The sequence below is a fragment of the Myripristis murdjan genome, chromosome 7, assembly GCF_902150065.1.
Source record: "Myripristis murdjan chromosome 7, fMyrMur1.1, whole genome shotgun sequence".
Classification (NCBI taxonomy): domain Eukaryota; kingdom Metazoa; phylum Chordata; class Actinopteri; order Holocentriformes; family Holocentridae; genus Myripristis; species Myripristis murdjan.
The window spans coordinates 27,549,775-27,829,143 of NC_043986.1; the positions used below are offsets into that span (position 1 = coordinate 27,549,775).

Consider the following 279,369-nt stretch of genomic DNA (forward strand, 5'->3'; position numbering starts at 1 on the left):
ATCATACGCAGTGCCACAATCAACTTTTTTTTTTGCTTGAAATCAACAGTGTACATTAATGAGCGCCAGTGTTTACAATTTGGCTGTTTATTTCTCTTGATTTGAATTTGGATTTTAAGGACTTTCTAGAGCAGAGCACCACAGAAAGCTGCTGTGGGATGAGAGGATGTTTCTCAGTTACTTTGTTCAGCAAGCACATAATTTGTAGTGTTACTGAACAGGAGGTCATTTCAGGCTGCCATACTTTTTTTTTTTTTTTTTTTTTTTTTTTACACATTGGCTTTGATATATTCTGAGTGTTACAAATCACACGCCATCAAAACCAGATGACAGAACAAGAAATACTGCCAGCATCTGTGCACTCTACCCATCACTTCACTAAAGCTTTATCATTATTATTATTATTAGCTTATCATTATTAAAATATTTTTTTTTAACTTGACCTAGATGATGGAAGTGCTCAAAATCTGGGTTTACCTCTTTTACACCCTTATTCCTGCAGCTTCAAGAAACAGGAGCTATCCACTCCAAAGTGTGATTGGCTTGCCGTGGCCCCAGAACCCTAAAAGTTCAGGATACTAAATCTGGAGGCCTGTGAGAGCCAGGGGGCGGGTCCTGGCCGCCCCGTTTAAAGTGTGTCTCAACTCTCACTTGACGTCTAGTCTCTCTGTTGGGGTGCACACGGATTGACCACTCCTTTGGGCTTTTTTTCCGTGGATATCTGGGGGGAAAAGCTAATCCACAAGCATGGTAAGATCAATCATTTGCGCAAACACCCGGTTGCTCTATTCCAAGTTGATCAGCCAACCATCAATAAAGTTAACCTTATAGGCCTATAGTGATAGCCATTGTGTACGGTTGTTTTATAAAGTCATGTGATTATTGAATATTTAATTGACAAACCAGCATGTTGTCTCTTGATGTAATTTTGGAAAAGATTTTATTATTCTGGACAGTTGGTTTTCTTTTAAGATGAGTGTGAAACATCATTTCTCTCACTAAGGTTTTATAAAAAAAAAAAAAAAATCATTTTTTAAAAAAGGGAACCAATGTAGCATTTGATAGAATTTGACGCATATTTTGGTGGAATTCAGAGCAACACAAATGGCAGATTGTTTTAATCCTTGGAGAAAGCTAACACTCAGTGCGGTTGAGGAGCGGGGAGGGTGGCAGGCATCAAGGTGCGGATTCTGCTTGGGCGACAAATTCCTCAGGATTGGATGTCTGCACTGCCATATACAGCGAGCCTAATGTGTTGAGCCTGAAATAGCCCGGCTAATTTTCACCAACCTCCAGAAGTAGCCCAGTGGAATTCCTGCTGAGACGTACTCACTCTATACTTCCATATGATCTAACTGATGTTAAAGCATGGGATTATCACATACAGTCCCACCTTAACAAAAATCTCCTACCACTATTAATTGTGCTACTTAGTAGTTAATGTACAGACCTAATGAGCCTAGTGTACTTCATTGCATTTTAATTTAGGTTAATATTAATATCTTAGGTTATCCCAATCATAGCATAAGGCCTCGATGTGATAACTATTCTTACCGCGGCCTATATGTGTTTATGCACTCACTCGTTTATTGTGACTTATGTTTTGTAGCCAATATTATATGGGCTGACATTTTTTGCCGGATCATTTTGGGTCTATAGTCTAATAGTTCCATATATTTTAAACGTTTGCTGGTATATCTTTATAGTTAAGAACTTAAAAAGTTGTTATAGGTTCACCAGGTCTTTTTTCATAAGGGTAGGCTGCACTAATTTCGTCGACCTCATACTATATACGCAGATGGTTTTTCTAGCAGGGAATATAGAATAGATGAAATATATAAAAGCCATATGTTTTAGTGGTGCTGAAATGTAGGCTGTATGTGAAGTGACAGTGTGGCCCCTGTTTTCTTTCAGACTGACGCGCAACAAGAGGCCCGCTCCTACCTGAGCGAGGAGATGCTTGCTGGTGAGTGAAGGCCTCGGCCTTGCAAGTAACGCGTTACTCTGGCGTTCCAGTAATGGAGTGATAGCGAATTGGGCTAGTATGAAACTAGGCAAAATGTTAGGGGATATAACTAGCCTCCTGTAATGAAATACTGCTCCAGGGGAATCAGGTCTAAAAGCAAAGCAGTGGCATCACTTTTGAGATAAATGAGAAACAACGAGGCAAATTGCAACCATATATGATTAAAGCAAAATTATGTAATTTTCATCGAACTAAACTGATCATTTGTTGTGGCCCTGATATTGATATGGCCTCCTCTCTGTCCAGAGTTCAAGGCTGCCTTCGACATGTTCGACACTGACGGTGGCGGTGATATCAGCACCAAGGAGTTGGGTACCGTGATGAGGATGCTGGGGCAAAACCCGACAAGAGAGGAGTTGGATGAGATCATTGAGGAGGTCGATGAGGACGGTGAGCTACGGATAATATAAAATTACGTATCAGATAACATATCTTATAATGTATATTACTGTATGCGATAATTAAGTTTGCCCTTTACGCACACGGAATGAACTTGCACACTTTGAAGGCCTTCAGCCTAACTTCAGTTAAGTAATTTGCAACCTAAATGTTATGCACACCCGCTTAGAGGCCAAATAAATCCAATTTCTTGGCGCAAGTTGGGCAAAGTAATCTAATCTGTCTCCCACAGACGCCCACATCTGAGTGGAAGCACTCATCTGTTTCATTCACGTTTAGCATCATGTTGATAGTTGTGCGTAAATGTGCGACCTTTTCCTTTACGCACAAGGAACGAGGCGCTTTGACAAGCTGTGTTGCGGGCCTTTATCGGCCTGATCCAGGTTAACAAGTCATGTGACTTTACTCTAACCCTCAGGTAGCGGTACCATCGACTTCGAGGAGTTCTTGGTCATGATGGTGAGGCTGCTAAAGGAGGACCAGGCTGGCAAGAGCGAGGAAGAGTTGGCAGAGTGCTTCCGTGTGTTCGACAAGTACGTTCAAGTCCACGGTGTTACGGTGCACCTATGGGTGTTTTAGTATCTTGTTTTCATAACTTAAAGCATTTGTAACCCAATCGTCCTTCCTGTTTGCTAGGAACGCCGACGGCTACATCGACAGAGAAGAGTTCGCCCTCATCATCCGCAGCACCGGCGAGTCCATCACAGAGGATGAGATTGATGAGCTGCTGAAGGATGGAGACAAGAACGCCGATGGCATGCTGGACTTTGACGGTACGTGGAGATGATGATGATGATGATGATGATGATGATGATGATGATGATGATGATGGTGGTGGTAGTGGTAAACATGATTAAGCACTAATTACTGTTCCAGTTTGGAACAGTCACTAAATAAAAATCACTATAACAGGCCTATTCACTATAAGGGAGTAATGTTCTCTTAATGAGTTTATAGTTACTTTACTGTACCTGTGGTGTTTTATTGTTTATCTATCTTTCTATCCATCTCAAGGTAGCACTGTTATATCTCTAAAATATTCCACGAGTCATAGTGAGTTTGATCTGTTGATCTGACCCTGCACTTTCCATTTCAGTAATGCTTTTCCATCTTGTCTTACTTTTCCAGAATTCCTCAAGATGATGGAGAACGTGCAGTAAAACCAGAAAAGACTCATGGACATTCCTCCTCCCCCTTTGTCCCCCTGCTGAACATATCTGATCCTCCATCGACCTACCCAAACCATCCTCCCCCCCTTCCCCCCCTCCTGTCCACCCGGTTCACTGCCTCTCTTCTCCATCCTACTAGACAGCCTCAACAGACAGCTAGGGCACCCAGTGGGGGTCGAAAGCTGGGCCACACCTTTCCCCAGCTCGCTTGTGAATGTAGACAGCCCATTGATGCTGTGCTCAAACCACTCTACCACAGGACGGCAAGGCTGGAGTGTGAAGTTCACCACACACTCACACCTTTGTGGTATAACCGGCATAGCAGGCGCTTGATTTCAGTGACCCCCTCCTATATACTCTGCTGGGAAAAGTTTTATCTAGATGTAGTCTAGATAGATCTGCAGCCTGTTACCTGCTGCGTAGACCAAGTAATTCAACCACATCACTGTACAAAAAGTTAATTTGCTTGAACAGAAGATAATAAATGATTTAACACATGCTCTCTTGTAGTTGGTGTGACATTTACGACCTGTAAGATTTTGTTTTGAGGAATATTAATAAAATCTGTTTGTTTCTATTTTTTCTATTTTGTTTGATCCACAGCCACTTTTTATCTATTCTAGCAACTAACTGGGTGTTCTTCAAACAGGCTTGTTAATGTGAGGGCTTTTTCTGAGCCATGCAGTATGTTTCAGGACATGCCGAGCAACGATGATAACTCCTTCTAAAACAAACAGATCATTTCAAATGTCAATGACTAAACACTGTAAGATGAAATATGCTGTGCTTCATGGTTGAGGCAGGATTTGTGCTCCTTCAGGGTATGTTTAGCACTGTAAAACCCCAAAAGTGATAAAGGGTGTTGGCTGTTGATAGGCGGTAATATTGCAGAGCTAATATGTCAGGCAAAGTGTGACCTGGGAATTTTTGGAACATCTCAAATTCATGACTGAGCATATTATTCAAATATGTTCTTTATTCAAACTCTCCTAGACAGCACATCAGGGTGTCTGTGCCATGTTGTGCCACTGCATGGAATACATAACACAATGTCAACAAGTCACTCTACGCTGTTAATTAAAATGTAAGAAAACGACATGAAGGTGATAGTCAATGAAACAATTGTAGGTTAATCCTTTAAAACAGGCGAACTTAGCGGATCCCAATCAAAACATATACAGATGCGCAACAAACAAGAAATGAACAGATGAGGCAGCTTGTAAAAATAGTCACAAAAGGTGAATTTAGGAGCCATAGTTTGCTTCATCGAAAGCTTTACGGGCTCTCTTCAGCTCCTCGTTCATTGTCAAGAGGTCTTTGACTCTGGCGAACTTCCTCGGGTCTTTCCGGATGAGGAAAACTATGTCCTCCACCTGGACGCGGCCCTGCCGACCGATGGACATGGCTTTGTGGGTCATTTCCGTGATGAACTCGATCACCAGGTCCTCCAGAATATCCACGGACTCCGTGTACGGATTTTGGTCGTCTCCAAATCCGTACATCATACACCGGAGCTCCTTGGAGAACAGCCTCTTTCTCTTGCCGTGTCCTACATCCACGCCGCTGGAGCCGTCCTCCAGCTCCTCGTCAAAGCCAACCTCGTCCTCCTCATCCGCCATTCTGGGGAGAAAAAACGGATAGAATTGACTATAGCGACATCCTAACCACCGCAAAAGTACACGAATACATGCAAACCTACAAGTTAATTGTGTTACCTTTATTATTATGTGGCCAAATGAAGTCGTAAGTCTCAAATAACACCTTCAACTGTCGGTCCCGGATCAAAACGACAGAATGTGTAACGCTCCTTCTTTGTTGACTTCCGCTTCTCTCTTCTTCGGCTTCCTTGACGGTCGTAGTGGCCCGTTATGAAAAAGCAATGGGAAATACCGCCCCTGCGTGGTGTTTTCCCTCTACACCTTTATGTCATCGCCTAACTACACACAACTCTGATGTCCGATTGTTGCTGTGCTTGTAGTTTAATTTTCAGTAACAGTGTTACATCTGTTGCTTTGCTAGACTTTTGCCAGACACCGCAGCGAATGTGTTGACTGCTTCGTCCGTTGCAGGGAGGAACAGTGCGTGGTCACATTTTGTGATTGGTAAACCTGTACACCAAACTCCATTGAAAAATATGGTAATTAAAAGTATTGTAAGAATATTAGCCCCATAAATTAAGACTTAATTTCTTTTCTCTATTAGTAGGAGCCCCTCTTCCATTCGGCGTACATTTTATTCTCCAAGCGGCCCGTGTTGTTTAAAAAACAACCCCAAGTTTCTCCAGTCAGTGACAAATTTCTAACTATCTTCTTCTTGCACCTCACGGGGGCGGTAGCGAGCACGGAACCACTTCTTTAAAATGACGCTTTTGTAGAATGTAATAACCGCTAGGTGGAATAAAGCGACGCCGAACCGAGGAGCGCCCTCGCCGTTTAGCAATGCCACGTTGAATTGTCAGCTTTTTGAGTGGAGTTTGGTGTAACGCTCTCGCCAGTCGCCATACGGTTGAGCACGTATCGACGCGAACCAGGGCGACGAAGTTTCTCTGTCACTGCTGCGGGTGGGAGAAAGGTGCTGATGATGTCGCAGGCTGGACGTGGTGCGTTGTCTCAGATACAGCTGTTTGTTAATGTCCACATAAAGATAACCGATATCAGCCATACAGTACCGTTTTATTACTATCTTACGTTAGGTAGAGCAAGCTAACGCCAGCTAATAGAGCCGAGAAAACAACTGGACCTGTCAAACTTAGACGTGCAACCATCTGCTGAGTTCACCAGCTAACATTACTGCTGTCTAACTAGCAAGGTAAGCAGAAGGCTAACTCAAACCCTGTTAGAAAAAATAAACTCTTTCCGACTTCGATTGTATCACAGAAGATAATGCCGTCTAACTGTGGGTTGTATTGTGTAGCTGAATATTTGGTGACAAAGTGACTTAGCTGACAAGTGGTTGTCACCCTTTCCTGTGCTAACGGTAACATCAAGCTAACTGGTTCATTGCTGCAGGATGAGCAGCTGTTAACTACGTGGTCAGCTGTCACGTTACTGTAAATAAACAAATTACAAAACAAGCCCAGGCTCTAAGTATGTTAACCCACTCCCTCTCCTCTTTCCTCCCGTGTCTGTGTCTTACAGCCAGCATCTGCGGGAGTCATGGAGGTGTGTAGATCCACTTTGGAGATGGCCCTGCTTCACTAGCTGTCTTTACTGGACAGCTGATCCCAGAAGCCCTGGATGGCTTGCCCGGTCCAGTTCCTTTGCCGGGCACTGCGCACCATTGGCTTAGTTCTCTTCTACTACACCTTCTCCATAGGCATCACTTTCTATAACAAATGGCTGATGAAGGTAAGTGATGAGGCTCCTATGTTGTCATTCTGCTGCGAGGAGGAGCTCAAATAATGACCACAACATCCTGAGTGACTCTCTCTCTCTCTCTCTTTCTTTCTTTGTTCCAGGGCTTCCACTTCCCCCTCTTCATGACACTGGTCCACCTCACCATCATCTTTTGCCTGTCAGCTCTGACGCGGCAGGCCTTGCAATGCTGGACAGGGAAACCCCGCATCGTTCTCAGCTGGACCATCTATCTCAAAAAGGTGGCTCCTACAGGTGAGGTTTTGGTGCACTCTCTTTTTTTATATATAAGTGTGGGCATGCATGGTTGCATGATTGACTGCGTGTGTTCTTAGTGTACATGCCAATCCTGCAGAGCGCAGCCTATTAAGTAAAGAGCAGCTGTCTGTCCATACTGTGTACACAATATGCTTTAGTCAGTGTCACATAGTTTACCTAACTATTCAGAAGGGAACAGAGAGTATTTGCAGATAGCAGGAGTGCAAATTTAAAGAACAGTGGGGAGAAGGAGTGGAAGCAATGATAGTGAGCTTTTATCATGTTCACTGATGGACTGAAAACTCCTCTGGCTAAAGTCCACACTGATAGTGACATTACACCACATTTTCCTGGGAATGATGATGAGAGTCTAATAAATCCACACAGTAAGACACCCTTACAAATGAGCACATTTTCTTTGTCTGCTATGGCTGATAAATCATGTTGGCCATTGTGTGGCCACTTTGGACGGGATTTGTCATTTACCTATTGTATCTTTAATCAGACATAAACAGAAGCCTGTAGAACATAGTCTCTGTCTTCATATCAAACTGTCCCATTTTTGTTCTCCAGCTGACAGCCTATTGTAATCCTGCTATTTGTTGTTATTCAGTTATATGAGACTTATGGCAAAACCTCATCTAAGTTACAAGATAGGCAACTTCTTTATAAACACAGTGATGTGAGGACATGTATCTCAGGATATCAGTCATGTGTCATAATATTGTGATACTCTGTTCCTCTCGCACAGCCATAGCAACAGCACTGGATATTGGACTTTCCAACTGGAGCTTCCTCTTCATCACTATCAGCCTGTAAGTTTGTGTGTGTACAATTAGAGCGAGGCATGCACTGCAAAGGTTAAGGTTTAGTGAGAGGGCACTGCCAATAAAATGTCCTCAAAAGTAGTAATAAGAATATGGGACTGCTGCATGATATTATCACAATTACACTGCTGAATTCTGAGCTTTTTTATGATGTTATGATTTCTCATTTGGAGTCTGAATGAAATATCTCTAGATTGATTGGACATACCAAATGAGATGCTTCAGCTCAAGGCGATGATGTTCTCTGTTTGATTGTTTGATCTGCTTCAACACACATATTGATTTGTTGGGCAGGGACTCTGCACCACACCAGTGCACTATAGTTTATATTTGTAACATGGAACACATGAAATCAGTGTTGTTAGTATTGGCAGATTTTTTTTCCTCCACAAATCATTGTTCCATCCTGATGTGTGGGTGTGCAAGGCTGTGTGCAAGTCTAAGTCTTTTGCACATAAATGAAAGTGGAGTGGACTCATGGACTTGCAATTCTCATAACTGTGTTTAAGTTTTTTTCCCCACTCTAATATACTAATGTTTTTGTTTGTCATTCAAGGTACACCATGACCAAGTCTTCAGCAGTGCTCTTCATCCTCTTCTTCTCACTGGTCTTCAAACTAGAGGAGCCGGTGAGTGGCAGTTTGTTTCAGCTTGAAAAAATACAACCAGTTCCTACAGTTCTTATTCCGTCTAGCGATGCGCACAACATAAATATTTCAGTGAAATGCTGACAGAACAGAATAACAACTATTTTGTAATGTCCCATCTTAAGTTACATACTGTAGACGATTACTTTTAATATTTAACTCATGCTGTTCACATTTGAATGCTGTTTTATTTCAATGAAAACACCGTGCAGTAAAAGAACATGAAGTCTTTTATATGTAGCCACTAGCCAACTGATTGCTTAATGCTTAAAAAATATGTAACATTTAATAAAAGATAAGAATACAGGTTTTCCGTAGAAAAAGATAGAATACAGCCTGCCATAAACTTACAAATCATATGAACAGATGTGAAGAAATTGAATGTGCAAATACAAATACAGCATCCCCTCAGCTACACAAGGTGTGTATGATACAGTCACCGATATAGAAATGTAGTTATTTCTAACCTCTATATTGCTAAATATAGAGGCGAAAACTGCTTAAGCAAATCCTGTGGCTATGTATAACACGATGATAAGAGGGTAATATTTTAAACTGAGCTCCTGTTATAAATAAGAGAGATCTTTTTTTTTTTTTTTTTTTTTTTTTTAAACTATGCCATATGCCAGCTGCTTCACCCTCTATCAAATATGGTTTACTGTGTGCTTGTGTTACTTTCCCCAATGAAGAGGGAAACTAGCCATCAGCAGCGTATTACACACGATACAGCTGACCTCTCTGCTGTAGAAATGTCTCTAAATTTGATTTGGTGGCTCCGTGTTGCTGGTGAAAAGTGTGTCTGTGATTGAGTCTGTGGCCCAGTCTGTTTTCAGTAATTCAGCCTGTTTTCCACTCAATTTGTCTTCCTCAGTGCTCATTTCCCCCCTCCATCATTCTCTCATTTTTTAACCCGACCGGTTTTCCATCTCCGTCTCTCCTCTCCTGTTTTCTCCTCTATCTCCATCTACGTGTTTGTCTGTTTTCTCACATTCTCTCTCCGTCTTGTCTCCTCTGTCCCTGTGGACCAGAACCCATTCCTGATCCTGGTGGTCGTGCTGATCTCCGTCGGTCTGTTCATGGTTACCTTCAAGTCGACCCAGTTCAACCTGGAGGGCTTCATCATGGTGCTGCTGGCCTCCTTCATTGGGGGGATCCGCTGGACCCTCACTCAGGTCCTCATGCAGAAAGCAGAGCTGGGTTAGTAGTGAATCACTGACATCTTCTAATGCTTGTACAGTGTTGAATTAATGTTAAACATAAATGTTAAACACATCACAATTATTCCCTTGTTTTGTTTTAAACAAGCAGAAATGTTTAATTTTTGTTAGCAGGAGTTGACATCCAAAGTGAAGGTATTTGAAAGCTGGACAGGGTGAACCCAGCTGTCACTTAGTCTCATGTCGTGGCTCTAAATAATAATGTTCTGCTTGTTATAGGGTCAAGTGTTTAATAGGTCCTGCAAATTAATCTATTTGGCAGTCATGTTTTTAAATGAACTTGTTTGCAACACTTAAAACCTCATAGCAGCCTCGCTGTCTCCATCTGTGTAGATGACAGTGCTCATTTTGACAGCCAATTTTCAGTTTGTTTTCATCCTAATCTTTCATCTAAAATACATTTTAGTTTTAGTCCTATTTAGTTAGTTGTAGTTTTTGCGTCCAGCTTTTGTTATTATAATGTCCTTGGTATGAAAAGCAAAGTTTGCCCATATGTCTGTTCTTTTTTTCCCTCCTAAAAGCAGGCTGTTGCAAAGAAATAGATGCACAGATACATTTAGGTTATGTTCAGCCAGCATTAACTTCACATACCTCCCGTTTGATCTGTATTATCCACTGGTTTGCACCTTTGCCCCTTGCAAACTGTTGGATCCAAACTGAGGTCAGGAGCTGTGGTTTCATTCGTCCTTCTGGCATTTTCGTCTCGTTTTCTTTTGTTGACAAAAATGTCCTACATTTTGTCGTAGCTTCTGTCAGCAAAGTTTAATTTCTGTGTAGTTTTCATCATGGAAAAAGTGTTCTTGGTGAATACTTTTCATCATATATAGTTTTAGTCAACAAAATCAACACTGGTAGGTGAAATGTATTGACGCTTCTAAAATGGCTGCATTGGTAAACACTTAGCAGGTAGATGGCATTCATTGGCAAGACGCTGATATGTGATTCGTCCATTCACGTTGCATTCTGTTGTTTTCTAGTGTGTGAAATAAATATCAGTATAGAGCTCAATGTAATTTTGTTAGGCTGCAGAATATGTATTTTGGCATGAAGTTTACAAAGGGATTGGTTTGATTTGTTTACATGCCATTGCCATATCAGTGTTATCCCTGTCATTTATCCCACTCATTCCTCCTGTTTAATCCTCCTTTTCTCCTCTCGTGTCTCCTTGCAGGCCTCCAGAACCCAATAGACACCATGTACCACCTGCAGCCCCTCATGTTCCTGGGCCTCTTTCCCCTCTTCCTCTTTAACGAAGGTGAGACTTTGGCTTTGGTTGCGGTTCGTCAGCCTCAGGTTTTTTCTACTGCTGTGCTTATCACTGCAGTCAGCAAAACCTTGTACACACAATTATAGCATTTTTGGTGAAGTGACTTGAACTGAAAGATGTCACTGTCCTTTATGTGCAGAGAAAGATTCACTGTCATTCTCATCTTCAGACCTACACAGTTGACATTTGAATGAGGCATAGTTCATCTAGCATTAGTGTTATATGTCAGAGTCCCGTTTTTCAGTCTACCTTCAGTCTGGCTTGCTGTTCATATCGAAATGCCAGTGTGAGTTATTGACAAGCAGCTTTGGATGCACTATTTCTTCATTGTCCCACATCTCATTCACCATTCTCTCCCCTCTGTGTTTCCCTTCAGGCCTGAGCCTCAGCACATCAGAGAAGTTATTCCGTGTGTCGGAGCTCTCTACTCTGTTGTACTCTCTCTTCACGCTGAGTATCGGCGGGATTCTGGCCTTCGGTCTGGGCTTCTCAGAGTTCCTCTTAGTCTCCAGAACCTCCAGCCTCACTTTATCCATATCAGGGATTTTTAAGGTCAGGATGATAGACGTTGTTTGTCCATGTTCATTTCTTTAATTCCGTTCTTCATTCCCCTTTTCTTCCGACACCTACAGTATAGAACAGCAACTGTTTCCAGCTCTAATCTCCTGTTCTTGTTGTCTTGTAGGAGGTGTGCACTCTGCTGCTGGCAACACATGTAATGGGAGACAAGCTGAGTCCTCTCAACTGGTTTGGGTTTACTGTGTGTCTGGCTGGCATCTCCTTGCATGTGGGGCTCAAGACCTACTACTCCAAAAGTAAGTGCTTATTATGTTGGTTTTGTTTGCTTTTTAATTTTTATATATGCATGTGAAGACAACCATCAAGAGTCAGTCAAATATCAGGATTGTGTAACTGTTCTGAAATAATCAACACCAATATGCAGTACATACAGTATTTTGTTCTAGTAGGCTTCATTACAAACTATGGACATAGACAATGATTAAATTAATATGTTTTAACATAAAGCTTTCATGTACAATGTAGTATGCTGATTCATTTGAGGAATGTAAATTTTGTGATGTTTTTTCCCATCAGATAGGGGCCCCTCTTTAAGGCAGCTAAGCAGTAAGAGTCCAGAGCTGGAGTTGCCGTTGCTGCAACAGACCGCGTATGAGGGCGGTGATTCTGCTGCTGATGAATGCGATGATGAAGATGAGGAACAAGAAATTACTCTGCATTGACCTCAGGAGACAGGGGCCAAGACAGGGGTTTTCATAAGACATAAAGGATCCTTCTTTTGCAACTTCTTTGCAAATTCGATCAAAGAAAAGCTGCAGAGGGGGAAAAAAATCCCAAAACTGTCTTTTTTGTTCGGGATGCCACAAAAAGAGGGGAACAGTTTCTCGGCTTTTGTCTTTTACCGATCATGTCTTTAACTCCTGGACGTCAGTTTGGATGTTGAGTGAGCCCAGGGCTTCTTTACCAGCCCTACGGTAAACTGCGGACTGAACGTGACAAGTTATGAACTGTTGCCTTAGGGGAGCTTCACAAATGTAGCTAATACATGCAAGTGTCAAAAAAGTATGATGTATTGGGAGAGGAAGAGTATTATGGCATTGAAAGGATCCCTTGACACATTGAATTGTAGTGGGACATTTTTCTCTCCCAGACAGTGCTGAATAATTGGCATTCTTTAAAACCAAGGGCCACAGCTAGCTGTAAGTTTAAAAGAAAAATGGAGAAACTTTTTCACACAGTGCAGCCTCATGTCTGGTCAAATAAAAATGTCTAACTTTAAAAATGTCAAGGTGCCCCTTTGATGCATAGCAGGAGCAGTGTCCTCACGTAATCTGAAGTTAGTTTTTCCTTCCGCAAAGTAAAGACTGCATTCCCAAGGAAATGATGTGCTTAAATGATTGTACATGCAAAACCAGATATTCATTTGTTCCGTAACACCCGGCCTCTTACGCTCCAATATTTGCAGGAACTTTTGCAGTGGTGCTTCTGTGTGCATAGAGTAATGAAAGCTATTAGACTGTCTGATATGAATAGATTTGTGAACCAGATCTGCCCCCTTCAACAAACCTGCATATAACTACATAATCATTCCACATGGGCCAGCTTCCCACATTTGCATTCAGTCCTCCTTAGTATGCAGCTCAGCTCGATGTGTATTGCACAGAGATAAGAGCTTGGAGGACAGAATGATGTTAGGTGTGAAGAGTGAAATGCTCTATGCACATAGGCCACTGCAGAAGACTCTAGGTGGTTTTATGGTATATGTTGTGACACAAAACAGGGAAGGAGTCAGTTTACTGATGTTAAATCAAACGCTGGCTGATTTTCCAACCACAGCACAGATAATCAAGCATTTGTGCTGTTTTTTCTATCATCGTTATTATATCTTGTGGTAAACTTTGCAAAATAGTACTAATTTGAACCTTTTTGTAGCACAAATGTGTGCTAAATTGACTGAACTGAAAGTGAATAGTCTCCAACCCTGTGAGTCATGATCTGAAATGATGTGAAGCAACTAAACCTCAATGTGCCTTGTTTACTTGACAGCTGAGCTTAGGACCACTAACGCTCATTATTTCAAAGAGCTGTTTTCAAAAGCAATTAACTGTACTGAATCAATGACTATGTAGCTACTTAAGTTAAAAGCCATTCAAGAAGACATTTGTTTTTGAATGTTTGTCGGGATATTTTAGTGATCTTAATATGTCAAAAATACATTTTGCAGTATGATAATAAATTAAATGAAAAAGAAGTTGTTGTTTTTTTGTCACTGGTGCCTGTTTTGCTGAAGGTCTATACGGTCCTGAAGTCTACATTATGCATACTGCACTTCCACATAGCGTGCTCTTCTCCTCATGCTTATAAATGCAATCAAATTCCACTGCAGTGCTTTCCATTAGATTTACCCATTAAGACTGAGAGAGACATGCCACTGGCTGGATCCCTCATCATAATTGAGTTTATTTAGTAAGTAAACTCTTGATTAACTGCAGGGAACACAGGTCACTTTAGTTTTACTCCTCGATTCGTGGTTGAAACGGACACTTTCAAAAGTAATGGAAACTGGATAGTCTCACTCGAGGATTACTTTGCATGCAAAATACTTAGAATGTTGGCACAGTGTTATTATAACGTGTCACCATAGCACTAACCATTATTTGAAGAGTTATATTAGTGTGTCTATAAGATACAATCTAAATGTCTTCTACCTCCAAACATGCTTTCAAGTAATCTATCAAGTAAACCCATATTACTCTGTAAAATCTCAGTAATAAGAGTGCTACAAATGTGTAGTCCCTTTACAGGCCTCACATCTAACTCTTTAGTTCCCGACCCTGCACGTGTTAGACCTGTCAGTCTGGACTCCTGTAGTTTAGCCGCAGATTGTGGTTATGTTCCAACACAGCTGTATGGATATTATGTCAACATAGACTAATGCAGTCTTCGCTAAAAAAATATGAGCATAAGATAAACTAACATTCTCTCCAGGCAACTGCTTTCATCCCCTGATGATGAGCGTTGAATGTAAACACAGTTTCCTTAAGCCATTGCCACATGTCCCGCCCTGCAGCTTTCAGCAAAGAACTAGACCTGTTTCTATACGTTTGAGAAGGATGCTATACAAATATCCTACCCAGGAATATTATGGGAAGTATAATTATCATCATCATCATTATTATTATTGTTGTTGAAGTTGTAACTACATGGCTACATCTTCTGAGGTGTGTGGACTCACTGTACCTAAAAAGTCACTGAGACGTAACACAGAATGAACAACTGAATGAATGACTGCTGCTTTATCATTGTGTCATACATACAGGCTGTATGCAGCAGGAGCCTACCAGACACTATGAATATAAACACCCAAGCCAGGACCAGAGTACAGCATGCGCATTATCAAACAGCAGAAATAGGAACAAAGAGACAACTAAAGCATCTTTCATCTTCAGATACATCAGGCCTTTATTAAGTCAGGCAAAAGGCCTAAATCACAGATAGAAGCTTACCATGTATTAATAACAGATCAAAGTAAACATTAATTAAACAAACTATCTTGCTCTCTTTTCCTGGCTTCTGAAATAAAATTAGCAGACTAAAGCACATTAAAATTAAACAACCATGGAAGTAATACACTCTAGTAGTAGGCTAGTGGCACTAAACCTGCAAGAAAAAAAAAATGATGTGCAACATATTTCATCATAAAATCACTGAGCAGGCCAATTACAACTACCAAATGGGGGTTTTATGTTATGATTTCATATTGGGAAAGTGTCTGCCACACCAGCTTTCAAGACAATGACATGGATACTTACAAAACATAATGTATGCGATTATTATTAATGAAAAAAAATGTTTCCATGAAATAGGAGACGGCCAAAGCAGATTAAGCTAAAGATTCGGGTTTTCTGTAATAAACAGATTATATGATTGATAGGACAGCTACAAGTCCCTATGGGAATATTACATAACTTCTGTGACACTGATACCGAAGGTGTTGTAATGTGTAATAATGTCGATATAAAGTTAGTATTGAGTCCCACCGACACACAATTGAGTTTTTCTTTTTTTTTTTTTTTCAATGAGCGTGGGCGCTCTTAGACCAGCAGCGGGCCCTGCTCTCAGTCGGTTGAGCCTGGTTTTATAGGTCTCCCCGGTGCACCCCGCCCCTGCCGGGCAGCAGGAGGGCCTTGTCTCGGAGAAGAGCTCAGGTTTCACCCCGAGGAGCCCAACTAGGGAGAGGACCTGATGTGAGGTGGGCTCAGTGTTTAGCGGAACTGGTGCCTGTTGACATCCCACCTCTGGAATGCTCTGTGGCGGCTTTCTGAAGGAATAACCCGGACCCTCCAAACAGCCAGGTAAGTCCACACCTGTCCGGGGTTTAAACCGTGTTTCTGCCGGTGTGTATGAGGCTCTCTCGGCTCAGGAAAGTGTCAGGGAGCCTGTGCAAGCCTTATGATTGTTGCGGTGCTCGGTCCTAATTGGTTGAGTCACGTTGTCGGAAATCTCAGAAAAATACAAGATAAACACACCTGTGACCTCAGAGGGCTAAGGCTAATGTGATATTAATGCGCTAACCGAAAATCACCTCATACCTACCCACCTAGAGTGAACTATATTTTATGGCGGAAGATAAACATTTAGGCATTACGCTACTCAAAATAATAAATAAATAAATAAATAAATACATTTGCATACAGTTTTTTTTTTTTGTTTTGTTTTGTTTTGTTTTGTTTTGTTTTTTTAATTTCAAGGACGTTAATGCCGCTAGTGACTATATAGCTAGCTTCAGTCATCATTCAAATTAATTAGCCTACTTTGCTGTGTTTGAGGAACAGTAGGTCCTTTTAATTTTGAAAGAAATTCAAATGTTAACTGAAAAAGTTGTTGAATAATTGATTTTTATTTCATAAAGTAGGCAACATAAGGCTTCATCTAACAAGGCAAGGCTAACTAGGTGTTGTAAAGCCTTTTAAGCTCAGCCTCAGGTGCCTTATTTCCTTATTATAAAAGCACAACTTAAAATGCATTATATCGGGAATGTGCTGGCATGTGTCGTCAAGAGCTAATAAAAAGAGATGAAATCTGCATGTTTCTTCAAACTCCATGACTAAGCAGTGATGGAGTGGTAGAATAAAAACTGCAATGACCCTTTTCTCAACATACATCAGTTTGATACACTTAATAGGATGTAGTTTACAGGGCAAATGTGTGCTATGAATATTTGTGGATGATAAACTCATGGCTGAACCAGATATTCGTGGACTGGCACTCCACTACTTTCCTGGCTATCAGAAACGTGCCAGTCTTATCAATCAGAAGTTATATGACAGGACAGAGCAAGAGATAAAGAAAAAAAAAAAAAAAACATGTCTCCAAGGGCTAATGCTACACATTTTTCTTCTATCCCATCATCAACACCTGGATGACCTGCTGAGTTTATTGGAGTTCAAGCAGTTATGTGGTGGTGTCATGTTTTCCTGCAGAGGATCTCTGTATGAGCTACATAAACAAATCTTAGTACTGATGTGAGAGACCACATCGATCCTGTTGAACTTTACTCAAATTTGGAAAACTGCAGATGCGTAGTACTCAGTATTGGCCTTGGTGGAATGGAGCATTTCCCTCAAGTTCTATAATCCAGTATTAAGATCTACAAGTGTCAGAAACAAATCTTAAATGTAAAATTCTGGGATGCATAGAAAGAATCAAGGTCCTTTTTAAAGGACAGGAATGGACTATGTCTCAAACATGTTTGCAGTGACCTTATTGTTCGGTGAATTTGAATTATGGGCACGATCAGTATCAGTCAACAGTTTTATTCTCACAATCAGACACCAAAGTATTTGGCAGTGGAAAAGCTGGCCGATACATTGCTAGTAGTATTGATTAAGCTTGCCTTTCTCCTTCAATGGTGCTTGCTTTATTTATTCCAGTGACTCGCCCTGTACAAATAAATGAGATGAATGTGAACATGTCTGAGTTTTTTCGGTTGTAGTTTACTGTGGTGGTAATTTGATAACATGCACCCAGACATTCAAATGTGGGGGGGTTCACACAAGCAGGAAACTCCACCGCCCCTCTGGCACACTGACAAATAGATCCTCTGGCATTGCATAACAGCGCCCCTCTTTCCCTGTGTGTGCAACACACAGGGAGACAGGTATGTACGGCATATGACTGCAGTGTAAACTCAGACTTTACAACAATCAGGCAAGCAGCTACATGTGAAGCACGAGAAAAAGAAAGGATGAGAGCAACAGTCACGCCATGTGCACGACGGCTGTATGTCAGGTGGTCTTATGACTCCTGAGGCTGCAATTCTCTCTCGAATCTTTCTTCAGCGGTAGCGTGCAGCTATGAGGAATCACCATGTAACACACAGAAAGCTGAAACAGGTTGTTTGTTGTTCTTAAAATGAGTTGAAAATGATGTAAAGACATGATGGGGAGCGCCAGATTTAAAATGAGCCTTCCTGTGGTTTCCTAATATGGGAAATTGATACAGTTTGTCAAAATGAATTGTGTTTCCTCCTCGTTACAAAATCAGAGCAGCATAACAGTATCTGTGGACTTTTATACTTGGTATGAAGCACCACGTGCACTTAATTTGCCAGGTCTCAGTCAGCCGCCTCGCCTCTCATTGTGAGTCACAGAGCAGATCTGTGTGTCTTCCAGCACATCTGTAGGGTGCTTCAGTCTCCTCTAAACACTTGTCACAATATCCTCCTGACCCCACTGACCTCCACTCTACCGCACTGCCCCAGGTAATTTCTGTTGCCATTCCCCTCTCTCTGTCACAGCTCTGAGCTCTGTGATATTATTACTCTGCATGCAGATAGTTCACTGCAGCTCTGTCCAGCTTGCCTTCTTTGTTGAACAATGTTTTTATTCACAAGGGCCAAATGTCAGAGAATTTTGTCCCTGCTGTATGAAGAGCATCTGCCTACACAATTTGGACTCAATTTGCTGCATTTCCATGAAAAGTATCTCAGAAATAATATGCCAGAATAAAAGCAAAGAGATCCCAAAGAGATTACAATGTCTACATACAAATGTGTACATACAGAATAGTAGCAACATTTATTTTACTTTTTTGAGACTATTGCACTTGAGAAACACAATGGTTGGCAAAAAGCCATTCTGTCATAGGACAAAAAAAAAATGGAGATGTGTGTATTAGACCTATGTAGTTTACTTTTCCTCATATTTTCTCAGGCTGAAAATCTCAGCAATATGATTACATAAAGGATTCACTTTTATAGGATTTGTGTTAACTCCAAAAGCTGTAAGTTGATTTGTGAATCTTAACCTTTATTCATCCAGGTTGTAAGTCATTGTGCAGCAACTCGTTCTTGTGCAAGTGAGATGCTGCAAAGAGGCTGAGGGTTACGCACACGGTCACCTCTGGCAGCTGCCCAGCACATCAAGAGGTTCATGCTGTTCCCCCCGTGTTCGCTCCACCGGGGCAGGCTGGAGTTAGGGCAGTCTGCTCACCTTTGGTATTGTTATTCTTTAGTGGGACAGTGGCAAAGTAGTGAGAAAGCTTTTGGGGGGATTAGATGCAAGGCCAACAGGGAACTTGTATTTGTCTTGTACTCATATTTATACAGCAGATCTCATTACACAGAAATTAGCTGTATTTGAGCCCATGAGCATGGCACAGTGTATCAGTGTTTTTCTGATAAATGATGTTCAGCTGTGTATGATTTGTTAGTTAACATTTTAGGCATTTGACTGACTACAGTAATTGTAACCTCATACATTTCTAGAAATTGTTTGTTTGCTGATATTATAAGCAAGAAATAACAGGCAGTACAAAGGTAAAAGCACAGCCTAGATGCAGCTGACAGCATTTAGTATGCTTTGTTAAGTGCAGGTATTATGTCCTCTCAGAGAGAGGTGTGCTAGTGTTATGGCCTCTTGAAGTGCTGTGTGGGTGTTAATATTACAGCCCTGTGTGTGTGTCATTAGCTGTGTGAAGTCTCCGGGCCTGTAATGGAGCAGAGCACTGGAGCACCTGTACACTGACTCAGCCATAAACCAGTTCCCATGGGAAAAGGTGACAGGGCATTTTTGGTGCTGTCAGGTGAAAACCTCATAACTCCAGCAGCTTTAAATTCTGAAAAAAAAAAAAAAAAAAATCACCACTGACTAAGCTAAAATAAACCATAGCCATCAAAGTGCCTTTTATAAATATAGTGTAGTACACTATTTAGATATTACTGCATCACTGAGGCTACAGCAGTGATCAGTGTGTATCATTGTACTGGCTTACACAGTTCATGCAATAAGAAAAAATAAAAAAACAAAAACTTTGAACTTAATAACATATTGCGATTGTGAACTGATAGTCATTTAAGTATCTTTTTCATGAAAAATACTTTTAATGATGAATTTGAGTTAGTAAAATTATACTTTTTATATTCTCACAAAAGTTTTTATGATAACAAACTATGCAGCAAGTTTATAATGCTTTATGTGCACATAAAGCAAAAACAAGATGCAGAGTAATTCAGTAAGTAACCAAGTACCAAAAAGACTCAAACCCTCCTAGTTTCCAGAGCGAAGATAATAAAATAAAAAGTGCAGTACAGTGTGTGCAGATGTAACAGTCACAGTGTAACTCTTTTTCAGGCCTCCAGGCTCCACCCATCTCCATGTCTGCTCACCTCCTATCTTCATCATCATCATCATCATCATCATCATCATCATCATCATTCTCACTAATGCTGCCTCGCCTGGTAACTCTCCTCCTGCTGCTGGCCTCAGGGGTTCATGCCCAAGGTACTACACGCTTCATCACCAACACACTTTTAATTAGTCATCATGGCTAAATCATATCTTGTTTGTCTGTTTCACAATGATGTATTACTATAAGTGATTATAATAGCCTGATACATTAACCCGTTGAGAACCTAATTATGTTCTAAACAGAATGAAGAAATATCGTTATGATGTATTTCCACTCTAAATACATTAATAAAGCCTTTACTTTATTTTTTCTGTCTAGTCCAAAGGACAAATAATCTAAATGTGGAAAATCAGTCTTAATCTTCATCACCCCATTTTCAGAGGCTCAAAAGTATAATTGGCCACTTGACTAAAAAGCAGTTTCATGGCCAGGAGGGGCCTCTTCCCTCATTATTCCATGACAAATTAAGAAAACAAAAAGTCTGGAGTTCATTTAAAGTGTTTGCACTTGCATTTGTTAAGTGTTTATCAGAAGCCTCAACATGGGATCCAAAGAGGTGTGTATGCAGGTGAAGGAGGCCATCATCAGGCTTCAAAAGCAAATAAAATCTATCAGACAGAGAGCAACAGCTTCAGGGGAAGCCAAATCAAGGGCACAATGATGAATATTGTGTCACTGTCCAAATACTTATGGACCTAACTATATATATATGCCATACATGTGTATAAGTGATATACGTAACTCTCAAGTTTACTTTAGGTGTATAGTAGCCTTGTACTACTGTACTATACCACTGTAATACTCCTATAAATTTAATTTTGCATTTGCTACAGCTCTTTTTCATTAGGGAAACTGTTAGCAATGCACACAAATTATCTGTATGAAAGAAGACCCATGTCTGTCTCCTACAGTGTTACCATAACCAGTACCATCCACATTGTCATTAACACCATCTCATCATATGTTTAAAATTTCCCTATGTACAGTAGTCCCATTTCCTCCACAGTAAGTGATAGGAAAGTTTATTATTTCGAGGGTCACAGTTGATGCTCTGTTTGCTGATGTCTGATTGACTGAGTCACATTCAGAGGCAAATGCAAGCCTGTGATGGTAGAACAGTTTGTGTAAACACTTATGTGCAAATCGAAAGTCACCATATGTACTTGAATGAGTAACATTTAATTGTTATGATTATTTCATCAAAATGAAATTAAATGAAATTAAATACTGAGTGCTCTCGCCACTAGCATTTTATAGGATAAACAATAGGTGTTTTACAATATTTTCCTTGTTTCTTTTTTTGTTTGGTTTATTAAAATGGTATTCATGTCAGTATTGTTTTGTGAAAGCAATAAGTCGGTCAGTGTTGTACGGAGTGCCCATCTGCTCCTCCAAGCTTTTCTAAAATCATTATAAAGCACAGCTGTGAGAGGCTCGTTGCTTAAATACTGAACTAAAACATAACGGCCTCTGCCAGCTGCTCGTAGCTCACAGAGCAGAAAGAGGATGTACAGGCACACAGAAATGTATGTGTGTGTGTGCCTGCCGTCTGGCACAGCGCCTGTTGTTGTTATTAGTGGGTGTATGAGACCTTGACCTCAGTCCCCCCCAAACCCCACCAGACCTTATCTGATCCTGTGCCAGGCACCCAAGACGATTGGGATGCTCCAGAGACCCCTGACCGAACATTTCACACACACACACACACACACACATACACACACACACAAGCCAGTTAGTGACAGTGCTGTTGAGTGCTGAGGGTCATACGTCAACAGAGAGCAACCAAGACAAAGTTCTGTGATTCATGTCATTCATGTCTGCACTGCTCTGTCTTCTCTGCTTCCGTCTGTTTTGCCGTTTCCCCCTCCCTCCTCTGCTTCTCCATCTCTTGCCCGTCCATGTTGTACATACACAACCATCGCATGTAAGGCTCCTCTGAAGTGACCTCCGACCCTCCAGCTCCATACCAGCTTCCTGTTCCCGTTTTCTATAGCGGACGAGAGGACAGGGCCCGCTTTGATGGCAGAGGGGACAGCTGGAGAGAGGGATGGATGGAGGGCTGGAGGATAGACACATGAAAGACAGCACTTGTTGGGAAACCCTGGTGGAAAATATGTAGATGAGCGCAAAACAAGAGACGGATTTGATTTGAGGAGAAGGAAGTGCGAGGGGGTTATGCCGTCGGACTGAAGGAAGTTTCACAACTGCAACAAAAAAGCCTGCTCATCCAGATATTTTGATGGATTTCTTTGATCTTCGCAAAGCCTCCAACTGTCAGCACCCCCTCCACCCCCTCCTCCCACCCCGGCCTTCTCTTGTTCCCTCAATCACAAATTCCCTGAACACATGTAACAAACACACATGTTTTCCACGGTTTCTTTCTCTCTCTGTGTGTGTGTGTGTGTAGGTCGTCTGAAGCTGACTGTCTTGTCCGAGGACAGACTGCAGATGAAATGGAAGGAAGCAGAGGGACCCGTTCAGGGCTACAAGGTCCGAGTGAAACCCATTTCAGGTGAGCCACCCACGACTACGCTGAAGAGCTGAACGTAATCTGTGTGCCAATCAGCCTATTCCCAATCCATGACAAGGAAACTGAAAATATGCCATAGCAACAGCTTTCCAAAATTGCACTGGTGCCACAAATATTGAAGTCAATGGGGCGGGCATGGAAAACACAACTGCACCTCTAAAGCTATGCCTAGGGTTAGGTTTGGTTATAAATCCATTAAATCAATGAATTCAAGTTTATATTTTAAATGGATGCAAAAAAAAAAAAGCTGAATCATAAAATCCAAATCAAAACTGCCTCGAAACACAGTGTGAAAGTGGCCGACTGCCTTTCATCACTTGGTAGATCGGGCCATCAGTTTTTGCCTGCCCCTCTTACTTGTCTCCTGACTTTGTTTTCTCACCCTCTTATCTGCCGTTGCACATTGTGCCGCTAAGCCCGGGCAGGTCTAAAAGAGACAGAGGGGGCGTAGAGGAGGGATGGAGTTGCGAGTATGAGGATGAAGAGGCAGTGTAGGTGGCATAAAAGGGCCGGAGAACAAGATTCTGGAGAAGCCAATCACAGGAGAGGATGGGAGGTTGGGGTGCTCCATCTGAGAAATACAGGATAGAAGTAGATGTGCCGTGTCACTGCGGAAAAAGGAGATGGGTAGGTGGAATGGAAATGTCGACAGGATGGAGATGAAAGAGGGATTAGACCTAGCGAGAGCACCTCGGCTCAGGTGTTACCTCAGAAGTGAAAAATAGTGGCTTTATCTGATGTTTTGGCTGCCACTGCACGGAGCCTCTCTGTCTGATAACCAGGCTTTATCTGGACTAAACTTATTTGTTTGCTTATTTACTGCTTGCACTACCTTGAAAACCCACAGACCCAGGGAAGAGGATCTGAGCCAGACATGGGCACAGATCGGAGATTGTAGCTTTTATGGAGGAGAGATCTGAACTGCCACTGAACTCAAAACCTCTCTTTGTGTCTCTTCCTTGTCAGAATAAATGATCAAATGTGCCTCGATTATTCTGATTGAAAGGTTTTAAAGTTGGATATGTGGAGAGAAGAGCACCTGGTTTCACACCGTGGTCCTGTTTGGCAGACTTTACATTAAACCTTTGTTCACTTTATTCACTTTATTGTTCACTTATTGTCCACTTTATTGTGTAATTCTGTTAAATTGTTCTATATTCCTTGTTTATAGTGTTTATATCGCTTGTTGCTATTTATTTATTATGCTTCATATTTTGCTATCCACTTTGCTCCTGTAATACTAGAAATTTCCCCTTATCTTATCTTATCTTATCTTATCTTATCTTATCTTATCTTATCTTATCTTATCTTACCTTAAAAGATGTACTGGGAGAGTGACCTAAATGATCTTTTTGTCTCTCATCTCATCCACTGTCATTTTTAATTTGCATCAAAAAGTGAAGTGTGAAACTAAGAATTACAAGTCTACAGCTCAGGCTCTCACATTATCATTATCCTTGGTTCTTCTGGGCACTTTATGCCAAAAAAAATACCAACTCAATGGTTGACTTTTTTTTGTGTTTTCTAGAGGTGCCACAGCCAGAGCTGATGTTGACCACCACACGGGGCCGGGCCACGGTGGCAGGACTGGACTCGAGTCAGGAGTACGCCCTCCAAGTCCTGGTGCTCAACGGGACCACAGAGAAACTCCTTGCCAAGAGACGATTCACTAGTAAGACATAATGGAAAGATGGATGGGGATCGGGTGGAGGGCGTGGGAAGGCAATGTGGAGAAGAGAGAACAAAATAGCTCGCAGAATTTATTGAAATCAAAACTGAAACTATTTTAAAATGTCAAAAGTTAACAGTAAATTGGGTTTTGGTGGCAGTAGCATCAATAGACCAGAATGCAATGCAGCTGCAAGACACGTTGCATTTGGAAGAAGGCATTAGGGTTTTGGTTCTTGGTTTTGGTCCTTGGTTTTTTTTAGGGAAATTAAAAACAAACTTTCTTTCTAGGCTGTTAGTGCTGGTGTCTCTTGCTTCAGCTGCTTGTATACTAAACGCTGCCACTCCCATCCTTTCTGTATACAGTCAGTCACTTTGGCATTCCCTCAGCTTGGCACTGTGGTCCGTAGTTTCCGTTTAGTTTGCTGCCATGGCACCACTCACTGGCTTACGTGCGTTTTCATGCCAGAACTACACGCCAGAAACATCATCACGAGCAAGAAACACAATGTAAGGGGGGCTGTGCAAATATCATGTGTGTGTGAAATGTGTGTCTGTTTCCTTGGAGCATTGCTGTGTCCCGCTGTGCAGTGCATCATCCAGATGTGACAGCCAGTTAAAGCTTTCATATCGCTCCGAGTGATGTTTGGGCAACTAAGTACGCCAAAGTGCACAGTCAGCACTTCATAGAGGATGACTATTTGCCATCGAGCAGTGGAAAAAACAGCTCAAACTGGAGGCTGTTCGCTCTTTGTTTGAGTTGAATAATCTCACCATGCAGCCAGGTGGCCCAGAGGTACGAGAGCTGCAGGAGAGGCTGGATCGCCAGAGGCATCACCACTCACAAAGCCCCTCCCCCACCCACTTACCTGTACAGTGGCTACTTTGGTGCTGTTGAACATGGAGGGCAGAACCGCTTGATATTCCTGGCCCATGATCATTATTTGTGTTAAAATCAAAACCAGGTTAGCAAACGTTTCAATATTTCTTGCTCGTCATGATGATGGATTTGCCGTGAAGTTTGCTGAAACAGCAGGTAAACTAATCACTGTTGCCATGGCAGCAAACGGAGCAGAAACAGCACCAAGTTGAGGGAATGCAGAAGAGGTTATTACATCGACCATGCGCACAGGCAATTTCCTGCGGGTTCTCGAAAGGCATTCTGGGAAATGTAGGAAACGGCTAACAGCAGTTGTACTAGATAAGGCAAGTTAAGGAGGAGTGGCAACAAAAACTGTCCCTGTCTTTCTCATTCTTCTTCTTCATCATCATCATTATAGGCAGACATTGATGATATCTGGCCAGGGCCTACAGGAGAAAACATTTTTTTTCCTGAGTAACTCATTGAGAAAAGTGTATTAATGTGTTTTATCTCTATTAAAATAAACTAAGAAATTAAAAAGGTAAGAAGTACAGCTGTCTTTTGTGAATACTAGAGCTTCATAGAGCAAAAGAGGGTGATCTGTGTGAGTGGAAAATAAGAAGAAGAAGTAGGGCGTGGGCTGATTAAGAGGTATGTTTATTTATTTATGTGTGTGTGTATGTGTGTGTGACAGAGAGACAGAGAGAGGGAGAGAAAGAGCGTAAGAGCATGCTCATGTCTTTATTTGGACCATGACATTTGATGCCACATTCGATATACAGCAGGATTTCTTATCAAGGATTAAAAAAAAACTCAGCTCTGATTAGCTGGAATTTGCAAAACACTGAGGAATCTCTCATGTTGACTTGCTGTTCAAGAAGACGCATTCAGAAAAAAACATAACACAAAATGTGATATGCACCTATCAAACTACAAACTATGGGCTCTGTAGGTTGAGGTGCAGATACAGTGAGATAAGATTGTCCCTTCATTTTGACCCAGCAGAGTCAAACGATAGGAAACGGTGCATTTTTGACATTTTTACCCTTTCTTTGAGTGCAAAGCAACTCGTCCAAGTTCCCACCCCTTCCCTTTTAGGCCAGGCCAAGTCCATGCACAAACACATACACACACATACACACACACACACAGTGGGCTCAGTTTAAAGACTGTTCTAGCCGGATTACAGGCTGAAAGTGGGCTGTGTTTGAACTCACTGTGTATACTTACTCGGCTAAGTGTGTTGGTGGGTTGTAAATCTGCCCACCAACACTTGCTCCCCTGTGACTCACAACGTCAGCCTCACCAACCAAATTATACAGTCGATAATGCCTTCGTTCCTACCTACACACATGGATCGGTGTGCTGTCTTTTCCAACTGAGGCATTGCGCAGGCCTGCTTGATTTAAGGAGGCTTGCAGAAAACATATGCGTGACTGGTCTTACGTTTGTCTCAAAGATGAGCATGCAGACGTTTTTCGATGTCTTTAAAATGAGGTTAGAAGATGGAGATTTTGCTGCACTTTGTATTTATAAACCCTTGACAGTGATTAAAGGATTAGGCTTTGCACGGGTGGAGTCTAAAAAGCCTGCAGCCTTCCTGCCAATCACGTAATCCCAAATAGCTCCCTTTTCATGCTTCAGCGTTATGTTCTCACCTAGGACAATGATGATGATCAGGCCACAGGAGATATCCATTGTTTTCACCTGATTTGTGATCCGCCCTCCATTTTTGACTTGTTGCCATTACCCGCCACAAACTGTGAGCGATTCCGTCCCGGGCTTCTCCACAGACCGGGTTATTAATTCAGTAATATGCGAAGTGTCTCTTGTTGTTGCTTGCACGCCGTCCTGGTGATAGTAGGTTACTGTGTCGAGGCGAGCGTGCCCAGGCAGGTCAGAGAAACATGTCGACTTGGAAATTCGTAAGGCTGGCTGTCATGCTGGAATGATGGCAGTCTGGGAATTCCTTCCTGGTGTGTCGTGTCCGTCGTACCTTAATTTAACCCCCTCCAGGGCCGATTCTCATTTCCACATAAATTTTACCCTCAATTTAATGTTAGAACCCTTCCTTTTCGGCTTAAGGCAATGATTTCCCTTCAGGAAACCAGTAAAGAGCTTAAGCAGAGGAGTGACTTTATATTATAGGTAATTATGCAGGATATTATGTTCTCTTTGGTGTACGGTCTTCAGTGTGATTCCTCTGACTTTCCTTACTTGGTATTGAAATGCAAAATGCCTCTGGATGTGATCTGGATAATGAGGTTCAAGTTCAAGTTTATTTAGAGTCCGTAATCACTGTTACAGTCTCAAAGGGCTTTACAGACACACAGTTAATGGAAAACAAAAATATGACCCGTGACCTGAACCCTCATAGCGGGCAAGAAAAACTCCCAAAACAAAAATGGGAAAAAATACAAGAAATCTTGGGAAAGATCACAGAGAAACCCAGGCTGGCGGGGAGTGCAATGATCCCATCATGCTCTTGCATTAACTGATGGTAATGTCTGTTCTTGTTTGCATTCTGTCACCATTGCACTCAGATAATGCTTTTTGCCCGTGTAGGTGGAGGTGACAAGTAATTTTGTCAGCCAAAATAAACAAGTACAGGGTCTCCTGAGGTGATGTTAATGTGCAGGCTGGACTTACATTTCCTTTGCTACAGAAAGGCTCATCTTACACAAGGACACACCAGAAGCAATATCAACAGTTGTCCATTTTCGATGCATGCTCATGGCTGGCTGACTCCGGAGGCTGACATGACTCCATCTCTCCGCGGTGATGACGTTTCTGCCCCGTGGGCAGATTCTTTTTCTGCAGACACACTGTTTGGATTTCATTTCCACCTGGCTGACTGTGATTGAGAAGCGATCCCCTCCAGAGGTTGTCTGGCAGATCTGAACATCTCAATCACACTGAGCTCTTTGTGCATTTACACCTTGCATTAACATTAACATACAATTTCTTCATCTAGATACAATATCAGAATCCACATTGCACACGATTCCCCAGTTAAAGTTGAATTTGCATTTTACATCAAAGTTAAATGTAATTTTAACATTTATATACATTTATAAGTTTATATAACTTTATGGATTGAAGTGTCATATATTCAATAGTGCTTGATGGAAAGTTGATTGTCAAAAGGCCCTAAGCTGGATGATGCCCCAACACTAAGACTGTCAAGAGCCAATTCTCTTTTATAGCTAGATTTAAAATAAATAAATAAATAAATAAATAAAAAAGCAAATCACTGTATGTCCTCACTTGGCTTATAAAATGCCTGTTACATGTTTCCTACGGCTGCATTTATTATCTGTTAGTTTTTCCCACCCTCTCTCTCTGCATATTTTACATATTGTGGCTGGATCATATCCAGACTAAACTGAAGTCCAACAACAGGATGAGTCTGAATGATGACAGTGCCAGCAAAAGTCAGTTTTGGTGCAGCTGTGTGTGTCACATGATGTGTCTCAGTGTGAACGGATGATAAAAGTTGCATTGAAAAAACGTTGCCCTTCCCTTTCCCTTATTTTTCTATCATCCTCTCCTAAACCTTTTTACGAATTAGCATCTAGAAAGTGTCATAAAACATCATAATTCTATGGTGGTAAAGGGGAAAATAAACTTCTTAAACTGTTTCTGAAGAGTTGACTGTCTGGTATCAGATTTCTGTAAAACAGTAATTTATGCCTCTCTCATTTCCCTGCACCTTTCCCCGTCTCCCTGTCCCAGTCGAGAGTCTACGGGAAGAGGAGATGATCCGCAGCGGCAGCAGAGAGCAGCGCAAAAAGACGTTGCTGGGCGGGTCGGGGTCAGGAGACTTGGAGGATGTGACGGAGGGTCTGTTGGGCCTGCCAACAATTCTCTACCCGGCAACCACTGCAGTCGCTACTACTGTTGCTCCAGGTAGGGGATGCTATTAGATGGTAATACCACTTTGATACACCCATAACTCAGGAACACCCAGTTACAAGCTGTCACCTGATACAGTCGTTTATATTCTGTGTGCAACATCATGAACATGATGTTCCAGACAAATGAATGGAAGAACGGGTTAAATGCTGAACTTTCACACCAAGCAGAGAACAGTCTGATCAGGCCTCTGAACCTCGATCTTGACTAGAGTCGGCACAAACAGATTAACCCTCATTACATATTTCTCAGGTCACTGGTGCAATGTGAAAGGTTAATCCACACTCACCAAGAAGTGCCAAACACAGCTATAATTTGTCTTTGACAGAGTGTTAGGGTTTTGCTTGGATCTTACCAGTGGTTGCTAGGGTGTTACAGGCAGTTGCCAGGTGATTACTAGCGGTTGTTAATGTGCCAGGAATCCAGAAATACCACGAATATGTCAATGTTTTCTTGTGGTTTTCTTTCTAAAATAAATTTGATTCTGATGATCAAAGGGGACTGAGCTATTGAAAATTTCTCAAATAGCTTTGGGCTTTTTAACTCCACTTGTCTTAATTACTCCTGGCAGCAATAGAAATATTTCAATCTTAATGTCATACCTCACACACTGACATATACCCGTAAAGATAAACAAATCTGACATTTCCAGGCTGTGGACGAGAAGCGGAACAGTTTCTTTTTCTTTTTTTTTTTGTTTTCTTTGTTTTTGTTCATTTTATTTCTCTACAGAAAGTAGACTGTTGTTGTCCATCAACACCCTGATTCACACTCATACACACCAACATGGGAGCTGGCATGTGCAACCACAGTCTGGTACTGTTGTCCACTCAGCAGATCTGCGGCAGTTGCTGGTCAAGTGCCTTGCTCGAGGGCATCATGGCAACAGTTTCACAGGGAGAGGGAACATGTCTCATTTCCTCTGCAGCCTAGCAAGACTGTTGGCACCTTTCAATCTTATACATTGTATGTGTGTGTGTGTGTGTGTGTGTGTGTGTGTGTAGCACAAAATCCAACCACAGAACAAACTCCAACACATTTTTGTGTTGCGGTGTTCTGATCTGCCATGAGCTCTGTCATTATCGCCCTTTTTGACAGACACAGGAGCAAGGTACTGGACTGCCGCCAACACACACATATACGAGCATGCAGGTACACACCTGTATATGCGCTATATATATATACACACACACACACACACATATCAAAAAGCTTTGACACAAACACACACCCACACACACAACATAATGACAGTCCAGGAACAGTGGAAGGGGTCGCCATCTCAGGGAAGGGCGACAAAACAGGAACACAGGAACACAAAGTCAGAGGGGAAAAGATGGCGGGAGGGCAAGGTAGCACCGGGACATTGTGAGCGATGGGTGATAGAGGAGGGGATGAGCGGGTGAGGCAGTGAGGGTGCAGGTCAGGGATGTCACAAGAATCTACGCTTCGGTACCATGTCAATACCCAGTTTTTGGAAACAACACCAATACCTGTGTTTTTAATCTATGTGAATGCAGCTTGATCCTTCACTCTGTAATGCAGTGTTGCTCTTCTAATGAAGCCTGAGCACACCATTGGATCCTTCATTTTTATTTCAGGTTAGCCAGTGTGTTTAAATACTTAAAGAGATTCCATTGACTTGTTAAGGTTTAAAAGAAGGAAGTGTGCCCTGAATTTGATTTCTGTTTGACGTTGTGTCAATTCAGGTACTGAGGATAATGGAATTTCACTGGTATTGGTATCAGCTACCAAAAATCTAGCACTGTGACATCCTTTGTTACCATGGAGAGCTTTAGGCATAGGAGGTGGGTGTGACATTGAGATTACAGGGAGAGAAATGTTCCCTTCCCTTCCCTCTCTCTCTGTGAGTCTTTCCAGTCTATCTCTAATGTGTTCACCAAATAAAAGCAAAAGATGCCAAAAAACATTAGAAGATATATTAAAATAATCATAAATGAGAGATAAAGTAGAATCTGTATATGAGGTGGGAGATAAAGGATTGCTCCCCCTCACTTTTCCCTTAAATATTTAGGTTGTGAGGTAGATCTAATGTCAGCAATGGATTTCCTGTCTCATACAGCCTCAGTTAGTCCCATAAACAATCTTTATTTATCTTCTTTTAACCCCACCCATTGACCTCTTTCCTCCAGAGCCCCCACCTGCGGAAACCACCGCTCAGCTCCTCGACGAGACCGCAGAGAAAACCCCCAGGGAGAAGAGGAAGAAGAAGAAGGAAAAAGAGAGGGATCGCTCCAAGGCGCACAAGGAGCAGGCGACGACGGACGGCAAACCAGCGGAGGACCAGAGCTCCGGGAGGGATAAACTCCGGAAAACACCCTTCCCCACCCAGCCGGTCACAGGTAACCTCTGCACCCCGGAGGTTATGAACACACATGACGTGGGTTGGTGAACCGAGCTGATGTGGAACTGGTCTGAAACCAGTTTCGGGGACGGGGACTTAAATCGCCAGAAAAACATGCTTCTGCAACTCTATGAACGAAAACCCGTGTCCTCCCAGTGAAGTTAATCCTTCCTTTAAGCAGGATATTCCTCTATCTTAAAGAAAGGCCCGGTCCCCGTCATCCTCAGCTCTTTGAGAAAAGGAACAAGTGGCTCTGGAGCTGTAAGTGTTAGTTTGAAATGTGATGACAGAGTTTGCAGAGGGGAGGAACAGGTAAAGGAAAGGATAATGACAGGGCATCCTGTTGGGCTGCAGGGCACATGTGTCCTCTCCCCCTCTCTCGTAATCTTAGGGTGCACACACACTCACACACCAGCAGGCCATCTTATGTACCTATATATACCATGTCGACACATGTACACATTTTACACACCTACATTCTCACACACCACCCCTCTGTCTGCCTAAACGTATGTGCCCATCTGTTTCCCGTTTTAAAACGATATATTTATCGCTGAACTCACTGGTGTATATACTTTACTTTCTAACGGGCTCGCATACAGGTGAACACACATTCACACACCCGTGCAACCAGCCATTTCTTTTTTCACCCTTTCAGGATTGTCAGTGTGTGTGTGTGTAAATGTGTGTGCTTCCTCTTTGTTCATGCTTGTATGCAGGGGGCTCCACGAGGAAGCCGTTTGAGTGCGACAGTGACGCTGCGGCTGACATCATGCTGCTGGTGGACGGCTCCTGGAGCATCGGGCGCACCAACTTCAGACGCGTCAGAGACTTCCTGGAGGGTCTGGTGACTCCTTTCCACATCGGACCAAACCACATCCAGATCGGTGAGGCGAAAGTCATGAGAACGAGCATCTTGAAGCTCTGGTTTTCCTTTAACTTTCCTTAAAGGAGAATGAAGGTTACACCAAACAGAATATATCTAGATGTCTTGTGCATCATTTTATAGACATTTCCCTGTAATCCAGCAGGACATAGTTGGTATCTTTGGGCACCTTGGGATCTGTAGTAGAATTTAGAATAAAGTTTTGAGGGTTTGAACAAAGCTCATCCACACAGCATGCATTTATATTGATGAACCCACTAACTGGACCAGCTGGGTTGAAGAGTGTTGTTGCTTTTGCACTTTTCTTTTGGGTTTCTTTATCACTTAGAAAGTTATCCAGCTGTCATCTGTATTTTATCCAGGTGCCATCCCAGCTCTCTGCACTATCTCTATACAGTGAATAAAGCAAAAATGTTTTTAATTATATGAATTGTCATAGGTCTAACCCAGTACAGCGGAGACCCCCGTACAGAGTGGCAGCTCAACAACTTCACCACCAAAGACCAGTTACTGGAGGCAGTGAGGAACTTCAGATACAAGGGAGGAAACACCTTTACAGGTGAAAGCGCACATTCTGTTCTTTGATCACACACTGCACCCCAGTACTGTGTGTGGATGTGTATGCATGACCCAACGTCCGTGTGCGTGTCTCCCAGGCCAGGCGTTGCTCCACGTCATGGAGGAGAACATGAGGGCCGAGTCAGGCGCCAGGTCAGACACACCTTTCTTCCTGGTCCTGTTGACTGATGGCAAATCTCAGGATGATGCCATTGCTGCAGCCAATAGGCTGAAGAATGCTGGTGTGGAAATCATCGCTGTAGGTGAGATGTAATTCACATCACAGGTTTCTAATTTACCCAGGTAGACAAGAAAGAGGCGGGGAGGAAGTGGGCTCAGTTTAGAGGAAGAGGCGGTGGCGTCGTGGCACTTTGTTTACTAATGTTAAGGATGAGGCTCAGGAAGGATAAAAGCCCTCAGGTTCATGCCAAGAGAAATAACCCATAGAAATAATGTGGCACAATTAAATCCCTGTCTTGAGTCTAATATTTTGATGTCAAATGTACACAAAAACATAAAACAGTGGAGGGAAATGCTCTTATATTGTGGGTTAAATATTATGGGGTAAATCAGTTGACCTGAAGTTCGGTTCGTTTGAGAATTGAGTGTCATTTATCGTTCACCACATCATAACAAGCTGGTGGTCACTCCCTTTTGAAACTGCATAGCCTGCCTTAAAACTAGTGTGTTTTACCACTTCAGCTGCAAGATCACAATTACAAAATCCCAACATACTCTTTGCATATTCATATTGAACTATATTCTGCTTATGTCATTAACACACAGAAACAAAGACTAGGAGTTCAAGAGGTCAAGATAAAGATGTTGTGTCTGTTTTCAGAAGACAGGAACAGAAAATGTGAATTTTTACTTAGCACATTGGATGTTAGTGGGGAATCTTTGTCTTTTGCAGTGTATCTGAACCCAATGTGTACTTGTTTTGTTTCTTTAGCTTATGCTGACTTTTGTTAATGGAGAAGCTTTCAGCCAATCTTTAATCCATGTCCTTGCTATTGTCTCAGCTAGCTGCACTGCAGCCTCCCTCTAAACTCCGAATGCTGTTTGTGTGTGCATTGGGAAAGCTTCTCCCTGAGGCTTTTCTTTACTATTTTGTGTTTGTTTTTCCAGGTGTGAAGAATGCAGACGAAGCCGAGTTGAGGCAAGTGGCATCCGAGCCGCTGGAGCTGAATGTGTACAACGTGAACGACTTCCCCCTGCTCAGCAAGCTGGTGTCCCGCCTGGTCCACATCCTCTGTGGGAGGATAGAGGACCGCGGCATCACCAAACGTGAGATAGATTCAGAATTTTTATTCACAACTTTAGGACAGTCTGTGTCCTGGTGATCGATGGACTGACCGTGAAGCAGACTTGGCAGCTGCAAGTGACTCTTAGTGTTTTAACCTGCATGTAGTACCAGAGGGGTGGGTGAGCTAATATTACCATGTCAGGACAGCTCAGGGTGAGTCAGGAAGGTTGTCAGGTGTAGAAAATTATATTGAGTTGACATTCCAATACTTACTGAGGAAACCTGTTTAGTAAAATGATCTAATAGTGAAATGGAACAAAAAGCAACTCTTGAAAAGTATTTACAAATCTTAAACTGGCTCATGTCTGCTCTCTAGAGGAATTACCTGCATCTATCAGACAACATAAACACCTAAAACTATTTTGTAAGCAAAAGTATTATGATAACTTTTTAGTTTTCCTTTAAAGCAAGCTGTCATTTTGTCAGAGCAAGCCTCAAGGATTTTCAGCTGATGACCATCTCATTTTAAAAAAGGCAGTCTTCACTTCATGTACTGACTCAGTCTTGCTGTGTCTCCAGGAATGGAGCCGGGGCCCACAGCAGACCCAGCCCTGTCCTACCCCAGTCCGACCGACCTCCGCTTCTCTGAGCTGGGCTCCAGGGAGGTGAGGCTCTACTGGACCGGCCCCGCCAGCCCGTCCCGTCCCGTCCAGCAGTACAGAGTGGTTTTCCACAGCGCCGAGGGTCAGAGTCCACAGGAGGTAAGGCACAGACATGAATTTGCAGACATCCAATTTAAGCTATGAATTAGATAATGGTGCTATAAGTAGCACTTTTTGAATCATTATCACATTCATTTAGTATAAATGCAGTAAACATGTATTACCATCGCTGAGAGGATTGCCAGCCTGTACCAGCCCATACACTGCATTTTACATTATATGCCACCAAATTTCAGTTTCATAGAAAATCTGTTGGATTGCTTCATTAAAGAAAGATATTCCTTTATGACATAAAACAGGAAAAGGGCTGACTGTGTGTGTGTGTGTGTGTGTGTCTGTAGGTTGTAGTGAGCGGCTCAGAGTCCAGTGTGCTGCTGGAAGGCCTCTCGTCTCAGACGCTGTACCACGTGTCAATCTTCCCGGTGTATGAAGACAACGTCGGCCTGGCGCTCAGAGGAACCGTCACTACATGTAAGACAGACAGTTACATTTTTTCCCACAGATTATGTTCTGTGGACGCCCCGGCAGCTCACCTAGTAGACCATTTGCTGCATGTCATCCCCTCCCGGTCTCCCCTGCCTTTCCTGTTTCTCTCCACTGTCAGTATCAAATAAAGTGAAACGTCAAATATAAAATCCTAAAATAAAAAGTCTGTTTTGTAGGACACAACATGTCCTACATCCTAACAAGCCCTATTTATATGGTATTGTATTCTCTGGGCTCAGGTCAAAACAAGGTGAAGTTTTTATTTTACTATTTCTGGAATTATAGTTGGTTCTTTTAACAGCCTTGTTATTTTTGAAACAGCTGACATAATGTGATGTGTTTGGGTTTTTTTTTTTTTTTTTAATATGAGGTTATAAGGTAACAGTCACAGGAGGCAAGATGGTTAAGTAGATAGAGACACTGCCAGGGAATCACAGATAACAGGCTCAGTACATCATTCAGGTCAGGAGTGTCAGCTAAATACATAAACTGAATGCTGTAATGATGTCCTCCATAGGTATAGGTAGCCTCTATATAGAGTAAAGAGGCTAACTAGAGGCTCTGCATACAACTCTATATCTGCATTATAGTAATGAACACAGTTTTTTGTGGAGGACTATGAGTTCATCTCCATCCATCTGTTTTTTTTTTTTTTTTGGTTTTTTTTGTCCATGATATTTCAGACACCACTAGCCACTTTTTGACAAAATTTGGAGAAATGATGCATCTCACCACTGTGTTCTGCCATTTTCAAAACTACTCTAAATAGCCCAAGGGAGGGTGCTACAAATACAGCTTGGAACAAGGTGACATGTTTTTCACTGATTTGCCCAGAGTTAGACTGCATCATTTGCTGGGGACAACTGTTGCCTCTGTAATATCCTGTTGGTTACTAAACTTGTACACAGTGTTTCCAAAAGTCTGCAGTCACCAGTAAATCACAGCATGTGTTCAGTATAGCCACCAGCTACCAAATATTTACAAATGGAAGAGGATCTGTGCAGGCATCAGCAGTAACTAACTGCTGATGATACTGTAAAAATGAACAAAATTTATTGGCACTAAAAGGTGTTAATCATGGCTACTGTTCTAGTTTTTTTGACACCCCGTATCGTCACCAGTTTTTGTAAGGCGTAAGGTTACACTCGGCTATTTTTGCCTCCCGAATCCTTCATCCGTCCCTCATCTCTCACACCATTTCCCCACCCTCTCCACCCTCCTCCCTCCCTCAGTGCCCTTGGCCATGCCCGCCAACCTGGAGGTGACTCCCTCCTCTCCCAGCAGCCTGCGGGTGAGTTGGGGTGCAGCACCCGGTGCAACACAGTACATGATCCTGTACTCCGCACTGAGCCACGGAGAGCCTGATGATGCCAAGGAGGTGAGGAGTGTGGGAGTGCATGTGCCTGAGGAAGAGAACCTAATTATAAACTAATTATAGTAAACATATGTCTAAGATCAGAACCAAAATAGACATCCTTGTTAGTGCACAATGAAACATGCAGTCAAATTAAGGTTTTCATTGCCTTCTTCTGTATTTCTGTGTAACACATGTAAGAGTTCATATATTTTCATTTTGATGTAATGTCTTATTTAACACCTGCTGTTTATTAACTTTGGACTTTAAAGTGCAGATCCTAAGGTTCCCAAAGATACCCAGTGTTTCCTGCTGAATTACAGAGAAATGTTTTGAAAATTATGCACAAGACATTGAGACATTCTCTATTTGATGTGATGCTGCAGCCATAAAACAATGGCATTTCGGCTTTGAATATGCATGTGACAGAATATGCATGTGAAATGGTTGGACAATATGGGAAAAATGTTTTTTGTTTGTTTGTTTGTTTGTAACTTTTAAGCTGCATAAGGAGAAATTAAAGGCAAAAAAACAGTGTCAGTGTGAATGTGTCACAGTAACATGGTCAGAGAGGCTTCATTTCTCATTCATTATCTCAGGATGACAATTTTAACAATCCTTGATCTGACCAGCCCGTCCTGACACCAAGTATGATCTGTCGCTTCAGGAGAAGTTCAGTGCAGATCAGACCGTGGTGGAGCTGGCAGGCCTGATACCAGCAACAGATTACTCTGTCACTCTGTACGCCCTGTACGACGAGGAGCCCAGCGACCCCGTCACCGCCGTCGCCACCACGTGTAAGGAACTCTTTACACAGTCATGCTGATGATTAACCATTCTGTCAACACTAACACAGGGATAAAGCTGAGATAAAGCTGAGAAAGCACCTGCAGGAACCGTTCACCATTTGTTCTTCATTACTTTAACATTTTTCTAACACTCCCTCCCTCCACTCCCACACTTTACTTGACTTTGACATTTCTCCAACACTCCCTCCTTCAACTCCCTCACTTGTTCCATTCTCCAAACAAATTTAGTTGTTTTTTTTTTTCACTTTTCCTGCCTTCCTTACCTCCTTTTTTCTCTCTTTTCTCTCACTCTAACTTCCATTTCATCCGTCCCAGTTTTTTTAGTTTATGTAATGAAACAAGTAGCTGCTTTGTGCTGTCCAATAACTTGTCCTCTCTCTTCCCTCCCCCCACCAGTCCCTCTCCCACCCCCAGTGAGCGTCCAGTTCCCGATGGTCACCCACAGCATGCTGCGGGTGAGCTGGGTGCCCGGAGCCGTGGACGTTCCTGGCCACAGAATCACCTGCAGCACCAACCACGGCAGTGACGTTAAGCAGGTGACTTCCCAGACATGTGACCGAACCACAAACCTTATGGCTGCTAAAATGAGAAGATAACCTTCATTTCAAGAAATGTGTTTTTCTTTTTCAGTGGGTGAGAGCGTGAGCATTGTATGATTATGATATGAACCAGTTACAGCACTGGGACCCACAAGCCCCATGCAAGCTGAAATAAACAGATTATTTAATAATGATTTATTTGTGGGTTGAAATTGAAAGTAAAATTGAAAAAAATAGCATTAAACAGAATGAAAGAATTTTTGAACACACTGAAAAATATTTAAAAGGCAAAGTAAAAGCATCTCATTGGATTCTTTTGCTTGGGATTCTTTCAGCCTTTATATTTTCGCTCCTTTTTTGTCACTCCACTCACGTTCTTCTTTTTCATTTGATGTCTGTGCAGGTGGAGGTGACAGGGGTGAACTCGGTGCTGGTCCAGAACCTGTCATCTCTGTCCAGATACCTGGTGTCGGTCCAGTCTCATTACCCACAAGGCCTTTCTGCAGCCGTCACCAGCAACGTCACCACACGTAAGTCATGAGATGACAGGGACGTGAGGGGCATAACAAAGCAGGATATTACTTGAACTTTTTTTTTTTTTAGTTTTGTGAGTTTACATGGAGGGAAAGGGAACAATTTTTAACTAAGTTTTTAAGACCATGGGTATTTTTGCATGTCATGTCTTTATGTAATGCTGTTTCTCTGTGCACTGTTGTTCCACTATTAGTTCATATGTCATGTCCTTACCTCCCTCTCCAATAAATAAGGGGAGGATTATGGCTGTCAGATCATTCTCAGTGCTTAGCATTAAGTCTTTTATCTCAAGTAACACCCATGTTCCCACGTTTTCACTGTCTCTGAAAGCTTTAAAGGTGCTTCCATCAGGCGCAATTTTGTTTTTGTTTGCTTACCCATCTTCCCTCTCTCCCAGTGAGGGTGCCTTCCCCTTCGGACCTCAGGGTGACCAACTTCTCCGGCAGTGAGATCACGGTGCGCTGGGACGCTGCAGCTGATGATGTCGTCTCCTACCTCATCAAGTGGATCTCCCTCAGTGGAGGAGACCTGAGACAGGTGGAGAGAAATAGATGGATCAATAGATAGAGTGGGGTCTTTCAACCTATGGGCCGAGTGCCCTTCTACTGGGCAATGTAGTGTAATGGATAGGAGCCAGAGTCCTGCACGAGTCCAGTTTTACAAACCCGTATCTGACGGGAGCCAGTGAAGCTCAATACCGCACCTGACCTGATAACATGATTTTCCCTAAATCAACTTGGACCCAACCCATTAATGCAACATCAGCAACCCAACCTTTATCAACTTTTTAACTTCAGTTTGGCTAAACAGCGAAGCCACAGACAACATCATTCTCACCGCCTGTAATCACACTGAATTTCCTCCACACGTCTGACTGGGTGTGTTTTCAGCAATCAGACGTTCATGACTTCATCTATGCTGATGATGTGTGGCTTTAATCACTGTCAGTCCCTGTCAGTCAGGCCAGGACTTCCTCTCAGTTTTTTTTTTTTTTTTTTTTTTACCTGGCTGGATGCTGTTTAAGGAGGCATCGTAGCCTATCACAATTTTTTAAAAATCACAGGCAATAACTTGGAATGTCATCGGGATAACCTGTTTTTTTGTTTATCTAGACCTGTTTTTTAAATTATCTTTTATCCCAAGGACTTTTATTGTTGCACATTTACAAAAAATTATTTTGTAGTGATTATAATTATAGGAATTTATATTTATTTATTTATTTATTTGTTCATTATACTTTTATTGACACTTCAATTTTATGACCTACTAACATTTCAATTCATAAGAAAACCTGTTATGAGTGTCAGAACTTGTTTAATAAACTGTTGTTGCTGTAGAAGTCTGGTGCTGGGTTATAAAATTGATTTCAATCCTAGCACAAACTTGACTTACTGTGTAATCTGAATAAAATCTCTCTCTCTGTCTGTGTTTGTTTGTGTTCTAGTTGAGGGTGAGTGGTGACAGTGAAGGGGCGATCCTGGAGGGGGTGGAAGATGACAAGGAATACCAAATCTCTCTGTCTGCCCTGTATGCTGATGGAGCTCAGAGTGAAGCCGTGGCAATACGCTACAGCACCTGTGAGTGACACACACACGCGTTCAGAATACACACACACATCAGCGGCTTTAGGTACTGTGAAACTATCACTTCAGTGATGAAATGTGTTTTAATGATGGATGTTTAATGACTGAATAACATTGTAAATGACCGAATGTGTGTCTGCACAGTATCTGGTGGCGGCCCGTCCAGTGTGTCTGTGTCCGAGGAGACGGCGGTCAGCCTGGTGGTCAGCTGGGTGCCCCCTAACGCTCATGTCCTGCAATATCGCATCGCTTACGTCGCACTGACTGGATCTGAAACTCAGGAGACCACTGTACGTGATCTGTAATCATTGCTTTTTTAAATCACGTTGTCCTAACCCATTCATCTTTTGGACGGGATGCAGTAAACCAAGTTCGCATTTGTTTGACCTTGATTTGTTGTTGTTTGTTGATCTGATAAATGGGACACGATCCCTCTTTTTGCCAGATAGTGGAGCGGGTTGGGGTTAAGGATACTGGCCACACAGAGGATCATTTTGAGCTGGTTTTGTTCTCTGCAGGTGTTGGTCCCAGGTAGTGAGAGGCACATGATGCTGCAGTCTCTGCTGCCAGACACTCGCTACAGCATTCTGGTCACTGCCGAGTACCGCAACAGAGAGGGAGGCAGCAGTTCGGCTCAGGGCAAAACCAGTGAGTCACACACACTTCAAAAAATACGCAGACTTTCAATGAGACCGCCTCTATCATCCGCTTCCCATTTAGTGATGAAAATACAGACGCAAAAAAAAATCTGTGCACACTTTAGCATACATTTCTGGAGTTGCGAGACTTGTGAATACAGTGAGTGATGAGACACTGCGACAGCTAGAAAAATCGCTGCACGGCTGATGAATACGTGGCTGCTCGGCTGAAATTGTTCCAAAAATAAACTTTACACATCATTTACGTGGAGTTACTGAAATTTCATTTTTGAAATTTTGAAATGTACAGGCCATAGAATTTCAGCAACACCTCCTTTTTGCTAAGCTGTCAGTCTTTTCACTGGATAACTCCAGTGTCACTCAGTCTTTTGTATGTGTAAGTGTTCACCTGGAGCACCAGAACACCTTGAATATACAGATTATTTTTTAATCTACATTTTTTGGTTCCACTGTGTTTATTTGATCAAAGGTCCCGGTTTACATTTGACATCTTTGTCATTGCCTCCATCCGCTTACCTCTCTCTCTCTGCCTGTCTGTCTGTCTGTCCGCCTGCCTGTCTGTCTCTCCAGCCAGTCTGCGGGTGAGCAGTGTGAGCGTGGTCAGGTCGGACCACTCCAGCATCTGTGTATCCTGGAGACCCGTGTCGGCTGTCAACGGCTACCGCATCATCATCCAGTCTGCGAAAGGTAACTGATAGCGGCTGACAACTGTGGTTTTACAGCCCATAATTAGCACTTGGAGCTGTCTCTCAAACTGCAGACTATTATTTTCCTGTGGAATCTTTTATTTCGCTAATTATATGTGTGGCGCTTGCATCTCTTTGTACGCCCATCTGTTTTTGTCTGTGTATGTGTGTGTGTGTGTGTGTATGTGTGTATATATGTTTGTGGGTGTGTCTTGTGTTTGTGTGTATCTAGACAAGCAAACAAAAGAGGAAATTGTAGACGAGTCCAGCAGCAGTCACTGTTTTACTGATCTGGAGCCAGAGACTGTGTACCGCATCAGCGTGCACTCCCGCCTCGGCTCAGTGGAGGGCGCTGCTGTCTCCATTCTGCATCCAACAGGTCTGATGTGATCACTGTAATACTGCGATATGAACATCTACAACACTGTATTATCAGTATAAATTCGTATGAGCTAGTTGGCCTCCTGTATTGAAATATGTACCTAAACACATTCCCTTGTTAAATAAAGATTTTAGAGGAAAAGTGAGGTAAAAAGGATTCATCCATGTCAAATCTCACCCAATCACTTCCTCAGCTACTGCAGTAAAGTTGTCTACAGATAGTCTGGTAGATAAATATATACAGTTCATTACTTTGAAACAGAAATCAGCCATAATTTGACTATTTATGTTGTTATTTGTGCAGCATGTTTATGAACTGTTTCCCTTCATTCACTTTACAGCCGCGGCTCCAGCCAGAATCCCCATCCACCCCAGACTGTACCCCATCCACAATGAAGGTGACCCATGATCACACTCCAGTCATGTACCCAGTATAGATATCAGTAAGGGGAAAGCTTTTTGGGCAATCGATTTCAGTCCAACTTGGCCAAGCTGTGTTCCAGATCCACAAGTATTTGGGGGCTGCTTTTTTTTTTTTTTTTTTTTTTTTTGGACTGTCAGCTCCCCTCTCCTCATTAGTATCTCCTCAAATATAAAATTGATTGAAATTATAAGTTGGAGTGTAGGTCTAAGTCATTCTCATCCTGGGGTTCAGCGGCCCCCAGGGGCCCTTGGGGAAGTTCCTGGGGGTCTCCTAGTAAAATGGGGAATTTTTTAGTTTCATTTTAATTTGTTGACTAGAAGTTAATCCAAATGGAGAATGTGTAAGAATGAGTATCCTGTTCAGAGGTTTCACACTCTTCACCATTAATCTGCTAATCTACAGTATACACAGTTAGATCCTATCAGAAGGGGAAACATGAGACTACATCTTATCATACATTTGTATCAATTTGGTTGTCCTTGACACCCAAAAAGATTGAGAACACCTTCCTTAGAACGTGGGTCAAGATCCCAAAATGGGTTTCACCATACTATATTTCTAAACTAATATTTCGGGATTGAGGATGTTGAAGAATCCCTTTGGTAGACCGTTTGCCTGCTTTGCTCTTAATAATCCAACACTGCCCTCTTGTGTTCCAGTGTGTCCTGAGGTCACCATCAGAAACAGCATCGTCAAAGGTGAGCTAATCTGGAACAGAAACATCAAAAGCAAACAAAAAAAAGTATTAATTGATATTATAGCCAGTTGACCTAGGTGTTAATCGGTAGCCAATTCCTTTTATTTACTTCCTAGTAATTTTCATTGAACTGTGGTGACTCTAATGAAGATACACTTGGTGTAGAAAACAGCTGTCTGCTCTTTAAGCGATTTTCACTGTGATCGGTGTGCTCCAATATTTCAGTTCAGACTCTGATGGGGGGTTTACTTTACTCATAAAAAATGAAGAAATGTTTGCCTCGTTGTCGAATAAAACATTGTCGCTGCTTTATCTGTGTCGTGTGTGTGTGTTATTGTCCCAGGTTTTGACATGATGGAGGCGTTTGGTCTGACTCAGAGAGCTCACTCGTCGGTGGAGGGCGTGGCGGCGGAGCCCTTCGTCTTCAACACCGTGCCCACCTACACTGTGTACAGAGACGTGCAGCTGACACAGAGCACCAAGTGAGACACACTCTGTCTCTCCTCCTGTCCACCTCACATCTTCATCACACTCCGTCATTGCCTCCTCTCCTTCCGCCACCCGTTCTCAAACTCCTGCTGTTCTCCCTCGTTTCTCCCCCACTCTCCTGTCATGACGCTCTTCCCCTCCCTCCCCGGGGAGGGCTGTGCTCAAAATAAACATGAGGTGAATGCAAGCAGGTAAACTGTTGTTTTCCCTCATACCTGCCTTGTATTGATAAATCTTATTTATTGTTTCTGTGCTGTTGTTTGTCTTGAGTTGAAGGCTTGTACAAATCAGTAATTTGCATCTCCATTCATCTTTTATGTATTTTTCTGCTCTTTTTTCCACCGCAAATAAACTAGACTAAATAAGCTGCTCCAGGCAAGTTGTTTTCATATAAAAATACATCTGTCTTTTTAGCATAAATCACAAATGGGGACTGCAGCAAAGTTCCATCTCCACTAATTGACACACCGCAGACGATGCCTCTGAAATGCAATTCTCCACCAGCAGCAACTGAAGAAACAAAACTTAAACAGTGAAATACAAACTGCTGTGCCCAAACAAAAGCTGCACATTGGACACACAAACATTAAGATCTTTTGCATCTCTGTTATTTCTGGTATCCTTTGGTAAAAAAAATATGTAAATTTTAACATCATCGCATCATTTAACATCGTTTTTCATCATCTCACCAAGCAAGCTGCACAAAGTCTGCGGACGTCGTATCACTCTGTAGTTTCAACCAAGCATGGTGTCGTTTCTCTTCATCTTTTCAAGTCTTCCCATCATCCCTCTCTTCTGCAGGTTCATCCACCCGGCAGGTTTCTCTCCAGAGCACACCATCAGCATGGCCTTCCGCGTGTTGCAGGAGACGCCCAGGGAGCCCTTCGCCCTCTGGCAGCTCACCGACGACGACTTCCAGCCCAAGATGGGAGTGGTGCTGGACCGTGAGTAACCTGTCTGCTTTCACACGCATTTTAAGAAGCTATTTCATCTCAGATCCACTCTTAAATCATATAATGTTTTAAAATAGGGCTTCAAGGCTCTAGAGCAACCTGCCCAGAGAGAGATTAGTTTTTACTTGTTTCTTACTTTTTACTTTATTGTCCCTGTCATCATAATCTATGCCAAAAATGATCTGAAAAAGTAAATACAGAGAGGACGTAGATCAGGTAGGATGTGAAGATGGTGATTTGATAAAGTTTCTTTTTTGATAGTGCGGTCTTTGCAGTTGCAGATCATCTTTATAAAGCATGGTTTTAATATGAGAATAGCAGAAGAAGAACAAAATAATTACTTTCTAAAACAAATACATGTTATGTTTAAAGACTGTGTTTTTTATTTTAGTATTCATGTGTGTGGACACTTGCTTATGCACAGTCAGTGTGTTGTGAATGTATGTGTCGTGTTTTTAGTATACCAGCAAATACACGTCAACCACGAGGCAAAATGTAGTATAAATGTTTCTGGATAGACATGAGAAAGAAATTTTCATTAATTCATTCCACTTATATTGTTTTTAAGTATCATCTTTTTATGTTGAAAAGTTCAAATATCAGTCTCTGTCCAAGCTGTGAGGTAATTCCATTCCTTTCAATGCAATCTCACTTGTTTTAGGATTTTCCAGAGACAAGTGTCAGCACCTTGAAACAGAAAAGAATAACAAGTTCAAGAAAATGTCTGAAACGTGCTGAATTGTATTGAAAACATCTGGAGTTACCACACCCCATTATAAGATTTTTCTTTTTTTTTCTCAAAACAAGGGACTCAATCCAGTAAAGGATTTGTGGAGATCTGTTTTTTGCAGCATAGTTTGCTGAAACTGTGACCTTTGCTCTAATGCCACCAGCATACCAAGTTGTTAATATAGCACATTAATATGAGCAATATTAATATGCCATTATGTGAATATATGCCATTTTGTGAGGAATCGTTGCACGCTCAAAGTATAAACACTTCCCTAGTCGGGCATCTGTATTCAAAATACAAGCTCGCCTCTCAGCTGCTTCAAAGGGATAAAAGATACAGCGATGCAGAATCCTCAGACCTGCAGGACACCAGTGTGTTATACGTTATGCCACAAATATCTTCCTGTTTGTGCTTACCCAGCTACCACCAAGCATCTGGTGTACTTCAGTCTTGACTACCGAGGGGAGGTGCAGGAGCTGACCTTCGACCAGCCGCAGGTCCACAGGCTGTTCTATGGCAGCTTCCACAAGGTGAGACAAAACACAGACACTGAAATGTTGGAGTTTCAAATCAGGCTCATCATTTTTTTTTCATCCTCCACCCCTGTTATTCACTTTCTAATGTCTAACAAGAAAGAAATGGTGAAGTGGTGAATAGCAAAAGAGGCATGATTGAACGAATCAGTGGGTGCTTTTCTACAGCAGCTATCACAACATGATAAGGGGAAATCATCTAATAGAGAGATGCAAATTGAAAGGGAGGCTTTTATGTGTTTACATTGGCTTATAGGTACAAAAGCTGTTCCTGCACAGGGTTAAAAATGACCAACTGAGGTATTTAATTTCAAAATTGGTCATTTTCAAAATTACTCAGTGCAGAAAAATGTTACCTGAACATAATGAGTTGGTATTTAAAAAAAAAAAAAAAAAAAAAAAGTTGATTTTGTCTTCAAAATGATACTTTTGGCTTTATAGCAACCCATAAGCATTTTCAAACAGTAGACATCTTGTTTATTTGTATTTTCAAAAAGTCTTTGTTGATATTACATGAATTACAAACACAAATTTGAGGCACACTATCTCCCGGGTTCATTATATAACATATTGAAGCTCATATAATGACACTGTATTATATTAGCGCTCAGTAGAAAGCCCATGTAGGAACCCATATGAAACAGCTCTACAGACCAGTAGTTGAAAGAAGTGCCTCAGTAGATTTGACCCCAGGGTCACAGTTTTGTCGACAGCAAATTTCACTTGTGAGAAAACACCAGGAAGCAAAACAAGAATCATGAAAGAGAGAAAGGGAGGAGGGATCATGGAGGCAGTTGAGTGAAATGCAGGGCTGTGTGGCTTCTCTCTCTATGGTGACACACATCCTGAAAGTTGGCACAAAGTGGAAAACATTGAAAGAGGTGTGAAAAGGAAAAACATTGTACACTAAAGAGTGTAAGCGACTTTTATGAACTGATAGATAAAAGCCTTTCATTTTACACAGAAAAGATGGGCTGTGGATTAGTGGGAGGGGTCTCAGTAAAGAGACATGGTGTTCATTCTGCTTTTGCATTAGCTGATTTTTGTATCCAGAGCAGTTTAGGCAGTCAGTGCCTTGCTCAAAGGCCCTTGAACAGGATCCATGGCTGTTGAGCCCTGCTGTTAACACCAGTCAGCTGTTCCAGAGATCAAACCTGTGACCTGGAGCCACCGCACATCTGACAAGCTGACATGATACCACAACATGATCGCTTAATCCGGGATTTCATCTCATCACCGGTGATGACAGGTCGTGTCTATAAATGGATTAATCCTCTCCGCTCTGTGATTGGCAGATTCACCTGTCTGTCAGCCAGGTGAGCGTGTCGTTGTCTGTGGACTGCCAGCGTGTGGGTGAGAGGCCGGCCCGCCCCCTGGGCAACCTGCCGACTGACGGGTTTGAGATGCTGGGAAAACTGGTGAAGACCAGAGGACCAAACAGCGGATCTGCTCCGGTACACACTATTCTGTTCTATTCTATTCTATTCTGGCTTATTCATTCATTCATTTATTTATTTATTTATTTCAATGTGTATTTCAATGTCAATATGCATATATATCAATGATATATATACCATGTACAAGCTTATATGCATATAAACATACACATACATCTTTACACATACCTCTATAATCATGTAGAAATAAAGATAGCACAAGAACCTAAAAAACAAGAAGGTGTACATAATCCCAAAAATGATCATAACACAATATAGTCTCTATCAAGAGGTAATAGCACAGATCAAAAATCACCTGTATAGTGATGAGCTTGCCCTGAGTCCTGTGGTTAACCTTTGACCTGTCCTCTTCATCATCTGCAGTTCCAGCTGCAGTCCTTTGAGATCGTCTGTAACACCACGTGGGCTTTAGACGATACCTGCTGCGACCTGCCTGGAGTGGTCAGTCTGCTCCGATGCCTTTGTATCCATGTCTATGCACATTCAGTGACTACAACTAGATTGAATTGCCCTACTGACTTAGCTCTCTTAATGCCACTGTGTTCATACTACGACATGTGTTGTTGCAATCTCGTCTGCCTCAGAGAGATGAGGAGAGTTGTCCCGCTCCGGCTTACGCCTGCACCTGCTCCTCTGACATACCCGGGGCTCCCGGCCCAACCGGGCCCATTGTAAGTCACAGCTAAATTACATGTTCAGTGATTAGTTTTGTTTGGTCAAGTTGTTCTATAAAATGCTGACACTTGATTCTTTTCTTGTGTTTTTCTCAGGGGAAGCCAGGTCCGCGCGGTGAGAAGGGCGAGAAGGGAGAGCAAGGACAAAAGGTCAGTTGTGAATGATTACTCAGCCTTTTAAAGGAGTGTTAAGTAACCCCACACCTTTCCCCCTGAATTACGGTGGTGTGTATGTTACTGATATCAACAGTAAAGTCATGTTTTCACCAGCACACTAGCTAATTAGAGCAGAGATCCTAGAGAAATGTTGCAGAGGTGATGTACCACAAGGCAGAATGGTTTTTTTGTGTCAGCTGAACTCGCTCGCTCGATCTCTGTATCGATGTACTGGAGTGTGATTGTCCCTGTGTGTTTCAGGGGGAGATGGGACCTCCAGGAAGGGCTGGGTTCGAGGGAGGACTGGGACCCCTGGGCAACAGAGGCCCTCGAGGGATGACTGTCCAAGGCAAAGTGGTGGGTAACTTTATTCCTGCTAAAGATTTTCAAAACAATTTCTCATGGGGCACAACAGCCAAGCTTCAAACATAAAAAAGTTTGACTGATACATTAAAAACTCAAATATGGACACATGTACCCCTCTGGGACAGACATCATTGTGCAAACTGTGGTGTGTATTTTTGGTAATACATTGGAAGATCCCGGTGTGACAAAAGTCCAGTTCACACAGATGAGGCATATTGCGTTAGACGTGACGTGTTCTCTGCTTCCCCGTTTCACCTTGTTTTTAGGGTCCGCCGGGCGCAAGAGGGGAAAAGGGAGACCCAGGCAAACCAGGAATCCAGGTGAGTCTTAACCCTTTACTTTTTATTTATTTATTTATTTTCCAAATGTGACTTGTTTTGGTCATTTTCCTATAAGTTTTTTTTCTTTTTTGGATAATTTTTAGTACTAATATAGTTTTATTGTAATTACTAGTTACATATATTCTGGTCATATTAAGTAATTTTTTTTACAATTTGTTTTGCAAATGTGTCACTCATTTTGCGCCATTTTTACGGTAATTGCCTTGAAATTTCTCTTTTTTTTCTTTCTGTTCGTAAATTAATGGTAATCTCTTGAAAGACAATAAGTGAATTTGTTCAGGTTTCAGAGGATAACTAAAATGTGCCTCCCAAAAATTAAGAATTTGCAGGGAAAACACAAGAAGGAGCTCTAATAGTTGACATTGGTAATGTTGTAGCTGATTTATTTTTCCATCTCTTTTTGCTCTTTTTACTTCCCTGTGACACTGTTCCTTCATTTGTCTATTTCTCACTCTTTCTCTGTAGGGTTCACGTGGTCCTCCGGGTCCAAAAGGGGACGTAGGGGTCCCAGGCCCCAAGGTGAGCTCTCTTGTCCCAGCCACTTAAACACAATACCAGCAAAACATATGTTAAGCCTGACAGAAGGAAACCTCCCTCCTACTGTTTTCACCATTCAATATATTTGCAGGGTATTAGGGGTGTTGAAGGAAACATCGGTGGACCAGGCATTACTGGACCAAGGGTAAGACTGCAAACCAGGTATTTTATTAGAAATTTCCAATATATGGATTTATTATTAATGTGCCAGTCAGCTGAGCTCTCATTCGTGTAGTGTGATGTGATCTGGGTTCCCACTGGTCATGGATTTTCCTGAATATCACAGAATTGTGAGAGGTGCCAGGGAAATTGATAAATTCTCCGGGGAAATCAGGGAAATTTATAACTAGGTCACGTTACAGGAAGATACCAGAATGTGGTTTCCAACTCGTCTCACACATTCTTCGCATTAGTTGGTGGATTTCGACTGCTTTTTCCCCCTGATCTCACCTATTACCAAAGCAACTTCAGCAAATCCTGGAGGAATAAAATTTTTAGGCCATGGACTTGGTTATTAAATGACCTGGAAAAAGTTGTGGAATTTTTTATATCAGGGCCACGGTGGAAACCTTATATTATGATTTCCAGTCATTATAGTGTTCATAAAAAGACATAATAATGTTTGATTATGATTCTTTCTCCTCACTTTACGACCTGTTCTCATATGTCTGCCTACCTTCCCATCCATAAACCTCACATTTACAGGGTTTCCAGGGAATGCCAGGACACCCAGGGCCTGTAGGGGAGAGGGGCCCCCTGGGGCCTGTGGGACCTACGGTAAGACCAGAGGGACAAACAGTGACAGTATTAATAGTTGGCTTCACATGTGGTTACTTATCTCCTTTGTAAACCTTTCATCTTACAGGGTTTGCCAGGGAATAAGGGAGAAAGAGGAGAGAAGGTGGGTTGCAATCATATAGTCAAGTTTTTTTTCTTATATTTTGGACATGCTGCTGAAATTTCACAAAGATCATGTAGCAATTGGATTCTCAGCTGTAGTTCAAAAGATTTGAATGCCCCTTGGTGTGGTGGCCCATGCATGTGCATGTCTTTTGTTGGTTTAAGTGACATTATAAAAATACATTGAATTGCTTTAATTGACATCCTTTTGGTTACTCTGCTGACATCCTACAGGGGGAACCGCAGTCCATGGCAATGATCTACCAGCTAGTAACAGAGGCTTGTGAGCAACTAGTGCACAGTAAGTCTCTCTCTCTCTCTCTCTCTCTCTCTCTCTCTTTCTACAAAAGCTATATCTGGATATTCTCCCCATGTCTTATGTGATACCTGACTCTTAACTTAAAAAACAACAGCATGTACAAACCCGTTCTCTTACAGACACCTGATCCAGTGCTGTGTGTGTTTTTCAGAGGAGGTGCTGAAGCTGGACATGTTCATAAATGACATGAGTCGTAAGCCAGCTCCTATTGAGGAGCCAGTGGGGCCCCCAGGAGAACCTGGTATACCAGGACCCAAGGGCCCTCCTGGGTCCAGGGGCACCCAGGGGCGGATTGGCACAAGGGGGAGATCTGGGAGGCCTGGATATCCAGGAGAACAGGGTAAGAGTTTGTCAAGACAATGGAAAATCAAACCTTTGTTTTTGATTCATTTTAAAAATACTGCCATCTTGTATAAGTTTCAATACTCTCTTTTTCATCTATTTGTTTTTTAAGGACAACTGTGATGAATATGACAAATTGTGATTTTGTCATTTTACCTCATTTCTTTTCTCTTTTCCAGGAAGGAGAGGTATGCCAGGCAATAAAGGCGATGCAGGACCCAATGTCGAGGGGCCCCCAGGGGTCAAAGGATTTGCAGGTACCCCTTTAATAGTCCCACCTCTTTAACAATACGTCACCTCTGTAGCAATGTCATACAAATCATCTTTAAAGTTTTGAAATTCTAGTAAAAGCACAGATGGTAAGTACACTATTCTGTGATAATGTATATGTATTTATCTGACTTACTATTTATATGGGCATTGCGTGCATATGTATGTATATCTATGTTTCTGTGTGTGTTTCTGCAGGGCCTCCAGGTGAATCCAAGCTAGGGGCCCCCGGTCCTAGAGGGGATGACGGTAACCCAGGACCCCCAGGGATCCCCGGACCTGCTGGCCAGCCAGGCGAGATCGGTCCCCCAGGTGTGTGTGACAGCAGTGGAGGCTGCCACAGGGCTCCCCAGCAAACAGGTAAGTGGCTAGGACAAGCCACAAGTTCAAATTATACCACTTTTACACACACAATCTTTCTGACCGTGGACGCAGTTCACCCTCAGCTGTACACAGGAATGATCTGTCAAATTCTAAAGTCACACACAGTCATCAAAAGCAATGTTTACATTCTTCTCAAAATGGCCAAGAATATGAACTGATGTACTTTCATACTTACCAAATCTCAATCCCTTAATCGTGACCCAGGATGTTTCAATCTTTTTCATTTTGTGGATCACTAGTCTTGTGAGACAGGGTTATTGTAGGGGTGTGGGAGAAAATTTGAACTCTATGAAATATCCTATAAAATGTCTCTTGCTTTTGCGCCAAATAAATCAAGTGGCCTGGAAGGAACACTGAATCCTTGGAACACTTTAAAGGGAAAAAAAGAGTTTGCCTATAAAAGCATTACAGTGACACTGGAAATGAAGATAAAGGAAATGTATCTATTTTGCAGCTGTCATTCACATGGTAGAGACTAAATTCACTTGCTGGGCCTGCATATCCGCCCTACTCTGCCTCTGATTAATTATTGTCTTTGTTGGTGAGGTTGTTTAAGGTTAGGGTTAGCCAGTCAGAGGCAGAGTGGGGACATGTCTTCCCCTTTTCATAGTTGGCAAAGGCCAGGCACTTTTTTTGTTGTCACAGTAAGGTCTTATTGGACCACCCTGCTGTTTCTAGCAACGTCCCATGATGCCTTGTACATCATGTTTTATCAGTGTGTTTGGGTGGGACCGTTTTGTTGCCCTAATTCTGCTTTTCAGTATTTCTGCTACAATGTGTCATCCAGTTATTTTGGGCATAACTTGTTTCTTGGGGAGGTCACATTCGATGGTAGACAGATGCAAGATGGTTTGATCTCACTGTACCCAGTAATCCATCTCTTTGTCAAATTCTGGTTCAGTTTTGCGAGCAGGTTACAGGCAATCAGTGACAGACACCACCTTTTCACAGACTCAGTCAGCCCCTTTTCTGCATTGTCATACACGACTGCCATGTGTGCCTTCCTTCATTAGACATGAGATGCAAGCAGCACAGATGTAACATCTCTGAATGCTGCTCGAGCCCCTCTAGCAAATGGAGTAGCTCTTACACTGCAGCTGCATCTACTTTTCAAATAAGGATCCTTCATATTAACATTTGGTTCATTTGGATCATTTGGCTTCTTGTTATTATATGTAATGAAATTTAAAACACGTTATTGACGGTCTTATAAAGGAATCTACAGTTGTGTGATTAGTTTTAGAGAGAATCTACTGTATGGGTGGAGGCATACACTAACATTAATCACACAACTTTTGTTTGATTGATTTGTTTAATTGATTTTTTTACTTCTTTTCACTCAGAAGACCCTTATTACGGATACCAGCCTTGAGTGTGTGCCAGCAGCCTGGCTGTGGTGGTAAGGTGACTACGGTAAGGTGCAGCTCCCGTTACGATCCCCCTGTTTGAAGTGACAATGGTTTCAGTGGGACCGATGGATAGACTGAGAGTGGAGCTACAAAAAAGCCCCACTGAAGAAGTCTGGAGCGTCAAACTTGCCAGGGACTAACTAGGGGCTTCCCGAGCTCCGCCATGCATGGAAAAAGGAGACAACACAGGAAGGAACAGTCCAGCTCCTCGAGTCATGATGTCCTCGCTCATATAGAAACTGCTGAACAGTAAACATGTATAGTTACTGAGAGCAAGCAAGAAACCTTTTAACATAGTATAGTGTTTTATAGACATATATTAAGGAACCCTAAATCATCCTCGCACTGAAAAATGTTTGTATTTGTTGCTGTTTTTGTATTCATGCACTGTAACATGTATCAATGCCAAATAGTATAGCTACCTTTGTATTTTCAAAGCTACGTTCCTGCCGATTTTGTTTTCTAACCTTAACTGCCTCAAGGACAATGAAAATGCAAAGGCCAAGGTGTAAAAACATATTTGTCCCATGATAAAACATGATACTGTGAGAATGCCTGTCGGTGTGTGTGTGTGTATGATAATGTTTATATTGTTTTATATAATTACGCATTGTATACAGTTATTCCTGTGTTACATTTGTGCATATTCTCATTGTAATCCATGTTTACACTTTATGATTTCCTTGGGTTTAGGTGACAAATGTTACATTATCAGTCTTGACTGAATGTGTGTGTGTGTGTGTGTGTGTTTGTGTGTGAGAGAGAGAGACAGAGAGAGATTGCATGTTTGAGAAATGTATGTTTTGGATTTTGTGAATAAAGATACATTGATATTAGTCTATTCAGCTGAAATCTGCGTTATTTTTTCTTAAAACAATCAACCCCAGTTCCGTAGCTGAACCTGACACTTGTGTATGTCCTCCTTGTGGGGATGGGGGCAAGAGAAAAGATCATTTTACGGCATAAATCAGTGTGACAAATTGATGATACAGTAGAATGTATATATAGAGCATGTACATATAGAAAGTACAGTAATGACGTGTTTGTGAATTCAGTCGGCTGGTCGGAACCTAATTCAGCAGAGAATTGTTTCCAGTCGTGTATATTTTTGGACAGCACTTCCACTCAGGTTCCAGCCTGGCATGTAGTCCTGTGAAGTTAGCTTTAATAAGCCACATTTGTATTTCCAGTTTTGCAAATTAAGCTAATTTACCTTTAAAAATAAAATTTAAAAAAGATACATTAACCCACTCAGACTGGAGTTGGACATTAGAAGACTTACTGAACCACTGACGGTATGTCTTTGTGGTTTTAAGTGGTATAAATATTATAAATATTAGAAAATACTATGACAAAGTGATCAAAGACAATTATTTGAAACTCTTGGGGGAAATGAATGTGTTACCAAACCTTATTTACCTATTTCAGTGTCTTCCTTGGGAACCGGGTGACACTGGGTTAGGGTTAGGGTTCAAAATAACTCCACAAATTTTCCATTTGTTCCTGATTAATCCTCCCAGGAATATTATTTCTTTAATATGCAGGGCTCCTCCACTGGGGGACTGATATCTTCCATGTATAACATCTTGAATTATGACCTGCCAATTTATGACAAACTGTCTACGAAACTCAGATGGGAAACAGACTTAGAATACAATTGTGATGATCATGATTGGCAAAACATTTTGGAAAGATCCCAAACAGGCCTAGTATGGACAAAGCAAAGGCCAGTACAGTTCAGTATTTTCCAGCCCGTACAGGCTACACAAGATTGATGGGCACATCAATCTTGGGTGGGGGAGTGTTTGTTTATTTTATTTTATTTCTTTATTTTTCTCTCTGTGTATTTTCTCTTTTTTCAGTTATTGTACTTGTTCTCTTTGTATATCGACACACAGACATATAACAGCATTGCACTGTTTGGTGTACTGTCAATAAATATATCTTTAAAAAAAATAATGGTAATAATGGAGTTTTGTCACCCAGAGCCAAGGTGGCTTACATCCAAAGAAAAGTGATGCAATTTTGGACCAGTTTGAACTTAATATCAAGAACACTTAATTGAAGGCTTCACTGAATTTAATATACAGTAATGTTCCTCTGAGAGAACAATGTTTGCCTTTAAAATTATTATTGACTCTAGTTATTCTTGTTATTTTATGTATCAAATAATCCAGCAGCTGGGGAAATTATTTTTCTCCCTACAAAATATCATAGCACCTGGCATTCAAACCGATAGAGGCGCGTGCTTTTATTTTGAAAAGAGCGAACCGGAAGCTGCTCCTCTTCCTCGTAACTTAAACTGTCAGGACTGCACTTCACTCTGCCATGGCGAGCCGAAAAACCTCACAACGAAGCCAGCCAGATGGGGACAAATACTCCGTGTTACTGCCCACGTACAACGAGCGGGAGAACCTGCCTCTAATCGTGTGGCTTTTGGTGAAGTATTTCGGCGAAAGGTGTGTGTTTTTTCTGTCATTTTGGAGGCTGTTGGGCTGGTGTTAGCTAGTGCACAGTGATGAGCTGTCACTAAAGCAGATTTAGACCGTGAAGCAGAAAGTGGCAGGGACGCTGTCTGTAACTGGAAATACACTGTGTGTATGTAGAAACATATGTAGAAACAACCAGTGTCCTTTGGTAACCATCTCAGGTTAACTAGCAAACTACTATGACTGTGTGTGTGTGTGTGTGTGTGTGTGTGTGTGTGTGTGTGTGTGTGTGTGTGTGTGAGAGAGAGAGAGAGAGAGAGAGAGAGAGAGAGAGAGAGAGAGAGAGAGACTCTAGTCTATTATATAGCGGTGCTAAGCGATTATAGTGATGCCTTATCGATATTGCGATATTGAAACGAGATATCGCCTGGGATTTCACGTATTGCAATATCGAGATATGGCATAAGTGTGCAGTGTTGTAAAGAAATGCAATTTTCTGAACTTATTAGGCTGTTTGTGCTGTTGTGTTATTTGTTTCTACCTGCTTGGTCATCAAATCCACATTATTAATAAGTACTTACAAAAAATCTGTGTGTAAATATTTAATGAAAGCACCAGTAGTCATCTACAATATTGTCGTAATATTGATATCGAGGTATTTGGTCAAAGATATCATGATATTTGATTTTGTTCATATTGCCCAGCCCTGTTGTATAAGGTGTGTAATTTTGATGTTGGTTGTTTTGTGCACAGCGGGTATAAGTACGAGATCATTGTCATTGACGACGGAAGCCCAGATGGGACGTTGGAGGTGGCAGAGCAGCTGCAGCAAATCTACGGAGAGGACAAGATCGTGAGTTCACCACTTGTTTCTGGGCTGGCACAAGGTTCAAAACAGTAGCATTTAAGCAGGCAGGAAACTCGCTGAACTCGTTTTCTCACATTATGTCAAATCTCTTTGAAGATTAGGTATTAGAAAGCATGGAATATTGTTTTTACTGTAATATGAATATATGCTTGCTTGTTTGACTAATGATGGCCACAAACTGCAAGTACGAGTTTTACACATATTTCTGTACTATTGCATCAGTGGAGGGGACTCTGGGACAACCTCAGCATTCAACATCGCGGAGATGCAGGAGGCTGAGGGGCACAAGCTATACGGCTCACTTATTCCCCGTAGAAGCCCAACTGCCTTTTCTGAAGTGAATTTGAAATCTAGAGAGACATTTACAGTCCTAAATATTGGACGTATTAGCCCAGCTTTCTTATTTTCTCATGTTATTTTCAGAAGAGTGACCAGGTGTGCACACATTCAAATTATTCAGGTGCAGGACAAAAATTGTTCAGTGCAGGTACAACAGAGTGAGGTCTGCACACTGTCCAGCTCCCATTAAACAATTTTATTTGCTGTTTTTAGGCAACGTTTTGGTCAGATTGAAACATTGCCTGTTGCCTGCATTGCATGTTATTTTCACTCATTTTTGTTAAACTGAGATGTCATTATCACTGTACCAAAAGACAAACCATAAGACAGGATTAAGATCAGAGTAACAACTGATTGCAAGGGAAAATGGAAAATGCAAGGGATGCTTACACCATTTATTGTCCTCATACGCCAAGTCGCAGAAAAGAAAGCACACGTAGTTTACGGAAACTCTTTCTCTCCTTTCCATGTTTCAGCTTCTTCGACCAAGAGCAAAGAAGTTAGGTCTAGGTAAGTGTTCTTGTTTCTTGTTTTCCCTTAATTTCCATTATATATGCATCAGATCTGGCCAAAATTTCACTGCAGAGCTTCTTATATCTCGCTTGCAAAGCTGCCCAGTCTGCAGAGTCAGTGTACACTCCAAACATCAACCTCAACCTTATTCAGAGCCTATTTTCGTCAGCCTGATAGTCACTCTCTAATGATGCTTCGTAGATATTTAATTTTCAAGGGTGCAATCAAGAGGAAACTTTTTCCAGACATGCAGGATGTATAGCCACCTTCCACCCTCAGTGTCTTCAATTTGACAGATAGTGCGGCTCCATGTTCCAGTCAGTAGCATGCAGCCTCCTTCACGCTTAAATGCTGCTCACAATATCTTGTTTCTTTTCAAAGGCACTGCCTACATTCACGGCATTAAGCACGCCACAGGAAACTTCATCATCATAATGGATGCCGACCTTTCTCATCATGTAAGTGTGTGCCTGTAGCCTTCTACTCCTGCATGACATTAGAGGTAGTATGTGGCCCCAAAGACAGAGGTTTTATGATCGGTTTTGCCTGTTAACACTATATTCTTTTTAGCCTGAAGTTTAAAAGCGTTCTTTTTGGTACAGTATTGCACATGAAATACGAAATGATCAGAAAAATGGCTCTGTGGGCTGTATTTGATGGTTTTTCTTTGTTTCTTGTTTTCTTTCTCAGCCCAAATTTATCCCTGAATTTATCGAGTAAGTCCCTCTAAGTTTCCATTTGCTGACTTGTGTTTTTGTTTATTGGACAACATTTGAGTTCACTCATAACATGCAGTGAAAAATGAAGAATGGATAAAGGAATTGCATCTATTAGTTTGTGTTCATTCATACTTTCAGTGTCCTCCATGTGATGATTGCTGTAATGGTGACATTGCGCATGCATCCCTCATTTTAAAGTGTTTGTTTTGTTTGTCAGAAAGCAGAAAGAAGGTAACTATGACCTGGTGTCAGGAACTCGCTACAGAGGGAACGGGGGCGTGTACGGCTGGGACCTGCGCAGGAAAATCATCAGGTGATTTGGAATAAGCGATGCATTTTCTTTTGTTTCTACTTCCCCATCTTGAATATATCCTGATTGCAACAGGCAAGAGATTGAGGCTGATTTTTTTTATTTCGTCCCTTTGTCTCTCCCTTTCTCACTTCTAGTCGTGGAGCCAACTTTGTAACTCAAGTGTTGTTGAGACCAGGAGCTTCAGATCTCACTGGCAGCTTCAGGTAAGTGGACTCAGTGGAAATGTCTGCTGTGAAACTGCGTCTGTCTTTTGTCGCAGTCCTCATGTGTTTTGTCCCATCGATTTCAGGCTGTATAAGAAAGAGGTGTTAGAGAGTCTGGTTGAGCAGTGTGTGTCCAAAGGCTACGTCTTTCAGATGGAGATGATCGTCCGAGCCAGACAGCTCAACTTCACCATCGGAGAGGTAAGACCTCGTTCATGCCTTCATGTTTTCAAGCAAAATATCCCCATAGTGCAAATACAGCATTCCACTGAATCCTTGGTATATGAAGTCATCCCAGTATCCATGCTTTAAGGTGAGCATGCTAGACATTAAAAAAACTCAAAAAAAGGTGCAAAAAAGTACATTCATGACATCAGTGAATATTAATGTGCATCTTAGGAAAAACAATATGCACTCAGACAACAAATGCAACACATTTAAACCATACAGGCCTTCTTCAGCCGGTCTAAACTGGAGTGAAGGTGTGAGGTCATGAATGTACTGCAGTAAAAACATCCTTTTTGTAAATACTAAAGAAGCTCTCTCTGTTGTTTATTATAGGCTAGGCATTACCAGATATCACTGTATCCTGTTGTAAAAACATACAAGTGGAGCAGAGCAGAATAGAATATAGTGTTACTGCATCCCATTGTTTTTCATTAGAATTTATTAATTTGCAAAGTATAATAAATGTACAGGAATATGTTTTGCTGGCAGTAGTGCAAAGATGTAGCAGAGTACGTACGGTGGAAGACATCCGACAGCTGTTAGCAAGTCTGAGCTTATGGTTTGTAATTGAAGTGGACAGAACAACATTCCGGCTCTTTTCTCTCATTCCTCCAAAAACAGGTACCCATTTCCTTTGTGGATCGAGTTTACGGAGAATCCAAACTTGGCGGGAACGAGATCGTATCATTCCTGAAAGGACTGCTCACACTCTTTGCAACAACATGATCCATGATGAATTCTCCTCAGACATCCCACAGTCATGTTCCTTTCACTCTTAAAATACAGTAGAATTAAAAACAAGGAAGAGGCTGCAGTTGTTTACAAGCAGTGAGCAATACGAAGGCGAATGAATGAGTCTCCTTTTGTTATGATGAAATGTAAAATATTTTCATTGTCCAGCATTAGATATCAGAGGCAAACTGAGGGAATGTAGCAACTGAAATGTTCCCGTCACCTGTTTATGAAATTTGGAAAGAGCCCATGGTGTCTTGTCATTCCAAATACAGACTGAAGTCAGCATGAACATGATTGTCAAAGGAGTCTCCGTGAACACTTTACTGGTAGACCTGTGATTGTTTGTATAAAATTAAATAGTTTATGGTTTGATAACATATGCAGCTGTTGACTGTGTTTTCTTCCAATCATGGATTTGCTACAGGTCACTTCACCCTGGATCACAGCCTAAAATGTGGCTTAGGTCTATCGCTGCTCCTCATATGACAGGAGAGAATATTTCCATCAGCCAGAGTCCCAAGGTGAGAAAATAAATCCCTCATTCGGGACCCAGGGTAAGCAAACAAACCCTGGTGTAGAGAATGTAAAATATGCATCCCTTTTCTCTGCTTTTTCCGTAACCAGCTCCTCAGTGATATTTGGTAAACAAGGTCACCAAACCGTAAAGTGACAAGACAGAGGGGTTGTTTATGTCGGTGAGTGCGCCCGACCAGGTAATTGACACATGCTCTCCAAAGAATCTAACAAGCTCTCAGTATTAAAGGTCAGCACCAGGGTCACCTCTGGCCTGCCCCGTCTGATGATTATGTCTTCCACACACAAGGGGTCACAGCGAGCCAGAGGTGTACCCAGCTGATTATGGGGCTGATACTGATAAAAGATGTTGCAGTGGGTAGGTCACATAATGAGATTCTTTGATACACACTGTCCTTGATGCCGCTTTTCTCAGACACACCAGTATTCCAAGAAGGGTCACCGCATGTTGATGATAGCATCAGCGACGACAATGATGACGATGATGATGATGATGATCAAAGTCAAATAATAAGACCCTTATGTCCTCACATCACTGAACATGTCATGACAAGGGTCACCACAGGGTTATGAATGAAGATGAGGAGGGAAGGGTAGTAAACACAGTTAACTGAAACTTTTCTGTCACTTAACCATTGAAAGCCAGTGGTCACATGATTTACCCCCCCACCCTCACCCCCCCAAAACACACACCCTCCTCCTCTGCCCACCCCTCCCTCACCACTAGACAAGCTGTGCCAAAGAAGGGCAGAGGACACAGTGCCTGCAGGCTTGGGGCTGCCCCAAGCACTGCTCAGGAAAGTAGTCCCGGCCGGTTTTCAACAGAATGGGGGAAAACAGCACAGCACAGCGCCACCTACCGGCGGCTTAACCATGGAGACCGCTCCAACGCTGCGTGAGTGCTGAGGCAGTGTATACATCCGACCCTCTGCAGGGGGAGGGCGCCAGATGTAGTCACAGCGCGCATGCGTGCAAGTCGGAAAAGCCCAATCCAGGAGGACGCCCGCTGTCGGTCAAACGAGGCAACTACAGTGCTGGCTTGTTTACCCCACAGACTCTGACACAGGGAGAGGAAATGTAAAGGCCACCGCTGTGGAAGAGGCATGGATTAGGTCATCTTAACAGGACGTTTAATTAACTGGACAAACTGGATGGCAGCCCAATCAAGAGTTTTAATGAATGGGACCCCCGAGGATCTCACAATGAGATAATTTATGCTAATCAAGTAGATGTCACTTCCGCCCCTTTTATTTGCGCCATTTTGGATAGGGCAGTTTCTAGGCTAGGGGTGTATTGTCTGTCAGAGAGGAGAATAGGCAGCGCGGTATTAGTAACCAAACATTCATAAGGAGAGTTTAGGCATATTTTGAACGAGAGGGGACGCCGGTAGTAGCACTCAACAGCAGGACCTCTGTCCACATTCACCAGCCCGAGGAATGGATGTTTTAATGGTCTAATGAGGTTCGGTGGTTTTCTATCCCTGTTTGCCGACCAGTGGGAGAAGGATACCCCGTGTCGGCGAGGAAGAGTCGGGCTCGGAGGGTAGACCAGGGCCGGGTGGCTGGTTGTCTCCGGGGCAGCTAGTGGTCACTTGGAGGCATAGAAGAGAAATCGGGGAGTGTAAGTGTCCATACATCGCCCCTCAGTTCTTCGGAAGTGGCACAGTTCACTCAGACGGGAGCGCTGGATGTGAAAGCAGGTAAACTTGTCAGTCATATCACTGGGCACAACGTAAAAGCAAGGTATCGTTAACGTTAGTCCGCTGTTAGCTTTCGCTAGCTGCCGTGATGCGCTGATGGACTAAAGCTAAGGTAATTTGGCTGTCATGGTCGCTGTTTTTAAAGAAGTCAGACAGGTTTCACAATAATCTCAAGTGGAATGATTTATTCTGTAAGTTCACCCATGTCTGTTTTGGGGAGTGAAATGACACAGGTAGTTATCCTTTGTTGTGGGGGGAAAAAACAAGGTAAGGAACAGCAGCACCAGTCTTGGAAAGCCCATGTTGTTGGTGCGAGTTAGCTAGCTTAGCATGCTAACGTAGCGCGCTGTGTCCCCCTTTGTCACTGGAAGCAGCTCCCTGCCAGAGCTATCGATCCGGATCCTGCCAGATGTTGATTAAAGACCAGATCCAGAGCCGCGATCACTGTACGGTGTGGCTGATAGCGCTGTGCCGGTAGCCAAGGCTTTGATGACATCGGGATCATTTCCCTGCAAAAAGAGCCTGTGAATATACAAAGTCCAGACTAGTTTACAGCGTGAGTTTTCATATTGAACAATCAACACATCAAAATTCATAATCATAGTTTACAGCAAGCATGGGGTAACAATTGAGACAGCCCCAGTAAATTTAGGCTACGCTTGTTTTCTCCAAATAACCGAACCAGTAAAGGTGACCATGAATTGATTAGAATTCAGAAAGTCTGTCAGCGGGCAGGTGACACTGGGGTCGTGATGTGCTCCTCACTTCACACACCTCACGTTTGATCTGGGAAAGGGGGGCGGAAACCGGGATGTCAGCTGGTCAAGTAGCAGATCATCATCAACCACGACCACACACACACACACATACATGCACATACTCTTCCATATCTAATAGCTAATGACAGGTGCTCCTTCTAGTGACACAACTCACCTAAATGTGAAATGGCACGTTGGTTGCTTTTGCACTGCATCCAATCCCTAAAGGCAGCTCATGGTCAGCATCCCAACTTTTCTTGTATCTGCTTCTATCTGGAGTCAAAGTGCCAAACAGCCCCTCCCCTCTAATCAAATATTCTTGACACACCTGGAAGGATAACTAAACAGTATTGATCATGGGGTCACTAGTGCACTGGTTATCATCTGTTGTGAGGGGCCTGGTGAGCACGAGGACAGGCTCTGGCTGGTGGAGCTAAAGGTGTGCAGGCCTTCATTTTGTCTTTTTTTTTTTCCACAGTGGAAGGGGAAAAACTGTTTTCTGCCAGCAGCCCTTAGCAGGGCTGAACAGTCTCCCCTCCCTCCCTCCTTCCTTCTCTCCCTCCCTTTCCTCCTACTCAGTCTCTTCTTGGCTCTTTTTTTTTTTCTTCTCCTCTCCTTCCTCCCACCCCCCTTCTCCTCTTTGCCTATCCATTCCTTCATCACCCCCCCTTCTCACCCTCGTCCCTTCTCTCTCTCTCTGTCTCTCTCTCCCTCTGTCTCCCATCCCCCTCCTCCCTCGCTCCTCACCCTCCCTCTCCACCAAGCCTGTCTGTTCGCCCTCCCTGCCTCCCCTTCCCCTCCCCCTCCACTTCCCTCGCTCTCTGTCCTCTCCTTTCCTCTCATCTCCCTCGCTCCTTCTGCCCTCACTTACCCCCCTCCCTCTCTCTCCTTTTCCTCCCAGCTCCCTCGCTCCCCCTCCCTCTCTCCTCATCCTCTCTCTCAGTCACTCACCCCCCTCCCCCTTCCCTCATGTCTCTGCTTCTGTCCCTCCCCTTCCTCCCTTCCAACATCCCTCCCTCCCTCCCTCCCTTCCCCTCCCCTCCCCTCCCCCTCTCCCTCCACTGCAGACATATTGTAGAGGCTGCTGCTGACTCAATAGGAGGCGCCATTCTGTGATTGCATTGCGAGGCAGGGAGAAAAAGGGGGCAGGCAGAGTGGAGGGAGGCTTACATAATGGAGGCAGCCCTCCACTCTAGCGCCATCTACAAGCAATGGGAGGAAGCAGAAGAGGGGGAGAGACAGAGGGGAAGTGGGCGAGGGTGTGTGTCTCCCTCTCTGGCTTTCTCATGTGCATGCATTCCCACCTACCCCTTCCTTTGCTGTTTGTCTCAATGTGAGACAGACAGATAGCAGGTAGGCAAGGGAGTGAGGCAGACAGACAGACAGACAGACAGGCACAGTGTCTCTCCCTCTCCCCTGATCTCCCCTGAACCATGCACAGCTCTGCTCTCTATTTTGTGGTGCTTTCTAGAAGGGAAATAGCTTAGGTGGTCACAGGAATTGTTTGGGACCACGCTGTTTGTTGTCACTGAGTGGCTTTTAGGTCAATGCGTATCACTGACCTTTGACCTTAATACAGGAAGCTTCAGCAGAGAAATCACGCCAGTCACTTTGGCCAGTGGATTAAAGAAGCAGTGCTTCCTGCATGTGCATGTCTGTAGCTTTGGGATGCTGATGGTAAAACTGACTGTTTGTGTCAATACATAATCAGTAAGAGATGGGTTGTTTGCTAACTTAGGTTTTATGTGGCCCCAGTTAAGCTCATCACCTGTGCAGTTTGTTTCACTCCAAAACCAAATGAGGCTTGGCCAGGCTAAAAATCAAAACGTTCATAAGCTGAAATGGAAATGAAATTTTTTTTTTTTTTTTGAGACAGTTGTGCTTTCAACCTAATTATTTGGGAGGCACATAGCAAAATAGATATTTTGAATGAAATGCACAGTGCACTGCAGCTGTTTTGGTAACAAATTTGAGCAGAGAAGTTGCAAAGAAGAGGAGATTGCAGACCTTGAATGGAGTAGATCTGCCATTAAACTGTTTGCTGTGATCATTTGGCTAACCCAAAGTAAAATGGCATTTGTTGTCACAGAGACAACACACGTCAAGTTGTATGGGCCAGTCAAGTGTGTCACAGGCTTTCAGAGCTGAGGAGATATGTTGTGCTGCTGCTTGCTAAAAGTAGTAATCAGTGTTAATAATTACCGCCAACTGGAATACAGAAGGTAGCTCAGTGCAACAGCCACGGTTCTTTGTAGTGGCAACAATGTGCATAAAAATGGCCGCCGTTCAAACCATCCTGCTGTGTTGATTTGAATAGGAAAGTCTGTTCTACTCAAGTTCAAGGTCTGTGGGAGTGATGCTTTGACTCTGCTCAGTGCAGCTTCAACAAAACTTAATAGGTAACTGTGTGGGTTCTTTCAATGTTTTCTAACACTCATTTTAGTTCCTTCAAATACATATCTGTAACGCTTTGCTGATGTTGGTGGCATTTACTTTCTCTAGATGTCTCTCTCTCTTTCTCTCTCTTTTTTTTTAAAGTGGTCATAGTTGAACTGCATAAGCTAACCAGGAACAACCATATGACAGATGTCTTCTGCTGCAGATGTGACAGTTACAAGCATAAGACACACACAGATGTTTTCCTCTAACCTGTTGCACACATCTGGTTGAGTCCAGCTGTGTCTGACTGTCCACACTATCAAAACAGTACCGTGCTGAGAATACAAATGGATGTAAGACTTCGCTGTAAATGTCAGAATAGGTGAATTAAGTCTGATAAACAGTTCTTTTCATCAGAATGTGTTTGCTTATGGGCTTAAGGGGCAACTGACAGTCCAAATTATACCTTTTGTGTAATGCTCACACCTCTTAGTGACACACCGTATGTGTGTGTGTGTGCGCTCTGCAGGTGGGCAGAATGTTCCAACTCCCTGTCAATAACCTGGGCAGCCTGCGGAAAGCCAGGAAGAATGTCAAGAAGGTCCTGGGAGACATTGGCCTGGAGTTCTGTAAAGACCACATAGAGGTGAGTGTAACTTAGGCACTTGGATGGTAATGATGACTGCACCTTGCCCCAGTCCTTTCTAATGAGTGTTTTGCAGTAATAAAAAGAAGCAGCTCATGCATTTTCCAGTGTTTCCCCTACCTGGTCAAGTATGGTGTCAGTTTGCCTCAGATTCCTATTCTTAGTTTTATATTCAGGACCCCATTAAGGTTTAAAATAGTTTGTGCTTGGAAACATGTGTAACCTTACTACGTATGGTTATTTGCACATAAATTGTCCACAATTTGTTTGTTTTGTAGGAGGTAAGATTGCAGCTCCATTTTTTTCTGTGGGGGTAAAGATCCAGCAGTGGGGTTCCTGGCATTGCTAAATGAATGTAGAGAATAATTTTTTTCTCCCTCATCCACCCAGGTGTTTGACATTCATTTATGTGTGCAAGAGACTGTGAAAAGCACCACCACAATATACATAATGTGTGATTACCCCTATTTATACCATGTCCTCATCCATTATAGCTGGCTTAATTGGTGAGCAACATGCTTCTCAAGCTTGAAACCAAAGAACAAAGACTAGCATGATTCACCATTCAGATTTCTCTGGATTAAAAGAGCCTTACGCACAAACATCAACAATTAGTTTTGCTTTTGTTTGGAATTAGGGTTTTTTATGCTCGCTTAAGAGTACATAGCAAACTTCAAACAGAACTTCAAGCATTTGCAGGTGATGCAGAAGTCTCACGTGAAGATTTTGATATGGGATGTCTCATGTTATCTTTCAGGTGTTTGGAATCATCGCTTAGAAAAACTATGGCTTTAGAAAGCAGGGCAACCCCTTGTATTTGGTTATTGAAAATAGAGAATAATATTGACTTTTGACCCACCAAAATAAAGCATCATTTGATTTGACCTGTTCTCCCCAATAGTCTTGATCAAAATGTAATTCAGTGGGCTGTTCTTTTTTCACTTATTCTACTGTGTTTGCCAAAGTGAAATAAGTTGAATATTTACAGGTAGGGATGCAAAACTGGGAGTGTGGTGTGAAGTGAAAGCAAGTAAGCTGAAGTTATTGCGTCATTCAGTGTTTCCTCTATTTTCATTTTGCTATGGTCTACCACTATAGCAAGGAAATTACCACCACTGCAAGAAAGGTGAAAGTAAAATAAATATTATAATTGTCTTACTATTACCTAAAACCAAAAAAGCGAGTGCATTGCTGTAGACACATGATTTCACTATAATTAAAAACATTTTTAGCACTGCAACCACAACTTGAATCATAACATCCATAACACAACTAAAACAGCCAAAGATATGGGATAAATATAGAATTGTCACTCAAAGCGCCGTAGCTGCACAAAAATTCACTGAAGAAACACTGCATCATTTACACACTGATCTCATGCCTCCTCAGATGTAGTGGTCACATGATGCATCGTTTGAATGAAAAGCTGTTGATCACTGATTGCCTTGTTTCATCATCACTTAATTTTTTATCATGTTTTCCTTGTTTTCCAATAGGACTATAAAGACTTTACTCCTCCTGAGGTCTATATAAAGCACACTACCTGGGATGACGTGTGCATGTGGGAACCATCACACACCAAAGTCCAGGTGCCTGACACACTCTGACACACACACACACACACATAGACAAATAAATACTTCAGTGCAACACTGATATTGATGTTGAATTATTTATTTTGAATTACTAGTCTTGTTTACATAACAAAAAACAGATACATGAAGGACAAGAAAATCAGTTGATTTGAATTTGAAATGTTGGAAAGAGGCATTGGACACAAGACTAATGCCTTTCCACCTCTGTGTTTGCAGGACTACAGATCAAAGCCTTTCTGCTGCTCTGGCTGCCCCTTCTCGTCGAAGTACTTCTCTGCATACAAGAGCCACTTCCGCAATGTCCACAGCGAGGACTTCGAGAGCCGCATCCTGCTCAACTGCCCCTACTGCACTTATAATGGCAACAAGAAAACCTTGGAGACACACATCAAACTTTTCCACATGCCAAACAACACTGTCCGCCAAGGCCCTGGTGGTATGGTGGGCGGGGCAGGGGGGATGATGATGAAGGACGGGATATTAAAGAGGACCGGGGACAGTGTGGAGCAGGCGGTGTACTACTGTAAGAAGTGCACCTACAGGGACCCCTTGTACAATGTCGTGCGAAAGCACATCTACAGGGAACACTTCCAGCATGTGGCCCAGCCCTACCTGGTCAAACCAGGGGATAAGACTAGTGCACAAAATGGCAGCACAGCAGGAGCCACCAGCGCAGGGAATTCAGAGAGTAATAATACAAACCATGTCAGCAGTGGTAATAGTAACCAGATTCACTGCAAGAAGTGTTTGTTTGTTCCAAGGACATATGAGGCACTTGTTCAACATGTTATTGAGGACCACGAGAGGATTGGCTACCAGGTGACCGCCATGATTGGGCATACCAACGTGGTGGTCCCCCGTCCCAAACCCAATGTGATCATGGTCTCCCCCAAAACCCAGGGCGACAAGACCATCATTGGGATGGGTCCCAAAGGTGCGGTGATGGCCACCACTCGGCCTCTCACTTCACAGCTGGGACGAATAGTCAGTCCATCAAAGACAGGCCTCAGTTCACAAGGTCTCCTGTCTGGGATGAAGCAGAGTACGATGGGTTTAAAACACGGGACCACCCAGTCATTCTCAATAGGTAGTCAGCAGGTGAGGATCAGTTTACCAGGGAACGCCCAGGTTTCAGTGCCCCAGCAGTCACATGCAGCGAAGCAGCTCCTCTCTGGGGGTGGCCTGCGGAGTTCAATTGTGGTGAATGCGTCCTCTTCCCTCAAGTCAAACCCGCTAGGCTCTCGTGTTCAAGCAGCAGCCACTACTGTAGCCTCTGTGACAGCCAAGAAAAGTGGCTCATCGGTCCTTGGCACGTCCTACACCCAGAAGTGGAAGATCTGCACTATTTGCAATGAGCTCTTCCCAGAGAATGTGTATAGTTCTCACTTTGAGAAAGAGCACAAAGCTGAGAAGGTTCCTGCTGTGGCCAACTACATCATGAAGATCCATAACTTCACCAGCAAGTGTCTCTACTGCAACCGCTATCTGCCCAGTGATACGCTGCTAAATCACATGCTGATCCACGGTTTGTCCTGCCCGCACTGTCGTGCCACCTTCAATGACGTTGAGAAGATGGTGGCCCACATGCGGCTCTCGCACCCAGATGAGACCGTCGGCCCACGCACAGACTCTCCCCTGACCTTTGACCTCACTTTGCAGCAGGGCAACCCCAAGAATGTTCAGTTGATTGTTACTACCTACAACATGAGGGATGCACCAGAGGAATCGGTGGCATTTCATGCCCAGAACAACACCACCTCCTCTATGTTGTCGGCCACACCTGCCTCCCTAACATCAGGCAAGAGGACAGTGCCTCAGCACCCACCAAAAATGCCTTCAGAGGCTGCTGACAGCACTCCACCCAAGAGTGTCCCACAGGCAGCTGTGCCCTACAAGAGGGACGTGGGAAAAACCCTGTGTCCTCTTTGCTTCTCCATCCTCAAGGGCCCGATCTCAGATGCACTGGCCCACCACCTCAGAGAGAGGCATCAAGTGATTCAGACTGTCCACCCTGTTGAAAAGAAACTGACCTACAAGTGCATCCACTGTTTGGGGGTATATACTAGTAACATGACTGCCTCCACCATCACTTTGCACTTGGTACACTGCCGTGGTGTGGGGAAAACTCAGAATGGACAGGACAGCCGGACAACACCCTCCTCTCGGGTCAGTCAGGCCCAAAGCAGCGCCCTCAAACGGGCCAGCTTTGATGGCTCTACTGCTAGTGAACCGAAACGAAGGAGGCCAGGACCTCCTGGGGAAAGAGCCCACCCACCAGGTGGCAGCGGTCCTTCTACATATGTAGAAAACCCTGATGAACCTGTCGTCCTGGCTCTTGACCCCAAAGGTCATGAAAATGAGTCATACGAGTCCAGGAAGGCATTTCTAACACAGTATTTTAACCGAGAGCCATATCCCACACGGCGGGAGGTGGAGAAGCTGGCAGCCAGTCTGTGGCTATGGAAGTCGGACATCTCTAGCCACTTTGTCAACAGGAGGAGGAAGTGCATCCAGGACTGTGAGACCCAGAATGCCAGCATATTGCTCGGGTTCAATATGCATGAGGTTAGCAAACTCAGTCATGAGCTGGCATTTGCCCAGGACAGCGTGTACGAGGGCAGACAAAGCAAAAGGCGGACGTCCAGAACTCGCATAGGTGTGTCAGAGCAGGCTCTCCGCAGACACAGGGAGCTGATAGCTGCTAATGGCGGTGTGGCACCACCACCAAAGGAAAAGCTGGTTGGGACTGGGACAGGTATTAAAGCAGCACCATCTGTCACCAAACCCAACGGTGCCAGCAGAGACCAAACCAAGACAATCAACTGCACCTTAGAACAGAAAATGCCTCTAGACCTTTCGGAGCCCATTGCCATTGACTCTGACAGTGATGAGGAAGAGCAGGAGGAGAATGAGAGGGAAGGAGGGGGAGAGGTACGTTTCCATGGCAACCAACAGCTTACTGGAGCTAAAGAGGGAGTGGAAGCAGTGATGGAGGCCAAGGTTATTTCAGATCTAGATGATGTTTCAGATGAGGACGACGACGATGATGACGATGACGATGACGATGATGAGGACGATGAAGAGGACGATGAGGAAGAAGGCACACATGTAGAGAATGGCTTTGGGCCTACACAGAGCCCAGAAAGATCAGCTGCTAAAGGGAGAGACAGTCTACCCATTATTATTCCCAAATTTGTCCCATCATCTGCACGAAGAGAAAGAGACGCGGCCCAACTAGGAAAACAACAGGTTTGACCAACTGACTGATACTAACAAAGTAAAAACACACAGCCACAGAGAGAAACTACAGATTTGATCCATGCCAACAACTCTGCCTCACCTGAACTGAAGGACCCTGCCCGGCTACATCTAGTTGGGCATCCGTGAAGGGGGCAGTGATAAGGAGAAGACTCTGCCCTTTCACTCAAAACAAGCCATCCTGTGACATTTGAAGGCCAATTTAAAGCTATTTGGCAACACGCAGCTAGAAACGATGTAAAGATTTGTGAACAAAGTTTTAATTTTTCTTCCCGCAGTGGGAGGGAAGGTACAAAGACAACAGTGAAGTTACACCAAACAAGTTTTGTTTTTGTTTTAGTTTTTTTTTTTTTTTTTTGCCTCCTATGTACTTTACTACATTCAGATGAGTACTTATTGTTGATTTAGCCACTGAACTTATACTTGTGGCTCAAAACAACCGAGTTGTGAGTTATTAGCTTTTAAGCTGACCAGATAATCTAAAAATCCATTGTTTTTCATGTAGTTATACTGGGATAGGTAGTGTATATTTGTACAGTCTTTTAGACATGTTTGGACAGAAGTTGCCGTATATGTACCCTTAAAATATTTGCTATTACCTGTGTGCAAGGTAGCCTCTTATGTTCTACATTTGTTTGCTAAAAGATAGGTGTCGCTTTGGTGGCTGGTATTTTCTTGTATGTTTAAGTTTATTTTTTAACAAAAACATAGGTTTTTTTTGCTAAATAATATATCTATATATAAATGCAAATGAATAACAATTGGTTGCTTTTGTTCTTTGCTGTTAACTTGATTTTCTTTTTTAAATGATTTTGGTTCTATTGAAAGAACAATGGCTCACCATGGTGTTCTCATCCTCTCACTCTTTGTTAGTGTAAAGGAACATTTCAGCAAATTTTTGAAGCCCTGTGCTCAGTAGCCTAGATTGTACTTGCTTTGCCTCTTCGCACATTTTTTAACTTGATCTTACTTTGCCCCACAAGACTGGACAGTAAGTACATTACTGATACCCAGGAAAACGAAAGCATTTTTCTGTTCCAAAAAAGACCATTGTTTGTGTGTGTGTGTTTGTGCGCGCGTGTGCGTGTGTGGGTGTGTGTTTAATTTGTGACCCTCGAATTGTATGTATTTGTTTTGTTATGTTTCATTTTTCACTTAAACATTTATCAACAATAAAGTGCTGTATTGTGCTTCTCACAGAATTCACGGGCCATGCCTCTTTCTCTGTGTGAAGTTGATGTGTCTGACTTAAAAGGACTGCATAGTCTTTTTGTTTTGTTTTTTGTTGAATGACTGTACATTTGAGCAACATAAAGTATGCACATGAAAACATATCTCAGCGATCATTTATTTACAGCAGCAGTCAAAAGGGAATACGTTATTCACAGATTTATTTTATATTTTGAGAAATTGGCCATGTCTGCCTTTCTTTATGGGTTGTGCACTTCCATGTTTAACTATAGAGATGTTTTTTTTGTTTGTTTGTTTGTTTGTTTTTTTTTTGTTTTTTTTTAGTTCAGTGACCATCAGCCATGATATGAACTGCCAGAAGTGATACTGCCAAGGCTGAATGGGCTCGATATATACAGCACCACAAGAATGTTGCCTCTTGTTTGATTTTCTGGACTTTTTCACATTGTATTTAAGTCTTTTATGTATGATATGTTAAAGTATTTTATTAAGGTAGTCAGAGAGAAAAAAATATCTGATGAGTAAAATTCAATCTTCAGGTGTCAGTATGCGCCCTCGAGTTAAACTGATGTAAGGAATAGTCAGGGTTAGCTGTTTGATTATAGTGATTACTAATCCCGCCTGATTTTGGCAGCTTTTTTAACTCTTAAAGAGTTATTGGGTGATGTGCAGTTCTGCTAAACTAAGCACTACAAGTAGGTGTGAAAAAACATTTTAGCTCATTGAAATAAAAATGGAAACTAGAAAAAAAAACAATAGTGTGTACTGACAAAACTTTAAAAAAAAAAATTAAAATATATATAGAAAATTTCTTTAGTTTTAGTCTATCAGTTTGTTGACAGACTAATCGACTGACCTTGTGCCAGCGTCTACATGACTGAGTCAACTGCCTTCACAAAGTGTTTGTATTGCAATACCTATTTTGAACTTCATCAATTTTGCCCCTAACAGACACCCCAAATTTAAAAATAAACTAATAATAATAAATTGTAACAATAATAATAATAATAATAATAAACTAAACATTTTTAAACAATAAAAATCAAACAAGCAAACCAACTCTGGAAACTAGCTGAAACAAAACAGATGAAACTAAAAATAATTGAAAATAATAATAATTTAAAAAAATATGAAACTTTAATAACTGGTGATATGTTGAATATCTGTGCTCATTTGAGGATGGGGTTTAACTGTAGCTGCTGATGTTTGAGGGAAAAAAGCAAATTATCTTTTTTCCATCACTACATGAAAGATGTGCTTCCTTTTCACAAATGCAGAATTTAATTAAATCTCAACCCAAACCAAAACTGTTCCAGGAAAGTCCAGCATTGCTTGGTAACAAAAATGAAGTTGTCCAACAATGTAGCCTGTCAAGGTCAAACTATTCTGTTTCTGATGTGGTGGATGAAGGGCTGGCCATATTACACTGACCATGTGGAGGGCTGGTTCCAATAGTAGTCTAACAGTCTACCTGGCCAGTTATTCTCTATAACCGGTGACAACCTACACAATTTAAAGCAAAGCTTATCTGAGCCTCCCCTCCTAAGGTGCACAATGAGCGGATTTGAGGGGCTTTGTGAGAACATGAAAGAGAATACATGATATGTTTGTGAGAGAGCTACAGTACGTGCTACTCCAGCCCGGTTATACAGCTGTGCCGAATGGACCCAATGGTGCTGTCATACCATGTCGGCTTGTTGCCAATGATGATGCTTGGTGAGGAAAAGCCTTGGTTAGAAATAGAGCGCTATATTATTAACCCTTTGCTGAGATGCACCATTGGATGACAGGCACTTTCCCAGGACAGGGATCAATCCGACATCACTCACATCTGCCGAGTTGGACGGCACCTCCCGCCGCCCAGGTAAACTGAATGAGATCGGACATGTGTCTTCACTATTTATATTTGTACACACAAATTACTGCGCTCCTGTCCCCTCTGCTTTGCTGCCCTGGAAGAAGGAATCTAAAATGGAGGGAAACTGCCCCTGTGTGTGAGAGAGTGAGAGTGAGAGAGAGAGAAAGACTCTCCCTGGCTGGCTACTCAGTGTTGCTATGCTGCTGTAAGGAGCGAGAGAGGGAGGAAGGGAAGGATGGAGGGAGGGAGGGAGGGAAGGAGTGGTGGGGGAGGCTGGAGGAGAGGCCTGGCAGACTGTGGGGGAGGCGGAGGCCTCATCTGCAGTGCTGTGTGCAGAAGGAGCGCTTAACAGCCTTTCAAAGGGGGGAGGGGAGGGGAGAGAGAGAAAGAGAGAGAGAGAGAGAGGCGAGAGGAAGGGGTGGGAAGGGGAGCTGGGGGGGAGGGGAAGCGAGGGAACAGGGAGTCAGAAAAAGAGAGAGGGGGGAGAGGAAGGGGGTAAAGAGGAGAGGAGCAGAGCTGTGGAAGGGGATGGAGACAAGGAGAAAGAGAGACAGCATGAGGGAGAGCGAGGAGAGGAAGGGGAAGAGAGGGAGACAGCAAGAGAGACCGGAGAGGAAGAAAGAGGAGAGGAAGTGGCAGGGACAGAGGGAGGAGAGACGGAGAGAGAGAGAAAGAGAGGCGGGTAGAGGAGGAGGAGGGGTGTTGGGGGAAGGGAGGCGCAGAGAGGGAGACAGGGAGAGGAAGGAGAGAGAGAGAGAGAGACAGTGAGAGAGAGAGAAAGAGAGAGGAAAGGAAGTGGCAGGGAGAGGAGGAGTGGAGCAGCTGGGGGGAGGGGAGGCAAAGAGAGAGGAAAACAGGGGAGGAAGGGGAGAGCTGGGGAGGGGGGTGAGGAGAGGAGACGAGCTTTGCAAAGGCGGCAGTGGAGTAGTGACTGGCGCCCCCTGTAGCTGGAGAGAGGGAGAGGGACCCTGCTCTCCCTGCTGTCAGACAAAGAAGTATAAGAAACCGAGACAAAACAGAGAGAGAGAGAGAGAGAGAGAGAGAGACACAGAGAGAGAGAGAGGCTAATTGGCTGAAGTGGCCACAGGTCAATTTAGCATTTCCCCCCACCTGTCCTGTGCCCACCTGAACAGTCGTCTTCTGCTGATCGCATGGTGATCGTATGGGGCAACCGGGGGCTTCCAGCAAGCCGAAGCCAATGCCAACACCAGCTGCAGAGAGGGAGAGAGAAGGAGGGGAGGGGGAGGGGGGAGAAAAGGGAGGAAGAGGAGGAGGAGGGAAAATGAGGCAAGGCCCAACTGACAGAGGAGAAGGTATAGGAAAGGGAAGGAAACCTCATCTGCAATGCTTGGAGAGGAAAGGAGGGGAGGGAGGGAAGGAGACAGAGAGGAGGACGAGGGGAAAGAGCTGAGAAGAAACAGAAAGAGATAACAGAAAGGAGAGAAAGGGAGTAGGGAAAGGCTTGGTGGGTGAGTGGGTGAGTGGGTGGGGTGGACGGGGTGGGGGGGGTAGCTTGTAATATGTGTAATGTTATAGCTGCGGTGGAGTCACTGATGCCGCCCCCTGTAGGACGCTGGCACAAGTCAAAGCAAGATTCATCACACGCGGGGCAACGGTAAATAAGAACCGCCTCATCATGTACTTCACATCCTCTGAATGCTGCATGTAGCCAGAGGTCATATAGATCAGGGTCCCACAATAACAACATCAGTATATAGAGGCAGGGACAGAGAGAGAGAGAGAGAATAAAATGCCAGGAAACAGTGGAGACGGAGAGAGAGAAGAGCAGAGAGATGGAAACAGAGCGAGAGGGAGGGGAGGTGGGGAGGAAGGCTTAAAGAAAGGGCCTTGCAGACTGCGGGGAGGCAAGAGGCCTTGTCCGCAGTGCCGGGTGACAGGGGGGTAGGGGAGTAGGGGGTGGGGGTCAGGGGAGTGGATCGAGAGAGAGAGAGAGACAGAGAGAGAGAGAGGGGGGGAGAAAGAGAGAGAAACAGATGGTGGCAGACCTAGGACACTACTAGCGCCTCCTGCAGTTGAAAAGATACTCTTGTCGTTGCAGCAAGTGAACACACACACATGCACACACACACACACACACACACACACACACACAGTGCAAATGATTCATGGAGAGAATAGGGTAAAACTGAATCATTCAGTGGGCACAGAAAACTGGGATATAAAGAGAAAAAGAGAGAAAGAGAGAGAGGGGGAGAGAGAGAGAGGGAGGGAGAGAGAGAGAGAGAGAGAGAGAGAGAGAGAGAGAGAGAGACAAAGACCCATGTCCAATTGTTAGTGTGGCAGAGAGAGGTCTCGTCTGCTGTGATGGGAAAGAGTGTGGTGAGGATGAAAGGAGCAGATGTGAGAGGAAAAGGAAGACGGAGACAGCAAAAGGAGAAGGGTGAAGAGGGGAGAACGAGAGGCTGGATGAAAATATGCACACTTGCTTCCAAACCACCGAGCAGCACCATACATTTATAGCCTGCGTAGCCCCGGTGGGAACTGAACCTCCAACCCACACAGTGTTAATGCCATGCTCAAGGAACAGCGGTTGTGGAGCAACTATTTACACCCCCGGCATCGATTCTTTCCATACAGAGAGAGGAAGCCCGACGAAGTTATGGAAAGCCTGCTTCAAGATAATAAGCCAAGTCCCATATTGAGAAAATCCCGTAGGGAGCTGGAATGCCAATCTTGATCATCTCAGCCATTTCAGTCATTTCCCAAAGGTGAAACCCATTCGGAGTTCACAGAGCACAGTTACCCTTATTTGCTGATGGTGAGAAACTTGGTGGAACTGCAGTTTCTGTGCCTCCCCGTAATGTCTGCCAATCTTCAAAACTGTCTCATAAAAAAAAAAAAAAAAGAAATCATATACATATGGCAATATAGCTCCTATTGTATGCACATATCCTGTATTAAACCTGCAGAAAGGTTGTGATACAAAACGACCTATTAGCTAACAAGTTACCAGATCATTCTTTGTAATGTAATGTAATGTAAACTCCCTAAACACAAACTATTCATCTTGATGAATTGAATCAGCCGTAAAAAAAAAAAAAAAAAAAAAAAATGGGATCTCCACAATAACATCATCTGCATATACAATTGGAGTTCTTCTTCTTCCTCTGTGACCTTACTGTTTGGTGCTGTTGTACAGGACTGTACTGTACAGGAGGTTATAGATATGACTGTGCCGGGAGGTATCAGGGTGGCTACTATTTTCAGGGCTTTCACCTTGAAGAAGTGACAGCCAAGTATGCCAAACACACACCACATATAATGGCTTCCAATTTGCCGGTCAAAATGTGAATCAGTTTTTCCAAGATGCTGCATGAATAGGGCCCCAGAAACTGAGCTGGTGACATCATCATCAGCGGGGGGAGAAAAAGAGAGGCTGAAAGAGAGAGAGGGGGAGAGAGGCCTAGTAGATTATGGAGGGCCTCATCTGCAGAACTGTGCGTACCCAGAGGTGGGGGGAGGGGGGTGTCCAACAATGAGGAGGAGTGTGTGTATGTGTGTTTGTGTGTGTGTATGTGTGTGTGGGTGGGTGTGTGTGTGATGTTGGTGAGGGCGGTGGTGGTGGTGGTGGTGGGGTGTCGAGGCCAGAGAGGAACAGAGAGAAGCTCTGCATGACAGTGGTAGCTACTGGCGCCCCCTCTGGTTGGAGAAGGGGGTCCTATTTGCATCATACTGCAGGGGTGTTGGGTGTGTGTGCATGTATGTGCATGTGTGTGTGTGTGTGTGTGTTTGTGGGGGGTGGGGGGGGTCAGTCAGGGGAGGGAGGGAGGGAGCCTGGTGGCAAGTCAAGCAGATTTTATGTACAATGTTCAGTACACAGCAGGCGCGGCACGGGGAGGCCAAAATGAAGGGGGGTGATGAAGAAGGCCATGGGGGAGGGGGCATGCTGTCGTGGGCTGTCTGGAGAGTGGTGTCTGCAGTGTTTGTGTGTGTGTGTGTGTGTGTGTGTGTGTGAGTGAGTGGTACCTTGGTGAAGTGCTTCTCAGTCTTTTCTTTTGTGGACTCACATACAGTTGCCTTTCTGTTCCAGGAACCATTACATACGTTATTACATTTAGGGCTTTTTTCTTTTTCTTTTTCTTTCTTTTTTTTTTTTTTTTTTTTACATTATTATTAATTGTGCTCTTAAAATACACTTTTTTTTTTTTTTTTTTTATTTCTAGGCTACATAATCAGCAATACCTAAGAGACCAACACTTTTCCTTGTTGCTGAGTTTCAGAACTGCTCCCTTGGCGATTTAATGCATATTTTTGGTTCTTCATCATTAATATACAGGATACCTTTTAAAGAAAAGTATAATAATAGTGTGATGCTTTATTGCTCCCTGTAGAGGTCAGAGGTCAGGTTCAGCGAAGCAGCATCCCTGCAGCTGGTAGAGATTCAGTGTTTTGCTCAAGGACAGTCCTTGCCTAGACGGGGCTTGATTCTGTCGTCTTTTTATGTGACCCTGCTGCTCCAAATACATATTTTTAGTGGAAAAGGTATAGATTAACCCCCTGCTTTTTCCTTTCCAGTTGTTGCCTGTGCCTCACCCATTTCTAAGGCAGTTTTCTTTTAAATAATAAATAAAATATTATGACAGAATTAATGGCCAACAGTCTGTACTTTGGCCTCATATATATATATTTTTTATTATCTGTATATCAAAATAGAAATGTAGTAAGCATTAAGAAAAAACTACCAGCCAGGGATTGTTTTCCAGTGATTATATACACTTTCATATCACAGATTCAGACAATAGGGAGGGTTCCTCATATTAGTGAGGAACAAACATCCACAGAAAAGTACCGATGTCTGTGTCCAGCTCTTTTTAGTAGTGTTAAAACTCCTGAGAATCATATGAACCCAGCCAGCTTACTTCCTCTTCCTCCTCTCTGTTTGAACAGAATTGTTAATTTAATCTCTTTATGCTCTCTGTGAGTATTAAATGAACATTATTACAGGTGCTGTGAGCATAACTGTCAGGTTTTGGTTCAAGTTGGACCCTTTGGAGTGAACTACCAAATAAATGTGGAATAACCACATAATTTATCCGTGAGTCAGGCCTGTGATAAAACTATGTAGACTCAACCACCAAACTACATGCTTATTCCCCATTTTTAGTCAGTTCAATCTAAACGGTCCTCACTTAAATTAACCCTCAGCCATTTTGCATAGTGTACCTTTAAATGTATGTCACTCCTTATTATGATTATGTAACAAACTCCTTTGTTCACTGACCCAGCAAAAATCACACTAATAAACTTATATTTTTCCAACAGAGACTTATCCTCAGTACCCTATTGTAAGTTCTCTATAATGTTCCTTTGGGGACTCATAGTGTTGCTGTGGTATTTGTTAAAATATCCTTCTATAATGTATTAAAATTTCATTAAAATGTATTAAAATTTCATTAAATGCTGTGGTCCATTTTCATGAGGGTGAGAACAACGGAGGAATCTTAATCACGAAGAGAAGGATGAGATATTAGGAGAGATCATTAGGTCAGCAGGGGTGATTCCTGGTGGCTCAGCTGGACGAGACCAAGCAGCCACTTGGGATGTTGAGCGCTCAGTTAATTCATTTCTTTGGCTGCATGTTACGCTCTTCTCTTTTTTCTCCCATCTGTCCTTACAATCACTGAGTTGTATGAAAGTAGAGATGGCATCACTTTGCACATGCAGCTTTGCTTTTACATATAAGATACCCCGTAATAGTGGTTCATACAGTGGACGTTTAATAATAGCTTACAAAAATAGCCTGTAATCAGGGACATAGTGAAAGGGTAACCTGTTTAAATCCAGTTTATTTGCCTCTTTATATGTAGAAACAGATTTTATCTTCATCTTTATTTTTTCTTTTCTTTTCTGCCTTTCTTTCTTTTTTTAACAATACATCTGATTTTTATTCTAATATTGTAATGTTTGCGAAGCCTTGTGATGATCACTGATAGTCATGGTTTTCAAAAATCTTTATCACGGCCTATAATGGTTAAGACCCCCTGTATATGTCAGTTGTGTATACGCTGTATACAGGGCATATAACCATCAGCAGTGTATGGCTTTTGGCCAGAAGATGTCAGTGTACAACAAGAAACATAAGGCAGCCACCTGTGCCACTGCCTTTTTATTACCAACATTAATTTTATGGTCTTATTTGACGCAGCAGCTATTCATTTAAAATGTTTATATCCTACATCATTTGTAAACAATATGCAAATGACACTGCTACTGATATACCAATAAATGCCAAACTGAATTTATTGTAACAGTTTCAACATTGTGTAGGCTATTAGGACAATGTCCAAGAGCTAATTAACAAATCTAACATAAGCCCCATAACGAGCTCATGTTAATTATTGATATCCTTCTTGTGATAATGAATGATATAATGAATGATAGTGAATATGCTTTTCTAGGAGGCCCTGTGCTGGCTTTGCCGACCAATAATGAAGTTTTTTGCTTGAGATTTGGCGCGGTGCAACAAAGCGCATCAAAGTTTTTGGTTGTTTTCCCCCTTATTTATTTATTTATTTATTTATTTATCATTCACCGCCTAATAGGTTATTATGGTTTCAAATACTTATATAGGGCGATAGTTTCCAAAGTGGGTTCTCAAGCCCTTCAGGGGACCTTGAGGTTCGTCAGCGTCCAGAGCCAAATGAGGGATATTTAAATATGACTAATATTACTATTAATAATATTATTATTTGGGGCTAATTGACATGAAGGTTGGATGAGGGCACAATGTCTTTACGCCACAGACTAGAAAATCAATTAGTGAGAGCGTGTGCTATTATTTTGAAGTGGGGGTTGATAGAAACAGCAAAGAGGGGGTCTCTTATTTTGAAGTCCTGTGTGCGATTTTGAAGCCTCGCGTCGCCAGCTCTTAAGACAGAGGGAGAGAGAGAGAGGGAGAGAGACCTAGACAGAGGCTGACCCAGGAGAGAGAGAGAGAGAGGGAGTCGGTGGACGCTCAGTAGTGGTGGTAGCTATCCTGGCAGTGGCAAATATGAGAGGAGATAAGTTTACAGACTAACTAGGCTGGTCGGCAGGCGTTGTCGCATTCTTGGTGGGAGCTGGGGGGACCACGCAAACTACGGGACGTCGAGACACCGTGAGACACCGTGTGAAAACTGGAATAATAACTGGATACACACATTGTTGGGATACACTCCGCGGCGGGGCGAGTGTGTGTGTGAGCTGTGGCGGCGGTCCTGCTGCTAGCGAAACATGAACAAAAACCACCGAGTGCCGAGTAACCGTTCTCTGAGTGCCGTGGAGGTGAAGAGCAAGGTGCCTGTGGATATATTTATTTAAAAAAACAAACACATTTTCTGTTCTGTTGTGCCAACCCTCCCCTTGGTACCTGCTTTGGCTAAATTAGCCCGCTAAGTGGCTTGATAGCAAGTTATGTCGCACAAATTGGAGCTTAGTTAGCTAACGAAACATTTAAATCGGACCTGTTTTGTCACCTTTGTCAGTTATTTCAGAGCTGACCATTTTAAAAACAGCAGTATGGCATCTCACATCTTGAACTGAGTGTTTTTATTTTATTTTATTTTTTTTATTAGTTTGGCAGTAAGTTTGAAGGTAGGGTGGTGTTGTATGCGGTGAGGCAGTGTCACCTGTCACAGCCTCCCTTCGCGGCTCCGCTTCTGCTCGTTTGCCAAATGTTGACTCAGAGTTTGGGTTTTCAGTTCCAGCATGAACCCACGGCAAGTTTACATAACTTGGTGGATGGCTATGGAAATGTGCCGGGCTAGATGCGCTGATAGCTGCTTGTTCGTGTTGTCCTTTGCGCACAGGTGTCACAAGGCCCGTGACAGGCTCATTATCATGGCTCCTTCCTTCCGCGACAGCCTGCCTGCCTCTTGCCCGTAGCATGATTATATAGACATGCAGAGAGATGGGACTGTCAGAGCTCCAGGGCACTATTTGCTGCGGTTTACTTGCAATTTCCTAGTAAAGCAAACGATTATCCCTTTGTTTCACCGCACTTGTCATGATAACGATGACAACCTCCTCAGCTCGGTCTTAATTTACCTTTTAAAATGATAAGCTAGTCACACATACCCAAAGCAGTTAAAACTTTTTTATATATATATATATTCCTGTGAACCAAATTAAGTAACCCTGGGTCGTTTAAAAATGTTTTTCCCCTGTCATATCAAACAGGCATGTGACCTGACTGTTTCTGCTTTGCATTAATTAGCCAATGTTTGAAACGGTGAGCTACTTTGTCAATGAATTGTGGATCATGTCTTCTCAGTGCTGGGCAACAGTAACCACAACACTTGGTACTTGTCATCAACATCAAAGTGGCATTGCTCTGTCTCAACTCCAAAGTTGCCCGCCTCATTAAGATCAGGCATTTGCAGCCATTGATCCAGCAGCTGCCAGACCATTTGCACAGACAGACCACATTGATTATTCAGTGATTCATAAGGCAGCAATGTGTGTTTGGGAGTGGGAGGATGATGCATATGTGCTGAAGATACAACATATACATTCCCACAACTGCATACCAAACATTCTGTGAGGCTTGATCAGGCTGCACGGTTCAGTAAGGAACATACTGCATTCACAAGTACACTGACACACAGAAACACACATTCCACACATTTATAATTCATCACATATGCTGTGTCAGCTAGTCCATGTGGATGGCAGCCTCTTCTTCACAGTGGTTTTGAAATTATTTAGGTTACCACAGCAGCGTACGCCTATCACAACCGCAAATCTCTAACCTATTCATATTGTGTATGTGTGCACAAATTGTAAACAGACTCTTTACTGCATCCTGCCTCACAATGTATGTTTCTCCTAAATTTGTTGCTCTGTTTCTCTGTATCTGCACATGTTTGTGTGTTTGTGTGAATGTATGATCATGCTCATGTGTGTATGTGCCTTCCCAGTTTGGGGCGGAGTTCCGGCGGTTCTCCCTGGACCGGTCGAAGCCAGGTCGCTTCGATGAGTTCTACGGCCTCTTGCAGCATGTGCATCGTATCCCCAACGTGGAGTTGCTGGTGGGCTATGCCGATGTGCACGGTGACCTGCTGCCCATCAACAACGATGACAACTACCACAAGGCTATCTCCACTGCTAGTCCACTGCTACGGCTGTTCCTCCAGAGGAAAGGTAAACACAGAGCAAATAACAAAGAGGCATAGGTCCTCCTGTTGGGGAAGTCTCCTTGAATGGTACCTGCTTTTCCCTTTTGTGCGGTTCTCTACATTTGTTTTGGCTGCTTTTAGATTATACAATATCTGTACTTGCTTTACGTTGATGTCATGGTTTGGAAACACCATAGAAATACGGGATAGGCTGCTGTAACTTCTACATGGACTGTGCTCTCTAGATGGACAACAAGGCTAACAAAGCTTGTCTATTAAACCTAAACCCTCAGTGTGACATGGCCATGTTCATTATGCTGGACTACATACCACCCCTGTGCTCTGTCCACACTGAACTGTCATTTCCAACAAACCACTGAACCAGCCTGTGGGTTGGGTTAAAGACAGGTTTTCACACATGTGATGTCTCCTCACAAGAGTGAGGCTAATCAAAAAGGTCAACATAAATTATTTTTCATAAGACTGGCTAGTGTCAAATATTGTTTCAGCTAGACAGTTTTTTTCTTAACTGATATTCTGAAAGCAGAATAGCAGTGATGAATAGCCGAATGCCTCTCTATTTATATACAGTTGGGTAGCTACCATATTGAATGCTTATTCTCTCTCAGTTATGGTGTTGATTGATATTTATTTATTAATATTTTTTTAAATTTATAAAATCTGTTGTCAAAATAAATACATTTATTTATAGTTATAAATTTAATTATTTTGACAACAGTGCCACAGTAGTCAAATGTGAAGTGTGAGACTGACAGACGACTGTAGTTAATGTGGGTTTTGCTGTCAACACTTACATAGTGCGTACACAGTGCTCACGTTGTGTTTTCTTGCTTCCTCATTACCTTTGGTATAATTACTGCTGTTTTATGGCACTGTAGCACTGTATCTTTTGAAGGGCTGGGGCATGGGTTAGGTGGAGTTAAAGGAAGTAATAGTTGGAGTTTTTGTTGCTCTAATTTATAATCCTGACTGGTGTAGCCTAATATTCCTTGTCATCGTTAGCTCATACTGAAGGATGTTTGTGCACCTTTGGAGCATTGTCTATTTAGGAGGCTGCCAGGCTACTGGTGGTGAATCTTGACTTCATTTTTGTTTTTGAGTCCCAGCATCACTCTAGCTAATGAGTCCGACCTGTTGAATGTGGGGGGGTTGCAGGGTCTGTGGTCCAGGGCAGGCCAGGCGTTGTGCTCTGTTGTGTTTAAGCTGTCTCGCTGTGCCATATGACCCTATAGAAGCTAAGCCACTTTGTCAGGAGGAGATTAGTGGGGTCACTGTGTAACGCTGCGTGGGACCGTGTTTCAATTACACGCTCCAGACACTAGCCCCACGCTGGGCTCACTGCTGCTCACTCACATGCACATATGCACATGCACACTCATGCAGGCAAGCAGGCATCGTGCATAGAGAGAGAGAGACATACATGGCCTTACACCCACACAAGACTCACGCACAAGAAAACAATCCACAACCCCCTGCAGACCCTATTGCCCTCAGTCCCCGTTTGCCCTCCTGCTCTGCCCACCCCCTCTCCCAAAGTGCTGAGTGCTGGGACCAGTTGGTCGCAGCTTAAAAAGCGCTGCAGCATGCAGATGTAGCACATTGACAGCTTCCAGGCCATTATATTTCTGCAGACACTCTGTTATTATCTATAGTAATGGCTGAGTTAATAGCTCCACTTTCCTACAGTAGGGCCAAGTGAGCCTTGTCAGGCTGGCAGCCAACTCAAAATGTTTTTAACACAGCATACAATGCACTATTTGTTTATCTGGAAAGTATCTGTATCTTGCAGCTTGGACATTTTCTGTTTTGGCAGCATGATGTGAAAATGACAGAAAATGACACTGATGTTCGCTTGGAGAGACTGGGACATATGAAAAACAAGGAAGACAAAAATGGCATTGTTTGCCTTTGAGGTGGCATTAAGTCAAATGACCTGAGGCCAGGCTGCCTCCTTCATTTTTTAAGCCCTTGTTTAACCAGGTATGTTAACTAAGAGCGCTTTTATGTTTACAGCAACAGCACAGGTGAGAGGGAGGGTCACACATAATCACACCAGTACTCTCACAGTCCTCCACTGTTGACCACTGAGTAACTCCACTATAAGAAGCAGTTTGAGGTTAAGTGCCTCTCTCAAGGGCATCACTGTGTATCTCAGGTTAATTTCTCCTACTGTAATTTGTCCAGTTAGAGTTTCAGGTCACAAGCTCACCTCTAAAACCATTACTACTGCCTCTCTTTAAACTGATGTAGTGATTGTGTAAATGTCTGAGGTGGTCAGCGGTTACTTGGATATGATGTGAGCAGTCATTATTGCATAAGAACATAGCAGGACTTCAGACTCGGCAGCAACCTTGGCCAGTGTTTGTTCTTATTTAGCCTACGTGGAATGATGCAGCGAAATCTTAAAATATTTATTCTGGGGAAATGTGTTTACAGTTAATAAAAACAACACTCGGTTTTCAGTATTTGTAAACAACTTGCCAACAGCAGTTTCGCTTGACACGATTTGTGTTTCTGCTTGTGTAGGAGCGAAAATGTCTCTGCACAGTTGCACATCACATGAGGTTATTTTTGGCACTGTGCATTTATTTGTCTGGGAGGCTGAATCTAGGCTACGTATAGCCCAGACTAACTGCTCTCTCTGTGGGTTTTACTCATTCAACGATGTGCAGATGGATAGAGGGATGGATGGTTAGCCCATGAGTGTTCATCTGTTGTTGCATTGTTGTGGTCTGGTTGTTGAATAATGCCCACATTGTTGTTGTTTCTGCATCCATGTTACATCACTACCCAGCTAATAATGTAGTATTGTTTCAATGTCAAAAATGGGGTGAGTGTTTGTTTTTGTGTTTGTGTGTGTCTGTGGGCTTGTTTGTATGTACTTGTGTGTGTGGATATGTCAAGTAAGGCCCACCAGCTTATATTGTGACTTCACACATTCCTCTTTACACATACAAAAACACACAGGGTGACCCCTCTCCCCTGAACAATGTGTGGAGCCAGCAGTGAGGTGGTGGCTGTTTACTTGTTGCCATGGCAGCGCTGAAGAGGCCAGTTCATAGGTGGATTAACAGCTCTGGAGGTTCTTTAGGGCTGATGGGAGCTGCAAAGCATGCTGGGAGAAATACTGCCATAGCACTCAGATTTGAATTCAGCACAAACTGTGTGTTTGGGCTACAGCTGACCTCAGTGTTTGTGTTTTTCATGCATCTTCACTGTGTTGTCTAGATATCAGATTGCGTGATTGAACACTTGTGCAATACAAGGAGAATAATTTCCTGCTAGCCTCTGCCGGCAGCCCTGTAAATCTCTAAGAACTGGTTATTTTTTACTGTCATGGGTCTGGCTCTTCAGTCAATCCAAGAACAGCACAGCACAGCACAGCGAGTATTAGACCATTGTTTTGACTGACTCATCATCATAATCGGGGAAGTGTCCCTACTGAGAGGCCAGCTTGCACATTATGATTAACTGATAGATGAGAGTTGTTAACAGCAGGCTGTTTCCTGATCCGTCCCTCTGAAAGTTTCTTATTACACAAATCCACTCTGTTTTTGCTAAGCTCAGTGTAACTTGGGAATGTTGTGGTCACCGGTCTGCTGCAGAGAGGAAACTGTCCATTGAGTAATGTTGATGTTTTTTCATTTTGGAGATAACAGTTCTGCGCTGTCAGCGGCTGACATCAATTACTGCTGTTCTAGATGCTAAATAAGTCAAGTTTATGTCTATAGCCCCTCATTATATGCATTTCTCAAGACAGCAAGACTCCCAAGATTTAAATAATTGACAATCAGTCAGAAAAAGTGATGTGAAGAAATTAAAACACAAAACCGGTGTATACACAGATTAGAAAAAGGAGCAACTTTTGCCAACAGGATCAACATGTAACTGTTAAATATCTGGTCTTTTGCTAACTGTCAGTGAAACTGTAGTTCGTAGCGTTTTGTCAGCCAGTTTTTGGATAGGGAGAGCATACAGTATACAGTACAGCATTGCTATTTTTTCCCTTATAATGTAATATCAATATGTTGTATCCAGCTTGTACTATTTTTATTCATACATGAAAACATTGCCTAGCCTGTGGATGGAAGGTTCAGAAAGAATTGACACTAGCGAATTTTATGTCAAACATATGATAGTCCTCCAAATTACTTCTTGAAAATTAAAACCAAATACCTAGTCCTGAAATATAGTATGAAAGTGATAATGCCCTTGAATTTTAGCTGCTTATTAATCATTCCATTTTGACATTGTGGTGCTATAGATTTTGTATTGGCTTTTTGAGAAAATTAATATCTTAATCCATAGCAGTTTTGTAATGGATGGTTTACAACACTTTGGAATAAAATTGTGTCATGGCCTATTATAATAATGTTTATACTTAATACTTTGGGTCTCCCATAAAACAAAGTTGTGCGTTATGTAGTGTTTGGGAAGAATATAGGCTAGTTTCTCTTCCGGTCACTTAGTTTCATTCTTAAGCAAATTTGTACCAGGGAATGGGTGCGACATGCCCAGGTTAGTGTTTATCTGATTGGCTGTTGGCATTGCTGTCAGATGAGATTTTCATGGGTGTGACTTCATGTTTGTCTATATCAGTCATCCAGAACATTCCATGTATATACAACACACATGCAGTTTCCAGGTCTCCATCCATCTGGTGGTGGGAGCTTTTCAGGTTGTCTCACCCAGGGTGTGGATGTGTTTGACTGGACTGGTGACGTCGCTCGTCACTCACACAGTTTCACTCCTGCATGGCTCACAACTCTTAATGGGAGAGTCAGAGGGAAAGGTAGAGAGAGGAATGTGTGTTTGCATCTGTGTTTGTGTGTGTATCCCAGAAGGGACTGCCAGAGTAATTAGTAACCAGCGCATGAGTCATTCAGCCAGAGAATAGAAAATGTACAGTGTGAAAGTACAGCGCAGACAAAGTCTACCCACCTGTAGAGCAAGCAGCGGGGCAGGGTGGCAAGTATGAGAGTGATGGAACAGTCTAAGCAGTGTTGTGAAACACTGATAGTGAGAGAGATGCATAATGTGTGTGTGAGAGAGAAATATGCCATCATTTCTTGTGGAGAGAGATGGGTGAAATAAGGAAAAAGATGTGCTTGAGAGAAAAAAATTATGAAAGAATGAAAGAGAGACAAAGCACAAGAACTCATGGTGAGTGAGGACGCCGCAACATGTACCAAACTAACATCTCCAATGCCAATACGTGCCACTTTTCCACTTTTCCAGGTAGCACGAATAAATTAATTTTTCAGAGAGTACAAAACTCTTGAGAGAAAGCATGACTAGAGGAGGGATCCATGGAGGAGGTACATACTTAAGGTCTAATAAACAAAAGGGATGGATGAAAGCAGGAGGGCATACAGAGAGAGTAGGTAAACAGTATCAGAGAGGGCGGTGTATTTAAGGCATTGTTTGGGCAAGGCATGTAATGAGAGATGTGAAGAAAGGAGAGGGAGTAGTATCAGTGGGGTAGGAATGCGATGTGAGAGAGGGAGAGAGAGAGGAGGATAGTGGGAATAGTATTAGTGAGGGAGGAATGCAGAGTGAGGCCCTAGCTGGGGAGGGCCAGAGCTGGAGGAGGGAGACAGAAAGAGAGAGAGAGAGAGAGAGAGAGAGATGGAGGAAGTACGGAGGTGGAGGAGGAAAGGAGGGGGGTTGGTTGGTGGAATGTGGCCAGCCTCTGATCACCTCTGCTGGCTAGATTAGACAGGACAGCAGGCCAGACTGGACCCTCCACTAGAGAGCCTGGCTGGATCAACAAGAGGGAAAGAGAGAGAGGGAGAACAAGTGAGGGAGGCAGTGATACAAAGGGAGAGAACTGGAAAATGGGAGAACATTTAAAGGAAATAAAGACAGCAGAAGGACAGCCTGGCAAGTCTGAACCCTTCTTTCTAGGCTCTGAAACCTGGCCGGGCTTGCAGAGGCTGGCCTGGCTGAAATGAGATGGAGGAAGGGAGCCATGGATGGAGGTGCAGAGAGGGGGGCGGGGGTAAGACCCAACTGAATGGGGCAGAGGAGGCATGAGTCCAGACCCTCTATTATAGTCTGTCAAAATTCAGCTCAGAATTGGCCGGGAAAGATGAGAGAAGAGAAAAGTATGGAGGAGGGAAGGAAACAGAGCTGAAAAATCAGGGAAGCAGAAGAAAATGCGTAAGAGAAAGGTGGTGGGTTGGAGAAATAGCAGTCTGGACCAATACAGACACAGAGAGGGAGAGAGTCGTGAAGTGGGACTGGAGGTAGCAGGGAAATTGGTAAATCGGGTGAGAGAGGTAGAAAATTTGTTTGACCATTCCAAAGAGTGAAAGAGAGACTTGGAAAATAAGAGAGAGAGGGTGTGGAGGGATGGAAAAGGTGTTGGAGCTGTACTTTGGACCAATGCAGTGACGAGTGGAGGGGAGTGTGTAGAGAAAGTGTCAGGTGGAGATCAGGTGTGAGATGGCTGAATCAGGGATAGGTCATTTAAAAAAAAAATAAATAAATAAAAAAAAAAAAATAAATAAATATATATATATATTCCCTATCATCACCCATGTTATATGTAAACCAATTCTTGGTCCTGCTCCACAGTTAAAGATGGCAGACCACTTTTCTTTTTAGAAGGATGCACAAGCTTAAATTTTACTGACTCTCACTTTGGTCAGAGGGCAGGATTATATTACTGTGATTTAGTCATGGAAGTAGGCAGATTGTTTTTTCTTAGGCAGTAATATTCTTTCAGTCCTCTGAACTTGGCATTGCAGTGATCTTGATATGACGCATAATAACTGATATGCTTATCTGTGGATTTCTTTCAGTATGCCATTCCAGCGTATACCCAGTCAGCAGGCACTGACATGCAGCTCCCAAACACTGTTGCTTGACTACAGTCGCTGTTTGTACCTGGTTTGATTCCTCCTGACACTCAAGTCTGTTCTGGTGGCTGAAGCTGCAGTTAAGCAATACAAAATGTGTGAAGTTCAAAGGACTGTGAAATGTATTATGTCATGGCAGCTCTTATAATAATGGATATGAAATGTAATAAAAATATATGTTATAAAAAGTCTCAAAAAGAACAACACTGAACCACAAATTTACCCTGTCCTTTTAGATTTATGCTTGAGTACCTGATCTGGGCCAAGTCTTATTTATGTTTATATTGAGTAGACCTTGGGATATATTTTCTCAAATATTTACAACATTATAAAATCCTTCATTGCCTCTGGCTACAAGCAGCAGACTGGAAGATAATCTTGGTAATATGAAGGTTGTCTGAGTTGGAGATGTAGATCTAACTGCAGGTTGGCTGTGTTGGCTTCTAGAGTCAGACTCTGCAGGCAGGACAGAAACAGAAGCTCAGAGTCCGAGTCCAGAGTTTTTTGATACACAAGTGACAGGGTTGTATGCCTTGAGGTGAGGCTCACCAACTAAAACTGCTTCTGTCTCCTTCCATCTCCTCCATCTTCCCTTTCTTTCACCCCTCTGGCTATCCTTGAAGTCCAGCCCCCTCCCTAACCTGGTCCTCAAAGTCACAACCTGAATCCGCTTTCCAAGTTTCCTTCCCTGCCCTGTCCCAAGTTCAAATGCCGCCTCAGCCCAAGGCCATGTCCCTGCCCCAGCTGTATTCCATGCTCAGGCCCAGGCCAAGCACCAGGCTTTTCTCTAACACCAGCCAGAGTCTCTCCATCACAAGCCCAGTCCTCACACCTCATTCTCACCCTTAGGCTGTATCCCCACTAAGCTGGGTAAACTAGAAAACAGCTTTTTTTGTATATTGTGGCCTCCTGTCAAAACTAGCTCAGTGTGGACATGGCCCCAGTGGCATGTCTTAGGCCCCCACCAGCTCCATTTGTAGCCACGGTCCCAGTCCCCCTCCTCCTCCCAGTCCCATTCAGCCAGTCATAGCTGATTGCCCAGGCCTGGACATGCCTTTAGCCCGGTTCCCAAGCCTATACTAGCTCTCAGTTCCACACACAGCTCGCCTCATGCAGTGTCCAAACACTGGCCCCGAAGGACCAGCCTCCCATCCAGCCCCAGGCCATCCTGTCAGTACAATGGATGCCCCTGTAGCAGCAGCATCGGTATCTTAAGAAATCAGAGCAAGCGAACACAGGCAGAGGTAACAACCTGGCTGAAGGGAGCAAGAAGGAAAGACTGCAGCAGGAAAACCGAGGTGGAGAGTGGAAGAGACCGCAAGAATACGAGGGCCAGACAGACTGAACTGGAGAGATAGCAAAAGGCTAGAGAGGAGGGAGAGATGATCCAGAGTAAAGGAGGGAGAGACAGAGTGAAGGGCACAGGGGAGGGAGATGGGAGGCTGAAGTGGCATTGCAGGAAGGAGGGAGGTGGCTATGTCAGCAGAAAAGAAATTGATGGAATTGCTTCATACTGCAGTGACAGAGATGCAACACATACTGTACATGCTTGTAATTTTGGCCCATAAACTCGATGAATTTAAAGCCGAATATTCAGTTATGCAAACTGTAAGGCTTCATTTAAGTTGTTTTTGCCAGTGTAGGTTTTAGTTTTGCGCAATATTTGCTGAAAGGCTCCTGTCAAGATGGTGTAATAAAGCATGATTGATGAGGGTAATGGAGAATTCACGAGAAAGATTATATGAGGATGACTTGAGGCCAGGCTAATGTTAATGACTTGAGCCTTTTTGAATTATGGATTTAATAAGTAGTTCCTCATATTATCATCTCCATTACATCAGGGGTTTGTCTCAGCTCCAGGTTACCTCAAAGTTTTGCAGGGTGCTTTCAGAGTGTGGCATCTCTGCTGCCCAACACTTTATCTTTAGCACAGAGTCTGGTTCTCTCCTTCATGCTGTCCCTATTACTTCCCTTCCTCTCACGCAGTCTCCCTCTAACCTCCCTCCTCTACCTTGCTCCCTCTCTCTTGCTCTCTCTCTCTCCTTCTACTTCTCTCTTCTTTTCTTATCAGCAGCATTAAGGCACTTTTTATCTGGGCTGTGCCAGGGAGGTATGCTCACAACACCAGGAATAGTAACCCTCTGGGAATTTACTCCTTTTCAAAGTTTCTTTATTCATCCCCTTTCTCTCTTTTTTGTACTCCGCTTGACTCATCTACCCACTGTCATTATCTGTCTCTCTCTCTCTCTCATGTCTATATTTCCTCTATTTCTCTGTTTCTGTGTCTGGCTCACTTTGCTCATGGCTTTGCTTCTTTTTTCTCTCATGCCTTTCCCCTGGTCTTTCTCATTCAGACCTATCAGTTCACAAGAACACACACACACTTGCCCCCCTCCCTCCTCTATCGTTCTGTGTCTGGAACACCATGGCACTGACCGTGTGGTGAGTATCAGGGCTTGTCGTCAACAAACCTGAGTGTTTCCAGAACACTGCAGCCTTCGACCTCCTGCCTTTCTCTTCGGGGCTTTTGGGTTTCTGTATTGTGTTTGTTTTTCTTTATTAAATCCGCAAGACCTGAGTTGTGCTTGTCAACCTATAGTAGTTGGTTGGTTTCATAGACAGCAATTAATTAAACCTAGTCTCAGACCACAAACACTCTTGTAAATAAATGTATTTCTTTTTTTATACAAACATACAGACCACCTTACCTTAACTATTAAGATTAGCATTGGTTCCGCTCTATATTAGTTTATTGTGTAGTCTGTGTGGACAAATATTTCTATCTTCTTTGGCATTTTTCATAGTGCTTAGCAATTGTAATCATGGTAGTAGTAGGAACATGAGCAGTCCAGCTAGGGCTGAATGATATGGTAAAAATTTACTTTGACACTGCGATGTGATTCACAATTTTTGTGGAAATGTGTCATACTTTTCACTGAAAAACTAGGTTTTCCACTGGGGTCTGTACTAAGCAAAACATGATTTAGGCTAATATGTCTAGAAAACATAATGCATAATTTGTAGGCCAAGGTGTCTCTGTAGCACCACAGTACTTCATTTATAGTCATATTTTGTCACACATTTTACCTTTCTCAGAAAACTGCAGCTCCTTTGATTTGGGTGGACTTGTCTATACCGCAGTTGGGATAATATTTTGATTGATTGTCTAGGCCAACTCTCTACTCATTTTATGTGCCTTCCTGTGTCCTTAAAAACACAAATACTAAAAATCCTCGGTATCTCACTTCATAGCTGTTATTCTATTTCATTTCCCATTTCCAGTACTCTGAAATACTGTGTGTGCACCAAGATCTGAATTTTGCCCTCCTGATTAAAGGTTACTTGTCATTTTGGTGGTCAGTCTCAGAGGAGGAGCTAAATCAAAATAAAATATATTAGCAAAGGTAGTAACAGTAGTAGCATAGAAACGTAAGCAGTAGTAATAGTAGCAGTGGTGGTAGTCCTTACAGATGACAGACACCTCCTTCCTAATGGTGTTGTGTCACCTGGCCACAGTGTCAGGTTTCGCTGACATAGTGCCTTGGACAAGCACCAGGAAGTAATGGATTGTTGGTGTCATTACTGTCGTCAGGAATCATTATGTTACCAGTGGAGCGTGAGCCTCGTCTACAATACACACTCCTGTCAATAAACGATGCGCACATACTGTATCAGTAGTATTTTAATATTAATTAATACTATGTGATAAACACAAGTTATCAGGTGGTTCAGTTAGTAGAGTGTACAGCAGGGGAGTATTTTGTAGGTGAAAAACATAAATAATTAAGAATATTCTTAGACAAAGTAGAGAGAAATAATTAGTCAGTGTCATTTGCAGAGTTTCACCATCCATGGCTTGCTTTATCTGCCTGCACATTCCACTTGTGCTCTGATCCTTTAACACTGGCTCTTTTAAAGGCCAACTTCAAATTTGGAGGATGGTGCATCCAGAACAGAGCACCGAGAGAGATGATGTATTACACTAATACATGTCACTTGGCACAACTGGTTCCCTCTCTGTGGGCAGACTTGTCCTCAAGTGGAGTTAGGTGGAGTGCAGAGCCCTGCAGGGATGGAGATGCATTAGTGGCTTGCCCTGCATTTGTGTGTGAGAGAGAGAATGACCGGGCTTGTGCTGTTGTGTGTGTTGGCTCGTCATTTTCCCCTCCACTGCTTCACTTCCCTCTCTCATCTCAGCCTGTATTTCCTCTTCTCTCCTCACTGACTCCATTCAGAGTGTGGGAAATCAAAGCAGCACCGCATAGTTCAAATACCCAACCTGTACAGAGCCATGGCGAGTGTATGAGTGCAGATGTTGTTTTTATTTAAGATTTGGCATATCAAAATAGCGCTGGACATAATTCCCAAAATCAAATACAACAATATCATTGACCGAATACCTCAGTGACAATAATGTGATGATGTAGACCCTTTTCACAGCAGCCGTTTTGACATGAATAACAGGGTAAACACAGGTGTTAACAATGACTTTGATTAAGGTTCTGTTTCAGTTTAGGTCCAGGGTCCTGGTATTATGCATACGGGTTCACTTGAAACGCTCTGATATGTTTAAATGGAAATGAATCTTAACGTCATTAATAACACCTGTGATTACCTTTGCTTTTTCATGTCTTATATTTTCAGAAAATTACATCTGTTGACTGGAATACAGACTTGAAAGCCAGGAAAAGACAACATGTATGCCTTACTATATTATGATATTATGATATCTAGAGTACCAGACAGTACTTGTCACACTGTAGAGAAATCTTTCAGGTTGTCTTGGGAAGAGATGAGAAGCCAAGGAACTATTGCTTCAGAGGAATTTGAGTAGGTGACGTGATTAAACTTGTTAATGGAGATCATAGTTGGAAGCAACATTACAGCAGTTGTGGAAGAAATGCATAAATCTTCTTCCTAAAAAATAGTTGGGGAAAAAAACTCTTGTAAAAGAGTACACTGCCAGACATTCTTTATTGAAAATTGCAGGCTTGGCCTAATCTGTATCTATCAAAGTGGCCCATAATTCATTGGTTTACACAAGGCCTTGTAATGAATGTTCACTCGTATCTTAGCATTATACAACTGCATTTTTCTGTCCAGTTCCCACACAGTTGACTCCTGATAGTTTCAATTAATCATTAGCCAAATCAATGGCATACATGCACACTGTATCTGATCGTGGCATTCCTCAGCCGTGTGTCATGTATTTACACAGCAATGAGGGAATAAAAGTAAAGTTACATTCTGTACACATACAAACCCACACACAGAATAGCCTCATACCCAGCTAAATAAAAGACCAGCTAATATTGAGGCCATAGTGGATGTATGGATGGTGAGGTTGAAGTCCAGGTCACATTGTTTCATTGTGCAGTAGCAGATTGTCAGCCATTGACTGAAATAGACCACAAGCACCCAGTCTGATCACTCCCAGCTGAGCCAGTGTTGATTGTCAAACTGGTCCTTTAATTGATAGAGCTGTGGTGGCACTGAGGGACAGACAAGATGCAATTTGATAGAGGTCAAACAAAAACATCTATCTATCTATCTATCTATCTATATGACAATGACTATATATGACAATGACTTTAATTAAGGTTCTGTTTCAATTTTTTTTGCTCATTTTCTTTTTCATTTTCATGGTAATTTTCTCCATCTTTCTTTCCTATTTTCTTTTCTTTTTGTGGTAATTTTATGATATATGTTTTTTGAAAGTAAAGGGTTAATGCATCAAAGAAGAGGACGCTAAAGAACAATGGCATGTAAACATACGTGTGTGTGTGTGTTTGTATTGTGGCTAGCCTGTAGGCATTTGCAGTTAATTAGACCGAAAGCCTTGCTTCTGCGCTGTAATGAGCTATAATGCAGCGATTGGTTTTCAGGGTATTGGGTTTCTCTGTGCTGCTCTTCGTTAGGCATCATCACAAGCCAGAGATAAACTTAATGGACGGATGCAAGTCTTTGTGTTTACAGGAAGGCGTGCATGTGCTCCTATATATGTGCTGTGTTTTATGATGCTATGCAAGTACAGTGTCATTAGGGGGGCCTCGGCATTAGATTAAAAAGTGTGTGTGTGTACAGTTTGCTACTGGAACAGCATGTCTTTGCTCAGTGTGAGTGGCCCTGAGGGATCATCCTGTTCTCTCCTTCAAACTATAACTCTATTGTCAGGCCTGCTCTTTCATATGCCAGAGATGGAGGGATGGTTTAAATGAAAAGAAGGCTAGAAAGACTGAAATGAGATGTGGAGAGTCGCCCACTGCTATGCATGACTGCACTGAGAGAAAGCCTTGTGTCAGTGATGTAGACTTGTGTGTGCAGGTCCTTTGAAACATCCACCTGTGTAACCTTTTGCGTAGTACTGCTTTATTTTTTGAGTGTTTATATGCATGACAAGGGTAAAACGTGTAGAAAGAACAGTGGGAATGGAAATAGACATGGTTTAATTTGTGTAGAAATGTGAAGACCAGTGTAGAGGTTTGAAGTCTGCTCAACTGAAACACCTAATTTGTCCAGCAAACTGACCCGCAATGATTGTAGTATTTCAGTTCTGCAGACTTAGGTTAAGATACTGCCCCTAGTTTGATTGCAGTGTCTGTGTATAGGCTGTCAATGATATACGTTATGTATGCACTGGACCCGCCTCATGGGAACTGAAATGTGAGACTGCTGCTCTTTCTCGGGACAATTGATCCTTTGTTTTGTTTTTTGGGGGATGAAGAGAGGGGAGGTGGGGTGCGTACCTGTCAGAACCTGAGAGCTGGAATCCTTGTCAAGCACCTGAGTGGATATTTTCCCAGATTACACACAAACATACACATGCACTCAGTGGGGCAGAAGAAGAGGAAGAGTGCTTTCATCTAAAGCAGAGTTTACAAAGTGCTTTAAAACAAGCGCTATTGAGGTGTATAAAAATAGAGCTAAAAAAAGAAATGGTAGTTAAAAATAAAAACAGCAGAAATGGCAGAAAGATTAGAAAAGGAGACAAAAACAGTTAACAAAAAGCCCTTGAGCCATAAAAACATGTCTGAAGAAATGACTTTTTAGGAAGGTAATAAATTAGACAGCTTATGTCTCTCAGGCTGGGTGGCAAATATTTGAAAATCAGGGGGCCAGAAGAACTCTGGCTGTGCTCGGCCTCATAGGGAAGGACTGAAAAAGGACTAAAATTTAAGCTAGTCATGCTTTAAACATGATCAGTAAAGCTGTCAAATCCAAAAAACATAAATTGGCCGAGACTTGGGGATGTGTGAGGAGAATCAATGTCATGCTGATGTTAATGTTTAGCTTCTTGTACATGTTGGTTAACTATTACAAAGCCAATGTCCAGCTTTTCCCTCTCATCTAGCTCAGGATATAGAGTTTAGACTTTAACCTGTATCAGCCTGTCGCAGTTCCATATTCTACATACTTTCACCTTCCAATATGCATAACAGCAAAGAGCAGTGTTTCGAGGCGTCCCGATGACTCATTTGGCTTAGGCGAATTCCCTGTAAGCACAACATCCTAAGTTAAAATGCCACCGTGGACCTTTGTTGCGTGTCCGTCGATGTAGGGTGAAGTTGCCCTTGAGCCCTGTTCACAGATCAGTGTTTTGACATGAAAACGGTGTTGACTGAGTCCGTTTTCAATTTAATGGTTATCGTTGGTGTAGGTTAAGGTTAGTGTTAAGGTAAGGCACTATGGTAAATGTCCCTTTATCTTGTTGTCTAGTAATGTCTTCATACGGGACACAGAGTGAGAACATATTTCTCGAACTTGGATCCTGGGCTGAAGAAATCAGCAAGAACAGAGGGTTCGCCAGCACGTTCTTTAAACACCAACCATATGGTCATCAAATTTATAATGCAGCAGCCCTGCTCACCAGATGTACCGGCTACGTTATATGGAGCACATGTGGGCTAATTTGTGGGAGGTAGCATGTCAAAGAGACTGCTAATGAAGGAATAGATGTGAGGCTGAGCACAGGGCTGGCATGGCAACAGTATAACTTGAGGGGAGTTATGGGAATCGGTGTCATTTTGTGTGTGCTCAGTGTAGACATCCTGCAGAGATGCCCCAGGCGCAGAGTTGCTCCATTGCATACCATAATTCTTTGTCCTAAAAAAAACTACATGATGCAACAGAATGTCAGCCTGAATAATGACTTGATGTTTAAAGAGCACAGCATGATGCTTATGGGCAATTAACCAGCCTTTGATAATGTATGTCCTCTTTGTCTCTCACTTCCCTTCTTTCTGCCACCCTCGTGCCTCTTCTCTCCACTCTTCCCCTTCCCCGCTTCCTCTTTCTCTGTACTTCCCACTTTCTGCTTGCAGAGGAAGCTGACCACTTGGCATTTGGCACTGATTCTCTGACCAGGAAGAAAAACACAGTGCTGTCGGCTGTTCTCCTGCGGCCTGACCCGAACAGGAAGAAACCGCCGGTCATCATCAGCCTCCCGAAGGACTTCCGTCCCGTCTCCTCCATTATCGACGTGGACATCCTTCCTGAGACGCACCGGCGCGTCCGCCTCTACAAGCACGGCCAGGAGAAACCGCTGGGTTTCTATATCCGTGATGGCTCCAGTGTCCGGGTCACGCCGCAGGGCTTGGAGAAAGTCCCAGGAATTTTCATCTCTCGAATGGTGCCCGGTGGGCTGGCGGAGAGCACGGGCCTGCTGGCGGTCAACGATGAGGTGCTGGAGGTGAACGGCATCGAGGTGGCCGGGAAATCTTTAGACCAGGTGACGGACATGATGATCGCCAACAGCCACAACCTCATCATCACCGTCAAGCCCGCCAACCAACGAAACAACATCGTCCGCAGTGGAGGAGGAGGAGGCGGCGCAGCGTCCGGCAGCTCAGGACGCTCATCAGACAGTGGCGCCAGCTACTATGGCTACTCATCACCTGGTGGTATCGGCGCCGCCGCCTCCACACCATCACACATCATCCAGAACTTCCACCCAGAGGAGCTGGAGAGCGACGAAGACGACGAGGACCTGGTGATCGAAGCAGGTGGCGAGGCGGAGCTCATCCCCTGCGCCCCCTCCGCCAGCTACAGTATGCCTTCGCTCCCGCGCTATGAGCCACACCTCAACCTGCGCACCGCTGCCGCCGCGTCCACCTCCTCCATCTCCATCAACGCCAATGGAACCCTGCCCACCAGCGCCAGCAGCGGGTCGCTCGGCAACATCACGTCAACTACGCCGTCACCGGACAGAGCGATGGAGAGGCGGAGTCTGGAGGAGGATGGGACTGTCATTACACTCTAGAGCACGCACACACACTCTCATACACATTTCATACATTTCATCCATACACTGGAAACCAGAGTTGGACATTAACTCAAACTTAAACACATCCAAACACATTTCACACTGGAAACATGGAGTCGTGGACCAGCAGTTTCATTAAGCACAGCCACAGCAACTGTACCTAACTAAGCACAAAGTAGTGTGTACATATTTAATCTGAACTCTACATCAACACACACACACACACACACACACACACACATCTTCTACTACACGCCAAATGACCATGCATCCGTGCCATAGCAGCGACATAGCCCTATGTGGCTGATGGACAGATGAAGTATCACATGTTGAGGAAGGAAGCATCATTTGGTAAAGCTTCCCTCCAAATCACTCCTCTTTCCAAAAATACAGACACACACTCACACACACACACACACACACACACACACACACACACCCCTCTCTACATGTATCAAAACCACTAGAAGCACTTGTTTTTATCCAGAAGCGGTTGTTCTTCTAATCTTCCAGTAGAGAGCGATGATGAGACAGGTCCTCCTCGCTCGTTTTCTCAGTCCTGTGAACACATGAGAGCAGAAACTCCTGTGAACAGCTCACTGAGTCCAGAGCTCCATCTTGCTCCACCACCCTCCTCCTGCGCTGTGTCTTGTGTTTTGTCTTGACTGGAGAAAAAACAGTCAATGGAGGATTTTGTCTAGAGCTCTTTTTGACAATCTGTGGTTGTTTTGTTGTTGCTTTTTTTGTTTGTTTGTTTTTTTGTTTTGTTTTGTTTTTGCCTTGTCACCCTGCACCAGACAAGATCCACTCCACTTCCCCAGGTGACAGCAGCATGTGATTGGTACTCTCGACTGTATGCGGTACACACAGTAGTCAACCAAGTGCTGAGATCTGCAATAATACTGTAGTCTTTCTTCAAGGAGAAGTGATATAAAAACAATTCTGAGCCCTTTGCTTTGGCTCAGATGCTTTTAACCACTGTTCTTAGCCGTGTTTCTCTCCTGACTTGTTATGCTGATGCTTGCCTGATTGATCATGACAGATAAATAATTTTATTAATTCTCTGAGCAATTGTTGGGAACAACTGGACTTTTGAAAATCCCTTTACCATTAGACCTGTGTTTTATGTTTTGTTTTTGTTTTGTTTTTTTGTCTTTTTTTTTCCTGTTTAATTTTTTAATTATTTTTTACTGAGAAAAGTGTACCTCACAAGTGACCATGTGACCTATTTCCATCTGACCGATGGGAAGTCGCCAGCCACTGATCCAGGACATTACTCTCCTTGCCTGGAAATGGAACATTTAAAAAAAAATCTATTTCATGTGTAATTTTCCTTCTGTTCTCCTGCTCTTTTTCATGACAAGGGCTGTTTCCCCTGCTGCATGTACAAAGGTGACAGAATATGATTGTAAATGTGATACTCTGTTTTTTTCCTCCTACCTTCATCCCTTCTGGACCGTGACTCAATATCTCATCTCAGCGCTGTAATTCATCTCCCTTTTTGTTATTTTTCTCTCTAGCCCTGAGTTCACTTGGATGTGTCCTGAGACGCTCACATATGAAAAGTGTCCTCTCCAGTGTTTCCGCTGCATTTCCTTTTCATCATGTTGTTTTTCACTCGCCCTCTCCCCTGAACACAGTTAATGAGACACTACAAAAGAATGTAACGCAACGGTATCGAGAAAAGGATATTAAATTTCGACTTTGAGCCTAGATTGCACATGAATAGGTGGACTGTGTGTTGAGAGAAAACAACAAAGCAACCGGTGGAGTGTGTTGCTTTCTGATTGAACGGATGAGTGTTACCAGAGTGACAGAGGAGAGCTACCAGTGGATTAAAATGAGCCCTGGTTAGACTGAGTCATATTTAAAACCATACATATGCTGGCACACTGGGTACATATCAGTGCAGTCTGTATATTTGACAAAGGTGAGGTGACTCTACCTTATGTGTGACTTGGCTCACTTGTGTGTTTGTGTGTGTGTGTGTATGGTACCTCCATCAAAGCGGAGCTGTTTAATTTGGTTGAAAAAGTTCCCAACAAGGTTTTGAGAAACCTTCCCACCCTGCCTTCTTTCACAACCACAGATCAGGCTAACTTCTTGAACAGAAAGTTTGTAAAATTCATGTCTGCAGTGTTTCCTTTAAAGGTGCACCAAGCAAGAATTTAATGCAAAATAGATTTGCATCTGTCTCACCAGGCTAAATCACAGCAAAGGGTCTAATCCCCTCAAACTGAGACGCTGCAGGTTTGGCCTGTTTGTTCAGGTGAAATTCTGGTGTCGGGTGTGAACACGTCTCTGTCTGCAGGAAGTGAAGATGCATCATGCAATAATGACAGCTGAAGGACTGTTTCACCTGAACTGACAAAAAACAAACAAACGAGCAAACAAAAAACATGGAGAACTATGGTGACTCAACTGTCCAATTTTTTCCAGTGTTTTGTCAGTTGCACCTTAAGGGTCTTCAGTTTAAGGCAATTTTACAATTTAATTTTGCACCCTGAGTCATACACAAACTGTCCCCTGAACAATTTTCAGAGAGTTCTCCGTCCAGAGGAAACTGGTCTCATCAATACTGGATGGTTTGCCATCACAAACAGATCACAGACCATCATATCATATTTACCATTGTTGGTTGGTAAATATGATAGTGCTGAGTGCAGTTTACCGATGTCACATTACAATATGTTATGGGTGTTCAAGGTTCAAGTTCTTCAATCTATTACCTCTCACTGTCATTTGGAGCTTCCGGCATACAAACGTGCCTAGTGTACCTTTAAAATGTCTTCGATTTGGGGTGTATAATTCTATCATATGTATTGGGATTTTATTATTGCTAATTAGATTATGTGTTTTTTGGAGTTTCTCATCACGCCCCATGCTCCTCGTTCAAAGACATCAGTGTGGCACAGTTTTAATCCCTGCTCATGAAGCCAATCTGTAATATTTATTACCCTTTAAATTCTGCACTAAGTTCTGCCAACTGCCTCCATGCAGTGGCAGCAGATGGTCTGGGTTATTTCTCTTATTGATTTTTTGCATTTGCCCCTCTGCTAAGGAACACTAACAGGGTGGTAACACTGACCATAGCTCACTCACTGTACCACTCTCCACACACATACAGGCTTCACCAGCTTCATCTGAGGCTTTACCTGTACTGAATATTAACAATACAGATAAACACACACGCGCTCACAGAGTGAATACATCTATCTATAAGGTTCACATTTGCGGTAATGTTCATTTGTAGTTTTGACTGCAGTGTTATTGTTCAAATATTTGATGTACCCAGGATTTCAAACAGTTAACACCCATGAGGAGGAACAACTTCAGTACAATTCCACTGTGACAAACACAGATTATATGCGTCCAGATTATATGAGGTACTCTATTTCCAGCCTGTTATGGTACACAGGGTGCTGCCGAGTGGGATTCTGTCTTTCTGTCTTCCCCGACATTAAACACAGTGATGAATGGCGTTCTGAATGGAAGACTTAGAAATCAATGTTAATTTATTTTCTTTATCTCTAACTGTACTACAGGACACTGGGATTGTAACCACAGCGACATTGTTATTTATTCTCTAGCCATGTGTCAGCATATTTTCTTCCTTTGTACACATTTTTTTGGACTTTATTTTTTATAACTGATCGTTATGTTTTATGATTGTTCTTTTGTGTGTTGTAAATCCGATGGTAGATCTCATTCCCCATTAGAGATGATTTGAGTAGATAATTATTTTCTGGCTGAACAATAGGGGTGTCTAAAATGGGACTCTTCAAGACATGACACAATTATTATGTTTTTCCATACTGTGAATTATTTTTACTTGGAGAGACACACCTCTGTATGTGGTTATCCTCTCAACAGACTAAACCCTTTTTTGCTTTGATTTTTTTTTTTTTTTTTTTTAAATGATCGAGCAATGATTTTTGCTTGCCAGATAAATCCTTTAAGGTATAGATTTGTAATGAAGATTGTCAGTATTTTCTTATCGATGCTAAATATGATGTACATTTTTATCACATTTAATGAAAATGTTTTAAGACAAAACCTGAGATGTATGAATATATAGGTGCACATGTGTACTTGGTGATTCGAGGAGCTGGATAAAATAAACTAATACGTAGCAATCCTCTCCGTGTGTGAGTATGTGTGTTTGTGTCGTTTAGAGTTAATGATTCATGTGGTTTGTGGTGGAGTTAGTAAAGGCTATTAAAAACTGACAGGCAAATGGGAGTCAGTGGGATTTGGCACATTTTACTTATTAAGGTGTTTCAGTGCCATCTAGTGGACATTTTGGGAAACCGGTTTCGCTTCAATGGGAGCGCTTGATATCTATTCACGGTGGCACCGGCGCACTATTCCACAGCTTGTACCTGGTCGTCATTTTACCTCTGTTGGAAAGCCCAGAGGCGTTCAGCGGTATGTTTGACGTTATTGTATAATGTTCTGTCAGGTATACTTGCTTTAAACGTTTTATAGGAAATTTGTGTGTCTATCGACGCAGTTCTGACACACGAAGGCGCTCGGTATCGGACGTTAAAACCCCAGACAGCTGAGGATCACGTGACGTGACGTGGAGCCAACATGGCGGCGCTGTGCTGAGGTAGCAGCTCCCAACAAACTCGGTGGCTACCGGATCGGCACAAATAGCTCTGGTTTTGTTACCCTCCCCGACACCTGCGTATCCGCAGGGCCAGGCCAGCGATGACGGCCTGAAAGAGCGGCAGTTACACGAGCGAGAGATGCAACAACAACCACAGCACCATCAGCAGTCACAGCAGCAGTCGCAGTCGAAGGCAGAGAACACTAAAACCAAGAGCATGTTTCTGTCCAGGGCGCTGGAAAAAATCCTCTCCGACAAGGAGGTGAAGCGGAGCCAGCACAGCCAGCTGCGCAAAGCCTGTCAGGTGGCGCTCGGTAAGTAGCTGTGTTTGTATTGTGGACAGAAGAGGACCGGTGACTTTTATTCGGTGCTTCACTGAAACGTTTTGGCCACCGTCTGTTTTGACAGAAGCGAGCTAACCAGCTAGCGTTAGCATTAGCATATGAATGGCCTTCCCCATCCGTTCAGCTGTCAAAGCTGGCTAACATTAACCTAGCCCGCTAACTAGCTGCTGCTTGACGTTCACAGGTAAACGTCCTGTCGCTGCTCCCGTATCCTCCCGCTCTTACACACACACACAAACACATAAACGTAATTACTGCTATATGCTAACGCCCTGAATTCATATGTACGTCTTCACTGTCAGCTCCGTAAATTAAGCAATCAAATAGGTAGCCAGTGTTAGCTAGGTTAGCTAGCTAAACAGACCAATCAGTGTGTTGTACGTAGCACTGTCACCTAGCCAGAGCCCACTCCTGGCCTGCGATCACACAAACAGGCAATCTAACTCCAGGATGCTCTGACGACTAAACTTTTCCATTCAACACAGTGCCGGATAGTATTACACCAGTTCAGTTCAGTGTGTGTGCGTGTGTGTTTTGTTGTTGTTTATATAGGGATCACGCTGCCCTGCCCATTTTGTGCGCCCACCTCCCTGTCATGTTGCTTCTTTGAATGGGGGTCTATGAGGCAGCAGAACAATGACATGTACAGCTTGATGGCAGAGATAAAAGCTCTGACACCGCTGTTAAGCAGAAATGGTGGCACAGATCATTCCAGCTACTTGCTTCCTGTCCCTCCTGTTGAAATGGAACATTCTTCCCACCAGAAGTACCTGTCTGGATGCACTTGTTTTTGTTTTGGGGTGGCTTTGTCTCTCTCTCTCTTGCACAGGTCATTGAGAAATGGGCAAACAAGTTGACTTGTGCTTCAACCTGCTGTGGCTGCTCCACAGGTTCTTTATTATGTTACAAGCAGAATGTCAGTGGGTGGTCTTAGGGGTGTGGCTGCCCAGTCAGAAAATTAAATATCATCTTAACCTTTATCTGGTTAAGCTGACTGACAGCCAATGTGGGTCATTCAGAGACAGGCAGACATGTTAGTGTGTGCTTTGAGCTGCTTTGTCTGCTCTCTGTCTGTCTGCAGGTGACACTCTCTCATTATTCATGACACTAGAAAGTTGGCATGCAGCACTCCTCGGTGTGGCCGCTGCTCACTTTAAATGGTGGTTGATTTGTACAGGTTCTGTGTCGCATGTAGATAAAAAGATATAATAACTATTGATTACATTTTAAGTTACCTGTGCAATAAGCCATTTAAAGATATGTAGAGAAAAAGTAGTTCCTGTCTTAGACTGATGAAATTTAAGTTTATTCTGCTATACAGTATGTTGACTTTATAGAAGCTGTTCCCACTGTGTAAATAAAGAACTACTGCTGATTTTACTTAAAAGAGCTCATTGTTATGTTGCCCATCTAGGATATGTGTAAAGTGAGTACACTGGGCGAGCAGCTCCTGTTTCCCAGCATTACACACTGACTGAACTCACTCCACTGATCAAATGACCAAGTTGTTACGCTGTAGATTGCAGGCTGCTTTTCATGGATCAGACCATGATCAGATGAGGTATGCAGTGGAAAGAGAGAGATCTTATTATTGTTGACTGTTTGTGGTGGAACGTGGAGAGGTTAGCCAGGCTCTTGACTAACACCTTGAACTATCTGTAATTTATATTTAGCCTATATGTAGGTCCAACGTTAGCCTACCTGTCATGGACTAAAAAAAAAAGAGGTGTCACATTTTTTTCTTATGAAAGGACAGTCAAACACTCCTGTTAGTGGGGTAGTTAGGTAGTAAACATTCAACAGCATTGTAACAGTGATTATGACATTTCTAGTGAATATTACACAAGACTATTTCCTCTTTGTTACCACTTGATATAGGGAGTTTTTTTTGCTGCCACACTTCATGAATCATACCAGCCTCAGTAGTGATGGTTGGTCATTTATTGTGCACCATCACTCATTGTGAAGACAGGGACATCCACTTGTGTGTTTTTGGCCACTTTAATCAATACATTAGTTGAATTGTATGTTTGCAGCTATGGACAGATTGGTGTGGGAAAAAAATGAATAGATTGAAATTGATTGAGAGGCAGAAAGGCTTAGATGGTAGTGCAGAGAACAGACAGGAGTAGTCTGTGGAGGAGAGAGGAAGATTGAGTGACTCAAGGAGCCTGTTCAATTTGATTTAGTCTTGATCAGCAGTAGCACCAAAGTTAATCTATAATCTAGGTTATAGACCCCTCAGCTTCAATAGAAACAGTCTGCCGGGTGAAATGCCAGCAAACATAGAAGCTTATGAGGAAATCACTGGAGTTACGGTAGTCGGATTTGTCATTACTTTGACCTGTAACCCCCAGATCGAGTGTCACATCACCGCAGATCAGACGCTGATCACTGATGTGAGCTGTAAAGGTCAAAGTTCTTCACTCCACTAATATTTGATCTCCTGTGTTTCCCCTCATAGATGAAATCAAAGCCGAGCTTGAGAAACAAAAGTAAGTATGCTTGTCTGTCAAACCTCCATGCAAATACTACGTGTTTTCCTGAATGAATGCAAGCTTTACCTTTCACATTTTCGAGTGAGGTGAGCACTAGAGGGTAGGCCTACTCCTGAGCAGCGTTTTTGGCTGCAGAGACGTGTTAGCTGCTCACTACGCTTTGCAACAGAGGTGACTTTCACCTTTCATAACTGCTGAGTATCACAGCAGTTAAAACTACCATTCGCTTTAAGGTAATGTGCTTTTCTGCAGCAAACACATCATTACATTAACATATTTTATGATTTACTAAAGCTTTAATTCCTTTTTTAAATTGTATACCCGAGCAAATCGGTCTCAAATGTAAACGGACATAATAAACCATCTCACACGGGACTTGATCTGTTATTCAAGTATTGTTTTTACCACTGAGGTTAAGTTGAATCGGAAGAATCCTTTCAAACACTGGCACTGGTTTTATATATTACCAGTGCTGTTTTCCTTGCTGGGAGCTTCTCCAGTTTACGGTGGTGTTTACTTTTCTCTCATCCCTGCAGAGATGGCACAGTGGTCCCACCCAGAGCCAACTACATCGAGGCTGACAAATATGTGCTGCCCTTCGAACTGGCCTGTCAATCAAAGTCCCCCCGGATAGTCAGCACCTCCCTAGACTGTTTGCAGGTTAATATTCACTGCAGTGGTATATACCACACACACACACACAGACACACACAGGCCTCTGCAGTATCCTACACCTGCATATACATAAATTACCTTAAAGAATTACTCTGTTAATTAATTTTTCCCTTAAGCATCTCTTTTTGTCTCTCTAAAGTTTGTCATAAGGACAATTTGTGGGTTGTATTTCCATCCTGAGGTTAGACGGGTTGTAATCTTGTTATACCTGTTATACACGTCCACCTCCTGCCTAGAACAATGGCTCTACATTCCACACACACACACACACACACACCGAACCCTGACACTCTGACATAGGGGTGTGCTGCACCGTTTTACTAGCCGTAAACGATTCAACATGTCTGCTGATGTCTTGTGCCACCCTCTGACTTCGAATATTAGGAACAGCTGCCAGACAAACAAACAAACAAACAAACAAGCTTGCATCTCAACTCATATTTCAGTTTATCCTCATTAACTTCTCATTTGACTGTTGCCCCCCGAGTAGCTCCTCTCTTTCCACACCACATTGCATCGTGGGACAGCCGGTGCATGAACCGCACTCTCAAAATACCAATTGATTCTGTTTGTTGACATTCTTGAGTATACTGCATTTTCATAGTGCACACTCAAAACTTGGTCAGAATGAGTTTGTAAGATGCATTTGGGCCACAGCTGTCCACTCTGTGCTGCTGTAACCCGTGCGATGTCTGTCCATGGTAGAAGCTGATCGCGTACGGACATATCACGGGAAACGCCCCCGACAGCGGAGCGCCAGGCAAGAGGCTGATCGACCGGCTGGTGGAAACCATCTGTAGCTGCTTCCAGGGCCCGCAGACCGATGAGGGAGTCCAGCTGCAGATTATCAAGGTGGGTTCAGCCCTGATGTGAACATCTGTCTGCCTTCACATGTTTTGTAGGGATCACTGGTGGTGTTGTTGTGTGTTTGGGCATCAAGATGCAAATTCCAGTCAGTCAGCACCGAGACTCTGCACTCCTCTGTTTCTGGGCCGTTCTGGGCTGTTTCTGTCAAACATCTCTTGAGAAAATCATTTTCATCTCTGTTCTGAACCTCTACCAGTGTCTAACACAGCTATGGACCTCTCTGCTCCCTTCAGATGAAAGGGGCTGGAGAGAACAAAAAAGGTTGACCAATCAAAATCAACAACTTATGTGGGGACTTTTATTTAGACCATCTTAAATGGCACAAACTTCCATCTACACAGCCTCAATGGGAAATTTCCATCTTCTGTTTAGTGTGGAAACATACTGAGAATAAAACAATCTAGTGCAGGTGGGGATTTACCTTTGCCAAGATTTCAAAGTGCTGGAGATTGACAGGCAACCAAAATGTTGGTAGCTGAGCGGAGAAAAAGTCCCAGAACGTATCTTTCCACAGAGCCCCCACAATCCTCTTCTTCTCCTCTTCTTCTTCCTCTTAAGAAAGATCCATGTGAATGCACCATGAGATGGGACAAACCTACTGTTTCATTATGTTCCGCTGTCTTGCCCAGCCCTTTACTGTTATTTTTTTGTTGTCCCTGATTGCACTTTCAATCTGTACTTCAATGACAACCCTTTGATCAGTCTGAGGAGTTTGATTTCAAAGATTACTGAAAAATTATTGATGCCTTCTCTTGCAAAACAATTTCTGGCATGAAATCCAAACACATTCTCTCTTACATTTGGCTTTCTAGGATATTCTGTGTTTTATAAATGGTGACTTTTGTAATTCAGTTAACTAATTTTTCTTTTTTTGAAAATGGCTATGGATGTTTTTTGAGGTGAAAGTCCTCGTTTGTTACATCTCTGTGAGCCTGAAGGCCAGTCGGCTACAATGATGAATTTAATTTATTTCAGTATCTCGTCTTTACCCTTGAGAGATGTTTTCTAAAGTGGAGGCATGGCAGCAACATTTGCTGGGTTTTTGGATCCACGAGGATGGAATATACAGCACACCAGCTTTGGGGATGCTCAATTTGTAATTTAACTCTACAGTACTATTCCGAGCAGTGTACTTTTTCACCATCTTTCCCTGCCTTTGTCTATTACACAGCATGATATTTCAGCCGTACTCACTGGTTGATCTGGTTTGATTACCTGTTTTGTGACTGTGCGGCAGGAGTGATTCATAACTGTTGCTTTCCCAAGTTTCCCTTTGGTGTTACAATGAAAGACACATCCAGGTTGGAGAGGGCAAAGTCTCTCCTGTTAAATCAAGCAGGCAGTTTTATCACTGTTGACAAAAGATTTATTGGACGGACGTCAACATCTGTGTGGCGTGCCCACACCGCTGAAGGAGAGCTGAATGTCAGTGTATTGTGGGTAGATTGAATAAAGCAAAGTGGTTCCAGCACAGATGGGTGTTTTTTAAGTGACTCTATCCCGATTACATTCTAAGGCTTAACACTGTTTGACTAAGCTTATACATATTCACTTCAACATGCCGCAAAAGTAGAAGTGTGACGGTGAATCAGCAGCAACCGTATCGTCTAAACAGGACGTCCTGTTTTGATAACCCTCTATTTCCTCGTTGCCCTGACCAGGCCCTGCTGACGACGGTGACCTCGCCGCACATCGAGATCCACGAGGGCACGGTGCTCCTGACTGTGAGGACCTGCTACAACATCTACCTGGCCAGCCGCAACCTCATCAACCAGACCACGGCCAAGGCCACGCTCACACAGATGCTCAATGTCATCTTCACACGCATGGAGAACCAGGCTGTTAGTCCCATTCAACACTTTTACTTTTTCCCTTTTTTTTAGACTTAGGAGAGAGGAGCTATGCATTTGGCATTTGGTCCCAAATGATAATCCACTAAAGGCTGTGCTTTACTGGGATTTTAGAGCAGCTGAGAGGGATTGTGAGTCATGATGCGCAGCAGAGAGTTACTAAAAAATCATTGCGCTGTGTAGCTCATCGCACCACGCAGTGAAAAGAGCCGATTACTGCTGAGCGTTCTCCAAAGTCAAAGTGTTTACCTTGCGCTTTGTTTAAGCTTTTTTTGGGGGGTGTGTTGACCCTCCCAGGCATAAACTTGAAGAAAATGCCACAGAGGCTCGCACTCACTCACAATAAAAAAAAAGATGACTGAAAATAACAAATTACATCTTTAATTCATTCTAGCGCACCTGTTTTGGCATACGCTGGTCTAAATGAATTCCGCTAGATGAGGTCCAACCCACAAAACCTGACATGAAATCAGTTTGCCTGATTGATATACAAAAAGTGTAAAAAGGGAGCACACCCCAGTTCATCAAGTCAAGGAGGACAAGATGCTCACATTTCCCCAGTTTATTGGCTCACATCACAGTGAAAAATGCTTACACGGTTTGGCATAGTGTTAATCAGAGTGTATGTTTAATATACGACTCCACTGATTATCCCATCTGTTGCAAAAAATGACAAAAAAATACCTAAAAATAAAAATGCATTTGAGGAACAACAATATTTTAGGGTTAAGTTGGTTAGAATTGTTTTTTAACGAATGAAAAAATATTCATTATATCATTCAGATAAGAGTTATTGAGATGAGTTATTTTTAGGGCCCATGTAAAGAATATAATAACACATTGATCCTACAGCAAACACAAAATCTCATCAGCACCCTGTAATAATCTCTTAGGTTTCAGTCTCCATTGAAATTTTGATGAAACATGAGGGAGTGCTTCATTTTACCACCATCCCTCATTTATGTTTATAAATTATTCCATTACATGAATCCACCCTTTACACCCCACCTCAACCAGCTCAGAGCAAAATCCCCCAAATCAACTTCATCTCCAGTTTCCCCACTCCAGACAGTGATGCCATCCAGACAGCTATTGCTGTCAAAGTCGTGAGAGCACGACTGCTGGGAGGGTTTTCCATGGAGGGACCGTTGAGAGGAGTAGCACAGCCTCCTGTAGAGCTGCGGCCTCATGGCTAATAATACTCAAAAGAAAAAGGGCAACGTATTTGCAACTGATGGACGCTGTGTGGGACTGCATCATGCACAGGGATCAGCATGATTACTGTAACCCTGTTTTTACTAAATTGTGTTTTACACCCCATTGTAATAAAAAATGTGAACAAACATTCACTAAAGCTTTTATTTTTTAAGCAGCTCTAATAATAATAGTAATGATAATGTTAATAAAAGAATTTTTTTTTTTTTTTTGCAAAGTAAAACTTGAACTAATGAGAACTTTAGGATAGGACCTTTTACTGTGGTGGAAAAAAACTTTTCGGACACCCCATGCATTTGTGAAATTTTGCATTAACAAATCACTCTTTAGGTCTTCAAGTGCAATTTCTGTTAGTACAGTCACAGCCAAAATACTAAACAAATCCTAAAAAAGCCATTAAAAACTTAAAATTGATTGGTTCCATAAAAATACATAAGAAATTTTGAGTATTGGGTCATTTTGGTAACAGTGATGAAGGTTGTTCTTTTTATTAAATTAAAATTTTTGTTGCCAAGCTTTGTGTCTATATAAAGACAGCACATTTGAAAGTTCTTCAGAAACAAAAATGGCTAAAACAAGGAACCTAACGCAGGAAACACGCCTGAAGATAAAGATTAAACTCTCAAGAATTTAGTTTTGTTAGTTTTTCTTGTAAACAATAAACAAAAAAAAAAATAATTTGTATTTGTTTGTATCTGTCTAATGCAGCCACATCTTTTGAAACACAAAAAAGATTTTTCCACAAATATTTCATGATAATATTTGAGATTGTGAGATTGTGTAAAATTTTAAGGGTGTCCGAAAACTTTTTTCCACCATTGTATATTGAACAGTTCCTGAGTTGATGTTGTCAGTGTTAATCTTGCAATGGTCTGTCAGCTGGTGTGTGACTATCACTCTACTGACGTCAACGCCCATGTTCCACCTTGTCAAACCCTTTTCTACATGACTCTTCCTCCTCTTTGCTGTCTCTACAGGCTCTGGAGGCCCAGGAGCAGGAGAAGGACAGATTGCGTCCACCCCAGCAGAACCCGTCCCCAGTCCCGGGTGGTCGGAGGTCTGGCTCCCCTCGGTCCGACCAGACTCCCACTCCGGAGCCCCAGAGCTCCCCGTCGCCGTCCCCAGCAGCCAGCACTCCAGACCTCAGCAACACCAACAGCTCCACGCCCGTGGCCCCGGACACGCCGTCGATCAACGGTGAACCGGAGGACAGCAAGGCTCCAGTGGATGGAGAAACGGCGTCAGGCCAGGCTGCTCCGTCAACAGGTACCAGTCGCATTTACACTGCTTAACATCTGTCCACGCTTCCTGCAGTTCCCTATGTGTTCTCTCTTACTATCTGATTATACATATATCCCAACCAATCCACAGGAATTTGGGGATGGTAAAACTTTCATCGGCTTTCATAAGGTTGCCCTTTTAACCATGCTCTCTTCGTTCTTTTTACCGTCATCAGATTCTGTTTTTGAAGATGAAGGGGCAGAGACCCCTCCTGTTGCGAGCCGGCCGACCGAGGAAGGGGACAAACCAGAGGGCAGTCCAAATCCAGCAGCGTCAGCAGGGACTGGAGGTGAGTAGGGACAGTACATGTCACAGCCACCGACACAGAAACACACGGCTCAAGGTCCAAGCTTTTGCCTCTGTTATCTTCTTTGTTCTCCTCTCTGCATCTTCTTTTACCGTAAATGTTAAAATAAGACTTCAGATGTCATTCATCACGTCTCTTCCAGGAGGTGAGCACCCAGCGCACCCAGTTCCTGAACAGACGGAGGTGGCTCCACCCAGGGTGAGAGCAGAGGGCCAGCAGATGAACGGCATCATCGAGGACCGGGCTTCTGTTTCCTCAACAGATATGCTGGTGAGCGGCATAACAGGAATATTATGGATCTTCCAGTAACCACCTGTGGAATCAGTTACATTTTTATTAGATAGGGTGTTGCTTCTGTTATCATGTGCCCTTTTAATAACAGGTGGAAGTTGAATTACACAAGAAAAACAGGTTTATTTTTCTCATCACTTGTCCTCTCACATTAAGGTAACTTAGATGAAAAATGACAGGCAGGTTTACTCTCTCTTTTTTTTTTTACTTTGTTTTTATGAAACAAAATATCCTTGAACATCCACATTGTTTGGTTTCTCTGATCATTCACACTGAAGTGCACAGGCGAGGGAGTTGAATCATTGAATTTTTTACAGCTAAGAGAGGATGCCATCTCAAATGCTTACCAAAAGAGAAACGTGTATTGTAAAGCATCGCCGCTCCAAGGGGATGGTTAATAAAGTGGTGATGTTATGAGGTGGTTGAAGAACACGGGGATTTCTAACTCTGTAGCTGGGCAAGAGAGAGGAATTACTGGCGTGACCTCGGCCGGGCACGCTGCCATAAACCTCAGGACCTCTGAAAACCTCAAGAGCTCCGCCATGAACCTCAATCGATATGGCAGTGTCTTGAGGGCAAAAAAAAAAACGTAGGCGTAGACCAATAACAGCATTTATCTGCCTATTGTAGATGTGATGACAGCGTATTAAAGCGTGTTCATCTTTCCCTCTGTCTCAGGATGCGGAGGCTCTGCAGGGACCCCACACTGCTGCCCGGTTCTCTCATATCCTGCAGAAAGATGCTTTCCTGGTGTTCCGCTCATTGTGCAAACTCTCCATGAAACCGCTCGCAGACGGACCACCAGACCCAAAGTTAGTCATGAAACACACTTGAGCTGGGTTTTTTTTTTTTTTTGCTTTTTATTTACAACTCCCAGCCCTTTTCTCTAAAGCCAGCATAAGTTAAGCCAGCACATTCCTGATGCCTCTCAACTCTTAGCTAGTCCCAGATGGTCAAATTTCTGTAATGAGTAGATTTTTTTTTTAGGATCATTTGTCAAGGCACATTGCTATATTTTGAAAGGAAAACGTAAATTATGAGTCCTCCTGCTCTAAAAGGCCACTTGGACGTGATCTTGGTTTCTAAGCTGTAAGCTCTTTTCCCGTAGCATTGTGTACACTTTGCCAAAATAAATACAGCTGCCACCTGTCTACGCACAACCCTCCACCTCAGTCTCCACAGGTTAACTTGTGCTTTTCCATCCTGATGTAGCTCTGTCATCTCCAGTTACTGTAACATTAAACCCAGGGTCAGCTGGAGTGAATAGGCCAGGGTAAGCTGAGCCCTTGCACCGCCTCACAGAGAGCGCTGTCTGGCCTAAATACCATTTTATCCATGTATCCTCTGTTGTCCTTAACTTGGAACGGTGGACTGTGGGACTGTGCAACACTAATTATAGACCAGACATATGAATTTTTAGAGCACACAATGCTATATATGTAGCATACATTCCTTTGTGCCCTTGTGTTTTGCCTCTACATTTTCACTTTAGTCATTTAGTTGAGGCGTTGATCTACAGCAGCTTACAGTGAATGTAACAACAAGGATATGTCAGGTCCAAACAACCAAAATTCAGCAGTCTGAAGGTCACGGTATCCCCTTACAGCAGTGACTTTACAGTGTTGATCATAAAACGATCATGTAACAGCAAGCGGTGGAGAGGAGAGAGTGGAAATGACTCTCCTTTTCAAATCTTTTTTTTTTTTTTTAAATCATGTGTGCATACCATGCTCCTTATCCCATCCTCCTCCTCCTCCAGGTCCCATGAGTTGCGCTCCAAAGTGGTCTCCCTGCAGCTGTTGCTCTCGGTGCTGCAGGGCGCCGGGCCGGTGTTCCGCACCCACGAGATGTTCGTCAACGCCATCAAGCAGTACTTGTGCGTGGCGCTGTCCAAGAACGGCGTCTCCTCCGTGCCCGAGGTGTTCGAGCTCTCGCTGGCCATCTTTCTCACCTTGCTCTCGCACTTCAAGGTCCACCTGAAGATGCAGATCGAGGTACAGAATGTCATCTTTGTGAAATAGTGCTGAATAGAGAAGAAGTAGTTCTAAGCTTTTGCCAGGAACAGTCATTGTGGTGCACCTTTCTTGGTAAAAGCGTTGCAGTGACAGTCCCCAGGTCATATGCCCCCTCCGCGGCATGCCTAATGAATTTAGATTCATTAAATGTCATTAAGAGAGCCCATGAAGCAATAAAATCCTAAAGTCATAATAAGTCGGTAGCTGCTCGAAGCCAGATTCTTATATTAAAACACAGCTGTGTCATCAGTCTTAATTATACAGAGGAGCTGCAACGGAGGACAGCGTTCCAGCAATCACTTTCCACCTAATCTCCTCCGTTGTGCCTCTTCTCTCCTCTGCTTTGCCTCAGGTGTTTTTTAGGGAGATCTTCCTCACCATCCTGGAGACGTCCTCCAGCTCCTTTGAGCACAAGTGGATGGTCATCCAGACCCTCACACGGATCTGTGCAGGTACACACCCACGCTTTCTCTGTTGCAGCTGCTTCTCTGTCTTCCCATATCTATTGTTTCCCTGTTTTATTATGTGTAACCCTGTTTTGACTTTATATGGCATGTTAAACATTTACCTTGTAGGCTTTTAGTTTATTGTCAGTTTACTATTTATAAATCACTTGTTTTGTTCAAATTCTGCAACACTGATGTAAGTAGTGCTGTTATTGTAAACACTGAATGCTTCAACCAGTGTTTAATGGCCTCCTATGTGTGAGGAGCCAAAATGAGTTTATTGACAAAATGCTGTTCATCCAGTTTAGAAAAAAAAAGTCAGTAATTGAAGTTTATCATTCAGTGTCTCTGAAATAGCATGGACCTAGTCTATTAAAGTTATTTTTTCCTTCAAGGGCTTTGCTTACTTAGCATGATTTGCTTTTTTTCTCTTCTCTTTTACTCTTCTGCAACACATATACCATCTTCCATTTTGACTGCTGGTGCCACTTTGTGATGGAGATGAACCTCTTTTTTATTTTTCTCCTCCTCTGTTTCCCCCAGATGCCCAGTGTGTGGTTGACATCTACGTGAACTACGACTGCGACCTAAACGCTGCCAACATTTTCGAGCGCCTTGTCAACGACCTGTCTAAGATCGCCCAGGGCAGGAGCGGTCAGGAGCTGGGGATGACCCCTCTTCAGGTTCATCCTCTGACATTCACTTATTGTTCCCAGTTTTATGTGCACTGTAAGAGCACAGGTTTTGATGAGTAGAAATGGTAATTAAATTGGATATTTATACACTCAGTGACAGGGAATGACCCAAAAATTAAACTATAAGATGACTAACAGAACAAGCAGTTGTGCTGTCATCACCCTTAACAAGTGCCTGTGACATTTTTAATTGATATCGGTGGTCATTTACTTGCGCAGGAGCTGAGTCTGCGTAAGAAGGGACTTGAGTGTCTGGTGTCCATCCTCAAATGCATGGTGGAATGGAGCAAAGACATGTATGTCAACCCAAACCTGCAAGCTAACCTGGGTAAGTATAAGTACATGAACGATGAACATGTGTAGGTAGACAAATAAACAAGAGGCATTTGTCCTTAAAAATGAAGGAAGGAAGTACTGGAAGTGCTGTTATAAGTAAGGTGAGATGAAACCTAATTAAATTTAAATGTGCCTTATTTATTACATCCTTGTGTGTGTGATGTGTTTGCAGGTCAGGAGCGTCCAGCTGAAGGTGAAGCAGGCGAGTTGAAGCTGCCAGAGAATCTGTCGGGCCGTCGGGACAGCGTCAGCTCGCTGGACTCCACCGTCTCCTCCAGTGTCCCTGCCTCCCAGCCGGACCACCCAGAGCAGTACGAGGTCATCAAACAGCAGAAGGACATCATCGAGCATGGCATCGAACTGTGAGCCTCTGGGATTTGACCTGGTTTTGAACTTAAATAACGAACTAAACTAAAATCTAAAATGCAGAGCTAACATATATTTGACTGACACTGTTTTGAATCAGCCTTAATCTGTGGTTGTGAAACTGCCTCAGGGTGTTGAAATTTTGCAGTTTAGTACTGTATCTTCTTGTCTGGCAGAAAATGTGAATGTGTCCGTTCTTTCCCCAGTTTCAACAAGAAGCCAAAGCGAGGCATCCAGTACCTGCAGGACCAGGGAATGTTGGGTTCCACAGCTGAGGACATCGCCCAGTTCCTACACCAGGAGGAGAGACTGGACACGGTGAGGGATTCTCCTTTTCATATTAAACCTATATAAAGACCAGATAGGAGCAAATAATAGAACAGTCTAACAAGCCTAATAAGTGCAGTCTAAAACCCCTTTGTTCAAAGCTGTATTCTTCAGTAATGTTAAACCAACAACACAAAAAGAGAATCCAAGTTTACCCAGATAAGATAAGTTCCCCAAGTTTCACAGCAATTCAGTCATCAGACTGCACGCCAGCAGGAAACATGTAATACAAAAAAGAAAAGTTAATATGCTTCATTTCCCCCAACTCCCGCCTCCACAGACGCAGGTGGGAGAGTTCCTGGGTGAGAACATCAAGTTCAACAAAGAGGTGATGTACTGCTACGTGGACCAGTTGGACTTCTGCGGGCGGGACTTTGTCTCGGCGCTCCGAGCCTTCCTGGAGGGCTTCCGGCTGCCAGGGGAGGCCCAGAAGATCGACCGGCTTATGGAGAAGTTCGCTGCACGGTACCTGGAGTGCAATCAGGGGTAAGAGGCAGAGAAGAGTGTGTGTTTACTTCTGGTGCTTGTCAGTCAGAGCTGATGACAACATGTGTGTCCAGTTCTGCTATTAAGTGTCACTCTGACGTGTGTTTACTCTTACAGACAGACACTGTTTGCCAGCGCAGACACTGCCTATGTGCTGGCGTACTCCATAATTATGCTCACCACAGACCTACACAGTCCACAGGTAAGAGCAGTTGATAATGCCTCTGCCCCACCAGCATGTTAAATGGTTTGCGAGACATTTCCTCATCATGGTGTCTGTGTCTGTCGCTGTGAGTGGAGGCACATTAACTGAACAACAATACACGATAGAAACTTCATAACACCATAGCTTAGCCATATGGAGTAAATGATCTGATTAGATGTTGGAGCATGTCGCTGCATCCATTTGCATATTAATTAGAAAAACATTTTCTTAAAACTTCAAGAAACAGTTTTTATCTGTACCACCCATGTATTCTATGAAGAAGAGTATGCTGTCACAGAAATATTTGTTGCTTAATAAAATAAGTTAAATTTATAAATTCATTAGCATACCTGGTTATGTTTAATATGTTATAGTGATTGTTGCAGGACATTAGGCCATAGTCATCCTCTTCTCTTCTTCATTTATATAGGTGAAGAACAAAATGACAAAGGAGCAGTACATCAAAATGAACCGCGGCATCAACGACAGTAAGGATCTGCCCGAAGAGTATCTGTCTTCCATATATGATGAGATCGCGGGCAAGAAGATCGCCATGAAGGAGAGCAAGGAGTATTCAATTACTCCCAAATCCAGCAAGCAAAGTGAGTGCTCGGTCATCACATTCATATCCTATCAGGACAGCTTGTTCAAATAAACCTCTGCGTCAAAGAAACATCTGTCTCTGTGAAGCGCAGGGAAGTAACTCACAGCCTGTTTCACCGGTGTAAACAGAGACAGCAGAGTAGTGATATATTGTCTTGTGGGATCGTGCAGGCTCTTCATCATCTGTCCACTGTTTGTTGTATTGGAATGCTAGACATCCACAAAAAAAAACGACTGAAAAATGTGCTGTCTTTTCCTGCAGGTGTAGCCAGTGAGAAGCAGCGGCGTCTGCTGTACAACATGGAGATGGAGCAGATGGCAAAGACGGCCAAGGCTCTGATGGAGGCCGTCAGCCACGCTCAGGCCCCGTTCTTCAGTGCCACTCACCTGGAGCATGTCAGACCCATGTTCAAGGTATGATATCACATTAACCATTTACCTTTGCAGTCCGTTTTACATTCTTGATTGCGGTAGATCAAATCTTCTGAGTGCAATTTAAGACCTGAGAAGTGAACAAGAAGTGACATTGTAAAAGTAATACTGCATGAAATGAGTGCTCTCCTGATGTTTTCTGTACGTTGCAGCTGGCGTGGACGCCCCTGCTGGCAGCTTTCAGCGTGGGACTGCAGGACTGCGACGACCCAGAGGTGGCCTCGCTGTGTCTGGAGGGCATCCGATGTGCCATCAGGATCGCCTGCATCTTCAACATGCAGGTCTCATGGGCATTTATTCACAGAACAGGCATTGTCTCGGGCTTACACTGGCATCATTTATGTTTGTTACACTTAATTTAACACTTCGACCAAACACTAAACACCAAAAACAGCAAACAACGCCGCCTCCCCATGAGAGTGCTGTCCTCTTACTTTTGAAGACATACCTGGTTTTTCAGTTTTTTGCCCTCATTAAAAAGCAATATTCCTTTTTTGAATCAAGCTCTTTTGAACTGTTTGCCTATAAATTTTACACTTCAAAATCACAGTAGTTGGCTACTGATCAAATCACTCTTGCCTGCTTGTGTTGCATTCAATTTGGCCTCAAAACTTGTATTCTCTTTCTAATAAAGACTGATCTGGGTTTTCAAAATTAAGGCAAAATTAAAGTAATTAGTCATCAAATTACCTTTTAGAGAAAAAAAATAAAGTAAATTAATAAAGTAATGAGTAACTTTTATCGTTTGTTTGTTTTTGAATAACTTCCACAACACTGCTCATGATTTAGATTTTTGCTTTATTCTCAAACCAGCTACATGATTTAGATGGATCTAGTGCCCATTTGAGTGGCCATGAGAGTTGTGGCCAACACTAAAATGTCCAGTTATCACCCATGAAAGCATCTCACTGCACTTAGTCATTAGTACAAGTGTTGTTGCTAGGCTACAATGCTGAATCATCATCACAAGCAAAGCAATTGTGGGTCCAGAGGACCACTTGACAATTAGCAATGGAAGAGAAAATCCAAACCAGGTACAAATGTGCAAATCAAGTCACCAAGTTGGTGAATGATAGAAGTCAGTAAAGTTTGGGAGTGGCAGATTTTCACTCATGGATTTTGTGCAGTTTCTTGTCACTGGTTAAAACCGCTTGAAACCATGACTGTGCAGTAACCAGGTTTATCCCCTGTCACTCTGTAGCTGGAACGTGATGCGTACGTCCAAGCCTTGGCCCGGTTCACCCTGCTGACGGCTAGTTCCAGCATCACCGAGATGAAACAGAAAAACATCGACACCATCAAGACCCTCATCACTGTGGCTCACACTGATGGAAACTACCTGGGCAACTCCTGGCACGAGGTGAGTGCCTGCTGCTGTGGTTTACACTCACTAGGCCTGCAGGAGGCAGAAAAAAAATAAACAGATTTGCTAAACTTTAACAAAAGCAATTCTGTAAATTTGTGGACACCTTTGTCCGGCAGATTGCACTGCATCTTAAAAAGGGGAAATGTTGCAATGTTACAAAAAACCTCCTCAATGTCTGGCCAATATGCTTTACAGTTAAAGTAGAAGAAGAGAGAGAGTTGAAAAAAAGAAATTAAGAGTATTGTACAGAAAAAAAGGGTTTTGAAAGAAAAATGCTATAATAATAGGTGTGCAAATCTGCAATCTCTTATAGTCACAGCAAAGCTATTCTCAGATTAACACAACCTTTCTAAAATCCTTATCACATACAACTCCTAAAAATGATTTGTATAATATCGTAGTATGTCACAATGTCTGATGCAATATACTCTGTCGGATCCTGTTTACCGGTAGATACTGTAACTCTTGTTGTAATCCTCCACCATTTTTTACTTGGAACTTGATTATTGATAACAAGTTGACTGTATTAGTCAATACCTCAGTTACCTTACTGAATAACTCACTAGCTGCTAAACCTCCTTTGAACTAAACCAATAAATGAGACATATTACACCCCAGCCTCCAAATTGCTGTGTGACATCCCCTTCTGAGTATGTATTTAAGACCAGTACCAGTGACCTCTGACCCCTGAGCCCTTGTAGGACTGGAACACTGTGTGGGACTGAACTTGGGGCGTGTCTCTGTGTTTTAGATCCTGAGGTGCATCAGCCAGCTGGAGCTTGCGCAGCTGATTGGCACAGGGGTGAAGACGCGCTACATCTCAGGGGTGGTCCGAGATAAGGAGTCCGGCATCAAGGGTTTCCCCGTCGGGACAGAAGAGTTCATGCCGCTGGGACTGGGTAGGAGACACGCACATGTTCATACTTTTATTATTGATCTTTAGCGGACATTTATTTTATTGTCTTATATTCACACTCAAACCCCTAATCCACACTTAAACTCAACTTTATAAAGGAGACATTTGGTCTTCTCAGTGACAGACATACAACGGCACAGAGACATCCTTCATTTATACCATGTCTGTTTTGCTTTTAAGAGTAACGCATCTTGATTGTGTGTGTGTGATGCATACATTATCTCATGTTAAATGTATGCGGTGTTGCAGGCACTCTTGTGGGAAGTCAGGACAAGAGACAGATGGCTCACATCCAGGAGTCAGTAGGAGAGACCAGCTCTCAGAGTGTAGTGGTGGCTGTAGACAGGTGAGATGATATACATAACACTCCTGTGCATAACATGAACAGTGTATTGCAAAACTGACCCACATCTGTTCTGAATCATTTCAAATCATTCAACTCACAGTAGCTAGTGGGTTTGTGTCAAAATGTTACTGTCACTTCCAAAAACTTAAGCCCCTTTTTTCAATTTGCAGAATCTTCACTGGTTCCACTAGGCTAGATGGAAATGCAATTGGTGAGTGTGTCATTTTTACTTTTCATTGATTCCCGTGTGATATCGCGTCCTCTGCCTGTGTCTCTTAGAAAAAGTGATTAATTGGCAGTACTGCTGTTTCATTATTTCCAGTGGACTTTGTGCGGTGGCTGTGTGCAGTCTCAATGGATGAACTGGCCTCGGCCCACCAGCCCAGGATGTTCAGCCTGCAGAAGATTGTGGAAATCTCTTACTACAACATGAACCGCATCAGGTTGCAGTGGTCTCGAATCTGGCAGGTCATTGGTGACCACTTCAACAAGGTCAGTAGGCCAAATGGAAATCATCATCACACATTCTCCCTCTACAGACATGTTAGGATGAGATAACATGTTTTTTGACTCTTTCACTCATGTTTAAAATGAGTATGCGAGACATGAGTTGACTGAAGTCTTGTTGAAAAATGATTTTTCTCGGTCCAAAAGAGTGATATGAATACGCAGCTGAGCTTTGATAATGGCTGGCCTGTGTCCCGTAGGTGGGCTGCAACCCTAATGAGGACGTAGCCATCTTTGCAGTGGACTCTCTCAGGCAGCTGTCCATGAAGTTTCTGGAGAAAGGAGAGCTGGCCAACTTCCGCTTCCAGAAGGATTTCCTCAGGCCATTTGAGCACATCATGAAGAAGAACAGGTAGAGATACAAATGGAGAAGCACAGAGGCTAGTGTAGTGCACACTTGTTCTTCCTGTTTAGCGTCTAATTTTAGACTGTCAGTGAACCTCTTCTAACCCAAAGTACAAAAAAAGATATTTTCCTCATACCCTAGTGGAGTCTAGTCAACATTCAACAAAGGATCCAAGGCTGCTCTCTCGCAAATTAAAGTCTTTTAATAAAAGGACTAGATTAGAAAAAAATGTAACAGTGTGTAGCAGCACTTTGCACTCTGATACTGTGTCCATATATACACACACAGCATTATAACCCCCTCCCCCTCCTCTGCAGATCCCCTACCATCAGAGACATGGTGATCAGATGTGTGGCCCAGATGGTGAACTCCCAGGCGGCCAACATCCGCTCAGGCTGGAAGAACATCTTCTCAGTGTTCCACCAGGCAGCCGCCGACCACGATGAGACCATAGTGGAGCTGGCTTTCCAGACCACCGGACACATTGTCAGTGAGTATAACTGAAGCTGCTTCCCTGGGGCAGCCATTTTGGCTCAAACGGTAAAGGCAAGAGAAAGAGGCCGTGTTCTATCACAGTGCTCAGCCGACAGTGTGGCTGAGAGGATGTAGCCAAGTGGCAGGAGCGGTGTTTTTCAAAATGCCTTATTTGGACTGGGTTTTGGATGCCATTTTGGCTCCGTGGATACAGCTGGAGAATGGCATTTCCCCGAAGTGTTTGTAGGGCATGAATCATTGTTGCCAGGTTATCGTATCCCGTCAGCTGTTGCTCCCACTCGTGGCGTAGAACAATTTGTGTTTTCATTAAGTGGAGAATATTTTTTGTTCATTTGATTTGGAGAATGAAAATGAAAAAAAAATCCTCACACTGGCCCCAGTTGTTTTTACCTTTTTCATGTGTGTGAGAAAGTGTGATCTGAAAGATCTGAGGACTGCTAAACCATAAACAAGAAATCACATCATGTGGCTAACACTTTCCCCCTTTCTTTTCCTATCTTCCCTTCAGTGAACACCTTCCAGCAGCATTTTGCAGCAGCGATTGACTCGTTCCAGGATGCAGTGAAGTGCCTGTCAGAGTTTGTGTGCAATGCTGCCTTCCCTGACACCAGCATGGAGGCCATCAGACTCATACGGCACTGCGCTAAATACGTCTCAGATAGGCCACAGGTAGGAATCATCACATCACATCACACCTCTTGTTTGGGCAGCAGGATTGTGTAGTGAACAGGCTGACTGGCCTTTAATGTGAAGTTATTTATAATTCCACTAATTCTGTTCCAATGACCTCCGCCTGTGTCCCTGTCCAGGCTCTGAGAGAATACACTAGTGATGACATGAACGTTGCCCCCGGTGATCGGGTGTGGGTTCGTGGCTGGTTTCCCATCCTGTTTGAGCTTTCCTGTATCATCAACCGCTGCAAACTGGACGTTCGAACCAGGTAGGAGAGAAGCTCAGACTGTAGCTGCTATTTTCAAGAACGATGGTTCGTCCCTCTTAACTCCAATATTACCTGTTTCATCTAGTGGTGTTTCACTAGTGGTGTTTTTTTTTTTTTATTTACAGTTGAAAGTCAGCAGAGACATAAAGGGAAAAAATTCTAAAATTTCTGCTAAAGTTAATGCTGTGATTGTTAGACTAATCAATAGAAAAGAAATTTAAAAAAATAAACCAGGACAGCCAAAGTTGATGATTGACTTCATGGCAGCCAGTTTGACTTGAAACAGCAGATAAACACAGGTGTTACTAATCACATTAATTAAGGTTCAGTTTCATTTAAGGCCTTGTTCAGACACCCAGGCCAAGTCTGTTTTTTGGCATATGCAGACTGTACCCAAATAGAATTTAGAAGCTCTGAAGAGCAAAAAAAACACATGAAATACAATTTTTGTGAATCGGATCTAAGCCACATTCGGAGGTGGTTTGAAATTGGATGTCTACAGATGGGTCTCAGTCCGGACACTCAAATAGGATTTCATACTGTCTTTTGCATCACTTGCAACACAACACATGACGACAAAGTCAAATCCACATTGACAAACGTCTCATTGTTCTGTGTCGGAAAGCTCAGTCATCAGCGTACGTAGTTACTGACGCCTACGTCCTTACCTCGGCAACCCATGCAGAGAGGTTGGAGATGTCTGGACACACAAATCCAGTCTGATCGCTTGCAAATAACAGTGTGGGCAGTGTGTCTGAAAGATCGGATGTTAGTGTACCTAAGTGTCTCTAGTGAGCCAGTATGAACAATAACAGCACTGTTAGACCTAAATGGAGTGGAACTTGAATTAATGTCATTAGTAACACTTGTCTTTAACTGTTATTCATGTCTATATAGTTGCTTTGAAAAAGGTCTATTCCCACGGCAGCACTGAAGACTAAAATGTTAAAAGCATGATCTTACTTTAAAGTGGATGATTTCAGTTCCACTGTGGCAGAACGTGACCCTGCATTCCTAGTAGAAATGGTAAAATCTTATGATGCAACACACAGAAACAGGAAGAGGGCAGCTTGCTTATATCACAGCACTAAAAAGGCACCATATCGTGCCTCCTTTGCTCTGGCTGGTTGACTGGTGCTTATTGTTTCCGTCTTTGCTTCTGACAGGGGTCTGACCGTGATGTTTGAGATCATGAAGAGCTACGGCCACACATTTGAGAAGCACTGGTGGCACGACCTCTTCCGAATCGTCTTCCGCATCTTCGACAACATGAAGCTGCCTGAACAGCAGACAGAGGTCAGAGGTCACTGCTAGCATATCAAAGGCCTCCATGTCCCATGTTTTTTTTTTTTTCATGTTTAACAAGTCAAAGACATATCGCATGATAGCCCACTCACTGTAAGTCAGTAGAGGCAGAAAACCCATAAGAATTGCCAATAATGATTGCAGGCATGCAGCATTTAAGCGGAGAAACAACAAAAAAAACAAAAACTTTGATTCATGTCCACTCATGTGTGTCTCTTTTCTCATCTAGAAAACCGAGTGGATGACGACGACATGTAACCATGCGCTGTACGCCATCTGTGACGTGTTCACTCAGTTCTATGAGCCTCTCAGTGAAGTGCTGCTAGCAGACATTTTCACACAGCTACAGTGGTGCGTCAGGCAAGGTGGGTGTCTTAAGACCAGTGTGGACTGACGCAAGGAGAAGACAAATAATTCACTCATTCTCTACATGATAAGCACCAAGTATTTTGTGGCAAGTATCTTGAGTTTGCAGTCATTTAATTAAAGATACCGATTAGTGATTGGACAGCATAAAATTGCAAATGAGATTTCAATTTGCAAGGGGCTGCATTTACTTGACTTGCTGAAGGTATTGTGGTGCTAGGCAGAGCTTATAAATCGAGGCGTTGATCAGCTGTATGTCTCGCAATACATGTCAGAGGAAACATGACCTATTGCATGCACGGTTTCTGTGCGCAGATGTTAGGCTTTTATGTATATATGGCAGCAGTTTTCTGAAGTACTGAACTTTCCACTGCAGACAATGAGCAACTGGCGCGGTCAGGGACAAACTGTCTGGAAAACCTGGTGATTCTGAACGGGGAGAAGTTCAGTCCCGAGGTGTGGGACATCACCTGCTCCTGTATGCTGGAGATCTTCCAAAACACCAGCCCACACGCGTAAGTCCTTAACAACCACACTCATAGGCAGGCTTGAGGGTCAGGTCAGTTTCATTTCACTGAAAATGAAAATAGTCTGCATGTTAAGATGCTGATGACGTCATTCATCCACTCAGCTGCTGTAGCATAATACATAGCATATGTAATTTTTTTCCCTATGGAAAAACATAATTGATTGGGGACTTTAACCATATCAGTTTACATCGGATTTCATTAACACAGCACAATTCCCATATTGAAGTGCAGTGCAACGCACTTTACGTGGCGGAAATAAATATTAGGAAACAGGAACATACAGAAAAATTAGCGATAAATCATATGAAATCATCACCTGTGGAAAATGAAAGTTGAATTTGAAAGCAAGTCGATTCAGCAAATAGTTGTGGTCTGGGATCAGTTCAGTTTGAATTCACCCAACTCAACTATAAAATGAAACTGCCACTCTGTAGTAATAATATGGCATTCCTTCTCTGATTTCCATCATGCCAGCCTTTTTAATATAAAACATGATCAACTTATAAAGAAAATCTACTTACTGAATTGCATGAATTGAAAGTCAATTGGCCCTAGCACTGCTGAAATATTCTGTTGTCTATCAACACTGAAGCATTTGCTCTTTACTGTGCTGTTGACATTCAACACAGGGGTTCAACAGTAGTGATTTAACGTGAATGATGATGTGACACAGATAGTAAATCTACAGTGTAATGGTAATTTAATCTAGGAGAGATAACAGCCTCAGAAGCAGTAGTTTGTGAATTAGGGCTAAAGTACTTCAACATTGTTGTGCTTTAGAGCTGTGACAGGAAGTTGTCAACATGTGACTGTTTGCTTTTCACATCAGCTTGTTGACATGGCGACCGGCCGGACAGGAAGAGGACTCCGATGTCAAACATACAGTAAGAAAATAAACTAACTTTATTGCTGAATAAACAATAACGACTTAAAGCAACGGCTTAGACGAAGCCTCAGACTTCCTGGCATGCTGGAATTATGACACTCATATGAGATTATCCCTACCTGGAAGGGATGAGATCATCTGATAATCTCAGATCAGATGTGGTTATAGATTCAGCCTACACTCCTCCAAAATATATCTCTATTTTTTAGTGAAACCTCCAAATTTAGGTTCTCCTTAAGTGAAGGGCACCCACAGAGACAGTAATTTAACATCCCTCATCAGGAAAGCAAATGATTTGATTACAACTGTGAATTTTCCACTGTGTCTGCGGCTGACCTGTTGACATCCACGGTGTGTGTGGCTGTGTTTCTCCAGGACGCTGATTTTGACAGTCAGTCCCAGAGCAGCTATGACAGAGCTCTGTCTGACAGAGGACACAGCCAGATGTCCAGTGACGACACCTGGAAGGGCAAGTCCAATGCCAGTGAGTATGCAGGCACACACGTGCCTACCCAGCTAGGACAAGACTGGATGCTGTACGCTATATTAGTCAGTGTTTGCTAATATTTAAATTATTAATATTGTTTGGAACAAGTTTTATGGAGTTCTGCCATCACCATATTTTTCATGGATTGCGCTGAAGCCAGTTTGTAGTTTTTGGTACCCAATCAGAGATTTACGCGAAGTGGTGCACCTGCTATGCATTTATCACCTTACTAATGTAATCCAAGCACAGAATTGCATCAAATTACAAAAGGAATTTAACTTTTTTTTCATTGTTTATGTTTCCAGCTATAAAAACAGAGCAGGAGCATGAAATCAAAATGATGCTTTTTACACTTTGACACCGATATATCTCTCATTCTGTGTTACCTGTGTGTGCTGCAGGAGTGTCAGACCAGAAGCTGTTTGCAGGGCTGCTGATCAAATGTGTGGTGCAGCTGGAACTGATCCAGACCATCGACAACATCGTCTTCTACCCAGCCACCAGCAAGAAGGAGGATGCCGAGAACATGGCAGCAGCGCAGGTGGGTCACAACAAGCGGCCACATGGGCTGTGCATCGAATTTGGTTTTGGTTTCTTTTATGATAGCTTCTCTTTGCATTCGAGGAAACAGCTGACACTGTTTTCAGAGCAGGAAGATGAGTATTACAAAAGATATTAGTGAAATACAGAGAGAAATGCTCTGTAGTGGTCAGAATTTTTGTATATCAAAATGTGTTAAAGAAGCTTTGCTCTTGACAGAATGAGATTTGGGTGTTTTTGCGGTTGCCTGACAGAACTAAACTTTGTTGTCCTTCTCTCTCCTCCTGTTAGAGAGATGCTCTGGAGGAGTGGGAGGCGGAGGCAGGGGAGCTGGGCCCAGACCAGGGCATGTACAGACACCTGACCTCCCAACACCTCTTCAAGCTGCTGGACTGCCTGCTGGAGTCACACACCTTCGCCAAGGACTTCAACTCCAACAACGAGCAGAGGACAGCACTCTGGAGGGCAGGTACATACAAATTAGGAATACAATTCTACAAAGCAGAAAAGGACAGAGGATTTTTTTTTTTATTATTTTATTTTTCACCCTATCTCTTGTATTTGATTTTCACCAGCTTGCTTTGAGATCGCTGAGTTCACCAACACTGACTTTTTCAGCTGTTGCACTTAGTTATTCTGGATAACTCAGTGCCTAAATGGAATAGTAAATACTACTGCATTTGGTTGTGGTCTTTTGGTTTTGGCCTTTCCAAGCTTCAAGGCTTTGTCTGTTTCTAACATCAGTGTGTCTGCAGGTCCTGAAAAAGAATCTTCCTTTATATACTCTCTCTTAAATTCCTGAAATTATAGTGTCTGAATTCCTTTTCCATAACTGCCTTAACAAGGTCTGGAAAAAAGTAAAATACAAAGTTTTATGTTACTTCCAGTTTTGGAAGTGCTGTTGCAACCTAAATGTTGCTGATTACATTTTATATTTGAGTGTTTTAGCTGATGCTCACATTCGGAGCAATCAGCACCTAACAGGGTAGGCGTTGGGTGTCATTGCACTGCGACAGGACGCGTCGCTATCACGGGGAATGACACTGAAGCCTTCTGGTTGCAGGGTGGTTTGGAGAGCATCAAGAGAATGGTTGTCCTTGTGCTGTGTTTTTCCAATGAGAATTCAACCCACTCACACAGGCCTATAATCTCATCTGTCTGAAGTTGGTTTCATTTTAATGTTGAGTACAGTTGCAACAACAGCCTTGCATTTTATTTTGGGATTCATATGCTCTTGAATAGCTTTAATTTTTCTTTGATGAAACATGCAGACAAAGTTCATTCATTTCTCCAGGTGCCACTGCCTGCGTTATTTCAAGCGCCGATTCTTTATGTATCTCTGTTAACATCACTGTCTCTCCCTCAGGCTTCAAAGGGAAATCAAAGCCCAACTTGTTGAAGCAGGAGACGAGCAGTCTGGCCTGCAGCCTCAGGATCCTGTTCAGGATGTACTCTGACCCTCAGCTGCAGCACTCGTGGCCTGACATCCAGACCCGCCTGCTGCTGTGAGTGACATGTGCCACTGACACGCTCTGTAGATGGGCAGTGCAAACTGAACCGAAGAAGGAAGACAGTGAAAGAACAGTTTGTTATTGGTGTTATCATAATTGTTCAGCTCCATTACCTCAAAATGTTGCTAAACGTGTCACAGCCCAGTTAAACCAAAGATAAATAAGCACCAACCATGTCATTTGCACAACTGGTGTTTGTTCCATTGTGAACTTTGTTTTGATCTGTGGTTATACTGCCATTCCTGACTGCATATTTATGCACTGTAGACTGTGCTAATAGTACATATAATATGTCATTTATATGCCATTGGCTTATCATTATTTCTTTGTAGCCTCTTTAACAGAATTCATACATTTGAGAGCAAAATTGCCAATTTCAGATCTGCTCAATGTGAACTCTTGATAGTGATGTGGCAGCTGCAGTCTGCCAGCTGACTCACCCTGCCTATTTGGCGTTGTGGAAAACATCATGCTTGTGTTAGAAGTAGTGTAACCGCAGTGTGTTGCGTCCTGTCTCTCAGGGTGTGTAGTGAAGCTCTGGCCTACTTCATCAGCCTGACCTCAGAGAGCCACCGAGAGGCTTGGACCAGCCTGCTGATGCTGCTGCTCACCAGGACGCTACGGCTGCCCGACGAAAAGGTATACACACCCAGTCTATTACCAATTCCAATTTGAGAGACACTGACAGACAGATCTATGACACACACATACAGAAAATGACCTCCTTTTCCCCTCCTGTCAGACGCACCATTATTTTGAAAGCAACTTCAGCCCTGCTCACCCTTGTCAATTACATTTTTTCGACTGTGAGCTTACTTCTGTACCCTTGAGCTCTTCTTGTTGACATAACTGACAGTGAAAACTATTTGACTAACAAGCACAGGACAGGCCTGCATTTTCCTTACAGCTGCACATTTGATTTCAACAGAGACGGGGTCAGTGGTAGCTCCAATAGTAGGTAAAGGGTAGAGTTTTTGCATGTAGACAAGGGATGACCAAGGCCTGCATGTGCAAACATGGAAGTCTGGACTGCAAGTAAGTCCAACTGGGATTAAATGTGAACCCGGATCAGAAGTTAGCCGGGGATGGGATGGGGCAAAATTGCCTTTGAAAGTTGATTTAAAATCTTAGCCGGTTTAATGAGACAGATGATTTGTTGGAGCTGGTGACTGGGGAGATTCTGTCCAAATTTCTTCCCTCTCCTGGAAGGAAAAATGCAGTGGTGTTTGATGAGAAAAGAACCAAGTACACAGCCTGAAGCAGAAGAAAATGTCGACACAATGCAGACAGCAGTCAAAGAAAATGTCAGCCCCACACAAACTGCTACATTCGCAAAAATCATAAAAAACTTCAGCCTTACAGAGTGGAGGATGGACTGGTGGGTAGCAGAGAGTGAAGAAAAATGCACCATCCTCTCCTGTGAGGTCTGCTTTAAATTAGAAATAAGAAAGAAGCTAATACAACTCTTAAACATGTCAATTGAATGTTTATTGGCCAGTATATAATGCAAATTTACACTTTTGTAATTAAATAACCTTGCCCCCAAAAAGGAGAGAATGGCTGGACAAAAAAATCCCTCTGGAGAAAAAGAAAATAAACGTGTGAATGTGGAGATGTGACTGGGCTGAATGAACTGTTTGGTGCTAATTCATGGCTTCATGTGTTTTCTTGCTTCTGTTTCTTCTGCTTCTGCAGTTCAAGCCCCATGCATCCTGCTACTACCCCCACCTGTGTGAAATGATGCAGTTTGACCTGATCCCTGAGTTGCGGGCCGTCCTCAGACGTTTCTTCCTGCGCATCGGCTCCGTCTTCCACATCGCTGCTCCCGAGGGGGCACACTGTCGGACGCCCGCGTCCTAGGCTGGGCAGATGCAGGGATCGCTGGAGGGCTGGAGGAACTGAGATGATGGAACTGATGGGTTGAATGGGTGAACTATAAGGCATTTAGAGAGACCCCCCTCTCTCTTCTGGACAGAAGCAGTTTACAGAGGGGCAACAACGTCAGGAGAAAGATGACAGAGACTGTAGCTATTCTCTCTCAGATCAGGACTCTTTTGAAGTGCAATGTTCTGCCCTTGTCTCGGATAGAGGAGAAGCATTCAAGTGTTCAGTTTTTCTCCTGCATTCCACCTGTAGAAACTTTCCTCTCCTGTCCTTCATCCTTCTTTTCTCTTGGGGATGAACAGCACTGTGAGCAGGACAGGCCTCGCCGCTGACTGTTGTCCGTTGTCATCTCCCCAACTCTCATCTCACAATGTAATGACTAGAAAAGACCTGTAAACAAATAATTTATTGATATTGTTGCAAACCCTGTTCCTGATTTTGTTTTGTTTGTTTCTCCTTGTAGTTTTTTTTTTTTATGAAGAAAAATGTTTATCTAACCACTTAAAAAAAAAAGGAAAAAACAAAGACACCTTTGAATTTGATGAACCTTACAATTTCCCTAGCAGCAAAGTTCCTTTGGCCGCCCGTGCCTGTCAGAAAAACAATGACACCATGAGTGTCGCCCTGATTGTGAGTTTGATGATTAGATCAAAATCCATTGTGGTACCGGAACCCTCTATCAGTGCCCATCCTAAAGCTTTGTATGACTGACAGGTTTATGTCCTGTCTTAAAAGTCACTGACTGTGGCTAGTGGGCTCATTGTTGGCAAAGAGACGGAAGACCCTTCAGCTGCAAGTTACAACAACCTGCATCCCTGTGACAACACTATCAAAGATCCAGCTGATCTGTAGCCCAGAGCTCATTCATTTCTGTGACGTCTCATGCTTCTAGCCTGTGCTGAGCCACACCACATCACCCTGTCATCTTCATTACAGTTGCCTGTCAGTGAGATTTTAATTATTAATTATGATCACTTGCATTAATTTGTTGTGATTTTTTTTTTTCAAGATTATTGCTAGTTTACAATGAGGAGCTGGTTCAAACACTGGCTACTTCCCTGCACCATTCATTCCTTGTTGTGTTGACCCCGTCAGCCGTTATAAACTGCTCTGATGTTGGGGAACAGAAATCGGCTCTTCTAGGTTGTAGAATTACAATTGGCTCTCAGCTCCTTTGAATGAGTCCTTTAACAGGCCCTACACTGTAGACGCTGTTTGTATTTTTTTTATGCTCACAAACGATTGTATTCACCCTCCCCTCTGCTTGAATGGTTTTCTATTTTCCACAGTATTGTGCACACATGTTACCATTTGTGTTGGGGAGTTTGCTCATGTATTAACACCGCTCAGTGTACCATCTTGCTCTGGATGATCAGAAAGCCAGTCAGTGTTGTGTGTCACATTCAGCAGCAGAATTCAGCCACAGAAGGGTTCAGGAATGAATGAAAACCAAAACTCTCTCTACTACAGAAATAATGGAACCCCCCCTGTAGTAATGCTTTGTAGTTTATTCCGCTCCTTTTTTTTTTTTTTTTTTTTTTTTTTTTTTTTAAGAAGGATGTATGTAATTATTTAAAGTGCATTTAAATATTTTTTGAAAAGCATTCCTTCCCTCGCAAATATGGATGTCTACTTTTTTCCCTAAAGCTAGGGAACATATAAATATATATACAGTATATGGAGAACTACAGACTGTAAAGTTTTCAATGTAAGATACATAGAAATGAAAGTGCTATACGGTTCTATACATAATATTGTGATGTAATCTTCCAAGCATTTGGTGAAGTAATCAATAAACCCTGAATTCTGATCCAGCCCACTGCCTTTTGATTCAGCTCCGGAGGAAATTGTTGACTAGGAGGTATGGATATCATTAATGATGAAATTTATAGTCTTTGTTATATTTAACATATGAAATTGTATTAACAAAACGGAGGTCCGGTGTCATGGTCAGCTACAGTATAGCCACTCTGGAACTGGAAGGACATTAAAGCAGGGTGTCTGTATGCTGACACAGGGCTTTAACCCTGGCTTGCGAGGTTGAAGCTAAGTCTCTTAAGCTACAAGTCCAACCTCATGTCCCTTTTTATCATTTTTCTCATGTTTCTGCGAATACAAAATGTGCATTTTACTGGTGGGTGCCAGTTTGGGGAAACAGCATTGTCACTTTGGTGTTAAGGCTGACCACAGGGTGGCGCTCTGCTCAAAGTGAACGTCAGAGTGCAGGGCGCTATATTTTGGGGTAACAAAGGTTACCATGGAGACCTGTCACATCCTTTGTTTTGGGAAGTAAAGAGGAATATTGGGGAAGGATATTTGGTTACTTCTTGTCTAACAGCTGCTAGATACACATTCAACAAGGAAAACATCGTTTAAACCCATAAACCAGTAGCTTGTGACAGTTGCACTAAAATACCACGTTTAAATTAAAAAAAAAAAACTGCAACTAACGGAAACTAGCCTGCTACTCACCAAGTTAGCCAGCGATTCCTCGCGGCTAGTTGGCTAGCTCGTAACGTTATGCTTTGCCAGAAAGTGGCGCTTAAATGGCTTTCTCCAGCGAGAAACCATAGTTTTCTCCTTTATGCTTTTCGGTAGCTTCTCTGTATTGAATGAAGCAGTCGGTAAGTTGGAAGGAGCAGACTGGCATACGTAGATAGTTGTGGGCGGATCCAGCAGCTAGCTAGCTTATCGCTGGCAGCTTTAGCCAGGCAGGCTAGCAGTCACGGACATGATTCCTCCTGCTAATGTCTGGATTGTGTGCTGACCGAGCCGCCAGACATGATTTTATGGGGACTACTATACAAGTAAGACTTTCTAATTAGTTTGCAAATGTAATTCTGGTGTATGAAGTTGGTGTGTCGGCTAATTTACACGAAAATCGGTAATTGAGATGTGGCTTTGCCATTCTGAATCCAGCCAGAGGAGGATTTTCCGGGCAGCTCGACAGATTGGAAAGAATGCGCAGCCGTATCTTTTTTCCCCGGCTTGCTTAGTTCGTCAAACCCCGTGCTATTTGTTGCGAAATATCATTGTAATTGCTCTAAATAATTCACCACTGTAAATACACCTCAGTTGGTTTTCAGGCTGCGAATTTGCGAAGCCTTGCAACCCCTGTCACTGACAGCCATTACATTTTCAATGGCCATCTCCAGTAGTACAGGCGGAGCTGTTTCTGTCTGTAATGCCCTGGTGTTGACTTAGTTTTATTATGCTCATTAAAACTACTGTGTTGACGCCTATTTAGGGCTGAACAGAGGGTGGTGGCCCAGAGGAACATTTTAAGGCGTTGCGATTAAAGGTCCTACCCTGTATTTATGATAGGATAATAGAATGGAAATCTTTGATGCCTTCAGGTGCTCACAGTAAGTAAGTAACTTAGCGCTTTTGCAGTTGCTTGAGTTTGGAATGGGTTTCGGCTGCGGATAACATATATATTTGTTTTATACATTTAAGCGACACTAAGCTACTTGGTCCAGTTGATCCAGTGACATTGAACAGCCAGTGTGATGTCGTTGTTTAAGTAATGCAACACAACTGAAAGATAAACAAATGGTGGAAATAGCAAAACAATCCTAATTATGTGCACAGGATGTCATGGCTTTTGTGCCCTCTGATCCCTAAACGTCCCATATCAGCAACTGAATAACAGAAATAGATTTCCAAAGAGGGGTTTTGGGACAAAGCGGTCCCTAGCAAAGTAAAGAAGAGTAATTTCACTAATGTTTCTGCTCTTGGATGGATATGCTCCGGACATCTTATCACACGAGTTTGTGGTCTAAAGCGTTCTCGTTTTCAGTGCTCTTATTCATGTTTCGGGAACCCCTGCGATAGACAAGGCTTTCCAAGTCTTACTGACAACTTCATGTGCTTGTTGTGCGCTCCGGTTTTGATTTCGACATTTCTGACAGCACTTGAAAGCCGCATATCTGTTACGTAATGAAATGGGAAGTGCTGGACGTGCTGGTGGGATGGAGGAGCGGACCACAAGTACATGGGGCGGACACGGTGCATACGTAGCAAAGTGGTGTTACCTTCCATTCTTGGATTTTGACAGCTTTTCGTAGGACATCGTGACAGATTCAGGACAGCGGAGCGTACACTGAGAGAAGTCGTGAACACCTGCGTATCACAGCATCTTTTTTTTTTTTTTTTTTACCCCTCTTTGCTGGTAAGGCGACATTCCTCTGTTTGTGTGCTGTAGTCGACTCTTTAAAGAGAATTATTGTTTTGTCGTGAGTTTCACATCGGTTTGAAGATACGCCATGTATAGCCCGCATTTCAGTTTCCAAAGACGGGGACAAAACAGCGTGTCACCTCCCTGGTGGCTCATCGTAACAGTGCGCCGTAATAAAGCTAAACATTACAACTTGTTCATTTGGTTTAATATTTGACCGATCGTCATAAACATGTTGCATTGAGGTACCGAATTCCGTGCTGGGTTGCGACTTCATTAAATGCCATGAGTGGCTGTGTGATGTTTACATCCGTGAGGACAAGTCGAGCCACGTGTTGGTGGCTTGGGACCATGTGGCCAGTGTAAACACTACAGCCTGGTGGGTCTTTTATCTGCCACAACATGCGATTTCTGCCTTTATATAGGATATTAGGCTAAAGTAGTTTGCTGAACGAATGATCATCAGTCTCAGTAATTCTTCTATTTGTATGTGCGATAAAGCTAAAGCATTTGGCGTAGATGGCCAGCAGCCAAAAAAAAAAAAAAAAAAAAAAAAGATTTCCTCTCACTGTGTTGGGCTTCCATTGTGCTGTAAGGAGGAGTTGTTATGTATTATGTAATAATAGCCCCGCTATTTGCACGGAGTTCCCCGTCCATCCGCTTCACACAACGCTTATTAAATACAATACTCAATCATTTAAAATGTCGATATTAGCATAAGAAAGGTCAGGTTCCCGCATGATAAGAAGCGCAGTGTGGGATCATCACCAGGTCATGTTCCTCCCACATCTTTTTGTGTGGTTGCAGACAGACACCAGTGATTGGGACGAAGCAGCAGCGACATGAGGGAACAAGAGTCTCAGACTTTACCGTCAAGATTATTCCCGTAGCCAGCAATTAATAATTAATCTCTGTGCTCTTCTCACAATTTCAGTGTGTATTTTTGGAGCCAGGTTGTTCTGTTAATATGGGGGTCTTTTGTTTAAGGATATTGTAGAGGGTGAGCCCAACCTAAACTGGGATTTACCAGACTCTTTATGTTGACATAAAGCCTTATGAGGTAAACACATTTTAATGAGCAGCATTAAACTCATGTGACTGAGTTATATATAAGAACAGGGTCCTAAGGGGAGGAAAACCAGTGTTTATCAGAAAATATGGTCGGTTTTCTTTAAAGTGGTGTTTGCTTTATGTTGATCACCAGATGGTAGTCATAGTGTACCCACCTTGTGATTTACCGCTGCATCTCTGGGCTTCACACTAAACCACATGGTGCAGTGACAGCAGACAGAGAGGGAAATGGCTTTGTTGGGTTGAAATGGCATGCTGCTTTCACTATGGACACTTTCCTCAAATTTTAAATTTCTATTTTCAGATCTAAACTTCTCTGATAGTTTGGAGCCATTTGTTTATATGGATACACAATATATATTTTCCTCTGATAAGTGGGTAATTTAGATAACTGTTATTGTTTCAATGATGTAGTTTAAGCCAGAAATTCCACCTGCTAATGTGACGTTTTAGTCCAAGACAGTGAAGACAGCCAGAAGTGTTTTTTCCTAATTCAATAATGTTTATCTGTTGTGACTGGCTGTCATTAGACATTGTTATTTTAAACAAGCACTCTATACTGTCTGTTGTATAGTGCATTATCTTAAATGTGACCAGGTTTTCTATTGAATTGATATAAACTGCACTGTTGTCTGTTGACACTTTAAGAAAGAAAAAGAGAAATATTTGTTAAAAATTGACTAATTAATGATATAGCGAGTCGATATAGCCAATATAGTGAATTTTTGAGTGGAATAAGACTTTTCCTGTGTGGATGTGCACCTATTTTGCAGAAAATATAGGATCAGTAAATAGCTAAATAAACATTAGTATTGTTCAGTCTCAATCATCTGCCAGCCATTTAAATAAACAATAATAAAAATATATTTATATGGTGTATCAATTGCTCTTGAATTGAAAAAAAAAGATCAATTTATCTCCAACTTACCCAAAGCATCTTTTTCTGCATTATATGACAACGATCAGGGCTCGAAATACCCACCTGCAACCTGCAATTTGCAGAATAATTTTCGCGATTGCATAAAAAAGTAAAAACAACTTGCAATTTTGCAGGCAAAAAAAATCCAGGTAATTTTGTCCTCTTCCACCCAATCTGGCTTGTAATAGGTCCAATAAAGAATGAAAATGGTTATAAACAGTTTTCAGTGTGATTTCTTATTAATAAAATCTGCGAATACCCGTAAAATATTTGGCGCGCAAGATGCAGGTAGTGCTCTGTTCACTTCCGTGTTGTAAAACTCGAGCAGTTCTCCTTCCCAGTATGCTGATAAGTCATGTGACACTTACATAGTCAGCACACAAAATATGGAAGACGCCGCCAAATTGCAGAAAAATTTTGCAGAAAACAGAAAAAAAGTATTTCGAGCCCTGCCGATATATCTGACATGGGCCAATATCGGCTGATAATATCGGACAACCAATATATATCGGTCAGGCTCTAATATTATTCATCCGTGTACTGTTTTCTGTTTTTTTTTTCTTCTGTACAGCAAGACTCTTTGTTATATACTGACATTTAGGAATAATATCAGTTTTCCTGTGATTTTTATAAGCTATCAGTGTCCTTCAGATACCTGTTACATTGGTTATTTTTACTTATTACTTTTAATGAGCAGCTGACATTCTCCTCCTGTGGAAAAAAAATGATGTCCTTGGGATCAAACCAAATCATTAATTAACTCTAAGAATTCAGAAGTACTGAGGGGAAAATTGGCCAGTTTTTCATGTCGATGCGAGGTTTCTCTGGCCTCTCCTATGCTATGCAGATCTGTGTCAGCAACAGAGACTGCCTGCTGTTGAGAAGACCGAGATGCCTAGATGTTGGGACTGCAGGTCAGAGGTCACCGATAAGGAGACAGTGGCTGTCTGTGTGGGCCCTCAGCCAGCCTGTCCCTCTGATCTGTCCACACATCTTCCTCACACACTCACACACACACCACTACTCTCATGAATATCATCGCCATCTGCTCCATATGTAAAAGACCAATTAGAGAGGTGCTCTTTGACCCAACCTGTCCACATTTTATTTGAAAGTCTGCAGCCACCTCTGTAAACCTCTACTCTCTCTCTCTCTCTCACATACACACACACACACACACAGACACAACATCATATAGACTAGCCAGACTTTGACCTTTCATTGTTGTCTCTCTACAGGGCCTGAGCCGATTCATCAGCCTTGTGTAGGTTTTGTTTTTACCCCCCAACCGTCCTCTGGGTAACTGCAGACCATGCTGGTCTGAGTCTGAACAGAGGAAACGGAGGGAGAGAGCCTGGCATAGTGCGTGTTTACTTGGACACAGGAAGGCTTGAGGAAGACAAGAGCAGATACGGACCAGAGCAAAGACAGGGAAAAGACTTGAACCTTAAATTCACAATGTCCCAAAACAGAGAACTGGTGGTTTTCTACATAACCTATAAACTCTCCCAGAGGAACTATCCTTTCAACCACATCGGGCTCATAGAGTCCCCAAACAGGACTGATGGGGGGCAGGCAGGGGCGGCCGAGGAACAGCGGGTAGCGACACATGCCAACGGGACACTCAACGGCACGAGTCCGGGCACCCCGCCGGCATCGCCCTTGCGGCGGGAGCGGTCGGCGTCCACGACGAGCCTGGACGCGGTGAAGGAGGCCCTGCGGGACTCGGCCAACGAGTTCGAGCTGCGTTACGCCCGCGCCTTCAACGACTTGCACGACCAGCTGCACATCACGCCGGCCACGGCCTACCAGAGCTTCGAGAGCGTGATGGATGAGGTGTTCCGGGACGGCGTCAACTGGGGACGCGTGGTCGGGCTGTTCGCGTTCGGCGGCGCGCTGTGCGTCGAGTGCGTGGAGAAGGAGATGAGTCCGCTGGTGTCAAGGATCGCCGAGTGGATGACAGTCTACCTGGACAACCACATCCAGCCCTGGATCCACAGCCAAGGAGGATGGGTGAGTCTCTCCCTCACACACAGAGGGGAGTTTGCATGTCTGGGGTGCATTTATGTCCGTGCTTGTGAAAGTGACTGAAATGTTGGGGCTGTAGTCTGTGGGTCATTTGCAAACACAATATCTACAGGCAGTTTAAAGAAACACTTAACACAGAATACCCCCCCACACACACACACACACACATTTGAGTTCCTGTGAGGCGTATTTGTTCCTTGCCTTTAGGTATTTAAAGAGAAACTTCTCTGTCACTGAAAACACCTAAAACACCGAAAAACATGATTGAGTCCTGCTTATTGGAAAATTATATTGCCTTTTCCCAGTTTTTTTTTCTTCCTCAGTTACAGATATTGTGATGTATTAGAGCTGATTATCTGACAATTTATTTCATATCGCAGAATCACCTGTATCATGGTACCATTGTTATCAAGTAATTCCTACCCTTAGTGGTGTGTTTGCTGTATCTTTTAAAGGTTAAACACATTTGTCCCTGCAGTATAAATGTATCATGTATTATGCTCGGGCAATATGCACAATTTCATATTATGATATTGTCTTGTTGAGTAATCACAATATTCAGTTTTAATGATTTATTTTAGCAGAGTGGAATGATTGACCCAACCCATCATTTTAAAAAATCCATCCATCAGTATTGTAGGAGATACCACATTCGGTGGTAAATATCGCAGTATCTGATATTACTAGATATCAGCCCAAGCCTACAATATGATGTATATGGCAGAGGCCTTCACCAAATTTTGACATGGCACAGGGCTGCTGGCTCTGAGTGTAGGAGAAAAGATTTCAGATTAGACGGAACAGAGGGAAAAATAGAAAAAAATGGTGGTACACAAAAAGCAAGAGAGACCTAAAAACAGCGGGTTAGAGGCTGCGCCTAAAACCAGCAAAAAGAGAATGTTTGTCTGTGGTCAGCAGCTGGTTCAGCTGTTCTCTAATTGATCAGCGGCGTGGAGCTCAACGAGCTGAATCGAAGTGGGAGCTTAACAGGCTAGATCAGGGCTTTGGGTGCGCTCTGCAGCCTGCCTGCCTGGGGATCGAAGTTCTCTCATCTCAGGGGGGGGGAGTGAAGTCCAGGGCTTTTACAGATAGCCCTTTGTTTTACCCTGGCCGGTTGATTGGCTCGGCGCTTTCTTTCTTTTTTTTTTTCCCCTGCACTATCTGTCCATTTCTCTCCTCCTGTCCTGCCCTTTCTTCTGTTGTGTTCTTCTCCAAGGCAGCTGCCTGCAGATGAAAGCCACGTTTTCTCTGGGGTCATCAAGGAGCGGGCTGTCCTGTTCCTCGCCCTCCCTGTGTGTGTGTGTGTGTGTGTGTGTGTGTGTAGAGGAGTGCACTGACAGAACAGTTCCAGGATGCTTGAGGTCAGCTCTTTCCTTTGTGATGTTGTGCCTGGCATTTGATGGTATGAAGGAGAGCAGCAAGGGGAGGGGTTGTTTATGTTGGCTCCACAGGCGTATACGGCCAGGTCGCAGGTCGATCCTATGGAAACGCACATCTGATTGGTTGTGTACCTACAGTGAAATTCCATATAATCCCAAATCTAGTGGTTAATGATATTTCCAGAACTTAATTTGACAATATTTTCAGAATTTTGGATTGTACTATGGTGGAGTCGTGGTAATTCAATTTGAGAAATAGTTTTGTTTTTGGTTTAAAAAACACAAACAATCTGGTTAATTGAATTTGGCAGGATCATCTTGATTATATCAGGTGTCGTCCTATCAGGGGTTTCACAGGATGCCTCCTTCTCCTCCACATCTCCGCTCCCAGACATCAACAAATGCTCATGATGTGATGCTCATAAAACAGCCCTGCCCCCATGTTTTCACTGGTTGTGTGACCAGTAATAACGATGAGCAGCATATAGATCGTCATGTTTACATTTTGTTTTGACGCTCAGTTGCAGCGGAGGCGTATTGTTTAATCTCTACTATACAGTACCAATATACTGCCTACCACGAGGTTGACCATAGCGAAGCTCAAATTGATTGTTATTTTTCTGGTGTTGCCTTGAAACCTGGAGATAACACAGATTAGAGAGAGTGGCGAGGATGAAGTCATCGAGGCAGGTGACAGGGTGCAGGCCGCAGGCAGATAATTGATACAAAAAGGCTAAGGCTCGGCAACATACTGATGTTAGTAGCTCATTTATTTCAGGCATGTTGTGTCATCCTCCTCCTCGCTAGCTCTTTGAGATCTGGTCATGCTGCCTTCTCATGAAAACCTCCACTTAAGGTTTGGTGCCACACGTTTTGGCTCTCACATAAATTTCAAGTTTATGGGGATTCTTGTGTGCTGGGAATGTTTCTTTCTTAGCCCCATGGTCCAGGAAAGCCACTGCAGTGCTTCAAAAATACAGTTGGAAAGTGGATGAGTTTTGTCCTGATTCCTGAAAAGCTGCTTTTCAGAGAAATGGTTAATGGACCATACCAGTGATTTGGAATGTTTGGTCCATTTACTACAGTTTCCTCAAATTTTTACTGTGGACCAAATCCTTTTGCAAATCATTTGGGAGTACTAAAGATTTCACCACATATAATCAAAATCTATTGATTTTCATATTCGAATTTTTGTTTGAAACACCCACCATCTTCTTCTGTGGCTAACAAAGTTGTCAACATTCATAAACCCCAGAACTGATATAGCAAACATTTCTCTGGGGACTATTTTCCCTGGTGGAAGGACCGCTTCCCTCCGCCAAATTTCAAGTCATCAAAACACAACAGTGCTGCTGCTTTTAGGAAAAGTAGTGTGGAGGACTTTATTGCAGTGATGCAAAACTGGTGTGAAGAAAGTTTGAAGTCTCTGAAAGATCATTTTCATATCATAGTGCAATAAATGGAAACCAATGGCTCGATAAAATGGGGGGAAAATTATCTTGGAGTTCTCAAATATGACTGCTTGCTTCGGGAAACGATAAGCAGAAATGTGAAGCAGATATATTTTGTAGATATTAAGCAAATTCATTGGTCATTTCATTATTCATTTTAAGAGTTTTGGCCACAAATCACCAAGTCAGAGTGAAACTAGCCAAAGCTATTTAAAACTTCTGTTTGAAATAGATTCTCACCTTGAGTTGCTGGCTGAAGAGAAATTCATCAGCGTGTGATATGTAGCTAATCTTAGTTTATTCCCCACACTTCTCGACCAATGAATATTTTTAACATTGCTGTCACCAACACATACTCATTATCACGTAACAAACCCATGATCTCATATAGCCTGGATTATCTAAGCACACACACATCTTCACTGACAACTTCTAAGTCACACATATGCCACACCGCCTATCATAAAAGTCATTTCCTTAGTGACAATTCTAACAACATAAATAGACGCTTACTGTTTTTAGGCTGCATGTCAACTTAACCCAGAGCTGGCTGAGTCAATGACTTAATTTAAAATGTTGAATGGGTCTGTGTGGTGCGAGTATCCACTGGTTTGGTTTCACTTCTCCCGTTCACCAGAAAAAAGTCCTCGCTTGGCTTGTACCACTTCCTCTCTGTGTCTTTGTGTAATTCACTCTTCGTTTTTTTTAGTCGCTCCAATACCAAGGAGAAAGAGCTATACATGGTGTTGATGCGGACCTTATTTAGGTTAGGTTAACGTACGCGCACGCGCACACCTGTTCTCTCAGTTTCGCCATGAGGACAGTCCCAAGTAGCAATAGGTACGCTCTGAAACATAGGTGTTTTCCCATTAGAGAGCTCAGTCGTCACGCTCCATCACTCTATCTGTTCTCTTCATCGCCGTATCTTTCTCTTGTACTTTCTTTCTCTCATTGTGGTCTGTGTGTGTGTGTGTGTGTGTGTGTGTGCAAGCAGCAAGATTGTTCTTTCCCCGAAAGTTGTAACTATAAGGACTCTCAGGTGCTCTTTGTCTAGGTGAGCCTGCATGTGGATCTTTCTTTTTCTTTCTTTCTTCCTGTATTTCTGCGTCTCTCGCTCTCTCCCTTGACGCTTCCTCTCATGGACAAAGCACAGAGCCGTTGGCAGATGTGGGAACCTGAGTATTGCTGCGAGGCAGGTGTGCCCCAGTGTTAGCTGATGAAATATTGGTGTGCTCTAAGCAGCAGCAAGGTCACTTTCATCTCTCTCTCTCTCTCTTGCTCGCTCTCTCTCTTTCACTGACTTGCTCTGTCTCATGATCTTACTGCTGCTTCCTAAATTTCTCGAAACATAGGAAGTGAGAATAAAGAGACAATGGGTACATTCATATAATTTGCTCTTAACCCAATGTAGACAATAGAAAATATCGTCAAAATGCTGCCAGTGGTGTTTTTAATTTGTGTAACATTACAGTTGGTGTAAGTGAATCCCAAGTAATGCCCCTTGATTTCTGCTTAATATTTGTATTTACATGGCTTTGTAAAAAATCTGATTTCAGACATTTTTTTTGACTGCGTCTGCATGTGTGAGACATTACAGAAAGAGCTGAGCCAGCTTTAGCAGTGGTGTGTTTATTTGACACCATAACAACATGGCGAGCGGTGGAGTGGTGGAGTATATTCAGCTGACATGGAGAATACAGACACTCAAAAATGTTCTGAGAGCAAGCACATCAACAAATGGCAAGAAAAGTGACAAAATGTCCCGGTGTATTTTGCCAGTGGGCTTCACGCGAGAGCCACTCGTTTGAACAAATTCACTCTGTTGGCACTTGTAAGTGATATGTACAAGCAATTTAAAAGAAGGTACTGCATTAGCCAGTAGTCTCTTACACAGAGAAGTAGTTTGTTTTTCAGTCATGAATTGCCATCAAAGAAATTTTGCGTTACAATATTCAAATGTGCAATTATGATCCCATAGAGATATGCGGTAGTTTATGAAGCTGTGTTGTACAACGGAGTAGGGTCAACAATTCTAATTAACAAGTCCCATGAGCACATACTTGTTAATGAGTGCGTGGGATTCATCGTCTTTACGGGGAATGTTTTACGAGTGTTTGGTGAATCGGATTTTGCAGACTCATACTAGCCCGCCGTACAAAAAAAAAACAAAGACAAAATGAAAAGATCTGAAAATATTCTTGCATCAGGCCCAGTCAGACGATCAAAGACTGCGACTGTGTCCCATCCTCGACTGCATAAAAGAACCTCACTTACTTTATATTTGCGATCAGGTCTGGACAATATAGTTGAAATTAATATCACAATACTCACCAGAATTGTTTGTGGTATCATTACACGTTACTACACAACTTGTGTGCGAAATCTGGTGATAAATAATCAAATTAATGGTCGTGCCACTCTGCTGAATGCTAATGCTAGGTGCAATGTCATACCAAACTTTCAAATAATATTCCTTAAAATATTTCATACCTCATTTTGTACTTGTTGCCAGTTTAGACAACAGAAGTGTGTATCAAAGTGACTTAAAATCACCATATCACTCTGCTATTATTTGACTGGAAAATTATAAATGCTAATATTGAATTAGCGCCTAGTCTTACCCCTTTACCTTTTGAACTTAAATCGAGCCATCGCTTTAATGTCGTCATTGTTATCACTGTGTTGTGGGCATGTAAACATACCAGGTGAGAAAGTCTTACGATTTGAGAAAACACTTAAAGGAGAGCATAGAAGACTAGAAAGTGAAAGGTGGAGCAAACTTCACCAAAAAATGGTCTGGCGTCAACATAAAGTTCAGCCCATCCCATTGGAGCTGATTTTCTAGTCATCTGTGCTTTTTTCATTGACTCTTGGTCGGCGTGACATAAAGATCCTGGGCCAGATTTTCTCTCCACGGCCGCTGATTTGCAGAGAGGACGGGTAGAGAGAAGCCATATATTGTGCGATAATAAAGCTCCGTGGCAGGCAGCAGAGGTGGAGACAGTAGCATCGACCTAATAACGCCGTTTCCAGCAGAGCGGGCGATGGCAGTGATTACTCAGTGGAGACTGAGCCGCCTCAGGGTTGGGGGTATGGGGTTATTACCAATTATAGATGAATAATATCTCGCCTTGCTACTGGGGGAAACAATGTTTTTCCCTCTGACAGACTAATAAAGGCTAAACTCATTTAAAACCTCGCCGCCGCGGTCCGGGAAAGCTCGGCTGGAGCAAACGCAGACGAAGGGAGGGTGGTGGGGGCGGGGGTGGTGGGGTGGGATTCCAGTCAAGAAATGAGGAAAAATAAGAGACCATTAGCCTAGTTGCTGTGCCCCGCATCGTCGACAGTCTCGGTAAGGTCAGGGAAAAGTTAAACACATGAAAAATATCCACAAGCAGCGTGAGCCTCTCCATGCCGCCATGTTTTCTTAGCCTAGTTTTTTTTTTTTTTTCTCGTTGTTGTTATCACCTCCGCTCCAACACACCTGTGCGTGTTATAAATTATACACTTTAATGCACATGCACATTGCGGGGCTATGCAATATTCAGCGCTGACATGGAGAACAGGTCACGCAGAGGTTCACGTGCGGGTCCAAATGTGTTTTCGTTATGAATTTATGCAGGCTGGTGGTGCTTTTAAGTAGGTTAGGAGCCGAGGCTGTAATTAAAGGCCTATGGAGAGTTAGTCCATTGACTTGTTTTGACAAGGAAAACACCTGAGCTTCCTTTGTGCCGTTCTCCTTGGCAGGACTTATTTACTCCAAAGCACATTATGAATCTCCCTCTCTTCTCTCCTCTCGTCTCTCTCTCTCTCTCTCTCTCTCTAATTAACATGCACATAGGATAGGCGGTTAGATACGCCAAGTCGTCTGTCAGACTGCCCTACAGGAGAGGAGCAGGAAATCTCTCTCATGGGACCTATCCAGCCCGCCTCCATCCCTCTCTCCTCCTCCTTCCTCTCTTTCTCATCTCCCCCCTCCCATCCTCTGTTGACACCCTCCTTCCCTCACTCCATTCCTCCCGCTCCCTTCCTCCTCTCTCTCCTGTGTCCTTGCATCCTCCACCCCCTTTACTTCCTGTCCTCTAAAATCAATTGTTGTCCTTTTTTTTAAAAAAAAAAAAATTACCTCCCTCCCTCATCCGTCCTGCGCCATTCATCATTTTTGCCTGTCTTTATTATTTCCCCCCGCACGCCCTCCCCTCTTTGCTTTCATGCCTTCCCTTTATCTCTCCATCCATCCTCCCTCGATTCCTTGTCTCCTCTCCAGCTCAACACCAGACGTGCGACCGAACGCCACGGCGATGTCGCCGCGTTCCCGTGTTCCATTGCTTTCTCACATGTTCGCCAGTTTGTTTGTCACCCCTCACACACACACACACACGCGCGCACACACACACACAGACACACACACCATCCGCCTCGTCGTCCTCAGCGCCATCGATTCACTCTGACTTGATCCCCGCTCACCTCCCCCACCTCCATCTCTGCAGCTGCCACCATCCCTTCATCTCTCCTTCCATTTCTCTCTTCCTTATCTCCCCCTGTCCCAACCTCCTCCTCCTCCTCCATCTCTCTTCCTCAACAGTAATGCCTCTTGCATGGCTAATTACAAGCCATGCACACATATGGATATATTTCCTTGGTTTTTCATGTGTTAAGGACAGTGTTTTGGTCATTAAGCAGAGGCGCCCCAGAGCGAATGTTGTTTGGAATCAAACACGTGGCGTGGGTGGTTGTTTTTGTCTCGCACATCTGAACATTTTATTGTACGGTGGCACGCCGCAGAGGGGAGGGGACAGCGCCGAGTCAGACTGATCATGTGACCGCCGCGAACAAAGGACCTCTGGCCACGTACACACACACACAGACATACACACTTTTGACTTAACAGGCCGTCTAATTGTGCCCACAGGTGTATCACTGCTTTGTAGGCTAAACCAACGCTGGCAGGAAGAGACCGCCTCGTAAAAAGGACACAGCGATCTAAGCTTTGCAATTGTGCGTTTCTTTAACCTCTGACACGCGCATAAAACCACATACTCACACACACAGACAACACTCCAGCAAGCCTTTTCGCACCGGATCAATGGAGGGCACTTTTGTCAGAGCACCATCAATAAGCGCTTTTGTTAGCAAGCGTGCGTGGAGTGGGCAGGCGGCTTTATGTAGACGGATCTCCTGACGTTTTCATATGAATGTAGCTGTTCAACCGTGGATGTTTCTGTATTGTTTTAGGGTGCGTGCGCATCTGTGTTTAAGCTCGTGCGTTGGTGTTTGATGGGCTGTGAGATGCTCAATCTGTGTGTGTGTGTGTGTCTGTGTGTGTGTTTGATGGTGTGTGTCAGAGTCACAGCCTGAAAATGGCAGCAAACAGATGGTATGATTCAGTCATCTCCACTTCTATTACAATAACATCAGGGAAATAGTGTGTGTGTGTGTGTCTGCGCACGCATGTGTGTGTGCGCATACTTGTACACGTGTATGTGTATGACAAGTTTATATGGAGCCTCTGGTCTGTCTTTGAGGAATGAGACATTATGTTGTAGTTACAGGGGAGTACAACATGCTTACCTCTGAGGCTCTGATGTAGAAACTTGAGTAGAAAACATTAAACTCAAAAGAGGGGAAGCAGAAAAAATAAATGCTCACACTTAACACAGATTTGCCTAATTTACCTTCTGTCGGAATATTGTGTTACCCCACTTTTTATTGTCATACCTAGGGCTGGGCAGTATGGAGAGAATCAAATATCACAGGATCTTCCACTCACTTCCTTGATATTGATATTGTAGGGATGACTGTGCTTTTAGAAGATAATTCCCTACAGGAGATTTTTGATAATTACTCATTAGTAATTTGGGTATGATGAACAAAGAGGCAGAGGCACATAATGGAACAACTAGAACCATCTAATGAGTCCCAAAACCTGCATTACTTGACTGTAATGTAGACTTTAAAACCAGGAAAAGACAATATCTATGTCATAATATTACGATAGTCTCATATCATGATATTGATATATTACCCAGCCTTAATCATATCCTTATTCTTGTAATTTGTAAATACAAACCGTTTTTACAAATCATGTAGGGGTGCTAAGGATAACAACATATAATCAAAATCCAATGATTTTTCAAATTTGGATTTTTGGTTGAAACACCCTCCTAATAATGTTTTGTGTCTGCAGCTAACAATGTTGTTGCCATTCATAAACCACAGAGATGATAATTGGCTGAGTAAAGCAAACGTTTACCTGGGGACTATATTCCCTGGCGGAGGGAGCATTTCCCTTTCAATTTCAAGCCATCCAAACAAAACAGTGCTGCTGCTTTTATGAAAACTAATGTGGAGGACTTTATTACAGTCATGGAATACTGGAGTGAAGAAAGTTTGAAGTCTCTGAAAGTTCATTTTCATATCCTAGTGGAATGAATGGGAACCAATGGCCGGTTAAAAGGTGGGAAAAATGATATTGGAGTTCTCAAATGTCACTGCTAGCTTTGGGAAACGATGAGCAGAAATAGAAACTCACCTTGAGTTTCTGTTTGAAGAGAAATTTACCAGCATGTAGCTAATCTTAGTTTATTTCTCACACCTCCTCAAAATTACTATTTTTAATGCTGCTCATCATGTAAGGAAACTTTGAGGTCACTGAAAGTTAATTTTCATATCACAGTGGAGTGAAGGGAAACCAGGTGTAAAAGTGTTTTTTTTTTCATCATCTCTCTCTTGAAATTTGGAAAACCCCCTCTGGCAGAGGCCTAAGATCACCCCCAATAATAAATTGATTTCTGATGTGTCCACTGCACTGTCATGTGCCTCTACCGACCAATAGAACAGGCTTCAGGATGACAACTCCCCTCTCTCTGCATGTGCTTACGGGCTCTGTCAGAGCACAGCTCGGTCATGTGGAAGACAAGACCTGCAGCCCTGGAGCATCACTAGAGAAACACACACACACACACACACACTGCAGTGACAGATCAGTGTGGTGTGCGAGGACTACATGTGCAGCATTTAGACTGCATTTGCATGCCTCTCTCTTGTCTCTCTCTCTCTCTCTCTCTCTCTCTCTCAGTCACACATTCATGCACTGCAACGAGACGTCAACACATTCCATACCCAGACAGCGTTTATGCATAAAAGGCAGATATCCAGCTGCGTAGATACTTTGTGTGTGTGTGTGTGTGTGTGTGTGTGTGTGTGTGTGTGTCTCAGCATTGGCAGCGCACAGCAGAGAGCGCAGCTATTAGAGCGGCTCTGCCAGACGAGTAGACGTCAGACTCCAGCCTTGAGATTCCCTCCCCAAGGGTAGAGAGACAAGAGAGGGACAGAGAGAGGGAGACAGACAGGCAGGCAGGAAGACAGTGACTCAGCTAGATGAGGATGCATGTAGGTTAACAGGTTACACTGCATGGATGGCGGTTTGGAGTGTCTATACGCCACATGTATTTCTGGATGTGTGTGTGCAGCTGTGTGTTTGTGGAGCAGGAACGAAGACACTGCGTCTGCTTGCATCCGCTCTGCTCCACTTCTCTCCACCGAGGCTTAGTGGTGAAATCAGGTCACGAGCAAGTCTTCAACCCCCTTCTCCCTCCCACTCCTTCCATTTTTCTCTCCATTTTTCTCTCTCCCGACTATCCCCCCTCTGTTTTTGCCTCTCCCTCTCTTTTCCCAGCCCGCATCTCTGCCCTCTCCTCCGCTCTCGTTCCTCTCTCTCCCCTCGCAGAGTTGCACGGAAAGCCTCGGCACCTCTCGTTTTTATCCCACCCCTCTGCCGCAGCTCTCCATCTTCCACTCTCTGTCTTCTTTCCTCTCTCCACACTCATATCTGTGATCAGATTACGAGGCATATCATGGGATTAGCGCGTCTCGAGGCACGTATTAAACCAGCAGAGCCGAGGGATAGAGCGGAAGAGAGAGGAAGGGGTTGATGGGTATTGGATGGTAGCGCCGTCTAATGATTCCATACAGTGCAGAGACTAAATGATGATAAAGAGCATCAAGGCCATCGCCATTATCATCATCACAGGCTTGTCTGAATGGTGAAGGGGGAAACGCAATAAGAAAGACAGCTGTGGAGCTTCATTGGTTTGCAATAAGAGAGAGGGGGTAATAGAAAGAGAGGGAGCAGGGCCTGGAGATATTCATCTTTTCCTAAAGCAAGCCTTAAATTGTTTTCTTTCATGTGCACAAAATGATGGTTTTATGGAAAACGTGTTTGTTGGAAGGGTAGTTTCCATACAGATTGCCAGTTAAAAAAAAAAAAAAAAAAAAGGAAATACTGAGGAAAATAAAAGAAACATCCGACCTCTGCAGATGTAAACCCAGCTTGCTTCTCCTTCCACACTCCTCCCTCTACCTTGGTTTCCTCGTTTGTTTACAGTCGTTTCACATCAGTCTTTCTTCATCCTGTAGTCTGCTTCACCCTTGCTTGACCCTTTGTTCGTCTCTCCTCTCATTTTTCCTTTGATATATCTGTCTCTTCTTCCTGTCTCAGAGTGTCTTTCCGTCCATCCGCCTTATTCGATTGCTTCTTTTCCGGTGCACTGTCTGTCTTCACTCTCACTTTTTGCATTTCTCTCTCTCTCTCTAACCCCCCTCTCTCTCTTTCCTCCAGACCAGATGGACGGTCAGGGGGTCATGTTGAGGTGTCTGGGTGGAGGGTTACTGGGCGATACTGCTGATGACACCCAGACAGAGGCGGGTTATTTTTCTTTGGTCCTCCTTAAATTCTTTATCTCTGCCTCTCTGCATTTCTCTCCTTTCACTTTCTCTGTCAGCCTTGCCAGTCCTCTTTCTTCCCTTTCCAACACACACACACACACACACACACACACACACAGTGAGGTTGATGTAAGTACTGTACCCTTTCTCTTATATTCTGCCAACATACAACATAACCATTACATGCACAAACCGTGGTTGGTGTGTGCATATATATATATATATATATATATATATATATATATATATATATATATATATATATATATATATATATATATATATATATATATGCATGTGTGTGTTTGTGTGCGTGACAGAATGGGGTTTTTGTGGAGAGACGGAGCCCCCAGAGCGGGGCAGAGAACAGATTGAGAGTCTGAGCCTCCATGTCCTGACTCATTAATCTCCTCTTTAATTCATGGCCTCACCAACAGCTCAACACACACGTGCGCGTGCGTGCACACACACGTTGCCAACAACTCCAAGGCCCAAAAGGAGAGGGGCACATACGGACACATCGGAGTTGGCACAAACACCAGAAAGTGTCACCACCTAGGGGAGGTTTAATGATTCAATTTCCTCATTTCTCAACTCCTTTTCATTCCTTGGCACTGTCTGTTACAGTTCAGATCACTTTTTAACCAGCATCCTGCCCCCCCCCCATCAGCCCTCAGTGTCTGCAGGAGGCAACGGTAAGGCCAAGAATGGAGAAGCAGCTTAATGATTGAAGGATGACACCTACAATGCAAGTTATGAGGATATGAGGCTTTATAAAGGGCCATATCCATGTCCTGGGTACTCGTTAGGATTTTTTTTGTTTGTCTTTGATGAGTGAAGGATGAAATCAACAATACAAGTTATAAGGATATGAGGCTTTGTGAAGCATCTTTTTTTTTTTTTGAAAGGGAAACTTAGCTCTGGCTGGACTCCAGTTGTCCTTAAGGGGCCTGCGCGGGAAGAACACAGGAAGGGTGACAAATTATCATCAAGTGTTTATAGCTGGTGTTTTAAAAAGCTCTGCCTCATTCAAAACACCAGCATCTGTCCTTCTCTTGTTCCAAGCACTGTCAAAAAGCAAGTGGCGGGGAAGAGCCACATCTAGTGTGAAAAAAAAAAAAAAAAAGAGGCCAATTTATCCAAGCGAACAGCTCCAAATATAAAACTGCCATCATAAGCCATGGAACAGTTAGTATGGCTATATGATACATGCACATTTTAAGCAGTGTGTTGCGAATGGATACACTCCTCTTCAGGCAGCAGTGACATATTTTCCATATTTTTTGTTCCACGGCGGACACATTTTCATATTCCTGTCTGTTAGCTAAGCTGCCTTTTTTTTATTATTTATTTATTTTTTGCTTTAGAAGTGGTTTTGATTTCCCCATTTCGCCCCAACCTCACTGCCTTCACAGTGGCATCACATTATCCATCCTTGGCTCTTGCTACTTATTATACTTTGTTTTGGTAGCCCGCAAATTGTGGCATATTCTGCATGCACACTCCTTTCGTAAATCGCCTTGGATCAGTGCTCCAGCTAAATGCCTGTACCGTAATAGTATAATCTACCTGGGCAGGTTGTTGTATGTGGCTGAGCTTTACTGGAAACAGCCTGTCGGAGTGCTCAGCTCTGCCTCACGGCCACCTCAATCCAGTCATGTGGAGGCTCTGGCACTGAGCATGACTCCCTTGTTCCTGAAGATGCCCTGGCTGATAATTTGTCATACGGAGAAAAGAGGAGGAGGGGGAGGAACAGGAGGTGGGGATGGAACTAATGGTAATAATGAGGACAGTGATAAAGAACCCAGTCATTCACAGTGTAATTTTGTAGTGTAGTTTTGCTTTTACTAAAGCAACCAAAGCAAAAACAGCTGTTAAAGGGAAAGTTCACCTATATTGCATAATGTGATATTATTTCCCTTCCCTCCTAGCTGCTCTGTAGGACAGTAGTGGTGCTCTCTTCCTCTCATTGATACTGAGTGCTGGATACTGGCTGGATGCTCCAAATGCTAACTGTTAGCCTCCTGCCATTAAGGTGGACTTCCCCCCGGCTAACATTGTTTTAAGAAATCGGTCATGTTCTCTTTTAAATAGTAGATGTTGTGAATTTTCAGCCTTGTGACAGCATTCCACGGACAACCATGGCGTTGTTCAAAGAATATTAGCAGTTACTCGTAACGCAAATTAATAGTTTCGTTTTCTACCATTTTTGTGGGAATCGTATCGTCAGCCAGGTAACACCTTACTGCCTCTGTTACCTCATTCTAGTGCTGCTCCAGTGTGAGTGTCATTTTTCAAATGCCTTTGTTAGAGTTCTTTTTTTCTGGTTTTGTATGCTGTGTGGCTGAGGCTGCTGCCCTCACATCAGATCTCCTTCCAGTTTCCCTTTCGGCATGCTCTTTGGGCTGCTTTCTTTTGAGGTGTTTAAAAAGGTCGGCCTTACTGCCATCTGACACGCAGTCCGCGTCTGCAAATCCACGTCTTTACCTCTCAAAAATGCTGTTCTGAAATCTCTTCTACTGTCATCAGCTGCATCTTTGATCCAACTGTGATCCCATGATCCGCTAATGGACCACTAGTCACAATGCGAAGCAGAGGTCAAAGCACATACACACACACACACACACACACACACACACACACACACACACACTCAGTACTTTGACCTTTATACACACCAGATTGAATGACCTCACTGTGTCTCATGGGCCTTAAGCACTGTTTTCCTCTAACACTGTTTATTTCATCAGTCAGGCACACACACACACACACACACACACACACTGGTTTGATGTCGTTATCAGGATATTTACTCAACAAACAAAAACACCGTGGCTGACGTGTGGTATGCTGTGCTCTGGACTCAGGGGACATTATGCTTGTGTGTGTGTGTGTGTGCTCATATGTGCACATCTCAAATGTTGCAACTGTCAGGAAGCGTTACTCAGCTACAATTAGGACAGGACACGTCAATTTGGCCTGCACTAACACTTCTCCTTGTGACTCTCAGGGAGCGTCAGGAGTCAGTCACTGGCTTCACATACACTCCTCAACACCTTTTTCCTCCCCTCCATGTATTTCCTACCTCCTTTTACTGTTTTCAAACCCACACTGGCATCACCTGACCTTATGCGTATTTCAGCCCATGTTTACAATTACAATAGTCTGTTGTATTTAGGATCTGTCCCACAAAGCTGCTACTCACTGGAATTGAATCAGGATAAAGGATTTCCAGGAAGAATCATAAAGACACAATCCTGTCTTATTTCTAGTCTAGGAGGCCCTGCTGGTTAAAAGGTACCCCCCAACACACACACACACACTCACTCCCCACCCATTTAGTGGCTTACTGTAACCCTGCAACTCTACTGATTACTATAGCAACAGCACTGTGCTCTCTAAGGTCAGCAGTCGGTCGCGGAGGGGCCGTGTGTTGCCTTCATTATGACTCAGCATACTCTGCTCCCTCTCTCTCACTCACATACACACACACACACACACTGAGAGCCTCACAACACGAGGACAGGGAATTCAAAACATGCCCAGGGTACAGTCTGGGTGTGTGTGTGTGTGTGTGTGTGTGTGTGTGGGCCCGAAGATGGGGGTGTGTATCACAGTTCATATCTCAGATTGCCAGAGTAGCTCCACATCGCTAAGCCTTATCCCAGAAAAATGCTCCTTTTTGTTTTCTGTTTTCTTTTTTTTTTCCGATGACCCCCCCCCCCCCCCCCCCCCCCTTCCCAACCCGGCATGACCACCTACAGGTTCAGTAACTTTCCACTTTCGTTTCTTGGTCAGTCTGTCCCACTCTCTGGCCTGGACTGGTTCAAAGCAGGTCAGCTCAGCTTGTTTATGTCATTGCTAGTCAGAATGAGTGCTGTGCACACACACTCAAAGAGGCCTCTATGTGCCTGAGTGAGTGTGTGTTCCCAGCCAGGGCAGAGACGTTACCAGAACAGAGGACTTGATGGTTAGCTATGCCGAACCTTCTGGATCCCTCTCTGTGCTTGAATGGAAGCATCCTCTCCCTTCGTGGCTTTAGTCACCATTTGACTATTGGGAGCCCAGTTTCCAGCCTCATCATGTGTCCTGTGGGGTGCCAGAAAGAGCTCTCTGTCTGTGAAAAGGAGCTGTCTAGATCAGATGTTGCAGCATCCACACAAAGACAAAGAGATAGAAGGGCTCTTTTTAACTGAAAAGAGACCAGCTCATCCATTGTACTGATAGATGAATATATCAAAATTCAGCCTCAGCCAAATGACATCGACAAAACCAAACACAGAAAAATGTGCTAAGTGTGAACTTAATGTTTTACTGCGTGAAGCACTTTGTGGTACGTGTATTTGTATGAAAGGTGCTACATAAAAAAAGCTTGATTGATTGATTGATTGAGCTGTCAAAAATAGTCTAAAAAGTAATCAAAATTCATATTAAAGTATTTGAGCAATACTGAACTAAAAGTGAAAGTCACTCATTACAAAACTTAAGTAAAAGTCCTAAAAGCCTTTTTGTTCACATATTTATTGAAACTTATTGAAAGCCAGCTTCTGTAAAAAAAAAAAAAAAAAAAAAAAAAAAACACAAAAAATTGCAACAATTTTTTTTTTTTTTTTTTTAAATCATAAGAAAAATACAGAGATGTGTTTTGCTTAAGGAATGAAAAGACACAAAAACACTTTGGAGCCGGCAGCAGTGGAGAGCAGAAAATACCAGAGTTTCTTCTTGAAAGCAGCGATTTCCTTTGAGGTTAAATCGTGTACACTGTGTTACGGCAGGTCAGAATGGGTCCAGCTTAGGCCTGATATTTCGTAACGAGTAGCACAGGTAGTCAGGGAAATTGTAGCAGAGTTGAAGTGTACACTTAATTTTCAAAAAGGTAGTGAAGTAAAAGTGAAAGTAAACTACTTAGCCTAAGCACTTTTGTTTTAATTTCTCGAGTAAAAGATATAAATCACAAAAGAAATCAATGTTGCCGTCTCTACAGTGTCACACCCGGCCACCTCCTTCAGCACTGTGGCATGCATATGATATACATATGATTGCGCATAGGCTTGCTAATATCGACTCGGGGCACCTCCAGTAGTATTGAATTTCAATCCATCTTCAGCCCTGTTTTCCCTAACAAGGAAAAGGATGTGAGGTGTTCATCGATGTTCTGATCTGGTTGTGCCTCAGTCAGGAGTTTCACCACCGGGGGAGTTTGCTCGTTATGGTGCAACACCAAGCAACACGACAGTGACAAAGCTGATGTATGGAAAGCTACTGCTAATGATTTGTTAAAATACTTTTTCGCCACATGTAGTGTCTGACCGTTTATCAGCAGCTGAGATGGACATACACACACAGACACAGACACACACACACACACACTAATCAGCTGCTTTCTAGTATCCATGGCAACCCAGTGCTGAAGCTCCTTCCCTGTGCCCCTTTGCCTTCTCTCATTCTCTTTCCCCTTCTCTCTTTCTAGCCCACCACTTGCTTTCATGAGCTAATCCCCCCCATCCTTTTTTTTCTAGACTCCCTGGCTAATAAAGAACAGAGAAAGTTTAAGACCAAAAAAAAAAAAAAAAAAAGCAGACTTGGCCAGAAAACATTCTTGAGCCCCCTCCTTCAGTCTGCTGCTTAGCACCTGATTTCCCCAGGGAACCAAGAGGAGATAAAGAAAAAAAAAAGGTGTGACCGTGTGAAAGGGAAAAGTAAAGGGATAGAGCGAGGTGTAAGGGAGATAAAGACAGGGTTTACCTGCCAGGTGGGACTACAGGAGATTGAGCATGTCAAATCAACAGTGCCGCCTTGAGATACGCGCATTGTAAACGGTAATGCATGTAAAGAAAAAAATTAAAGGGCCCCTCAGGCATTCTGTTGTAATGAAACGACAAACTACACCAGCAAGTCCCCTCAGATTTGTTCCAGTGCTGGGCAAAACACAAGTTGGAGCTTTAACTTGTCAGCGAGGCGGCCACTTCTCGAAGCAGCTAAAGTTAAATGATGAATCTAATTGAGAGCAAATAGGTAAGACACCCACTCAAATAGGCTTTTAGGACATCAGGAGGCCACTGTATGCAGTGGTTTGCCTGTGGGCAACTCCCAGTTTTGTAAGGTGCAATCTCTGTGCAATAACAGCTGGTGCATTCTGCCAGTGTGTGTGTGTGTGTGCGTGTGTGTGTGTGTGTGTGTGAAAGAAGCAGAGACAGGTTCAGGCAAGTATTCAGTGGTTGTTGGAGGTACCGTGAGAACTGATTGATAAAAATCTCTTTACTACACGATTTACATTTTTACTACCACAAGGATCAAATGGGTAAACAAGGAGAGGAGTGGACTGGAAATGGAGGGAGGTGTGTTTGTCTTTGTCATCATATGACTTCTCGTTTGCGTTATTGACAGCCACGCCTGTCATCAAGCACTTATGTAAATACTTGGCCTCAGAAAAACTGATCAAAGCTGAGGACCATAAGGTCTATCTCCAAGGCAAGCTGTATTACTTTGTTTTGCATGTGTTCCAGGCATGCAAACAATTGACTGTCGCTGCATGGTAAACAAAAGAACAGACATGTGAGCATATATTAAAGCTAGCTTTAGTGGTGTCATACTTCTTAACTTGGACTTGAACTGCTCTAACTTCCGCGTATTGAATCTGAGGCTGGCCTACGACTACACGCCCGACAGCTTGCTCTCAGAGAAACAATTCCGATATTTCCCACTACGTTGCTATTATCCTGATGAATAATCATTACGACTGATTCCAGGCGACCTGCCCTCTTTATTGGAGATTTGCCTTGACATGTCTGTTTTGAAGGTATCAGTCATCCTCACCAGCCTCAGCAGTTTGTTCACAGCAGCCACATTCCTGTCATTGCTCTGCAAGCTGTCACAGCCGGGCCACAGTCACAGTGTCAGTAATGAGGTGAAAAGGAACAAACTCGCCATGTTTTGCCTTTCCCTTACTTTCACACATCTGAAAAGGCTGCAGTACAAAGTTGACAGACAGTATTAAGCAACGAGAATGACTTTGTATTATTATAATACATTTGATCCTCATAACCACTGTATCAATGTTTAGTTGGTTTCCGTTTCACAGGCCCTCATGCATGGCCGTCCTTAAGGCAAAACTGAACTTTGCTAGGGTATACCGGGGTCTTATGAGTCCACATGGTGGTGAAATATCCTCATTAGCTGCTCTGTGGTCCCCCGTCGGCACTCCATTTGCTTCCATAACGTGTCAAAAATGGCTCCATAAATAACACTTTGTAGCTTTTAAATAAGCTCCAAATAAGCAGCCAGTGCCAATATAAAAAAAACAAGTCCTGGTTCCCATGTTTTGTGGAAATAAAATGTCTCTTTTCATGTTATTTTCCTATTTGAATAGGAAAGTTGACTCGACAGGTAGTGTCTGCAGGAAACTTCCACATAGTAACGTTGCACTGGGAAGAGGCAACATGATATTATTATGGTTATTAGGTTTTGTTTTACTTTGTTTTTTCACATAATCTGTTTTGTTCACGTTCATTTATGTGTCAAAAGTGTAATTTTGGAGCTGATTTGCTGCATTATGAAAGTGAATGGAAAAATAGAAATACATGACTGTGGATTAGCAGCTTAGGTGAGCACATAGCAAGTAATGAGAATATTTTACCACCATGTGGACTCATATAACACCCAGGTAACTATATAACTCAACTCAGTACCAAAGTTCAGTTTTGAGATTTGAGTGGTATTTGGGGACTTTTTGGGTGACCTTACAGATCATTTCCCACACTGGTATTTCAACCCATAAGCACTGATTAAATGACAACCAGCTGTTTTGGTCATGGTTTATGGTTATGAAACATCTCAGTGGAAGTTTCTCAATGTGTCACTCTCGTATGTGTTCATAGTCAAGGTGACGAGAAGACAAATATTTCCATTTTATAGGTTGGTCTCCGCATATCCAAATTATCAGTGTTTTTGATTGCACACACTATCTCACGAGGGTAAAGACGGTCAGAGGTTATGAATGTAAGGCCACGCCGCTCCAGAGAATTCGAAGTCACAGATGTGGAATGAACGGGGTGGAACAGGGTGACTACCTTGATGTGAGTTCAGGGAGAAATGTTTACCTCGGCTGCACTTTATGTGGGAGGGGACGAGGCCTCTTGTGAGCACTCTTCCTGACCTGGAGCTTCTGTGTTGCACCACGTTATCCGCTGTATTTACATTCCTCAGATCCCAGTAATCCTGCGGGACACACACTTGGTACAAAACGGGGATAAAGGTCCTCCAGAATGTTTGCCAGCCGACTTGGGCATGTACTTGACAGCAGGAGTGTATTTGTTTGCTCACAGCTAAATCATGAATGAATGGAGCTACTGTGAGACTGGCCAGCTTGATAAGTAGCCTCCATACTTTTCCTACAAAGCCAAAGAGGCGTGTGAATAGTAAAAGTGAGAATAATGACTTCAGAGTACATCTCCTGCCTCCAACAAAGCGTTTGCAGGTACCAGTAGTGGGTCCAATTCATGCCGATGTTAAAGCTAAACCCTAGTCATGCTGTTTTGACTTTTCTTAGATGTTATCGAATTCAGTGAGGACAGGCAAGACCCGGTAAGTTTCTAGTTGAGGCCACAGCACTTTCCTCTGAGCTCATCACTTTATCTTCCGCCAGCACAGTCACGCCCCCCTTATTCTAAGAACCTGACACCACGACAGCCAAGACTCATTTCCTCGGAAATCCTGATTAGCACACAGCTCATATCCTCGCACACATGACTGTTTGCCTGCACCCCCCCACCACAACACAACCACACACACATGCAGACAATGACATACATTGCTGTGTAAAGAAAATGTTGGCCCTTGCTGTGCACAAGTTTCCTGTGAACAGTGACCTTTCCATTGTTCAGTTTTACTTCTGTAATCCAACAAGAATGTCTGAAATGCCTCAGGAATGAAAGCCCTACGCCTCCACACTCCTCCCTTCACCCTCACTCTATCTTTGCCAGCCCCACCACCCAACTCTTTCTTCTTTTGGCGTCAGTGCCATTCCTATGGCTGTGAAGTTTCTCTGACACAGCTGTAAACTCCTTGAACACTGTTGAAATTACCTTCTTTATTACCATTTCAGTTTTCCTGCAGCAGAATGCCGCTCAGCATTCTGTCTGCTTCAGTGTTTACTTCTTAGTCCCCCTCCACTCTCTCTCTCTCTCTCTCTCTCTCTCTCTCCCCCCTCGCTCTCTCTTCCTGTCTCTTCTCGCAACATCAATTCCAGTAAGAGCCCCCCTGCCCTATAAAGGACCTTCTGTCTTGACTATTGATTGCAGCACTGACTAAGAATCAGGCTGTTCAACAACTGAATTAGTCATTTCCCACTCATTTCCCATTCAGTTTCAGTGAATTTGCAGACTGAATGCTTAATGATTTGCTTTTAGTTCCTTTGCAACTAAGTGTAAGTATTGGCTTTCCAGAAAATGTAAATTTAGTGAGCTGAAGCTGCCTTCAGACTTGTGAAGGTAACATTAACACAGGCTGGGGCAGGTAGTATCATAATCTATAAATGTGATAAAGGCCCCAAGTTATGTGGACTGGCCCCTCCTTGTGGCCACATTAAGGAATTGCATGTGTGTTTGTGTGTGTTTGTGTGTGTGTGTGTGTGTGTGCTCTGCAGAAATCATTTCCAGGAAGTGAAGCGGGGGCGTGTGTTTTTTTGGCAGAGCGAGGACAACGGTGGGAAAGAATGTCAACAGCGAATGCGATGCCGCAGAGCTGATAGGATGCCGGGGGGGCGGGGTGCGGGGTTAACAGCGAGAGATGCCACGACTCGGGTTCCGGCCTCAGAGTTTGATAATGATGTGGATTTTTCCTTTAATCAATTAGCACCGTTGTTGTTACTGTGCACATGATCGATGCTGGTGGCTTTCGGTGTGTTTTTTTGGCTACGATGTGGCCTACCTGTATGCTGGCAGTGATGGGTGGAAATTTCCACGTGGCTGTGTGGGCTGTGACAGTCATTTGGATAGCCAGCTGTGGGCGGCTTATCAGAAGGCTGCTGGTATGAAACTCGGGAACCTTTCAAGAGGGAATCCACCTTGCTCTTTGATCTGCATGTGGCTTTTTGGGGAGTGTGTGTGTGTGTTTTTCTTTTTAACATTCAAACTCAACACCCTCTGCGTTTGGGCTAACCCTCTTTCTTTCTCTCTGTTTGACAGGAACGCTTTGCCGAGATCTACGGGCAGGACGCGGCGGCAGAGGGCAGGAGGGCTCAGGAGAGCTTCAGGAAGTGGCTGCTGGCCGGGATGACCCTGGTCACCGGAGTCGTCGTGGGGTCGCTTATCGCCCAGAAGCGCCTGTGAGGGGATGACAAGACAAGACAACCCCACCTCCTTTCTCCTCAGTGCACCTCCACCCACCCTTCACGGCTTCCCTCAATATTCACACTATGAAAATCAAATATGAAGGATTTAAGCACTCATCTGTTTATCTTGCCCTCAGTCCTCTATCTTTGCCAAGAACTGGCGAAGACGTTTACCTTTGTTTTCCTCTCACGTGCGTCCCCATAGCACACCAAGAATCCTCGAGTGCCGCTGAACTTGAAAATGAGAAAATAAAGTGAGGGGGGAGAAAGAGGAAGAGTCACAGGTGTTCTGCCACTTGTTGTACATTCAGTTATTTTACCCCAAACAAAACACATGGTTACTTGCAGAGACAAAAAGATGTTTTTTGTCATTATAAAAGGGAGGGGGGGGGGGGGACTAAGTTACTGTTCCTTGTACCTCTTTCTCCCACTGGTTTTCATTTTCTGTATTAACTAGTTTTAACAAATTTTGTGTTTTGTTTTTCCTTACAAAGAGGGCAAAAGTGGCACTGTCTTTAAAAAAAACTTACCAATGTAAGGAGCTCTCATAAAGTTGTTGCTGAGTTCCTTATTCCACAGACAGCTCTGTATAGTAGCCTATGTGCCATATGGAAGATGAAAGCTGGGGAGGATCAGCCACCTGCCCCTCTTTAGCAACAAAAAAAAAAGAAGCTCAGATCTTTCCAGCATTTGTAGTTCCCATTTTCCCATCCCATCCCATTCTTCCATACAGTGATAACTTTGTTTGATTATGCCTCTTCCTTCATGCTCATTGGTTTTGGTGCAAATGGCAAACTAACACGAGTCACTGAAACAGATTTTAGTTGACCATGTGAGGGAGCCATGAACTTGAAAGATTAGCGGGCAACTGAACTCTTTGCTTGTTTGTGTGTTAGCGTGTTGGATTTGAATTTTAGAATCATTACAACCCCTCTGCTCCCGCTGATTTGTGGTTTATGGGAATGCTTAGCCCAGGTTTAACCTGTTTGTGTTTAGTCAGCTTGGCGACTGCCAAACCGCTGTTTGTCCAGCACTCTGAGAATCGGTGCAACTGCAGAGTCTGTAGTTTGGACAAGCAGGTACCATGGCTAAGATCATCCATGTTTACTAAACAGTAGCTGAAGAATGCAGCAAATATTGTAGCAACCCATGATAGATTGAGCATCGGCAGTCAGACAGAGCTCTGGTGGTAGTTTGCCAGGAAACATAAAGGGCAACAAAGCAATGAAAGATTCTGTAATCTTAAACAGTAACAGTTATGAGGGTTGGTCATGTTTGTACATTTGTCATTTTCAGTAAATAATTTGCAATAAAATTCTAATCATGTGTTGTACAGTTCAAACAAAAGACCTATTTTTCTGCTTTCTGTTCCACAGCCTAATCCAATAGTCATTCCTCATTTATCATGAATCACCACTCAAAACTTACCGACATGCAGTTCAGCTCTGCTCTGTCAGTGGAGCCAGAGCAGACAACATAGCCTTTTTGATTTATGTAGCAATCTAATTGGGATTGAAAGAAGTGGCTGTCTTTCAGAGGGAAATATGCAGCTCTGCATCAAGGGTTTATCAGAGCTGATCGGACATGCATCATTTTGTCCATTTCCATCTTGTGTACATCAGCGGCTGTTTGTGGTTGTAACGCTGTAAAACCAGACACCTGCAAATTTTCTCCCTTCCATACACTCGGCACCTTTTCAGACATATTTTAAAATCCATCCCCATTTTTCCCTCTCCCCCTCCTCACCCACTGGGACCCCTCCCCACACCCAGCCTCAGCTCCCTCAAATCTGTCACGTCTCCATCCGTCTCTCCACCTCTTTTCCTCTCCGTCCAACTCCACCCATCCCTCTGCAGTCCCCAGGCTGTCACAGCAGCTAGTCACGTGTGTCAGTCACAGCTGGCCCACCTGCTGCTATGTGCAAACACACCCAAACACACACACACTCACACTTTTTAACGTACACACCTGCCTGTCAGACGTAGTCCACAGGAGACAGGAAGAAGAGGCCTTGTCTTAGATTCTGAACATCTTTAATTTAAACGTGGTGTCAGTCAGACGGATGTTTGTCGCCTGGTGTTTTGGCGTCACGCTCTGCAAACTGGCAGCTCAATTAATTTGTTGGGAAGGAAAGGGGGGGTGGTGGGTGGGAGAAGAAGAAGACAACAGAGGGAAGGAGACTACTCCCTGTTCCCAGCATTCCTCCAATGCGTTAACCTTGATTCCAGATAAATAATCCCGCCTCCACCCAAAAACACTGCAGATATGTACTGAGTTTCAACTGTGCATATTACGCCATGCCTTCCTCACTTATTTACAAGCAATATTTGAATACCATTGATAACATCACAAAACAAAAAAACATATTGCAGGCATGGCAGCATCTAGAGTCAGAGCAGCAGGAAAGGCAGCTGCCATTTTCTGATTCAAAATCCTGCACAAACCAACACTCCTTCAGGAAAACAGCAAAACCTTTCTTACTGTATTTAATAACCTGTAGGGAGGAGCGCTCAGTTTAAATGCACCATTTAACCTTAATATTGGATAGCTGAAATTCTCTGGGTTCAGCAGGTTGAAACCAGAGATTAAACTTCAAATGAGGTTGTGAAAAAAATTGCTGGCCTGGATGGGAACCATTCTTTTCGGTCTCTATGCATAAAACATCCATTAGTCTGTTATCAGCCCCGGGGTCCAGCCAGCAGCTGTGCCTCCGGCTGCAGAGCAGGACTCATCTCTGCTCATCATCTCTCTCTCTCTCTCTCATCATTGTTGATTTGAATAGTGCACTCTAGGGCTCTGCTAATTCTACTTTCATATTTCTGTTCACAGAATCATTTACCTAAATGCTCTTTGGGTCCTGGGTAACTGTTGTTCTCTTTTTCTTCTTTATGTAGTTAGGTATCATTTTGTGAGGGCAAAGTCCTTTCATTTTCTTGTTAGGGTTTCTGGGAACAAAGATAAACTTTGCATTCAGATGAATACCAACTAATATCCATTAAATGCTTCTGTTTCTGAGCACACTATCGTACTAGCCAAGGTCTGCTCTGATACATTCCAGTACAGTATATATATTTTTCTAGTGTATGCCCCACCAAGAAGCTGCTCGCAGGCTTTTCTCTGCAGTCTGGCCCTCTCACAGAAACAAGTACCCTTCCTACTCCTATGTGAGTGTGTGTATGCATGCGTGTGAATTTACTGTATGGCAAAAATGTTCTTGGAGGCACAAAGGAGGAATCGTAACAGCATTGGCACGACCCTATATATATGCTAGTTATTTAAACTGATTAGAATAGTATGCTAGCTTAGTGACATATTTAAGAAAAAAAAAACTGAAACTTTGATGGCTTTGAAACGTTATTTATATTTGGTGTAAAAAGCATATTCGTGCCCCCTCAAATGGCCTTAAACTCCATCTTTGCATTAACGTGAATTGTTATTCATTGTGTTTTGTTTCGTTTTTTGGGACCACTACTAGGCAAAATGTAAACCAAGATTATTTTCAAAAGAAGTTTTTTTTTTTCCTGGTGTATTCTTGTTGGCTTTAGAGAGTACAAAATTAAAAGCTGCAACTATGACGCAATGTCCAGTGGTCCGTTTGTATGTCTTAGAATGCCACTGTAAATTTTAGATTACATTGAACAGAATAAACACCATGCTGGAAGATTCACTGAAGCTGTGGTTTCTTTTCCAGAGTCTCGGATGGTGTGTGTGTTGAAGTGGGCAACCATGAAAAGTTACCCATTAAGTAAAGCTATTAAATATTCAGGAGACTTCCAACCAAACTCACTCAGATGAAATTTAATTTCATGCCCAAAATGACTCCTTAACAGATACAGAAAATGGGATTTGCCCGTGCAATTAAAAGTCATTAGATCTGATCAAGAGAAAAAACTTTCAAGTGTTTAGACAACAATACTCACTTTGTTAAGCATTGTTTAGAAATTTGTAAGATTAGATTATCCTTCTCTCTAAAAACCATGTCTTGTCTCATTTCATTGAGACTGCTCTTCGAGTCATATCTTATAACCTTGGAAGCCAACATACCAACTAGAGGCAAACCAAGTTGCTGGCTGAGCACAGAATCCACAATTATAATTTCTCAGAAACAAGTGGACAAAGAGTTAAGCAACACTTTTAATCAAATGCTCACAACAGGACGGACAGTTATTACCCTGGCAGATGGCTATGGTGACTGAGAAGCTGCTGATTTGAGCCATTAAGTAAAGTTATTCAAATGTTGCTGATACTGCATTGGTTCCATTTTTCTAGTGGTTATGGTACAATAGTCAAACTCAATCCTACATTTACTTGGAGATAATTTATTTATTTATTAATTTCTTTACTTCCACTGGCCCTTCTCATAGTCCCACTTGGCAGAGAAGCCCTCGACAGGGTTGATCCTCATGTCCAGCATCCTCTTTACCTGCTGGGCCTGCCACTCCTTGTCAAAGGTCCTGGGATGTGCAGGGTAGACTGGAGAAACCAGAAAAGGAGGGACATGGCAGTTGAATTATTTGAATGGTACAGACAGCGGAAAAACATTTCTGTACATAAATACAGTTCGTCATTACATAAGCTAGTCACTGAAGAACTGAAGATACGGTCTGGTGATTTTTAAAGACTTGTGAGAGACAAGGGACAATGACACAAAGCAGCAAAAAAAAAGTCATGGGTGATAAGAGACAGGCTAGTTGCACCTGACTACAATAACAGCTGGTTATCTCTCCAATGCTCCAGAGGGACTTGTCCTATTTCAGTGAGGGGGTCTACGGAAAAGGAGTTACCAGCAGGAAAAACTGGGTGTGTGCTGTCAATGACCAAAGTGACAAATTCAAATAAATAGGAGAGTAACCAAGCTCACCATAGTACGTCTGCCACAGCACCACCAGGCCGGTGATGCCTATAAAGATGAAGATCCCGCCCATGACGGTCTTCCACTCTGCTGTTGGCTGCTTCATCTCTGGGTAGGTCTGGCAGAACATCAGCCGATACACTGAAGGAGGGGACAGCAAGGAAATGAGTGACTGATTTTTTTTTATATATATATATATATTTTAATTATCACAGCTTACAAAAGCCTGTCAACTGACTAATCATTTCAGCACTAAAAGAGTGAAGCCCATATTTAATTGACCTGTGTGTATCCAGCACCAGAGCAAGGCTCCAAGATGTGCATACATGACTACCCAACCTTGCCTTTTAAAAAGGTGTGTAGTTAACACCAGGGGCACTGATACAGTTTGGACAGATTTCAACTCAGGGCATCATGTTGCTTCTTCTCTAGAAAATGCTGACTACAAAACAGTTCCCGACAGTCAGCTGATTTGACCACCAGTTTCTAAGCAAAGGTCATGGAGCAGGACGGATGCCAAAAGGACCGCCTCTGAAGGCAAGTCTCGTCCTGCTCCAAGCCCTGGGAGGCAGCCTCGCCACAGCAGTTTGAAACCCACAGGCAATCTTCTCCTCTTTGGTCAGCTGGGTCCAGGGTCCCTTCTCCTTTTGTTTCAGGCTTTTGTCGGCAGCAGTCAGCACATCTTTGTAAGGTCTGTCAGGCAGGGGCGTGTCCAGACGGTCCCAGTACATCGGCTGAGACATGTCAATCGACTCAGACACCTCTGATGGGACGAGAACATGGACATCATGAGTCAAGACTAAGCACTGCAAATCTTTCTTCCACACACTGGACCCAACTGTCAATCTTCAGCAATTATTAAATCGGCCTGCACTGTTACAGTGCACTTTACTTTTCTCTTAGCTAATTATTTTCATGTGTGCTACGCATGATCAACCATAGTGGCCTTGAGGCTTGATTGCATTGATGCCTTTAGTGTCTGTGTCTAGTGGTCATCTATGTTACATGAGCCGATCAAAGACAACAGTGCCATCTGCTGGTTAAACTCCACTACTGACAGGCCACTTTCCTGAAATAGCCTTCAGGTTGTCCTAGTTTTATTTCTACATACATTATGTTAGATTAAAGATAGATTTAAAACAAAAAACAAACAAGCTAGCTCTCACTCTATGCAAAGTATATATAAAACCCGGCAGTTTGTTATCATAAAGACTATATTATTTGGAATTTATTACCAACAGACCACATTTTCCTAAACAACTTGTTTGAGTGAAAATAATGTAACATAAGTTTTTAAAAATCCTGATTATAGTTATGGCCAGAGGAATATCTGGATTGATCAGAGTGTAAAGTTCTCCCAGGATGCTTTGAAAATTTTGAGAAAGGGGCTCCCAGATGTTTGAGACTGATGTGTGCACCAACTAGTATTGCTATTGTTTAGGCATTTACTCCCATATTAAATGCATGAAGGAGTGATTTTTGAAGTGTGTGGGCTCTGTATGAGTGTGATAAGTAAGCACCTTCCAAATTAATGAATAAAGAATAAACCCATTTCAAAACACGAATTACTGTAATTATTTGTTGTTTAACACAGTCGAATCTATCAATCCTCTATCATGTCATTTGACCCACATCAAAGCTGTAGATGAATTCAGTTTCTTGTGTTTACCCCCAGATGAAAGAAACTGTATTTAGGCCAAAATAAAGTGAAATTTCCCCTGACACAGCAGGTGGGTTGCTTTCATTTGCTTTATGATAATATACAAAGATAACACTGCCACAAAAACAGGATTATTTTTATTGGCAGTTCTCACTGGTTTCATATAAATTTTGCTTCAAAATGACCCTTTAACCTGGAGGGGCCTGCCTTAGAGAACCTCCATTACATATACAGTAACCTGCTGGCATTACATACATGAAGCCAGTGTTTACTAATGTACAAGCATGCATGAACAGGCACAGACTTGAGTACAGTGTGTGCAGGCGGTATTATCATTATATACATCATACAATTTTTTTTATTACCATTATTATATTATCATTAATATTATCATTATTAGTAGTAGTAGTAGTGATTTGATTTGATTTGATTTGATTTATTTAAGTGTCATGCACCTTCTGGTGCTCAGTCCATATGGGCTTACAAGACACTAGATAACACAGAAACAAAGATGACCTTATGACAAATACTATTGTGGATACAATGTTCTCTGTCTTCGATGCCAGGCATCTTTCATAAAATTCACCAAAACAAAAATCTCCAGATTAAAAAAACAACTCATCATATCAGCTTCGGACAGCCAAAACAAATTAGGATTTTTCATCTGGGTCCTTTCAAACAAACATTTCTCAAATCACAGTATAAGGGGCAATGAAATACAAAATGAAATTCATCAGTAGTAGTAGTAGTTGTAGTTGTAGTAGTAGTAGTGGTTGTAGCAGTATTAGTTGATTTTTTCGGTTTGGGGGTTTCAAGATAGTAGCGCCATCTAGTGGTTGTTCGCGGAAGGGCCGAATTTTTTTAACTAGTGAACAACTAGATGGGCAACCCGCCATATTTCGGGTATTTTCCGGTCAGACTAAATCAGACCAAACATCATTCGCAAGGAAATGTGTAATTTAATTTCAGTTTTGAGAGCTGTACAGAAACTCTTCCGAGTGAAGCACACCCAAACTTTGACCTTTCACCCCGACGGCACAACACCTCCAGTCACTTAGCGGTTCATGTTAGCTAGCAAAGACTTTGTAGGGTTTTGGCGTTTCAACACGGTCGCTTAAAAACAAAACACAAACATGAAGTGACTTCTTCTGACAGACGAACAGGCTCTCCCGTTTGTTTAAACGTTAAACTGTTTTCATTTTCCTCACCGTGACTGTGGCTCGCCATCCTCGCGCTGCTGGTGGACAGGGCAGCCGTTGCGCGCCGGGCCAGGAGGCTCCCCACGCGCCCTGCGGTCAAGCATCTGAGAAGCATCTGGAAACAGGTAGGAGCAGACTGAGGAGGAGCTCACACTGATGACTGACAAGACTTTAGCTGGTCAGTGCGACAAACTGGGAGACGTGCGACGACGTAGAGGACAGTCACAGGTGTTTCTAGTGACGTTAATAAAGTTTCTGTCCGAGTAAAGTGCAGCAGAGTCTCTTCACTGAGCCAGCAGGGTTCAGGTCCTCTGCTCTGTAGGACTTCAGAGGAACAGGACCTGAATTAGTATCATTAGTAACACCTGTGTTTACCCTGCTACCTCGTCAGAATGGCTGTTGGCAAAAAAAAAAAAAGTTTAGAATGATGAAACCTGTGAGAAAAATAAACAAATAACTGCATTAGAGGCTGCATTTTGTCAATGTGGAGAAGAAAAGCACTTGAATGCATGCACAGATGTATTTATGTTGTCCGAGCTCAGTTAGAGGCACGTGAAGGCAGCAAGGTAGGCGGCAAGTGGGAACCCACTCGTCCATCATTTACACGTTTGTCTCCTCTCAAAATCAATATAATCAACCATACTTTAAGTTTTATAACGCAGTGTTTAGAGCATGTAAATGGTCATTTATTCTCGTCTGACATACAGTAGCCGTGTGTTTGTGTGACAAAAGGCCGGGTTCTCTTCTTACCTTCTCACTTGACCCTATATCTCCACCATCACCTTGTTCTATAGTTCATCTTTGCAGTGTGTTTGCTGCTTTACCTGGGATGGCTAGAGTGAAGGGTGTTTGTTGCATGCCTGTATTTATGCACAATAAGTAAATGAGGGCGGGAGCTTCCCTTGCTGCCCACAGGAGGCTGAATATCCATTGAGTTTACTTTAGGTAAGTTGGCAGGTATAAGAGTATGGTTGAAAATGTTATTCCCAATTATCTATTTCATGAATGCAATGGGGTGGCATAGCTTTACCCAGTGCTTGCCTGTGTGAATGGTTTAGTCCAATTAAGAATGGGCTGACTGAGCAGGTTAAGAGGGTAACAGCCTCCAGTAAGGCCGTGGAAATGTTTTCTATATTTGCTTTTGGTTAATAAAACCACAACCTCTTTTTGTATCAGACCTCATCCCCGTCTGCTCCCTTCTTCAGCAGTCCAGCATCCCTTTGAAGCTTATTTCCCAGTGTCATTTGGTCACATTAATATCCCCATTAAGTAGTTGTACAGGCTGTAATGCTACACTGTGTTAATTTGTGTTGTTATCCACAGCCGTGAGTTGAAAGATCTCATTAAGTGCTTTATTGTCTTATCAAAGGTGGCCTGGATGAGTTCCAAAGCCTTTTATCCTCAGTCTGGCCTCTTTGTTGTCTCTAGCTGTTAACCATGCTGCAGCCTAGACCGTCATTTAGCACTTAATAGTATTAGCACGTAACTTAAAGGGGAAATTCCATTAAGTAAATTAAGACTATAAATATAATCTAGTTTAGTCTTGATTTGTGCACATTAACATGCCCTTCCAAAAAATATAAACAAACTTTGATAATTTCACACAAAATAGTTCCCAAGGCAATTTTACAGAGATTCAGTCAGATTTTTTTAATGATGTTATTTACACACCAGTGAAATTAAGTCCATTTAGAGGTAGAACTTCTAGTATAATCATTTTACCACCAAGCAAGTCCCTGATGAACCTGAGGGGCGATGACATGTACAGCAGCAATAAAGCATTGCATTAGTCTTGCATTGCTTTAGGAGAAAGTTGATCATATTGATAAATATAATTATCACTGCTTTTGGTTTTAAGGCTAAAATTAAAGGAGAAAAATCTTTCCATAAAATTGAAATTTTATGGAAAGATTTTTTTGTTCTATATTTGGCATTTGTGTGTCCTTTCGTGTTTCTTTCTGTGCCTTTTTTAAAACCTAAGACACACATACACACGCACACAGCAAGTGAACATGGCGGCACATTGGCAGGTAGTCAACTTAAGAGTCCGCATTGACCTCCTGAGTAGGACGGGGGGGTAAACAAACTTTCTTTCTCTCTCTTTTTTTTATTTTATAAACAGCTCCAGTTGATATAAAACAGAAGTGGTTTGCTTCAAATCTTTTGGTTAAAGAAAGGCAAAAGAATTCATGGAACAATGTTTTCCTCCAAATAAGGAATGATGAATATCATTCATGCTTCATGCTGTTGACGCATTAAACCTTGTGAAGACAAGCTGGAGCTTTGGGAGCATCTTGGCATTTTATTCCTGCAGAGTCCAGCATGCTGTGAAAACACATTAGCATGCTGTGAAAATGAATGGAGAAATCTGGGTTAGGAATACTAAATTAGCTCTTATCCTTGTATGTAACATTATCAAGTTCAAAATACTTCATTGGCTCTTTTTAGTCGACTTGTAGCTCCCCATGCTCGTGCAACTTCTCTATATGAAAAACATCCAGCAGTTCTAGAAATGATTATCAGTTAGATCTGTGTCAAGGTTCATTATCATTGCTGCACGTCCGCCACTGTCCCAATGGGGTCGGGGGGCGCCTGTCTCTCCTTCACCCCCTTCAAACCGCCTTTCCAGACATCATTATGGCTTTTCTGTCTGAGTCTGCAGAGTCAAATACTCACTGTTGTCCTGAGAAAGTGAGGCTGCCGATGTGCAAGAATGCAAGAGCAAAAGTGGCGACAAAACACCAAATCTTGAGAAAAATGGCTGTCGTCCTCCCCCCTTTTCGTCTCAGCCTTGGCTCCTATCGCCACACACGCACCGACCAGGAACCAACTGGTGGGCGGGTGAGACAGGCTGGAAGGGAGGAGGGAGGGAGGGAGCTTAGTTGAAGGGAGAGATACCAAATCGGTACAAGTAAACAATCCAGGAGCATGTGATAGGACTGGCAGAGAGCAAGAATGAGAGTGGGTTGAGTGTAGCTGCAGATCGCAGAGAAACTACAAAGCCACCCTTCTCTCTTTTTATTTTACTCTCCCTCCCTTGTCATCACTCTTTGCAGCCTCATTAGAACAGCAGGGAGGCTGAGGTCGCTTAAGGTAAGGTTACATTAGGACAGATGGAAAACTATTTTTCACCCTGGTCTAGAAATGAGAGAGGGCGTAGATGTGGAAGTGCGAGAGAGGAAGAACTCTGTCTTACTTCTGAGTGAATAAGGAAGGGAGCAAGAGGACAGAGAGACTATTTCCCCCACATTTTACCCTTGCTGATCCCTCACAGGACCACGTCTGGGCTGGCACCAGGCCACCATTATCCCAGAGTTGTTTGGCCAAGAGCCTGGCCCTGACTGCCAATATTGGTATGTGTTTCACAAGGCAGCCAACGGTCGCAGCGACACAGTAGAAAAAGGAGGAGAGAGGGAGGAGAGAGGGAGGAGACTCGCAGGGTTGTGTGAGGACAGGCCTCCACTTCCCCACAGCGACCCCACAAGTATCAAGTATACACATCAGAGGGCAAAGAACATTTCAGTGGCATACAAGGAGTAATAACATTCATCAGGGAGAATATTTGTGCCAAACCAATACTTTGTGAAGTGAACATACTGTAAGTGTGCGTGCTGTTTGAGTATGTGGATCAAAGCAAGGGAATTCGTTTTTGAACTTGCAGTTTTGTGTATGAAATTTTGACATTTATTAAAACTGAGACAAATAATATTTAGGCTACTGCCATGTTCAGTAAATCCAAGCACCACCTTTTCCTGCAAAAATGAAAAGTGAAAGTAAATAATTACGATTATGGGGGCAGCAAGCTGACCCAGGGAATCCCAAGGCGTTCCCAGTCAGGAAGGAGACAGGGGCCCCCTCCTGGAGCAGGCCTGGGTCCTAACACAGGGTCTGGTCGGGTTCAGCCTGAAACACGGATGTGAGGCCCTTCTACTTTGAGTCCACCGCCTAAACCGCATCTAAATACTCAACATCTGTGAGCATTTGTTTGGATTTTTATTTATTTTGTGTTCTGCTGGCCCAGTTTAAAGCACTGCCTGGTACTTGTTCCAGTTAAATATTGGAATAACAATTCTATTGTGGAACTGGTGATCGTACATTTAAGGTCAACGTAGCCACTGGTTTTCATCTATTATGTTTCCATGCCACAGCTGAGGCTTTCATTAATACTGAATATTTGTGCCACTGGGAAACATAGCCAGATGTCTTGTTCCCCTCGATTCAAAAGGAAATCCACCAGGATTGTGAAAATGTTTCACCAAACAATAGTCCTTTAGAGACAGTAGAGGGAGACAGTGATTATATCTACGCTGATTTTGCATGGATATTGGTCCATTTTTGCTTCGCAACTGTTAGAGCTGCAAGTCAAAGAGATATAAAAGCTGAAATAAAAATTCTGTGTCAGTGCATCAGTTCAAGGTTTTGTGTCGTACAATATTACTGTACCCCATAACCCTAAGACAGTCTTTTAACTCTGAGAAACCACACCCAAATTCATTGTCTGCATATTCAGCTGCTTTTCTTCCACCTGTATAGAGCGACCTACCCAGTCAGTCAATACAGGGCGAGGTCCATTCACCAACTAACTCAAGAAATAAAAGTCATTTGTCCCAGAGGAACAAACAAAAGTGCTCATAACTCGTTTTCCTAATCCTGTTCTTAGCATGTTCAGTCAAGACAATGAATGTATGAAGGCTGCCAAGTTTCTTAACTGTGGGAATAAGGCCATAAAAAGATGCTGCCTTGGCTAAGGTGTGTCTTTAGATGACAAAGTACTTGTTTACATCTTACATCTACATCTTAACAGAGAAAAAAAAAATGCTAGAGAGATAAGATAATCCTATTTTTCCAACACAGTTTTGTTGGTATCACTACTTTTTCTGGGAACTAGTATAAATGTGTTGAAACAAGGCAGAATGAGGTAGATCAGCCCACCAGTATCATGAAAATGATGCATGATTGTTGCAAATTATAGAAACAAGTGGGATTATCTCATGCCACTGTCAGATTTTTTTCACTTGTTTTAAGAAGCTCAACAACAGCAGCAGCAGCAGCACAACAAACAGCTCAGTGGCCACTGCTTCTACAGGTACTGACACTTCCTTTAGAAAGAAGATAACTCTTATTATTGGACTTCACGCGATCAGTTCAAAATTGAAACAGCACCCTACTTGAATTACCATAAGTCTCCACTAGGTGGCAGTAGTACACAAATTTTTGAAGTAGCGGCAGATGGAAAACTACATTGGCTCTAGCACAACTGTCAAAGACTTCCACAAATATTACCACTAATATCTTTTAGTTTTTATCACAGATACCTTTTGCAGAATTCATGAACAGTCAACCTCTCATTCAGGCCTTTTCTTGTGGCACTCCTTATCTACAGTGCTATGAGAAACAGGAAATTTCCTCTTTAGAAAAAAAAATTCATTAAAAAAATGATCTGCATCTTGTAGCCCCACGATGGATATGAGTGACACGTGTGACTATGGACAAGAGTTCGGCACGGAATAAATGTAATTGGCTCAGCTGTCCATCACGAATATGAACTGAGCCAGCAATCACTGGTGTTTGATTATTCACAAGCTTTTAAGCGGGTATGTGCTTGTAAAAATGAAAACACTATCTCTTTAAAATCTCTTTTATTATGCTTTTTTTATGGTGTACATGGAATTTAATAGGAAACACAGGCTCTTAATGGCTCGAGTCCAAGCGTTTTGCAAGAGCCAGTCTCTGTCAATATCATCAAGAAGCCGCACTCTGCCCCTGCACCGGTCGGGATTCAGCTTTCATTTTTAGAAAGGAACCGAAGTGGAGGAACACAAACACGACTGACGTGGCCACACTTTCCAGATTTTCCAGAAGCAAGTCCAACGCAGTGCCACAGACAGTAGAGTGGTGAATAGTTGCATGTCAGGCTTGACGGGGTACGTTTATTTCCCTGGACAGATATAAATGTGTTGAAGCATTTTGCCTCCCTGACATGCAGCTGAAATATTGCGTCAGTTGAACATGAGCGCAGCAGCTGCTGGTACAGCACACAGAAACAAACACAGCAAGGCACGTGGCCCTGATTCATTTATGGAAATTAAGCATAGGCCGTGACGGTGCACACAGCCCCAAATCCAGCCCTCACACTCCCACTCAAACACACACACACACATACACTGTCCTTTATCCCCTGCAGTCTTTTACCCCCTTTACTCCCCCTCCAAACCCACTTTGACCCCCAGCCACGCTCTCCTGTCCCATTAGAATTGGAGATGCCGGCTCCATCTCTCCTGAGAAAACGTATGCCATCCGTCATTTCTCCTCTTCCCTTTTGTTCAAGTGTTCACCCTCGTCCCCTCTTTATAACAACAAAGTGACAGCGACCAAGATTGAGGGGGGTGAATCAACCCTGTTGAGCGTTAGCTTGGAGTCAATCTGGCACATTAACCGACCGGCAGACGCGGCGATACGCCTCCGTCAAACAGCCCTAACGGCAGATCTTTAACCCGCCTGCTCAAATGTGTCTCCCATCTGACATCCTGACAAAAGACAGATTCAACCCACCGCTTGCTGACACCGACGCCGACACCCTTCAGATTTGACAGCAGCTGAAAGACAAGTGTCAGGGAGTGCTTCGTCATCCCTCACCGCCTTCGTCTTGTGAGGGCGACTGCCTCGTCACTTCGCTTTAATGAATTGGGCTCGCTCTACCCCACGGTGATTCTGAGGGCGACTTTGATTCCAGTGTGCGCGCCCCAGCTAGACCTCTCTCGACTTTCCCTTTCATCTGTTCACATATAACAGCGTTAAGGCTTACTCATCTGAGGCGCAACCAGAAGGCAGAGAGACGGAGATAGAGGGAGAGACAGATAGATAGAGGCCGAGGGGACTGAGCTACTTGTCAGTCATGAGAATGCTCCTGCAACAAACCCGTAATTCCTCTAACATGGCAAATGTAGGTCAAGGGAAAGCAAAAAACCCGGTCTGTCTGCATGTGGCCACACATCTTCCTGTCTGTCACTGCTTGGCCTTGTGCGATGTGTGTGTTTACGCGTGTGCATGTGGCCTCGGACTCGTACCTGGCTCTGTGTGGCGCTGCCTAACCTGTGCATGTCCGGGCTTGTTGAGTCTGGCCTTGTCGGTCCTGTAGAGCCTGTCTCCTTTTGGCTCCATGTACCTTGGCAAAACATGACCCTGTGTGTGTGTGTGTGTGTGTGTGTGTGTGCGTGCGCGCCGGCACGTGAGTTTGCATGATCATCCGTCCCCTCTGCCTCCACCCCTGAGGCATTGTGGGTAAGTGGGTCAGACTCACAGGCTAATGATGTTGCTCCTCCTTTTCCTCCTCTCTCTTCCTCTACATTCCTATTCCTGTTCCCCAACTGTCCTGCCATATTCTCTGTTGCTTTGTGCTGCTCTGTGTTGGGGAGCCTTCAGTTCCCCCCACCCCCTCCCTTACTGGCATCCCTTCAAAGAAAACACTGAGGCATGACTAAGGATGAAAAGGATTAGGATGTGACCATGATCGGATGCTCACGCTGCATAATAACACAACAATAACTTCAGTATAGCCATGCGGCATGCGTTTCATTACCTGTTTGTTTGTTATTGTGCATGCAAAACAGGACGCTTTCTGCACGCTGTGTTCAGTACGCAGAGACATTTTAATGCATTTATTTCTTGCAATGCATTCTCAGGGTGAATCTTTGTTTAATATGGGGAAGGAAAAAAACACCAAGAATGAGCAAATTTCTTTCTGAAGTCTTTTTTTTTTTTCAACCCTTTCAAATTCCAACACTAGAAAAAAAAATTCCCAGCCCTGAGTCGCAGCCGCTGTACCCCACATTCTGGCCATCAAGTGATCTTCCATACTTCCATTCATCCAGTGAAACAGTCCCTCTGTTTGTTTTCCTATACTGATGATGCTGACCTGGATAATAAATGCCCAATCAGCACCGATGCCTCTCTTCCTTTGTTCTCTCTCTCTCTCTCTCTCTCTCTCTCTCTCCCCCTCTCTCTTTCTCTCCACCGTTAACGGGTTTTTAAAGTGGAGGCCTGCTGAAGTGTGATAACATTGTCTGTTGTAGACTTGGCAGCATCATATTTGCACTGGGCGAGGTGTTTCGCCCTCCGTTTGCAGTTTTGTGTGTTGCCTCCCTCAGTGTGCAGTGAGGCAAACGGGGTTAATTGTTGTGGCCTCGGGGCAGATTGACAGAGCACAGTTTTTTCTCAAAGTGATGGATGCTAAGCCTATCCACACCCAAGGCAACAAGTGTCATTGCAGGCATGTATAATTACTTTCTGTTTCTTGTAAATATCTCTTCTCTCTCAGACACGTAACATGCATGTACTACTTTCGCTTTCTGTTCTTGCAAACGGCCTCAACTGAACTAAAGGAGATGCCACATAGATATGCCTTTCATTTCAGCAATGCATGCGTGACCCGATCTTCACCACTGGCATTTTTTTTTGGGCCGCAAACTCTGATTAAATCTGCAACAGGCAGCCTTGAATGGTGGCGGCTCCAAATGACACAAAGGCCAGGTGATGATTTTAGCTCTGATTTTCCAGTCCCAGAAAAACTTTGGAGATCTAGGACAAAAAGGCAGAGGTCGGAGCCCAGTCTGAGCAGCTCAGAGACGCATCCTGACAGTCTGGGAGCTGTCCCAGACACCCCGACATTTTTAAACATGTTTAAAATTCTCAGTGCAAGGGGCGCCCCAGTGGCTCACCATGTAGTGCACGTCCCATGTAATACTAAAGCTAAGCCACAACGGCCTGGGTTCAAATCTCTCTGCCCCGTCTTTCCACTGTGACTGTCTAATAGAGCAGAAATGCTAAAAAAATAATCTTAAAAAACTGACTAAATAAATAATTCTTGGCATATAATTTGGGATGCTCTTGGAGTTGGAGTCATCATAAAAAGATAACACATTGCAAAGGCTACAATAACACAGTAAGTACAATAAAATGACCTTATTTATATTGTGTTGCTGTTTCTTTACTCAGACTTCTTGTAAGGGCATTCTTCATAAATAAAGCTCAGGGGGAAAAGCGCACATGGTTCCTTCTTTGGTTCCACACAAAGTAGCACACACACTACTTGAAAGGCAAACCACTTGTGTTTTTGAACTTCTGGCATATGGTCCCATGAGTATGGATTTCAGATGGTCATCTCCTCTTAGGTGCAAGGTCTTGTAATTTGTGTAGTGTGCGCACCACATCACCCACAAGACATATGATTACAGGAAGGATTGTTGTGTAATTAGAGCAGGTTCAGTGATTTTGGGATTTTCGTGAAGTCCAAGCAAGCCCCAGCAGTCTGAGAAATTTTAACTTCGATGCCCAGAATTCCAGTAAGCTGACATCGCTAAACTGTTCACAACATGTTTACTGTTAATAACACTTGGCACCAAAGGATGCCAGAGGAACAAGAAAGGCAAAAGCTCTGAGGGAGTAGCGCTTGTTTGGTGTTAAGGAGACACTTTTGTTTTGATTTATCACTTTCTTTGGCCAGAGAAGTACACACAGGCAAGTACAAGATTTTTTCCACCGCAATCGGTAGCGAACACAGCCACAATAGGATACAACAGTGAACGAGCTATACTGTGAATGAAGCAAGAAAGCAACGCAGCGAGTCTGCAGCACGAGAAGACAGAGAGGAAGAGAGCGGCACGGTTGAGCGAGGTAGACAGTGAATTGCGGTGAGGAATCGCTGCGTAGCGACCCTGGCAGAGTGAGAGAGCGACAGATGGTTTAGCGAGCTAGACAGAGAGTGAAGAGAGAGTGGAAGCCGGCGAAACAAATATTGAATCACAGCAACCACGAGAAGTTGTTCATCATGCAGTCAAAACTCTGCACAAAACACTTAGGCCTGACAGGGCCGGTAGTTTCTGAGATTAGCTGCGGACAGCACACCTAAAGCACGCCAAAGATCTGAATAGTGTGGACAGGACATTCTTTTTCTCCTGAAGACAGATGTACTTTCAAATGCCAACTGCATCTTTAAGTGACTAGAACAGCTCACTAACTCTTGAATTCCAAACTTTGGTAGGATTTCCAGAGCCTTTCCCCTGTTCTCTGCGCTCTGTTAGTATTCTGGTGGGGTTGTTTTGAGCCGCGCTGTGTTCGTTGGTTACCAGGGCAGCGGAGGGTCCATTTTGTGTATGCCCTGAGTGCTGTGGGCCTTCCTCTCTCTGTCAGCAAGGGCTCAGTTCCCATGATGGATCACCTGGGCAAACAATAACGGGGTCCCAACCCAATGGGATGCCCAGCTACGCCCTAATTAACTTTATACCAATTAATCTACAGAACTGCGCCCTCCTCTGTCACCTCTGCATGTTTTGTAAGGGGGCCTCAGTTGCTGCAGGGCCCTGGGTAGACGTGACGGGAATGAATCGGCTTCTAATCTAATTGCTGATAATGGATTTTCCCTAAAGCGAGGAGACAAACAAGAGAATGTTGGTTGATCATTAGCTGTTTCAGACCTGCATGATTGGACTCGGGCTACGGATGTCTCTTTGTGTTTCTTTGAAGGATCCAGAGTCTTAGAAGCAGATAACAAGGACAGAGCGCCATGGTAATAATACGATGTGATCCCCCAGAGGCTGTCCATCCATCCTTCCATTTTCTATAACTGCTTATCCTAATCTGGTTTGGGGTTGGATCCTATCCCAGCATATAGAGCAGAAGGCAGGGCATCACTCTGGTCAGGTCACCAGTCCATCACAGGGCAAACACCCCCCCCTTAAGGCTATATTGATCACACAAGTGAAACTGAGGCTGCAGAGAAACCAGTGGAACAAGTGATCTAAATAGCAGGGGCTTTATCCATCCTCACATTACAGTGTGTTATGAAACAGCACACTAGTTGCTCAGCTCAGTGACATTTCAAATACACTACATGTGACACATTGGCCCTGTTTACACTACCAAACATTGCCTGTTATATGTTAAGTATCAAAGAAAGTTCTATCAGAAAAGGATGTTTTGTAGTTTAAATATGCAAAAATCATACTTTTATTTCAAGGTTAGCTTCAGTTTTGTCCACCGGGAACCATAATAACATCTCCCACATTTCTGGACATCAAAATAACCACATGATGCATGTCTCCCTCCGCTTTCATCGGCCATCTCCATCTACCACAACTGTCCACGATCCCATTCACGCAACACAGACAACATTAATCCATCTCCATAATCTGGAAACCTTTGACATAAATTTATGCACCACCAGTTGCTGTCCAGGGTGCTGAGGAAAACAGACTCCACTCTGGGACTTAATGAGGTAAATCCTCCTCTTCCTCACTGCAGGGCCGCATTTATTCCTTTGTATCTTCAACACCACAACTGTAGTGTGGTATGTTGTCAAAAGTTGCGTCAAATGTTTTAAGGTGAACTTGACACTTAATGTCACTCCACAAGGAGACAACATATGTCTTTATTTACCTTTATAAAATAAATGGCAACCATACAGGCCACCTTTCAATTTGTTAGACCAAAGTTTGATGATAATACAGATTCTGACTTATTTTCACAACAAAAACACTTTTCAGCCAAAGCTCTGTGCAAACCCAGATATGAAATGTTATATTTTAACCAGTGCAAATTAACATCCACTGCCATCACTCTCCTAGGATTAGCAGTGTTTGTACAGTTTAACAGGTGTTCATTCAGCCAACAGGTCACAACTGGAACAATGTGTTTACCTGAGTATATGATAGCATGTACAGTTAGTTATCAGTTCTGACAGTTGGAAGGAAGACAGTGACTCTGCCCCAGGGCTGTGTGTGTGTGTGTGTGTGTGTGTGTGTGTGTGTGTGTGTGTGTGTGTGTGTGTGTGTGTGTGTGTGTGTGTGTGTGTGTGTGTGTGTGTGTGTGTGTATTTCTTTGAAACTCACTAAACTGGATTTTGGTTTCAGATTCTTCACTATTTATAACATTTAACATTTAGCCATCACACACACACACACATGCACAAATATCTTAGTATTCAGCATGCAAACTCCTATCATTCACTGTGACCCTGCACTGTTAATTTGCTTGCAGTCACATGGAGTCCGAAGGCACTCCTAATCCACAGTCCTCATTGCAGCCAGGCACGTGCTGACACTCATACCGCACATTTCCAAAAAAAAAAAAAAAAAAAAAGCCCACCATGGAAAAGAACCAGGAATTCTTCCGAGGCGTCATATCGTCATATCCTGGTTCCCAAACAGGTGACCTGGAGAGAGCCCAAGGAGAAAAGAGCCGGAGGGACGGGACGGTAGAGAAGGAGGGGACTGCCTGAGGTTGTTTGATCTCTGCCAGAGCAGTTGGATTACTGCTGCTGGAGTCAACCTCCTGCAAGGTGTTGCAGTGTTGTTGCTTCATGTCGAGCCCCCCGTGATGAAACGCAGCAGATCACTGGGCGGGTATTGGAAGCCTCCACTGACATATGAGTTGTATTTATGGGGCACAAATGACACCAACAGTCCTGACTCCATCTCTTTATGCGTGTTGCCATGGCAGAGTTAGTGTTACTTTGCAGTTTGGAGGCGTCAGCGACAATTATTGACATCAGGAGAATTATTCTGATGGGGTGGGCCGTTAATCTGCCCCTCGTTGGCCCCGGCCCATATTAGCAGCTCCTGTCAGAGGCAGCGATTGAGTGTTTACGTGACTTAGGTGGGCGGACGAGGAATTCTTTTCTGCTCTCTCACTGATAACCTGATAACCTGCCTACACTCCCACTAACCCCAGAGCTGCTGCTTCTCATGACGTCGACTTTTCCCAGTTTGCAACTATTTTGTTTAACTTCATTCCTCCCACCTTTTCCTCTGTCTATCCCACTTGACACTCCCTGTTTTCCAGGGGTGGGTAGAGTGCAGAAGAATTGTACTTGAGCAAGGGTAAGGGTATGGACTTCAGTGTGAGTAAAAGTTACCCTGTAAGAGAATGACTCAGATTTTCCATTAAACAAAAACAACAGTTTGAATAGCGAGCCCTAGTTACACTTTTAGTTCGGTCTATTTTCATGCCGTGAATGAAGAACTGCAATTCAAAAAGAAGCAGTTTAACATCCTAATTATTTGGTGCACAGACTATTCATCGACTGTCAGCTGTCAGATCTGAGTGTGTCCAAGGGTTTGCTCTCCACAGCCTCTGATTGGATCGTTTGACTTTGCATTGCTGCTCACTAGCTGACCAGCTTGGCTTACGAGTTAAGAGAATTAAGAGTTTCTTCCTCTTGAAAGCCTTCATTTCCCCTGAGGTTGCACCACGAATGCTGTGTTATGGCCGTGGTTACAAATTTACAAGGGGGATATTCTGCCTGTGAAGCTTTGATTTGAAACCATCACGAAGGGAGAACCAGCTGGAACGCTACATATTTGGTCAAGCGTAATGATGAAAAGAGTTGATTACCAAAAAAATAAATAAATAAATAAAATAAAATGACTTCACTAAGAATAATAAGTGCAACCCACAGGAAATAACATGTGGAGTATGCTGCTGTTTTCCCAGTGACACTCACAGTCCTATCTCTTAAATCTGTTTTTGCTCTGGTTACAGCTCATTGTATTCACACAGAATGGCAAGATTGCGTAATCGTTCTCAGCCATCCTGTTGTCTTCACGGTGCCAGTCTTAAATGGTAATTTTTGGAAAAATCATTGTTTTCCTGCTGCTTGTAGACCACTGTGGACTGTCATCATAATTCAAATAAGTCAGATTTTACTATGACAGAGCATGGCACTGGTCACTTGCTGGAACAACAGGTAAGTTGCTACAGTCGGCTTATAGCCAGCAAAAGAAAACTTTGTGGCAAGACACAAAGAACTATGGGTGAAATCAGACAGTCTGGGATAATGAGCATAACACACTTCTGGCAAAACACTTTACTTTAAAAATTTCAATCATGTTTATCTCGCATTTTTAATTAACTTTCCGTGCAGATTCAATCAAATTTACATATCAAAGTGGCTAACATATTACCTAACCTGACAGTGGAAACTTGTTCAACCTGGGCAGAAAAACAAACTCCAAGTGCCATTTCTGCTTGCTTGTGTGAAATCCTATTTCCATGCTCCCCTTGGCTCAGCGAGGTCTTGTTGTCCCACATTTTATAATAAGAATTTCTCCAGGCCTCCATCATTTAAGGGTTTGTCATTGTTCAGTTGTGAGACGGGTTGCTCGGTGTTAGTATATGGAAAATTAGCACTTGAACCTTGTCTTTCCTCTAACACAGCACCTCAACTTCCAGCTTTATACGACGCTTCAGCTTGCATGACTTGCCAAAGTGATGTGGATTAAAGAGATACTTTTGATTAGAGAATGATAAGAGTAATCACCATAGGAGGAATTTCTCCACGATGCTTAGGGCCCGCAGTCCCAGATGATTTTAGTTTACGATTTAGATGTGGGAAAGATTATCAAACCACCACGAATGCAGATTAACATCATTTTTTAATTAGTGTACCAAAGCGCTTTGATTGAGTCTGTATTGGCAAACACCTTGAGAAGATGCACAGATACTGAGTCCGACCTCCTAATCACTGCCTCTGAAACATGATTCAACTTTTGCATCTCATTCCTAGTTGCACAACTTCCAGGACTCGGGGTATTATCTTCTTTTCATTATTCATTTTCATCTGATCCATAATTCATGATTTGGTGAAGTGCCTCTATATGCGTATAGCAGAGTCCGCAGGGGGTTCCACACTGCAGCAGTCGGGCTCGTGCCACACGCTCCGCATCATCTGTCCCAGATTATGAGGGGTTGGGGGTTGTGTATGTATGTGTGTGTGTGTGTCTGTTTTGGAGGGGGTGGGGGAGAAGAAAACGAGAGTGATGGGGTTGGGGGTTGTGGAGTGGTTGATGAGTGTGCGGATTTAATGTGGGAAGGGGTGAATATGAAGGGCTGTGGGATATCTCAAGATGTATCGTAGATGAGGGTTAGCATGGAAGAACTGAAAAGAACAAATCAAGAGATGAGTTGGTGTGAAAGTGTTAATTCATTGGGAAGGGTCAAAAACAAGAGGGGATGGATGGATGATTGGATGGATATATGGGGTAGTCACAGATGTTGCTGCATAGCTAAATGGTTAGAGAGACTATCCTGTAGCCAGATTGTCGTGAGTTTGATCCCCAATACAGCCAGTGTGTCCAAAATTCACAAGAACGACACGCTGCTTTGGCTTACAAGTGTGAAAGCAGAGAGGTGGAGTTGGGATCAGCATGTCCATCAGCTCCCATGTGTCCTCTTGTCACATGCCGAACTCCTACCTGCTCAGGTGCATCGCTGTCTGTTCATATTTCCCTGCAAAGTGGACTACACAAAGCATTCAGACATATTACACTGCAAAAACTCAAAATCTTACCAAGAATATTTGTCTTATTTCAAATAAAAATGTCTTATTTCTAGTCAAAATATCTCATTACACTTAAAATAAGACATGATCACCTCAGAAGTAAAATTTGCTTGTTTCATTGGCAAAAATTTGCCAGTGAAAAAAGTGAAAATTCACTTGAAACAAGTGAAAATTAGCTTGAAACAAGTGGAAATTGTCTAAAAACAAGTTATTTCTTAGGTGATCATGTCTTTCAGTGTAATGAGATATTTTGACCCTAACCCTAACTTGAAATAAGACAAATAATCTTGGTAAGATTTTGAGTTTTTGCAGTGCAAACCTACGATAAGAAATTTCATAACGTATTAACAATCCTGAAATGAACCTATGCTTTCTGGAGACTTTGTATCCCTTTACTTTGTGCATCTCTTTTCTGTCTGTGTCATCAGATTCCAGACGGGAATGTAGCTCCGCCCACTCCTCCAGCTACAGTATAAAAACAGGTCTTTTCCTCCTTCAACTTCACCCCCTCACCTCTGCAGCTTCATTCAAAGCTTCTCTGAACCCGCACATTCTGGAGATAAATGTATCCAAATTTCAGATCAGTCATGCAAGTGCCTCAGAGAAAGTTTGTTCAAGGCAGTTGTTTACTTTCAAGTTGGAGGTCGGAGATGAAATGATCCAAGAAATCCAACAAGAGCCTTGTGAGAGTGACAGGTAGCTCTCATTTCAATCCTTAAAACACATTTTTCACCTTAACCGTTTTTTTTTTTTTTTTTTTTACAAGCGATCTACCGTGAACCCAGATCGGGATTGACTGTGCGTGTTTACAAATGAGTTTGAGCGCTCAACGCCCTCTAGTGGTAACAAAAATACCCAGCGCAGCTTTGAGTAGAAATCGAAAATGTAGGGATGAATATTGTTCAACGCAAAGGAAACTGTGAATTTTGTAGGGAAGACCTGGCAGAGGAAAGCAGAATGGAGATGAGCTTGGAGGTGACATTGGCATTTCTGCTTTATTTGACAGTGTCGGTGCAGAGAGACGGGACAGGCAGGGAAGAGAGAGAGAGGATGACATGCAGCAAATAGCCTGGGCCGGATTTGAACCCAGAATGCTGCACTAAGGACTCAGCCTTGATATGTGTGAGCCACCAGTGCGCCTTGAAGGTTACATTTTGAAGTAACTAGTTTTGCTGCAGTTACCACTCATTTGGCAAATACTTGAATGTTGCTCTTCCCCATAACAATTACGTAGCCTCGCAATATTCTCTGGAAGTCGAGCTATTACCTTTTACCTTTTGAAGGAACATGAGCAGTTTATCTGATGTTAACATCAATAGGGCCATGAAACTAGCTGGCTGGCTAAACTTTAATCTCAGGTGCGGTGCCAACATTTGAGGTTGTTGTCTGTGCTTGCTGACATTACAGGGAAGTGCTGGAAGTGCCATCCTCTGACGTCTAAATAGCGCTGATGTCACCATCCACCCGGTAATGACAGCTAAATGTCATATTTTTTTCTGAAAGTGCTGATATATTCATTGTATCTCTGGCAAGTGTTTGGGAGTTGTTAGTGGTGTGTTTTACAAGGTAAAACTCACACGTGAAGAAGGAGGGGAGTATGAGCTGACACAGGTGGAGGGGAGGAGGAGGAGTAAATGGAGGGATTCTGGCTTATCTCTTACGGCGGGGCCCGTGTCCCCTGGGCTCTGAACCCTGCCTCTGCCGTTAAACCCCCATAATGAGCCTGCTCGCCTGGGACCCACAAAGGCAGTTAGAGGGGTGTGTGTATGTGACTGTTCGAAATGTGTGTGTGTGTGTGTGTGTGTGTGTGTTTATGAGGGAACCCCAAAGTTCACTCTGAGGGGTGTGTGTGTGTGTGCGTGTCCTGACGGTGGGGCAGGGAGGGACTCGCTGACCTCACAGCCAGCAAACACAAAAGGGCCGCGGCGCGCGCAGGTCTGACCTCCGACCCGAAGCGTCTAGTCGCGCCCATCCGCTCCCTCCCTCCCTCCCTCCATCCTGCCATCCCTTCTTCCGCCACCTCTCGTCCACCTCCATCGCCTCTTTTCCTCTCTGGGGATCGTCCCTCGTTCACATGGAGGTGTGGATCAGCAGCTGGCTGTCTGGAGAGAAAGGAAGTGGATGTGGCTGGAGGGGTGGATGAGGGGCAAAGCGAGCGATGGACAGAACAGAACGGAGGAAAATTGATCTTATTTATGAGTTTGATGTAACCTTTGGCACAGATTTGCACCGTTGTCAGATGGCCTTTGATTTCAGCAATCCAGGCAAATTATTTCTAGATTTACTACCTTGCAGGGCACGTGTCCCACTCAGCTGCCAGTGTGCATGTTTTCAGCTCCTGTTGGCGTTTCAATTAAAAATATGTATAAGCTAAATGAAGAGTGGACAATATTTCAGTTGTTTTCATTTTGCACAGTCAAGAGCAGTAAAATTCAAAAGACTAATGCCCTTTATGGCCCAGTCTTTCATTCCAGGAGCAGCTGAGGGGGACTCACTATATGTCAAATTGACAAAAAGTGTATGTGTGTTGGAGAAAATACAGGAAAATAATCATTGGGATAATAATTCCAGCAAGAGCCAAGAGGGGTTGCAGAGAGGATTTTTTCTTCGTCATCACTTCTTCCTCCTCCTGTTCATCACCACCCCCTCTTCCTCCTCCCCCTCCCTCTCCTCCTCGTCTCCATTGTCGCCCTCCCGGCCCCCCCGGGGGTCTCTGATGTCCCTGAGGGAACCTGCTGCCAAGCGGCGGTGAATCACCATCTGGTCTCAGCTCTGTGATCACCTGACCTGAAACTGTCAACCTTGACCTTTACCCCTCCACCCCCACACGTGCCTGCTGGCCTGTTAACCATGCACACACACGCCACACACACACACACACACACAAAACACATCTGTCCATGTACACAAGCACGCAGCCACTCGTGCTTGCATACACACGCAGACTGTACATATACACTACGCTTTGCATGAGCTCCTAATATCAGCTCATGCCTCTGCATTAGTTGTATCTTTTTTCCATTTTTCTGTTTTTTCCATTTAGTACTTTTAGCTTTTGCTGAGCTCCCTTACACTCCAGTGTCTCTGGAGTGTGCACAAAAACACACACATGCACGCTTTCCTGCCAGTTTTTTTTTTTTTTTTTTTTTTTTTTTGATGGGGTTGGGGGGTGGGGGTTATGGTTGGGAGTCCTAAGGGAGGGGGAAGGAGGGATGTTGCGGCTTCCTGCCTGTAGTTTGCAATTAATGTACACGCAGAGTAATACTGGTATCTAAAATGAAACGTGCTTTGCGCTCAGTAAATAATGGAAACCATGCTGGCATGTCCGGAGAGGCCCTCAGTGGTCACTGCCACATGTTAGCAGAAATCTGTTGACTTTATTTGCCTGTGAGCTCACAGCAGAGCCGAGTTTAGTTACTTTGCAACGGCCTTTTATTCGTGTGTGTGTGTGTGTGTGTGTGTGTGTGTGTGTGTGTGTGTGTGTGTCAGTTTTTCCGTTTTTCTCACATTCCAGCACGTGGAGGTAACAGAGCCGTGCACTGCCATTATAAAACCCAGAGGAACGCTGTGGTCAAGTCGGCTGGAAGTCTCGTCTGCTGCCTGGGCAATTTCTCCCTCCACAATTCACGTTTCAACTGCGCCGCCAAGGCAAAGCAGACTCATCCTGCTGCTTGGGAGGTTACCCGACGTCTCGCTTCGCTGTTTGTACCCCTTTTCTGTCACTTATATAACAGGCCTTTGTCACTTTCCCTACATTTTGAATGCGCTGCTTTGATGTCGCCTTGCTTCATTTGCATTTTTCTAGTTTATGCTGCTTCGTCTTCGTTTTGTTTGTAATAATTCAGAGTATGTTGTCTCGTCATTGTCATGCCTTCAGGACTTTGTGTGCACTTCAGTAGCATGTTACACATTATAGGTGCTATAACTCAAGTGTCTGCTTGAGTTATGACGTGTCTTTTCATTGGAACAGCGACAACACCGCCGTCTCGTTCTCTGGAAAAACGCATTCACTCTGGCATCGCTTCAAATATGATTGTATCAGGAATTGTAAGACGGCAAAGTCAACAATAACAATGGCTGTGTTATTTTTAATTACCACTCACTTGAGGAGTTCCACGAATAGCTTTGTGAAGGAAACAGCAGAATGTTGATGAGGGCCGAGCTGTGGAGGAGAGCAGGTTGGCTGCGTCGAGCGGAAGACTCCGGACAGAGGAGCTGTCAGCCGTGATGGAGTATCTCCATCCAGGCCAGAGCTTTTCCAACAGCAGCCTCACTGCCTCACACTGCCAGGAAGCCAGCCGTATAAATAGCCATGTGGCCATATGCCTGATGGAGAGGGCTGATTAAAAACAATGTAAATCAGCACACACAGCCTGAGCAGGAGAAAGTGTTTCCAAGAAAGGAGTTGATTGGATATTGTACCCACTAGATGTACGTGTCTATTTGTGTTCATCCCTCTGTCCAACTTGAGCACCACCAGGGAGGTAATAATGAAAGATAATCACTGAGAAGTTGTGTTTTATTGATTGCATTTCCCTTTGAGTTGCCGATGGACATGATTTGTACCTTGCTCAGCCAATTTAGTTCCGGCAACAATTCGTGTGAATATCATTTACTCAGAATTAAACGTACACAATGCAATCTTCCAAGGAACAATGCAGTGCCCTCCTTTCTGGGCACGTTCCTCAAGTGGGAAGTAGATATAACAGAGTTATTTATTAATACTCTGTTAATGTTTATATGAAGTCTTCATCTGCAACACGTGCTTTTCTGTTTTCCTGGTGCACTCACTGAACTACTTCACCAGAACCTGAGCTGTTTCACTTCAAGGGTTGACAAACTTCTGCACGTTCCTGGACCCGCAGGTTGACCTCCCATAACCCAAGGAAACCCCATTTCAAATGATATTGCCCTACTGGGACCCTGTTTTGCTTTTGTGTTAAGTGTTACATGCTTGTGAAGGGCATCAGAACACAACCTGAAGCTGATGGTTAAATACATAATTTGAATAATTACAAATATAATTTTATTGTCTTTCTTTATTTTTTGTACTACTTTTCACATTTTTTTAACATGTTATGTATGTATGTATGTAATTATTTATTTGTTTGCTTGTTTATTTGGATTTATTTGCTAATTGCATTCTTCCCCATGCTTTTGAAAGAAATCAAGTGAATTTGTGCAGGGTTAAATTCTTTAGATGTTGTATGTGAGCAACAAATCAAGGTGAACTTAAACCTAGACAAGTTTGTTGTGAATTACATTACAGTGGAATTTAAGTATTCCTTATTTTGCTGGGGACCACCTGGAAGCCCCTCAAGGACCCCTGAGAGTCCCGGGACCGCTTTTTGAAAAGCAGTGACCTCGTCTAGGTCACTGGTCAAGGAACTGGAAGTTCATGTTCAAGGTGAAACGTGTCATCTGTCAGCTGCTCTTCAAAAAACACAGCTAGTCTTGTTTGTCACGTATGTTGTGCTCTCAAGAATTTCCAGGTAGCCTTCCAGGGAACCCGGCAGATTCGCAGCCTAAACAGGGCATGCCTGGCCTTGCCCAGCGTCTGCGCTCCAGTCAGATCTCTGCACAGCCAGCGTCAGCCCTCCTCTCTCTTCTCAGAAATAAGGATGGAGTACGACATAGAAAAAACACTTGGGGAAAAGCGAGTTTACTCTGTTGATTTCCTTTTGTTTGGAGAAAGCTCTGCCCCGCTTTCCAATGTGCACAGCCTTCGAGACAGGGCACCTTTTTAAACAGACCTTGATGGATTTCCTCTTCAAGAAGGCATAAACATGTGGTTTTGTGGGAAGTGGGATGAAAATGTGAGGGTTAAAACTGAGGAATTTTTTTTTTTTTTTTTAATCCCTCCTAATCTTATTTATTTAACAACTCTGCAGCAAAATTGTTAGGGTAATGTTGATCAGTTATAGCAATGAATGAATTGAAGCTAATTGCACACTTATTATAAGTGACTTTATATAGGAACATCTCCTAAATACCTGAAAAATAATGTGATTTATTGATCTATGGATTTCTATAGTTTTTCAATGCAAAACAAATATTGGCACTGATCTATTTTAAGAGTCCTGGCTATATTGGGACTCTTAAAAGGAAATTGTGAATGGGAGCCGTACACTGTGATTCACGGCTCATGCTTGTGATCCCTGCATTTGTGGTAAAGCATGCTTTTCTCATCTGTGACCGTATGTGGGGTTTCCTCCACCTTCACTGCACGTCACATCCCACCGGCGTGAAAACAGCCGTACAGCAGCGGATGATGACGTCGTGTCAACAAAATGTTTTCCTCCTTTCTTGAGGTCCGACAGTTTGACTGGGGGTCAGAGTCGGAGCTCCAGTGAGGCTCCTGCTGGCTAACTGGAAGTCATTGAAAATACAATCAACTGGCACAGGCGGAGCTGTAAACAATTGGCAGCCTGCAGCTTAAATGGCTCTTTATGGGAAATATGGGGTGTGGAAAAAAATCGAGGTTTTCTGGGTAGAGGAAATGTTTCTTGTGTTACCTAAGAGGGGAAACATCAATGTTTATGGCTTGCGATCGTCAGCTATTTTCTCTCTCTGCAGCAAACCCTAAAGATTATTTGATAAGGAAAGTGCTCAGGGATGTTTCATCTTCCTTGTTGCGCTGTGCTGAATATTTAAACTTTGAACTTTGAAAGTTTATGTGTTTATGTGTGGGTACGTGCATGTGTTTGTGTGTGTGTGTGTGTTGATGCCCAAAGCTCAGGTAGCAAACAAAAGAGATTAGACAGTTACGTAACCAGCCTCCACAGTGCTTCACTTAAGAGTGTGTGTATCCCAGTTCCACACTTCATAAAAGAGACACAATCAGACAGTCTGACAGCAAAGCTTTTGTCTTTTGACAAGTACAGCTCCAAAAATAAAACAACAACAGCCTCCTTTCTGTGTCAGTTTTCAAAACCACCCTCCTCGGGAGAAAGAGGCAACACTTTGTCGCTCTCTCTGCTGCTCCAGAAAAATGACTTTTCAGATGTACTGAGGCTTCACACTATATTCTCACATAAGCAATACCAAATAGTGGTTTACCTTGTTTGTGTGTATTTATTGTGTCGCTTCTCTTCTCTGGCAGAACACTTGGTTTTCCTGTCATAACATACCGGTTTCAGTTTCTCTGAGCTTCTCTGACCAACATTTTGGGGTGAACAGGACAGAGCGATATTGAATTTAACTTGTGGCTGTGCTGGAATGGGACGGAGGCACTGTGGGTAACCAGATGCAGAGTCGTAAAGTGGTAAAAGGGTGACCTGATGTTTAAATGTGCACTGGGGGACATCAACACAAAGGTCAAGGGTCACATGACTCAGGACGCGGGATGCTGGATGTGGATGTGTGGGTGTGTGTGTTCGGGCGTAGACGTAGGTGGGTGTTCAGGTGTTTTTCAACTTAGGCTTTGACTTCCCTCTTCTCACCCTCCCTCATCCTCCTGACACTGTCCTCCTCTCCTAAAATGCACCTCGGCGGGTGACAGCGAGCTGTGTAAAGTGATTGGAAAAGCCAAAATTTGCTCGTTTGATTAGCAGCTTGATCAACCAGATGGATGCCAGTTTTATAAGTACACCCAGATGGTTCATGAAAGGTTTTAAGTAACGTTTTACAATGTGAAAAAAAAATTGCAAGATTTTTTGAATGGAGTTTGGTGTCATGAGGCAGGACAGTGTATCAGGGCTGTGTTGTGGGGAAGAAAAGGGAAGGAGATACAGTTTGATGTGTTGGCCGGTGTGATATCTGTGTCTGTTAACGGAAATTTTCCTATCTTCCTATTTCCTATCACTCCCCCCCGGAATTAGCATATACACAGATAGATAGATATTAATATAGTACCATATATTATAACTATGCTATGGGTGATGTTGTGATTTTTCGTCAGGGCTCGTGCAGCTGGAGGCTGAGCTGACGTTATGATCGCCTCACACACATCTTTCAGCTGCTCTTTGATGCGGCAAACGTACTAATTACATCACTTACTCTTATCAGCACACCCAAATGTTTAGCCTCTCCTCTTTGACTCGAACACAGAAGTGAAGACGAGTATCACTCAGGTTTCGGCAGAGAATAATGCATTTATTGTTCCCTTGGGAGCTGGGTGGCAAACGTTGTGTCCCCTCTGCGTGTATACACGGGGAGAGAGGGGGGAAAAACACTCCTCTCCTTAGAGTTGAGGTCATCCTGAATTAGTTAATTAAAGCAGGCTGTTGCCAAAACATTAGATCATTCCCCAGCTTGTTTTGCCATTAGCTGAGCCCGAGCCCCCTCTGGCCCCCTCTCATTGAGAGGGATGACACGAGGCTGGGAGGCAGACTTTGTTTGTAAGCCATGCCTGAATTTTGATGTAACTGCAATAAAGCCGCAACTGCAACCACTAACTCTTTTTCTCATCATTCACTTCCAGAATTTGTCAGATTTCTTGTTTGCCTAGATTACACACTAAGTGTTCGACTACCAGTGGATCTTATTTCTTACCTAGTTTTTCTTCACACCAGACTATTCCCCCTTATGAGTATGGCCTATGTTAATTTTGTATTAAGTGTCATTAAAAGCATATTGTTGTATTATGGGATCATTACAGGAATATTACTGTGATACCATAAAGCATGAAAAAAAAAAAAAAAAAAAAAAACATAATGCGAGACTTACTATTGTTTATCACATATCCTAAACCCAAGTATTCCAGGAATTAGCATATACACAGATAGATAGATATTAATATAGTACCATATATTATAACTATGCTATGGGTGATGTTGTGATTTTTCGTCAGGGCTCGTGCAGCTGGAGGCTGAGCTGACGTCACACAATAGAAACCGCTGAGTCTGTCTCCAACGTTTCTTTAATTTTTCATACCTCTATTCTCGCGAGAAGCAGTGGTTGCCTAGGTGCCGGCGGCGCGGCGTCCTCCAAACTTTAAAAGGCCTGCAGCCCGCTGACCAATGAGGGGAACCCCGGATGTACCAATGTCGGGCTGTTTCAGGGGTGCACCCGCTGAAAACGTATGAAAAGTATAAATAATTCGAATTTTACTGCCATTTAATCGATACAGACTTTTGTAAATGAATGTGAGGCTAAATGGAAGAGTGTATTTATTTTAACGAGCGTTTATTATGGCCCGGCATTTGTTTACGTTTATATCTGTGGTTTGTCTGTGGTATCACCCGCGCCAACCTTGAAAGTTACTGTGAAAGTGAACACCGTTTTCTTTTTCCACAAATACTTTTTTTAAACGTCGTCTAACAGCCTTTAAACATTTGATGAACTGTGATGGAGAGATTTGGATACGGGTGAGTTTACCTTTGAACCTCCATTTTTGACGCAATTAGTCCGTTTTAAGGAGTACATTACGCCTGTGTAAACAATTCATAATATTTGCTATTCACGTTTATCTACATGCGTCATGCTAACGGTCAGTGAGAGTCAAAGAAAAAAACACTACTCAGGTCTGAGATAGTCATTATAGATGAGTAAATCCCTAAAGTGAACTAGTTATATCAAACAAAACACTTACTTTAGACGAAATTATGTGAAACAGTTGTTTTTTCTGTGCCCGGTGTCATTGTTTCAAAGTTATTTGAACACAGAGGCCAAAAAGTGTGCCATGCTCACTTTCTCCTAACTTAGGTCTTTCCTCACTTGCACTTTTCAACTTAAAATCCACAAGAGATTGTAAATCACTCCGCAGCAGGCTACACTAACCTCTGTGCTTATTGTAATTGGATTTATAGTGGTGATTACATAACTACTCTAAGTAGTCTGTCATTCAGTGAATCATCTCTTCTCTGAAATGATCATGTTCAAGTGTCCCAGGCAGAGGAGAGCAGCAGCACTGTGATCCCCCCGGCTCCATTGTAATCCACACAGAGATAGGATCTTTAATGGTCAGGTGCCTTTTTTTAGAAAACTTACCTCTTTGTCTAAACTGGGCCGTGTGATTCCCAGAAGAGTGGAGACAAGTGTGTGTGTGTGTGTGTGTGCTACTGTTGTGTTTGTTGCAGACGAGGAGGAAGTCCACTTGAAGTCAGGAGGATGTGAGTGTAGTCTAGTTTAAAGGTCATACTAAAGGCTTCACACTCTTTGCTGCTCATATTGATTTATTTACACCCAGGTTTTCGGTGGCAGGACGAGAGCAGTTCCGCTCTCTCCATCTGGAGAGGAAGTTCAAGGTTTTATTGGTGTTGAACTGGATATCCCTTCCTGTATTGGCCTGTTGTACTGGTTGTCTGCTTCTCTTGTTGAAAGTAAATTAGTCTAAAAGAAGGTTTCTGGGTAGATAACTACACCTTAGCCATGAGGTTAGTGAAGCTGATTTTTCTGTTTCGTAACATGATAGCTACTTCATTCATCCCCATATGGAAATGGTGTTTTCTCTTCTAACCTTTCTCAGGGAGGTCAGAGGTCAGATTCTGCTACAGTATTATAAGGATTCAGCATCTTGCTCAAAGACACTTCAGCAGGGCGGGGTTTTGCAAAATGAGGGCCTGACACTGTGTCCTCTAGTTGAACAATGGCCGCTTGGGCCAATAGACCAGAGGTTTTCAAACTTTTTCATGTTCTGGACTCCCAATTTGACTGTCATTACCCCTTTGAAACCTGAGCAAATTCATTTGATTTCTTTAAAAAATCATATGAAAAAAAGATGATCAGAAAATGCAGAAGAAAAAAAAAACACCAGATACTGAGTAATTTAAAAAATAAATAAATAAGAAAACAAGAAAATTGGCAAAATGACCATATAAATACTAAAATATATATATATATCCCGATATATATAGGGATCAGTGATGCTGGATCAATATCAAATTTAAATTAAAGTGAAATTAACTTATTCCTCATTTTGCTGAGGACCCCCTGGAAGACCCTGAAGGACCCCTGGGGGTCTCTGGACCCCACTTTGAAATCACTACACTAGACCACCTTGCTGTACTGTATTTTGTAATACAAAGTATAAAACATGAGAAAAACAGATTAACCGCAGTATGTTGGTTGTTTCATAAGTGGCTCACAGTCATCGCCAAAGAGTGTGACTGACTCACAAAAGCAGTTTCCTCTTTGCCGACAACAAGCACCACGCCACCTTGTAATTTCCATTCTTAATCATTCCCAGTCCAGGAATGTGCATCCTGCGGCCCAGAAAAGTCAATTTGCTTGTCAGCCTAGTATCTTTACGGGCCCCTCACTGAGCTCGTGTTCATCCTGAGGGGGGAAAAAATGAAAAAGTGGGCTGACGCTGGCTGCTTGTACTAAAAAGAAGACCTCTGACTCTTTCATATATCATCATGGAAAAAGTGTGCGCCTGTTTTCAGCGCTTTACAGCAGTTCTTGGCCATGCATACATAACAGTGTTGCAGAACTGCTTAATCTAATTCACAGCTGTCCTCTGACTCATCTCCAGACACAAAGATTTGTTTCCTTCATTCAGAGCAGGGGCAAAACAAAATGGGAGACAGAGCAGGGTAGCTGATCTGTGGAAAGAAGCTTATGAGGTTCTTAACCACAGGCTGAGTCCCACCACAAGTCACTAGTGTCCCGTCCAGAGGGGGTGTACGTTTACATCAAGTTGCCTCATGCTGTCGAAACAGGAGACAGGCTCCTGCTTATGTAATAAAGTTGGAGGATATTGGATAAACATACTCTGCTGGTGATATTAAACCTTGTCTAATTCAATCATTTTGAATGAGCTCCATCAGCAGATCTCCCATGCTGGGAGATGAATTCATGCTTAACTATTCAGACTAAATCTGGAATGAATGAAGCGACTTTAAATTTGAGTACACTCTCAGTGATGGGCATATCTTAAAACAAAGGTTTCCCAGTTTTCAGGTTGCTTCCAGCTCTGAGATTTGTCATCAAATTATTGACTCTGGGTTTTAAGTTGGTGGAGCTGAACACCAAGCGCACTTTGTTGTCTTTACCTTGTGGTATGCCTCTGATGTTTGACATCTTTGCAGCTATCAGAGCTCTGCAAAACTCAGCCTGAGGGAGCGTTTCTTATATGTTTTGGCTCCAAGGTTCAAAAAGACAGTGACTAATTATACGGTGAATCACACATAGTTAGCATTTATAAGATGTTTGCGCAATGTACAGTTTGAAGAAGTTCTCCAGTAAGTGATGTTTTGTGGAGGGTTTGAGTCTTGTAGGCTCTCATAGGATTTTTTCCTCACCCTGCTGTTTTTACCATCTTGTTTTCATTTGATATTTTGGTCTTAGTGGCAGTGTTGCCCTGGTATGCATTTATCTGGTCTGCCCCAAAATGAGGGAATCCAGTTGTAGACTGTGGCCAGTGTGGCAAATAGACCTCTCTCACTGCAGCCATTTTGACATGAACTAGCAGGATAAATACAGGTGTTACTAAAGACATTAATTATGGTTTTGGTTCATTTCAGTGTAGCAGAGTCTTTCCAGTCAGCCAGCATGAACACTAGCACGGCCCTGGCTCCGTTAGACCCAAATGGAACAGACCTTAAAGGCAGAATGAGTGGGATTTATCGGTTGTGGTTTGTAAACACAACATTTAATGCTGGCCCCTCCTTCCCGGCTAAGCTAACTTATTCCTAGGATGGAGATGGAGTAAAATATCCACCCAAAATGCAAAACATTCCATTGCCATCCTAACAACATAAATTTGGCCCGTCTGCACTTACCCGTCAAACGGAAAACAGGTCAGCATCGCGATGCTCTTCATCCTCATCCTCTCCCTCAGTGCTCGCCAGCGGGTGAAAGCCAAGTCCAGATACACTCTTGTGGAATGAGCTTTGGTCTTTTCCCTCATTAGATTTCCTTTTTTCTTGGTGTTATATCCACCATTATTGTGGCTTCCTCTTCATTGGATGTCATACTATCAATCTGGCACTGTGCACTGTGATTGGCTGGAAGCAACACACCCACCGCCCAAAGGCCGACGCCCTGAAGAGTCCCGAGCTCAGCAAAACAAGAAAATCCAGGCAGACAGCAGAGGTCACACAGCAGACACACACACCAACACACACAAATGATGATTTGAGAGGGATTATTTTTGTATGAGTCTATACATTGCTTTTTAGGAAAATCCTACTTCTGTCTTAAATTAATGTTAGTAGTAACACCTGTGTTTATGCTGCTATTTGTGCCAAAATGTCTTCTGTTAAAAGGGTAGATCAGCACATGCTGCTTGCCAATGCAGTGGTGGATTGAATTTTTTTTTTTTTTTTGGTCCAGCAGACACAGTGTTGGCATAAATGAGCTAGCCTGCTGTTCTGTGACAACACAAGGCCAGCTTGAAATACACAAGAAAACAATTATTTAAATGATAGAGAAATGTCAGATCAGTAACGCTGGGTTGACTCCAGATCTCTTGTATGTAAATGCTTGTGAAAGGTATTTAAGGAGCATGAGTCGCTCAGCGGGCACAAAAAGATGCCCTTTGTAAATGTAAATGTACAATAATATTCAGAGTGGCTGTGAAAATTTGGGTGTTCCCTGGACACTCTGGCAATTCAGCCAGAGTTAATTTGCCACCCTGACTGTGACAGTGGGCACAGTTGGTGCTTAACGTTGCCGCCACACACACAGACACACACATACACACACACACACACAGTAACATTTAATCTTTAGCATTACATCAGCCTGCCCTGATTGCATGCATATCAGAGTAATTAACCATCATAGAGGATGTTCTCCATCTATTCTAAACTCTTTTCAGTCTGTATATATGAGAGCTAGCCTGTGATTAGCTGGAAAATATATTTCTCTTACCAAACCTACATACCATCCATCATACTGAATAACCAGAAAATGATAGTGTGGCCTACAGTATATTATGCTACACTAGTTGTGGCCTATAATATTACAGCCTGTATCAGTGGTGCACAAGCACATCGGAAAATCTGATATTTTTTCAGTACAATATTGAGTGCCTTTGCCATTCTTACATTTTACACATTTCTCCGAGCATATGCAGATTATGATACAATGACAGTACAACTGTAAGAGAGCGTTTTTCCCAGTGTGAACTTGATTAGAGTTTTGTTTTTATAGGTGTCATATAGGAAAAACACCACATTGCTTCTCTTACAGAAATAAGTATTAATCGTCGTGTTTCCCAAGGCCTGACTCACGGGCCGTGCTCAGTTCAGCACTGTGCTGTGCTCACTGGTCCTGCTTGTTCTTCCTCTGTCTCCCACTTAGTCTCCTGCCTCTCTTTGTATCTCTGTTCCAGTGTAACTGTCTGTCTCTCTTATGATATCTGTCTCTCTCTTATAAATTTCACATTTCTTTCCCCATCTCTTTCACAAAATTTGTACCTTGCTCCATTTTTTATCTCTTCTCTTGCCCCTTTTCCACCAGAAAGAACCTGGTGCTAGTTCGGAGCTGGTGCTAGAGCTGGCGCTTAACTGGTGCCAACGAAGAACCGGTTTGCTTTTCCACCGGTCAAGAGCAAAGTGGAGCCAATTCAGAGCCACGTCATGACGTCATCGGAAAATGTGATGACGTGGGTGCGCGAGACGCTCGCTCAGAATCACAACCATCATGAATGAATGAATGAATGAATGATACTTTGCAGGAAATTACATTGTCACGGCAGCTTCATCACTTCAACACACATAAAACTGCACACTCATACAATACAGCGGCTGCAGCGTCTCTGTCTCTGTCTGCCCGTCCTGTCCTGAAGCCGGTGAAACTGATCAGTGAGTCGGGGCTGATGTTCGTGAGCCGCGTCTCAGTCAAGCATGTAATGCTGCTTTCCCGATACAGTTTCTGGTCCCGGGTGGAGCAGGATCTGGATTTATTAGCGATGCAAATACTGCTTATGTCTTTACAAGCCTACATTTCAATACAGAGGCGAAAAACACAATTATTGCCGGCTACCTGTCAGACTCGTGATCGGAACGAATGACAGCTATGTTTAGTTATAAAACGGGTGCTTCTCATCCTTAAATGTAATTTGCTGAGCCGCGTTCCATGCCGTTGTAAAATCAGTATAACCCACGGCTTCTCGGGGATTATTGTTTGTGTTTATAGCGTTCGCAGTTCCTGTTTTGTTTTGTAACCCCGCCCACCAATGACGCGGTGGGCCGCGTCATCGGTTCTTTCTCTGGCTCCTGTTTAGCCCCTGCTCGGAGTCGGTGCTTGCCTAGCACCAGTTTGGAACCAGTTTGGCACCAGTTTGGCCCCTGCTTGGGCGGTGGAAAACCAAAAAACTGGTGCTAAGTCAGGCACCGGCTCCGAACCAGCCCTGGTGGAAAAGGGGTATCTCTCTAGCTGTCTCTCACCTCTGGCTGCTGTCAGCCCTGTTCTGCTGACTGTGTTCGGCCTTTTCCCTCTGGTTGACCCTGGCATATTGTTGTGTGTGGTTTATCTACACTGCCATGTGATGATGATGTCATCTTATGCTGCCATTGCTTGTCAGACAAGGCTGGGCCAGGCCAAATAATCAGCTCGGCCTGGCCAGATTACACGACACACACGGCCACAGAGATACAGACTGGCATTATGCAAGCCTGTTCCCAGTGTGTGAAGCACTTGCACACCGGCACATAGGCGCCACAAGTATTGACGCATGTGTCATGCACAACAAATAAGATGCATGTACATGCAGAAGTATGCACACGCACTAGCACACACAGTTTAAGCAACACATGCACCATTTTAGTCTAAGAACAAAATTATCTGTTTCAAACACCATATGTGATATGATATCTTTACTTAAATATCTGCTGTCTCATTGTTCAAGAGTTCAGTTTGCATCCTTGCTGATCTCTCTTTTCTCAGTCAATTTAAGCCTCCTTTGGCCCAAATATCCTCGAGCAGCAGTCATGTGGCCGTGCTCCCCATCACCAATGGCCCCTGGGTGCTCCCAGTTTTGAGGGCAAGTCTCTCTCTGAGGAATGAGGTCAGTGTGAGTCCTTGTCTTGGCTAAGCGGTGTGTGTGTCTGCTGAGCGCAGCAGGTCAGCAGCTCCGGACTCCAGAGATTCCTCACATACAAACCACTCCTCTTGTCTGACTGAGTGGAGTTGGGAGCTGGAAACAAATTCCCAGTAAATTTCCCAAATAGAGGCAAGCTGGAGAGGAGGATCAAGGCCTGACATGCTGTCAGTGTCCCACAAAAACCTTTTGTGTGACAGATGAGCGGTAGAACACGTTTGTAAATCAATTTCACATGTATAACACTTTAAGAATTCACTCCACTTTCCTTTAGAGATCAAACTAAGACAGTGGATGCTGTTTTCCTTGCTGGCCATAATCCAGCTGATACTTGTTTCTGTCCAGCCTTTGTTACATTCCAAATGTGTTTGATTTACCTTCAGGAGGACTTTTTGCACTTTGACACAGCAAATCATTTCATGCCTTATCTGCTTGAAGACTTGTCTTTGTCCACTAGGTCAAAGGTGAAAGACCTAATTTTTGTAAAGTGTTGCTTTTGTTCACTGCTGTCCTGACAGTGCAAACAGCCCGCACACAGATTGAGTCATTTATTGTAACTTGAACAGTTGATTTGACTAGACTCATACCATTTCTGGTTGGATGAGTTTGCACTAGGAAAGCACCTGCTATGTCAGGTTGTTGTTTTTTTTTTTTTTGTGTAAAGTCACAACCGTGCTCATTTTCCAGCGTGTAAATCCGCCCACACCCACACTGTCAGTTGAGATTTGAAAGCATCTGCATGTGAATGTGCTCGCTCATGTAGATTTGCAGGATCTCCTGTGTCCTCCAACTGTGCTGGCCTTCCAAGACAAATGGCAGCAGTCCTGATGCTATCCTGTCATCGCTTACTCCCTCCTTCCTCTCCTCCTTTCACTCCCAGAGGGCCATGCTTCCTTGCCGCACGTGAGAGAGACACTGCCCTTTACTTGTTGTTGGTGCCTCTGGCTGTGTTGACGTTATTAGTTAGCAACATGCTGCCGGTTAAACGTTATCATCCCTGCTCCCTCCACAGTGGGAGACTGACCTACTAAATAGTGTGCTCAAACAAACAGCTTTCAGCATGTCTGTGTTTATAGATCCATTGCTGCGTCAAGCTGGAGTCACATGTATGGTTATTCCTGAAAACTATGCGTCTTACACAAACATGGCTCAAACAAACTGAAATATAAACAATTGATATGGTCATTGCTTGCTACAAATTTCCTTAGCACTGACCAAACAGTTTGTTTACAAAAGCCAAAAGAAGCGGTGAAAATAAGTAGAATAGTTTATGCAGTGCATCTTCAACAGAAAGATGCAGTAACAAAGTCTCTCTTTTGAAATAACTCTGGCCACAGTGCACCAACCAAGTGAACTCAGTTGGAGAAAGGTGTTTTTCTTTTTATTAGCTAAGCTATTAGCTGTAAGGGGAAGAATACTATACATCCTCTATGAAAAGTTACATAGTGTCTCTTTAATCTTTTCTGTGTTTCTTCTTTAACGTTTAGATGGATGCCTTTTAGTGCAGCTAGAGTTGAGTTTCTCTTCAGGCAACAATAGTTTCAGGTAAAATGTCACAATATGGAAATTAGTTTCATTTAGAGGGTCAGCAGGTACAGGAGTGACGTTGACAACCTGTCGCTGTTTATTTACATTGAATGTGTAGTTTTCTCTGCAGCAGAGCAGTACTGTTAGTTTATCTGGTGTATTTAGCTTAGAAAAGGGTTCAGGGACTTTGAAACACGTCACATGGTTTCCTGAAGACCTCTTGATGTTTGAACAAGCCCCCAAAATGTTTGCTCTTTGTGTTTGCAGCACGTTCACACACTCGAATGTCAACATACATTGAATGTCAATGTTCACCCAACCAGATAAGCTGTCCTTCGAGAAATTTGAATTTCTATCCTCACTTGTAAAATAGTCCCATTCAGATGGCAAAATTCAAAACATGCAGTGCAAATTGGAGTAGATAAAAATGCAGACCCCAGATATGTAACAGCTCACGCTTATCGGCTTTGTCTTTAAAAAAGTGCGTTCTGACAGGTTTTGCACACATTTTTCAATAATTGCCATGACGAGATTTATAACCATTTGGTAGAGTTTGGAATTTGTTTGGTATTTTTTCCTGCTGTGTGTGCGTGTGTGTGTGCGTGTGTGTGTGTGCGTGGAATTAGAGGACACCAGGTGATCAAGGCAGGGCATGCTTGGGCATGCTGATATGTAATGTGAGCGGTCATATGAGATGTTTGACTGGTGAGTAGTCAAGTCTGTGGAATGTGTGTGCGTGTGAGTTTGCATGTGTGTGTGTGTGTGCACGCGCGTGCATGTGCCTTGAGCTTATGATTTTGATATGAGAGACTAGAGCTGCAGTAACTTCACACCCCTCATCCTCTATCTGCTGCCACTATAAAAAGAAATTGTGCAGCTGATGGATCAAAACAGTGAATTTTGAATGGTGCCAATGGTGTGTGTGTGCGCGTGTGTGTGCGTGTGTGCATGTGCCTGACAGATTGATATGGATCAGGGCACTTGGACAATATGAGAGCACACAAAACACACACTTATACTCTCCCTAATCCACCTGCCTCCTCTCCTTCTCCAGCCAGGGGAGATGTGTGTTCTCATGGAGGTGTATTCCTGTCACCGTCAGGCTGGCTGAGATGCTCTCTGGGTATTATGTTGAAAAAATTTCCCCTTGGCACAGCAGCGGTGTGGGTTACACAGGAGAGGAGGAGGACAGATATAAAAGACGATGAGGATGTTGAATCAGTGATACCTTTAAGCTCACACCAGACCCAGCCCGGGGAAGGAAAGGATGGAGGGAGGGAAGCAGAGAGGGGGGAAGGAAGGAGGCTGTGAATGATAGTTTTGAAGGAGGTAGGGAAGGTGTTGGAATATGTTGATCCAGCTGAGATGTTTGTTGTCGTATCCCGCTGACCCCTGCTGTGCGTTTGACACCAGAAAGCCGCCGTTCGTTTTCCTCCGCAGCAAGGTGTCTGAGTGGAAGTCCGCTCCCTGCTGCTGCCTTTGGAGAATGACTGACCACTCTCACTGTGTGTGTGTGTGTGTGTGTGTGTACGCCTACCACAGGGAGGCCCGTCCGGTGCACCCCACCCTGCCGACTCCCTTAAATAAGCACCGCTGTGTTTGGACTGTAATGAGCGAGGGCAGCTCAGCCAGGAAGACATAAACCTTTTGATAGGAACAGAGACGAGGGCATTCACTCATTTACATTGATTTAACACACACACAGACACGCACACACACACACGCTTTCAGGTATTTCTGTCACTGCTTCTCCTTCATCACTGTTTTGCAGGCTCTAATGACAGGATATCCTGAGCCAGACCTACATCATAATGATATTCTCTTTCTCACTGGCCAGCTTTCTATGTTGTCCCACTTCCTTCCCTGACTTGCTAGAAGAGGTTTTACAACATCATGGAAGTTCCCTTGGAAAGCAAAAGTTCCAGTTGGCTAATAGATTAGTTAGATTGTGTTCTGCTGTTTTATCTGGACTTGTTTGTCTGGACCCCCCAGTGAACTCTTCCTGAAACTGTCCAGTGACATATGATTATCTCCGCCAATTAAAGTCTCAGTCAAAATGAGTCTATCTTGTGCAACAGGTGTAACAATACGGCCTCCAGTGAAACAGTCAAACATGCTCACCTGCTGGTACAATCAATCCTGGCCCTGATTACCTTGCTGAACATTTTAGACTCACTGTGATTGGTGAGATAATCACACATGTCTCCCTTTTTCAGGAAGAGTTTTGAAAATGACTGATGTCATCACATCACTGTCAGGAGTCCTGAAGATAACTTTCTAGTAGTATATTTCATAGTAAGTAAGTCAATTAGACCTTTTTCACAGCAACCATTTTGACATCAACAGCAGGGTTAACACAGATGTTACTAATATCATTAATTAAAGTTGTGCTGAGTTTAGGTGTAACAGAGCCAGGCTCCTGCTATTGTTGATGCTGGCTCATTGGAAAGGCTCGAGCACACTGACATGGAACAGAACCGTAGCTAATACCATTACTAACACCTGTGTTTATCCTGCTGTTTCATCTCAAAATGGCTGCAGTGAAAAAATGTCTACTGGTGCAAGTTCTAAGAGGGCAGTGTCTTTGAATTAATATGAGCTTTGCTACTATTATTTATTATTGCTATTATTGCTACTATAATTCTTGTAATACAGTAGTAATTCAGTTCAAGAAAGCTTTTACATTTCACACTCCACATCTGTTAGGTAATCTGTTTGGTCATTCCCGGTTTTAACTTTCTGGTGCACAGAATCTTTCCGATTATCACTTTAAAGGTGTAGTTCACCTTTATTGACAAAAGGCGGTATGACTCGCTGCTTGTGTTATCGATGGACAGACATTGTCTCCAAAAGTGATTACCACGGTCAAAGTTGTGGCTGATATTGTCTGCTATTCCCTCCACAAGCTGCTTGCTCATAGTTAGCATTCTACCTTGTGTCTATAAAACAAAACTATCCTCTAAGGAAGAAAACAGCATAAATTATCGAATTTCTGCCTTATGATGATCACTGACTTGTGGTCAAAATTAACTCACCAATTTTTATTTACTGCTGTTACTATGGCTATTGGGGCTTACAGCCTGAGTCATTGTCAGGGGTAGACATTGAGTCTTTTTCTATTTTCCTGTGTTACTTGTGCCGGGATGAGGTGTGTGAGAAAAGTGTGAGGAGGGTCATGTGACTACAGTGAAATGCTCTGGTTTCCTGCTTTCCAGCCTCTCTTCCTCCTTTTACACTGAGTGGGCGGAATCAGCCTGAGGAGGAGGAGGAGAAGGAGGGGACTATATTATCCTAAGTAGCAGAGAGACGCTCAGGTTAGTGTTCACATAGAAACACAGCACACACACACTCACACCGGCACATTAGCACATGCCAGCTGGAAGCAGCCGTGCAGTTTCATAGCTACACTGCCAGCTTCTCCAGTGCGACTCAAGACTCTTGGTGTAATCGAGTCCGATTTTTTTCTCTTCTATTCCTGTTTGGGATCCCACTGCACGACACATACACATCACGTAAGTAAACTTTACCATCTGTTTGGACAGATCAGAGAGCCTGCAGTGTGTAAACGTAGGGTTGAGTCTGTGTACTTTACATGGGAGAATGTTAGTTACTCTGTTAGAGGCAGCAAACTTTAGACTTTACAGTGGGAGGGTTTTTCCTTTATGCCTCTCATGGCTTGTGCTTATATTGGCCTGCTCATTCAAAGACACCAGACATTTATTGCTTGTAATTATCTAAACAGGAGATGTAGGCTATATAATCAATATAAATCTTGTATGGTATGTTGGAAAAAAATGTGCATATCACCATTCTGTGAGAGCGCTATTGTCTCTCTGTGTTCCCATCTCAGCTTCCTCGTCCTTGTGTGTGAGGTGGAATGCCAAATCTAAAAATACTGGTCTTGATTATAACATTTGGCAGCTCCGCTCTGAGACTATTTCCACCCCGTGGTTCGCTCAGCTGTAGAAGGGTGCGAAGTTGCATGGCTGGCAGGGAAAGTGGATGTGTTGTGCAGCACTAACAGGTTTGATGTTGACATTTCATTCCAGAGAGAGAAAAAGGAGAGAGTGTTTCAAAGCGTTATCGTGCCGGCACTGTTTTGGTTTATCTCGCCGACAGCGTTGATAAAGGTCATAGAGAGAAAACACAGAGAGTGGAGCTAATGAAGGACTGGTGAATCTAAGATGTGTGGGTGTGTGACTTTTGATTGTGTGTGTGTGTGTGTGTGTGTGTGTGTGTAACGTAGAGGGCATATCGCCTCAAGCCGACAACTAAAGCAAACAGAAACTTGCATTCAGAGGCTCTCATGACGGCCCTTTGGACTTGGAGAGTCCCTTTCTGTCAGTGGCAAGGTAACCAGGTATTGTAAGGGTTAATAATTAGAGGATGACTCTCAACAGTGTGAAAGTATGTACACATGTCTGTTAGTGCTCATGCTTTCATTTTTGTGTGTTGTGAGTGTGTGTGTTGTGTATCCAAGCCAGCAGTGTAGCCTAGCCATTGAGGCGACTCCACAGTGACCACTCTCCCACCCATTTGTGTGTGTGTGTGTGTATGCGTGTGTATATGTGTGTGTGTGTGTGTGTGTGTGTGTGTGTGTGTATGCGTGTGTATATGTGTGTGTGTGTGTGTGGTGGCTTGATAGCTGCTTGTGGACAGCAGTATGTGATTGCGTCCACGCCTGCGTGTCTCTGGAATGTGTTCCCTGCCGCTCCAGAGGGGGGATGTTTTCTCTGTCCTCGCCTTTTTTCTCTCCCTTCAGGCTCTGCCGCTGCAGCACGGAGGTGTGTGTACGTGTGTGTGTGATAGAGAGTGAGTGTGCATGCAAGTGAGTTTGTGTGTATGTGGGTGCTTTGTGTAGACACACAAAAAGACACATGCATCTGTGCACGCGGGTCTTTGCGCATATACATGTGTGTCATGTGTGTTCCTGTGCCAGTGGAGTGGAGCTGCCAGTGTTACCTAACACATTAGCTCCAGCTGAGCGAGGCCAGCGCAGCTCCCAGTGAGAACACTTGCCTCCAGCAAGGGATCCAGACACCCCCCCACTCTCAAAACCAGAATGGTTTGGGGGGTTTGGGGAAAATAATTTTCCATCATCAGCAGAAAATCTTCCGCTACACCAGAATTATTTCATCCTCCAGAGGCTCAGCAATGCCAGAATCTCAACAGGCATTCAAACACTGAGGCGCTGTGTTCTCAAATGCTCTTTGGGAAGAAAATTTTCACTTAACATCTCGTCTTTCAGTACCCAATCTGAAAATCTTGTTTCCCCAAACAAAATGGGCCATAATATTTTAATGTTGTGTGCTCTGACATATTTTACAAGAGACAAATAGTTGATATACCATCACTTTGGAAGAGAAACCTTCAGAAGAACCTAAACAAGTCTTGAATCATCTTTTATGTCTAAGTGCTCCTGTTTGAGGAGACTCCATCTGTCAGCATATGAAAATCTGTTTTCACTATCTATCCATTTTGAAGATAAAAGAGATCATCACTTTAAAGGATGCATCACTCACTCACTTTTACTAATAAACCTGAAGTCCATCATTCAACAACTACTGTGTACTTGTGATCCAGTCTGGATAAATGTTATTTGTGTCCAGGAAGTTGATGCACTTTGTTCTCGTTCACTCATTTGATCACTCATTTAGTAGGTGTTATTTTCTCCAAATGGTGCCTATTAAATAGAGATGAATGAATCAGCTTAAAGCAGGCATTTTTTACACTCATTCCCGATTGCTTATTTTGGGAATGCACATCAGATTGCTGTTTGATTTTATTTTGTTTTGTTTCTTCTGTTCTGTTTGGCTAATGTGGGCGAATTGCATATGTCAGAATGTGTTTGTCTTCGCTGCCGGGTTTAGGTTTCCCAAGGGGAGACTGGACCACCTGCTCTCCACTGATTACCTACTCAGTCAAAACTCGTCTTCTCACTCTGTCTAGCTCACAAACACACATATAGCCTACACACACACAGACAAATATGAGGATGCTGACGTTTATGCATGCACAGATACACACATACACATCAGACATAGATTCATTGGACCCCCTCACCCATCCCACCGTTGGGTGTAATCGTGCATAGATCTGTGTGTGTGTGTGTGTGTGTGTGTGTGTGTGTGTGTGTTTCCTGGGGCCACAAAAACAGACAGTGATGGGTGGAGGAAGAGGATTGGGGGAATGGAGACAGTGGGGGAGGGTCAGACATAGCTAGGGCTAGATGCTGTAATAACTGTCTGCTTATGGTTCAATGGTTGTTTTTGCAGTCGAGTAGACCCTGCTTCATGCACACACAGATAACAGTTGCATAACCCTGTAGACGAGACACTTCATTCAAGCGTGTCAATCATAATCTCTGCTTTTTTCTCTTTTTTATTGGAGATGGGCAGCTGTGGGCAGCAGAAAGGATAGCCACTGAGAGCTGTGTTGCACAGCCTGATTTTCATTAGATCTGTTGCTCCATGCGAGGCCTCTCTGTCTTCATTAGCTGCGTTAGACACTCCCTGCTGCGACCCTGAGGAGGAGTGGCTGATAACCTTTTGAACTCTTTCTTTTAAGCTTCTCTTTTTCCTGTTTTTTTTTTTTTATTGAGTTGGAAAATGGGGCTGCATTGTGGAGTGATGGGCTGGAGCTTGTGATGGGCATTCAAATCGGTATCGTTGTTCGTTTAAACCCAGGCTCTATCCTCTTTTTCATAGATGACCCCTTTTCCACCACAGAGTTCCTTGTGTCTTTGAGGAGGAGGAGGAGGAGGAGGAGGTGTCTCGTCATTCTGTGTGCAACTGTAGCAAAAAGTAGGAAGCCATCTTTTGTTAGTGATTATTTACTATTATTTACATTTGGTTTTGGAGAAGCGACACGTAGAGGTCAAAAATGAAATTTAGGAAATAGGACACCAGGAAAGCAAGAGCTGCAAAGAGGAAGCTGCTTTTATGTTGAGTAATGGAGACCAACTGTGACACAGCGTGCAGTCACAAACTGAGGTGAAGGGTACTTTTTTTTCAATTACTAACCAAACTATTTCTTTTTGGAGCTTTGAATAATCTGTTTGCGATTGCTCCCTGGGGCTCAACTTCTCTGTGACCAATCAATGGTTTGCATCATTTCACATCACATTTTAGTATCTGCTTAACTCACTCACTCAGAACCTTGACGAAGGTGGTTTCAAAAATAGTATGTGGAAGCAGACATTATCCCCAACTTTGGCCTAATGGGAAACCAAAGAACAGTGGGTAGAGCTGAGCTGAGTAGAGTAGATACCATGTCATGGAAATGGGGCATAAACATTCCTGGTTCCTCAAAAGCGTTCCTGTGTTCCGGAGACAGTTCCTGCTGTGGAAAAGTAGTATATCCCATGATGCCTCTTTGTTGTGTCGGGGTAGCCAAATTGTTGAAGAGACCATCTTTCAAGCACTTTGTTAATAAACTGTAAATACTCTAAAATGACATATAAATAAAAAATAGAACATAGGCCAGTATCTATTGGTGATTGGAGATATTGACTTTTCCCTCAATTTTATACGATTTTTTTTGGTTATTTTTTCCCCTCAGAAGTCTTGTTTGTGTAGTCACTTGTTATCATGGCCTTGTTTCTCCAGCTTTGTCTACTGTGTCAACTATAGTTTTAAGGGCAATAGCACCCTGTCAGGAGAGGCTTTAGTGCAGCTTTCCAGTCTGTAGTTAAGAGGCTCGTTGATTTTGCTAGTCCTGTTATTTTTGCTAAGCTGTGGTTAGATAGGACAGTCACTGCGATGTCTGAGCTCATTGTGTGTCCTCTTTCTATAACAGTTGCCCGAGTTCACAGGTGTCATGGCAAAGGGGCAAATCCAAGTACCTGAAAATAGCCTTGCATGGGTTGAGGGCATTGTAAAACAGGGTCAACCTGCTGGACGTACACACAGAGGCACAGTCAGAAGCAAATACTCCAGCTGAGTATGTTTGTTTGTTTTTCTGTCTTTGTCACACATTTCCTGGTGTGGAATGCGTCATTGCTTCCTGCTCATCCCTCCAGTGGGCGACAAAACTGAGAAGTCACCGCTGACTGACTAACAGCCCCCGCTCCTCCTCCTCTCTCTCTCTGCTTGAGGTGAAGGTGACTTTTCAGCAATCATGTGTGACACTGGGAATCTCCCCAAAGGTGTCATCTTGTTCTCTCTACCCAGGATTTGAGGGGGTTGATTGTAGTGTGATTTACTGGTGAGGTGCTCTTACTAATAAAAGATCTGTCCTTGGGCAAGACACTGAATCCTTATCGGCCCCAGGGCTGCTGTGGCGTGGTCCACAATCCCTGTCAGTCTATTAAAGGTTTTTTTTCTTGGTTTCTATATTTGGAGCGCTCAGGTTTGGCAAGAGGTAACTAGAGAGTAGAAACCAAAGCATTTGTGATGACAGCTAAAAGGTGGAGTCTCTATCCAATCAGAGGTCAACGTCTGCCAGGATCAAGGCCACTGATGATAGGCCAGCTGGCCTTGCAAACGTACCCACAGACATAAGCGTACCTTGTTCCTGCCCTACAATGTCTGAATGCTTCCTTGTCCTGTTAGCTCAGGGATTGATATTTTTAGGACAGTCTGTCTCCTTTCAGAACATTGTCTGCCCAGAAAAAAATCTTAAAACTTCTCAGACATGACCCTCTTTTTTTTCTTCACCTCCGTCTCTCCTCTTTAAAGCCATCTCCTCTCATGCTGTTTGGTGTTTGTGCCATTCAGTCACTCAGTACCTAAGTGCTAGAAAGTCCTGGAGAGGCAAATTACTCCCAGTCATAGGCTTGCCCTATAATTAGGCCTATGCAGGCTGGTTGGCAGGCTTGACCATAGTCAGCTGTGGTAGTGTGGTAGTCATCTCTTCTTTTTCAGCTGGAGGTCTCCACCATGGATAAAAACATACTTCTGTCTTTCCTGTCCTTCTGGTTAGCTTGTTACTCCCTCAGTCACTCACAAACAATGAAACCCAAATAATCTCTGTCTTTCTCACACACAGCAGAGACTAGAAGCCGTATCATTACCCGCTGTTACAGCGGTTGGAAACAAGAAAGCCGAATGTAAAAGTCAGATTCATAACAACACTGCAGCCAGCACAGTTTTTATGGTAATAACTGCACAAGTTTCCATCATGGAATAGAAATATAATTCCTCGGTTTGTTGCTATGGTCAGTGCCTGCGGTTCTCTTGTCACATGTAGGGGCATCAGCCATTACTCTGACTTGCACGATGGAAATAAATGGATAAAAACAAACCATTAGACAAATGAGTACATGGACAGGCTGTGGGATGTTTTTGTTTCCCATATAGGAAGTTATTCCTATCCCACACACACACACACACACACACACACACACGTGAGCTCACAAGCTGGTTGACTACTAGATCAATTCACACCTCAGCTGATGGCAGGCAGCAGTATGAACGGCACCGTTTGGACACACATTAGTCCCATAGCAGAGATGCCTTTTAGCAGCTATGGCCCTGTACAGTGAGGCAATGAATGACAATAGCTGCTGTTTTTAGGAGAGGCTATAGAGACTATCTAGGTGACAGTGTTTGCATTTAGATGGCTCTTCACAAAGAGCCTAGGTAGCTGAGTTTGCATTTACACACCTCTTTTCCAAATGTGGCCTCCATTGTAAAGGCTTTGAAATTCATTTTGAAGCCTTTTCCCAGCCTTTTCATATGGTGAATGATATAAAGAATCCACCTGGCAGCACATCATTCCTACCCTCATCCACCTTCAGCGGTGCCTGGTCAAGTCCTGCATATCCTACAAAACCTCCTCCTCACCCACAAATACATCCATGCCCTTGCCCCCCAGTACCTATCTGTCCCCTTCCAGCCATACGTACCCCCTAAATTTAAGTTTTTATTTATTTACTTAGTTATATTTTACAGCATTTCGGCAGCCTTGATAAAAAAAAAAATTGTGTGTTTTCCATCCCTTCTCTCTCTCTCTTTCTCTCTCTCTCTCTCCCTCTCTCCATTTCCATTTCTCCATTTCTCCATGTTTGACAGTTTCCATGCCTGGACTGTTGGGCCCAGCAAGGTAACAAAGAGAGCGAATAATGAGTGGATCATGGGATTAGTTATCAGCTGAGATGGGTTAACACAAGGGAGGTAGCAGTGAGACAGTGAGGCAGCGTGTGGTTTTGCGTGCACACGGGTGTTAGTCCTGTGTTGTAACATGCCAAACCAGAGAGAGATCTCTTCATTCTCAGAACAATGGCTTTGCTTTTGTGTTTATACAATTATGTCCAGTGCAGTAATCATGTTCAAGGGTGTGTGACAGAGGCTTGCCGTACAGTAGCATGGACGACGAGGTTAAATGAGCTTTGCCCTGGAGAAGGTGAAGAGGCAAAAGGTAAAAGATGCACACTGTTTGGTAGTGTGTTCACGTGCATGTTTTGTATGGTAAATCGGGACAGTCCCTTCTAAAAGCCAAAAGCAGAGAGTCCAGCCAAAGTTCGGACATGTTTTGAGAAATGGGTCTGTTTTTTGTGGGTCTGAAAAAGCTCTATATTTGGCATGAAAGGATTCTTTTCCAAGAGAGGCCTGGGTATGAGTAATGACAAGGCAACAGCATGCTAAACCTTAGGTGTCTGTGGTTTCTGTGACCACCAGTTTCTTTTGGATCTGTCTCAACTGTGCTCCTGGCTGAGCCTGCCTTTAGGATGTTTCTATAATGCCGAACAATGCATACACAGAACCATCTCTATAATTATATAGCCTATGTTGCTTGTTTTTGGTGTGAGCAGTCAGACATTTCTTACAGTCTAAAAACAGGAATAGCTCTCCAAATGTACAGCACCCACGATCAGCTCTCCTGCCTGTCGTAACCATTTGTTTTGTCTCATATTCAAGTCTTTAAAACAAGTGAAAAATGTGCCAACACACCAAGATAGCCAAGGCTGCTGAGAAATTTCTCTTGCCTTAGAGTTAGGGTTCAGCCTTTTTTTGCGGCAGCCATTTTGACATGAAATTGCAGGGTAAACACAGGTGCTACTAATGGCACTGATTAATGAGGGTTCTGTTTCATTTAAGCGTAGCAGAGTCTTTCCAGTGAACCAGCATGAACAATAGCAGGGCTCTGGCTCTGCTGGACCTGAATGGACCAGAACCTTAATGAATGTCATTAGTAACACCTGTGTTTACCTCGCAATTTGTGGAAAAGGTCTATTTTCAAGAGACCAGTTTTGCGCTTGTTTCAAGAAATGAAGATATTAAGACTCAGCACTACCTTTTAATAACTTATGTTAGACGCCGTTTGCAGTGCATTAGATATTTTCTGCAGCTGACAGTATATATTTAGGCGGTGTCAGTGGTTGGGTCTGGTGAGGTCTCTAGCGTTTTGACTGTGCTGTAACAAGGTGCTCTTCAACATCCACCCCCAGCTCCCTCACACACACACACACACACACACACACACACACACACACACACCTAGCAATTCCTGATTTTCCAGCAGTTCCTCTAAAACATGGAGCATTTAGTGTGGCGGTTATTTGGCTTGTTGTCTCATGTGCAGTCTAAACTTATTCATATGTTGTCTCTTAAAAGCCCAAGCATTCAGGGATGGGTGTGTGTGTGTCTGTGAGATAGACAGAGACATGATAGTCCACCTTATATGACTCACTCAATCACTTTCGCAGTAGGTTGCTGGACTAAACTATCTATACATGGACAGAACGAGTGCCTGGCTCATTGTTTCTGTAACAAAATTAACTGTAAAGAGAAAAAACAAGTGGTTTGTGTTTTTTTTTTTTTTTTTCATTCAAAGCCAAAGGGTTTTCAAGGCTCACTGATCCCTTGCTAGACGCCAGAAGTGTAAAGACAAACGCAGTAAGACTGTGGCGTACGTGATACCGTGGCTGAACCCTTCATATTTCAGTTTGAGATGCTATGTGTCTTACTATTTCATGTCAGTAAGAAATAACATATCCACTTCTTTTAAACAAGATATGAATTAACAATGACTCTTCTTTTTGCCTGTATGAGTTTTTCAGTTCAATCAAAGTGTCTCCTAACCATTCAGACCATCTTTATAATAGTGTTTTTGTGTAATCCACTGTATTCCTCAGAGGTTTACTTAAAGGCTTTTGGTAACATCAGGGTAGCACAATGTATGTGCATATTATTTTTCGGTGGGAAGGGGGGCTGCAAATCTATTTAATGTAAGCCGGTCTATTCTGGTAGAACTCTCCTTTGGTTTGTGACATGTTTAAGATGAAAGCAGCGCATCTGCATGCATGTGCACATCTTTGCGCTTTTATGTGCTCAAAGTACCTGAACACAACTCTGTGTGTTTGTGTGTCTTCAAGTCAGAGCTGTCAGGGTCGCTTTTGCTCTCCCTGCTGCTGGTCTGCTGTCGAAGGGCTTTGAGGAAGAGAGAGAGAGAGAGAGTGAAGAGGAGGGGAAAACAGGGTCACATGTTGAGGGAGACAGGAAGGAAGCCGGCTATAAAAAGACTAATTAAAAATGTGTAGATGGATATGTTGGTGTTGGTGTGTGTGGAGGTGATGAGGAGGAGGGGAGAGAGATGGGCCTTTAAATGTGGGTGTGATGTAACCCTGGAGTGTAATGGTGCAAACGAAAAGAAGAGGGGCAAAACGGGGAACAGTAAGGGGGAAGGAGAGGATTGTTTTTTAGTTCCTCTGGAACTAAGGATGAGCAGACAATTGAACTTAGAGAAAGAGGGGGAAAAAATAGATGAGGACAAGTGTTTGGAGAAATACGTAGGAGTAATTGGAGGGTTTAGAAAAGGGTAGATAGCATTTCCATGTCCTCTCTATCTGCTTTTGTTTCTGTTTCTTTGTCTCCAAGGTAGTGCTGAAACTTGGAGTGGCACAGATACTTCATTTCAGCTTGTTATTTAAGAAATATTAATCACATGAGGCTGATCTTGAGTGAAAATGGCTTATTGTTGAACTGGTATTACAGGGTGTCACAATGAGCTGCAGTTCACATAAAGTAGTAGTGTTGTACAAAAATCCTTCTGAGCACTTCAGATAGGCTCTTAATCATTTTTCAGCACTGTAAAAGTAGCACTCATTTGACATGAGTATGGATACTAAATGTCTAACATGTAAATTTAAGTTGAATTAGACTTTAAGGGAAATGACCCTCTATTGTTAGCTGTGTTTTTGTCTGTGCTGCTCACACTCTGTCACCAAGACTTTGTCCCACCTTCCATGGTGGTAAACAAAGAGCTGAACAAGGGGAACAGTTGTGAGGGTTATGAACGTTTTCAGTGTTTTCATAAGACCCCGCTGAGCTTGACGCAAGTCAATGTAAAAGATTGCAGCTGTTTCGCCCGTTGCCCCGCTCCATTCCTCTCCCCCTTTCTCCCTTTCAAAGAATTTTCATTTGAATGAAAATCCAGTCCCACTGTTTTGTTGTGCTCTGAGGGGGGAGGGGTCCAATTGGTCAGAATCCCTTCCCTGACCCACCAATGAAAGTGCAGCTCCTGCCTTTCACCCCGCCCCCCATTCCCCACTGAGACTCCCGGCTTGCTGTGTGATTGGACGGCTGGGAGGAGCCAGACGTAGTATTAAAGCCTGTCCCGTCTGCTCCACTTCACTGTAGAAGAGAGTCCTGTCTGTCCATGGGAGGAGTGTGTGTGAGTGTGTGTGTGTACCAGTGTGTGTGTATGCTTTTGTTAATCAGAGACAGGCAGAGAAAGAGAGTAAAAGAAAGGAGGGAGGCTGCCGTTTGTCTGTGATCTACACTGATCTGACTTGGACTTTCTTTCTATTTGTTTGTGACCCTCTCCAGGACTATAGCTCTCTCCCATTGAGTTGCCGGACTGCTTTTTGTGTCAGATCGCAGCTGCACGGGCAAACAGCTTGATAGACCAGGTGGAGAGTAAAGGCTGCTCTGTTGACAGTATCATCGCCGGCTGACCATCTTATCAGTCCACCAGACCCGTGTTCTGCTCAAGGATCTCCCGTCAGCTGCACTGTGACCAGTGACCCCATCCGCAGGATAACCCCTTCTGGGCCACCGCCAAGCTAATAGAGGTGGCCTGACTGAGGCCCGATGTGGAATTTGACCCCGACTGACCCCGTCCCATAAGTAGCCTTTCACTGAGCCCGGACTGGGAAGAGGAAGGATAAAAGAGCAAGAGGGGCGACGGAGAAGAAAAGAGGAAGAAAAGGGGAGAAGTGAGAGCAGCAGCAGAGCAACCGGTAAGGAAGTTAAAGGGGCTCTGGGACCGAGGGACTGGGGGAGGGAGGAGGAGAGTGGGAAGAAAAGACAGAATACAAAAGAGCTATTTTCTTAGGCTTAGGGAGGACATGTGGGAGCTCTAAAAGGACATTCGTTGACCAATACTACCCCAGTCTCGCCCACCTCTCCTTCTGTCAGTTGTGTTTCTCTTCAGTCCACCCTGCATCCCCCTCCTGTCTCCGTCATTCTGCCAGTTATAGTGCATCCATGTATCACAATGTTAAAATATAACTGTAAAAGTGAATGATAAAAACACAGAGCTCATCTAGGGTGTTTGATCCTAGAGGAGTGACCCACAGGCCTGTGGTCATCCACGATGAAACCATCTCACAGGTCTCCCTGTATGAATACCTTGGTGTTTTAAATGTTAGTTTAGTGACAGGGGGCACGCATGTTGATAGTCTCTGTACCAGACTACAATGGCTGCACTTCTTGCAGAGACTCGTAGTTCAAGTCGTTGATGAGAAGTGGATTGTAGTTTTTTATCAGGTGGTCTTAATTACTCTAATTAGATATGGCATCACAGCTTGGATTGGTAACCTCTCTTTGCAATTGAAGTTCAAACTAGTCCAACTCATGCAGACTGCATGGAAGACAATAGATGTAAGACAGCATCCATCCCTGCAGTCTACTACAAACTGTCTGCTCTTACGTGAGCCAGCAAGATAATATCTGACTCATCCCATGTGTTACTCACATTGTACTACTGCCATCAGGGAGGGATTTTAGAGTACCAAGTAGTCGACTGGATAGACTGAAAAACTCTTATCCAAACCTCAATAAAATATTCAAACAGCGGCAGATGAAATAAGGATGCAATCGGTATAAAAACCAAGAGTTTAATTCTTATTTATCTATTGATGATTGACTATTTTCCAGTTGTAGCACTGTTTCATACTCTTTTCTGCACCGTAGGTTTCTGGGTATTTAACATTGATGTATGTCTGTTTTTTTACTGTATGGTTTATCGTTACATTCTTAGATAAGTTTCTTGTTCCTTGTAGCTGTCTTACACTGTCTTATCTTGTATAGAGGATGTATTTTATTTATGCAGTATGGGTTCAAGCCCAGTCGAAATTTCCTACAGTCTCTTTTTCTTTGTCATAGTTCTTTCTCACTCACACTCACTTTTTTTTGGTACCAAGTGAAAAAATGTTTCATAAGGTTTCTGACTGATTTAAAACTTTCATTTTGTCTTTCCAGCCACTTCAGCATGCCGGTGGAGACTTTGCGGCCCTCAGACGGCCGCCTGGCCGGGGTTCCCTTCACCTCTGCCATGCCCTTCCGCATCCTTAACAAGGGTCCAGACTACTTCCGCCGCCAGGCTGAGCCCGGGGCTCGTAAACTGAGCGCCGTGGAGCGCCTGGAGGCAGACAAGGCCAAATATGTCAAGAGCCAGCAGGTGGCCCTCACCCGCCAGGCTCCCGTCAAGCCGCCAATCATCCGCAAACCCCTCCTTCCCCCTGGGATGATGCTCCAGTGTCAGATCAGCACTCCTACAACCCGGAAAGTTTCCCGCCACCCTGCTGATGCTGAGAATGGAGGAGGGAAAGAGGGACTAGGAGGGAGGAGAGGACCTGCTCTAAACTTGGATATTCTGAATAACTTGATCAATAATGTGTGTGACGGACCTGTGCCCTGCTCACAGTCCTCCTCCTCCCCCTCCCCCTCAGCCTCTTCTCCTTCATCGGGGGCAAAGAGTATCGGCAGCAGCCTGTCAGCAGAGCAGGAGAGGAGTGGCCGACTCCTCAACAACCTCAAGCCGTTGAATCACAGCACCGCCAACTCCTCATCCACCTCCTCCTGCACCTCCTCGCCACTCAACAACAACCTCCAGACACCTGCAGTAGAGCCCAGCCGTCGTCCACCCCCTGTCCCAGCACGGGCACCCCGCATTGGGATCCCAGCACCCTACAGCTCCCCAAATTCGGTGACGGTGCGTAGAGTGGACGTTCGGCCTCAGGCTGAGATAAGGAAGCCTCAGAGGCCGCAACTGCAGCCCCAGATCAAGCCCAGACAGACGGCCCAGGGCCAGGTAGCACCACCCCAGGTCCCCCCACCACCTCCTCCACCCCAGCAGAATCAGCCCCCACTTCACCACCAGCCCCACACCAGCTCGCAGGCCCTCCCCTCGCCCCCAGCTTACCTGCCGCCGAGTCCCATGCTGGTCCGAGCAGGCATGATCCCCCCAGCTTCTCCTGCTTTCACTCGCCTATCCAACGCCAGCTCCAGGGGTTCTGCACGGAAGCACCCGTCCTTGCACCGGTCCAAGTCGGACCTGAGCGACCGCTATTCCCGCGCCACCGCTGACCTGGAGCGCTTCTTCAACTACTGCGGGCTAGACCCGGAGGAAGTGGAGGGGATGGGTGGAGTGGAGCGCTTCACCAGGGCCAATTCGGACATCGTCTCCGTCTCAAAACTCCGCAGCGTCAGCACGCCCAGCTCCGAGTGTGGGGATGGAGGCGAACAAGCAAGGGAGGATGAGGATGACGAGGACGGGCCTGCTAGAGCCAATGAACGTGTGCCATACGGCATCTCCGTCATCGAAAGGAACGCTCGTGTCATCAAGTGGTTGTACGGCATTCGTCAGGCGCGAGATGCGAGCAGCAGCGCTGTTTCTAACGTATAGACTGACAAGAGACTCAAAGAGCAAAGAACAGGAGACGGACATGGGAAGGGGGAGATGAGCTACTGGAATGAGGATCCAGACCATTTCCCTCCATGCGAGGCTTCTTATTTATTGAACTTTTCCAGAGGTTGTTAATGGGGCCAGTCTTTGGTATATACATATATATTTTTTTCTATTTGTATGTATACACAAGTCTGAAGAAGGGAAGCCGATTGTCCATCTGTTGGTGTTCTGCTGCCTTACATCACATTAAGGTTAAGCCAGTAGTTGTTTTTTCTGTTGCCTGTGAAGCATCTCACTTGTTTTGGAAATCACGCAGCAGTGATTTTTTTTTTTTTTTTTTTTCTGGGCTGCAAGTCAGGACTGCTTCCCTGAAAGACAAAACGGACAATACAGTTCCCTTCTCCTTTGCTTGAGCTCGTATAACAATATTGGTGTATGAAAGCAATAATTGGCTTGAATGATGAAGGTGAGGATGAAGGCAGAGGAGCTTTGTTGCTGTGGTTCCTTGTCCTATGGTACTAAGTGTTTATGTGTGTGTGTGTGTGTGTGTATGTGTGTGTGTGTGTGTGTGTATGCGCACTGTAGGGGCTAGACTGGAACAAGAAACCTGGCTTGAAACCTGCTAGAGATTCTGCATGACAGCATCACAACTCTGGCCTCTGTATGTGCCAGGAACACACACTGATACTGTGAAAATGCACAAAAAAGCTTCTATAAACACATTTGTATTTTCAACAACTTTTGGCTGTAAGACTGTTATTACATGAATCCCCATAAGCATGCAAAAGGAAAGTTTGTATACATCTCAACAAAAGCACAGCCATCTTTACACTACTTTACACTCACATACAGATACACACTTCACAGCACAGATGTATGATGACAGTAGTCGTGCTGTCTGTTGTGTATCTGTAACATTGTTTAGTTGTGTGTTGCAGCTGAAACATGGTCTCTGGTCAAGGAATATGCTGCAGCGGTGCAGCAGGAGAAATCTGTTTACTACGTACTGTATGTCTTGGCATGGGTGAGAGGAGGAGTCACATGATAAAGAATGATGTTAGAGCTGGATGGTTGAAGTAAGTGTAGCATGTGGAGTTATTTTATCTCTAGAAACAGCAAATAAATGAGAGAGTGAAAATAAAAGAATGGGAAGTGGAAGACTGAGAAGAGTATACTCATGGATAAGAAAGATATCTATGGCTAAGAGCCATGGTTTTGAAAGTGTCTCAGGAAGTTGTACTTGGCATACTGACAAAAACGGACCAATATTTATTTGGAAAATGTAATTTAATCTATTTTTAATATTGGACAGTTCAATGTACAGAATTCAGCCTTTGCTCTTAAGTGCAATCTGATCATATCTAATACACAACACAGAAAGGAAAAGACACAAACCAAACCAACACAGTCCATGTACATGCAGATACAGGCACCAATCACACAAGTGTGAATGTCAGGTGAATGCTGACTTATGAGTGTAATATTTGCCCCACTCTGTGGGGAGCACAGAAGAAAGTGAAACTGTGGCTTATTTATTTGACTTCCTGTTTGCTGCAGCAGGGGTGAGGGAGGAGACCCCCTCCACCTGAGTTCTCCACCCTCTGCATGTATGTCTATAACTTTTCAGACCTAAGCGGCTCGTTAGTCATGAGTCAGGAATTCCTCTTCATGCCTACATGAGGAGCAGTTTACAGTAGGATTCAGAGCAGAGGGTTGGAGAACGCTGCGGCAGCGACGGTGAACAAAGTGTGCTGTTGAACCCGGCACTGGATGCCCAAAGAGTCGTCAAGTGAGAGATCCAAAATGCTGCAACATGGTGTATTGTTAACAATTAATAAAGACTTTTTTTTCAGTTGAAAAGTGTGTTCCCACTGAGTGTTTTCTTGATGCCATTTGACCGCTCTTTTCAAAATGTCAGTTTTGTGGAAATTCACAGTTTCCAGTGGGCTGTGGTTGCTGTAAAGCTGGAGATAAACCCACCTGGTCTCAGCATATGGCTGCAAACAGCCACTCCTCTGATTTCCTCAGTGCTTTGGGAGGATGTGAAGTGCCACTGCCAGCTCCTAGGTTTCTAATCTGAAATCTGGTCGGCATCCAGCTGAGCAGAGGCAGGTGTTTGGCCTGTCGACTTTCATTTCAACATCAATTATTGAAACACGGCACTTTTTCTGAGCTCCCCTGACTCATTTTTGGGTTTCCTGATCGCGTGCGCAGTCCAACTGGTACATTATTTAAATGGCAAAATGTGGACACAGGTACAATCACTTGCGCTGCTCTAGGACTCACTTTGTCTCTCGTTTAAGCACACACGAAATCACAAGATGTATCACAGCCACGTTCTGTCTGGAGGTCTTTCCCGGACAGGAGACATGTTGTGAAGAGAGATCAGCTCCCACCTCTGATCAGCAGTTCTGATACCTGACTACTCACTGGCGGCTTCCATACATTTCCAGATCCATCAGACATGCTGTATTTTTAGTTCATACATCCATGCTGGCTTGGAGCCGCTCCACAGTGGCCTCGCTCGCCAATAAACACAGTCCCCTCACATTCACGACGTTATCCCAGCATGATCTCATCCAGGACACGGCCCCGATTTACTTCAGATTGGGCTGATTTTGTAGTGTGCGGGGCGAGTGGATTGGAGAGCGCTGACAAAACTGATAAATATTGCCGTCTGGAGCCCGGGGCTGGGCATCATGACAGCAACTGCCTGATATCACAGTCAGCTCTGATTAACAGCCAGCAGCAACACTCTGCAGGGAGCGAGAGAGAGAGGGGGAAGCGGGGAGCATCTCACACTAACTGACAGATGACAGGAGTTAAAAGACTTGAGAAAAGAAGAAGAGGAGGTTGGTGGAAAGGTGAGGCTGGAAGGCAGCAACATAAGGCGCGGGAGAGAGCAGAGAGAAAGCCGGGGAAAGATTCTGAAGGTGTGAAAGTGCTTCTTGTGCATATCAATAAGTCGGGTGTCAGCTTTCATTAGGGGAGCGAACAACTTCAGCCTTGGAGCAGCTGGTCTTTGTCCAATGTGCAGCACCTCTGGGGCTTTAATATCCAATAAAGAAAATCCAGCAACTCAATGCTCTCATGACAGAACAGGCCGGGTGAGTTCAATTCATTTGCAACGAAATGGGTTTTCCCCAAACACGGAAAAATGAATGTGATGCCCTAATGATGATTTGCAGTTTTTCATTTGTAGTTTTGTTCGAGGGAAAAGAAATAGCCACCATCTGAGCAAACTCTTCAGCTACGGGCACAGATCTAAAACATACAATAGCATCTTTTGGTGGATACAAGGGAACTCACATTTTGTCTTTGTTTGATATTGTTTTTGTGTATTATAGGGATATTGATAGACTTCAAGTGACAATTTGCTTTCCTAGAATAAACAGGAGCTTCATTTGTAATCCATGAACCCCTTGAATCCTGATTTTCCATTAAATTTCCCCTTAAGTGCTTTCACAGGCAGAAGTTTCTATTTTTTTTTTTTTTTTTTTTTTTTTGTGTGTTACAGCAATGTCACATCCACACTCCGTATCTGCTGGTTGCAGCAGTTTGTTGAAGCTGCATCACATTCATACTGAGTGAAATATTCAAACCCAAGACGGCACTTTGTTTTACGGCTGCAGCATCCCATCAAATAGAAAATGTCTCGGCGTCTCGTGCATCGTTTTACACACATTTCCCCGGAACTCAGCGTGGACATGTTTGGTATCTTTGGAAACCTTGGGATCTCCACTTGAATTGAAAATAAAGTTCTGTGGGTTTGAACGACGCTCAGCCACGGAGCAGGCATTTATGATGACAAACACGCTGATGGCACGGGTAGAGCTGACAGAATCAAAGTCAGATCACAAGTAGTAAAATGTGAACATGTAGGTACAGCTGCACCGCAGATCCTAGGATTCTGAGTCACCGTCGTCTTGTGCTGTCTTGTTGATGTATACAGCGTGACACACTTTGCCCAGCAGCTCCACTGGATCTTACATAACTCCAAGTCGGCAGCATGACAATTCACTCGTTTTCATCCAGTGGCTGCCTCGCGGTTACATAACCAACACTGGACACCCATGACCTGTGTGTGTGTGTGTGTGTGTGTTTTCGTGGATCCCCCAGGGGTGACTTGGAGAGTCATCGTGGCTAAACGGTTGGGCTTTGGGAAAGGAACACATGTCCTGGGTGGATAAGATGTCTCCGCCTGCTGCGGTTCCCCTGTGGAGAGACGAGGAACGCATGCCAAGGATCATCGCTCTGTCATTCTCTCTCTCTCTCTCTCTCTCTCTCTCTCTCTCTCTCTCTCTCTCTTTCTCCCTGTCTCCACAGAGGCTGGCCATATGTCCATATTTACTGAGAGATCAGCTGGGCTTTGGTGCTCCATCAGGGGAGAATGCACAAACAAACACTCTCTCCACACACACACACACACACACACACACACATCCAGTTTCCCATACCCCAGTGTGCTCTATTGCATGTCCTCTGTCTTACTTGTGTGTGTTTCTTGCAAGCATCAAGTCCTCTACTCCGTGTCTTAGTGCCTATGTGAGTGTGTGTGTGTGTGTGTGCATGTGTGTTAACAAGTTCACTATGTTTGCGCTGTAATACAGATGAAAACACACTTTTGCACGGATGCATACACATGTGGTTTGCAGCCGTGTATTTGTGCAACCTGCTGGATGTATGCATGCACTTGCACAGGTCTACATGTAGATCAGGAGGGTATGTGTTTTTTGTTTGTTTGTTTGTTTGTTTTTTGGGGTGGGGGGGTGCACCGGGAGTAACTTCCATGATGGTTGAGGAAGGATAGTGCTGCTGCTAATGTATGTCAAAGCTTACTATAGTGGTGCTGAACGGGCCGGGCACAGGCAGTGATAAGCTGATTAAGGCCACAGGGCAGATGGGATCTCTGTGTTTTAGAGTATATTTGTGTGTGTGTGTGTGTGTGTATGTGTGTGTGTGTGTGTGTGTGTGTGTGTGTACTTCCCTGGGGCCTATATCCTGTGGGAAAACAAAACCGGGTTGTTTGTCTTAGCGTACCAGCGCACTGCGTCGCTTCCCTTATCTCTCTATGTTCATCTTTCTCCCTCTCTCTCCCTCTCTCTCTCTATCTGTCCATCTCTACCACATCAGTCGCTTCACTGACACTCAGGCATCTTTACACTCTCCCTGCTGCCTCAGCACATTGCCTGTCTTTTTTTTTTTTTTTAACGTTGTTCCATTCTTTTGGACCCAGTAGGCCGCTTCATCATTCAGCACGCCAGCCTCCCGTGCTGCATTCAGCTGCGAGAAACCCTCAGTCTAATTCCACTGTTTTAAATTTTTGCTTCTGTTACAGTCTCCTGAGTGCCGAAAATGCACTGGGATCAAGCCAAGCCATCAATAATGCATTGTAATACGCCAAAAAAACAGATTTGCAGCAATCATTATGCAAGAAAATGATCCATTTATTTCCACTTCCTCAGAAGACGACTTTTGGGAGTTTTCTGGGCTGCGGCGGTGATGTATTGCATCCAAGTGCACCGAGCAGCAAAATGAAGAGCTTGTTCTCTGCGTCTTCATTCTTCTGGCCAACTCTAATCCCACAGCCTACAGGACAGCACTGTTTTCTGATGCCACAGGCTCCTGGAAATGTACGCAGAGGGGAATGCTATTCTCCCAGATAGACAAGAACAAACAAACGCTTTTCTGTTGATTTGAGTGAAAATGACGCTCAAATCCTTTTTCCATCCCGTCTTAAACTTCCTTCTGCTGGCACTGACAAGTTGCAGCTCATCTAACGCATCTACAACAATGACAGACTCCCTTACTCAACTGGTAATGATAATTATAATAATTATAAAAAAAAATGTGTCCAACCTTTTTGATTATTTCTTTTGTTCCTGATTCAATTCATGTGTAACATGTTGCTTTTATGCTGGGAAAAAGGCCTGACCCTTGTCACTGTGGTTACTGTACGCCTCTCTGCCAACACCGTGACACACATTACACCACTAAACCATCCCCCCGCAGTACTTTAACATAATCACTGTTTTGTTTTCTTTCATCCGTCCCACTAACTCAAGCCCTATCCTGTTATCATCAGGGCTGAAACAGCAGACCTGGCCCAGGACCAGAGGTGAAAGCCACGATGCCAAAATGAACCTCTGATGTCCACATGTCGTGAGGAGAAGACATCGATGAAGGTATGTGGGGGTTTACTCGAATGGTAAAGCCCTATATGGAATCTGAAAGACATTTTAAAGGAAAAACGAATATCACAAAACTATAACTAGAGCTGGAACATAGTAGAATAAACAGAATAAAATGATGTTTACAGTTAGTCACTATAGTGTGTTTCCACCATCCACACTAAGCTGGCATTTTTCTTTTGTCTGTCCCTTGTTGATGTTTATTGTGTAGCCAGCACCTAACTTATAACCACAATCTTTCCACTACTTTCAGTTATGAGAAACCGCATAAATTGAATGGGAGAAACCAGTGAAACAGCACAGTCCGTCTAAAAGCTGTTGTGCTTTCGAACAAGTTTGATCTCGCATGAACTTTGACAGGCTGCAACTTTCACGGGAGACGGACCTTAAAAATATGTCCTGACCTGCGATATCATGTGGTTCACAGAGTAAAACCAGGAGGAATTGTTGCTCTCATGAAAAACAAAAAACAACAACAAAAAAACCACCCTGTATTTTCCTCTACGGGGTTACACCAGTGAAGAAGGCGTCCATTTTTGTGAAGTTTGTAAATGATACTTTGATTTCCACTTTCCAACAAACACAACGGTTACTTTACCGCCTGAAATAGCCTACATGTTGCCTTCAGCGTCGTCTCGTAAACTCCAGCACAGTCCAGGAGCAGACACTAGGTCCATCATTTTTCACTAACATAATACTGATGTGATCAAACCCGATCCAAACGAGAATTTAATTTCTAAATCTTTGTCCGAGCCCGACCCGAGCCTGTCAGGTTATGTAATAGAATGCAACCACAGTTTTACCCCCCTACTTATTAATCTAATCAGCTTATTAATCTAATGCCAACAACCTTGTGTCCGATTTGCAAAGCACATGAAAGCAATACCCTTTTTAGAGAATATTTATATATTTTCACTTTTGTATTGTTGGTTTTATCAGCTCAAATATCGTGCAGTTGAGAGTTGCACATGTGCAGTATCAGTAAGGCAGGGGGGTGCACATCCCGGACACTGGCCCGTTACCATGGCAATGAACATGGATGTAAATTTTGGACGGGCTTTGTCCCACCCCGCCCCCCTTCCAGCCACCGCTCCGACCATCCTGGTACGATGATTTGAGCGGGAGAGTCCGATCCAAGCTCTGCGGTTTCACCTCGCCGGGATAATCCCTGTCAGAACATCCTGGGAATATTTTGCTGCTGCAACATATAATAAAGTCACTACAAACTCACTACTGAGCACCACAGATACAGTGCAAGTCCTTAGTGAACATTATACAGCCATTATAGCGCTTTTTAATTCAAGTAAAGAACAAATTTGAGCCACGTATGACTGGATTGTGCAAGAGGGGTTTCCTAATGTTTTGCAGACTGACGGAAAATCCTGTATTTCCTTAGAAGAGGAAAAAAAAAATAAGATGAGGAAATTGCCAGCAAGATTCGTGGTAAGGATTTGTGATTAAGATATGATATTTGTGATATGATGGGACGTGTGATGGATGACTTAAAGTGACGTGGATTCTTTATGTTTTGCAACACGAAGGGAGTCATAGACCACTCACACACACACACACACACACACACACACACACACACAGACACACACACAAATCCACACTACTACAGAGCGTGAGCATGAAAGAGCAGAGCTGTATCCCAACTGGCAGTCTTATAAGTGACTCTCTCATTCTTTCTCCCAATCTCTTCCCTCCTCTCTCGCTCTCTATCTCTCTCTCTCTCACACACACACACACGTGCAGGAACCACCACTTTAAGGAGGATAAGTGCAAAGAGACAATGTCAATAATTTATCTCGCCTGTAAAGCAGTGTGTGAAAGCCTAAGAGACACTCAATCGCGTGCAGCCTCGACGCTGAAGAGCGGCTCTTCAAATCCAGATGTGTCTGCCTTTGTTTATTGCCTCTGTGCTTTCGCGTGTTTTCCACTGTAATTGAGTGGGTTTCTCTGTTTTTCCATCTCAAAACAACAGTAGTTCCACATGTCCACTTTCCTACCAATTTGTCTTTTCTTGCTCTTTTTTATGGAGGGAATCTTGTCTTGTTTCGCTTTGTTTTATCCTTCAGTTCCGACTCTTGAGATTTCATGTGGATGCGACCTTAAATCTCTGAGTCAAAGGCCACCAAGTCAGCCAAGTAATCTGGGAGGAGTCTGACATGACAGTTCCACATCCAAAATCAAGCAGACAAGCCCCTCCGGCTGTGTTCGGAGGCTGTGCAACCCTTTGTTTCCATGTGAATTCCCCTTGATTCACTGGCGGACGCCCGTGAGGGAGACCAGGAGGTGGAACAAGACGTAAAAATAACCGAGTGCTTTTGTTCTCTCACAGATTTTAAGGGACAGGGCGGTTAGGGTTTGAAAAAAAAAAAAAAAAAAAAAAGGCAAAGGGAATTTGATTTGAATGTCCATCGCCTCAAAGTTCAGAAGGGTAGCGAGGGAAAGCAGTTTTATTTTTCATTTGGAAGGGAATTCACACTTTGAGTCTGAAGCCAAAACAACCGTCTGGCCAGCAGCGCTACAGCAGCAATCAGAGGAAACAAGGAGTTTACCAGCTCATGGCTGCCAAACCTGGTCGTCGAATGTGACTGGCAAGTGTTTCGGTAATTCCAGAGGGTTTGTGTTTACCTAACCTCTGCGTGAATGAAAAAATCCCCAGAGCGGACTGACCAACATTACAACTACAATATAGGAAGTTTCCCACCCTGCTGTTGTTGCCAACTTTCAGGCCCACTGCCTGCCACTGGGCCTCCATAAATCAGGACTGAGTTTCCAAAAACACGACTTGGCATTAAGATAATCTTTGGGACTTTGTGCATCCTAAGAACAGAAACTGCACCGAGATGCTCTTTGAGGATGTGCTCTGATATTTTGGGATGTACTTTAGCATTAATATGCTGTTAAGATCATTTTACAGCGTTTTGGCTTCATTAGAAAGCAGTGGAGTGACAGCAAGGATGGGAAAAAAAAAGAGAGAGACCAGGGATGAAAGGCTGGATTCAGTGCCATGCTGTGGCAAGAAACTTGTACCTATCTAAGCAGCATTTTCATATAATTAATGTCTGTTTTGCTACTCTCTGTTTCCATCTGGCATACCACAAGAGTCACTTCAGAGTAGATCCAGTTCATGGATTTTTTTTTTTTTTTTTTACATTTGCTGCTGTGGACTCTCTGTGTCTGCTAAGTCTTTCCCTGTGGTGAACAGGAGGTGATGTGATGTTTCCAGGAGCAGCAACAGTAGTTTGTTTGGAATAAACAGAAGAAGAGCCGGGAAGGTAGCATGAGCAGCGAGAGCGCCACCTGTGGAAACTCAGACCCCTTCAACAGAAAGTCCAGGAAAAGAAAGAGAAAATGATTCATTTATGAAAGGAAAATGATATCACAGAGCTGGAAACAATGCAGAAACACCACAGGAAAAAGAACTAGGGAGTAAAGATGTAGTCCAAAAAAAAAAACCCCAAAACAAAACAAAAGATTTATTTCAGGGATTATTACTTTAAATAAGTAAACATGTTGTCCCGCCGCCCTCCTGCACCCCCCTGCATCAGTACCATGTGAGGCAGCTGGATAGAAAAAAGCTGTTGTTGGTAGAAAGGTTTGAATTCACTTAACACAGAATGAGATGATAGATAAACAAATGATGAAAGTCACTAGGGCTTATACTTCTGGTCTAGAATCTGTAATAAGGACACAAGGCCCTGTTCAGAGAAACTACAAAAAAACAAAGTGGGTGTGGCCTGGGATGGAGTGGGCGTGGCCTACTCTGGGTGAGAAGTTAATACGTTGTTCAGGAATAATGTATTAACTTAATAACGTTTCATCAAAATTTTCTTGTGTGACGTTAATCTGTTGGGAAGTGATGTGACTTTTGTGATAGGCCACGCCCACCGCCACGCCCCCGTTTGGCCAACAGGTATAAAAAAACACTTCCTTGTCTCATGACCGGCCTTCCTGGCAAATCTGGTGGGAATCCAAGCTTGGAAGTGAGGCCACTGTGGGACAAATGGTCAAACGGACACACACCAGTCCATAGTCCGCGCCCTCTGATTTGATTGGGTGGGGGACAAAAAAAATACCTGCTGGGTCACTTTGTTGCTCTGCTTTCCTTTGGTTCTCTATTTACATGCAAATCGCAGGTCGAAGGTAACGTTTCTGCACCACAGTATGATGACTCATCGAACATCCTGCTGACTGACCTGCCAGTCTGGAAAAAATTTCTTAACGCAACTCATTCCTAATAATAATGACTTCATGTGGAGGCTGCTGACAGGAAGCCGTTACACTGCGGTATTTCGAGGAGTGTGTCAGTGTGTCAGTGTGTGTGCTTCGGCAGGTTCCAGAGGAGGCACATGGACGCGGGCCAGACACAACACATTGATCTCTGATGGAGCTGACTGGAGGCCCAGTGATGTGACATGCAGCGTGACCCGCAAACACATGACCCACAAACCAACTCTCCAAACGCCGGCTCCACTTTCGCTGCATTGATTTATCATTTCAACACGAGCGAGCCTCCTCCGCAAGGCTTAATCACAGCTAAACTGTTGTGACACGGCGACTTCCCGGCCGTTTGTGTCACTATTTCCCCCCCAGACTACCTAACTTACTCATGATATCCAAAACACACAAGCAGGCCCAAGCAAAACACCCAAATGAGCCTGTATTGTAGACAGGAGCCAGACAATGAACCAGCACATTCCTCTGCCCGCCGCCTGTCCTCTCCCTCTCATAACATCTGCATGAACTGATTTCATTCAGAATCATCTTCCTCTGCACATCCTGCCTCCGAGCGTTTGCATTTTATCTCATGTTGTTTTCCCCTCGTGCATCTGATCACATCTGACCAGGTTTTTTTCGCATGTGGACGCTCATGGAAAAGTGTCTCCCTGCCTCAAACAGCGAGTTCATGGGTTTCCAATAGATAACGGTGTGTGTGTTTGATAAGATAGCAGGGGTGATTGCCCTTTGTTGCATCTTTGCCCCTTTGAAATATGGATGAATGCGTGACTCTCAGCACAGAGAGGGTTTAAATTTAACATATGGTGATGTCAAAATGCACAGTCGTCCTAATTTTCTATGACTTGTCTTGTGTTGTGCTGAGATATTCACCATCTAAAGTAAGTGGCAATAAAAAAAGACTAATGCAGTGCAAATGAGATGTCTACGTCATCATCCATTCCGAGACCTTTTCCTACCAAATACTAACGTTTCAAGAGACGGAGGGGTGAACCGCAAGTCACATTTACTTCTAATTAAACCTGTCAGATTTACAGGATTAGTTCTGAATGCTTGTCTAGATGATCACTGGCCCCTAATAGTCCATTTCAAATGTTTGGGCTCGTTTTCGCTGCTGGCTTCTTAAAACCCTGAAGTGATCTTTGCGAGTGTCGTCTTGAGCAGGACCGTTGATGGGAAATCTGTCGTGCCCGTGCTCTCAACATGTGCCTGGCCTCCGCATGTGCCAGTGGACTCATTATGGAGATTGGTCATGGGGCCTCATGTGCGTAGAGAATGTGTTTATGTGAGCATGTGTGTGTGTGTGTGTGTGTGTGTGTGTGTGCGCCAGTTGTCTCTCAGACTGGACCGTTGGACCACAGCTGGTACTCACAGATACGGTATGACAGTCAAGAGCAGCTGCTGTTTGGACTGAACTGAACTGTGGGAGAATATCTGATTGAGAGAAAAACAGCCATCAATGCATTACCATGTAAATTATAATGTATCTTATTAGAAAAATGTGCAGCAAAAAGTATATTTCACATAAACTTTTGCATATGTTTTAGGATAGGTTTCAAAATATGCTGTCAATAGGCAATTCTTTGAAGAAAAAGCATTTAAAGGGATATTTGCTTCTAAAAATACTTACTAGCAAATGTCTGTTAATAGCAGATGCATGGTGTCAAATGTGTGTATGAAGCAGGGCCAAAACCACCATTTCAACATTGGGGGGGGACAGATATTGAATTTGCTATTGAATTGCTAATATATTCCAGCAATATTGGGGGGGACATTTTTGGAGTGCCTGAACATATATGGACGTTTGGTCCCTGGTATGAAGAATAGATTACTTCTATCTCCATCATATTATGTCACATAATGTAGAACATGTGCTTTTTGCACGGCGGTAAGCCTGAGTGGAAAGAGCAAATTTCAGTAAAATTTCCTCAGTATCACCTGAACACATTCATTTGAGATGACCATGTTTTTTTGTTGATAAAGATATAATGTGCTATATAGATATAGATATAGATATAAAGTGTGTTGAATACAAATTGATGTAGCTTAAAGAGTCAGCCCACTTTTTTCACAGATCTAGAGCCAAATTTTCAAAACCACCTTAAGAAAAAAAACCCTTCTCAAACATCATTTTCCCTTACATTTTAGTCTTAAGGGGAAAAGGAAAACTTATATAAGTTCTTATATACTGAATTAAATTTATCTTATGTTTAAATGAAAGTTCTCAAATTCATTATTAATTTGTCTGTTCTTAAGTTTGTGACGATCCTTCACCTGTCTTGAAATTCCTTCAATAAAAAACTCAGTTCAACCACTGAAACAACTTTTAGACAGAAAATAAGAAAATAAGCTTGAGAATTTTACAGCTACACTTTAGTGTAGCTGTAAAATTAGTGTAGCTTTAGTGTAATAATCGCATAGATGTTTTCATACACAAATTGAAAGTAGGGGATGGGATTTGTGTTGCAATATTTGTAGCACATCAGCATATCAAATAATGTTTCCTATTACCTGGTGGACCACATTAATTTCGACAAACATGCTTATTTTCATAAATGAAAACTGAAGTTCAGTCTCTCAGCCTCAGTGGCAGTAAGCCTAAAGTTTATTACATCAATTATTTCAGACTCTGTTTTGAAAAGTTTGTAAGCAGCGAAATCACAGAAATGAGTCTCATCTCTTAATGAGGACTTTCTCTGGAGCACCATCTTAAGAGCCTCTCAAGTTCCTTGTCAGATCATTTTTTAAAGACCTAGCTTAAAAACACATACATGATTCCAGCCCCTGTTCATGTACTGATGAAGTTATATTGTAAACAAGTTTATTAATTTGCCTCAGGCCAGCGGACAAAAATGCACCTAATTTTATATTTTGTGACATTTCAGAAGTTAGATTAAAATAAGGAGGTATAGCTGCTGATAGGCAGCTATCAGCAGCTATTCTGATTTCCATGCAGAATAGAGCAGAGCCTTCCCCTCCCTCTCTGAACTGCACGTTTGGCCCTCCCAGCGGAGCGTTCCCCGGGGCAGACAATGGCTCTAATGCCTTTTACAATTCAAGTTTAATTCAAGTTGAATCGGGCACTGAGCGGAGTTCCCCTGCTGAGACGGTAAAGTGATTGAAAACCTCCCAGGGAAAAAAAAAACCTCGATTTCACAAATCGACCAGAATGTGTAATGAATCGAGCCCAAACCTCTCCCTCCATCTTAAAACGGGCTTTGCAGTCTGCAACAAAGATAGACGCGCAGGAAGAGCCCCGAGCGGCCCAGATACACACCGAGAGAGAAAACACACCCGAGGGTACTCGGGCCATGTAAATAATACACACAACTGCAACAGGAACATCCTCACAAACAATGACAGGGCCTTTATTTCTCTCTTTCGGTTCCGCTCTCCTCCGTTTCTGTCTTCTCCCCCTATTCAGCGAGCCCAGGAGCTTTTCAGGGAGTAAACCCCCTGCTCTAATTACAAATGCAGAATGTAGCCCACTTTTGGATCCAGCTAATGTCCGGAAAACTGCTTCCATAAGCTCTGAAGCTTTTACTCGGCTGCACAATGAGGCTGCATGTTACTCAACCTCTTTTGTTTCAGTAATACACACATCATGCATGTGCGCAGACGTGCAGACGCAGAAAAACAGGCTCTTTCTCCTGCATGCTAATGCGTCGTGTGCTCTCCAACGCACACGCGCCCACTCACATCAAACACACATGCACCTAGTGAGGGTGCATATGTGAAGACTGGGAAAACACACACACACACGCCTTTGAGTACCAGGGGTTGGCGAAGCTTTTTGAAGGAGTACCGCTCACTACAGTCTATACATAGAGAATGAAAAGAAGCCGCGGCGAATTCGGGCGCCGTTTGAACCGCGGCGTCCCATCACACGCCGAGTGTGTAAACGTTGTGTCACATCGAATCCGCTCGTGCGCTTTTGCCAGTGCGTTTCTCTCAGGCTCCCAAAAACTGATTTTTTGCAGGCTGTCGTGGAGCTTCATCATGCAAAAATTGACTCTATTTTAAGTCGCCTTAACATATGGCCTACAGCCTTCTCCTCAGCCTATCTTCCACGGCAGGCTGCATGCCACGCTGTAGCCAGGAGCTGCTTCAGTTCAAAAAATACATCATTTAATCTGCAGAAAAAGTAGTCCCTTTTTTTTTTTTTTTTTTTTAATCTTCTGCGAATCCAAGCCAGACTGCAAATCACTGATATGTGTGGGTCTATTGATGGGTGTTGTTTCTCTCCTCCGCACGTCTCGCCGCTCATCTCTCCCCGCCTTGCTGATGTGGATGCCTGCTGTGAGCCTGGATTAATATTTCACCATTATTGTTTGAGGGATTTGTGCCTTTTTTGTTTGTGTACATGTGTCTGTTGCATCTGTGTGTGTGTGTGTGCTCTCGCTTATGTGTGGATGCTCGTCTGCAGGTGCATGTCTGTGTGCACACTCATCAGTGCAGCGGGCTCTGCAGCGCTGCATGCTTGCCTCATTGCTTCTGGTGCGTGTGCTCTCTTGCACATGCATGGGCGATTGCTCATCTGCACACATGTATGCCTGTGCACTTTAGCGTTATACCGTACGAGACGTCGTCATGACTTTACTAGGTCAAAGAACAACAATATATATATATGCAATTCTGGACAATGAGCTGTCCAGCTGTCCTGCAACAGGGCAAAAAAAAAAAAAAACATCATGCGGACAGTTGTTTTCAAATCTTGCATCATGTATCGTGGCTGCTCGGTGGCATTTTCCATTACTTTCTGCAGTCGTCTGCGGTGTTGTAAAGATTTCTATATTAATATCTGACGTTTTTACAACACTCTGTTCCCCACTTGTGTGCAAGGTGTGGGGCAAAATGATGGGTTTGTGTGTGTGTGAGCACAGCGACAAATGAAATCACTAATACAAAGTCTATAAATATGTCACGACCAGAATGATGCATAAATCTCCCATAACTAGTCTTTAGTTATGGCAGATTCCACCAGAATCCATATGGTCTGCTTATATCATCAAAATCTGATATATCTCCCCTGTTATTGAATTGAATTTGCAATAGTTATTAAACTATTAAACTAAATCTATTCTGTGTGGCTGTATATTGTATAGGAAGAGAAAGGATCACCGTATGCAACTTAGCACCTCAGAATATTTCACATTGAGTCATAAAATTTGATATCATTTAATGAATAGTGCACATTGCTTCTCCCTCAAGAATTGCCAGTCGGTAATTGAGCGATTTCTCCTCCTCCCCGCTCTATAATGGGCTTGTCATGCTGTGCTGCTCAATGCATCTTCAAAAGGAACCAACTCTCTGTGGCTCAGAGGCGAGGCCTGTAAACTAGGTCGCCAGAATGAGCCAAGGAATTTTACAAGACAGGGAAGAAACTTTGTGTGTGTGTGTGTGTGTGTGGAAAGGAGTGCATTATCGAGGCGTAATAGCTCGGGCCTGAGTGAACGCTTCTGGTTGCATTTATTTGGGTCTGGGGAAACACTTGAGAATGTAACTCGTTCACTTTTTGAAAACGAAAAAAAAAATGCTTAAAAGGCGTTCATTTATTTAAGAGACACATTTCCATCGTTTGTCTTGTGACTTTTGTCAAACTACGGTGGAGTTGAAGGTAAGACGGGGGTGAAATCACCAGGGAGAGATGGTAAAAAAAAAAAAAAAAAAAAAGAGCACAGAGTGTTTCTCTGCCAGCCCCAACAGATTCAGACATCTCTTATCATGGCTGCAAGTCAGATAAGGGCATATTTTAACCCACGAGGCCTTGTGGATGAACTTTCACATGCTGCACGCTACACTGAGCGCACCCCTGCCTTCTGTGTGATGATAATGATGATGGCATTTCTCCCATACCCATCTCTTTTTGTCTGGTTTACATAGTAATGTGCCTTCCATAAAAAGGTGTCACACCATTAAATGTCCCCTCTCGCTTCCTGCCATAACACAGTTGGTTAGGAGGGGGTTTCTTAAGTGTGTGTGTGTGTGTGTGTGTGTGTGTGTGTGTAATGGTGTGAGACAGGGGGGTTCTGGCATGTGAGGGTAATAGCCTGGCTGAGTGTCAGACATAGGAACCATTTACATTTGACGAGGTGAGATCCCCTATGCCTTCTCAAAATGTTACGGTCAAATGGAGAGCATAAATTGTGGCTCTGTGTGTGTGTGTGTGTGTGTGTGTGTGGCAGGACATACAGTGAGCACATGCACTATATTGCCAAAAGTATTCGCTCGTCTGCCTTCACACGTATATGAACATGAGTGACATCCCATTTTTAAACCATAGGATTTAATATGATGTGGGCCCATCCTTTGCAGCTAGAACAGCTTCAACTCTTCTAGGAAGGCTTTCCACAAGGTTTAGGAGTGTGTTTATGGGAATTTGTGACCATTCTTCCAGAAGTGCATTTGTCAGGTCAGACACTGATGCTGGATCAGAGGGTCTGGCTCATAATCTCCGTTCTAGTTCATCCCAAAGGTGTAGGATGGGGTTGAGGTCAGGACTCTGTGCAGGCCGGTCAAGTTCTTCCACACCAAACCAGCTCATCCATGTCTTTATGGACCTGCTTTGTGCACTGGTGCGCAGTCATGTTGGGACAAGAAGGGGCCATCTCCTAACTGGTCCCATAAAGTTGGGAGCATGGAATTGTCCAAAATGTTTTGGTATCCTGAAGCATTCAAAGTTCCTTTCACTGGAACTAAGGGGCCGAGCCCAACTCCCGAAAAACAACCCCACACCATAATCCCTCCTCCACCAAACTTTACACTTGGCACAATGCAGTCTGAAATGTACCGTTCTCCTGGCAACCTCCAAACCCAGACTCGTCCATCAGATTGCCAGACGGAGAAGCGTGATTGGTCACTCCAGAGAACACGTCTCCAGAGTCCAGTGGCGGTGTGCTTTACACCGCTGCATCCGACTCTTTGCATTGCGCTCGGTGATGTAAGGCTTGGATGCAGCTGCTCGGCCATCGAAACCCATTCCATGAAGCTCTCTATGCACTGTTCTTGAGCTAATCTGAAGATTACATGAAGTTTGGAGGTCTGTAGCTGTTAACTCTGCAGAAAGTTGGCGACCTCTGTGCACTATGCACCTCAGCATCCACTGACCCCGCTCTGTGATTTTACGTGATTTTCCCAATCGCTTCTACTTTGTTATTGTACCGCTAACAGTTGATTGTGGAATATTTAGTAGCGAGGAAATTTCACGTCTGGACTTATTGCACAGGTGGCATCCTGTCACGGTACCACACTGGAATTCACCGAGCTCCTGAGAGCGACCCATCCTTTCACAAATGTTTGTAGAAGTAGTCTGCATGCCTAGGTGCTTGATTTTATACACCTGTGGCCATGGAAGTGATTGGAACACCTGAATTCAATGATTTGGAGAGCTGAGGGAATACTTTTGGCAATACAGTGCAGCTTGTATGTTCATCCTCGCATTCGTGTGACTCTGCATGTTTGCAGAAAGAGAGACTTAAGAGACAGAGAGAAGACGCATCCTGGCGCTTGTGTGTGAGTGTGCATAAGTGTGCTACAGCGGCGTCGTGCATGCATGTGCCCAGTGAAACATGGCACCCTTGGGCCCATAATTCGACTGCGATTCTCCATTAAGACTCAGGCCTGCGTGTCCAACTCATGAAAAATGTAGACAGTGACTCTGTAGGCAGTTTTGTCATAAGCCCAACCCTTTGTGTGTGTGTGTGTGTGTGCGCAATATGTGTGTGTGGGTGGGCAGTTGAGGGTTTGTGTGCCTGCATATGTGTGTGTATGTGTGTGTAGTTGCATGTAAGTGTGTAGGAGGGGTGTAGATGAATTATAGAGAGGCACTGGCTTTCTGAGATCAGGCCAACAGGGAGAGGCAGCGGGCTTTATGCTACAGCTGATGAACATACTGTGCATCGTGTGCGTTTTTACACACTTTGACCTGATTCCATAAAACACATCCGGCCTGACCCATACTGTCACACAGACCCTGTTTACACTTGGTTTTAACATTCGTTTGGGATGTCTTTATCATATGTTATTCATTTATCATTCATCTTGACCTTAAGATTAAAGTCTCGTCTTGAAAACATCACTTTTTGCTCATATCAGGGGCAAAGCAAAGCAGGAGTTCAGATTTGGCTGCTTAACAGAGTAAAAATACGTGGTTTTGGATGAGTCGCAGGACAAGTATGTAACCCAGCCAGCGCGGTTTTCCCACATAACACGGCCTGCATTTGTGGGACCCAAAAAGTGCAGGAAAGGCAAATTCTGTTCATGTGAGAAATCTCATGTGAGAACGCCGAGGCTCAAATAGCATTGTTTAATTAAATGGCTCAGAGGGGAACAGACAGCGCCTTTTATATTTTGGGCATTTAGCTGATCCATGGAAGTCGTGGAAAAAAGGAGGCCACTGTACCTGAAAGTGTGTGATGCTGAGCTTTGCCAGACGTCAAGGCACTCTTAAAAAAAAAAAAAAAAAAGTTTAAGTCAGTGTTTCAGGTTGTTATGTCTTATATCCTTAAGTGCAGCAGCAGAATAAGCTTTTTTTTTCCTTTTACCGCCATACCAAGTGGCCGCTTTTATTTTATTTATTTAAACAGGCAAACTAATGGGGAAAGGGTAGAGAGGTGCGAGACTGGAGGGAGGAGCCAAGGAAAGCTCAGGGTGAAAAAGAGGACATAACACAGAAAAAGGAAGGGGGGGTGAGGGAAGAGAGGATTACAAAGAGAAAAAAATGAAGAAGAAAAAGGCATTGGGGTCCCATGTGGCAAGATTTCATAAGAATTCCAATTTGACTCGTCTGTGTCGTGCGTGGAAATGAAACGTCATGCGGCGAACACTCTGGTCGAGTTCATTTTGCTCTTTGAAAAAGGCAGGATTCACGTCACAGGATCTATAGGGCAGCGGTCTGATCCGTCCCAGGGTTTAGCAACACATTTAGTTGCAGGCAGTGAGAGTGAAAAGAGTCGCTTTGACAGTGTGTGAGTGCATGTGCTACAGTCTGTCTTCTCATGCAGGGCATGTGCAGTGGGGGGAAGGGTGTAATGTACTGTATGTGTGTGTGTGTGTGTGTGTGTGTGTCATTATGGATGTGTCTATGCAGTGCATTGAGAAGAATAGCATTTTTTTCCATGTCTTTTTCTTTGTGTATTCATTCATATGATCATTTAACAGGTGTTTCCTTTTTTGTTACATAATATACTCCTTTTTTTAAACAAATTTCTAATGCACTTGGTTTTCATATTTCCCATTTCCCTTCCTATTTCTTATTTCTTATATATATTTTCTCTCCAGAATTTGAGCAACACCAGTTGACCCACTTTTGGGTCAGGGATCAGTAAAGTATTTCTGATTCTGATTCAGATTCAGATTTGCACATGCAACATGCATACAGAGGAAACAGGTCAAACAAAGCCGATGTGATCCCAGTGTCTGAGGCTTGATGCAAAGAAGTGATCCATCCGATCCATTTTACATGAGGAGGTTTTTTATTACATTTTTCACCCATTTAAAGGGGAATTTGGGCACGCCATTAAATTTCCTGGCAGTTATTATTTCTTTATCAGTTGCTGCTAGCCTATTTATTTCCGCCAACCCAGTGGATGGAAATTGGGACGTTCTAATTATTAAGATTAGACGGCAAAAATGAGAATATTTCTTCCTTTTAAAAATTCAGCAGGGGTGTTTTCTCCGATTTCACTCCGTGCTACAGTGATCGCTCTGTGACATTATGTGTGTAACCGGGGATTTTCTGCAAGGGCTCCTGTATCTGCACGTCTGTTTTGATTGGTTTGGCTCGCAGCAGCCTCTGCCAGATGACCGACAATTTTCCTCATTATACAGGAGAAATGGGGGTACTCGGAGGGGAAAGGGTGATTAGAGTAATGATTGTAGTAAACCTCTTTTATGTTCGTCTGCCAGGCACATAAGAGAAGAAGGAGGGGAACCAGGGGTTAAAAGGAGGATGAGAAGAGGGGGAGCAGATGAAGAGAGCAGGGGGTGATGATGAATGAAGCCCTCAGAGGTTAGAGAGCAAAGAAATGTGGAGCACCGAACCGCAGGAGGAATGAAAACTGGGAAAGCGGTGATGGCACACATAGGAAATGAAGAGAAAACAAACGAGGAGGAGATGATCAAAGGTTGGTGGAAAAAGCTGGAAAAGAGATAAAGGCAGATTATGGTAAACTGTTGTTGACTCCAGGCTTACAGCTGGTTGATTGTTCATCTGCCTGTTTGTCCTACAGACTATTGGACACAGGACCAATCCTCTTACATGTACTCCGACCTGTGGCCGTCTAATCCATACGCTCTTATTCCCAGGCAGCTTCACACTCACATGGAAAACAGCAGAGTTTTACCCAACCTGGGTCAATTATTTCTTTAAACCCATTTCGGTGTCGTTGCTGTAGCCTGGCTGCAGTGTAAAGCAGAATGTGTTCCTTATTTTCTTGCCAGTTCCATCTGCTCCATTGTGCTGAAGGAAATTGATTAATGCTACTTGACTGATCAAATAGTTATTAGTCATACCTTGTGGCCCTCATCCTGCTTTAACCTGACCTTCAATTACAACAGACCAATATAGCCCACATACACACTAAATGGACAAAAGTATTGGGACACACCTTTTAATCACTGAATTCAGGTGTTTCATTCAGTCCCATTGCCACAGGTGTATGAAATCAAACACCTAGCCATACAGTCTGCAGTCCACTGGACTCTGGGGCGGTGGAAACGTGTTCTGTGGAGTGACCAATCACGTTTCTCTATCTGGCGGTCAGATGGATGAGTCTGGGTTTGGTGAAAGCCAGGAGAAGGTTCCCTGCCTGACTGCATCGTGCCGACTGTAAAGTTTGGTGGAGGGGGGATTATGGTGTGGGGTTGTTTTTTGGGAGTTGGCCTCAGCCTCTTAGTTCCAGTGAAGGGAAATCTTAATGCTTCAGCTCACCAAGACATTTTGGTCAATTCTCTGCCTCCAACTTTGTGGTAACAGTTTGGGGAAGGCCCTTTTCTCTTCCAGCATGACCGTGCCCTAGTGCACAAAGCAGCTCCATAAAGGCGTGGTTGGTTGAGTTTGGAAGAACTTGACTGGCCCGCACAGAGTCTGACCTCAACCCCATCCAACACCTTTGGGATGAACTAGAAATTCCCACAGACACGCTGCAAGATTTTGTAGAAAGCCTTCCCAGAAGAGTGGAAGCTGTTAGAGCTGCAAAGGGGGAACAACTCCATATTAGTGCAGATGGATTTAGAATGGGATGTCATAAAAGCTCCTGTAGGTGTGATGTGTAGGTGGCCCAATGCTTTTGTCCATATAGAGTACCCTGACAGCTCTTGAATTACTAAAAGGATCCAGTGCGGAAACAACAGCATCAGGTAAACACACAAAAACAACATCAATTAACGTTTCAGTCCCCCTTTGCCTTTTTCCGTCAACTTCTACGCAGGTTTGTCTCTACAAATGGGTGACAGTAGCGGTTTTAGGCATGGGCGAAGCGGGCAGCCGCCCGGGGCGGCATATTTTCATGTCACGTGGGGGGCGGCATGAGCGCAAAAAAAAAAAAAATCATCCTCGCTGCAAAGCAGTTTTCTATTACCGTATTCATCTGAATATAAGACAATACTTTTTCCACTGAAAATGCCCTGAAAAAACGCCCTCGTCTAATATTGAGGTCTAAGCAAACACACATGTATTGTGCTTGCATATAAACCAGTAGGTAGGCTCGCCTTACCGGCGAATGGCCGCATTGCGCAGTCAATAATCAACCATGTTGGCTGTGTCATTGTCTGTTGTGCTGCTGCAGCCGCGTATGAACAAAAGTTGATTTGTAATGAGAGGATGGCAGTATGTGCGTGCTGCTCACCTGTCAGATCCGGCAGACCTGACCGGGTGGGCGCGGCACCTGTAAGCATCAAGCCGGTGCCGCGGCCGGCCCGCCTGATGCTGACCGGTGGCTTTTTTTTATGCAAACAAGATTTTGTCCATATAAAAAGTATTTTTCCAAAAAAAGGTATTTGTGCAGGTGTTGGCGCCTCTGCTCTGGGAGGGGCGCGTGTAGCCGCCAGAGGGGCACCGGTAGCGGCCGTTATTGTTTGGAAGTTCTTGCTCCGCGCGCGTGGCTAGAACGGAAGGGCGCAAGGCAGTAATTTTGCCCAGGGCGGCAACATGGGCAGAACCGCCACTGATGGGTGAACTACACCTTTCATTAAAACATCTTATGAAAGCCAACGATTTGAGCTTTGAAGCCCTCCTCCGTATCTGATCCGCCTCAAAAAGCATAAACGGCAACTTCAACTCAGATGAAATAGGAATTTTATGCTTGTTTCCTCTCAAATCTTGTTAACATTGTGACTCAGAGACGAGTGTTGACGTTTGCTCCCATGCTGCAAAGAACGTGGAAATGTACCAGGCAACCTGCCCTCATGGACACACTGAAGCATGACAGAACAGCATGCTTCACACTGCCTTCACTGCATTGTACTCACACTTCCTAGTTTTTTAATGCAACACTGCTGACTGACTCATATAGTGGTATTTCCACAAAGCCATGTTCAGGCAAATTGTGAATCATCAGATGTACCTTTCCCTGACTTGCTTTTCTCTGAATACCATTCAGACTAATGTTTTCTCTCTCCAAGATTACATCTTTCGTCACTTACTAATGAATTAAAATAAAGATCTTTGAGTAGTAGTGTGGCAAATCAACTTAAACACTTCAAAACGGATTTAGTGGACAAAAACCTTGGCTCTACTGCTGTATAGTTGCTGTGTAATGAGAGTTAAAATACTGTATGTTTGCTGCTATACTGGGTAATGCACAACAAGGTGTCCCAGTGAATTAATGCATTCCCAGTTTCATAATTCCCTCTGTCAGGACTCCTCATAATGCATAAGTGTGCTGATACTGGGGCCACTTGACATTGTTTAAAATAAGTGGGAGAGCAAATTAATTTACAGAGGGACATGATCGGAAACAAAAAACAACATTCTACCCAAACTATTTTCATACAAGTCAGATTAATGTCTGGAATAGCCAAGCAATGGAGACTCTAACAGCTGATTCACCTATTGGTATAGACAATTAGGTTAATAAACTGCTGACAAGGACTATGTTTACGTGTCCTGATGTGTTTTAACTCCAGCTAGCCTTGACGAAGCTGGAGTCTGGATGTCTGGTACATAGAGAGAACTTCTGGGTTTCCATTTCTGCTTCTGCCTGTCCTGCAGAAAACACTTCCCCAGCAAAAGAGGAACGGCAAGAAACAAGTCGTTGGCAAAATGTGGCAAACAGACAATATTTATTACCTGCAGTAAGTATTAACCATGATATCGCAGACACAGGGACTGTTAGTAAATTGCACTTCCCTTTCCAAACTCAGATGCACAACTCGAGAGACCGGGCTATTATGAAACCCACCTGGCACGATGCGCCCACGTGGTGACAGCAAGGGATTCAGGTTGGGTGAGGGTTTATGTCAAGCCTAGCGAACTGGCAACAAGCCAGCCAATTTTAGGACCAATCACAGTGCATGTGGGCATGTCCTGCCTGCAACTCTAATGGAAAATAGGGCCTGGTGGATAAAAAACAAAACAAAATCAAAATCTGTATAAAATCAGATACAAATCCATATGGAGAAGCCTGGAAACTGGGATTAAAACTCTAAAATAGTCAAATCAGCTGTAATGCTCAAGAGTACATGATGTCATTGGCCGCTCCTTTTTTTCTTTCCTAGCCATGAGCCTTAAGGTACTGATCCAAACACCGACTACATCTGTCAAATATCACAATATGCTTCCTTGTCCAAATCTGTGACATCATCACCCGCTCCTTCTTTCCTTGCTTACTAATGAAGCAGGACGATGGTGGCAGGTGGCTATGAGGTCAGATCACATGGGGGCAGGAGAGGAAGAAACTGTAACAGCTAGAGAGTGTGTGTGTGTGTGTGTGTTGGTGTGTGTCATCTGAGTCAACATCACAGTGGTCAAAGACAAAGCTTCAACTCATAGCAGTGACGTTGTTGATCACGTAATACCAGGAACATCCATGGTCTAATCTTTCAGCTCTTAACCACGACTTCTTATTCTCTCGCTGTGTGATACACACCTTCTTCCCTCACCTTAACCTCTCTAAAAACAGTTAGACCGTCACCACCCACCACCAGCTTCCTCTTTACTCCTCTTCTCTAACCAGAGGCTGGCGGTTAAATTGCCCTCTACATTGTTCATTTGTTTTTCTCCAGCCGTTTCTTTCCCTGGAACGGCTGCTATTCATACACCACAACGTAACCTGAGGCAGAACAGAGGCAAGGTGTGGAATTTCACTGCTGAGAGTGTGTGTGTGTGTCTGTGTGTGTGTGTGTGTGTGTGTGTGTGTGTGTGTGTGTGTGTGTGTGAGTGGCTTCGCCTATCTATACTAAAGTGTTTGCATATGCACATCTGCGTACGGAGAGTGTGTGTGTGTGTGTGTGCATGTGTGTGTTAACTGTGGGAGAGAGACGCTGCTGCAGAGCTTTTATGATCAGCTCCAGGCGAAGGAGAGCTAATATCACAGCGTGCCGTCTTCTGGAGTTACCACAGGTTATTACAGCGTGTCATGCCGTCATCATCAACACACACACACACACACACACACACACACACACTGCCGCGTCTTGTTCTCCCTGCTCCCTCGCTCACATTCCCACGTCACTGAAGCCAGGTCACACACGTTATCCAGCTCTGTTTATCAGCTGTTAACCCTGTTTACTCCCTCTGACAAAATTAATCCTTTGTGTCTTTGCCACTGAGCTGAAGTGATATGTGACTCTTCAAAGAATGTGCTACAAATGGTATTAGTTCAGGTTTCCAGTGATTCAACATGAGCAGCAGCAGGACCCTGACTCTGTTAGACATAAATGAAACTGAACCTTAAGTATTTGTCATTAGTCCAGTCATTTTATGAAAAAACCTAGGACTAATTGCAAGAGAAGCAAACTCAACTGATTTTGTATCCTCAGTATGAGTGAGGGGAAAAAAAAACCCTTTTAATTCACTGTTATATAGCAACCTTTTAATTCACTGTTTAAATATCTGTTCTGGCATTTATTCCTTATATTCCTTATTAGTGCATATCAAATCAGATAATGTGTGATATGCATGTGTAAACAGAATAATTCAAAGAACTTGTAATTGACTTTTTTTCTTGTCTTGGTGTGTGTAATCAACTTGTGAATTTTTATAGTGATATCTGAAAGTAAAATTTTGAACCCCTTTCCCTTGTGTGTTAAAAACAGTGTTTTTTGGTAATATGCGGTCCTAAATAGGTGATTTTCAAAACTTTCCACCAATGGGATTTCTTGGGACTTTTTTCCCCTCACTCAGGACGTACTGAGGATACAAAATCAGTTGGGTTTGCTTCTCTTGAAATTTGTCCTAGGTCGACCCCAATTTTGGCCTAAAATTACTGGACTACATCAGGAACACTGTGTTTACCCTGCTATTTCATGTCATTAATATATGTCATTATCTTAATTCGTTTAATCTAACACTGACTCTTAAAATGATAAAGAAACACCATTTTAAGGACATGAGCTTTTCATCTTTCTTGCTGTGATTCATTTATTTTTATATTTTCATTTTTAACTGAGCAGAAATATGAAAGCAGCATTGGTTAAAGGACTCGGCTTGAGATGCTGGGATGACACAAGAGCAAAGCTAGTTGCTTCCACAGCTGTCTTAGCATTGTGCTAACCCCAGAAGCATGTAGCCTGTCACCAGCTTTGATCAGTTTTTGACACTAGCAGGGCTTTTTTTTTTTTTTTTTTTTTTTTTTTTTTTTTTTACCCTTTTCTAAGGTACTGACACTAGTTTAGAGAAAACTGAAAACCGAAAAGCGAAACTTGAAGCTTGTGAAACTGTTTTTGGGAGTGATTCCTCACTGAGAGGAGCTCTGCTGAAGGATCTCAGAAGTAGCGCACCAAACTAGATGAAGAACATTTGAGGCGATTGAAGAATTAAGGAAATTATGGCAGAATTTTGTACAAAAATGTAATTTTAGGGCTGAATATCAGTGTTTTTTGCAGTGTGTGTGTCCCTTTTGTCTCTTGCTTCACCCTCATGGTGTCAAATGTCAAATCTTCCCACTGCCATTTCTCTCCCAAAATCTCTCTCCCTTCTCACCTTTTGCAACAACACACACACACACTTACACACACACACACACACACACACACTCCCACACATGACGTGGAGACTGAATCACCTTTGGCCTCCGTCACTCTGACATCAGCAAACCTGAAATGAGAGACGGGGCTTGTGCTCACACACACACACACACACACACACACGCACATACACACACACACACATAGACACTATAAAAACATCGCCCCAGGTAAAAGGGAGTGTACCTTAGGCTTCTTTGGTGTCTTATCACACCCCTAAATCTTCCCGTCTGTGCTCCTAGACAGAAAACACACAACAGCCGGGACGCTTGTGCAACATCAGAGGAAAAAATGCAACGAACTTCATATTTTTGTGTTTGTTGTTGTAAGCTCTTCCCCTTCCCCAGCTTCGTCTGCTGTCTCACTTCTCGTTTTCCCCTCTGTTACCGCGCGTCTGTGGTTTGGACGTGCCTGTTGCAGGTTGTAGCGCGAGCTGTGGGCCGCATAGCTGTCATAGCTGTGATGTTTCACTGTTTGACAGAGTGTCTCCTCAGAGGTGCAGACAGTGGAAAGGAGGTCTAAACACATTGTTGAGTGGGCAGGGGTGATGGAGATGATACTAATGAGCAAGCTGGTAGCATCTCGATGACTGAGGCGCTCGCTGCATCTGCAGTCCTGCGGTCTTTTATGCCAAAATATCACTCATAATTAAGATAATGTTGCTGATACGAAGCTGCGTATGCTGTGGTATAAATTATAATGAGTTTTGCATGTGAAAACTATGCAAGATGCAGCTGAATAACACATTAATGGCAATTTGAATTGTCTGTTAATATATGCATACATAAAACCACACACACACACACACATAAGAAATAGGGAAACAGTAAAGGATGCCTCTTGATTAGCGCCTCCAATTAAGAATTGATGCCATGTTCTTGTGAGCTCTTGGCTGCATCTGCTGAATATTTGATAAACAGTCTGACTTTTTTTTTTTTTTTTTTTAACATTTGGCACTATTACGCTATCCTGGGTATACGGGCCGGCCCGGGACAGGAAGCCACTCTCCTCTACTTCCTGTCTGATAACACAGATCTCCTTTGCAGGACCAGGAGGAAACCCCAGCAGAAGGGGAGGGGCGCTGGTGATAAAACAAAAACAGGAGCGTTTGGGAGATTTGGCGAGTAAGCTGTAAAAAAAAAAAAAAATTGCAGCGCTCGGAGAAGAATGTCGTCGCTCCCATTGTTCATTTCGACTGGAGGACAGAATGGGACCTGCAATGCATTTGTCTGGTCGAGTCAAAGAGATAAAGGAGGGAGAAAGAGTGCGTGAGTGTTTATGAAAGAGACACAGAAAAAGAGAGAGAGAGAGAGGGAGAGAAAGATGCTGGTTCAGGGATGACAGACAGTTTGTGTGTGTGGCGTTAAAAAGAGCCAGACAGCAAGGAAAACATACAAAGATAGCATGGCAGCATCGTTGTCACAAGATCCAAGGACTTGTTTTGTCTTTGTGAGAATCAGAGAGAGAGAGAGAGGGGAGGGGAGGAGCTGTGTATGTGTGTGTGTGTGTGTTTGTGTGTGTGTGTGTGTGTGTGTGTGTGTGAAAGAGGCAGTGAAAGACACAGACGGAGTGCACGCTGCTGTGTGTGAGACGCCTGGTGTCTGCCTGCCTGTGTGTGTGTGTGTGTGTGTGTGTGTGTGTGTGAATATAAGAGGGCTGGGGGGGGGGGACTCTGGGGAGAAAGTCGGAACTTCAGCTCAGCCTCCTAAAATCCTTTCATGTGTGATTGGGGCTGCGTCTGTGTCTCCTCGTTATCTCCTCACACAGGCCGGGTATCGCTTTCTCTGCACCGGCTGACTCCGTAACCGACACCCAGACTCTGCAACACAACTTTGGCCCCGCTTCCTCCCCCCGAATTGTTTTGAGAAGCAAACGCCTCAAATGGTGTTGCATTTTGTCTCTCTTTTTCACAGTTCATGCAGAGCAGAGGGCGATAGGGAAGTCGTGAGGACGAGTTGTAAAGTGAGCCAGCAGGGCAGAGGCAGTCCCATTTCCTCTGCTATGAGCTGATATGTACTAAACCTGCTGCCAATGAATCATTTAGTTTTGTACTGAATCGTAAAATCTAGAGGTGTAATTATTCATTCATTGCGTCGAGGCTGATGGAGCCTCCTAAAGAAACAGTTGAGTCACTGTGACTTTGGCCTCGAGCGATGTGAAATACTTTGAATCGATTCATTCGTGATTCTTAACCCTTCAAAGCCTTTAAACTGGAAGAAAAAAAAAAAACAAGACAATTGCCTTATGAATTCTATAAAATTACAAAAAATGCAAATACCTAAAAATAAGCAAATGAATCAATCATAAAAAGACCAAAAAATTTGAAAAACACCTAAATATGACTAAAAGGCTGTAAGATTACCATACCATACAAGAAAACTACCATAAAATTAGAAAATAACAATAACAATAATTTGAATTTTCAAAATAAAGGCCCATTCATAGGCTCAACAGGATTCCATATATTTAGTGTAATACTTCCATGACCCTGCTGTGTCTATGAAGCTAGTCTAACTTTAATAATAATACTTTAATATTTTAATACTTTAAGTCTCTGAAAGACTTTTAAAGACTTTTTCAATAAATTTAAGATTTTTTTTTTTGATAAATCATTGTTTTCTTATTCAAATAGAAAGTATTGTACATTTGGTCTGAGACAGAGGTCAGTGTTTGATAGGAATATAACTACATTATAGAAATATTAAAACAAAAGACCTAACACCGTGTTGATCTAGCAGACCAGTATGAGTGGCAAGTTTTGTTTTTCTTAAATCAATATAAATGCCTTTGCGTAATCAGACAATTACATTGTCTGATTTGTTTCCACATTGCATGTTTTATTGTGTCTTTACTGGATGCAAAATTCGGGCCAAAAATGCAGAATCATCGGCTCAAATCATGATTTAGCAACTGGAATCAGAGTGAGCCATTCCAACAAAGAAAAACATGTTGTTAAACTGAATCACCAACTAGTGAATAAACACTTCAGCAGCCATCTTGACATGAAATAGCAGGGTAATCACAGGTGTTCCTGATAATGACATTGATTAAGGTTTTGACCCATTTAGCCGGACCTTTTGTGGCAAAGACTGTGGCACACAGAACCTTTATTAATGTGATTTGTTAGATCTGTGTTTACCCTGCTATTTCATGTCAAAATGGCTGCTGTGAAAAAGGTCTATTGCCAATCCAGCTGAATGACAGCTAAGCCAAAGATTCACTCCTCTATTCACCTCCCACCTTCCATATAAATGAACACCGGATACCCTCACGTTGATGCTAAAGGGAGTGAAAAGCTGCTTTACTTCAAGACGTTTCACTTGCTTCAACGAGGTTCATGAAGTTGAACCACTTTGGGAACAAGTGATTTTTTTTTTTTTACTTTTCATGTCTAGGAAAACACCATATGGGAAGAAATGACTCGCTAAGAAAGATATTTCTTGCAGCGCTGCCCACACATTTAACAGCCTCCAAGTTTTTGTCATCAGCAGAGATGTGCCCAGTGTTGATGGTTACTGAGCTGTCACCAAAAAAAGAAAAGAAAAAAGTCACAGCAGCATCTCTGGCGACTTGCCGTGAAAAAAATACAGTCTGATTCCCCACCGATCAGCCCGCCGTCCTCCAGTCCATTACAGATCATCACTCTGCAGCTGCTGAGGTATCGACCGGTTATTGATGAAGTTATTAGGCTGACTCGCTGATCAATGAAGACAGTGATTTGAACAGCTTTACCAGCAAGTCACGCTTCTCTATAATCCTGTTAATCCCTCCCTGCCTTCTCAACTCGATGTCTTTGTCTCTCAGTCCTTCTCTTTCTTTGTCTCTCGCTCCGTCTCCTCACTCTCTCCGTTTCCACAGCTGAGCGCTCTCAATGGTTAAGACGAGGACATGCGGAGAAAAAGGGAGAGAAAGAAAGAAAGAGAGAGAGAAAGAGGGAAACTAAGCCTTATTAAATCATGATGAGTGAAGCAGAGACTCAAAGAAAAAGAAACAGAGTGAAGATGAAAGGACAGAAAAAGGGAAAGAGAATCTTTAATATGGATGAAGAGAAGACGCTGGAGAGTGTCTGTGTCAGATTTTAAAAGGCCCAGTTGGAATGAGGGAAATCAATATTTTAACCGGTCTTCATGCCAATCATCCATCAAGAACAAATCTGACACACATATGTGTTGGAATAAAGCAACAAAAAACAACATAAAAACTCAAATGAAACCATGAAACATTCATAAAACGGTCTCAGCGCATGAAAAATGGGCTATAATAGTCGACAGACCAGTGTCACCAGACTGAGGCTGTACTACACACACACACACACACACACACACACTGTAGCCCCTCCCCCAATGCAAATGCATCTACTGTACACTAATGCAGACACACAGACACCAAAGGCTGCCAAATGTCAGCTGAGATCTGGGACAGTTTCCTTGCAGGCATGGCCCAGACGCCTATATTCAGCCAGATGAGGTCCTACATCCAGCCGAGCATGTGGTTACCACGGTGACCCCGCTGTCTCCTCCTCACAACCAATAAAAAACGCTAAAAAGCCGTGGAGGGGTTATTGTCTGGGAGGCATTTAGTGGAATGTCACATGGTGTTACCCCAAACAGAAGGTGTATTTGTGTGCGTGTGTGTGTGTATGTGTGTGTGTGTGTTACAGAGTGGGACATTTAAAGGGCTTGAAAGGGCCTCAGAGATCGTCTGGATGCTGCGGTGCAGTAATAAAACACACACTAAGGGACAGGCTTGTTTAATGTCCCTTTACAGGCTGTGTTTATGTGCGTTTGATTTAGGTTTAGTATCCATTAACAGCAGCACGCAGCGCCTGGGGCCTTTATTGCGCTGATGATTACACACCCTCATTGAATTTCCAAGGTGGACGCTTTGCATCCTATTAGGGCCTTTCTAAATGGACATATGTGACTCTTACTAAATGTGCTCTTTCTGTCTTTGTGTGTGTGTCTCTCTCCTTGCAGCGATTAACCTCCAGTGCCCACAAAAGCACAAACACACTCTCAGTCAGTGTAGTTACACATAAACGGTAATGCTTTCCCTTTCACAGGCAACCCTCACCTTTAAAAGCTCATGAAAAACCAATTAAAGATAACAGCTCAGGTTTTTTTTTTTTTTTTTTTTTTTAATTTCAGAGCTCAATTTATTCATTTACACACTCAATTACTTGCACGCTTGAAATAAATTAACTCTTTTCTCTCATCATCTGAATATAGGCATCCGAGGGCACTGATATCAGAGAAATAACTGCAAATAATTCAGTGTGTTTTGTGTTTAATACACTGATTTCGCGATGTCTGCCTCTCGACATATTACTCGCCATCTTTCACTGCTTTCATTTGCAGCCAGTCCTGACAATTGTAAATCACACTGTGCTTAATTAAATGTTTTTCACCGTCATGTCAGTGTGTGTGTCCTTTGCTTACAATGAGGGAGTGGTGGCTGCTTGACCCTTGATGACACCGGGATCGGGTGGTATTGATGCGGAAAAGAGATGGATAAATAAAGAGAGGATGTACGGAGGGAAGAGGCGAGGATATTGGGAGAAAGGAGACCCAGTGGAGAGACAATGGTGCCAAAATACAGGAAGAGGAGAGAAACTTGGGAGGTGGGAGAGAAAGGAGGGAAAGGAGGAGAGCGGCCAGCGTGATGGAGGTGGTAAATCTCCCTTCTGGCTGCTGAGGGAGAAGAGAGAAGAGGGCCGTGGCCAGATTTACGGCCGCCTGCTGGGGTAATAAGAGAATGGATTGGATCCTCCCCAACCAGCCCCTTCCCAGCACTGAGCTGCCCAGAGCTAATTTCAGAGAAACCTCACCGCTGCCCTATATATATAAATATATCCACCCTGCGATCTGGAGCCTGTGATCCAGTACATTATGCCGACCATTTAATCCAATGTGCTTTACGATGGATATACTCTTGTCATATGTAGGTCAGTGGCTCCTGTCTGGTCCCTGCAGACCTGGTTCTGCCAACTGTATCAGGTGATTGTCTGCTGCCATGGAGATAAAAAATGGAGCTGGCATTGTCCCCGGTGTGAGAGACAGACAGACAGACAGACAGACAGGCAGGCAGGCCGGCAGAGACAGACAGGCTGTTTTCAAACACGTGCAGAGAAGCACCTATGGGACGCAAAATGAAGACTCTATCTGAACGGCGTAATGGCTGAGGAGATAACCCTCTTCCTTTTTCCTTCTTCCTGTTGATACCAGTCCGTTTCTCCAGCTCATCCTGTCCATCTTCATGGGCTAAACCAAAACACTGGGAGTAATGACTTCGGGTATCCACCCTGCCTCGTGTAACTCAAGGGATATCCTCTCTTCTCTCACAGCGACGATCGAGAACATAGATATAATTTACCCACAGCAGCGTTGTGTTATCAAGTGGGTGTGCATGCACTTGTGTTTGTGTGTCTAGGCTTAATCTCAACCTGCAGTCATGGGCTTCCTCTAATGTTTTATTATGTAGAGGCTGCAGGTCCCTCCTTTTTTTGCTGAAATGTTTTCACTTATTAGAAAGATCTTGGAAAGACGTGGATGTTAAATCAGCATGCCAGTTTGGCAAAGCAGCTTCACTTTTAGTGCCTCCACTATTGCTCCATGGAGGGTCATAACAGTCAACCATCAGGGATGACAGCCCTGGGCACCCGTAGTGTAAAGCAGATTCCAGTAACTGTACGTCACTCCGATGTCAAGACGCCCCGAGAGGCTCTGCCAGTTTGTAATCATGGATAGAGATGGGAACGAGCCTCATGCTGTCAGTGACCCTCGGGGCAGCCATTGTTGCAGGTTGACGTCCCCTAAGCTTCTAAGGTTGGTGTCTGGTGGTCGGAAAGTGAAAATGTTCTCCCAAAAGGGGAAGATCCATGAATGCACCGGTGGTTTCATTTGACTAAGCCTCCGCCGGTGATGACACTGATACGGGCATCTTTGTGACATGGGATCAAAAAAAAAAATCCTCTGGCTACTTGGGACAAAACATTAGATTTGACATTCATCCTGACGGCACACTGGCGTCAAATTCTGTGGTGAACGGGGGGTGAAAAAATTCAGCTCCTCCTGGAGAACAACTGTTCAGAGCTCGGTTAACACCAGGCATCCACCTACGGCTGTCGGGACCACCCAGCCTATCCCTGTATTTTTTTTTTCCGTACAAATAACCTCAAGTCAACTTTAATGTGCCGTGTTTAGTCCTGAGTGGGGATGTTTTCTTCCTGGCCTAGTTGGAGCTAGCTGCTTGGTTTAAGCATTTGCCGGGTAAAATATATTAAATATTTGCCCTACTTTTTTTTTTCGAGCTTACTTGTAAGGAATGTGTTTCCTTGTTCTGTGGTGCAAACTTCTGCCAATTGTTGATTTCCATTATTCCTCTGAATAAAACCACAACCACTCACAACAAAGCAGAAGAGAAATGGTAAACAGAAACGCAGCCAGGAAAAAACAACAACAACAAAAAAAACAGTTTTAAAGTGTGCAAATTTGAATGGATTTATGGTGATTTTAGCAAAATGACACCCCAGTGGTGTGAAATCACAAGATGGAATTACTTGTACGTAGCAGCTTCCAGGGAACAGTTTTTCTAGTTTTTTTTTGTTTGTTTTTTATATGAATGGAAGTGATCTTGGGTGAATTAACTCTGACTTCTAAGCTACCGAGGTATGTTCGGCGCACATTTATAAGCGACCAAAGTTTTTGATGGACAGATTCAATAACAACTAATGAGGAGAAACCAAACAGAAAGCTGAATTACTTGTTCCCCAAGGGTAAATGAGTTCCTGTTAATTTCTGTGTTTGTTTGCGTGCCTGCATCTGAGGGGAGCTGGAAGGTCACAATTGGATTTGTTCCTCCTGTAAACTATTACAAACACACTCAAGCTGGAGACTGCAGGTCATGGCACACTGGCATCTTGAGGCAACACAAACGGTCATTTTCGTCAAGAGCTATGACCAGAACATGTTTCCCCGTTGCATTTTCTTCCCCTGTGGCCGACAGTGTTGTCCCAGCTGCAGGCGACATCCGCCCCGGTCCGCTGCACATGCATCGTGCGTGGTCTTGTTTTGGGGATTCAGCTCCCAAAGAGCCAATGGGTTGTGACTGTTGACCTTTAGCAGGGCAGTTAACATGACACAGAGCCTTGACCCCTCAGACAGCATTGTCACTATTAGCTCCTGCCTGCCTGGAGGCGAAGGAGATATATTGTTGTGCTCAGCACTCCTACAGGAGGGGGAGCAGGAGAGGGACGACAACAGAAAGTCAAGTAGAAATACTTTTACTGTACTTAAGTATTTTTTAAGGAGCTTGTACATAAACAAAGTATTAATGTGCAATAATTGAACCACTGTGAATTTCCATTTCTATGCCACTTTACTTATTATGTCTTAAACTTTTATGTCTTCCTGCTGAATGTTTTTCTTTTTTTTTTTTTAGTTGCTTACCGGGATCAGTACTTAATTTTGTATCTTTCATGTACACTAGATATGACAAATAAAAATCCTTGAATCCTTGAATCCTTATGTCTCTGTTTGCTTTCACTTTTAAAATGCATAATTAAAATGCATTAATTTTACCCCACTAGTTTCCATGACTACTTTCATTACTCGTTACAAATTAATAGGGGTGTTGGCCAGCGAGTGCGAACGCAGTGTTTATCATTGGAGAGAATCTTCAACACAGTCCACCAGGTCATTATAAATGCCCTTTTTGACAAATACATCTTTAGACTGCCCATCCAAAAATAAATAAATAATACATAAAAAGTTGTAAAATGTGCAAGAAGCTGTGCTGCATTCAGTGGAAGTATGCCCTTGGAATATCCATCCTATAAATTTCTTTCTTGTGAATTTTGATTATGGCTGAAATATTCAGCAAGCATTCTTTTAAGTAACACTCTCTCATATTTTGCAGTTGCTGAAATTGTTAAAAAATTTGCTGAATTATGAAACTGTTATGAAAGTGTTTGCCACAAGCATGGCTGACCAAGTTTTTTGTTTCTATCAAATTTAGGACAGATTTTTTTTTCTTTCTTGAGCTTCATTTTACTTCATGTTCAATAAACCTTTGTTCTTGCATTTTTTATTAAGCGCTTTTGAATACTTAAGTACATTTAATATCAGTTTCTTGGGAGTGGGTTAGATTTCCTTCTTTGTGACTGATAACTTGAATAAATAAAGAGGTTTCTTGCAGCTGAAGTAGCTCCTCTCTCCTTATTCATTTATTTTTTTTTATTCCTTATTTGTATTTTGCCTTCTTGGGAGCGCTTTAATCATCTCCACATGCTTCACCCTACTTAAACCTAAAAGGAAAAAAGTGCTTATGTTCTTGGTTGCAAAATCATTAAATATTATGTCAGTCGACCGAAATGCACTATGCAGATCAGACGCAGTGTTCAGTGTCATAAGTATAGAAAGTGTTTAACATGTCTTGTTTAAATGAGGCTCCTTTGCACGTTCATTCTCTCCCCTCTGCTTTCTGTGAAATATGACCACAAAGTGCCCCCGGGGTCAGAGGGTTAGGTACTTTCCTGAGACTGACAGGCTGTGTTGTGTGCGTCAGGAGTCGTAAATGATGCTGCGGTTCTCTTTACAGCATGCCGTCGTCGCCTAAGGGAGGGAAGAAGCGCAGCAAAGTTAATTTCGCAACATATGAGTGTGCAAGGGTGTGTGTTTGGGGGTGATTTAGAGGCGTGGGAGGGTGGGGGTCCGACTTGCTCTGGGTTTATGGGAGCGTGTCCTAATCAACCTCTGCCAACAGCTTCACTTTTACAAGCTGTCATTTAACTTGTCACAATGCTCTGCTGGTTATTGACCTCCTCCTGGCTCCTCAAGGTTAAACTCCTGAGCTTGTGTGCATAATATATCACGGAGCAGGAGTGTGTGTTTCCTCTACGTGCACAGTCCATTTGGTCAAGTAATCTGGTCCAATGTGAGCACACCTGTTCTTACATTATACCACAGATTTATGATCTGTAGCTGTAATCATGGTGCGAGCCTGATGGTAGCTTCAGAGATGCTGTAAGATTTATTTTTTTCCCCACTTTAATGTGTCAATAGGCCCTGATGACACAGGGCCTATTGATACCCTTTTAAATTGTATTTTAGATATAAAGTCATGGATGGCAGAGAACTTCCTACAGCTCAACCAGGACAAAACACAGGTTTTAGTTATTGGCCCTGAAGGCAAGAGAGAGAAACTTTTACCAAAATTAAAGGATTTTAAACCCGCAAAATGTGTCAAAAATCTGGGCGTCCTTTTCGACTCTGAGCTTGATTTTATTCCACATATTAGAAGTATAACAAAGATAGGATTTTATCATCTTAAGAACATAGCCAGAGTGCGCCCGTTTCTCTCTCTGGCCAGCACAGAGGTGCTAATGCATGCTTTTATCTCTAGTCGTTTAGATTATTGTAATGCCCTGCTTTCTGGTCTCCCCAAAAAGAGTATTTCACACCTTCAGTTACTCCAGAACTCAGCTGCATGTGTTCTGACGAGGACCAGAAAGTGGGCTCATATTACACCAGTTTTAAAATCACTGCATTGGCTCCCTGTGCGTTTCAGGATTGATTTTAAGGTTCTTTTATTAGTTTTTAAGTGTCTTAACGGCCTTGGGCCTTCTTATCTGTCTGACCTGCTTTTACCCTACCAGCCCTTGCGCACCCTGAGGTCCTCCGGTACCGGTCTTTTAACTGTTCCTAATGTTAGAACAAAAACTCATGGTGAAGCTTCATTTTATTATTATGGCCCACGTCTGTGGAACAGCCTGCCGGAGAACCTCAGGGCTGCTCAGACTGTTGATGTTTTTAAACGCAGGCTCAAGACCCACCTTTTAATCTGGCTTTTATCTGATTCTATTTCCACTCTTTTCTGCTGCTTCTATTGTTTTTACTGCTTTTAGTTGCTGATTAATAATTTCTTTTTTTTACTTTTTAATACATATTTATGTTGCCTGCATTGTTTTATTGTTTTAATTTTATTGTTTTTAATTTATTATCATTTATTACACTTCATTTTTTATATGTTTATATATATATATATTATTTATTTACTTATTTCTTCTCTATTCCGTTTAGTATTGATTGTATTTTACTCTGTTATCTTTTAGTTTTTAGCTCCAGTGTTTTCCTCATGGGGGCCCTCCACACCGGGAGCTGTATCTGGCCTGCCTGCGGGGGGTGCCGTCCTGGGGGTTGTCCTGGCCTGGATGGTTGGGGGCCCTGCTCCAGGGCCTTATGGCCGTGGTGTGGGCTCCTATCTGTCTGGGTCGGGGTGGTCTCTGTGGTGGTGCCCCCTGTAGTCGTGGGCTGGGACGCCTCCCGGTGTGGATGGCTCCCAAAGAATGAATGGTGTTTCCTCATCTGGTCCCTCAGTGCTCAGCCATATTTTATTCTATCTTTGGGTTGGGTTGGGGTGGGCTGGGGCGTGGTGGGGTGTATGCCTGGAGTGTATGCATGTGTGAAATATGTTGTACTTGTGTGTGTGTGCGTGTGTGGGTGAGTATGAGGGGGTGGGGGATTAGGGTTGTATGTATTTTAATGTAAAGCACTTTGTGTTGCATTTGTTTTATGTATGAAAGGTGCTATATAAAATAAAATTTGAATTTGAATGGGGCTATGCTAACGACTCCCATCGAGATCAAGTCTTTATGCTAAGCTACCACGAAATGCTACCCATAGGAACTAAACCACTGGACGTACAGAGGTGAAAATGGTGTCAAACGTCTTGTCTCAGTCTGGGTGAGTCAGGAAAGGGGTGTTTGCCCAAAATGTTGAACTATTCCTTTACAGGTTGTGTTCAACACCAGAAAAGTGCTCAAATGCTTACCTTTTCAACTCTGCTGGTCCCTTTAGTGGATTTTGCATTACAAATGTACACGCTGCTTTGTTCAAACCCACAGAATTATATCTTAACTTCTAGCAGAGATATAATATCAAACATTTCCTGCTGAATTACAGAGAGATCTTTATAAAATGATGCACAAGACACTGAGATATTTTCTATTTGATGTGGTGCAGCAGCCATAAAACAATGGCATCTTGGGTTTGAATATTTCACTCAGTATAATTGTGATGTAGCTTCAGTGAAGTGTTACAGCCACCAGATATAGAATATGTATGTGAGAGTGCCATACAATTAACTGCTCAAGGAGAAATTTAAGGGAAAATCTGAGTTAAAGGGGGTTAAAGTCTATCAAATGCTAAATCCAACCTTTTTCTTATCCTTCAACAAAATCCTTTGTGCATTTGTTTGGCTTTCAGAAAGCTCTCTCATCGTTTTGATGCACAATTCAACCTGTTGCGGCATGTCGGTGTCCATTGTCTGCTAATAACCTCGTGTAAGAGCACAAATTTGTAACACTACACTGCAGCAACGTGGCCCTCGGTTCTCATGGGAAGATGCACACACATGTTGCTTCAGGGGTTTCCTGAGGCGGCTGTCAGTCCAGCACCTGGGTCATGGCTCGCTCCCTCTCTCTGCCACTGCTGTGCTTTGTCCCTTCTCCAAAACAGATTAGTGTTTGATGTGCTCGTGTCTCAAGGGGCCAGGACGGCAGGGCAGGGGCCCGTGGGATTTAGAAAATACTGCTTTTGATTTCAAGTTTGTCTACGCCGGCTTAAGTCCTCTCTTTGGGTTTTCTTTTGTTGTTTTTTTTTCCACATACACACAGACGCACTCTTTCTCTCTCTCTTTATGTCTGCCAGTCTTTAGTTTGAAACTTATTTCCCTTCTTGTTCCTTCATTTATTATGAGCCCACTATGCTCTCTCTTTTCTCCTTTGTCTCTCCCTCTGTCTTGCTCTGTTTCTGGGTGCTGTTGCCTCATCACACAAAACCCTGAAGCCGAAGACGACCAAAGGGGAAACAATGTATGAACACCGCCGGTTAAACCTCGTCATTGCGCCGCTTGTTTCTGTTTTTGTGCTTGTTCTTTGTGTGCACACAAAGAGAGATGGGGGTTGTGCTGCACTTGGTGAGGTGACAACACGGTTTTCTCACTTTGCTACAGATTAATTAGCCCTGAAGATCAAACAGCTACCAGCGAGCACATGAAAAACAACAAAGAACATCACCCCTTTTCCCCCCAGAAACAATTAAGATGCTCCCAATCTGTCTAGCACTCACGGCCTTGTGCCATCTGACTGGCCCGCCATCAGACACGTTATTGGGGGCACAAAGGTAGCTCTCACGGGAGTGTTTTCCATCTGCTGAACACGCTGAAATCAGCGGCACATGTTTGCTGGGGCCATTGTGTCAGAGGTGAGGTGTCCCACACAGAACTCTCTAATGTGAATTTAATCAGCATCTGTTTGGTCTCTTATCTTTTATCGCACAAGAGCACAGAAGTGTGATCAGATGCAGATTGAGATTAGAGAGCCAGTCTCCTAATGAGAAGAGATCAGATCAGATCAGATTGAAACAGATGAAATTTTAATGATCCCCAGGGGGAAACTGCATGCACAGTTCACATAAGTGAAGGTGCTTCATGAAATCAGCTGCTGTTGTCTTTGGATGACATGAAGACTTGAAATCACGTTTACACTATACATTGTATACAGTGTCAACTGTGGGCCACAGCTGCACTGAGGCACCTCTTTCTGTATGATCCCACTTTGTCATAGGCAGACATGCTCTTAACCCTACTGTTACATTCAAATCTACTAACATTTTTCATCAGCTGGGGCTAAATCCAGAAAATTATTATAATAAAAAAAACATGTTATCCAAGTTTATATGTGAGGTACTATATGTGTCTTGCTGATTACCTAGATAGCCCTTTAATTAAAACTTATTAAAACACTGAAAACATATATGATTTTGTTTACCCTCTTGTCCTCATTAAATTAGGAAAAGTTATTAAACATGAGGAAAAAACTATGTTAATCATGTATTTAGATCCGTTAAACACTGAATGGAGAAAAATTGACCCCAAAGATCACAGGAGGGTTAGGAGGCTTCTCGTAGCCTCTATGTAGTGTAACCTGTAGGTGCACATCGCCATCTAGTGGTGACAATAGTGTCTGCACTGAAGCAAGGTGTGTTGATGAACCGAAACCCAATAAACTCCTCAGATTTAATACAGCCATACCGCTAATCCCTAAAATAAATCTAACACTTTTAATCACTAGATTTATTTCTCTTAAGTTATTGTTGTCTCCGTTTGAGTCGTTATAACGTGTGTTTGGTGTCACATAGGAACCAGTGATCTGTTGCGTGTTTCCTCAGGTGGAGGCGGACCTGCGCTTGAAGGAGCAAATCAAAATGGCGAACCAAGAGGAGTCTGTGAGGGAGTTCGTTGCTGTTACTGATGTCGACGAGGAGAGGGCCCGCTTTTTCCTGGAGTCTGCCGGCTGGAATCTGCAGGTACGTGCTGACATGATCTCCCCGCTGAGCTGTGCGGGACGGCGCGGCGGGAGGTGTGCGGGAAACAGCGACAGGAGATGTCAGTGTCATAAAGCTAGCATGCCGGCTAAACAGGCTGGCTAATGTTAGCCGCTGTTGCCGCACCGGCGATTTTGTGCAAGTCACCCTTTAACAATGGCCTTAATGGAAACCGCTGCTGTCACCCAGCACCGCGGCGGCGAGGCACGCAGCTGGCACACCTACGGGCACAAGACGGCACATTAGTTTTGAATCGCTGCCCTTGGAAACAGTGATTTTCATCAACTTGCCGCTGCCCTGCCTTCAGTCCATTGAGTCGTGCTAGCTAAGTGAAGCTAGCTTGTAACGCCGCCGAGCTTCAGCCAGCGTCAGGGCAGTTAGCTTCCGGTGCTAGCCTTACACCGTCACTCAAAATTAATAAATAAAATAAAATAAAAATAAAAAAACAATATTGCGGAATTCATTAATATGAAATTAGCATAGAAGAAATACAACACATCAGTTATTCCTCTCGTAAGAGTTCACAGTATAGATTGACAGTAGTTTTACTTTTTTCTAGTGTTTACAGGATTCATATAGTCTTGATATATTATTTAAATCCACTATGAAATAGAGAAGGTGGCGGTAATCTTTGAAATTCTGCAATTGTGTTTATGAAATTTACCATATAAAATCAAAACAGTTACCATGAAATCTGTTAAATTTGTCACGTTCATAATAAGGAATGACGTTTTTACTTTCAGTTTGAACATTGTGACTTGTTGTGACTCCTGTTTCTTTACACCACATTATGTTAAGCAGATGTCAGAAAAAAAATTGGATATTTGAATGTGCTTTCAGTATATTTTAAACAAACAAACAAATGAAAACCATTATTGGACTTGGACCCCCAGGGACCATTTGGCAGAGGAGGGTGGGGAGGTCTTTTCAGCTCCCTTTCAAAACAAATCCATATTGACATGCATGTAGTCACGAGACACTAACAACAGGAGAGTGTGTGGCTCTTCTGACTAGGACTGCACTAGTGCTGTGATATACAATTTAACTATTGGTTCACACTTAAAATTATAAGTGTCGCAACTGAAAATTGAGCATTCTTCAAAAACACAAAGTATTTATTGATTAGAACAGACTGATCACTGTCTTAGGCTAACCCTAAATTTGATATTGTCCATATCATTGTCGATTGAGAAATGAATATCGCCAATCTTCATATTTAGATGACACATAATATACGATCTGATAACAATATATTCTTCAGCCATACTTGTGACACACTCCCAATTGTTATCACCACAAGGCTGCTCATTGGCCAGCTGAAGGCCATCAGTGACACTTTTTTAGATTATTGATTGATCATGTTGTCACTTGTTAAATGAGTCGGGTTAGAGTTGGTGAGCTGTCAGGATTTTCAGATGGCATGGTCTGATTTTTTTTGCTACCCCTCACTCTCACACACACACACACACACACTAGCTTGCCCTGGCCAGTTTCTTTGAGGATGGAGCTGAAGATGACATAGTGACGCTTCCTCAGCCTGAAGGCGGATCCTCAGTGTCCCGGTCTGCAGGTCCAAGGTAAAGTTTACAGCTTTTATAGCTTTTACAGTTCATTTTAAACAGTGCTTGAATTTCAAAGCTCTTGTTGAAATTGCTTTTAGTTTGTTATATAATGACACAATATCAGGCTAAAGTCCAATAGAATAGAAAATGGTCCCATAACAAATCTCAGTGTAGTGTTGATATAAATGTCAGCGAACATGAGAAACTTGGCTTACTGGTTGTATTGCATGTCTGCTTGGCACTTATAGACACTGCGCCCTGTATCATCTAATCAAGTTTTCCTTTTTAACAGTTCTCAACACAGAGTGACCTCCTTCAGAGATCTGATGCATGAGGCAGAGGATGAGAGTGATGAGGAAGAAGGCCAAAGGTGAGCTCTATTTATAATGTGGTAAATTTTTTTGATCCATCTATGTCTATACCCTTAATACTGCCAGAGGGAGAACTAAGACATCCTAAGTGCTGTGTGTGAAATAGTCAAGAGACACTCGGCTGCTACTTTTTGAAGCTGTGGTACTTAATTAATCAGAAAATAGCTGAGGGTCCGTGCTCATGTCGTATTTTTACAAACTTTAATTAATCATTAAGGGGAAAAGACAAGACAAATGTTTTGGCTGCAGGCCTTCATCACTGCATTTGGTTTGTAGTTTTGTTGGTTGATGCACCAGTTCTGAAGACTTAATTGATCGCTGTAGGGACATTCTGCATCCACTTGTCCCCCTGCTGGGACAGGTCAAAGGTCACAGTCAGTTTCAGAACAGCACCCATGGAGCTGTAAATGATTCAGTGTTTTGTTGAAGTGCAGTGTGGATTTGTAAGTAAAACTAAACTTAAAAACCCATTTACATGCACATTTAGAGAGAATAGAGCCGCCCCGTGTCTTTCCGTGTGTTGCGGCCGTAAACTCCTGCTGCCCTTCTCATCCTCTTAAGCGGTTGTCACAGTTGTTCACATGGTATTAAAGCTTTAGGCATGCCTCTTTATCTCTGCTGTACATCCTTGTAGCGTGTGGACGGTAGAGTTTCACACCAGGCGAGTGTGTTTCCAGAATGCGCCAAACTATTTTTGGTCTCACCTCATTCACTGGGCACTGGGCGTGTGTTCTGCAGCATCAACAAATTCTGCTGCTGGGCCAGTGTAACAGACTGGTTGTTAAGAGATGGTGTTTGTGTTTGGCTGCTTCATTCCCTGTCTTAAATGAGTATGCCGGTGTTATTTACAAATCTAATCATTTTTTATGCTTTCTATGTCTAGGTTACAGTTCCCATCATTTTGTAACTCATGCCTGTGTACAAACTGTGACAAACTAAAGGAAAAAAACTACATAAAGTGTCTCAGTTAGATATTGGGTAACCGTGAACGTCCAGAACAGATTCAGTGCTCCTTGGCAGATTCTTTAAGGGGTGCAGTAACAATTCTTCTAAAAGATACTGCACATAGAGAAGGACATTATAGCAGGCTGCAGTGCATGAAGTCCGCATTGCAAAGACAAACACATTTGAGAGCTGAGTGGCACTGCTCTACAGAGATGTGTAAAAAAGTGATGTGGTCAAGTTGGGTAGTGCATATGTGGCGTCCACTAAGAGAACACTACAGGTCTGAACGACAGACCCCTACAGTGAGGAGGTCCACTGGTTCTGTTATGCTGAGGGGCATTTTCCACCTGTCCCTTTAGAGGAAAGACTCACTGCAAATCAATATAAACTAATTCTGAGTGATCATCTTCATCCTGTGATGAAACATGTCTATCCTGATGTGAGTGGTCGAGTGATGACCACACCCCCATCACCAGGGCACAAGGGCTCTCTGAATGGTTTGAAAATGATGCAAATGATATTCTGTGGCCTCCACATTCGCCACATATTAAACCACATGAACACCGATGGGAGATTTTGGAGCAACATGGTAGATAGCTCTCACCACTGCCATCATCAAAACACCAAGTGAGGGAGCAGGAGTACTGAAGCTGTTAGGTGGCCCATGGTGATCCAACACTTTACTAAGACACTTTGTTACTTTATCCTTTAATTTGTCACGTCTGTAATCAGATATTTTTTTTATGGTGTTTGCTCTTTTAAGTTCTTTTAATACAAACTTTATGATGCCTACTATAAACTGTTGTCCTGGCTAATAAAAATGTCTTAATTAAGATGGTGATGTTACAATATAGTTTGTGAGGCAAAATGTTTTTGCAGATTTACATCCTGCTTCAGACTTCCATTTCTTCCTGTGGGAATTAGGTGACTGAAACAGGAAGCAGAGTGTAATGAACTGTGTAACCAGTATGAGAGCCTGTCAACTCAGACACAGTAAGAAGACCGTAAAAAACAAATGAAAGCTTCTTGTTCGCTGTGACGGATTATCCAGCTCTGTAGAGGTTGTTTTCCCTACTGTGCAAGAGTGAACGTCATCAAACATCTTCTTTTGAAGAAAGGAAAACAAGCTCTGGTATCTTCAGCTATGCTGATTGTGTTGAGACTCCAGGAGGAATAATGGAAAGCAAAGCAGGAATTTAAATGATTGGCACAAGCTTAAAAAATGCATAGTTTTATTATATTAAGTATGGTTTGCACGCTGACGTATTGTGCAGATTAGCTTCTGAAAGGCCTGTACTTGCGAAAATATAGCAGTGTGTGAGTCTATGATGTGTTAGTGTGATCGGCTTCATTTCTCATCTGGGTCATTAGGGAAGAGTGTTGCGATCCCTGTCTCTGAACTGTAAAACCATGCTGAGACACGGCTTGTAATTTCTAGCACTACAGCTGATGCTCTTACCCAGGGTGATTTGCAATACGTGCAACAGTAGAATGAGCTTCATTTTCTACATCATCATCTTTATAACCAGCCAATGGGAAGGAGTGCAAGGGTCAGCCATAGTGTGCTGACAGCATCTTTATCAGAGAAGCGCTAAGAAAAGGGAGACACGAGGAATAGAGGCTGTTACTGACTTGACTGAGCACGTTCTTTGATCTCGGCCCTCACCTCTTTCTTTTTACAAGTGTCTTTTTTCACATCCTGCACTGTCTTCTCCCCTCCCCTGCTTCGGTCCAGGTTTTTCGCTGGGGGATCGGAGCGCAGCGGGCAGCAGATCGTTGGGCCTCCCAAGAAGAAGACCTCCAACGAGGTGGTGGAGGACCTGTTCAAGGGAGCCAAGGAACACGGGGCTGTGCCTCTGGACCGGAGCGGGAGGGGACCCGGGGAGCCCAGCAAAGCCAGGGTAAAGTGTAGCTCATGAAAACAATATGATCGGCTGTTTGTCTAATTTAGTCTTCCTCACCTTCTCTTTGCTTTTTTCCCCACCCCTCAGGCTTTTGTTGGAGGAGGCTACAGGCTGGGAGCGGCACCTGAGGAGGAGTCGACCTATGTGGCTGGAGAGAGGCGATCCTCCAGCGGCCAGCAAGATGTGAGGAGTACCTCTGATACCTCACCTTTCTTTCTCCTTAAACTTGCGCACATGTCTTTCAATGCACACTGTGGTTTTTTTTTTATTATTATTTTAAAATACAGGAGTCTCAGTTTTTTGTTTCAGTGTGTGGTGTTGATAATGATCACATCCCTTGTGCACACACAGTTTGCTCTCTGTCATCATGCATCTCAGAAACAGATGAAGCATGGGAAATCAGATTTTTAAGTTGTACTAAGCAATAACCAGCACTACTGCTCCCATGAGCTTGAGTGAGGTTATATCCTACAGTATGTGGAATAAGAGGCCAGCAATGACTTCCATTTCAGCACATAATTAATGTACGTGTGTGTGTGTGTGTATGCATTAGGTGCATGTGGTGCTGAAGCTTTGGAAGACAGGTTTTAGCCTGGATGACGGTGACCTCAGAAATTACAGTGACCCTGGAAATGCCATCTTCCTTGAGTCGATCCGCAGGGGGTGAGGACAGTCTTTCCATACAACAGCAAAGCCTATTCTGTCTATCTAAAGTAGATTTTTGACACTGCTGACCATGTGAGATGAAATCCTATTTTCATTGTTGCCCTTCAGGGAGATTCCTCTGGAGCTGAGGCAGCGTTCCCGAGGGGGCCAGGTGAACCTGGACATGGAGGACCACCGGGACGAGGAGTTCAGCAAACCCAAGATGGCCTTCAAAGCCTTTGGAGGCGAAGGACAAAAGCTAGGGAGGTGAGATGATTAACAGGCGTGGCTGTCTATCCTAAACTCTAAAAGGAATAAAAATAAGAGTATTTAATGACACTCAGAACAGCTCTTGTGTGTTTGGCTGGTGTTGCTCTGTCTGTCCACAAGAGGGCAAACAAGCAATGAATCTGTCCATCTGATTTATCAGACATGTATTTCAGTCCAGGACTTAAATTTATTTGACTAAATAAAACAGACATGAGATATTTGCAAGTTAAAGTTTATTTTTTATCCAGCAGTGCCTTGCTTTCACATTCAGTTCCACATGTTCACACCTGGAAGCTTGCACTTTGGAGCCTCATTTGTAGTTGTAGGATTGGTAATGGCACACAGTTAATTTTCCTTGGTTATATTTGTATTTTTCCTCTTGTCAGTCTTCAATTTGTGGGGTTTATTAGTCTAATTATGATATTTTTTCATCTCTCGTCACTCTTTCAGTGCCACTCCAGAGCTGGTTTCGACTCCGGCTGGCTCCCAGCAAGAACAGGCTGCCAACGAGGCCCAGGCCAGTGCCTCCGTGACCCTCGACCCCTCCCAGCCCATCACTAGTATTCAGATCCGACTGGCCGATGGCGGCAGGCTGGTCCAGAAGTTCAACCACACCCACAGGTGAGGGGTGGCATGCAATTATTTTTAATCAAGAACTTAGCCATGCATATGATTCGCCTCGTGGGCAAACTATAGTTCTCACCAGTGTTCCTTGAACTCTTGGTTTTGGACCCAAAACTCATCACAAACCTGTTTCTGCTGAAGCCCCAAGTATTGACATTTACTTTTTATAGATTTAGGCTCTATAGACCTTTTTCACATCAGCTGTTTTAACATGAACAGCAGGTAAACACAGGTGTTACTCGTGACATTAATAAAGCTTCTGTCCCATTTTGTTGCTGTTCAGACAACTCTAGACTGAAATGTAGCAGAACTTTAGTTAATGTCATTAGTAACCCTTGCTACACGTTATTCACATTAAATTGGACAGGAATATGTTAAATAGGAATAGGAAAAAAACAACAGATCACTACCTCACAAATTTATCATGTTTATTTTATTTTATTTTTTATTTTTCTGATTTCTCTCTCATTTGAACTTTTTCCTTGTGAATTCCTGAATAATAAATCAAATGACACCCAAGCTAAGAAATATCTTCTTTGTTATTAATGGTTCTAAACCATTCTTGGCTTGTGAGAGTGAACAGTTCTGCCAAAGTATGCTAAAATATTATCGCTCTCTCAAAACAAACAAACAAACAAAAAAAACATCCCCTAATATTTCAATTTAGGAGAGTTTTATTAACAACAGTCATCATTACACTAAGACAACCAAATTTTGTATGGCAATTTTCCTGTATTTCATTATCATATGACTCTATTTAAAGATGATTATTGTGATCTGAATGATGATCCAGGCCTGCTTGTGAAAGTACCACACAGTACAGAGGTACAGAACAGTATAGCCAACAACCTTGCAGATCCTCCGGTCGTGTCTGTGCTGAAAGCCATGTTTCCGCTTGTGACTCGGTGCCGTCTCCCTCGGCTCCCTCAGGGTGTCTGACGTGCGCCAGTTTGTGGTGGCAGCCCGGCCCGCCATGGCTGCCCGAGAGTTCGCCCTCATGACCACCTTCCCCAACAAGGAGCTGACGGACGAGAACCAGACGCTGCAGGAAGCCAACCTCCTCAACGCTGTCATCGTCCAGCGGCTAAAGTGAGGGGAAAGTGAGAGCACCGGCCCCCTCCGCCCCCGCCCCCCCCGGTGGTGCGGCTGAGTAACTGCAGCCCTGTGAAACCCACCGCCCCTCCTGAGGGAGGAGAAACCATAGACTTATGTATGGACTTCTAATTTCTGATTTTGTTTTTCTAAAGTGAAAAATAGCATTCTACCCGCCCTCAGCCTCCACCCTCACCCCCTGCTCTGCGGTCTGTGACGGGCGGTAACGGGGAGGGGGGGAGTTATCTTGAAAAGGAACAAAGTTCACGGAAAATGTGTTGGAAAGCCTGCAGATGCTGTCTGGTGGTGGTTTTGATTGGGATGTGTTAACCTGTGACAGAAGTAGTCGGTTTAATCCAATAACGCAACAGTCCAGCTTTCCGAGGATCAGTCCGGTTACTAAGCTTATCCAGAGATGTTCACTTAACCGCTTTTCGTTTCCCTGCGACGTGCCACCCGATCTTCCTCTTCCATTTGCCGTGATTGGCCCCTTCAGCCATTTTTCCTTTTCAGGCACTGAGGTCCCAGCACACCAGTTCAGTGGCAGATTTCTCTTGTGGCTCTGTCTCGACAGCACAAACCAGAGCCATGAAACAAGCAGAAGTCTTGTCAGGATATTAGTGGGTATATAAATCTAATCTTACCCCAGTTTTGTACTAGTTTTCAACTCTCTCCAACCCTCCATCATCCTTGGGAGAGACATGTAATTTACTTTAAAAAACAAAAACAAAAAAACAAACAAACAAACTGCTGCGTTGTTTCCTTTTTTTTCTTCTTTTTTTCTAAACTTATACCGGTAGCCTTACGCTCCTTTATTCACCTGCAGAATCACAACTGTCCCTGTGTCCAAATGAAGATTTAATTATTTTTTTAAACTGACTTTTTTTTTTTCCTTTCTCTTTCTTTTACAGAACGATAGGATTGTCCCATTAAGACAGTGGGGTTTTGATATTGTGTAACATTAACAATAGTTAGAAATGGCTTTATTATCAAACAAAACATGTGGATTGTTAACACTGGGTTGTAGTTGTGGCAAGTAAATTCCTATGACACACTGACATCTTCTATGCATCCTGGGGAAGACGGATATATGTTTGGACCTCTGGAAAAATAAATCCATTTTATGTTTGGTGTATAAAGTATTTTTTGTCTTGTGTTTTCTCTGTTCGGTGGGAATTGGCCATGTACTACTTGCCTGTGGTGAAGTACATAAATCCTAGTTATGTCAGCATTTCTGAGAAAACGTGAATGCATTTCTGTCAGACAGTAAATCTTTGCTTGAATCTTCCTGCACTGGTTGCATTTGCCAGGAATACTGTTCTAATGCGAGTTATAAAATGTTGATGCTTCCTCTAGAAAATTAGATCAGAGTGGATGACCCCTCTGGGGCAGAAGTAAAGAGGAACTGTCTCCCGGTCCATGTTATTCAGGCCAGGGGGTGAGTCATGGGATATGCACCCTTGTGTCGCAGAGACACATGCTCCTCACACACTTCATTTCATCTTTCAAAATCGCACAGTGGGTGGAAAACACTCTCACAGTTAACATTACATAAAAGTTTGGCTGCTACTTTCAAACACACACATTTTCACTTTGTATGTATATCCATTATTTTCTGTAAAGCAGTTAAAGCAAAATGTAGCTTTGGTAGAGCACTGGGTTGTATGGTTGCCTGTGTGTTACAAGTTACAAGAGTAACCAGACTGTCATCAACCCTCTCTTTTCCAGTCCCTCAGTCCTGAAGACCAGCTAGTAGAGCAAATACAATTATTTAAATACGTTGGGATGGAGATCGACAGCTCCTTGTCCTTTCCGCAGCGCACGGACTGCAGACAAGAAAGCTAAGCAGCGCCTCTGCCTGCTGAAGAAGCTCGGGACTTAAATCAGTACAGGACACTAATTGAATCAATACTCACCTCCAACATTTCATCCTGGTGCAGTGCCGTCACCACCAAACACAAAACAAAACCAATCAGGCCAGCCAAGTAATTGGTTCACCCCAAACTCCCTTATCTGAACTGTACACCTGGTCAGTAATCAGGAAAGCTGCTCTGATCAAGCAGGACCCCCTGCACCAGTCCTTTCAGTTACCGCCGTCAGGTCAGCTCAGCAAAGTCCCACTGGCCCGGAAAAACATTTACAAAAAGTCTTCTATTCTCTCCTCCATCGGCACCATGAACAGATTAAAATAGGCACTGACCTGTTTAACACTGTTCTTGTCAGTGGTGTTTGTAGCCAGTATTAGTCCTAGTCTACGTGTGTACGTGTTTAAATGTGAATATTTATCTTACACTGTGACAAAGGTATCTTATCTAATCGACAATACTGTGTTTCTAACTCTCTTTTCACTTCCTTATCGTAGCAAAACAGCTCCAATATGCCACCTTTAGCACATAAATGAATGCAAAAAGTGGGTTATGCCAATATGAAAACAAACAAGTCCCAGTACCCATTTTGTTTTTAGAAAATTAAACAGCTTTTTTTTCTTGTCATTTTCCTATTTGAACTGGAAAGTAGATCTGGCAGTTAGTGTTTGTAGGAAATTTCCACATAGTAATCTCATGCCAGGATGCAAAACTACCTCATAGTACTTACGCAAGTAATTGTAAATACACAAAAAATGGGAACTGGGATTTATTGTATTTCATATTGACATTATCCGCTTTGTTTGTGTTCTTTTATGAGCTGAAAGTGTAATTTCAGGATCTGTTTTATGGTGTTACGGAGGTGAATGAAGAGACAAAATACAGTATTACAGCAGCTCAGGGGAGCACAGAGCAGCTAATGAGTTTATTTCTCCACCATGTGAACTCATACAGTATAACACCCAGTTCACTATACAACCTAACACATGCATTCAGGTAAAGTGCTATCATTTTAGAGACACTCAAACGGTGAAATAAAAACAGAACTGTTTTCCCTTAGAGAGAGACATTTCACTGCAGTTTGGGCTTTAAAACACAGTGTTTCCTTGGCTGTGGGAGGTTCGTTTTGAAGCTCATCCTGCAGGTGCTGATTGAAGGCTGGCACATCGACAACGAGCACAAAAGAAGAGGTGGACGTGCACTCCGCAGAGAGTCCAGACATTTGGCTGCAACCGCGGACGAGCCTGTGAGGATGTACTGTACTCGCCGCATTGGTTTTTTATAGCCGAGGTCTGCTCCTTTATTGGAGTTGGATGTGTTGAACCCAAGTGTCATTGTTTCAAATGGGCGCTAAATGATAACCCTTGATTTGCACGGAAGATAATTAGCCCTTGTACAAAGTAATTGCACTCGAGAGATGGTTCTGCTCCCGCAATCTAATTTGCTGTCCGGCCTGACACTGAGGTGGGTACATTTGTATTCAACAGTCAGAGCCGTGCTGTCTTCTGTTCAGAGCAGCCCATATACTGCCTCAGAGCCTTTTTCAGCTACTTTAATTAAAGGCGGCTCTGTAGAAATGAAGTTACAGCAAACACAGCATCAGGACACTCTGAGTGTCATTGTTTTTTGTTTTTGTTTTTTAATTTTAGACTACAATAAATTCCTTCAAACCAGGATTACCAATTTATCTGCTCATGCCGACATTTTGGTGACATTGTTTCCAGGTGAGTATTTTCACCAAGCTGATTTCTTCCAACTCTCAACTCAACTTTGTTTAGATAGCACCATTCCTACAAAGATGCAGCCCCAAGTGCTTCACAATGCAAGATTAAAAGAAGGCCGGCAAAAAATTAAAACAATAGACAACAATAAAAATTATACTAAACTAAAAATCACAATAAAAACTATAGTGTTAAAAACTAATAAATAAAAGTGAATAAAATAAATTGAACTCGGGGGTAAAAGTTAATATGAAAACCAATGATTAAACTGAAAAACTGAGGCTATGACATTACTCCAAAATAAAAGCCAAAAGTTTTAGCTGCTTTCACAGTTGTTCCCCAAAAATGTATCAGCATCCACAGATAGTTTTTTTGAGCCTATGAAAATATTAGTTTGATAGCAAAATCTTGGTAAGAGGCTGCCTGTGCGGGTTAGCTGATCTGATCTCTGTTCTGTTCTGTTCTGTTTTTGTTTCTGCTCGTTTCTGGGTCGGTCTCTGGATGCTCCAACAAACTATCTTTGGATCCGCGGTCAGCGAGAGTAGGAGGACACGCTTCAGTAAACTCATCCCTTGGTGAGTGACTGAACAGGAGAGGCATTTGTTTCTCTGCTCGCTGTGGAAGAGCTTCTGGTTTCAATCCCACATTCAGCCCCAGACTCTCCTCTGAATCCAGCGCTTGGCGGCTTGAGCGCTTTCAAATTGAGGGTGAACTACACTTTTGATGAATTCAAAATGCCCAGTATTCATTTGTGGGTATTTATTATAAATAGATACCTGCTTCATGTTGCCCTATATACATACAGGAGCTTGTCCTTCAGGGTGGCAAAAATGCTTTGCTAATTGCTGCATAATGGGGCTTATGCTCGGTGGTATTCCCATTTAAGCTTCACAGTGACTTGAATGAACCTGACCTCACTGCCAAACAAATTGGCTGGATAGCACTGCTAAAATAAGATCATAAAACAGACTTCAATTTGGATTTTCTTTAATTTTTTTTTCTTGTAAAGAAAGCCTTCTTTGGAATATGGTATTTCCAACCAGTGTCCCATGTCTCTCTTTCTTTGTCATACACACACACACACACACACACACACACACACACACACTTAAACTTTTCAACTTGCTTTGCCTTTGAGCTCATTTCTTCTGTCATATCTCTCTCTTTCCTCCCATGATCCCATAGGAATGTATTTTCTCTGTCGTTTTCTGTTGTCTCCTACATGGTGATGCGGTTCATGCCTGACGCCTCTTCAACCTGTTCCTGACTGTCACTCAGCGCCACCACAGTCTTCTTGCATTTTGAAGCATGCTGGTAGATCTTTTACGCCCACATGACGCTCAGGAACAGTTGTTGGACATTACAATTACACTACCTCAATACAAACAAACTTTTTTTTTGCACGTGGAATGAAATTTCTAATCCTGTGCTTGCAAACATGATAGGTGTTCAATCATGTGTGAGTCAGGAGCGTAGGACCAAAGGAAAACAGTTCAGAGGAACCAGGCGTCAGCAGCCTCCTGGGCTGAGGCGGCAAAAAGCAGCTATGTGTTGAACCGATAAAGATTTGATTCCCTCTAAAATGTTTGATTAAATATATGTTTTTCACTCTCCATCATAGCTTTTATCTCCAGGACGGTGGTGGATGAAGAGTGAAATCTGTCTGCGGTGTCGCCTTGCAAAGGTGTGAGGAGGAGGCCCTCAAGTAGAAGTGGCAGAACAGAAAGAAAAAATGTTAAAGTGGAAACGTATAATAGGTGTTTAAACAGCTTGTGCAATAAGGCAACCATTAATCCATCATCATGACAGTACAAACAATTCCTCTGACTCTCGCCACCCTCCCACCCTGGGCCCGCTTTTAACAGTTTCATTTCGTGCATCATTTGTCATTTGATAAGCCGACTGCAAAGACAGAGAGAAAAGAAAACACATTAAAGAAATGATACCCTGCATAATGCCAAAAATCATTTTCACGTCATTTGTCAGAACAGTGTCACTCTGTGAACACACTACGTCTCATAGCACTTCTGTCTTGACTGCAAGGACTACCTTTATTTTATCATTTATCATTTAAGCTGCAAGCTGGTAACGGCATTCGGCTGCATTTACTGTCAGATCTTTCCTGTGCTGCTTTGAGCCGCTGTGACCGGGCCGAGGACAAGCAGGATCAAGGAGGGAAGTCTTTGAAATTGAAGTAATTTCTCTAACATAATAACATCAAAATTCCAGGGGTCAGTGAATGCAGCAGCAGTAGGGCTTGTCCGGCAGTCCTGGACAAGCGTCAGCGGTGTTACACAGACACTGGGCTGAACGGATGAATGTAAAACACAGTTGAGCTGTCATGACAGATGCTATTAGTATAGTAAGTACCATTAACCACTTGAACCACCAACATTTCCCTTACATTTCTTCAAAGTCAGAATTTTGTCCCATTTGGTACGACCATGTCACATCCACATCCTCTATCAGCTGGTTTCAACACTTCATTGAAGCTACATCACACTTACACTGAGTGAAACATTCAAACCCAACATGCCATTGTTTTATGGCTGCAGCATTACATCAAACAGAAAATATCTAGACTGACACGTCTTGTTCATCATTTTATGCACATTTCCCTGAAATTCAGCAGGATATATCTGGTGGCTGTGGAAACCTTGGGATCTCCTCTAGAATTTAAAATAAAGCTCTGTATGAGTTTGAAGCTCGGGTCAGCCACGCAGCGATGACAAACCCTCCCAAGGGAGCGGCAGGGCTGAAGAGGTTAAAAAACTGCAGCGCTGGGAAGATTACAGCAAAACTGTTGGCTGATGCTTTTAGGACTCTGTTCCATTGTGAGAGAGTTCACCCAAAATGTGAAATTTAGGCCATGAGTCAGCCCTAACAGGAGGTTACACAAGCTTATTATCCCGCCAGTGGCCTTCATCCCTGCTCGGTATAGTGATGTCAGAAGGGGCAAAAAACTTGTTTGCAAAGACGTTCGCGCTCTCGGGGGACACTGCAGTGTAGCAAAGAGCACGGAGCTCACAGCCAATCATATGTTGCTTAACTGAACATTTAACTGGCAACTCCAGCAGCACTGATCCTTCTGAGTTTTTGAATCTCATGAACAGGACATATATCAGGGGATGCTCATTCCCATGACAACAGGATCAGTCATCTGTAATATTTTGGAGTATTTTTACACAAGAATCATGCCTAATGCTGCAAAATGTAGTCTGTCACCATGTTGTGTTCCTCTTCAACCCTGCTGCAGTATCTGTATAGCTCCATACTTTGCAATGGGCTCTTATTAATGCTCTTCATTTTTATGGCATACAGTATCATGAGGATTTTATTGTAGCAGAATTATTTGAAAATGTGTGTAAAGACAGAGTAACTGCATACATCATCTTTTAAAGGTAGAGTGTGTAGGATATATATTGAGTCAAATGGGATATAGGGGAGAGTGGGGTAAGTAGTGCCAATTTTTACTTAAAGTGCCTTTAAAGCGAGGGGATTACAGTAATGCCTCCAACTAAAATATGCACATATAGTTTAGGATGTTGTGCATCCCTGGGAACAATCACTTTTTTTTCTCTTATATAAACTGTTTGAGAAATATAGCTTTCGAAAAAAAAGTGGTTTTGTGGCACAACTTGCTCCCGGTGCGGGGTAAATTGTGCCATTAGAGAGAATACACTGGGGTAAATTGTGCCATTGATAATTGAAGTAAAACAGATCATTTTAATCTCACAAATGATAATGCTATATAAAAGCAAAACAAATTCAATACAAAATTATTTATTTAACATTTATTTATTATTTTAACAAGATTGCAGGCCACTTTTCTATGACAAGGCCTAGCGCCACATGAACACATATCCAGAGCAAAATAAAAATTCCAAAATGAGCACCTGCAAATCATCTTCATCTGAATCTGAATAGTTTTAGTGATCAAAGGTAAGAAGACAATGTACAATAACAATAAAATACAATAAAGTAATATAAAGTATATAATCACAAGTTGTGCCACTGGCACAACTTACCCCAGGCCCTTTGGCACAAATTACCCCAAGCCCACCATTTTGAAAAAAATGCATCCCCCAGCTGTTTTGAACTAACATCATGCTAACTGTATAGACTCATGGTGTAGCTTACTAAAGTACTAAAACCTGTGTGAAGTGTTTTCAAAGTTTTGTATAATTGTTCAAACACAGCAATCAAAAAACCTTGATCATGGAAATTTTACTTTGGAGGGCAAAAAAATGTTTTTTGAACTGAAATGTGCTTACCTCTCAAGCCATGTGTCTCCCTTCTTTGCAGGATGAGTGAAATGGATGCCTCTTCAAAAAAATGTGGTCACATGACCAACTTCTTCTATGGTTTTCTAGATAACAGGGGTGGGACTACTTGCCCCTTGGCACAAATTACCCTGCTCTCCCCTACTGTTCATAAACATGCCTTTTATCAGTGGATAAAAACAATGAATAATCACAATGTTTTCGAATAGGTCTTTGTAATCTACAGAAGCAGGATCATACAGGATACATGCGCTGCCGTGTTTCTGTAGTGGCTCAGACAGGACAAACCAAACCAAACCAAACCACTCTTGCAGGTGGTTGATGGGAGTGGGTGGCACTAGCACGCTGGCTGGTAGCAAACTGCTGGAACTGCTACTAAAACAAAAGTAGTAGTTTGTTTTGCTTCTGGTTGTGTCCATGGTGCATCATATCCACACTGCAGCAAGAGCAAGTGAGCATGAGATACTGTCCAAGAAACTGAGACACAATGACGCAAAAGGAGGACGGGACAAACGACAGCAGAAAACAATAAATTCTGGCACCGGTTTTATTCGATGGAAATCAGTGATGATTGCCAGTGGTTTCCAGAGCGACGCAGAAGTCGAGCGTTTTCTCCCTGATAGGTAACAGGCCGCAGTAATTCTTTTCTGTTTTTCATTGTTGCTGTGTGTGAGTTTTATTTGGTGATAATACCATGGGGAAAATGCAGCTGGGAAAATGTTTCCATAACACACTGTGGAAAATCATAGAGGAACAAACAAGTTCACTCACTGACATTCATATTTACTAAGAGGAATATTATAGACCTATCAGAGGTCTGTTTTCTTCTTATTTACAAGCTTGCTAATTGACGCCTATGGCTTCAGCACCAATTTGCCAGCGTTATACCGATATGGGGATAAGCAAGGATATCATATCGCCACAGCACAGCATTGTATTCCATGTGTAAGTTAGAGCAATTTGCAGCCTATCTACAAGCCTATAGCCTCGGGGGGGGGGGGGTGTTTAGAAAGGGGAGAGGCGGTGGTGCTGCTGTTTTGTTGTATTCTACCCTGTAACCATTAGACGCTGTGAAAACCTATTCACAGTTCCTTTAACTCTCTCAGAAACACAAGCCCGTGTTGCATCTCAAGTCCATTCCTTGCATTACATCTAAATATGTTACCTCTAATGAGCCTGTGGCTTCTGACTAAAATTTTGGTATCACAGCTCACGAAAGCCTTTCTTTTAAACCCTAATCCTAATGTTTTAACGAAACTGAAATTCAAATTGGGTTTCTTCATTAGAAACAAATCCAATTTTTTCTTTCACTGCCGGGAAATGGCTTGTTGTTCCCACCCTCCTCTGGACCGTGGGAATATTATTTACATCAACGCTTCTGCTCATTGTCTTCATTTGTTGGATGCTGTCTATCACGGAGCATTAAGACTCTGTAAGCCCCTCACACACCACTGCTTTTTGTGCTCTGTGGGCAACTGGTCATCACTGTCTGTGTGCAGATTTTTTGCATTTTTGCACCAGTATAATTTGATTTACAAATCCATCCTTGGATTTACTTATCCTCTTAATTGTCACGTAAACACTACAGTAAGAGCCTACGCTCCCAGGACCTCATCACTTTCCCCGTCCCCTCGGTCCATACAGAGCTTAGCCAAAGGACATTTTCCTCCTCTGCCCCTCAGCCGGGAGCGCACAGGAGCTGAGGCTGTCCAGCTTCATCCCCCTTGGGGACTTCTTTAAACTTCTTTTAGAGGCTGTGGAAAGAGCATCTTTGGGAATTTGCTGTTGTTCTTAGTGTTTTTGATCTATTCTGGCACTTTTGCAAATTCACATTAATGTTTTGTGTTCTGAATGACCTGTTTTCTTGTAACTCAGTGTTGTGTAGTATTGTTTGTCTTGGACAGATCTCTCTTGAGAATGAGACCCTGTCTCTCTACAAGATTATCTGTATTAATAAAGGATAATGTTTAAAAAAAAAAAAATGTAATGATTTAAAAATAGCTGCCATAAAAAAGCCTAAACTCCAGTCCCACCATGGCCCTGAGTAGGAGTGTTATTCAGGATAGAAAATGGATGAATGGATCGATCGATGGATGGACTTGGGTAGCTTAACACATGAACTCACACATTATACATTTAGTGTAGTGTAGCTGCAGCATAATCATTATTACTCTAAGCCAAAGCAATGTGAGCACTACCTTTACATTGTACCTTAATGAAAGAAATGACCTTAATGTTACACCTATACTACATGTGTCTGGTGCCCGTGCCTCCATCACACATGTACAGGCATGCTTGTTGTAATTTCAGAGGACTGGCCACGTCTTACAGGACAGACAAAAGCCCCAATGTAAACAGTATCAGTACACAATGCAGATTCTGCTTGTATAGTATTGTGTTGGAGCACTGTATTTGTGTGCATGAGAGCACATAGGTATGTTTGTGTGCACATCCCTACATGTGCACACAAGTATACATCACAGAATATTCACACTTTGGCATTCACTTTCATATGTTTTTGCTTCCTACTCCTCTTTTCTCTCTGACTGCAGGAAGCTGGATAGACTGCACGGATCTCTGTGGATGTTTGCCGGTGGCTGTGCTGTTGCTGGGCCAGGCCAGCAACATCACACTTGATGAGTGACTGCCTTAGTCAGCGTGCCGTGTCTTCTCCCAAGAAACCCCTGGTCACTTCTCTCTTGGCTGTCAAAGAAAAACATCCTCTTTGTGTGGCTCCTTCCTCTTGAGATTTCTATTCAGCGCTGTGAACCAGTGCATCGTATAGTAAGACTAGGCTAATATTTATTCAGCATGGACCGGCATCTGAGTGGCAGAGGTTTCCTTGGAATGCAGATAACTCATGGATATAATAATAATAATAATAATAAAAAGCACTGTATGCAGTCAGAGATGTGGAAGTAAGACTAATGATATAAAGAATTACATTGTTCTTCCTCAGATTTGATTTTGGTATTCTGTGTTGTAACATTTGTCCCCAGAGACTTGGCCGTGCACATCCACCCACATACACTCACACACACACACTCAAACACATGCACTTGCACTTACACTTACAGCCAATTATCCGTTCTTTGTATAATGACCTCAGCATAACACCCCCAGCAACTATTGAGCAGAAATTCCAGATGGTTTGATGAGTCATGGAGAGAACAGGAGAGAAAAACTGCTCTCTCAGAGTTGGAGAAACCAAAATCCCTTCTGCTTGCAGCTACATAATGTTATCTTGCTGTCTTCTGATTGGGTTACAGTGCTCTGGCACACATGAAATTTGAGATTTCATTTTATATATACCTCTGCATCCTGCCTCGCCTCCCGGTGTTTTTACATGTCCCTGTCTGTCTGCCTTCTTGGTATCTGTCTGCCTTCTTCTCAGGCTCCTTCCTGGCTGTTTCCCTGTCTGTTTACATCACACCTTTTCTCTCCCTCTCTCTCCATCTGCCTTCTCATCTTTTTTATTTTCAATTTTTGATTTTTGTCAGTTGGTTACCTTTCTAGCCGTCTCTCTGCGGGTCTCTGCCTCCTGATGTGGTGGATGACTTCAAAGTGAGGAAGTCCAGCTGTAAAGGCCTGTCTTCTGCTCCTGCTTCGTCTCCTTCAGTGAGGATGAGGGAAGATGTAGAGCGGGCCACATTGTTCAAATGACACCTCACGGCACACAGAATATATTCTGCTAACATCAATATGACTTGAGTTGACACATACTTCCTGATTTATCATTTTAAATCAGTCGATTTGTAGCCAGCCGATGAATGACAAACTGCATGATGGCACATGAAAATAACACATAATGTAGAACTGCATAATGCAGAATAGAGAAATGCAACAAATACACAGCATACAGGTTTGCCATTTACCTCCCAGAGGAAAATACTGCTCTTTTAAAAATTCTGCATTCCATGTCAACCTTTTCCTTAGGTTTAATTATTTTATTCTAATTTATCCTTAATCATGGATTTATCAATTTATCATAGAAACCTCTTTTTTTTTTTAATTACACATGGCTGATAATAACTGGATGCATATATTTCAATCAATACATCTTGGCAGCCAGATGAGAGATACAAACAATACACAACCAACCCAGGCAACTGTATTGACTGTAACTCTTAAAAGTTTATTTCCGCTATTTGTCATCGTTTGTGCCTGCTACTTCTGCTCTGCTCCTAAATGCTGCCTGTTTTTCTCGTGCACTGGGTTCTTTATTAAAGGGACAGTACACGATTTTAAAAAACGATATATTTTGTAAGAACATTAGCCGAGTTGACGTCCAGCTCAATGACAGGAGCCTAACATTTTGCACATGGAGCATCCAGCCAGTATCCAGCACTCAGTAACAATGAGAGCAAGATAGCACCACTACTGTCCTACATAATAGCTGGGGGGAAGGGAAATAATATCACAGTTTGCAATATAGGTGAACTATCTAGTTAAAGTAGCACCTAGTATAGAGTATGTTGTATGATTATATATCCACCATCAGGTAATGGCACAGACAGGATCAATAAGTGCTTGTTGTTGTTGGTTTGCACAGGAGGGAACATGCAGGTGTTGCCATGGATGCGGTTTTATTCTGTGAGCTGAGATGCTGTTGAGTGTGTGACTGGACATCAGGACAGCTGGACACTTTGAATCAGAGCTGTCTACTTAAATTAGCCCTAACTCTCAGTTGGGGC

At 43.2% G+C, this 279,369-nt stretch overlaps 11 protein-coding genes and 1 long non-coding RNA gene across 16 annotated transcripts; 9 read left to right on the forward strand and 3 right to left on the reverse strand.

The window, feature by feature from the left end:
- Positions 1 to 656: 656 nt before the first annotated feature.
- Positions 657 to 4,198, forward strand: tnnc2.2 (troponin C2, fast skeletal type, tandem duplicate 2). Its single transcript, XM_030056239.1, has 6 exons — positions 657 to 750; positions 1,915 to 1,966; positions 2,273 to 2,416; positions 2,844 to 2,958; positions 3,062 to 3,198; positions 3,554 to 4,198. The coding sequence occupies exons 1-6, from the start codon at positions 748 to 750 to the stop codon at positions 3,583 to 3,585; spliced, it is 483 nt and encodes a 160-aa protein (XP_029912099.1). The 5' UTR covers positions 657 to 747; the 3' UTR covers positions 3,586 to 4,198.
- A 352-nt stretch (positions 4,199 to 4,550) lies between these two features.
- On the reverse strand, positions 4,551 to 5,470 carry taf13 (TATA-box binding protein associated factor 13). Its single transcript, XM_030056240.1, has 2 exons — positions 5,310 to 5,470; positions 4,551 to 5,214 (listed from the first exon to the last, which is right to left on the reverse strand). Exon 2 carries the CDS (start codon positions 5,211 to 5,213, stop codon positions 4,839 to 4,841), a length of 375 nt encoding a protein of 124 aa, XP_029912100.1. The 5' UTR covers position 5,214; positions 5,310 to 5,470; the 3' UTR covers positions 4,551 to 4,838.
- A 528-nt stretch (positions 5,471 to 5,998) lies between these two features.
- On the forward strand, positions 5,999 to 53,905 carry slc35h1 (solute carrier family 35 member H1). The gene is made up of 52 exons (XM_030054821.1): positions 5,999 to 6,402; positions 6,732 to 6,941; positions 7,052 to 7,202; positions 7,957 to 8,020; positions 8,589 to 8,661; positions 9,708 to 9,876; positions 11,068 to 11,151; positions 11,540 to 11,715; positions 11,849 to 11,978; positions 12,259 to 12,397; positions 16,010 to 16,037; positions 20,324 to 20,465; positions 22,784 to 22,888; positions 24,435 to 24,578; positions 29,172 to 29,345; positions 31,505 to 31,714; positions 32,436 to 32,603; positions 33,042 to 33,161; positions 33,259 to 33,423; positions 34,289 to 34,447; positions 34,986 to 35,167; positions 35,470 to 35,599; positions 36,847 to 36,992; positions 37,636 to 37,765; positions 38,174 to 38,313; positions 38,720 to 38,846; positions 39,248 to 39,387; positions 40,295 to 40,427; positions 40,578 to 40,723; positions 40,952 to 41,081; positions 41,663 to 41,779; positions 42,011 to 42,157; positions 42,501 to 42,557; positions 43,243 to 43,281; positions 43,624 to 43,762; positions 44,571 to 44,713; positions 45,876 to 45,985; positions 47,284 to 47,442; positions 47,809 to 47,886; positions 48,030 to 48,116; positions 48,216 to 48,269; positions 48,537 to 48,632; positions 48,908 to 48,961; positions 49,448 to 49,501; positions 49,611 to 49,664; positions 50,225 to 50,296; positions 50,385 to 50,420; positions 50,654 to 50,720; positions 50,890 to 51,078; positions 51,260 to 51,337; positions 51,549 to 51,710; positions 53,078 to 53,905. The coding sequence occupies exons 2-52, from the start codon at positions 6,831 to 6,833 to the stop codon at positions 53,104 to 53,106; spliced, it is 5,937 nt and encodes a 1,978-aa protein (XP_029910681.1). The 5' UTR covers positions 5,999 to 6,402; positions 6,732 to 6,830; the 3' UTR covers positions 53,107 to 53,905.
- Positions 53,906 to 55,440: 1,535 nt separating this feature from the next.
- On the forward strand, positions 55,441 to 59,869 carry dpm1 (dolichyl-phosphate mannosyltransferase subunit 1, catalytic). Its single transcript, XM_030055666.1, has 9 exons — positions 55,441 to 55,602; positions 56,326 to 56,425; positions 57,256 to 57,289; positions 57,674 to 57,750; positions 57,983 to 58,008; positions 58,229 to 58,324; positions 58,459 to 58,527; positions 58,614 to 58,728; positions 59,377 to 59,869. Exons 1-9 carry the CDS (start codon positions 55,472 to 55,474, stop codon positions 59,479 to 59,481), a joined length of 753 nt encoding a protein of 250 aa, XP_029911526.1. The 5' UTR covers positions 55,441 to 55,471; the 3' UTR covers positions 59,482 to 59,869.
- A 1,430-nt stretch (positions 59,870 to 61,299) lies between these two features.
- adnpb (activity-dependent neuroprotector homeobox b) lies at positions 61,300 to 71,561 on the forward strand. Its single transcript, XM_030055845.1, has 4 exons — positions 61,300 to 61,723; positions 65,390 to 65,506; positions 67,003 to 67,095; positions 67,318 to 71,561. The coding sequence occupies exons 2-4, from the start codon at positions 65,399 to 65,401 to the stop codon at positions 70,354 to 70,356; spliced, it is 3,240 nt and encodes a 1,079-aa protein (XP_029911705.1). The 5' UTR covers positions 61,300 to 61,723; positions 65,390 to 65,398; the 3' UTR covers positions 70,357 to 71,561.
- Positions 61,719 to 62,986, reverse strand: LOC115362069 (uncharacterized). Its single transcript, XR_003928473.1, has 3 exons — positions 62,657 to 62,986; positions 62,498 to 62,509; positions 61,719 to 62,232 (listed from the first exon to the last, which is right to left on the reverse strand). It is a non-coding gene; the product is annotated as an uncharacterized LOC115362069 (long non-coding RNA).
- Positions 71,562 to 80,343: 8,782 nt separating the features above from the next.
- Positions 80,344 to 102,811, forward strand: pard6b (par-6 partitioning defective 6 homolog beta (C. elegans)). The gene is made up of 3 exons (XM_030055575.1): positions 80,344 to 80,704; positions 82,327 to 82,549; positions 97,730 to 102,811. Exons 1-3 carry the CDS (start codon positions 80,642 to 80,644, stop codon positions 98,665 to 98,667), a joined length of 1,224 nt encoding a protein of 407 aa, XP_029911435.1. The 5' UTR covers positions 80,344 to 80,641; the 3' UTR covers positions 98,668 to 102,811.
- Positions 102,812 to 103,264: 453 nt separating this feature from the next.
- On the forward strand, positions 103,265 to 132,760 carry arfgef2 (ADP-ribosylation factor guanine nucleotide-exchange factor 2 (brefeldin A-inhibited)). Its single transcript, XM_030055511.1, has 39 exons — positions 103,265 to 103,596; positions 106,091 to 106,121; positions 106,661 to 106,784; positions 107,505 to 107,651; positions 109,328 to 109,507; positions 111,709 to 111,997; positions 112,188 to 112,301; positions 112,462 to 112,589; positions 113,289 to 113,422; positions 114,370 to 114,604; positions 114,978 to 115,077; positions 115,615 to 115,754; positions 115,986 to 116,094; positions 116,275 to 116,464; positions 116,675 to 116,786; positions 117,076 to 117,281; positions 117,399 to 117,483; positions 117,917 to 118,088; positions 118,352 to 118,503; positions 118,674 to 118,802; positions 119,723 to 119,881; positions 120,639 to 120,786; positions 121,053 to 121,149; positions 121,320 to 121,360; positions 121,472 to 121,641; positions 121,857 to 122,008; positions 122,320 to 122,492; positions 123,006 to 123,166; positions 123,307 to 123,437; positions 124,604 to 124,733; positions 124,972 to 125,107; positions 125,485 to 125,623; positions 126,468 to 126,522; positions 126,900 to 127,008; positions 127,413 to 127,552; positions 127,843 to 128,020; positions 128,918 to 129,056; positions 129,584 to 129,701; positions 130,758 to 132,760. The coding sequence occupies exons 1-39, from the start codon at positions 103,422 to 103,424 to the stop codon at positions 130,920 to 130,922; spliced, it is 5,493 nt and encodes a 1,830-aa protein (XP_029911371.1). The 5' UTR covers positions 103,265 to 103,421; the 3' UTR covers positions 130,923 to 132,760.
- Positions 132,761 to 133,602: 842 nt separating this feature from the next.
- bcl2l1 (BCL2 like 1) lies at positions 133,603 to 164,695 on the forward strand. The gene is made up of 3 exons (XM_030054991.1): positions 133,603 to 133,753; positions 138,352 to 139,126; positions 160,883 to 164,695. The coding sequence occupies exons 2-3, from the start codon at positions 138,572 to 138,574 to the stop codon at positions 161,024 to 161,026; spliced, it is 699 nt and encodes a 232-aa protein (XP_029910851.1). The 5' UTR covers positions 133,603 to 133,753; positions 138,352 to 138,571; the 3' UTR covers positions 161,027 to 164,695.
- Positions 164,696 to 165,142: 447 nt separating this feature from the next.
- On the reverse strand, positions 165,143 to 171,563 carry cox4i2 (cytochrome c oxidase subunit 4I2). Of its 3 annotated transcripts, none has more exons than XM_030054994.1 (5): positions 171,416 to 171,563; positions 168,749 to 168,854; positions 166,479 to 166,643; positions 165,890 to 166,021; positions 165,143 to 165,501 (listed from the first exon to the last, which is right to left on the reverse strand). In XM_030054994.1, exons 2-5 carry the CDS (start codon positions 168,852 to 168,854, stop codon positions 165,368 to 165,370), a joined length of 537 nt encoding a protein of 178 aa, XP_029910854.1. In that variant the 5' UTR covers positions 171,416 to 171,563; the 3' UTR covers positions 165,143 to 165,367. The 3 variants fall into 3 exon arrangements, with proteins under 3 accessions (XP_029910854.1, XP_029910853.1, XP_029910852.1); XM_030054993.1 differs by lacking the exon at positions 171,416 to 171,563 and adding an exon at positions 169,490 to 169,629; XM_030054992.1 differs by lacking the exon at positions 171,416 to 171,563 and adding an exon at positions 169,490 to 169,599 and having other exon boundaries at positions 168,749 to 169,063.
- A 21,509-nt stretch (positions 171,564 to 193,072) lies between these two features.
- LOC115362323 (protein FAM110A) lies at positions 193,073 to 220,245 on the forward strand. 3 transcript variants are annotated; one of them, XM_030056206.1, is made up of 4 exons: positions 193,073 to 193,381; positions 204,747 to 204,845; positions 215,301 to 215,713; positions 216,957 to 220,245. In XM_030056206.1, the coding sequence occupies exon 4, from the start codon at positions 216,967 to 216,969 to the stop codon at positions 218,380 to 218,382; it is 1,416 nt and encodes a 471-aa protein (XP_029912066.1). In that variant the 5' UTR covers positions 193,073 to 193,381; positions 204,747 to 204,845; positions 215,301 to 215,713; positions 216,957 to 216,966; the 3' UTR covers positions 218,383 to 220,245. The 3 variants fall into 3 exon arrangements, with proteins under 3 accessions (XP_029912066.1, XP_029912068.1, XP_029912067.1); XM_030056208.1 differs by lacking the exon at positions 204,747 to 204,845; XM_030056207.1 differs by lacking the exons at positions 193,073 to 193,381; positions 204,747 to 204,845 and adding an exon at positions 204,866 to 205,043.
- Positions 220,246 to 259,221: 38,976 nt separating this feature from the next.
- Positions 259,222 to 267,948, forward strand: nsfl1c (NSFL1 (p97) cofactor (p47)). The gene is made up of 9 exons (XM_030056305.1): positions 259,222 to 259,375; positions 260,870 to 260,970; positions 261,248 to 261,325; positions 264,007 to 264,172; positions 264,263 to 264,358; positions 264,729 to 264,838; positions 264,950 to 265,087; positions 265,541 to 265,711; positions 266,645 to 267,948. Exons 1-9 carry the CDS (start codon positions 259,274 to 259,276, stop codon positions 266,805 to 266,807), a joined length of 1,125 nt encoding a protein of 374 aa, XP_029912165.1. The 5' UTR covers positions 259,222 to 259,273; the 3' UTR covers positions 266,808 to 267,948.
- Positions 267,949 to 279,369: the final 11,421 nt, after the last annotated feature.

Bases quoted from the DNA above. Each gene is read 5' to 3' on its own strand.
- tnnc2.2 (XM_030056239.1), top strand. The intron at 2,417-2,843 runs GTGAGCTACGGA...TCTAACCCTCAG, and splicing joins TGAGGAGGTCGATGAGGACG to GTAGCGGTACCATCGACTTC. The intron at 2,959-3,061 runs GTACGTTCAAGT...CCTGTTTGCTAG, and splicing joins TGCTTCCGTGTGTTCGACAA to GAACGCCGACGGCTACATCG.
- taf13 (XM_030056240.1), bottom strand. From the start codon at position 5,213: ATGGCGGATGAGGAGGACGAGGTTGGCTTTGACGAGGAGCTGGAGGAC.
- slc35h1 (XM_030054821.1), top strand. From the start codon at position 6,831: ATGGCTTGCCCGGTCCAGTTCCTTTGCCGGGCACTGCGCACCATTGGC. The intron at 33,424-34,288 runs GTGAGATGTAAT...TTGTTTTTCCAG, and splicing joins TGTGGAAATCATCGCTGTAG to GTGTGAAGAATGCAGACGAA. The intron at 38,314-38,719 runs GTGACTTCCCAG...ATGTCTGTGCAG, and splicing joins ACGGCAGTGACGTTAAGCAG to GTGGAGGTGACAGGGGTGAA.
- dpm1 (XM_030055666.1), top strand. From the start codon at position 55,472: ATGGCGAGCCGAAAAACCTCACAACGAAGCCAGCCAGATGGGGACAAA. The intron at 58,009-58,228 runs GTAAGTCCCTCT...TTTGTTTGTCAG, and splicing joins TTTATCCCTGAATTTATCGA to AAAGCAGAAAGAAGGTAACT. The intron at 58,528-58,613 runs GTAAGTGGACTC...CATCGATTTCAG, and splicing joins GATCTCACTGGCAGCTTCAG to GCTGTATAAGAAAGAGGTGT.
- adnpb (XM_030055845.1), top strand. From the start codon at position 65,399: ATGTTCCAACTCCCTGTCAATAACCTGGGCAGCCTGCGGAAAGCCAGG. The intron at 65,507-67,002 runs GTGAGTGTAACT...GTTTTCCAATAG, and splicing joins TCTGTAAAGACCACATAGAG to GACTATAAAGACTTTACTCC. The intron at 67,096-67,317 runs GTGCCTGACACA...CTGTGTTTGCAG, and splicing joins CATCACACACCAAAGTCCAG to GACTACAGATCAAAGCCTTT.
- pard6b (XM_030055575.1), top strand. From the start codon at position 80,642: ATGAACAAAAACCACCGAGTGCCGAGTAACCGTTCTCTGAGTGCCGTG. The intron at 80,705-82,326 runs GTGCCTGTGGAT...GTGCCTTCCCAG, and splicing joins CCGTGGAGGTGAAGAGCAAG to TTTGGGGCGGAGTTCCGGCG. The intron at 82,550-97,729 runs GTAAACACAGAG...TTCTGCTTGCAG, and splicing joins GCTGTTCCTCCAGAGGAAAG to AGGAAGCTGACCACTTGGCA.
- arfgef2 (XM_030055511.1), top strand. From the start codon at position 103,422: ATGCAACAACAACCACAGCACCATCAGCAGTCACAGCAGCAGTCGCAG. The intron at 125,108-125,484 runs GTGGGTGTCTTA...TTTCCACTGCAG, and splicing joins ACAGTGGTGCGTCAGGCAAG to ACAATGAGCAACTGGCGCGG. The intron at 129,057-129,583 runs GTGAGTGACATG...CCTGTCTCTCAG, and splicing joins ATCCAGACCCGCCTGCTGCT to GGTGTGTAGTGAAGCTCTGG.
- bcl2l1 (XM_030054991.1), top strand. From the start codon at position 138,572: ATGTCCCAAAACAGAGAACTGGTGGTTTTCTACATAACCTATAAACTC. The intron at 139,127-160,882 runs GTGAGTCTCTCC...TCTGTTTGACAG, and splicing joins TCCACAGCCAAGGAGGATGG to GAACGCTTTGCCGAGATCTA.
- cox4i2 (XM_030054994.1), bottom strand. From the start codon at position 168,854: ATGCTTCTCAGATGCTTGACCGCAGGGCGCGTGGGGAGCCTCCTGGCC. The intron at 166,644-168,748 runs GTGAGGAAAATG...TCGTCCCATCAG, and splicing joins GATGGCGAGCCACAGTCACG to AGGTGTCTGAGTCGATTGAC. The intron at 165,502-165,889 runs GTGAGCTTGGTT...TGGTTTCTCCAG, and splicing joins GCTGTGGCAGACGTACTATG to TCTACCCTGCACATCCCAGG.
- LOC115362323 (XM_030056206.1), top strand. From the start codon at position 216,967: ATGCCGGTGGAGACTTTGCGGCCCTCAGACGGCCGCCTGGCCGGGGTT.
- nsfl1c (XM_030056305.1), top strand. From the start codon at position 259,274: ATGGCGAACCAAGAGGAGTCTGTGAGGGAGTTCGTTGCTGTTACTGAT. The intron at 261,326-264,006 runs GTGAGCTCTATT...GCTTCGGTCCAG, and splicing joins GATGAGGAAGAAGGCCAAAG to GTTTTTCGCTGGGGGATCGG. The intron at 264,359-264,728 runs GTGAGGAGTACC...TGTATGCATTAG, and splicing joins CCTCCAGCGGCCAGCAAGAT to GTGCATGTGGTGCTGAAGCT.